General features: G+C 37.6%; 2 protein-coding genes and 1 non-coding gene across 52 annotated transcripts in view; all 3 read right to left on the reverse strand.

Annotated features, from left to right (window-relative positions):
* Nucleotides 1–14,654: 14,654 nt before the first annotated feature.
* Nucleotides 14,655–184,829, reverse strand: MEF2C (myocyte enhancer factor 2C). 50 transcript variants are annotated; one of them, XM_067031276.1, is made up of 13 exons: nt 184,566–184,827; nt 182,105–182,137; nt 167,573–167,659; nt 110,245–110,440; nt 91,981–92,184; nt 57,981–58,118; nt 48,122–48,308; nt 45,593–45,640; nt 28,298–28,470; nt 26,768–26,791; nt 25,752–25,881; nt 25,015–25,150; nt 14,655–19,382 (listed from the first exon to the last, which is right to left on the reverse strand). In XM_067031276.1, the coding sequence occupies exons 4-13, from the start codon at nt 110,296–110,298 to the stop codon at nt 19,061–19,063; spliced, it is 1,416 nt and encodes a 471-aa protein (XP_066887377.1). In that variant the 5' UTR covers nt 110,299–110,440; nt 167,573–167,659; nt 182,105–182,137; nt 184,566–184,827; the 3' UTR covers nt 14,655–19,060. The 50 variants fall into 50 exon arrangements, with proteins under 50 accessions (XP_066887377.1, XP_066887367.1, XP_066887416.1 ...); XM_067031266.1 differs by lacking the exon at nt 57,981–58,118 and adding an exon at nt 58,178–58,321; XM_067031315.1 differs by lacking the exon at nt 182,105–182,137 and adding an exon at nt 58,178–58,321 and having other exon boundaries at nt 184,566–184,761.
* LOC131756540 (U6 spliceosomal RNA) lies at nt 178,365–178,471 on the reverse strand. Its single transcript, XR_009335699.1, has one exon. It is a non-coding gene; the product is annotated as a U6 spliceosomal RNA (small nuclear RNA).
* Nucleotides 184,830–273,852: 89,023 nt separating the features above from the next.
* The window catches only part of LOC131755690 (protein RER1-like), a 22,871-nt gene continuing 8,365 nt past the window's right edge, over nt 273,853–288,358 (reverse strand). Inside the window, 2 exon segments of the mRNA XM_059062348.2 lie at nt 273,853–274,037; nt 274,040–274,540. Of these exon segments, the coding sequence (XP_058918331.1) occupies nt 273,853–274,037; nt 274,040–274,540 (686 nt within the window).

A 288,358-nucleotide genomic window follows, 5' to 3' on the forward strand; every position in this document is an offset into this window, starting at 1 on the left:
GGCGGCATGAATTTGTTTCTTGGAACAAGAGAGGGTAGAGTCTTGGTGAAACGGATACAGATGTATAGGTTTTTAATCCCCAGAAGTCAGGTAAGAACGGCCTGAAGCAGAGGCATTTCCTGTAGAGAGTAGGCCTAGGTGGTAGTCTCCAAGAGAAAGTGCTGGGTGGCCCCAACATTGTGACATCACCCCCAATGAGGGCATCGTGCCTGGCCGTTCACAAGTGTTCAGGACAAGTGTTCTGACTAAGCCCTCTCACGAAGCATTGCCTATTAAAGACTCAGAGGAGATGGAGATTTACTGAAGGGTTTAGTGTCTTTACCTAAAGAAATTGTGTGGCCTTAACAAAGTTATGCTTTTCAGTACTCCTTTCTGGGACCAATGCTGTGATGACACATCGTTTATGGACATCTCCAATTGGTTTCCTACATTAAAAAAATACTGTCTCAGTTTTAAGATTACCAGGCTCTTGCCTGCCACATTTTTAATTCATTAAGCCTGTATTCTGGCTCATTGTTGAGTCTTGTCATTTTGGTCAGAGATGTAACTGCAGTGTTGCTACATGAGCTTGATGGTGTCTTTAGATAAAATACAATTTTCTTAAACAAGGAAGAGAAGCAGCTGCAAGATTAGTGATACAAAGACTGTAAAGTGAGGGTTTTCACTCCAAGACCTATCCAAACAGTTATCTGTGTCACCATACACATGCATGTGTGCACATACAGACAGAAATACAGGCAGAGGAAAACACAGGATAACGTTCCACATTGTTATGGAGCTTTCAGAGACACGAAGCCTCGGGACTCAATATTACATCAATGCAGAATAGTGTCACAATACCCAGCCTGCCCCTCATCCTTTTGACATTTCTGAAGAAGAAAAGGACCTCCTGCTGTTCACCCAGGCGCTGAATGAGAGGAACATACACTAGGTATACCCAAAGGGATTCACATTCTAAGCTGGGTTAAAATAACTTCTATGCCTCCACATGACAAATTAATTTTTCTATGTAAAGTAGAAACAACAGAAAAATTTGTCATCCTAGAAATGCAGTGTTTCACAGACCCTTAAATCATTGCCATCACAATTTAAATTCAATTCCAACATGCTGAATTGAAAAAGAAAAACTGGAAATAACCAGATAGAAAAGATATATAAACACAAATCTAAACATAAGAAACAACAATACAGTCATTAATATACAGCAGGTATCTTTTCCTTAATCTGATGCCCTTGTTTGGGGAAAAAAATGTTATTTAACTGAAGTAAAAGAAAATAACTTGTAGTATTTTGGAGACTAAAAAGTCTTGACTTTTGGGACTTCCTTTGTGGTGCAGTGGTTGGGAATCCGCCTGCCAGTGCAGGGGTTTGATTCTTGGTCTGGGAAGATCCCACATGCCATGGGATCCCAGCTAAGCCTGTGTACCACAACTACTGAGCCTGCGCTCTAGATCCCGCATGCCCCAACTACTGAAGCCTGAACAATCTAGGGCCCGCGTGCTGCAACTACTAAGCCCGCCTGCTGCAACTACTGAAGCCGGCACACCTAGAGCCCGAGCTCCACAACAAGAGAAGCCCCTGCTTGCCACAACTAGAGAAAGCCCTCACGCAGCAACGAAGACCCAACACAGCCCAAAAAACCAAAGTCTTGACTTTGTAGTTATGTTTCCTTTCTTACTTTGTAGTATATATTTTATCTTTACCTAGAGATCCGCTTTGATGATACTGCTTATGGTATAACCCATGTGTTAGTATTACTGCCATCATATAAACAACTTGGTTGAGTTGGAGGAGGATGGGAGTAAACCAGCCAGGATGTTTGGTTGGACTGCTGTCCAGTAGGACTGGTTGGCTTGGCTCTTTGCCACAGCAACAAACGGTATTTCTAACTCTTCATGACATTCTAGTTTCAAACTGCCTTGACGACAAGGGCTATACTTTAGAAAAATTATTTTATCTGCCGAAGCACCTCTACTACCGGTGCTCTGTACCCAGGATTTAAAATCTATTTGTTTAGTGAAGGGAAAAACAAAGAGAGCATCTCAGCCATCTCTCAGTCATGTCCTTTGATCCCAAATGACTGAAAAGACTATGATTTCTTGTTCAAGTCATCATCTTCCTCAATAAAGAAAAAAATTCATGGTCAAAGTCTGAATGAAATTACATACTCAGTTACCTGAGAAGTTTGTAAAACTTTTCATTATGTTGGCTCTATTTCATGAATATATGTATTTTGTAATGCAAGAATAAGAAATTCATCAATCCACTATTGCAAAATCCATAAAATTCACCATTAGAGAAGACTGACCTGTAGGAAAAAATGCAAATGAGCACATGATGACATGTATTGCTTCTTTCTCCTATTCCTACTTAAACTTCATGTTGATGTGTCATAATAGTGAACAAGTTATAAATTATTTAGATAATACCTGGTCTTTCAACTTAAGATTATTGAATATTCTAACTTGCTTTGACTACATTTTTTTAGCCACCTTAAAGAACTCTGGCTTCTTTCTGCTTAGAGATATGACTTATTGCTAGTATGGCAGACTTACATTATTAAATTAGCTAGAATTCTCTCAGAAAATCCCCCAAGGGGTCTGCGTAAAATAAGATGCAACATACAGGAGACTGGATCTGTAAGTAGAATACAACTCCTGATAATTAAATGATTTGGGTCATGTGTAAAGTGTTAGAAAGGAAGAACGTGTTTCCATGGAATTATTCATTATTATGAATGGAGTGACCATCTCTTGCAAAGCTACGTAATCCTTAAATATCTGTGTATGATTAAGTTTATTTGGAAATTCTGCATAAATCAACCAGGAATGAGACATTACTAGCTACTCAAATAATGGATATGAGAAATGACATTAACATATCTGTAAGATTATAGGGCTACAAATAAAATGGGAAATGTGATAATATTTCTCCTCAAAAAATTCAATTTAATTTTATTTCCACACAGATAAAAATAAACACTGTTGTATTAGAAATCATTTTTTTGAGCGTAAATGAAAATATTATGTTAGTGTACTCTGATTGAGCTTAAGTCCTTATGTTTCAAAGAGCTTGTTAAAGTCAGAAGATACTATCATATTTTTAAAATTATGTATTTAAAAATGTTCGAGTATAAAATATTTCAAATGTTAAAAAGTGCAAACAGGGGGACTTCCCTGGTTCCACAGTGGTTAAGACTCCATGGGTTCAATCCCTGGTCAGGGAAGATCCCACATGCCACAGAGCAACTAAGCCGTGTGTCACAACTACTGAGCCTGTGCTCTAGAGCTCATGAGCCACAACTACTGAGCCCACGTGCTGCAATTACTGAAGCCCACGTGCCTAGAGCCTGCACTCCGCAACAAGAGAAGCCAACGCAGTGAAAAACCCACGCACGGCAAGGAAGAGCAGTCCCGCTCATCACAACTAGAGAAAGCCTGAGCGCAGCAACAAAGAACCAATGCGACCAAAAAAATAAAGCAAACAAAATAACAGAAATCTTTATTACCACCATCCACATTTGAAAGATTTTTTAAATATATAAATTTATTTTTATTTTATTTATTTTTCTCTTGTAGCGGAGCACGGGCTCTAGGCGTGCAGGCTTCAGCAGTTGTGGCATGCAGGCTCTAGAGCGCAGGCTCAGTAGTTGTAGAGCGTGGGCTTAGTTACTCCGTGGCATGTGGGATCTGTCTCCTGCATTGGCAGGCAGTTTCTTAACCACTGTGCCACCAGGGAAGTCCCTGAAAAATCTTATTTTTTGCTTAGTCTCTCTTTTTTTAAGAAAAGAAATAGGGCTTCCCTGGTGGTACAGTGGTTGAGAATCTGCCTGCCAATGCAGGGGACACGGGTTCAAGCCCTGGTCTGGAAAGATCCCACATGCTGCAGAGTGACTAGGCCCGTGAGACACAACTGCTGAGCCTGCGCATCTGGAGCCTGTGTTCCGCAACAAGAGAGGCCACGACAGTGAGAGGCCCGTGCACCGCGATGAAGAGTGGCCCCTGCTCGCCGCAACTAAGAAAGCCCTCGCACAGAAACGAAGACCCAACACACCCAAAAATAAATAAATAAATAAAAATTTAAAAAAGAAAAGAAATAAAACATTATAAATTAGCTATCCCTCAACCTTCTAATCCCTTTTCTATTCTTTCTTTCCAGAGATAACCACTATCCAGAAGTTAGTATGTGTTTCTCCTGTGCATTAAAAAAATTCTTCTACTACATATTTATATCTAAAACTTTGCTTTTTCTCCAAAAATTATGTTTAGATTTTTTTCCATGTTATTACATGCAAACTAACTGTCCATCAATAGAAAAATGAAAAACTATGGTTTATTCTCACTAGGAACAGTATTAGAAATAAAAATGAATAAACTAGATCTGAATGTGTCAGCATATTAAGCAATTTTTAACCAACTAAAAGAACTCAAAAGTTATGTAATACTTTATATTACTCATACCATATATTTCTTAACTCAATAAATATTTGTTGAAAGTTAATTCTATGCCAGGTACCATTCTAGCTGCTTAGGATGCCACAGTGAACTAAACTGATGGAGCCCTGTTTTGGCTAGCTTGCCACCTGGAATATGTACTGGTTAGGTCGGCTTATGGTCACTGTCCAGAGAAAGAAAGAAGTATCATACCCGGTAATGGTCACAGTAGAATCCTAAATTTTCAGAATGTTTCAAATCCTTACAATTATCTCTAAATGTAAATCTTATTATTTCTATTTACAGATGAGGCAACAACCCAGATAGGTTAAACAAATTTCCACACAGCTCATAGTTGACCAAGACGGTATTCAGATTCATTTGCTTCAATGTTTGTAATCTTTTGACACTATCATGCTGCTGCTTTACCAATGTCCACAACACTGTAAATGAGACCATAAGGATTTAAGACATTTCTTAATCCATAATAAATTATATCTTATTCCTAAGAACTTAAGATATTACTTATTACATAATAAAATAGCACTAGACCACGACTGGAGACTATTTAAATCTATATGATAGTTTATAATAAAATGAGTGTTGGTGGTTTTGTATTTCTGTGGGACACTTTCTTGCCTGCTCACCTTTTTTACACATGTGTATCTTTACATCCTTTTCTTCAGTGTGAAGAAACACTGGGAGGTAATACAAGAATCACTCTTTGGTGTTACCCAGGAAGAACAGAGGAGTTGGTGACCTTATACTTTAGGCCCAAATACCTACTTTGTAGAATGAGGATTTCTTTCCTTTCTTTTTTTTTTTGTTTAAATTTTTATTGGAGTATAGTTGCTTTACAATGTTGTTAGGTTTTTGGTTTTTTTCTTTTTTTTTTGCTGTACGCAGGCCTCTCACTGTTGTGGTCCTTCCCGTTGCGGAGCACAGGCTCCAGACGCATGGGCTCAGCGGCCATGGCTTACGGGCCCAGCTGCTCCGCGGCATGTGGGATCTTCCCGGACCGGGGCACGAACCCGTGTCCCTTGCTCTCAACCACTGCGCCACCAGGGAACCCAATGTTGTTAGTTTGAACGAGGATTTCTTATGCTCTCTGCTTGCCCTCCAACACTGACTGGCTGCTTGGTTGTGCTCAGCCTTGCGGTGGTGATAGACAAAGGAAGATGAGCAAAAGCCAAGTTGAGAAGTATTTGGTCTCATTGAGCTTATATTCTAAGACAGATATGCATGTAGACAAAATCAAGACCTCTTTTCTGCTGTTTTGTTGTATCAATCTGGTTTGTGTTCATGAACTATATACACATTATTTATGTATGTGCATATGTGTGTGTGTGTGCAGGCATGTGTGTGTGTAAGTACCAAATGTTAATCAGTTATATACCTGTATTTGATTAAATGCACAAAAACAAAGTCCCAATACTTCTTGAAAAATATTTTATGTTTTAATGGTCTGGGATCTTTTTTTCTTACTAATTAAGGGAAGAATGTAATGTCCTCCCACTGGTAGCTCCAGAGTACTTAAGCAGATAGGCCTTGCACTTAATTTCACTAAGGGCACCTCAAAATGCACCTGGGCCTTTTACTTAGTTGTGTTTTCCTGTATTTAACCCTCAAGGGATAGGTAGATGCATGGTCAATTTTATAGGAAAGTGGTTTAATATTACTGGTTGCACTATCCCTTTGGGTTCTACACATATTGCAGCTTCAAATAGTTTCCCCAGGAGAAAAACAAATGAAGTCTCTTTTTGGATGGTTTAGAGACAGAAGATAAACATTCTAGCTTTCTTTTTTTTTTACTTTTCTTTTTTTTTAAACATCTTTATTGGAGTATAATTGCTTTACAATGGTATGTTAGTTTCTGCTTTATAACAAAGTGAATCAGTTATACATATACATATGTTCCCATATCTCTTGCGTCTCGCTCCCTCCCACCCTCCCTATCCCACCCCTCTAGGTGGTCACAAAGCACCAAGCTGATCTCCCTGTGCCATGCGGCTGCTTCCCACTAGCTATCTATTCTACGTTTGGTAGTGTATATATGTCCATGCCACTCTCTCACTTCGTCACAGCTTACCCTTCCCCCTCCACATATCCTCAAGTCCATTCTCTAGTAGGTCTGTGTCTTTATTCTAGCTTTCTTATTCTTTTATTTTCTGAGGTTCAACATTATATTTAGCAAAACTTGGTAAGAATATGGTATAGGAACCCTCGATAGCAAAACAGTCATTTAATATTCTGGATTACATAATGCCTCCATCCTTGAAGTAGTCAATTTATTTGATGTGCATTGTTATATTACATCAGTCTCAATATAATCATATTAATTTATCTCTTCAATTTTAGCATTTGTGATCATTTGATCATGACCGAGCTGAAGTTTACCTCCCTTTATCTATGAATATTGTTAATATTTGTCAACCAATATTATGGGAAAGTAGGTTCAAAGTATGCAAGAGAAAGAATAATTTTGAGCAGCTTACCTTGATTTGAATCGAGGCTGGATGAAGTATGATTTTCTATATTGAAGGAGCCCTTACTACACCTCAACAGGAAGCACCATGGAGTGAGAGCTCCCACAACTATCAATACTTTGTGTATAATATACTGAATATGAGATTTCTTTACACATAATCATTTTTTAAATTGAGGTAAAATTTACATGGAGAGAAAACACAGATCTTAAATGTGCAATTAAGTGAATTTTGACAGTGTCCCAATCACCCCAGATAGTCCCTTTGTGCCCCCCTTCCAGTCAGTCCCCCCACCCACAGTCAACCACTGCTCTGATTTCTATTACCATAGATGAGTTCTGTCTGTTCTTGGTCTGCATATGAATAGAATTATACAGTATGACCTCTTTTGTGCTCAGTGTCTTTCATTCAATATAATCCTTGCATACATTTTAATGAGTGATGTTTAAATAATTATTATCACAATGAGCACCAACATCGGTTACATTCTGGTTTATATAATAACTAGTTGTATATAATTTTCTAAATACAGAAGTTCAACACATCCTGTCTCATATTTCTTGATTCTATATTTCACAGTAGCTTTCTCTTCTATTCTCAGATTCTACAAAATGCATTATTAAAGGCAGGAAGAAAACTGGCCTTTAGCAAAGTAGTTGAGCTCTCAAGGGCTGTTGTATATGCTCTTGCATTGTTGTCAGTACCTTTAAAAAGGATTCTGGAGAGGATGCCTGACTGAGGAAAAATAAACCATTTTTCTGAGTTTTTTTTTTTCTTAATAAATGAACTCAAAGGAAAAATACCAGCACTAACAGAGAGTTTAGGAGGAGAGGTGGTGAAAAGTATTATCTTTTTATCTTAGTAGAACTCTGTGGTAGAGAATACATTTTTTGATTTGGCCAAATAATTTCTTTAACATATTTTAAAGGTAAAACGTTGTGCATGCAAAGAACATAAACCAAGGTATTTAATTCGGAGGACAGGAAAGTGGGGTGGAAAAGTTAGATTATTTTTAGCCTTCCAATTCGTACTTGGTCATTTAGCTGACGAATTAGGAAGTACCAGAAAGGGGTATACTCTCCATGTCATTTCAGCTGATGGTATGGACAGAGAGGTTAGCAAGGGTGACATGTTTTCTGTGTTCTAATACTGTTGAGTTGCGTTGGTCACTTGTGGGAGCAGCTTGCAATGACCATGAGCCAGGCAGCTGTAAGTTCAACAGAAATCCAGTCAGGATCCCTCGACTTTGCAGTCTTAAAATTAGATGGCTCAATCGAATAAACAGATTCTTGATTAGGCAGACAAAATTAAATCTTATGGGATGAATTCTGAAGTCTGTCAAAAAGAAATGCAGGTAAACGGCTGGGAAAATGGCAAAGAAAACCCAAATATTCTTAGGATATACTATTTGTGATTTAATTATGGGAAGCTTGTTGCTTTAGTAAGGCTTTTTGTTTGGCTAGTGTAGTCAACAGAGAAGCAAACTCCTAATCTTAAGGTTTCCTCCAGGTCAGTTGAAGGTGACATTTGAAAGCTTCTGCACCTGGAGAATCCTAAAGGCAAACTCACCTGTCCTGAGGTTTAGAAAATTGAAATTGAAAATGCACTGGAATTTTCCAAGGGCCTCTTCAGTCAGCAGAGAGCTTTCTATAAATCCACTGTGTGGCATTTACTTTTGTTTGGAAAGAGTTTTTTTCTAAACTAAAACCTTTCTCTTTTTGAATATAAGTAACACATCCTATAGTTCAAACAGGAAAACAATATTAAAAAGTCTGTGTTGTCAAGTCTGGCTTCCACCCTGTTCACCCCTTCCCACAAACCGCCATCACTTTGAAACTACTTTGTTGTTTTCCTTGTATATACTTCCAGTATTTCTTTATGCAAATATAAGAACATTGATTGTTTACTTCTCCCATTTTTCTCTGGAATCAGCGTACCATATACTGTTCTATGATTGCTTTTTTTTTTTTTTTTTTTTTTTTTTTTTTTTTTTTTTTTGCAGTACGCGGGCTGCTCACTGTTGTGGCCTCTCCCATTGCGGAGCACAGGCTCTGGACGCTCTGGTTCCGCGGCATGTGGGATCCTCCCAGACCGGGGCATGAACCCGTGTCCCCTGCATCGGCAGGCGGACTCTCAACCACTGCGCCGCCAGGGAAGCCCTATGATTGCTTTTTTAATCTAACAATATATTCTGGAAAATTTCCATATCAGTACATAGAAGTTCTGTTTGTTTTATGTTTCTTTTGAACTACTGCTGTTGGGCTGGACCACGCAGGCCTGCAAGCTCTGTACTTGCCCAGCCTTAAGACCTAGGAAAGAGCCCAGAGTCAGCGAAGAGCAATCAGTGGTTTAACGATGGGGGAAACTTACATGACTGAAGCAAGGTCCTGGAGCAACACCCCACCGTGCATGCGGCACACAGGCGGGCAGGACACGGGGCAGTCTTCGCTCTGGAGGGGAGGGAGGACGTTACCAGTTATAGGGGGAATTGATGTCAGGTGGACTCATCGGTTACCAGGGGAACTAACAGAGGGGCAGGCCCCTCACCACCTCTTTGATAAGCTCTCAAGGTGAAGATATTTGGATCTAAAGATTAGAACAATCACTGGCTGGGGCCGGGAGCAAGTGTGTAGGCATTTACTGATTAGGCTCTATGGTTAAGAGGGAATGATCTTCCCTTTTGACTCACTGATGTCAGGTGAGCCGGGTGTAGGTGAAGCAGGGACCGCTTCAGCAGATGTACAGACAGCAAAAGAACAGCCATCTTGGGTGGCCTGATCATACAACTGTATTCAATGTGTTGATGTACCACAATTTATCTAAACACTCTTTTATGGACGGGCACCTTCCCAATATTTTAATCATAAATGCTACACATACAAACTTTTGCATACAAACAGGTTTGCATTTCCAAGCAGACGCTCTTGTGAAGAGAAACAAGTGTACCATATGGAATATTCGTGGAATAAATGCTTGAAGTAGGTAATTCTCTTTCTGTAACAGTTACTTGTAGAAAAGTCTCTGTGTGTTGATATATGTGGCACCACTAGTGGGAAGTTTGGGGATGAATACCCGCAAAGCACTGCTTTCTCCATCGGTAGAGTGTGTGCTTTGGCCCTCAGCAAAGGGGTGTACCAAAGCGTCTTTGGGGAGAGGATGTGATATTCCCAAGAAACAAAAGAGCACATTGTCATCATCATAGGAGAAATCTGAATTTTGTTGAGCTCTTTTTCCTGTTCTTTTTTTTTTTTTTTTTTTTGTGATATGCGGGCCTCTCACTGTTGTGGCCTCTCCCATTGCGGAGCACAGGCTCCGGACGCACAGGCGCAGCGGCCATGGCTCACGGGCCCAGCCGCTCTGCAGCATGTGGGATCTTCCCGGACCGGGGCACGAACCCGTGTCCCCTGCATCAGCAGGCGGATTCTCAACCACTGCGCCACCAGGGAAGCCCTTTCCTGTTCTTTTACAGAGTATGGTAGCATGTATTTTGAGTAATTTTGGGGGCAAGTAAGGATCTATTCCCTGATTAGCACCTATCAAGGTCTTAACTGGGCCTCGGAGCAACTCGGTGAGTTATTCATAAATGAGAAAATTGGTGCTTAGAGAGCATAGATAACTTGACAAATGAAATGCTACTTAGCTTGTGAGGAGCAAAGCTGGTCTGATTCTCAACCAGGAGACTAGATGACCTCTGGAAAAACTGCATGCAGTGTCACTGAGCAGGCAAAATAAGAAAATGAAAGTCAACTCCATCACAGAGAAGCTACTCAACATCCTTTTCAATGGGTCTTGCCCTCACTCATGCACCAGCTGCAATTTCTTTTTCCTCAGGTTGCCTGGCCATTGCAACCTCCAGGCCCTGGTGCTCTCTTTGTGGAGAGGAAGGTGGGGCAAGGGAACTGACTTGGATCTCGCTTTTCTGGCTGTGGAGAGTTCGGCGAAAGTGCTTTCGTAACAACTTTCAGTTTAGTGCAGAATTGCCCCACTGGTAGTTCATGTTTCCTCCCTTTCAGCCTGGTCCTTGTACCAGTTACCAGATTCAAAGGGGATTATCATCTCTAATTTGGCCTAGAGCAGAGGTTGGCTGCTAGAGATGGGTGCTTTAGGGCTGGAGGTTCTTCCTCAAGTGGGAGCTGGTCAAGATTGGGGGTGTGATGGAGCTGATGATGTGGCAAGGTTGCTGCTAAAACCAGAAACCACTTTAGGGCCAGAAACTATGAACATTTTCCTACCTGTTTTCCTAACTATAGCTCTCAGGCAAAAGTCCCTCAGGAAAGAGGCTGTACCTAGAAGAGGAGAGGTTAAAGGAATAGCCTCATTTTGGGTGATGGAGACATTTGCTCTCTGGAAATAAGAGACAGTGGGGATTCAAGGGAGACACACAGTGGGGAAATGAACTTGACTTTCCACTTTCATCACTGGATCTTGCTTAGAAGTCTGTCTGTAAGGAGAATGTGTAGGAAAAATGCCGTAAAATATGCAAACAAATGGAAAAAGGACTTAGTTCACAAAATGAAAACTCAAGATGCCCTGTTCTGGGTGGTTTGCCTTTATCAAATTCAATAACTGTATTTAATCCAGACTCCCAAACATCATTGAAGTAAAATAACCACATCCAAATTGGACCTATGGAGCACAAAGTGTAATCCTCTAGGCTTTGGTTAGGATGGTTCATGTTTGTGCTCTGCTCCCTTAGGTCTCCCGTAGCCCATAAACACATTCAATTTCTACCTGGCTTTTTAACAACCTTTCCTTTGAGCCTTGACCCTGCTAGCCCCTCGTGCCCAATCTTTTCTTTTAATCACAAACATTGTAAAAAATTAGTTCAGGGCTTCCCTGGTGGCGCAGTGGTTGGGAGTCCGCCTGCCGATGCAGGGGACACGGGTTCGTGCCCCGGTCCGGGAAGATCCCACACGCCGCGGAGCGGCTGGGCCCGTGAGCCATGGCCGCTGAGCCTGCGCGTCCGGAGCCTGTGCTCCGCAATGGGAGAGGCCACAGCAGTGAGAGGCCCGCGTGCCGCAAAAAAACCCCCCAAAAGATTAGTTCATACTCGCTGCCTGAAATTTCACGACATCTCTTAGACAGACTTCTGTGGTCTCTCCTCTTTCCCACACCATTTGATTGAACTAGTTCTCAGATATCACCCTTCTTTGATCTTCCTCTTCCTCCTCTGGAACCCCAATAAAGCACTGCACACTGTTGAACGCTTCTTTTTTTCTTTTCCTTGAAACCTCTCCATGCCTTGACCGCACTCTTTGGTTTTCCTTCTCACTGCTCCTTCTTGACTTTGTCTGAAAAGGAAAACCTCTGTAGCTCTCCCCTCTGCAACATTCCCTTCCAAGCCTCCTTCTCCCCTCTCCCTTGCCCTTTCTTCCCCTTGACACGCTTTTCAAAGGCACGGCTCCTCCCTGTTAGTAACATCCAGAACTTTACCTTCAGATTAACTGGTATCCTGAGCTCAAGTCTATATTTACAAAATTCTCATATTCTTCTTGGATATCACTCAAATTCCACAGGCTGAAAACTGAATTAATTACCTTCCTGACCAAGCAGTGACCTCTCCATATCCAATTTGAACATTACCATGATCCTAATCATTTAAGCTGAAACTATAAACAATTCCTTATCTATCATCACTCCTACCATAAACCTAATCATTTGCTGTACTTTAACAATTCCATCTCTTGTAATCTTTCACTTAATTCCTTAAACCCCCGACTTCTTAAATTGCAATTATATAATCAGACCCCAACCAACTCTTGCAGTTTTGTGTCTTACTGCTCCCCTTGGGAGCTTCCCGGCCTCTGTACACGGAGAGTAAGGAGAGACCAAAGAAAGAGGCAGACCGCTCCTTGTTGGTGGGTGGCAGGTTTAATAAGCAAGGAAACTTACACAGAAGGCTTGTCTTGAGTGGCTTCAATATAAGTGGATCTCTGCACCCGCTCACCAGAAACTTAAAAGTTTCGTTTCTTGGCTGAGCAGAGCGGCTTTCTGAATCTTAGTTCCCCGACCAGGGATTGAACTTGGGCCCACGGCAGTGAAAGCACCGAGTTCTGACCACTGGACCGCCAGGAAATTCCCTTAAAAGTTTATATAAAGGACTTAATGGGGGTTCAGTCATGTATACTGTCCAGATGATCTCAACACCACCTTGCTCTCTTGAGGCTGTGTTCTTGAAAACAGCTCCCACTGGGGGAACAGTGGGCAGAACGTACATTCCAAAGACGGGCGAGAGGGTGAGAGACTTCTGATTGCCCGAGTCCTCCTCTCCATGATCTCCTCTAACACCTACACATGCTACAGTTTAAACAGGGTGGGACATCATTCCTGCAAATTTGTCTCTTGCTTTTCTATCCTTGTGCCTTCATACCTACTATTTCCTCCTTGTAGGTTGCTCTCATCCAGGACCGGAATTGTAATTTGCAGGGTTCACTGCAAAGTGAAAATGTCCTTTTTTAAAGAGCAGGGAAAAAGTGCCTCTAAAGTTACTACAATTCAAGCCTTCCATTTTTTTTTCTTCCATTTTTAAAAAATCACCTCTGTTCACATACATGATCTATTGTCCTAAATGCCTTCACTTACAAAACACAGGCTCAAAGATTAGATTTTCAAGATGGTGACAACAGAACATGAAGCTAAGTGGAGGGCCACGTGTGACTGCAGAGGTCTTGTGCTCACAAATCAGCCCTGTCCTCATCCATCTGGGCCTGTCTCCATCCTACCCACCTCCAAAGACAAGTCAAAGATTGCTTCTGCTGGGCAGATTACGGAGTGCCTATTCTTGGGGCTTCAGCTCTGTTCCAAAGCTGGCCAAAGTGGTTCCCTTCTAGCACTTTGCAGATGTCTCTGAAAACACTTCCTATTTCCTATTAGCCTTTTAATCTCCTATTAGGTTATACATTTATTAATAGCGAGAGCTACATCTTGATTCATCCTAGGATCTACCACGAGATACGCATAATAATCGCTTAATAAATGTTTGCTGAAAATGGATAAAGAGAACAAAGAGAAAAGCACTGCTACTCTGAAGCCACATGCAGCGTTTCTGCAGGAGGCATTCTTTTTTTCATCAGAGGAGGAGTCACCGCTAATGCAAAAGTCCAGCTCTCCAGTCGGCTGGCCAGGGCCTCGTTTTCCTTTCCAGTTCCTAAATTAGTCTCTATGTTGATCTTTCTAAGGACATTTCCTTTACAAATTATATCAGTAATTAAATTTTGGTAATGGATATATTTTATAGTTTCTAAAAATGGATGAATTCACTAATTTCCTCAAATATTTAGATAGAAGCCTATGTTTTCAACCTCTTTTGGTTAACTAGACTATTCTGATGAAGAAAAAAGAAATGTCTGGAAGTGCTTTTTACACACTTTAGTTTAAAAAATATTAAACATGGGGATACCTTGCACAATGAGTTTTGGAAAAGTCCGTGCAATTAAGCAAGTTATCAAAGATCTTCATGGAACTGCTTTGATAACGAAGTTGAGCCACTTGATAAGAACATCCTTGAACTTCCCACACTGGCTGGATACGTATATCACCCCAAGAGCAGGGAAACAATTCACATTCTCCCTCCCCCCAAAAACACAAATACCCCTCTTTTTGAGTATTTTGACTTGAAAACTGAGAAAGCTCACTTGTGCTTGTGGGAGAAGCTGCTTTAAAAAAAAACACGATAAAGCGGAATACATTTAAACAGCAAAACATTAATTAAAAAAAATGCACCACAGACACTGCATCACTAAGAAAGCCAGTAACTTTACTGAATTGTCTGCAAAATACAAATTATACCTTATTTCCAGCAGGAGAAACTTTTGAAAATTCCCCACTTTTATTCACTACAGACAGCTGAATTAAGTCCCTTGAGATACACAGATGTGGTTTAACTTAGTTATAACATCTTGTCATCTAGTGGCGACAAAGTCCAGCTTATGCCGCTGTGAGCCTCTATTTGAATATTTGTTGCAAATGCTTGTATGCCCTCATTTACAAGCTATTTTAATTACTGTCATTTAATGGAAACAAGTCCCCAGAAAAAGAAAAAGAAGAAAAATGATACAGCAAACCATCTGAAGCAATCCAAGTCCTATGCCTACAGTGACCCAGGGCTGCTTCGCTCCAAGAGAACACTGGTAATGCATTCAAACCACAACAGAATCCGTCTCTTAGCTGACCTCTCTGAATTAAACTGAGGTATGGATCAATTTGAGGTATGAACAGGGAAGGCAAAATGCAATACCCGATTATGAAAATAACCAAAATGCACAAATTTAATGTAGAAGATATGTGGCTTGGATTGCTCCACATCTTTGGTTAAAACGTATTAAGAAAAGCCTTTAATTACATCTTGTAGTCTGAAGCATTCTAACAGACACCAGTATTCCATCAATCTTCAAAAGATCTGTAGTGGCAGGAAATTAACGCCATATAAGTGATGACATCACAGCAGATGGCACAAACGCGAACAGATGAAGTACGCCATGCTTAGGCAACAGCATTTATTGAGGGTTCAAGTGGCTGCTTCTTCTTTAAAAAAAAAAAAAAATCTTTTTTTTTTTTTTTTAAAGAAAGAAATACAAAGCATTTACTCTCGAGTAAAAAAACAAAAACAAGGATAAAGGGGGCAAAAAATGCTATCTCTAAGTTAGAAGATGGGTATGTAAGAAAAATAAATACATAAAAGTGTGAGAGGGCAGACATATTTTTAAAAAGTGTATTGGAATTTTTTAAAATTTTCACCTTAGTTAACCTTAAAATGATCTGAGGATGATAGGTATTTTTATATTCATCATTACAAAATGCTAAATTCCACCTTTGGGAAAAAATAAGCCATTTTACTAAAAAACACAATTTTAAAAAAGGTTGAAATGAACAGCCTTCCACACACCAATGCATACAGGTTGTGCAGCTTGTGTATATTGCATCAGTTTTACCAGTATTTAAGCTTAATATTACCAAAAAAATCTTCTAAAATAGGGTTAGATATAACAATACTTGTAAGCTGTGTAAAATGCCACTTATGGTTCTTTTACTTGCAATGAAGAATGTTGCCTAAAATGTCACTCTAGGATGGGTTATGTAAAATAACACTCCCTCAGGGCTCTGCCCTAAACTCCTGAATACAAAGGATTTACCATGATAAAAACCCAAAACCATACTAGCTTTGCAAATACAATAAATGGTAAATTACAGATAAGGTATAAGGGTAAAGATAGACAGCGACTGTTTACAGAAAGTGACTCATCACAATCAAAATTGTGCTTCTTCTCATTAAATCATCTTTAAAAAATTCTCAGATTATCCCTTTGCTATCTTGCCACCACTTTATATCAATTCAGTAGTGGGAACAAGAGATGACTGGCATCCATTTTCAAGTGATTCTGTTCTTTTCATGTTCTTATAAAACTATTGTCAGAACTGCTATAAATAGCCAAGGCTTCTGCTGGTACTTTAGCTTACTTTATCTTCAGCATTAGAAAATCACTTTTTCTTTCTTGCTGAGGCAAATTGCAGGTAAAAAATTAATATGGCTATTTTTTCATATTTTCACATAATGACCCTTTCCCACCCACTGGTAAGTTATTGATAAGTGTTTTGAAATGACAAAGAACATTTGTGACATTTGCATATTTTGTACACATCAAGTTATAAGGATGGGTTGTAAGAATGGGATCAAATTTATGGCGAGGAAAATAATTTTCTGTTTTTTTCCCCCCATGTGTGAATGTGTATGTGTGTGTGTGTGTGTGTGTGTGTGTGTGTGTGTGTGTTCAGGGATGATTTTTTGTTTTTCCTCTGTATAAATGTTTTTCTTTCATGTTCCATGGATACCTGGAGTAGTGGGATATATGAAATGATTGATTTTTTTTTGATTGATTTAGCATATAAAACGTTAGTACAAGGCAGGCTAGCATCCTATATGGATACAACCAAAGGTGCATTGTGGTCTAATTGTGGATTTCAGATCAAGTTAAGAAAAATATAGCCTAGTTAGTAAGGTCTCTTGGCTTTTGCCACCCAGCGGCAGCCTTTTGCAATGAGAAACACATAGCAACTATGCAAGAAAAAGAAAAAACTGGATAAGAAATGTCCTACACCTGATATAGCAGTGTCGATCTTACTGTCTTCTTTGCTGTGTATGTCAATGTGTATGACTGGAGATGAATCGACAGATCTTCACATTCCAAGAGAAAATCATTCCTAGACTGAAATCTCTTTTAAACAATATATATCAACTTTCTTTCATGGCACTCACTTTTTAAAGGGTCTGAAAATTAATCCCTTATAGACGAATATTAGACAAGAGTCATCATTATTTTTTGAAAATTAAAAAAAAGGGACATAGAGAGGTTCTTTAATGGGATTTCTTGAAATGGCTATTAAATCTCTTTATTGAAGAAAAAAATAGATGACATACATGCTTTATGCAGAAGTGACATTTGGGGGTCCTGACACACCGGGATTGTTCAACAGTCCTATATTGCTGACAAGATTGTTAAGGGTCAGGTAAAATAATTAAAAACGGATGACGAAGCAACTATCCCTTTACCTGCTTCCTTCTTATCTAGCACCCAGTCTTTCACATTTTTCTTCTGTGGGAATTTATAACTCATGCATAGAGTAAACTCCATATCACTTGTTTCTAGGGCTATATTGGCGGGACATGTGCCCCGACACAGCTCTCCATTCTGGGCATATTTCTTAAAAGCGTTATCAAATTCTAGGCTGAAAACCAACCATATCATTTAGGATATGGGCAAGTTTAGGGTATGCACTTACTGAATTCCAAGATGCTTGGTGAAATGGTGAGATCAGAAAGGGGCCCTGCATTTGATAAAAATGCAAAAACAGAAACAAAAAAAATAGCATGAAAGAAACTAATTAGTATATACAATGGATGTCAGTTGACCCAATTGATTGCTAATGGATTAAAAACAATTTAGGGTGTTGCAATGTGATATGTTCTAATCCCACAGGTTATCCTTTTGACAGCTGACCTTGAACTTATAAAATGTATGCAGAGTAAAAGAAAACAGAAAGAAAATAGTTACTCAAATGTGCAACTGCACAAATATACCCCCCTCCCGCTATTAAGATAACAAAACTTCTGCTATTACCATAATATTATATATATTAGAAAGCTATACACAAGCATGTTAATTTCACAGATTTTTTAAAAGATTCTTAATATTTTATATAATTAGAAATACACATTTCAAAAACAAAACTTCTACAAAGAGAAAACAGTTATCTTGGTTAGCAAAGCATGGAGTTCTTCATGGCTTAGGGTAGTGCTTTCTATACAAAAAGTCCTTTTTGGTTTTTTTACAGGACTGTTTAAAATATTAGCGAAGCTATCAAGGGGGAAAAAAACACATTTTGGCTTAAGTAAACTACAAAAAGCCACAAATGCTTTGCAAACTCTGTCTTACCTTTTATATGAAAATAAGCAAAATGTAATGTACATATTTTTATATTTTTATTTAATAAGAGATGCAGACCCAGATTTATTTATTTATTTAATTAAATACGTTAGCCCTCAAACTCCACATTTTTAAAAATAGGTATGGTCCTCTTTTAATGGTCGTCGATCCTTTCTCATGAGTGCCATACACCAAGGATGTGCCTGCAGGTTTGTGAGCGTTCTCGGGGTGGGTGTTAGGTGACCTGATGTGTTCCTAACATTTAACCGTGGCCACCCTTTGCCGGGTCTGTCCAAAACATCTATACACTTTTCTATATGTTGCATAACAGCTGCTCTCTCTTTCAGTAAAGATCTGCCGCTTTTGGCAAATGTTTCCTTTTGTCTATTTACATGTAAATAACGTTGAACCTGCAACATGACACTATCTATTGTAACATACATTTTGCAAAGGAGCACAACAGTGAAAAGAAGTTAGCCTTAAAATCTATTTTGTACAAGTGTTCTGTTGTACAACTCAAGTGCTAAGCTTATCTCAGCATTTCTGTTTATCTTTATACTGTATCACTGAGGCAATTTAAAAGTACTTTTACAAAACAGAGTACCTGACTTTTTTTTTCCACACACAGCACATATAATGCATATCGACCCCCCTTCCCCATTAAGGTATAGCACACACACACACTGCAAGAAAAAAAAAAAACTATTAAGTAATAATCTGATCATGTTGCCCATCCTTCAGAGAGTCGCATGCGCTTGACTGAGGGACTTTCCCTTTCGTCCGGCGAAGGTCTGGTGAGTCCAATGGGGGAGTGGAATTCGTTCCGGTGATCCTCTCGGTCGCTGCCATCGTACGAACTGCTACAGCTGCTCAAGCTGTCAACAGGAGATCTCCCCGCCTCGTGGCGCGTGTGTTGTGGGTATCTCGAAGGGGTGGTGGTACGGTCTCTAGGAGGAGAAACAGGTTCTGACTTGATGTTGAGGCTTTGAGTAGAAGGCAGGGAGAGATTTGAACTCTGAGATAAATGAGTGCTAGTGCAAGCTCTGTAGGAGGAAAGGAAACCCAGTTACAGATGGAGGAGGCCTGGAGCCCCCAGGAACTCACAATTACATAAAACATCAGCTTAAAGATTTGCATCGACAACAGAGCATGCCCAGAGGGAGGAGAGCGTATTTGAAAGCACCTGGGGGCATCGCCTTCTTAGAGTAATTGGGATGCTTTTGTTGATTTGCCCCGTAATAATTCCAGCATTTAACTAGTCCAGGCCTCATGAATCATACCTCTAGTCTCTCACAGCCTCCCTAAATGTACGGGTTACCGGTTCAGGAAGGCTTTAACAAGACACGCTGGAAAAAGCATTTTCTATGTCCCTGGAATTTCTCCCTAGGCTAGTTCCAAAATGTAATCCAAGATTTAACAATAGGGCTTAACAATACAGGGCTTAGGTCCTGAATTAGACTTCTTTGATTTCCTAATGCCTGTGTTTGAAAATTATTGTAGAGAGCTTATTATGGGTATAAATGTTTCCCTGAATTTAATAGGCACATTAAGTTGCATAGTCTTCAGAGAAAGTGAAGAGAGTTCAAATTTCAAATAAATAGAATCCATAAAATGCTACCTATAACCGTTTCTGGTGAAAAGCTTGGGATGGGGAAAGACCGGGAAGGAAATTTTAAGTATTGGCTTAGAAACACTTAAGACTGTCTATCCCACTAAAACTGAGAAAGAATTTGACTTTCTTCATCCTTTCTCAGTTACATGGGTTGAAAATACTGTTTTTTTTCCCCACAATTACCTCAATATAATTATTGCTAGTCTCTCCCTGCTGGGATACTAAGACCACTCCTCTAATTTATCATTGTCATTAGTTGATGAATCTGGATTTGCCTAAGGAAAGGTTGTTGTAAAAAAGGATCTACTGTGATTTTACTGGGTTTATAACCCTTAATCCTCATTTATTCCAGGATAGCATAACTTGCCCTTCTTCTAGGGTGTGGGAGAATTTAGATACTTGGAAGTTCTGGAGGGAAAAGCATTAAGCTCTTAGGTGTAGACTAGCAATCACAATGACTTTGATCAGGATAAACCATAGTAATATTGCTGACATCAATTTTAAGATGCTTGTACTGTTCTTACATTCTGAGTGCACTGACATCGACGGCTAGAGTCAGTGTTATTTGTCCATATTGTCAAGAGGGAACAGAAATCTCTTTTACTGAGGAGAGTCACAGTAAAGAATCATCCATAAAGACACACCCATTTTAAAGCAAACCCGCCTACTCATGTATGTGATTATGTTACTTTCCAATGGAGAGAATTAGATGGTATTAAAAATGTCACTGTAAGCAGTGAGAAAATGGGCATATATTTCAGAGGAAAAAGTGGAGTAACTTGGGGCTGGGTTTTTGGAAGATGCAATTCAGGTTCAAGATATATAGAGATAACAAAATTAGAAATGAGTTTATCTCTGAGTGATGTTTTATACAAAAGCACCACCTACTGGCAAAGAATTACTTTCCTTCTCTTATTAATAGATGAGCTAATGTAGAGAATAACATAAGGGAGAATTGTTTGTTTCCCTAATAAGGCTTTCTTTCTCTCTCTTTTATGATCTTACAGAATCAAAGCAGTCTTAGCATTTATATCAAGATACTACACATTGAGTGTATATAATTTTCAATCACCTGTTTATTTGTTTTTATTTTACATTGTACATTACTACACTAATTTTCTAAGACTTTTAACTAAATAATCTTTAAATCAAAAAGATATTGAAATGAGGAGGGGAACACGTGTATTTCAAAAGGATCCATAACGGTGGACTATTTTATCTAGGTTCAGAGTTACTTAATGATTCATTTTGATGTCACAGGAAATCATCTTTTGATTTCTGGAAGAAAGAATTTTCCTGGCTCTGGATAAGAAAGACTATTTCACTAAAATTTAATTAAATGCTTCTACTATGAATCACACAACTGTTTAATAATGAATGTCAATTAGGGGTCTGAAAATAAAGTGGCATATCAATAAATACTTTTGCCTGCCCTTTGACATTTAGATTCAGAGGCAGGGTGACATGGAAAATTAGAAAAAAAAAATTTGGTGAGTTGAACCAGTATGAGCAGTTAATCTGGATAAACTGAGCAAAAAATAATATAATCAAAATGCTGTTTCTTTAATACAGCTTTTGGAAGCTGCTTTTTCTACTTATTCACTCCATTTCCCAAAGTCAGCTGCCTTGTATAGATTTTGTTATACCTCTTCCCCGCAAAAGATACAACACCAACTGTTTAACCTTTCCTAAAAACAAATAGGCTAGCCCCTAAGATAAGATAAACTTAGTTGGTGGCATTTCATTTGACAATGAACGCGTTTATGAAGCATTTTGAGTAGTTCTGGGGACACTAAATCCACAGTAATGCATTGTAAGTGATATCTTAGATTCAGCTTCATTATACTGTGCTATGGGGTTCAAAACAGAATGAAGTTTAATTGGCTAGTCTCCATTATAGAAGAAGTACGTTCTTGAAAAAGGAGCATTAACAGCACTTCGCTGTATATGTACTAGATTCAGATATAAGCACGTTGGTCTACTTGTTCTTGAGAACAAAATTTTTACAGCCGCAGATAACTGTGAGATACTTCCTATGTGTAGGTGATGAGGAGGTGGATGGGGAGACAGAAGCCAGATATGCACGTTCCCACATCCAGTCCTGCTGCAAGCTCCTGGCTACTACAGATGCCTTCCTTCCAGCTGGGGAAACACCGACCTTCCCCGTATTGTTGAGAAATGAAACATGACTGGATAGCTTTATTCAAATTTCTTACTGTCCCCACCTGGAAATTAGACTATCAAACTATATGTAACCTAACCTTTTAAAAATCGTCTTTACTTAAAGTCATCTCTCAGTATGTACTGAATACCCACATCAACAAGGATGGAAATGCTTCTAGAAAATAGGTTGTCATTTTTTTTAGGTGGTAGGAGAAAAATACCAAAAAATTTGAGGGTCGTGGTCTCAAATATTAGTATTCGAATGACTTTTGCTATAACCCTTGATGGCAAGTTCCTTTTGCCGGTCTGCTCTGCCCCCTACATAGGTCAGTTTATGCTGTTTATCCAACTTGCTTAGATAAAATCAGATACTAGGTAGTGCTAACAGTATAGCTTTAAGGACTTAAAGGGAGTTCTATGAACAAAATATGAAGAACTCTTTCATACTTCTTTAATTTTGAGAAAGAATTGTAGCAACCCTCTTGGGCTGCGAGGAATTTCTACTTAGGTGGGCTGAAAGATATTTTACTCTGCTTTGAACACTGTATCTATCCGAAAGAATGTGACTGCACCACACACGTGTTTGGGACTACTTTGGCCTGGAAAAATATCAGTTTTTAAAAACTGATTTATATTGTAAGGAATAAAGGTAGCTCATTTAATTTTCTTTACATGAATGTTACAACTTGGGATTTTCTTTTTCTTTCTAATATTTAATCGTGTGAGCATAGGCTAGCTCATTTGAAGGAATTTCCTTTTGAAAACTACTGTGTGTGTGTGTGTGTGTGTGTGAGTGAGAGAGAGAGAGAGAGAGAGAGAGAGAGAGAGAGAGAGAGAGAGAGACAGAGAGAGAGAGACAGAGAGGCAGAGAGAGACAGAGAGACAGAGAAAGAGAAAAGAGAGAGAGAGAAAGAGGAAGGAAGGAAGGAAGGAAGGAAAGAGGGAAGGAAGGAAGTAAGGAAGGAAGGAGGGAAAGAAGGCAGGCAGGCAGGCAGGCTGAAATTAGAAGGCCTGGAAGAGGTATCTATTTGAGGGATAAGGGAAGTGATTAAGTGCAATAAAAACGCATAGACTAAACTCAGAGTCAACTCATGCACCATGAGAATTGGTGTTGAAAGAAACTGGAATTAAACAAAATGCTTCATTCTTGGCTGTTGTAATTCAGTTCCTGTCTAGTCCAGGGCTGTCACTTCTTTCTCATTTACTGAAGCCTCTATTAAAGGCAGCAGAGAATTTCGTTCTTCCCATGTAATAGAAGAGAATTAAAAAATTGTAGTGTAGTTAAAATACGTAAATACACGTGTTTTCTATGTAAAAATGCAAATTATTGGGTGTTACTGAAAAGAAAGCCACAGTCGGAGAAAATAATATGGCTTTTGACATTAATAATTTCTAAGGAAAGTCAGTCCTGTAATGGATGAATTTTGTGAAAAATGAGAAGTAAACAGCTACCTTTATTTTTGACAAGAAGCACGAACAGTGGATTCACTGCCGAACCACAGAAGTACAATGCCACGTGTAAGTATTTTAAGATTGCCTGGTTGATACGATGTACTTAGTGATAACTGCCTGAAAAAGTTATTGCCATAAATGTCTATTTGGATAGTTAACATTTCTGGGAAAATTTAAATGTTATTCTAAAAAGAGACATTCTGTTGCTGTTCAACATATAACATATCTTCAAAGTTAATCTTTCAAGAAAGCAGAGCAACAGTGTCAAGTGAATTTATTTTATTTACATGAGAGGTTAGAGTTTCAACAATAGTGATTAGTGAGTAAAATGCATATAAGCAAATAGTAAATGGGTGAAGACTCCACAACCAGAGCAGTAATCTATGTGAAATCAATTCCACGTGAAAGCTAGTGGGGCTAGAGCGGAGTAAGAGAGAAGGTGCGATAGCAATCAGTGATTTTTATTCTAATCAGAGTTTTATTCTCATTGCCTCCTTAGAATATGAACATAGAACTAGCTAACTATTTTAACCAACATCTCAGCAGAAAAGTAAAAGCGGGGTAGGCATACCCCACTTTTCTAAAATATAAATATAAAAATATAAAAATGGTTTATCTTTAATATTTTATATCCTCCTAGTAATTTCTTTTGAAGATTAATTGAAGTTTTGGAGTTATTAAACTGAAAGTCATGTCTTTGGTTCATGTTTTAAACTTAAAAAAGGTTTTACAAGTAGTATTATTTGTGAATTCCGGGCCTTTTAAGATTTGAACTTTCCTATTGATAAATGACAGAGGAGTTATTTCTATAATAAAGACATATCTCAAAAGTACCACAAGGGGGCAGAAATAGACATCTTCTGACTTCAGAAAACAACAAAAATTATTTTTATACCCAAATTTAGATAATTAGTGTATGTATGTACATATACATATATTTACATTCATACATCTATGAATATACAACTATATTATGAGTACATTATAAATATATGAAGTTTGTATATCAGTGGAATAGCTGACCCTCTGAGTATTAGGCTAACTATGTTCATTACATTAGGCATGAACTATGTGGTTTATGCTAAATGAAAAGGATTCTCAAATATCTCAAAAATTAAAAAAACTAATAAATATAAATGTTTTCTTATGTCCCACATGAACTATGTGAAAACTTAACTGAAGAAAAACTTATCATTGACAGAAGTGGAGACAAATATAGCCTAAAACAACTGGGAAATAACATACCCTATTATCACAGAGCTCCCCCTCCTCATAAAGAAAAAGGAAAGTAATATTTAAGCTACCTGAAAGGTATTAAACTTCCAGATTTTGATAAAGTAGAATTTTATATCCTCTAAAGGGACCTTAGAGCACACAGTTAGAGACTGCCACTTGTCATTTACCAATGCATTCTAAAAGTGTATTATGAAAGAAGTAATATTGCTTACCCCAGTTGACTGAGGGCGGATGGCGGCATATTATGTAGGTGTTGTTGTTGCCAGCCAGTTACTGAGCCAAGATGAAGAGCGCTGGCGGTGTTAAACCCAGACAGAGACGACAGGTCTGCGCTACTCAGAGAGTACTCTAGAGAAGAGAATAAGAGAGTCAGGGAAAATATTCAATTTGGAAATTATCAAATGGTGAATAATCATTTTCAATTTTTAAAATATTCTATTAGTATTATTTAATGATTGTTATACTTTTTTTTATTTGCGGAAGGGAGGGAGATAAAACATTAGGGACCATTTTAATTTAAAAGAGATATACTATATACCAAAAATTAAGTATTCTGTGAAAACTTCAATGTAATACAGCCTGCAATTCTAGTTTATTAGAACTACAATCTGGTATCACAAGTAGGTACATAGTATTTGATGACCTAGAAATGTTTTTTAAACAACCTGGAGAAAGTGAGTTTTCTATTACATCAAAGAAACAATGGCTCATTTTCTTGAAATTGTTCTTATATATTGAATTCAGGTTGGGTTAATAAAACTTTTGCTCACTAAGAAAGAAACATGTGGATATTCACTTTGTCTTAGTAATGAATAGGTAATGGTATAGTGCTCTGGACACCACAGGTATTAAATATAGCTTCCTAGCAGACTAAAGAGTAATATCTTTTTCATCTTGCTTTTTAATAAAAAGTATTTAATGTATTATTTGAACATGGCAAACTACTCACCGTTACCATATGTTGTTGAAATGGCTGATGGATATCCTCCCATCCCTTGTCCTGGTAAAGTAGGAGTTGCTACGGAAACCACTGGGGTAGCCAATGACTGAGCAGACTGGGAGTTATTTATCCTTTGATTCTTTTAAAGTAAATAAAAAGATATTACTTATAGAATTTTTTAAGAGTTAAAAATACTAGATTTCAGTATTAGTGTTGCACATAAAGAGAACTTGGTACAAATCTCATGAAATTAATCATTTAACATGTGTCTCTATGAACTCTGCCAACCCTATCATTTACAATCCTTCAAGAGACCAGTTGTTGCCATAGTAACCCATTACATCAGTATCTCCTAGGCAACTGAACTAGTAACAAGTACCATAGCTTTATTATGGGTAAAAACAGACTATGTTGAAAACTGATGAAATATGTATACTGTACTTCTATTGTTTCAGTTTTTATTCAAATGCAAATTAAAAAAAAATTAAAATCAACCATGGTGGTTTTTATGCTCAGTTCTATACACACCAGAGCAGATGGGTAGAGGGTTCATGCTATATTTTGACCAGCAGGTGGTGCTCTGACCACTTTTTTTCAGATTCTTCTAACCTTCCCTCAAACTAGATGGCAAAGCAGCTAACGTATATATTTAATTCCTTAGAGCAAGGAGATTAAAAATTCATATAAATTTAAATATCTTGAGAATTTAATTCTTAGAAAAATAAGCATATTCATGGTTTTAAATAACTAAGGATATTTTTGTTTGTTACAATTTTACTATAAATTAAATCCTAAAATAAACTGAAAACATGGCCTTTACTTACAGAGGTTGACACAGAGAAATAGATAACCTGATCTCTCACCTATGAGTGATACTTGAAATGAATGGCATTTAAATATAATCAATACTGACACACACTAACTCCTGAAATCTTTCAATTTTACTACTGTTACCTCTCCACCTAACAGTCACTTTGGATTTCTCCTTGCACGTGCCATTGAAGAGAAGCACCCTCACCACTTACCAAAAGCAGGTCGACATCCTCAGACTGAGAGCATGCGGAAGGAGTTTTATTAATTAGTGTCTGTAAATATTTATAATTGGGCAAAATCTTTTCAACAAAAGGAGAAGCATCTTTTGATAGACACAACAGTTTGAACAGTTTTAAAACTCAGACTCTAAAAGATAACTCCTTACAAAGACATTCTTTGTTTTCTTTAACGAGCTGTTTGTCTCAAACATGAAGACAATCTATCCAGTTTCCAGCACAGGTCAGTGTCTCAACATTCATTATTTCACTACCACATTTTGAGGAAAAAAAAAAAAAAAGATTGTACTTTGAAACCCCACTTGCTGGAGGAGGGGGGAAACCGCACCTGGCTGCCAGGGAGAGACCTGACGGATAGCTCACAAGAAACCCTGAGAAAGCCTCAATTTTAAGGGACTTGGAATAAATCTGCTGATAGAGACAGCCTGCCATGCATGGCCCACACTGCTTGGCTGTGGCCCTGTGGGAGGTTTTATTTATCCAGCCTTTTCCGAAGGGAATGTTGCACATTATGGGAATTTTTGGGGGTTGATATTCAAAATTAATCTGCACTGTGCCATAATAAACTAATCAGCTTGCAGGACTGTTTTACCCTGAAGCTTGCCACAGAGCAGAGAAAGAAAAAAAAAATGTGTTTGCAGAATGATCTAAATCTGTCTACTGAGTCTTGGTTTTAAATGTTCTCGCTCTTAAGCAAAGCTAATTTGGAGAACATGGATGTAAGTCTCTTTGCTGAATGTGGTCCTACAATATTATCTTCACCTTAGTCCTGCAGATCCAGGAGAAAGAAAAATGATAGCTTCCAGGGATATTATTTATATTTCATATTTATTTATTCTTATAAGTGCCACAATTTTTTTTGATGTAAAATAAAAATATAACCATTGTTCTCAAAATGCCTAGAATTTTAAGACAATTTGTTTTTGAGAGGTAACTACTGGCATAAAATGCATATTTGGAAAGATGAATTGAGGCAGTGCATAGGCATGTGATGCATTAAACATTGTCACTGCAATATACCTAAGAAAAGAATTGCTAATTAACAGGAGAAAGTTCATTTAGGAATTTTGAGGAAGATTTTTCATTGTCAGTACCTTAAGGACATACTTATTTAGTTCAATACTGTAAAAATCTGTTATGAAATACCTCATTCTGTGAGTGTGGTTCTACCATTGGTCAAATCAAATCATGTGTCATAAGCAGAGTACTAGGTAATGATTTTTTTCTAATTATAAATTGGAGGCCTTAAAAGGAAATGTTTTCTTTGCTCCAGAACACCAGCCTTATAGTGGAGTTTTTTGGATGTTGGTTCTTTTTTTCCACGGAAAAGGGAAAATGCTCACTAGTTACCAGAAATAATAGCTAAATCCAACAGGGCCCCAGCAATAGCACTGACGTGTTAATTTTCTGGGAGCATGTGAGTAATTCATAAAGTTAGACAAATACACAAATAGCAAAACATATACAAAAACAGCAACATTTATTTAAAATGTAATTTCACATTACCACTGATGGCATCGTATTCTTGCTGCCAGGTGGAATAAGAACTCGGAGATCTGGTTTACGGTTATTCATCCCTAAATTCATGGGGGGAGGAGATTTTGCTTGCATATTCTTGTTCAAGTTACCAGGTGAGACCAGCAGACCTGGTGAGTTTCGGGGATTGCCATACCCGTTCCCTGTTAACACAAAACAACGAGAGCACTGAGGAAAAAAAAAATCGAGACTCAAATAATGTTTCTAGAGAATATACTACATGAGATTAAGAATAAAGGATTAACAGGGTGAGACAATAATGTACACTGAAAGTCCACAGGATGACTGAAGCCTCCACATCAGTAACCCAATCAGTTATTTAACATTCCTCTGAAGGAAGATTAAAAACTCTGAATGAGAAGAGACCTAATAGATAGCAACTTGCCCAGAAACCAGCATATACTTTTTTTCTATTAAAAAAATTCCGGGAAGAAAGTCAGACAGTCAGTCGTTCAGGGTCTAAGAAAAGCACTGAATTGGTCCTGCACTTTAATTGACTAGCTCAGCGGAGGCCTGGCCGGCATGACTCACTCTTTCGGTTCAACGATTTGGGTTTTATTTTGTGTATCTGTGTGTCCTTAAGTGGAGAAAGGGCATACCAGCAAGACTATAATTTCTAGGACATGCAGGAGGAGTAGCAGCCTCTCACACGCTTTGCTATTCAGTTCCCCTTGTCTTTGAGCGATTTCTCCCTATGGCTTTCTTCCATCTGGTTTGCTCTCCTCACTAAGCTCAGTGTACGAACCTGAAGCCCTGCTTTCTTGCTCACACAGAAGTTCAAAAAGCAGGACTCCTTCTCAGGAGCCGAAATGAGGGGATGATGTCTCCAGTAACGTGCTGATGCACAGGGCACAGGAATAGCCATTGAGTGGGAACCGTCCTGAAAGGGTTTTCTTTGGTCTCTGATGCTTAGCCCTCCACTAACAGACAAATGGCTATCTGAAGGTGTCCATTTGTCATAATTCAAAATATACTGTCCCGTGACAGGCAGAGCTACGGAGGGAGCCGATGCAACCTGAGCTGAACCAGAAAGTCCCCTGCTGGCTTCCTCTACCATCTCTGATTGGAGAGTAAGAGAAACCACCTAGGTGATTCAACAACCTGTGCTGGAAACCTAGACAGTTGTTTTCTAAAGCTCTCTAAAGGAGACAGTCAAAACTCGTTGTTACTGTCATCATTATCATTATTGTAAAACACAAGTATCTATTACCCCAGGATGAATGATACTGTGTGCTACCCAGTGGGGATGCAGAGACAAGCCCCCAGTCCTCAAAGGCCCTGCAGTCCCTTTGTGGCAATCTAATACAGACACGCGTGAAACATACGCACCAAGACAAGGCAGCCTGGGGTGAGGTGCCACAGAGCAACACAGATTAAGTGCTATTGGGTTCCCAGAAGGGAAGAGATTATCCAGACAAGATTCATGGAAGAGGCAAGAACTGATGGGAGTCTTGAAAAAAGAGAGGAGGTAGTAAGATCTCTGGGCTTGTGACCGGGCACTGGGAAAGGTCCAAGGTGGCAATGTATAGAGGACGGTCAGGGACACTGTGAGCATCCTGGTGAGAAGGTAACCCATGGAAAGAGGGGGGTGTCAGAGACCCTGAAGGAATATGGAGAGTTGGGCTGTGGAACCCACAGAAGTTTAGCCTGTGAATTCCAGGCTTACATGTTTTGGGTTTAAATGGTGGAAATACAGACGCCTGAAGGTTGCAGAGCAGAGGTAACACAGGCCTTTAAGTGGACAGAGAGATCTACTGGTATTGGGATATTCTGTCATTAGGAAGGCCTGATAGTGTGATCCAATCTGGAAACTTCTATGATGACCTAAGCTATGATGAGGAATTGGGAGGGCAAAGCCCAGGTATATTTCAGGAGATATTTATGGGCACATCTTTTGAATTAGAATCTATTTGAGGCACACTGTGTAGAGCACACTGGTTCTTCATACCCCATTCATTTACTTGTCTCATTTTATGCATGAATAAATGGGCTGAATATATAACAAATAACTACAAGATTAAATCTGTCAATTGGATTATGCATAAAATTCTCCACTTTACTGGAAGAAAAAACCCACAAAATAAAACAAACAACCCCTCCCTCAAAGTGTGTCAAGTATAAAGTAGTTGCTTAAGAAGTGTTGGTTGAATTTGTATGTAAATTACTCTTCTATAATAAAACTTCAAGAAAATTAGCTAAGTTCTCTAAAGCCAGCTAAATATGTCAAAAGCCCAAAACATTTTTTTTACAGTTAATTTGGATTGTTTTCTGTGGCAAAAGTTATTATATGAAACAAATGCAATTTACCTTTTTCCACTAGGAGAAATACAAAGGATATGTTCACTTAGAAAAATGCTTGATCAAATGGAATGCTCACAGGAGTCTTATATTTAAGGTGTCTTACTGAATCATTATCGTGACTATGCTAGGGCTTTAGTTTTAATTAATAGATTCCACTGGATAAAAAGGGAGCGAGAAAACCAAGACAAAGTTTGCTCTCTACTTTCCTGTCAGCTGAAGCTCAGACTGACAGACACACTGAATGCCTATGTCACTTATCTATTAAGCCTGTGTGAGATCTGGTTTAAATAAACAATCAAATGGAAAATTAGCTGGGTAATTTCAAAAGAAAGGGGGAAAAAAAGTCAGTTAAGCAGTGCAATGAAGCTTGAACAGATCTGAAGAAACTAAAAGCCCGGCGTCGTAGATGCCGATACTGGTTTGCATGGAGGAGTTATTTTGCTAAAAGGAAGTAAAACCGCTTTATGAAATGTGTTGTCCTGTGATATGACGAGCACTGGGCCAGTGTGCGAAAATGGAAATGCTGCATGAAGGCTCTGAGAAAACCTCTTTTTAAAAAAAATTAAAAAAAACCCAAACATCTTCTACAGTAAACTCTGAGAAATTCCAACAAAGCCTACCCCTTTTTGCCCACATTTTAAACAATGATTTGGGGAAGCAGTAGGGGGAAAAAAGCCAAACATATATTTTAGTTTTTCACCCAATAAATGCCTCAAAACTTAAAAAATTGATTTGAAAAGCATTCTATTTTCCCCCTTGGAATATTTCCTGTTGTTTGGAAATTATGCCATTTTAGAAGATTAGTCACATATTTTAAGGTGTTTACATACTGAAGGTAAAATATTTTGAACCACGATGACACTTCTTAGATTCATATTTTTAGAGCATAAAGTTATTTTTGAGAACAAATAAATTCTGCCTTTTACCGGTGAGTTTCTGCTGTTTTTAGCATATTGTGCCAGCTAGCTTTTTGGAGCCGTATAATAACCATTTCTGTTTCCAGCCACCAAGTTGTTATTCTTTTGGCATAATATAGATTCAGGAATGTGAGGCTGTGGATCCTAAACCAGTGATATAGAAACCTATCATTTGAAAATCAGTGATGAATACATTCGTGTGGTTTACTGCTAAGAAGAGCCTGCATTTAAACTGGCTGGGAAGTCGCAGCCTCCTCCCCACTCAGGACGCTTTGGCCTTGGTTGAGGCTGCTGTCCTACCTTAAGATAAATTCGCCCAAAAGAAGTCTCTTTCAAAGTCAGGGGTCGGGAGGTGGGAAACGCCACCCTTCCATAACCTTCTGAGATACAGATTCCACCTTCCTTCATGTTTTAAAATTACCCTCCGCCCGGGACAATTATCAATTTCGATGTGACTGCATGCAGATGTCACATTCCCCTGACCACTTAAAAGCCCCAAAATTATAAAGCATGAGTGAATGGATTTCCTGATTATAGATTATAAGAAAACGAAGAACAGACTTTAGAGTTTGTTTGTTTTATCGTTTCATTTGATTAAAAATATTGTTTCACATAAAACAATTTAAGCATTCACGATATAATTTGCATAAAGGATAATAAAGGATAATAGAATCCACCTCTCTTGGTTACAAGTTTCTAAACACTCATATTAAAACTAGTGTAAATACACAAAACTTCAAATGTGGTGTTAGGAGAAAAAAATTTTTTTCTTTCCAGTTAACTTGAAAACACTTGTTGCTTTTTCTTTTTCTTTTTTTAAAAATTGACTCCTATTTTAAGAAGTTGTAAATTCAAAGAACATATTCCTGGCTTAAGATGTTGTGAGGAGGACATTTTGCCTTGTCTCACAGAGCTCAATTGAGTATGTAGCTCTCTTTGAGCCCGAAGTTCTGAAACTTTCTCTTATTTGGATGTTTAGACATTATGAGTCTTTTCATGTCACTTTTTTTTTTTTTCTCCCCTGGACTTTCAATTATAAATACAAGAATATAAATCTAATAAGCACAAAACAGAAACTAGTCCTCATGGACCAAGGCGAATTTTTTCATTGGCACAATCTGTTTTTGTAGTCTCTCAAGTCGTCATCTTTGACTATTCATTCCTACTTCCTCTTCCAACTCCATATCCAATTAGTTACCAAATCTTGCTAACTTTTCTTCAAAAATGTCTCTCTCCATTTCCATTGCCACCATCCTAATTTAGGCTTTTGCTGCCATTTGACTAGGTCTTTCCATAATCCCCCGTTTGGGTTCCTGGTCTCTAGCTGAAGGGTTTTTCACCAGGCCTTAAGATGGGCTGTAGGAAGATTGTGAGCTCCTTGAAGCTGTATGCAAATTTTTGTGCATATGTGTTATCATAAACCTGATGTACACTTCCAAGATTTTCTTTAAAAATCTTTCTCAAGTGTTGCTTCTCTCATGTTCCTTTTTCAGATCATACTTAACACTAGTGGGTCAGTGCCCTGGCTTGGCTCTCCAAACTGTGCACAGTTTGACCCACTCTGTCTATTTAACCTAATTTCCAGTGGCCACAGCCAAGCTCACCATACTCTGAATAAGTCTGAATCTTTGCTCTAGTAGTTCAATAACTGGCAGTGTTTGATTTCCTGTTTAATTCGAATTCGTTTTTAAGGATCGGCAAAGGCCCAGTGCTTTCATGATACCTTTCAGTCAACCTCAGCCCACCTTGAACTCACTCCCCTCCAAAATCCTGCATAATTAGAGGCTAATACTACACAGAGCACTAGTCCGTTAAGCGTTTCAAATGCTCACAAAACACATATGCAGATTATGCTGGAAAAATTAGAATTATTCAGGAATGGGACTAAAAGTCAAGTTACGGAGGGAATGTGGGATCAGAACTGAAAACATAATGTGTAACTTGCTAATTTCAAACATCAAGGCTCTCTCCTATTTATGCTACTTGAGAACATTTTCTATTTTAGATAATGATTACACACTGATGACCAAGTACACCAATGAGACAAACTGTTTATCAACCATATAATATAAAAGTCAGAAAATCATGCAAATGCCCACCTACTAACTTTGTTAATAGAGAGTTAATTAAAGCTTCTTTTTCATCGATTGCACCTGTTAATCATTTCAAAGCACAATACCTTAGCTAACCGCAAGCAGTAGACTCAAAGTAGAAATTTTCCCTAATGAAATAAAACTCTGAGATGCTGGATCTTTTCTTCTACACTGTCGAGTATTTACTGCCATAGGTTGTCTCTATATCAAGATGAATTTCAATAATAATTTACTCATACAGACCTTTCTACCAAAAGACGGGCTGCATGATATCCTAGGAAAAAGAATGGTAGAAGGGTGGCAATTAAGAGGGCACAGGATTTTATTAGGTGGTTCAGAGAGAGACTTCCTGGAGAGAGGGAATTCATGACAGATCTCAGAGTCACGACTGTGTTTGAGAAGGATGAGTATTCCTATGAAGGTGAAATATAGATCATTTCAGAGGATGCAGTTTTCAGAAGTTGAAAAAGTAGGCTAGGCTAACACAAGCCTCTCAGATCATGTTAACTTTCTATGGTAGACTTTATAATACACTTTTACTAAACTTTATAACATAGAACATGAACAGCCAAAGTTGTTTGTGAGTAGGAAGTGGCGTCGTTAGCTGTGTATTGGGAAAACAGCAATAGTGGCAGTGGGAAGGATACATTACAGAGTTAGATGGTTATCAGGAAGCTAGTTAGGACACATCTGCCAGGGAACACATGAGGAATGAGGTCTGAATGAGGCAGCAGAGTTGGGAAGATTTACAAGGCAGATGGGCATCGAGGACAAAGGAGGATTAAGTAGATAAATCCAGTTCCTAGTCATGAGGTCTCCATTAGAGTTCCTTCAACTATACTGAGCCTTGGTTTTCACACGCTAAGTAATGATTTCATTAGTGTGAGAGAAACATGAAAGTCATCTGAATCAGAGACTCCCACCTACTCTCCCAAGGCAGCTCACCAACACGACCATGCAATATTAACAACAGTAAGCATTTTATATAGTACTAATTACCAATAGTATTAACAACACCAAGCATGCATCTTAAGTACCCAGAACAGTACAGGCACTTATGCAATGTGTTTTGTTATTATACCTGGATATAAAACACGTTAATCCTCAAAACAACCCTGTGAGGTGCTAAGACTATCCCTGTGTTACATAAAGAGAAAACCGAAGAACAGAGAGGTCCAGTAACTTGCCCAGCGTCCAACAGCTACCAGCTGGCTGAGCCATGGTTTGAACCCAGCAGTGTGTCCAGAGTCCATGCTCTGAAGCACAACACGGCCCTGCTCCTGGGAATTGGTCATACTCTGAGATTTAGAAAACCCTTCTCTGTCAAACCTCATCCTAAAATTACAGGAACACAAAGGAAGAGAGGAAACAAAGGGTGAGACCAGGGACATGAGACTCAAAGGGCCTCCTAAGTCAGCAGTGATGTGGAACATGGTCAACCTGGCCGTCAAAAATAGCAATTCTGGTTCAAAAGACACTGGACTTACATAAAGGGCACAGAATGGTGATGTTCCAAACCATATTTCTAGTCTCCTTCTGGATAAATAAATATTTACAAATAAGAAATATGGGGTTCAGCTACACTAAATGCCAGAGCAGCTGTTTTAACTTTCAGCGTGCTATTTTGAGTGGATGATTAAGTATGCTTTAAAGGTAGATTTTGTAATACTTTAGTCAATAATCTTCTCCCATGTAATAGAGGGTAAAGATGTTTACCTACCTACTGTCTATTTAAGAGACCAGCTTCATCAGAACCACTCAACATGATAGGGAAACGCCCAGTATTTTATAGTATCCACTATTAGATATTTGGAAAATAAGTTCTCATACACAGGTTATAAAAATTACTTTGTTTAGTACTTTGTTAATGGTACCTTATTTTTGGGAATTTGGAGCAAACTGCCACAGGAAAACATTAAGTTGAACATACAGCTGAACCTCTGATGTACTGATTTTCGGTTTTTACTTCAGCAAAATGCTTTGCCCACTTAAGATTTTTTTTCTTTCAACAGAACAATTTTGAAAATATTTACAGCATACAGTCTTGTTAAACTAGAGATGTTACATATATGATAACGTTCACTACTATCAATTAATTTTACATTTGACTTTTTAAAAGTTTTAAGGTAGGTTAGTTTCCAACATCAGGACATTGTTTTGTGTCTCAAATAAACCTATGGAAATGCTGTAATTTTCATGTAATTTTATTTGTACATAGTAAAATTGCTCATACAACCCACTGCTCTACTGGAAGAAACACACCTAAAATAGTTTCTAGTGGGAAAAAATTATGACCTTCTAGACTTCAGTCTTACATTCACTTTGCCCTGAATGCCTGAAACGCTGTTAAAAGCACTACCAACTATAAGTTATTCAGCTGTTGTAAATCACAATCAGGTTTTTTTTTTTTTTTTTTTGAGGGGAAAGGAGATCTTTTTCATGGGATGGCTCTAAGGGAAAAGGCAACCACAAAACATTTGGAGGTCAGAAATCTGGGAATGATGAAAATTTCAATGTGCCTACTGCAGAATGGGGGCAAATCAGATTTCTGATTCTTATCCAGCTAAAGACTCCTGATTACAGATTCTTAAAAGTAAAATCAAGTCTCCAATCTATCGGGGGGTTTCTTGGGGAAATAATATAATAACGTATAATGTTAGACTAAGAAGAAACTCCTGTGAAACCTCAGTGCCTTTTGTGGTGTATTCTTAGAAAATACCCCAAGAATACACCCAAGCCAAGACTATTCTTGGCTATACCAGTTAGAGGGCAGCAGACTTTCTAAAAAGAGACTTGTCTCTTCTGCTTGGCCATGTCACCCTGATGCTGAACCATGCCTTCATGGATTTCCTACTTACCCCACTTGTCCTTGATGTTTCTTAGATGTGTTTTGTTTAGTATCTTTTGTGAAATTAAGTCTATCTGCCAACTAGAACTTTAAACATTCAGCACATACAATGGGCTTTGGATTGTGAGGCAGACGTAAAGAATTTTTACTTATTACTGAGTTCATTTCTTAAAGATTGGAGTCTGTGTTATAAAGCAGGTTTGTGTTGGCAGACCACTATCATTTTTCCTGAAAGTCATGTGGGTCAGGCATTATCATCCCAATTTTTGACAGATGAGGAAACTGAGGTTCCGGGAGTTTCTGAGACTTGTCAGTAAGTGGGAGAGCTCTGATTTGAATCCAAAGCACAAGCTGCTTCCACTACATTATTACAAAAGCCAGATGTTTCAGATTTAGGATGCATCCTTGAATTGTTCCTTCTCTTGGAATAAAGGCTCCACTTGCAAATAAGAAAGAAATCGACAATTTGATGTTTCCCATGCACAAAGGCACTCTATCGTTCTGTTCTTAGTACTGACTTACTGAAGGGATAGTTTTTCATCGCACCACAAAAATGATATGGAACTTTGCTATCTTAAAAAAAGTTCCACTTAACAATGAATGATAGATTTATGACTCACTTAATTGTTCACTTCTTGCGATTTGGGGGCTGTCTCTTTACTAAAAAATGAGGGGGTGTCTTCATTATTGACACAATTGTTCATTCTTTCAGTCATTTTTATAAACAAAAATATTGAGACAGTTCAAATTAGAGAGAACATGACAGAAGAGAAAGAATAATTACTTGTGGTTCTAACATTTACACAACTGCTGCAAACACATCAGAAGATGATAATGTTCAAATGAAATGTGTTGCACTGCATCGCACTGTGCTCTCTTTCTGCCTCAGATTTATTAATATCTCCTCCTGTCTACTCCCACCCTTGAGGGTAGGGGCCGTGGCAGGCATCTCTGTGAGGCCTACTAGCGCACTACTCACACCCTGCACATTTAATAAATATTACTGGGACTAGATTAAACTAAGCTTTATTTTTTGCTTAGGAAGTCAAGAATATAGATAATTATAATACTAACAAGAGCCAACATTTATTAACAAGCACTTACTCTAGGGCAGAAACTGTGCTAGGTGCTGCCTTGTATTGATGATCTCATTTAATTTTCACCAACAATCCTGAAAAATGGGAATTCACAGACTTTCCAAGGGTGATGTCATCTCTAAAGTAACTTGTATATCATGTATTTTTCTTGGTGATTTTATTATTCTGAATATCTGCCTCCAGAATATTTTTCCAAATTACTGCTTGAGCAAAAATTTTGCTCCAGATTTCACAGTTTTCTCTGAGTTGCTTAATACTAAAGGTTTCTTTTCCATGATTGTTATGTAAATTAACGTTATCATGTTTGAATATGTAAATTGACAACAGCTTTAGATTTGCTGTTATTACTATATTATAATAACCTAATATAGCAGGGATTTTTTTCCCCCCCTCACACTACAAATACGACAAATCCGTTCTTTGCCATAATTAGAAGTTGTAAGTGGAGCCTAAGGTCAAAAAATCGTGAAAGGAGGGAACAGTGTTTAGTAAGACAGTTACTAAGTAGATATTAAGTTCAGTTAAAATAACTGAAATGGAGCAATAATAAATAAACCTAGTGAATACTTAGCACCCTATGGACACATCTATAGATGATAAATTGAAACCGTTTAGCCAAGGTTTTGGTACAATATAGTTTTCTTTAGTAGAAAGTTAACTAAAGGAATATATCTGATTTGATCTTTCAAATATGAGACTGTTTCATGACTATACACTCTTAGAATTGAAATTCAAGTGAAAGATTCTATATAAGTCTAACTAAAATTTAAGACTGGCAAAGGTTTGTCTAAAAACAGCAAATTATACTCTTGGCTGACAGCCTTGAAGCCCCGAAAAGTCCCTGGTAGGTAAAACATTGATTTCCAAGAGGGGTTTTTTTAACCACATCCCTCCATCAGGATCTGCTGTCTATTGATGTACAGTTTCATATCACTAATGATTTTGAAAAGAGCTTTTCCTTCTGTATTATCTCCAAATAAAATCTTATGGCAATGTCAAAAACAGGAAAGAGAGAAACCAACACCGTGCGAGGACAAAGAAAAATGCTAAGAGAAAAAAGACAAGTGTTGAGTAAAACTAATATTTTAGGAGGAAATGTTAAATTCTTGAATTAATATTAAAAAGACCAGGGCTTCCCTGGTGGCGCAGTGGTTGAGAATCCGCCTGCCGATGCAGGGGACACGGGTTCGTGCCCCGGTCTGGGAAGATCCCACATGTCGCGGAGCGGCTGGGCCCGTGAGCCATGGCCGCTGAGCCTGCGCGTCCAGAGCCTGTGCTCCGCAACAGGAGAGGCTACAACAGTGAGAGGCCCGCGTACGGCAAAAAAAAATAAAAAATAAAAAGACCAAAGGTTTATTATCAATCACACTCTTAGGTTAAATCAATGGGATATGAGTGAAGAGACCAATTTTCACATTGCTTTGCTGAATATAATAGAAAGACAGGTGATAAAAAGGAATACAACTTGTGAGGTCAGAAATTGTGATATGCAAAAGGCTCTAAAATCTGCTGAAACACTCTCTAGAGAAGTTATAATTTGAAATTTTGTTTTTCCCTCTGGAAATCAAACTCCTTAAGAATTAAGTGAAACCAAAAGGGTTGAAAGCAGATGGTGCCCTGACTTAGCCTGTAACATTCATCTGTCTCCTCTTTGACCTGCCTCTCCCACTTCAACGTTGACCCCTAGAGAGTGGTGTCAAGGTACTGTTTTACCTATCATCTTCCAGGTCTTGTACACGGGAAGTGGACACTGATTTTCTTGGCAGTGGCTGATTATCACGTGCTGTAGATTCTCCAGCTAGAGGACAGTATTTTTTTTCCTTTTAATAAATCTAGATAACCTTGGTTTGGGTTAAAAATATCATTGTTACTTAATTGCATAGATAATAATAAAGCAATCCTGTTGGATCTTTATTTATGTTTTGGTTGAACTCCCAAGGTAAAACTGCAAATGAATTCAGAATTTTTATTCAGGACAATTTTTTTTTTTAAATTCAGGACAATTTAAACTAACATAATACTTTAAAAGAATCCAACTATTAACTCAGATTTTTTTCATTGGCTGCTTAACAATATTTTTTAAAGTAATATAAAATTATATTTTTATACTAACAAAAAAGTTTCCTTATTTGAGAGTAACCAAATGGTATTGATCTCCTTTTCTTTCTTTTTTTTTTTTTTTTTTTTTTTTTGTGGTACACGGACCCCTCACTGTTGTGGCCTCCTCTGCCATTGCGGAGCACAGGCTCCGAACGTGCAGGCTCAGCAGCCATGGCCCACCGGCCCAGCCGCTCCGAGGCATGTGGGATCCTCCCGGACCGGGGCACGAACCTGTGTCTCCTGCATCGGCAGGCGGACTCTCAACCACTGCGCCACCAGGGAAGCCCAATCTCCTTTTCTTGAATATTGCATTCTGAATTTGTTTTGTTAGACAACAAAAATATAAACTTGTTAAAGCCAATACTTTTAAACTGAATTTTTAACCACTTCACTGATAGTTTAAATCACTGAGCAAGAATTGCAGAAGTCTGTTTGGTTGATAAGAAAGTCAGCCAAGAAATTTTTGATAAGTATTCTCAAAAACAAATTCTTGCAAAGCAATAGTACTGGTATAGAATAATTAAATATTGTATGACCCTTTCCTCTTCTCATTTCTATTTTATAATATGCTAAATTTTTCTTTTCCAATGCTAAATGAATTACAAAAAACTCATGTTAGGAAAGTTTTGTGATTATATGATCATAAACACTGCATGTAAATGGACTTTAAAGACTTTTGTGTCTTATCCTTAATGTGAATACTAAGTTCAGAGGCTCAAAGTTATGACCCAAAGTCTTAATTGGATGGAGTCTTTTCAGAGTCTGGAAGCCAGGTCTCCTTACTCAGCCACTGTTCAGTGGTTTATCCACAGCAGTACACTGCCACCACCAAGTCTCCATGTATTTAGCTGATATAAATTAAGCATTCCAGAAGTGACAGTGCTTGACAACCAAATGCATAAAATAGTAAACAATAAACATCAAAATAAGGAAACAGCTGTTGGTTTCTTTTTATACAAAATTATATCTAATTTACAGTAAATGCCAATTAAAATTATTAATCAATATACATAAATATCCTTTGCCTTATTGTCAAATAGCTACGTAGGCTGTAGAATTCTCCTAAATTTTCAAAGAGGTTCCTAAAGGGTTTTTTCTGCTCCCCCACCTCCCTTTTTTGGTCTCAATCAGGAAACAGTATATCCTTGAACATACTGGTACTTTTGACTCAATAAAAAAGCAACTATGTTATCAAAGTGAAAACAAAGGGTACCAAGAAGGAAGTGAATAATCCAACACAAGGCATGGCTGTGCTAACGATTATTTCTATTAAATCTAACAAAAATTCAGTTGAACCTGATCTTAAAATCATCTGTAACCACTAAGATTAGCATGTTAAAAGCTTTAATGTACAGCGATATGACAAAGTGTAATTTTAAAAGCAGTGACTTTTCATTTTGTCTCTTGAAAGGAAAGGATTAAATAGTGGATGAATAACTGTCAACTGAAACCTACAAGTGTCACTAATACTAATGTATTATAATGACTTGCTGTATGTTTCCCTTACATCAAGAGCACAACCCCATCCTTTTTCTTCTTTATCACCACTTGCCTTCATCTCTGAAATGACTTCAACTTAAGCAATAAGAGGGTCACTATTTTAAGAGGGAATTTGTGATGGTCTGAGGTACCAACCTCCATTTCATTTACTGCTGTATATCAGCTCTTTAGGTTTTCCATTAAGTAAGTTAAAGTTAGTAAAACTTCATTGGTCAGGGCTTCCCTGGTGGCGCAGTGGTTGAGAATCCGCCTGCCGATGCAGGAGACACAGGTTCATGCCCCGGTCCGGGAAGATCCCACATGCCGCGGAGCAACTAAGCCCGTGAGCCATGGCCGCTAGGCCTGCGCGTCCGGAGCCTGTGCTCCACAACGGGAGAGGCCACAACAGTGAGAGGCCCGCATACCGCAAAAAAAAAAAAAAAAAAAAAAAAAAAAAAACTTCATTGGTCAATGGTGCTCAGCCATTTAATTAAATAATTAATGCACTATTCATTATACACAGTATCAGAAGAATACATTATTTTTGTGAATTACAGATCAAGGGTGTGTCTTTTTGTATTTAAAATTACATTATTTCTTTGAAGTATTCTTTCTTTTTTTCACATAAAACAGTATTACAAATTTATGTCTAGAATATCAACTTTTCCTTTATTCAGCTAACAAAAATTTACTGAATATCTGCCATGTCCTCTCACTTATTTCTTGAGCTGGGAATACAAACTGAATAGGACACAGTTTGCCCCTAGAGGGATGAATGTCCAGGAGAGAGATGTGTGCCTAGATACTGCAATTACAATGCAAGGAAATAAATAACGTAGGCACAGGCTGCCAAGAGAGAATCAAGGAGAAGAGCATAATTCCTTTTGGAAGAGTCAGGAAAGGACTTCTTGAACGGTTGAACTGGATTCTGAGGGATGACAAATGGTGCTCAGCAGCATGAAGCAGGAGAGTTCTAGGAATGCATACACAAAGGCAAGAAGCCTTGACACTGTTTGGAAAGTGGCAGCACAATGCAGTTAAGAGCATGGACTCTGGAGACAGACTGCCTGGGTTCCACCTTGGGCCATTACTTAACCTCTCTGTGCCTCAGTTCCCCCAACTAAAGAAAGGGCATTAATATGAATATATACACTAAAGGGCTGTTATGCAAAAAGATGAGTTAATTTTTGTAAGTCACATAGTAAGAGCAATTTAAATGTTTGCCATTATTAGAGTTGGAGTGCAGGGTTTTTGATGGCAGTGGCAGAAGGTAAGAAGGTTGAAGACTGGAGAGTAGGGATGGGCCAGAGATAAGAGGCTCATGGTTAATTCTGAAAGAGCTGGGAAACCATGGCTGGATTTTGAGCATCTGAACCATGACCTACAATTAGTTTAAGGTTTGGATAAAGACTAATGAGTCACGAGGAGACTGGAGTGGGATGCAGTGTGAAGCTGGGAGATGAATTAGAGATCTCTGGAAATAGTTCTGGAGTGTTGCTATAACCCTGAACCAGGGCACTGGGAAAGTAATGGAGAGAAAGGATTAGCTTTAGGAAATACCTTCGAGGCAAAGTTGGTAAGATTTGATGACTCACTGGATGGTGGGGTGAGGTGGAGGTACAGTGCAGGGAGTGGATGGGAAAGGTGCTATACTTTATGATTGAGCTGAGAGCTCTTTGGTCTCTAGGTATTTATAAGAAAACAATAAATGCCAAATTTACTTCCTTCCCAGGACTTCCCTGGTCATGCAGTGGTTAGGAATCCGCCTGCCAATGCAGGGGACAGGGTTTCGATCCCTGGTCCGAGAAGATCCCACATGCCGCGGAGCAACTAAGCCCGTGCGCCACAACTACTGAGCCTGCGCTCTAGAGCCCAAGAACCACAGCTACTGAGCCCTCCTGCCACAACTACTGAAGCCCGTGCGCCTAGAGCCTGTGCTCGGCAACAGGAGAAGCCACCTCAATGAGAAGCATGTACAATGCAACGAAGAGAAGCCCCCGCTTGCCGAAACTAGAGAAACGCCTGTGTGCAGCCACAAAGACCCAACACAGCCAAAATTAAATAAATAAATTTATTTTAAAAAATGTATTTCCTTCCCTCATGAGACTATACCCTTTTTACAAGTTGAGATGACTAGATTTTGAAAAAAAATTACAGGCCAAAAAATATTTAACTTAATTGCAGAGTCTTGCCACTTGACCTCAGAGTTTCTAACTTTATCTGAGACTTTGAATTTCAATGACAATATTCAAAATTTGGAAGATATCTTCTGGCCATTTTGCTTTAGTTATCTTTTCTGAAAATGTAGAGACATTCCTGCTGGCCTTGTTTCCCTTGATATTATGTGATTGTGTGACATCAGCACATATATATTCATCTCCGACATATGATACTGGCTGGCATGAGAAAGAAGGGGCAGACGGCTGAGCCTGTGAGTAGGACATAGCAGCTAAGCTCAAGGCTCAGTGGCATGTGCAACAGGTGTTCTGTGGAACCAGAGTTAGAAAGGGCTTCTTCCTCTATTTTTAAAAAGTGGAGAAGTAACTCTTTCATAACTATACAGAAACTGTGACAATTATATGCTCATGGCTACAAGATACAATTATCAAAATACAAGGTTTATTATCATCAAGGTGGAGCAACTGAGTGTTTCTTTTATTTCCTTCTATTTTTGAAGTAGAAGATTCTTGTGCTACAGCAGAGGTCCTGAAGCAGGGGGATGAATTTGCTAAGCCTGTAAGATTCTTTTTTTAGTTCAGTGACGCTATAGCCTATATGTGGCTAACTTTTATGCTTACAAGATTGAGTGTCTTCTTTGTCCCCGGAGGGCCATTTACCTTAGTGGACTGTCAGGGAATTGACAATGACAGCATAATTGAACAACACTTATTTTCAACATAGAATTCTAAAGCATTCTAGCTATTAAGCAGTAACAAGAGGCCACGTTCATCAAAGATGAGTGACCCATGCCCCCCAATCCCACGTGTTTTTTCTTTTTTTTTCACTACTTCTAATAACTTTCATCACCACTACTGGCTATTCCCATATGAGCAAGCAAACTGATGCATCGAGATACTCGATAAAATATCATAACATTGAAACCATTTTTCTTATTTATCTTTTTCTTGGTCTTTGATACAATCCAGTTTTCAGCCCCCATCACCCTCCCTAGCCAGTGTTTGGCAGAGGCTTGAATCCAAGCTACAATGGTCTAGCTTTGATCTGGTTCTGTAATTTTCAGGCTACAAACCATACAGTATTTTTTGAGGGAAAAAAAATGAGCACTTTGTTTCAATGTCCAGCAAAATAGTATTCAGTCTACTCATTAATTTGAATCTACCTAATTTTTAAAAGCTAGATAAAATAGGAAGCTGGTGCCATTGATTCTGTTTGTTAATTCACTGTGTAGTTTTAATACTTTTCCTTCATTACCCACTGAATTAGTGAAGAGCCAACATCAGGAATAAGAAACATTACTCCCAAATGGATATATTTATAAAAATGTTTTTATATGCCAATTTTTTAATCTTCTTTCTTATAATTAGCAGGCTATTATAGTTGAACCCGGCAAAATATTTTAATTAGGCTGTCCATAGATATTTCAATAAACTTGAATTTTTTTGACATTTCAAATATAACCTTATGTTATCATGCCTGCCTCCTACTATTTTAAATGTAGAGCATGTTCCAGCTGCAGGAATTACCATGGTTACTTGTTGTGCCAATAGTGAACTGCAGTTAGAATCAGAAAGTATTGTCCTGTCTTACCGCTGCATAGACAATGACATCAGTATCTCAATAATCACAATTATATGAATTAATATGGAACCCTGGAGAAGTGTAACTATGAGACAATTGGCCATAATGGAAGAAGTTCTTAAGAGCTGAACTATATTTAAGGGGCTTTTTCGAGGAGTACACTGTGTTCATATTCTCTAAGAACTCATTTTAATGCCAAATGTGGCTTTATTTTATTAACAGTATTGCTGAAGGGTTATAATCTCACATCTTCCTTTTCTTTATGTATTCTCCTTTAGAAGTGTACAGGAGTTTGGTACTTTGTGTAGAAAGTGATTCACATTTAACGTGAAATGATTAACAAAGAACATGATCAGCAAGGCTTGTTAAAGGTACTTTTGTGGCTATAGATGGTACCTAGGATTAAACTGATTTGATGAGAACCCCCAATTCTGATTATGTTGACTAGTTGAAGTTTTATTAAGGAAAGGTCTAGTTAATAAATAATCTTCTGAGTTACTATCCAACCACTCCTGCTTCATAAAAGTGCTTTAGAAATTCTTGGGGCCATTTTCCCATGCCTCTCACTGATCTCTCAACTTGACTTTGTTCAAAAGACTTACTTCTGCAAATCACCAAGTAAAGGAACCCTAAACAATGAAACGTACTCTAGTTCTGAAGTCTCCACTCACCTGCACTGGTGCCTGCACCGGATGTGAGGTCTCCACCCATCAGACCACCTATGGATGAAAGAGGAAGATCAAAAGGAGAAAGGCTAAAGGCCCACAGAGCAACACACTTTACCTTTAGCAACCTTAGTATTCTGTCCTCACCCAAGAGTCCTAAATTTGTCAAGTATTACCTAGGTCAGATGGCTGATATTCATTTCACTGTGATATGCTGTGCTCAAACATTAAAAATACATTCAATCACTGACTGATATTTTGCAGAATCTTTCTTTCTAAGATTACATTTAAAAAGCTAGCCTTTAGGACTTCCCTGGTGGTGCGGTGGTTAATAATCTGCCTGCCAATGCAGGGGACACGGGTTCGAGCCCTGGTCCAGGAAGATCCCACATGCTGCAGAGCAACTAAGCCCATGTGCCACAACTACTGAGCCTGTGCTCTGGAGCCTGCGAGCCACAACTACTGAGCCCACGTATCACAACTACTGAAGCCTGCACACCGAGAGCCTGTGCTCCGCAGCAAGAAAAGCCACCGCAACGAGAAGCCCGCACGCAGCAATGAAGAGTAGCCCCCGCTCCTTGCAACTAGAGAAAGCCCACGTGCAGCAATGAAGACCCAACACAGCCAAAAATAAATTTTTTAAAAAAATGAATAAATTTTAAAAAATCTAGTCTTTGAATGGTCTCTAAATTTTTATCATATTTCCAAGTCTAGTTTTCCCTAAGGTGATATTTTCTAGAAAGTGAAGGAAAAGAGTAAGGTTTACTCTATGCTCAAATAACCATATATTTGATGTTTAATTCTTTGTAAGTATATTTTATACAATTAATTCTGTGCAATGCTAATTGTCTAGAACTTTGGTCATTTCATGAATCTTCTAACAGTGAATTATCTCATTTACTATCCGGATTTTACTTACTAACGCAATAAAACAGGTTTTACTGACTACAAATTTAGAAACATATGTTTATTCACTGTTAGCTTAAGAAAGTAAGTTAAAATTTGGCAGTGTATATTTATGAGAGTTGGGATGTTTCAAAAAGATACTGAATATAATAATTATTTTTATTTTTTAAGGAACAAAATTTAGCCAAAAGAACAGAATATCAGCTAGATTATTCTCTAATTGCTATAATTATTATTTGGTTCTGGGTTTGGAATTAGAAGAAACTGTTCATTACATTTTAGGAAAATGTTTATTATTTCCAATCAAATAAATATTTTGGAAACAAATGACGAGATTTTTAAAAACAAATGAGCATGAGTTCATCAAATAGGAGATTCAACAGCATTTGAGTATGATCTGAAAGGAATACATATGGTTATTGAAAATGCTTATGAAAAATTTCAGCATATTCAGAAGTAGAAAGAATAGCATAAGTTGTTTATACACATCTCTCAGATTCAAGATTTATCAAGTTTTTTTTAATGTGGCTGATTTTGATTGTATTCTCCACATGAAGTTTCTGTACTAAAAAAGTAACACATGTTTAATTCTAATTATAAGGCAGATAGTCAAGTATTCTAAAGGAAAAATTCTGTGAATAAATCACTTTTAATAAAAAGTGGGTCTAAGACATTAAAACTTTCCTATTAAATGCTTTTAAAGAAATAAAATGTAAATATATAATGTTTGCTGTACGTGATTTAGAAATACAATGACTTTTTGGTGCTTATTTTAGAAATATGAAGGAATTGTTTAGTTATATTCAACTCACATTTATTTAGTTCTTACAGTGAGTCTGACAAATCAAGAGGACATTCTTCCCTTCAGGGTTCTGTAAGTTCAGTGGGGAAATGGACACATACTCAATACAGTACATCATATTGTGTATCGTTTGATCTGAGTACTAAAAATGGTCGAACTTTTCCTGAGGGATGATTTTTCTTTGGGACACTGTGAATTGTGTAACGGTAAGCGTCTCCTAGAAGTGTAGACACACATTTGTGGCAGGTGTATACGTCCTTGTGATGTGCTCTTAACTACTGACTTAGTTTTGTTTTTGATTCACCATTCTTATAAATTATGCTATCCTATCACATTTCTTTCTCTGCCTTAAATCCTTTTGTACTATAAGTTACTGTATAAATAAGTAAATGTCGACCAAAATAATAAATAACTGAGATAAATGCTATCAGAGGACACAGGGGAAGGTTTCACAGAAGAGGTGATATCTGGCTAGGAGGAAGAGGGAAAATGGCATTTTAGGCAGGAGAAGAGGAGAAGCAAAAGCATGGAGACAGGATATTTGATGTTCTGTTTGAGAAAGTATGTGGTTAAAATATAGCCAAATGAGGAGATTGGTGACAGATAGGCTCAATGCATAAACTGCAGATTATGAAACATTTTGAAAGATATGCTGTTAGGTTTTATTATGTGGAAGACCTAGCTGGGGATGGTTATTAAGCAATGAAGGGATGTAAGACATGGAAAACTGGAAAACACGACATCTTGTAGGTAAAATAGCCTTTTTTTTTTGCCAAGGGTGGCTCCTTCCAATGGTTTGTTACCATTGCGTTCTTATGAGAACATACCTGTGTTACCCGCACTCGGAGGTCGATGTGTTACACCAGGAGACATACTATTCCTCTGCAGAGAAGGGTGGGCCAGTGGCAAAAGGTTGGGGTTCCCCAGTGAGCTGACAGGGTTGCTGTATACCAAACTGTTGTGGCTGGACACTGGGATGGAGACTGGCATCTCAAAGTTGGGAGGTGGAACAGCCTGTAGGAGCAGCAAAAAAACCCACGGGTAAACGAAATGAACAGAAACAGAGCCCTCCAGGTACAGACAGCTTTTACTTTTCTAAGAAAAATTGCAAATTCCAAACTGCTTGGCGTCTAGAAGACCATTAAGAAGAGCTCTCAAGATGTGCAGATCCTAAATTGATTTCTTTAATGTGCTTAGAATGCCTTCTTTGCAACTATTAGAAAACGTTTCACTTTTGTTTCAAACAAAGCCCCATTTCATTAGACTCCGTTGTCTTTGAATTCCGTTCTATTAAGTAGTGATTGTTCATCTGTGATATCTGAATCTGGTGCCAGAAATGACTGCAAGATCAAAGGTATATGATTGTGATGACTTCACAGAGAAAAAGGATTAAAATGCAAACTGGAGCCTCTGGTTTAACTGCTTATTGAAGCATATTTATGCAGAAGTTTAATGATATAAAATCATCTCCAGGCGTGTAATAGCACATATACTTTAATTATTATTTTTTAAAGTTTGTCTTTTGAAAGTTAACTCTAAAGATAATAGACATTTTAAGATATAGGATTCAACAGAGCATGTATCATTCAATAATTCATATTTTAACATGATAGTTCAGAATGTACGTTACACTTCACATTTTGGGATATACTGACACTGACAAATGGCAAGACCTATACCTTCAATGAGAGAGTTACAAGCATTTAGTGAACTGAGGCTTTGTGGATGTCTAATTAGAGTAATTCAAGTCCCAATCATTGATTTTTTGGTATTATTTTGGCAATTTAATCCAAACATGCTTATTTTTCTGCTTGCATTAGCTAGATAATCATAGTTGTAATTCCCTCCCTCTTTTTCTTCATTTTTAACATTATAAATGAAAATACTGTTTCCATATACTGCCAGAGGACTCATGATGTCAGAGCATACAGCATTCTTAATATAAAATGGATATATGTATGTGTATGTGTGTGAATCTAATATGTATACTAGGGTTTATATAGAACATTCCCTCAGGAAGTCTCTAATAAGCCATTGTACAAACTTAAATGCATAAGTGCATGTGGCTCAAAGTTTTCTTTTTTTACTATTTTTTTCTGTAATCCTAATATCAAGTTTTGTTTTGTTTTGTTTTTTTCTGGTTCAACGGCTGGCCTGCATCATAAGCTGTGCTCTGCAATAGTTCTTTGTTTATCCTGGTGATAATTACAATACTGTCCTCTTTCTAGGCTTCTTGCTCCCTTTTTCTTTATTTTTCCTATTTGTCTTTTCTTCCCTGATCTGGACATGGCGATACTGACAAGAACAAACGTGTCATAACTCTTTACTTTTACACGTTTTTGATTCTTCATTTTTTAGAGGGAAATAAAAATGTTCAAGTGTTATGTTAACACAGTCATTTTTTTATTAGGCTTTATCTGTTGTAAACAGGGTAACAAAAACAATTTTGGATAAACGCCATGATATAATCGAACATGAGTGTTTGATAAGACATCAAAGAATGAATATATCCAATTCCCAGAGTCTTTAAACAACAACAAATATTAGTGTATGCTGTAAAATAAATGTCTATACAGTCAATAAAATATTGCATTCCTTTATTAAAAGGCCAGATAAGAACTACTCTAGCACACCTAAGAAATCGAAGTAGCCTTCTAGGTTTTCACCATTTGCCCCTCCACCCTCTTCACTGCTCTGGGCCCAGGAGGTTGATGCTTCAGACTGTATCCATCAGATTCCCCTGGCCCTCTGGCTTTGGCTGGGCCAGTGGAGGCACCGTCAGAAGTACAGAGAGGAGGAGAGAGGTCAGGGTATTCTTCTACTGTAGCATCCCTCTTGCTGGGCCACAGGATGGCAGAGGCTGCATTCCCCTAGTGAAGGTCACGCCCCTTTTGGGCCCTCTCTCCTACAGACATAGATCTTACTGTGCTCCAGTAACTTCTTCCTCCTCTTGCTCCTTCAGACCTAGATGTGGTAATAGCTTCTAGGTTGTAAGCCTTAATGTACTTCACTATTTCTCAAGTTTCCCTGATCTCTACCCATCTGTAAATAGTCCCTTCATTAAACTCTCTTCAATTACCCTTTTGAGTATGCCATCTGTTTCCCACTGGAGCCATATACTAGTGACCCACTAGATCTAGAATAGTGGTACTCTACACAGGTAGACTATCTCCTTAGGGAGCATTTTGGAAATTTGTGGGTGTCAGAATGATTGGGGGGCGTGGCTGGTATTTTCCTGGTGGGTAGGTATGCTGTATATTCTATTACAGGTGGGACAGTTCTACACAACAAAGAATTATCTCTTAGCCCATCCAACTTTCAAATATCCCACTGGACATTCATGTGGGTGAAAAACCTGTTTAATAATGATCTAAGTCAGAACTAACTTTGTTCTGTAGACACAAGGTATTTTTAATACACCGAAATGTAGATTTTATTATACACTGAAATTCCCAGAAATGCAATTACTGGGTATGGTGAGGGAATGTTTCACTTTGTTTGGTATGGAGCTTTATTAAAAATTATTCACCACTTTGGAAAATCATGTCATCAATGACAATGCTGCCCTTGTGACTTTTGTTGTAAATACAGCACACTGCTTTCTCTGAACTCACTCCATTAAAAAATTTTCCTCACCACTTCACTGAAAATGCTCATGTCATAGTCGTGAATAACCTTCAGGTTGCTAAATCCAATGGTAACTTCTCAGTCCTTAACTGGGACACAGATGGTCACTCCTTGATAAACTTCCTCCCTTTCCATGGCCCTGAACTTTCCCAATTTTTTTTTTTCTTTTTGGGGTACGTGGGCCTCTCACTGTTGTGGCCTCTCCCATTGCGGAGCACAGGCTCCAGACCCGCAGGCTCAGCAGCCATGGCTCACGGGCCCAGCCGCTCTGCGGCATGTGGGATCTTCCCGGATCAGGGCACGAACCCCTGTCCCCTGCATCAGCAGGCGGACTCTCAACCACTGCGCCACCAGGGAAGCCCTTTCGCTCCTATTTTGATAGCTGCTTCTACTCAGCCTTCGCTGTGGGTTCTTCCTCTTCTCCCTGCTCTCGGAATGTAAGAGTACCACAGCCCTTTTTCTATCTCTAGCTCAGATCTGTCTCCTGACTCCAGCCTTGCATATCCAGCTATACCCTCAATATTTCTACTTAAATGTCTGACAGACATCTCAAAACTAGCTCCAATGTAACTCTCCCCACCTCCAGCTGATGACAGCTCAATGCTGTTGTTCGCACACAATAAAATCCTTGGAGTCATCCCAGAATCTTCTCTTTCTCCCACTCCCCACGTCCAGTCTATCAGGAAATCCTACTGGCTTAACTTCCATAGAGTCTCCAACCACCTCTCACCTTCTAATGGCTGGTTCTAGCACCATCATCTCTTGCCTTAATTACTGCAGTCACTTCCTAGTAGTCACCCACTTCTGTCCTTGCCCCCCCTTCTATTTTCAACCTTGCAAACAGATAGAGCCCTTAAAAGCATAAATCAGGGGCTTCCCTGGTGGTGCAGTGGTTGAGAGTCCGCCTGCCGATGCAGGGGACACGGGTTCGTGTCCCGGTCCAGGAGGATACCACATGCTGCAGAGCGGCTGGGCCCGTGAGCCGTGGCCGCTGAGCCTGTGCATCCGGAGCCTGTGCTCCGCAACGGGAGAGGCCACAACAGTCAGAGGCCCACGTACCGAAAAAAAAAAAAAAAAAAAAAGCATAAATCATATGATGGCACGTCTCTATTCCAAACCCTGTGAGAGCTCCCATCTTAGTTGGAGTAAAGCCCATCTTCTTCCAATGTCCCATAAGGCCCTATAAATTCCAGTTTTTGCCGGGCTCCGTTAGATTTCCTATCATCCTCTTCCTCCCTGCCTCATTCCTGTCTCATTTCTCTGGCTAACTCCATCACTTCCTTCAAGTTTCTGCTAAAAATCTGGTCTTTTCCATAAAGAACAGACTTGTGGTTGCCGGGGTTGGGGAGGGTGAGGAGTTGTTGGGGGTGGGGGGGCGTGGAGGGAGTGGTGGGAAGGAAGGACTGGGAGTTTGGGATTAGCAGATGCAAACTATTACATATAGGATGTTTAAACAATGTGGTCCTACTGTATAACATAGGGGACTACACTCAATATCCTGTGATAAACCATAATGGAAAAGAATATGAAAAAGAATATATGTATAACTGAGTCACTTTGCTGTACAGCAGAAATTAATGCAACATTGTAAATCAACTATACTTGAATAAATTTTAAAAACATCTGCTCTTCACAAGGAAGCCCACCCTGATGACTCTACTTAACCCTGCCCCTGCTCCCACCCATCTCCTGATCTCTTTCCCTCTCTCTTCTTTCCCTATTTTTACAAGATCAGTTAAGGTGTTGGTCAAATAACTTTCCCTTTCATCAAGGTGCTAAAGGTCTTTTGCTATGAAGTAATACATACCCTTGTCTACTTCTTATTATATTAATTGAATATTTTTATTCAAAGAATATTTAGGAAGATACTATATTAACATAAAAAGTACAAGCTTACAACTTACTCTATATTATTTTCTGAGCTGACACTATACTATAATTTACATACATGATATGACTCAACCATTTCAACATCCCTTCACTATAGATATAATCCTTCCTTTTAAAATTGGTGAGATTAAGTTAAGTGGCCCAAGGTCATCTAACCTAGTGACTGAGCCTATTGGTTTTGCTGCTAAATCACCATGCAACACAATATATGTTTTTGGATAGAAATAAAATTTTTCAGTCAGAAATTATACCGTGAAGTGAGTATGGGCTGCATATTAGTAGCTTATTATTTATGAACCATAAACATAATGAATTAATTGGATTCTCACAGAACGTGGCTGAACGTCCACGTTGGGGTGCATGCTTGCGCCCACTGATGCCAGGGTGTGACAGAGGGCTTGGGGAAAAATACACCCTAAAGACTCCTATCATTCATATTTACTCAGATTTGGTAATTTAAAGCTTTCTTTTGTTTACAAATGTTTCAATCTGTATTCACTATTACTACTTACAAATGTTTACCTGGGAACCTAAGGATCTGCTGTAAAACTACTTCTCCCCTGAATGTTCTACAGAATATCGATTGTGTCTCAGGAGAGAGCAAAGCCAATACCTCCCTCCTCCCCCATGCTTATGTCCACATCCAAAATAAAGAGGATGATTAATAATCATTTAATAAATTCGGAACCACTCTACTATCCAATTTAGTGGAAGTCTCTCTACTCCTCTCTTCCTCTGACCATCATCCCCAAGAGTTATTCAGTTTCCAGAATTCTGGACTGTAAACAATTTGATGAGAGTTATTATAAAACTCTCTTGTGATTGGCTAAACAGAAGTCAGATATAATTTTTTTTTTTTTTTTTTTTTGCGGTAGGCGGGCCTCTCACTGCTGTGGCCTCTCCCGTTGCGGAGCACAGGCTCCGGACGCGCAGGCTCAGTGGCCATGGCTCACAGGCCCAGCCGCTCCGCGGCACGTGGGATCCTCCCGGACCGGGGCACGAACCCGCATCCCCTGCATCGGCAGGAGGACTCTCAACCACTGCGCCACCAGGGAAGCCCCCTGATATAATTCTGATATCAGAGCATACTTCAAAAATTCACAATTCATAAAATATGGTAACATCTGTTGCATTCTATCTTTTGCTTTGTTTCCTTATCTGTATCAGGAACTGGCTAAATAATTTTGAAATCAAATTATAAGCTTAAATACGACCATAGTAAGGTGTTTCAGGGAATGAGAAAGAACACCAGCCTTTGTATCAGAAATCTCAGTTGCAGTCCAGTTGGTGTAATAAAAAGCAACTTAACTAGGCAAGTCATTTAACCTCCCTAGAACTTATGTGGGACCTGAAGTGGCTGCATCCATAAAAGAGACCAACCAGCTCTAGATGCTTTAGGAAATGCCAAGGCTATAATAATGTACCCATGCCTATTAGAAATTGGCATTTTTCTTTTTCTTTTTGACTTTTCAAAATTAAGGAACTTAAAAGCACCTAGATTTTTAAAATTTTTGTCTATAAAGCGAAAGCCAAAAACTCATTAAAAACTCCAAACTTGCAAAGATTTCAGGGCCAGGCTTCAAATTTTAGAACCCTCAAGATAGGAAGGATGAAGGAATTTGGGGTGATTAAAATGCTGTAGGTAGGACTGGCTGTATAATTCGCAAGGCTCAGGGCAAAATGAAAATGTGGGGCGCTTGTTAAAAAATTACTAAGAATTTCAGGATGGTGACAGCAGAGCATTTAACCAAGTGTGGCCCTAGGAGAGCAGGGCCCTGTGTAACAACTGCACAGGTCACACGCCCATGACACTGGCACTGGCATTTTCATATAGGCATGAGAGCTAAACAGCTTCTAGTTTCTATACCTGAACAAATTGATCATGGTTACCAAAGTGATTCAACGTGGTCAGAAAGGTATCAACTCTTATCCAAACCCCATGGTTTTCCCAAACTTACTGCAAGGAAAAGTCCAATAAAATATTTTTAATCAAGTATTTTTACTTAATTACTTTCATTCAGTGTGAATGACTGAACTGAATCCCTTTTGTGGGCCACTACTGACACCCTTAACTTTTTTTTTTTTTTTTTTTTTTGCGGTACGCGGGCCTCTCACCGTTGTGGCCTCTCCCGTTGCGGAGCACAGGCTCTGGACGCGCAGGCTCAGCGGCCATGGCTCATGTGGGTTCTTCCGGGACCTGGGCACGAACCCGTGTACCCTGCATCGGCAGGTGGACTCTCAACCACTGCGCCACCAGGGAAGCCCACACCCTTAACTTTTGATCAACCATTACAAGGTTGCTGAGAAAAGCAGCCCACAACGCTGATGACTAGTGACTACTGTGTGCTGGTATCCAAATCCCCTCCAGGCTGCCCCACGACTCTGGCCTGTGCTCACTACCCCCTCACTCCCAGTTCCTCACAATATCTACACCCATGTCACTCTCTTCCAAGCCCCTGCGCCCCCATCTCAATAGCTATAGAAGCCGAATTCAGTATAAAAAGAGGTCATTAGGTGGTCACCCCCTCAATTTCCCTCTCCCACCTACCACCCTGACTACATCTGCAAATCCTTTCCATTCCCATCTCAGCCCCCTTCCCTTCCTTGAGAAGCTTTGCCATTTTATCCCCATTGCACCTACACGTTCCACCTTTTTCTTCCTTCAAGTGTTCCTCTCCTACATATAAATCATCTCAAGTGCTTTTCCTTTTAACTCCCTCCTTGATCCTAGTTACAGTATTATTTCTCTCTCTTCACAGCCCATTATTTGAAGAAAATGCATCCGTACTGTCTATTTCCACTTCCTCCCTTCCTCCTGGTCTCTCTCAACCAGTCCTGCAGTCACCCCTCCTTCCCTCAGCCAATTTCCTAATTCCTGGTTCCTCAAATGGAGCTGTTTTTTCTCACTGTGAAGCCCAGCATGAACCATGGCAAACCCCACATGAGGAAATGCTGGTCAACGTGGTTCCAAATCATCCATGAATTATTTCATGTAATTGAGGAATAAGGGCATAAATTAGATTATACCGACAGGTGACTGCAATATTACATTTTTCTATTTTAAAAGGGAAACTCTTCAACCTGGGTCTTTGAAATAGAAAAACAGTCTTGTAATGTTTTTAAAGAGGTAGAGACACTCTCTCCATACAAAGGGCAGAGTGTCCTTGCCCTGGTGTAAATGTTTTAGCAGCTGTGGAAACTTTCAACAAAATTTACTTCCAGCAACTGAAAGCGATGTGTGAAAACTGGGCTTTTCATCGTGGAGACTGAAGCACTTACTAAAGAAACGAAGACTTGGAGGCACAGCCTGGAGCTGTGTCTCACAGCTCCTCCTGTAAACTCTGATGTGGTTTTCCATCCCCCGCTGCACATTACTGCACCTCTTAGGAAATCATGTATCCTGATTTTGAACTCTTTACACGACAGGATGAAATATGGTGAGGGAATCCAGGTATGCATTACACCTCTTTCCCCCTAGAGCATGGGCGAAATGAAATGATCCAATGTGCAAACACGGGCGTTCTCCCAGAACTTTGGGGGTTAAAGCTCCACACACACATGGAGAGTGATCACCCGTCTTACATACACCACCCTTTTCCTCACTGTGCTGGGGATTCCTCCTGAGACACCAAACGTGCTTCACCTTAACATCTTACATTCACAAATCTGCCCAGCAGCTCTAAACTAGTGCGTTATATCGTGGGAGAAAACTCAGGCCATAAGAACTAAAACTTGGCCCAAAGGAATTGTTTCTTTCCTCCTTCTGGGCAAGATAGAATCCTAAAAGACTTCATTTAAGAATTCTGGGTATAACAAGTATGCTTTGCTGCATCTGATAGGAAATGTTTCATTTGACCAAGTGCCCGCTGTGGAAATGCTGTATGTAGTACTCGGTTTTATGAAAACCTGTAAGAATTCACGGCAGTTAGCTTTCCTTCGTGATACAGTATATTAATAATTCTGATTCAATAAAAGATTTCCTGTTGACATTATTTCATTTAACAAATGAAGCAGACATATATTTATGCGGACATGAAGTTTAATATGCATACATTTTATAAATAAGTTTTAAAGTATTCAATTTAATCCAGCACAGGTTGATTGTGCACCTACTATGTGTAAAGCATTAATTTATCTTGTGAGTGCCGTTGTGGATTTGGCCTGGAGCTTTTGTCCCCAGATATCTGCATTGAGGCCTCTTTTCACTGCAGTCTCTCTCAACCCTCAGGTTTAGGCTGTTTCCCTAACTTACAAAAAATGTACTTTTTTGAGAAAGGGATTAATTATCTACTGAGGAGTTTGTCTACAATGACAGTTGGGACACTAACAGAAAGTTACTCAGAAAGCATGTGAACCTCGAGTTGCATCACTTTATGTCACAAAATGAACATCACTTGACTGATGACAGAACAGAACAAAAGGTATGTACTTTCCCCCTCTACATATGGGCAAACAAAATAATACATGCAGAGTTATTTCTCTTAAATATCTGGCAAGGCATATGATTGATTGTTAGGAATTTTTTGACTTGGTTAAGACAAAATTTAGCCAAATGTTAAAGCATGGAAAATGTTGGTATAGGCAAAGCGAATATTCTGACAAAGCTTTAAAATCACCCCATCACACAAACATGTTGAAATCTTACCATTAGGTTGTCATGCAGTCTGTTTCTCTGCAGCGAGCATTAGCTTTAACCCTTCAGTGCTGCTGCTGAATTTCATGTTTAGGGAGAGGGCTGAAGCTTCATTCAGGAATAAGCTTGTACTTGGGTGATGAGCGTCAGTTTACACGAGAGAACTGCAGTTTCACTCGTGTATCTTTACAGTCAATCCTCGCTCAGAAGGAGACTTTAGTGTTTGACGAGTGCCTGGTGATTTGTGCGGACTGTGTGTTTAAGAGATTATGTAAATTCAGTGTGTGTCACACAGATCTTTCTCTTCCTCCTGTGAACTTGCTACCTCTGATAGAACTTCTTGAGGGCACATCTTTTAGATGACATAATTTCAGCAACCCTTAGGGTCTGCTTTCTAAGTGACTGCCCTTGGGATGAGATGGCTATTTTCTGGGTTTGACTTTGCAGTGTTTCTTAGAGAAAGCCCTCACTGAAAGGGTTAAGGTATGTTACTGCAGCAGTTATCAGCAGACCAGCCATCTACCTTTGGTACTTACAGGAATTTTATGGCTCTTGATCATATTATCAAATTCTTCATTAATTTTTTTGTATTTTTCTTCAGTGCGTGGGGTGAGTGCATAAGAGGAGTCAGGATCGGGGCTTTCACAGCCTTTGTTTTCTTTCTTGTTCAAGGCCTGCCAGGTTCAGAGAAATATCAAGAGTAAAAAAAATGAAGGGTGTTTTGAGTACTTACACACAATCTTTGCCTGCTGATCATTAGATCAATATCTTCGTTAATTTTCCTGTACTTGTCCTCAGACTCAGGGCTGTGACCTACTGAATCGTCTGCATCAGGATCTGGGCTGTCACAGCCATTAAGGCCCTTCTTTCTCAACGTCTGAAATACATAATTTGGAAAGTTCAAACCTAGACAAAGGCTGTAAAAGACATTCAGGGGTGTCACAGACGTTCAAGCTTGCCAGTATTTTAGGTTATTACATGTGCTATATTACATTAGGGTAGGGTAAAGAAAAACCGTAGAAAGACACCATGAGTCATTTCAACAGTGCACTCATTACTACTTAAAAAAAAAGTAAAAGGAAAATAAATATTCCTTCTGCAACCAAATTCGATGAACAAAGATGGTATGAGGATTGAGGTTTCATGATCTGAAATTCATATGTGCTCCAAATATCTAGTGACAGGCGATCACAGAATACAAATAAGGGGGCAAATTGCAACACTATTTTCCCACAGAAAAATTAGAAGTTAGGACATTACACAATGATTTCAGAAAATGTGATCATGACAAAAGCAGAAATGGTGGCAACAGATCCTTAGTTTGAGTTTAACATAATGGTTGGCACTAAAAGTGTCCTGCCACCCCTTTGGATGTGCACTTGACAGCAAAAGGTGGTAGGAGAACCCAGCTAACATTCTCACGAAATACCCATTAAGAATGTTCAGACCCTGTGATCATAAGGAGAATCACCTTTGTTTAGGCTGGTTAGAGTTCTATATGTGTGAAGACCTGTATTGAAATTGATAATACTGAGAAGGTGTCTGCCTAAACAGAGGCTGGAAAAAAAAGTCAACAGAGCTGAGCTTAGGGCTTCATTATCTTGACCTGAGTAAGGAAGCCAAAGAACACTGCAGAGAGGTAACCAAGTCAGTAACTACTGAAGTAGCAAAAGTTCCTCCTGGCTGTAGCTGAGGAGGGTCACCCTGAGACTGCCTCCTGACACATGAAAGTGAAAAGTCAGTGCCTCTTCTCGAACCTCCTGTCTCCTGAATGTATGTCTGGTCTAGTTTCAGCTGTCACAGAAGGATAAATACTCATATAACACTGTAACAGGAAAAGTATGAGTCAGGAGTTTTACTTTCTTTTTTTTCTTCTTTTTAAAATTGACGGTTGTCAACTTAATTGGACATGATCCTATTTACAGATAGTTAGGTTTTTAGAAATGATAAAACTTCTGATTAATCAATCACACAGCTTGCCACGTTAACTTTTAATAGACGAGCAACATTTCTGAATTTTCCTGGTACTACCAAATCATTTATAAAGAGCTATGTACCTAAGTGTCTCTTATCAATGGAAAGTTCAGCAGAGCTCATCTTTATTAAAGACCGAATTCACATACAAATAAAGCAAAAGCTGCGACATCAAGCTAAGGAACTCAAAGCTGAGATAACACTCCATTTTTAATTCATGCAATTGGGGAAAACAAATCAAACAACATGAGTTAAAAAGGGGGTGTCAGTCTTAAAAATTTAAACTCCTTGGCTCTTATTGATGTGTAACAAATGTAACATTTTAAAAATTAGTTTCTGAGGCACTGAAGATTTTCAGTTAAAATCAAGCTGAGACCATTTTGAATATGTCTATGATACACTGTGGCTCTGTACATATTTATTAATGTTACAGTGATATAATATAACAAATAAACATATGGTTACAGCTTATTATGTGGTACAATGTTTGAAGATTAAAATGAATATTTTGACACACGGTGATAAAATATACATTTACAATCTTGGGGAATTTATAACTGGTGGGGCCACCTGGCCCCCTATCATGAATCTACATTTTTCACCCAGAATAAGTACTCCTAGAGGGTTCCTACAATAATACTATAGAGAATGTCACAATATGTTAGAATAACAATTTTATTTGCTAACTTAATTTCCTATATTTTAAACTCTTTTGTTAGCATTATCTCAATCACAAAAACATTCTTCCGGGTGAAGACTATTTGTATTATGATGTGGTTCTGCTTTGATCTCCACATATCCTTGAGCTTTTAAGAATAATTTCTGAGTGTCTTGCATCATACTCCACAAATTTTTCATAAAAATTCACTTATGCAGAAAAAAGTATGTAAGATCAAGAACATATTATCTGATATTTTTTTCAGAATTTATCTACTGATATTTCTCTAGGGCATGTTTAAAATATTCTTATATAAACCCCTCATTTAAGGTCTTATCTGGTATAACATTAATTTACAGTCTTATCTAGACAGTAGATTTTTCAATGTGCACCCGAATCTTTTATCCAATAAATCTTCTTGTGAAAACTATAGTTGTTTTGATGTGCAGATTTTTGACAACAGAACGCAAGGGTTAGGAGAGGCCTATCAACTGTCATTACAATCCATCTGGCACATACATGTGTGCTAAATATTCTTACAAAGATTTCAGGGGTAGATATTGTGTTTGGTTTATAAAAATTCAAACATCAATTATACTTTATTGAAAGAGCTCCACAAATATTAACTCATTATCTCTCACAAATCTTCCATGAAGCTTTCAGGAAACCTTGTGCCAGGTCTCAGGCCAGCATGGCCCAGCACAATGGCCCAAGGCTCCTGTCTCCTGCCAGGCCACTGTGTGGTCACCTTGCCCCTGCCTAGGCTTTCCCACACTTGTGAAGTGCAAAATGAGAGATGTGGAATAGCCCTTTCCCACTCATATGTAACTACAGCAGTGGACTGAACACTGAAATAAATTAGGTAGAACTGAAAAACAAAATTAGGGTGTGGGAAAATTGTAAGTATAAAAATATGGCTAAAATGTTGATAGTTCTTAGATGTCAAGGTTTAGACCAAGTGGGAATGCTTATTGTTCAATAAAACATTTCTCAGTTTATAGGTTAAAAAATGAATTAGATCAATAGCTCCTTTATACCTAAAGACTTACATAAACTATTAAGTAAAGAAAGCAAGTGGCATGAAGTCACAAAGGAAATGGCAGGGATGGGAATAAGAGGGAAACAGTGGCTCATTTTCTCCCAGTAAATTCTTCTTATATCTGACTACATCATCCTACAATGAATATCACCACTATTTAAGTAATGAAATATCTCTACCATTTAAAGGCACTTATAGTCTTATTTCAAGTTATATTATGTTATTTAAAAGAGGAGCATTTTGAGAAATACAAACACAAAACCCAAGAGCATACATATTGAGCTCTAAATTCCCATAATCACATAACCAGAACATTGAAAAAACTGTTCAAAAATATTACTCTCAGCTGAGAGCTTGTAGAACACATTTCTGCTAAGTACAAATTATTACAGTGGAATTATAAAGCTCTGAAAATGGAAGTAATGGCACAAACTTTACCATAGTTTGAATGTGGAACCGAAAGACTAATCTTATCTTTATTATATTAAAAATCTACAGCTGTTTAATTGATGACAAAAGAATTAGTATTAGATTCAGCCAAGTCTGTCTTTATCACAGTAATAAATAGCTGATATTAACTAAAGGGATTACTAAATGGATAAATAAGCATTATTCCCTACGGCCTTTTTCTAGTAAAATCAAAATCTCTGTCACTGGCCGTTGAAAGATTCTCTGATCTTTTATAAATGTTACTGGTCAGGTAATGTAGGCACTTAAATCATTATTCTTTCACAGGGGCTAGAAGTCCTAGATGTATATATTTTAAGTGTCTCTCAGCTGACTATGTTTTGAGAGATTTATTCTGTATGTCAAGATAAGGCAAGAGATCTACTGAAACCACCAGCTTCCCTTGCTTCATATCTAAAGAAACTCTGCCCTCAGAGAAATCTGTAAATCTGGAGTCAGGCTTCCATGTGAGAGTGACACTTGTGGGTTAGATCATTGCCTGCAGAGGCTTCTGGGATGTTTTCACAAGGCAGTGACTGTCATGCAGTGAGCTGAGAACAGCCTTTTCTGAGAGAAGTAATTAGATTGACAGAAGGTGACATACTCCAAACAATAAATGGGAAAAGGAGTGCAGACAGGTAATCCAAAAACCACGTGGAATCTCCCCTCCCAGACATGTGGACATATGGACACTGCATTATTACATTTGTTCATTGGGAAAACTTGAAATACATGTAAACTGACAATGATAGGTGACAGGTGCCTCAAAAATTCTAATGAAATAGATGTAGGGAACAGATTCTACTTCATTACTGAAAGGAATATAAATGAAAAAGAATGCCACATGGAGCTCTCATATCTTGTCTTAGACATTATGTTATCAACTAGAAAATCCCTTCTGTATACAATGGTTAAAACTGGCTTCCCCTTCCTAATTTATTTCTTGTTAGTAGAAAAGAAATATCTAATCATTGGCCTTTTTCAATTGTATGGAGACTATAATATTTTATGTTGATGCTATTTAAGTAAAATTTAGCTTCTTTCCGAGACCCACCATCACAGATTAAAAGCTTCCAATCATTCAATTTCTTTCCATGTCTGTAATCTTAGTTCTCAAGAATATATTATTTCCATCATCTTTCTTTTTCTGTGCCTCCCCATTTCACAGCAGAAATTTCAAATCCCCCTGTGAAAAAACCCAAAATACTCTTACTAATTTTTGTTAAAATTCAAATAACCACCCTTTCTTGCACAGCTAGCATTACCCTTCAAAGGGCTGATGTATCAAGAACACATGCAGGAATTGGTATTATAAGTTGAGTGAATGTCCTGTTCACACAAAAGCCAAGAAAAAAAAGACATCAACTTAGGAAAAATGGCTTCCTTTCTCTGATATTAAATCATTTTTGTGCTTGTCTATCACAGCTTTATGAAGATAACTGTCTGCTCTTCACAAGCTGAATAATCTTTAGAAAGCAGTGAATCCACACAGGCACAGGAGGTGCAGTTGAAATGGAGACTGCCCTTCACTGAACTTTCTAAGTGCATTTCACAAATACCCTCCCACCCTGGTGCTGATACTCACAACACTGCTGCTTCCAGGCCCTTCAGTATCTGTGGAGTGGCTGCCACCCTAAGCACTGTGCTCAATGACTTACTTCATTTAAAACACATTCAGCAAATAATTACTGAGAACCTACTATATACCAGACACTGGTTTGTGTACCTGTAGAGAAGCAGGCAATACAAATTCAAACTAAAAGCTCTGACCTGACCTATAATATTGTATGTTTTTTGGTGATTTCTAGCACAGATTACTTAGGCTGGGGGAAGATCAGGTGCCAAGAAATTCCTCCATAAGTTTTAATAATCAAAACTGTAAGCATTGTCTATACTCTTTCCTTGTTCCATCGTTCTTCTTTGTTCTTAATATAGAAATGAAAAGGCACATTAAAATACTGTGAATTTAGTAAATCAGTAGGTAGACTTTAATTAGACAAGCAAATCATAGCTAGTATAGAGTATGCAAAAATGAAATATTATCCTAAATTATCCATTTGTGGTGAAAATTTTCATAAGAAATCAAAAACGTAAACCTTAACAACACTACATTTCGCTAGGTTATTAATGCTCATTCTAACCAGATATTAACTCCTACTTGGGTAAGGCTGGGAAGAGCTGGAGAGTTTCACTGTTTTGTTTTCGTTCCTCTCCTCAAAAGACAATTTTCATATTGGACTTGAAATTATTTTCACTGAATTAATTTTTCATCTTTAAATACTGGAGATAAAAGACTGATTGAAGATTTGAAGACTTTCAATGCATAGACCTAAAGAAATATCCAGCCACTCCTCCAACTGGCCACAAATTCTTTCATATAAGTATTTAGAGGGTGATAGTTCCTAGAATTACTGATTCTCTAATACTGGATGAGACCACCAAGGACCGTCTGGCTCTTCCTCATGCCTTCCAGAGGGAGGATAATGCTGCACAAGCGCTGGCCTTTCATATCTTATGACCTTGCTCAAGCCAGACTCTCCTACTGGAATGACCCCACCAGTATCTGTTCCCTGTATGCAGACAGTCCTCCTCCAAGGGAAAGCTGACACATCCTCTCCTCTCTGTAGACTTCTCTGATCACCAGGACTGAATTAATTTCTCCCTGATTCATGCACTCATTTATTGTATACATTTTTCTATTAGAGCTTTTATCGCAAATTATTATTTATGCGTTTGTCTCCATTGCTAAATCGCTAGGTAATGAAAGCAACTTCCTTTATTCACTTTGGAAGTTGCAATATAGAACAGAGCCTGACACACTGTAGGTGCTCAGTAAATGCTTGCTGAATGAACAGAACACACATTTCACTTCAGCGATACTGCGTGCAGAGGTTTTGTGACTGGACAGAGGCTATTTGGCTGGCTGAAGGTGAAAATGGTAGTGGGATCTAGACCCCTTGACACATATTACTAAGTGCTACTATGTCAGGTGTTGTCTGTGGTCCTCTGGATGTTAAGAATGCTTTTTCTGAATATATGATCAAGATAATTTGTTTACGTGTTTTTCTTCCCATGAGTGAGCTCCTGGAGGTTAGGCATTGTTTACTAGTCATCCTGTATCACGAGGACTTAGCACAGGGCCTGCCATGAGGTAGAAGCTTAATAAATGTTTGCAGTATTAATGACAGACTGAATGGATGAATGAACAGAACAGGAAGAAATGCTACAGGGAGAAAGTATAGTCTCAGTGTAGGAGTTTTGCAACTGCAATTTTCTTTTTTCACATTTTATATTATTATTTCACACTGTTAAAAGTCAATTATTATTTTAGTCTTCTTAAGTAACTGTTACAAAGTGACTATTTTCTGAAATGTACCATTTTAAACTTAGAAAGCAATGCAGTAGAGGCATAATATGTACTAGGAATGAAATTGATCATAACTTATCAGGAGATTTATATCATTAACTACTTAAAATCTGGTGTATTGGTCTACATATGGAATGTCAGAAAAACAGCATTCATGAAATCTTTAAGGGAGAAAAGCCATTAGTATATAATCTCAGTGATGAAATGGGTAGCAGGAAAAAGGGGTACAGAATTCAGCACAGAAGGAGAAAAAAGGGAGTGGTATTTTAGGCAGCATGTATAAGGTTAGAAAAGGAAAAGCAGAAAGCTTAACGAAAGGAATACAGGGAAACTTTTGGGAATGTGAGTCAGATACTATAAATCTGAAATGAGCATGTTTCAAAATTCTTGGGCAAAGTTCACTTTTTTTCCCATTCTTGGATACTGGTCTCCTGCTCCACTGTTCTCTCTGGCTTTGACATTGGTCTTATTCTGGGCCAATCTTAGCCTGGAGGATTCATGGAAAATCAGGGTGATTCTAGGGCCAAGCAGATGATTCAGGCTTCCTCAGGATAGGTCAGTGGTTTTGCGTTTTTATTAAGGTTTCTTCCACCACACCTCTTTTGGAACCGGGACAAACATGTATCAAAGAGGCTGGCCTAGAACAGGACTGAGATGGGGAAGTTTGGCATGAAATGTCTCCTGATATTCTGAATCCAGGAGAGATTTGAAGTGAAATATGAAACAGGGAATGTTTTAATATACAATGACTGAAATGCATGCTAAAATATGCAGTTAATCCTAATAATTGCTATAAAGCAGGCTAAGAAAATAAAGCCTGGAATACAAAACAAAAATCTGAGATATAAAGGATCAAACTGTAGATGAGTTTGAAAAATGGATGATGTTAGTGATTTCTTAAATAAGGAAGGAAAAGATAAGGCAGAATTATAAATTAAACAAAGGTTGAGAAAGAGAGGAGAGAAGCAAATGAACAAAGACCAGGAAGCAGGATTTTTGAAAGTACAAAATATGAATGCAATTCATCTACTAACCATTTTGGACTATGGCACTTTACTTGCAAATAGGTTACAGGGATAAAAAAGCAGATATTGGGGCACTGATTCTTTAAAAATAACATGTTGAAGCATAATTTATAAACCATTAATGACTTATTTTAACAAAAGAAGATGTATATGTTATCTTGAGTAATGACAGTAAGGTCAAATCATTATTTTTGTTTCCCTGTAGCTCTTATCTAGTTGTAAATGCCTTTTTATTCAAGTTGGGCCAGTGCGTGATTAGTCATTTGAAAAGGGAGTAGCCTTCACTGCCTTATTTATCAGTCAGCTCAGGATTATACTTAGTCATCATACTTCCTCATTTCTGTAGGATTCCCATGATCTCTGCTACATCACTGATTTTCCCATTTATATTTTTGATTCCATCCTCTCCTTTCACCCATTCCCTTCCCAACTTTCCCTTCCTAGGAAACATCACAACTTAGTTGCTGGAGCTGGAGACCCAGAAATCACCCAAGACTCCACCATCTCTTGACTCAACCATCATTGTTTTTATACTTGGTCTCCCATCCTTAGTCTGTTTGTCCCCTGACCCCCACTTTCCAGTTAATTATTCTTCCTTCTTTTGGCAGGGTCTTAATAAAATGCAAATCTAACTGTAGAACAGTTCTCCTTATAAACAATGGTGGCTTCCAACAGCCTCACCCACTAATTTTTTTTTTTTTTTTTTTTTGAGGTAGGCAGGCCTCTCACCACTGTGGCCTCTCCATTGTGGAGCACAGGCTCCGGACGCGCAGGCTCAGCGGCCATGGCTCACGGGCCCAGCCGCTCCGTGGCATGTGGGATCTTCCCAGACCAGGGCACGAACCCACGTCCCCTGCATCGGCAGGCGGACTCTCAACCACTGCGCCACCAGGGAAGCCCTCACCTATTAATTTTCACAGCAAGCTCTCTGCCTGCCTTTCCTACACTATTGCCTCTCTTCTCCCCCAGCACTCTAGGTTTTGCCAAGGGGGAGCTTCTCACCACTTCCCAAGTTAGGTAGTCCCTTTAATAACACTGTTTCGATATGTATCATTTATTCTTGTCTGGAATATCCTTCTTTACTCCTCTCTGCTACACAAACCATAGTCATCTTAGGACATCTATTACCTAAGGCATCACTTACTCTGCGAAGCTTCTTCCTAACTCTCCTAGGCACTTAGCGACTCTATCCTCTGTACCTGTAGAATCCTTACCTTTTTCTGTTTTTTAAATAATATGTGGTACTTTATATTGTAATTTATCTTTAAACATGTCTGCTTCACCACCTGACAGTGAGTTCTGTTAGGGTTGGATATTTCTGGCTCCTGACAGAGGGTCTGATTAATATATGTGGGCTCAATATATGTTCTCAGTAACTGTTCATTGGATGAATGAATAAGCAAACAAATTTGACAGACATACTTTCTAATGGTGATAGACTGACTGAAATGAGTTGGGTGGTCTCCTAAGGTGACAGTGTTTTTTTAATAAGATCGGTAAGTCAAAATTCAAGGAGCATGAGTTCTGGTAGGTTAAAGCAATCTCTGTAATTACTTCATGACTGTGGCACAGGATATCCTTGTGGAGAATAGAGGGAACAGTGGAGGTAACATAGAGTACTGTATACGGGACACAAAGGGTTGGGATCCTTTGTGTTTAGAATTGGAGTCCTGGGAACTATGGGCTGATCCTGTCCATTCTCTCAAGTCTTTTGTGGCTACTGGTGCTCTAAGTTACCACCAGGAGGACATACACACAGTGAGAACCAAAAATACTGCAAGAGTTGCTTTTGTGTATTCCTTTCTCTGTTTCTAGGTCTTCCCTCAGAAACAAGGGCACTACCTTCTTTTTTTTTTTTTTTTTTTTTCTTTTTTCCCCCGTACGCGAGCCTCTCACTGTTGTGGCCTCTCCCTTGCAGAGCACAGGCTCCGGACGCGCAGGCTCAGCGGCCATGGCTCACGGGCCCAGAAGCTCCGCGGCATGTGGGATCTTCCCAGACCAGGGCATGAACCCGTGTCCCCTGCATCAGCAGGCGGACACTCAACTGCTGCGCCACCAGGGAAGCCCAAGGGCACTACTTTGATGTAAGTTTAAGAATCTTTGTTAGTTGGGATCTATAGTTTATCACTAGCTTATCAGAAAAGAAGAGCGCTCTGTGTACACTCATAAAAGGCAACACAAAATAAAATAACACAAAAAAACCGGTTTGAGGTTGACAACTGACTGACTCGAGTCCTGACAATTTTGATCACACCTGAGAATGGTACCTGAGATAGCCAAATCTCACTTCTGAGACAGCTAGCCACTCCCAGATGAAGGTTAAGTTGCTTCCTTTCCTAATACCTCTCGCCTACCCAGAGCCTCTGCCAGGCTGACGAGAGGTAAAGAGCTCCAGTGGGCTTGGCCCTGGCCCACGCTCTCCTGAGCTGGCCCTTGGCCTGAGAGGGAAACCCTCTCTTTGTCATTCATTCTTACCGTTGTAGTTGCCATGTCTTAGGTCACAGGCCAGCCCAACATGAACCAATGCACCATTAACAGACTTTAGCCTGAGATATCACTGAAAATACTTTACCAAGTTTTTTTTTTCTATACCTCAATTTATTAAATGATGGGGAGAGAGATTTTCAAGGACCAATCCTGGATTGTGAACACAGATCTTATTTATGGTTTCCTCACCTTCTTCCCCATGATACCTGACATTCAAACTTTTTTCCTAATTGATTTCTCTCTCTCCCCAATAAACTAGCCTGCTCTCCAATGAGTGGCAATAAGCCATTCTCTACTGACACTTCTCAAGAGGAAAGTTTTGATTTTGGTTATTCTATAGCGATTGGGCAGCAACGATAGGAAAGGGCCTCTTATACTCCAGCTCCCCAGTCAGTATACCATGTGAAGAAGAGCCTAAATACCAATTCTGAGGGTTTTGCCTGGATCTGTGATATGCCATCTGGAAGACTAGTATTGACAACTGTGTTAACACATGCTGCTCTGTACCTATACTGCTCTGATATGTCAAAATGAGGTATCAGGACTGCAGAGCATTGTATGAGAACAATATGCGAGTCACAGCTACTGTGGCTGCCAGGGGAGGGAAGAGTCTCAATGTGTTAGAACACACCCCCATGAGAGCAGAAACTTTTTTTTTCATCTCTGTATCCACAACAACTTGAATGTGCTCAGCACATGGATAACACCCAGTAAATATTGTTGTTAATAAAAGAATAATGGAATCCAAGGCTGCAGCATCAGAGGTTCTTATTTAAGATGGAACACAATAGGATCTGAAAACACACAGGGAGCAGTTGCTAGGTTTGTACTCAGGGCGTAGGCTGCTTTCACCCCTACCAATCACTCTCTCTAATTCCACATATGAATTTAAATTATAAACAGAAAGAATCATGAACTAGAGAGTTAATGGAATTAATATGTCTCTCTTTTATGCTTCCTCAGAACTTTGTAATTAATATTTATTTTATAATGTTGCTCTCTGTAGTCTTGTTTTATTTTATTTTCTAGATTATAAGATTTCTGTAGACAGGAAGTGTCTCTTGAGCGCTTTCTTTTTATCCTTGGCAACTAGTGCAGTAGACAGTAGAATGTTGCAAGAAATTGGTTAACTCTTTTGGATGGGTGTCATACATGGGAATACCTCTAAGGAGAGCCTGGTGACATATAATAAGGAGGCTCAGAAAGATTAAGCAAAAGCTAGTGGGGATCCAAGCTTTTCCTTTCCTTTAACACTGAAACTTCTCTCTCTCCGTTCAACATTAGCAATGTTTGTGAGGTCTGTCAAAGGCTAGCAACCTTGGTCTCTAGCCTTACTCTTATGACTTGCCTTTTTCAATGTAGAATCCCCTGGAACTTGGTTAATACAGTATCAATATTTTCGTTTTATAGGCTAATATACTGGAAAACTTTCTGCTTAGCAGAGAGTGCCCAAAATATCATATGGGTAGGATGGTCACTGGTCAGGGACTGGGCCAGCTACACCAGTGGCTGGAAGGACACCACGGGACTTCAACAGTCTTGGTGTGTGGACAGGAAAGCAGGATGTACTCCCAAGCAAACAACAGGCCAGCACTGGCAGCCGGAAGTCAAGAAGCAGGGAAGAAAGGCTCCTTATAGGTTCCAAGGGTTGTCCTGGAAGTAAGGTAGTTGTGCTGGATATTAGGTTTGCAGGATGTTATCTACTCGTCAGGGAACAAATCTCTACCTGTCACACTCACATTAGGCATTAAGAAAGTCCCTCAGACTAAACCTCCAAATGTACAGCAGTACACTTACAATGCTCCCTCCTTTCTTTTCTGCAAATAAGTTTATTTTGGTTTATACCTCTTATCTCTCTCACCACATTAAAAACTACTGTGGGGAAGGAAAGGGTCTAATCTATTTATCTTCTATAGCTGTTATGTCACTATCACAAACCTAACACGTGGATTGGTAATAAGTGGTGGACTTTACATTCAATTACCTTGAGTAGGTGTCCAATGAAAAAAAGTTTGTTAAAACTGTACTTCTTAGTAATCAAGGAGCGTCAGATAAATAAAAGGTGCTTAAAAATAAAAGTGCTTCAAAATCCTCAGGCAGTTGCTCAGTTCTAGCCCTTTTAAGGCTTTTGTTGTATTTACAAAACACACTGCTATCATTCTAGTCACGGTCTTTATTTAACTAACCCGCCCTGCAGTCTCAGTGTGGTTCCCTCTGTGGGGTCACTATGCGCCTGCCTCAGTGTCCACATAAGACTGGGCTCCTGGAGGGCAGGGCTGCGCCTTTTATCTGGGAATCCCTAGGACCAAGCAGAGCACCTGGCACCTAGAATTTCATAAATTAATATGAATTTTGAGTTCATTAATCAAAGGGCCTCTCTATTTGCTTTCCTAACAATATAATTATTTCCAGATGGTACCAGAAAAATAACCAGAGTATCTATGGGACAGACATCAAAAACGCCAGCAGCATTTCAAAGTCACGACTCTTTATTCAACTTTCCACAGGGACTTGCCCTCTAGTTTCCTGGCTCTTTTGTTATTGGGGGTTGCTATCTCCTTGACTCACATTGTAGTTCCTGCTATTTTATAGTTGTGATGTGAAGGGTCCTTTCTCATTAGTGTAGACAATTACGAATTGAAGGTAATAGTTAGAAATAAATAGGCCATAGGCCATCTACAAATGGATTCTGAGAATACCTAAGATACATTCCATTACGGCAAACTAGGATCTTCCCTTCTGGATTAAATATTTACAAATAAAATAAAATTCATAAGAAATGTTTTAGAAAGCCTAGTATTATTATCAGGTGCTGATCAAGGCCTACGTACGCTGTCACCTTATTATTTTATGTGCAAATTTAAATTTTCGTAAATTTATGTGTCTAAATTAAATGACCTAGTAATTAAAATCAAACTCATTTCCATTCACTTTCCTTATGCTATGAATGTTATCTATATATGAATCTGTGGGCCCAGAACCTTGGACCAACTGGTAGTTCATAAAATCACATTTCCCATGATGTCATACATTACGCAGATAAGTAACATTCTTAGGTTTTGTATTCTGTTAGCTTGCATTTCACAAGATGCTACAAAAGCTAGAGAGAGTATTGAGAAATGGAAACCAGAAAGGCAAGGAGAGTAAATATTTAAGGCAAGTAATGACAAGAATGAAGAACAGAAAGAGAGGATAAATAGGAGACAGACAGAAAATACATAGTGGGAAATGACGGAGGGAGGGAATGAAAATGAGTGAGAGAGACAAGCTAAAGGTGTTGTGAAAGAGAGAGGGAAAAAATAATCAAGTGAGCACATCAGGTGATCCCCCTTGGTATGTAAGCTGGCCTCTCCTGGTATGCGGGCTCAGCACTTTATGATCTAACATAAAGCTTTATCACGGGCCATCAGCCAGTTTACTCATCCTGATACCCACCCCTGACAGCGGCTCAGCACCTGTTGTCTAACTCAGTGAGGCCAAGTGGCAGCTGCTGGCCTCACAGACTGCTCTGTCCTCTGGCCCCAGACGGCCTTCTCTGATGAGTCTGTGTGGCCTTGGGCTCCAGGCCCCTGTGGCGGTAGCTGCTTGCTTTTGTAGCCAGGATGGCTTTAATGACTTTAGGCATTATCATTGGAAATGTACTGCAGCCTGATTTTTAAGTTTGGCATTTCAACTTCTGTAACTTATGAATTCCAAGTGATTCTGTTAGTTCAGTGGTGAACTAAGATTTTTCATTTGTGCAATAATTTCTTCCATATTATTCATTAGGTGATTATAAAAACAACATTTCCTCTTCTACAGTGAGAAGAGGAAATTAAACCAGTCTTCCCGTACTATCAAAATATTAATTTTCGCCTTAACTGAATCTGTTCCTCAGCAATAACACCTACCATTTATTGAGCATATACTGTGTGCCAGGGACTGAGCCTGTAGCTTGGCATGGATCTTTTTTTAATCCTCACAGCCACTCCTCCACTATGACTGTCATTCAACAGATGAAAAAGAAGAAGGGCGAAGTGGTTCAAGAACTTGCTGAAGTCCGCCAACCTAGTTAGTGTTAGAAGCAACTTAACCAACTCATGTCCAAGCTCCAGAATTACCTCTCTTAGCTATCTCACTATTCCGCTTCTGCAAATTTGCCCCATTATAAAGACTGCCGAAATTATGCCTATGTGTTCTTTGAACACTTACTCTCAGGTGAAATTGGTTAATGTTTGACAAATCTTATTTTCCCCTAAAGGGATACATTTGTAAGCGAATTCATTTTCTGATGAATGAGCTTATCTAAAATGTTTTCCCTGTTGTGCTATTGGAATATCCACTGCAGAGAGGGGAAGGCACCTTCAATAATATTTTGGATGCAGCTATCTAATTAAAATGAAGGGGAGATTGTTGAAAACCTAAGGAAAGAAAAGTGACTTAATTTTTTCAACCCCTATATTTTTAAGATGAGGAAGGAAGTCCTTTGCAATAATGTTTTGGCTGTATCTACCTGGGTGAAGTGTAGGTTTGCTGCAATTATTAGAACAACACTTTGCAGGAAAAAGTTTCTGTTCCTAAGGAAAAAAGGTTGCTTTATATTTTTTGGTGCATATATTCTTTAGATTCACACTCTAACTGCTCAGCCCTTCCCTTCAATTTGCTTGAGTAGATAAGTGATGCAAGGCTGGTAACTATGAGATGACATTGTTGCTGGGTTGGAGGGGGGTAGGTTGGGGAAAAGAGAAGAAATGCATGTTTTTATGGAGAAACTATTGTTTCTCTCTGGGCAAAGCTACAGGATCAAGGAGAAATCTTGTATGCATTATAAAAATTCTTCTTTTAAAACATGGGTACATAAGCTCTTTCCTTTCCTTTGTTTTCAAAATGATACTGATCACCCTGTTACTTTATAGGCCGGATGGGAGGAAAAGTAAAAGGAACGACTGTAAAAGTTCCCAATTTTTTCCAGTAGTTACAAAAAGAGCAAGAAGTGAGATCTCCTTAAGTGAAAATTTCCCAGTCCCAAGGAAAAGGGGAAAACTGTAGGAGAGTTTCAAGAACCACAAGACTTGGGTTTTGCATCTCGTCAGAAAATCCTCACTGTTAGTAAAAGCCTGGGGAAGGGCTGGCACGGACCTGACTCAGCAGAGAAATGCCACCCACAGTCACCCACTCTGCTTCCGCAGTGGCTTAGCTGCCCTGTTTTCTCTGGAGGATCCCCCAGCCAGGCCAACACACACCAGTCTCTCAGATGGGAAACTGGACTTTTTGAAAATTGAAATTCAACCAAGTTGCATAATATTTAAAAGAAGTTTACAATTATGATACGTGGCTTTTTACACAGGCTTAAAGTCAATTTTCTGTTGAATAAATAATATTAACCACATATTAACCACCTAATGGTTTAAAAATGCCTCAAACAGCCATCACCATCATTCTGAATAGAATCCCACTTCTTTTTAAAGTCCACTGTTAAAAGATGAGGGGAAACAGTACCATTAAAAGAGGAAGCAAAACACAGTCCAAAATCTGTTTCCATAAGATAATGCACATAACTGATGAATGGTCAGAGGAATCCAATCTATACCGAGATGAGGTTTGAAGTCAAAGCAGATGTCTGGGAGAAGTTAGGAAGCTCCCCTACCCCAACTTATTACATTACTCCATTGCTGAAGCTAAAGGGACAGATAGAAATCAATGAAAGTTTTGTTGATCTGACATAGGAACTGGTACACGGGAAGATGGAAGTTATATATCTGAGTTCACCTGCTAGAAAAACTGCCAGTCTCACATGCACTGCACGTGAGTGTGTGTGTATGTGTGTGTGTGTGTGTGTGTGTGTATGAGCTATACCATGAAGCCGAGAATTTTGAAAGGATCTTCAGAATTATTTCTCAGTAGATGCATTTCTGCATAGCTGTTTTAATCTTTTTCCCCCAGAAGGAAATATTTCACTTTCATAATTTAAATTCCCCAAAAGTTAGGTTGTTTTATTTTAGGATGTCTGCAAACTGAATGATGGTGTCTAATGGAAAACAAATTTCTTTCCCTAATCATAATATAATAAATAGTTCGCTATCATATAATTTACTATATTTTTCTCTGATATAAATAAAATATCTCATGTTCGTAGGAACTCAATCATGGAAAGCACTAAAATGTTTCCCCATTTCTTTGAATGTTGGTCAGCATCTGCTTTGGCCTCAGTAACCAGATATCAGGTGCAGAGTTCAGAACTATAAATTTCTTGCACCTCCTGTAGGTAATATTAGGGCTCTGATGGTTGTCTTTCCCCAAATCACAATTCATCTTTGCTAGGTCTTCAGAGTGCAAAATAGGTGTGGTTCAGAGGAGAGTGTCAAACATCAGTGGTTCAGAAACAATATCCTTTCCCCAGTAGCAATATACATTGTGGGTATGTGACTGGAATATTTAAAACACCTGTTCACTTGGAACTAAGCCAAATGTGTAATACTTTAGAGTGCTTGGCTCACTTCCAAGAGCACGTATTGTTACTGCCATCAAAATACTGAGGGAGTCAGGGCAAAGATACAAGCTAGAAATGATGTAAGAGAGATATACTTTATTGCTAACAATATCATCATAAGAAACACTGTTGGCTGGCTAGTATTTTAATGAAATCAATTATTTGTTTTTGCATCAGAAAAGAAACGAGTAGTGTAGGGCCCTCTTGTCTTAGCTTTGCTAATTACTTTCACTGCCTTAAAACCTCAATTAAGCTCACCCCCTCATGCCCTCCCTCCCCCCACCCCCCTTCTCTCTTTTCACTCTGTTCTTCCCTGGATACATGGTAGTTCAAAAGGAACACCAGGGAATAAATTCTATCCTAACTCTATTTACCAGCGTTCACCAACAGAACTTGGGAAAGCCCCTCTATCTGACAAGGTTCCACCTTTTTTTTTTTTTCAATTGTTTTGGCTTTAGTTAATAGTTACTTGTGACTCCTAGTTTTTACCTTTCTCTTCCTTTTCCCTAGTTTTAAAATCTGTATAGCGAAGATCTTATCTCTGAAGAATTTCATGACTTTATTACACAAGTAATTATATGTAACAATTTACAAAGTGTGACATTTTGTTTGAATGTAATCACAAAATATACTGGAGTCAATATCCAAGGTATGAATGTGTGTGTGTGTGTGTGTGTGTGTGTGTGTGTGTGTGTGTGTGTGTGAGAGAGAGAGAGAGAGAGAGAGAGAGAGAGAGAGAGAGAGACAGACAGACAGACAGAGAAAGAGAGAGAGAAAAGACAGAGAGACAGAGAGAGAGTACAAAGTTAGAAAATACTGCCTACATTTACACATGCAGGACTAAGGAGCAGCAGGAAAGGAAGTAACATGATTATGGGCATCATGCGCCCAACATGTGCTAATGGCTATATATATACCTTATATAAGCGAATTCTTATAAAAAAACCAAAAGCAAGATTTACTATCCCTGTTTTACTGCTTCCGAAGCTAAACTTCAGCGGAGATTAAGAAACTTGCCTAGAGAATGGAGTTTATGAAAGTGGGAGAAACCCACTTGTCTGACTCTCTAGAACTTGCATCTGTTCCTTCTCCCACACCATGTGCTGTCTTACAGACCATACTGGAAAAGAATATATGAAAAAAGAATGTCTCTACGTGTATAACTGAGTCACTTTGCTGTACAGCAGAGATTGGCACAGCATTGTAAATCAACTAGACTTCAGTAAAAACAACAATTAAAAAAAAGGCTGGACTTTTAGATTGTAGATGTGAAAGTGTAAGGATAGAGTTTTTACATTTGGCAGTATTGTATCCAGAATCCTGACCTGTTTATGTGGTCATTCAAAGTGCACATACTTCATCAGGAACTTCAAAATTTATAGATTTTGATTACTTCTTCAATTTAACCTAGAGAAGCTTATATAGTTTAAATACACCTGCTGAGGTCTCGATAATTTCCTCCTTTGAGACACTACAGCTGACATATCATCTTTAGTCAGAGAAATCTATGTGCATGTTATCAGTGCAAACTGAAATTACATGCATATTTCAAAAACAACTTTTTTTTTTTTTTTTTTCGGTACACGGGCCTCTCACTGTTGTGGCCTCTCCCGTTGCAGAGCACAGGTTCTGGACACGCAGGCTCAGCGGCCATGGTTCACGGGCCCAGCCGCTCCGCGGCATCTGGGATCCTCCTGGACCAGGGCACGAACCTGTGTCCCCTGCATCGGCAGGAGGACCCTCAACCACTGAGCCACCAGGGAAGCCCCCCAAAACAACTTTTTAATATTATAATCATTATTAACATCATAGATGTTCATAGGATGACATAAATGGCTTAAAATAATTAAGTATAATGAAAAGTTTTAGGCTTTGTAGCATGTACACATACACGTTACTTTTACAAATTAAAATGTTTTGGCACATCTACGTTTTACAATTATATTGCTTCTATCTATTTACATTTTCCAGTAGAATCTTCCTCAAGAATTGGCTGTCATTATGCTATTCTACTGCTTGAGACCATACAGTATCATTCTCATACCTCCTGTATTGCACCTAATTCTGCACCAGACATTTACCTGTGATTTACCTATTTCCTCCTCTTCCTCATTTCCCTTGCCATTTTTCTTACTGCTCCTTCTGTACGTGAATCTTCTATTCTTATCAAACTAATATTTTTCATGCCCTTGCTCCTTTCTTCTTGTGGATCTTTGCATAATTGGTCTTTTGAAAGGTTTGCCCCCATCCTCTTCATCAATTCATAACCACCATTCTGCATTTGACTTGTTTGTGCCTAAAAGTGACTACCTATCATGGCCATCTTCCCTGACTTTTAAAATATTCTACTTCCTATAGGTATTACTTGATTACAAGTTATCATCACCATAAACCTTACTATGTGCCAGACCCTGTTCCAAGCATTTAAAAAATGTTCAGTCATTTAATTGTCATAATAACTATGTACTAGGTACTATTATTAAACCCCATTTACAAATGGGGAAATTAAGATGAACAGTGCCTAAGTGACTTGCCCAGGGACATACAACCGGTAAGCAGTGGAGAGGGATACGAACTTAGGCAGTTTAGCTCCAGTTTGCAAAATGACTGATGCTCCCAAACACTACGTTATATGCTGCGCACCACCCCCCCGCCAATATCTCATAATGCCTGTTATGTTGTTTTGTCTGGTTGACTCACATGTGTATTTTCTACCTTAGCTAGACTGTAAGTTTTGTGAGGTCACAGATCATGTCTTCCAAACATATCTCTCCTAGCATCACTATAAAGTTCTGTACATCCTAGGAGTTTAACAATTATTGCTAAAATAAAAACATCTACAGATAAAAGTGGAAGTAAACTTCTAAAATATACATATTGGAAACCCATTTTTAAAGTTGGAGGTAAAAATGGAATTAAAACCTTGCATGCTTTGATAATTCACAAAATAAATCTACTGTCATTGGTTATCACTATGAAATAGCCATTAATTTCTTTGCTATTGTATTTAATAGTTTTCAACTGTCATTATAAGCATTTGGTGCATAGAATAAACACATCTTTTCATGTTTAAAACATCCTGCTTGTGTTATTTTGGCTTCTATTACAGATAAATAATACTGTAGACATTGCAAATCCTCAATGATTAGGAGGTAGTCAAATCAATATTCGTTACAAAATATATAAAGAATGGATGCAAATTTTATAGCAAAGAAATAATTATTAATTTATATCTGCTCACTGTAACAAAAATTTGTCAGCTTTTTCTGAAGTTTAACAATGCTTGAGCCAAGATGGATAAATTATATATGAAAGTATCCCTATGTAAGGTAAAAATGCTAACAATTATTTAATGTTTATGAATATTATACAATCTGTTCTATGTAGTAATTCATGCACTGTTCTCTCCATATGATAGTCTAGCATGGTTATTCTAGCTAGTATCACTGTTGTCTAGCAATGTTAAAATGACTTTTTAGCAATTAAAATAGCAATATTTTCCATATTACAAAGGCTTTGCTAAAAAGTCAGAAGTGAATATATTATCAAAGGTAATTATTTCCAAAACTGAATTTATCCTGCATAGCACAAATGACTCAACAATGAAAATTGTTGTGCATATAAAAGGCTTTGTCCCTGGAATGTAGCTCTAAGTGGCTCACTATCTAGGTTGAAAATGGCTATGCAGGGTTGTATGTCCTATTTTTCCATGCCTGCAGTAAAGATACAATATGGGAATTCAGCTTGGTAATTACTAATACACCACACAGACACAATTACACCCTGTATGCGGCATGAAGGAATCACTTGTGGTCTGCATCCATTACAAAGAGCAGTAGGGGGCCACCATGCAAGATGACAAAATGCTTTACAAGACGGAAGGAGACCAAAAGAATCGATGTACACAGATACAAGGACCTTGATTCTTCTAGCAATGATTTAAGTCTCTTTCCATCAATTATCATCCTTTGTCTCAAGAGTCTTATCACCAGCAGCATTACAGGAACTGAACATAACAATGCTCAGACCCTTATAACCCCATGAACTGTGCTGACATTTCCACACCCTGTTGCTATGTTTGACCTGGTTATTCAGATTACTGAAGCAAAACAAAATGGAAAAAAGAAGGCGTTACCATTGCAAAACTGGCTTATGTATTTTTTTTTTTTATGGCTTACTCAATTCCATTTCTCTAAACTGAAAGCCATACTACTCTCAAAATGTTCTTTTTCAAAGTAGTTTCTACTCCATTAAAAAAATTAAAAGTGAAAATCTGCTTGGATGAAAACTATAGCTGTAAGAAAGAGACTATTGGTATATCAAGGGGATATATGCTTAACAAAAGAATTTTACATCTAGGGGAGCTAAACTAAAATAAGTCAGCTGCTCTCTTTAGCTACAATGAGTCACAGGATAATTTTCTTTCTGCGAAACTCTAAAGTTTCAAGTTTAATTGCAAGCAGTAAGCGGTTTTTATTATAACAGTTTCCTCCTAATTATTACACTATGTACATTATTTTACAATACTTTCATTTAAGATGCTCTTTGAAAATACATGTTATTAAATATGAATTTTTAAGACGTTAGGAAAGTTAGTTAGTTATGGAAGTTTGTCAGGTTCTGTGAAACAAAGCCTTGCCTTTCAGAAAATGTTTACAACCTATGAGAAAGAAAAAATGTGTCCTGGGGCTAAAATGTTTATTGGCACCTAGAAGTCTGAAGGGAGAGTCAGGCCTGTGGTTTTTGGAGGGCACTTTATCATCCCCCGCATTCTCAAAGGTTTCTCTGAATGAATAGAACTGGATTACTCAGCCTTCTATTCCACGCCTATTCCTCTCCATTTTCCTTGGCTCGAAAGAGAGCCAGGCTATTTTTAGTTAGGCAGTTTTCTATTTTTAGACAACTACCAGTTAGAAGACATTTGTTAGGAAAAATTTTTAACACACACACACACAAAGGGAGGAGGGAAAGAAGCTTCCCTTCACATATTGTAAAGCAGCCTTCAACCTGTAACTCCAGGCATTTCAGCTGCTTTCAATCTTGGAAAAATAAAGAAAAATTCAGAGTTCAGGGTTTTAAAAATAAACCTTCCCTCTGGCAAACAGACCAAAATACAACAAGCTGTTACTATGTGAAACAGTGACTGCAAAAACAAAGAACATTCTCCAATGATTAAACTGCAAGAAAAGTTGTAGAACTATTAGGTTATAAGAATGTTACACAGGCATGTAACAATTTCCCAGCCTCTCAGCCAGATGTAGCATGTTTTAGAATTTAAGGAAGAGGGGTGGGGGGAACCTCCTCTGTAAAGTTCAGAGGAGGATGTCCAATGTAACTTTAAGGTTTCCTTTCTCAACACCAGAGACCCTTTTATCAAGCTTAAAGGTAATATACTGACTGCATATTTCAAACATTTGTATTCTATAGAATTTCCCTAAAAATTGTAACCACATTTACAGAGAAACCATATGTTAAAAAGTCCAATGCCAATGGGAAACAAAATTAAAGGCTGCTATATATATTGGACTGGCCAAAAAGTTCGTTTGGGTTTTTCCATAAGGTCTTACAGAAAAACCCAAATGAATTTTTTGGCCAACCCAACACACATACACATAGATGTGTGTGTGTGTGTGTACACAGGCATTTATATATCTCTATATCATTACCTTTATTAGTCTCACTTTTACTTTAAATGGGAATAAATGACTTGCAGATTGGCTTAGCATATCAACCTACTCTCCTTATCAAAGTTGTACTTTCGATCTTTTTTTTTTTTTTTTGCGGAGCACAGGCTCCGGACGCGCAGGCTCAGCGGCCATGGCTCACAGGTCGAGCCGCTCCCCGGCATGTGGGATCTTCCCGGACCGGGCCACGAACTCGTGTTTCCTGCATAGGCAGGCGGACTCTCAACCACTGCGCCACCAGGGAAGCCCAAAGTTGTGCTTTCATCTGTAATCCAGCATGAGGTGGATGCTGTCAGGTGCTCACAGTTGTAATTACTTTCGTTTCCTTCAGTTATCCCACTGTACTCTCAGTCTTATCGTGGTTCAGACTGTTGGGTAGGAGAGTCATGGTGCATCACCAGTAACTAGCACAATGTTTGGCACAGGGCCTTCACATTCATCAATATCTGCTGAATGAGAGAACAAATACTGTGCACGTTGTGTCCACAATGGGGTATCGGCCCCGGAGGGCAGTGGCGTGTCATAGTCAGTGCCGCATTTCTTAATGCACTCAGCACAATGCCTTGTACATAGGGAACATTTCACAAATGCTTGTGGAAGAAAATCAATTCATTGACCTTTATTAGATCTTCTTACTTTATATAAATGCTATAGTTACTTAAAAATGCAATACTTATTAAATGATATACCTATCAATATAAAATTAATATACCTATTAATTTGCTTCTTCTTTGTCCTTTGGTAAAACATCTTTAATTACCTGAACTTTTCCCTTGATGTTGAAAATAAAAACACCTTATCTAACTTAACAGTTGACAATGGGCTCTGACATCTTTTATAGCCTGTAATCATCACCACAGTCCTGTGAGGAAGGATGGGTCAGGGTCCACAATACTCAGAGGAGGAATCTGAAGCCCAAGAACGTTAAATAACTCGCCCCACGTTACAGAACTGATGTGTGGTGCCACAACTAGAACTTAATTTCTTTCCAGATTTGTGGGAATTTTAAAGTTCTATTTCCCAAATGTAAAATTTAAAGTCTCAGGATAATGCATCAACAAACATTCTTTAGGAAAATCACTCTGCAGCTTTCTTTTTCGCCATGTGAAATTAATTCAGAACCACCACATTGAAGGAGAACCCAATCAAAAAGACCAGGTGAAGATAAAATTCCTCACATACTTAATTAGGAAACATTAGAAGAACCTGTTCATGGCTGTGCGTTCCCTTCCTGGTGGAAAAATTTACAGTTGACCTGTCTCCCTTCTGCTCCCCTACGTCTGTTTGTCTGTCTGTCCCTTCCTCCATTTTCTCTTCTTCCTCAGGTTAACTTCAGCTTCAGTGTTCCCTCCATCCTCTCATCTCGCTCCAAAGAACCCCATTTACTTTAACAAATATTCTGTTCCTAGGAGTAAACGCTGAGTGACCCAGCTTTCCTAATTAGTTCTCTCTGCCCTGGCACAGACCTTGACACCCAGTGGGGACGCAACCAATGCCTGCCGTGGAAATGAAAGATGGAATGGCTGGGTGCAGCCTCTCCAGTTTACGGGTGTTGTATTAGGCTGTATCCATCAACCATCATGCTAGTTACCTCATGAATAAGAATGCTAGATTTGCCAGTTTCACCCCTACATCAGGGCTGCTCAATAGAAGATTTCCGGGGGTGATGAACATTTCTGTCCCTATCCTGATCAATACAGGAGCCACTAGTCACATGTGGCAATGGAGCACCTGAAATGTGGCCAGTGAGACTGAAGAACTAAACTTTTAATTTTATTTAATTTCAATTAATTAAAATGTAAATAGGCACATGCAGCTAGTGGGTACCTTAATGATTAGTGCACATCTGTTTCATTTCATCTGAAATCTGGTTATATTATCCAAAAATAATTCACATGATAGAAATGACTGAATATGTAATTGTCAGCCATAAGCACTAAATATATTACTTATTCACAAATGTGTACAAGTAACCTTGAAAAGGGTTTGGTTACTTTTCAAACCAAAAGTTTAGAGAACAGAGAGTGGGGAACAGAGTGGGGCCGGATTTAGATTTGCAGCTCATTCTCAGGGTAACTCTGATCTTAGTTTTTCTTCCCTAAATGGTTTTCTTGAGGTCACAGTGATGCCATTTGTTTATGACTAAGGAGTAATTTGCATGGTATTTCAAAAAATAAAGTTTTTGTGCAATTTTTTTTTTTTTTGGCGGTACGCGGGCCTCTCACTGTTGTGGCCTCCTCTGCCATTGCGGAGCACAGGCTCCGGACGCGCAGGCTCAGCAGCCATGGCTCACGGGCCCAGCCGCTCCGCGGCATGCGGGATCTTCCCAGACCGGGGCACGAACCTGCGTCCTTTGCATCGGCAGGCGGACTCTCAACCACTGCGCCACAAGGGAAGCCCCCCAAATAAAGTTTTTAATTCAGAAATTCTTGAATAAGAGTTACTATTCTTAATTCATACATAAGGTTTTTTGTAATAATGTTTTATCATACGTGAGGAAAAAACCCAAATACCCATTGTAGGGTTTACTGTTGACAGCATTTCTTATCCTAAAACAGTAGCTCTAAACAGTTACTGAGTTTATTTACTAAAACATAAAGATAAGAGATTTAATTGATATGAAGAGGCTTTCAGAATCTAATTAACCTCTCAGCTAGTCATTAACTCTATGACCTTTAGAAATAATTGACAGGGAATTTTTTTTTCCTTATTCAAAACTTCCATCAGGTGGCTAAACTTCAGGGTAACACAGAATACACTAAATGCCGCTGAGACATGACTGGATAACATGCCAACCAGCTATTAGTAAAATGAGATATATTTCCAATAAGATAATCTATCCATCCAATCTGTTGTATGCATATGCAGCATTTGCCTAATTATAGTCCTTTTAATGATCGAGTCTGGAGTCTTTTCCCAGAATGTCCTATGAATTATTTTGCTCATGAGGATAATGAGGAAAGCATAGCTGCCACTACTCTCTGTATCCACAGCACACACGCCCAACCACTCATGTCACACTTGCCTGCCGAGTCTGGTTTGGAACTCAGAAGTTCCCTCAACACGTGCTCTAGGGAGCCACTACCAGCTGATGGGCACTCACAAGGGAGGTAGCCAGGAGAAGCAGTGCTCACCTCACTGTGTGATGACAGGCCTTTTATATTGTAGTACTTCCAAAAATGTAACGCACTTGCTTTCAAGAGTCAGTTTCACCAAATGGCGGTTTTAAAAAACCTTCTTTTTACGGTATGATAAATGTTCAGAAATGTACTTTCAAACTCCATGCTGGAGAAAATAGATATTTGGAAAGGGAAGTCTGGATCCTTGCTACTCAGAGCTTGGTTCACAGACTAGCAGTGTCAGCATCACCTGGGAGCTTGTCAGAAATACAGACTCTTGGGCCCTGTCCCATGTTCACTGAATCAGAATCAGCCTTTCAGTTAGCTCCCCCAGTGATTCAGAAGGGGCCAGAGGCATTTTGTTTGAGACCCTCTGATATCTCTTGTCAGATCCTGGCCAAAGTACTAGCATTGTGTCTCTTTTTCCCAGGAATCCATATAGGTTGGTCTGAAAGTCTTTTGCTTTCCACCAGGACTACAAAGAATATTTCTATGTGGTCTCCTGTGCCTATGTGTTTTTTTCTTACACAGCAACAACCTTTATTCATCTCTGGTTCGCTTGAAAGATTCTCACTTTTATTACTATTAGAACCTATCTGACTTCAATGAAGAAAATTTGGTAAATTTTTTTTTTTTTTTTTTTTTTTTTTTTTTTTTTTGCGGTACGTGGGCCTCTCACTGTTGTGGCCTCTCCCATTGCGGAGCACAGGCTCCAGACGCACAGGCTCAGCGGCCATGGCTCACGGGCCCAGCCGCTCCGCGGCATGTGGGATCCTCCCGGACCAGGGCACGTGTCCCCTCCATTGGCAGGCGGACTCAACCACTGTGCCACCAGGGAAGCGCAATTTGGTAAATTTTAATATTTATACCATAATGATCATCAGTAAGTTGTTTTATACATATTATATATACACGTATATATATATATATATAAATATGTATGTGTGTGTGTATATATATATATATATAAAATATTTATTAAATGTCTACAATATGCCATACATTGAGCTGGCAGTTGGAGTTACAGAGATAACTAAAATATCATCATTTCCTTTAGGGAAGGGAAATAGATTTATAATAATAATTTAAAAAAACACAGTGAGTCAGTTGAAATAATAAACATCCTTTGAACAAAGACTCATTATCTTCTATTCTGACTCTAGGCAGGGCTCTGAAATTGTTCCTAAAACTTCACTTTTGAATATTTCACAGCCATATATTTAATACCAATCCTGAGGAAGTAAAGATGTTCTACTCTTTGATATCTTATTTGATATGTTTTAAACCAAACAATGTAACTTTTACCTAGGGGCTATCAAGGGCTAGAATGCAACATTTGGTTCAAATGTGCTGTCCAACACCAAGTTCTACATTCCATGAACTCTGTAAATATCATTAAATATTGACGATTATGATCCAGGCTAAATATGTTTCCCCCTTTCACTTTCAGATGATGAGAAAAAAAAATCATGAGGACTTTGGTCTATCCCAGTTCAAGGTGGTTCATATAAAATAATAATGATAAAATGGTGATGTTGATAATGATAAAGCAGTTTCACTACTGACAAAAGGCTGTATTTTGAAACCTATTGTCTTTTCTGCTCCTACTATTATTAAACAATTTTCTGTTGACTCTGTGTTAGTATTAAGCCATTAGAGCTGTGCAGTGAAAGAGATGAGAGGAAATTCAGTTTTATTGACTTGTGCATATAACTTAAATAATCTAACATGCACTTCGTTTGTTCAACAGTGATTTTCTTAATAACTGAGATGTGAAGCAGCTTTTCATGTTTACAAAACGTATGCAAATTAAGCAAGAGCATTATTTTTAAAAAGGAATGGATTTTCAAATTTGACATATAAAAATCCATTGTGATAGAAATGAGAAATATGAATATATTTTTAGACACATTTCTCCTTTTAGACTTTGGGGAACAAATATAAATATGATTTACAGGGACTAGTAAAAGTCTTTTAAAGATATATAAACAAAAATGAGCATTACAATTTAGAAGAAATATACAAAACTTTTTTTTTTTTTTACAAAAATCACTTCTTTCTCGTTTTCCTTAGAAGCCTCAACACTGAAGGTTTAAATCTTTACAGAATATACTAATCCTTTCTTCATTTTTCAATACTATCTATTGAAAAGCAATTATAGAGTTGGTTTAACAGAGGACAGGGCAGAGTTACTGAGCTACTCACAATAAAACTATTTTATATATAATTTATAGCAACCTAAGAAGAATTTTTAACGTAGCTCAAGAATATTACTTCTCTAAGTTCCTGAAAAAACTGCTTTTCTAAAGAAATTAATTACTAATTATAAAGTTAAATTACTGGCCCACGTTGCTTCAAGTAAGTTTAAAATAGTAACAAGAAAGACTTAACCTTCACAAGCTTCACATTTTAAAAAAAAGCAGCACACATTACCTAGCTTACATGGCCCGTGCTCCATCAGCCTGGACAACTTGAAAGTGCTTTCAGACCAGACAGTGAGTTTACCGATCGACTGCGTGGTTATTGGTGTGAGGGGTAAAATGTGCTTTCAGTTTTATGAGGAGTGTTTAGTTCCAAACTGGTATCTCTCGAACATTTATGTTCTGGATTCTAAAATCTCAAGGCTACACAGTTCTTCACTTCTGAAATGCACTGCTCAAATTTCATATTGAAGGATTAATCCTGGTGTTGATCTGAAAACACCATTAGTTTAAATGCCTCCCTTTTCATCTTTCAGTCTAGACCGGTGCTGTCTCACAGAACTTTCTGGTTATCAATGCATTCTACATCTCCCCTTGTCCCACTTGACAGTCACTAGCCACCTGTGGCTAGTGGCTACTGTATTAGATGGCACAGGTCTACATTACTGTAGTTTTTGATGTGCTTTGATAAAATTTATAAAATTTTAATAAACTTTCATTGGAGCTATACAAATATTTTTCATACTTTCAATGAATAACATTAGGCTGTATGATAATCATGTGGCTATATCCTATTATAACTGTCTTCCCCTGTTTATTTTTTTCTACAAATATATTCTGATGGCCTAACATTCTCTAGACCTCACATTAAAGCCCAGGAGATGTGATAGTAAACAAAATGTGCAAGTCCCCGCCCTCCAGGAGTTTAAAATCTAGTGTGGAACAAGCAATTGAATAACAGCTTCAACAGTGTCTTGATAGGGAAAAATAGAACATATTATGACTAAAATACAGGAAAAGCACCTAACACAAGTTATAAGGCATCTCCAGGATACTTCCAAAAGTATAAATTGGGACCTGACTTGAATGAAGGATAAATAAAAGCCAAGTAAAGGCCTAGTAAGGAATGTTGAAGACAAAACAAACAAGGTTTGGAGAAGTTGAAGGATATAAACATCATTAGGTGGCTTGAGTATAGGATGGGAACTGGGGGGGTTTGTTTGGAGGGAAATAGCAAAAGGTGAGGCTAGAGAGGAAGAGAAATACAGGGGCCAGATCATGCATGGCCTTGTGAGCAATCTTAAGGACCAAGAGTCCTTGAGGGGCCTTGTTTATGTTCATATCTCCAGGCATTCCATGGCACACAGCATATGGCAGGAATTCAGCCAATCTTAGTTCAGTGAACACATGAAAGAATGAAAATTCAACAAATGACCAAACAAATAAGTGAATGTGCTTTTTTCTTTAAGAAAAGTAGCTATGTAATATACATCTATAAAGTATGCATACAAATAATGTCATGTATCTATATTTTTATATAAGTATGAAATTGGAACCTATTTAATTGGGTTAGATACAATGAAAGCTCAAGTAAAAGAGACATATTTTTATATTTTACATCTATTTACGAATTTTGTAATACAGAGTTTGTAAAGAAGTCCAATTCCACTATTTACTGCATTTGCTTTTCTACAAAAATTGTTCTTAATTTTCACCAACTATGTAAAGGTAGTTAATTTATTGATAACCTCCAGTAGCACTGTGGAACACTGAAGTTTATAAGCTATTTTAAGGCCTTTTCAGACCCAATTCAGGCCTTACATATTATCGTGCAAGGAGATATTTTGCTGGAACAACTGTTCTTAGAAGTCTTTAAATCTAAACAGGAATCAGGTAACAGAAAATAAAGTTTCATGTAAATATCATCTCTTATTCTCCCCTTACTTTCTTCTCCACCCCCGCTCTTCTCTCTCTCTCTCTCTCTCTCTCTCTCTCACACACACACACACACACACACTCTCCCATCCTTGCATTTGAAAAAAAAAAAAAAAGCCAATAATCTTCTACTGAGAGAGCTGTGAATCAAAGGTTCCTTCTGTAAGTGTTACATCCATCTTTTTGATTTGCCAGGGAGCAGCAGGGGGCATTGTGTTTTATTTCATGTCCACACTTAGTCTCTTAGCCACTGGCCCAGACTGGATGAGCAGCTCAACAGAATCACTGAGTCACTGAGCGATGAGAGGCTCCCTCCTGGCAGGGTGCTAAGTGATGCTCCCATATGGGTTTTGCAGTTAGAAAACATGTGCTGGATATGGAGGTGACCTGTCTGGGACTTCTATCACTCCAAGGGTCACCTGGAATGATCTGGTGATCAATGACCTGTTTGAAAGTTTTATTAAATTGTTTAGCTTAAGCCTTCCTTTCAGTAGCTTGTACTACATTAAAGAGATTATTGCTCCTTTGCCCTCCAATCGTTTCCAAGCTGATTTTTATATATTTTTTATATCCTTAAGGCTAGAGAGGAAGAGAGACGGACAGACAAATGCCTGTCTCCTGGTTCAGAATTCCATGACCAGTGCTGAGCATAAGCTGGTGCCTGCTAAATCATCACTGAGTGAAGGAATGGCCTTACAGGCTTACAGCATGTTCCGTGGGATCTGCGGTCTTCAGGTCATCCTGAAGGGCTCAACGCCACATCTCCTTCCAGAATAGAGCTCAGCATCAACTGTGAGAGCAGGAAGGCAGCTAAGAGAACCAGGCGTGGCACCAGACAGGTGGAAGAGATGAAGGGGGCAGTTCCTTAATACCATCAGAGCCCCTACTGAATTTCCACAGCCTCACAAGCTAGCATTTTGGATAAATACCTAGTATACTTGTCACAGAGTTAAATAAAATGGACTTTCTTCAAAGGAAGTGCTTTTAATACAATAACTGTTTTTTGTTTTTTTTCTAACCAATGGATTAAAAATTTAACACATTTACAAAATCTGGCATATTTATATATTGTAGCTAAACAGATATTCAAGCTGCATTATAATGTAATAATAATAAAAAAAGATCCCGGTTTGTCTATTAAGTCTTTGTAAGTCTTTGCGCCATTGTAACAGTAGTGCTAATTATGAAGCAAAGATATGATAATTACGAAGAGCTTTTTTGCTAAAAGAAGGAATCTTTTTCAACACCCACGTGCTGCACAATTCCCTATGACCCTGTAACACTACTTTGGTACGGCCCAGAAATTTGTATTTCAGTCTGAATGCTGGGAATCATATTATTTCTCTCTCTGCGCCAATTTTTTTTTTCTTGTGAGTAAACTGTTTTTCAGAAGGTTAAGGGAGAGGGGTAATGGTCCAAATGGGAAATAAAAACTAATGACCCTTCATGAAACATATTATGCTCCTCATTAAACTTACTCAGTTAACCGTATTACATTAAATTAAAATAAATAGGATTTAAAATTTTACCCAGGAGTAGTAAACTACCCTAACTTTCAACTTTGTGTTAGATCCATTCTAAGAATGGATTTCTCAAGTCCCTGAGGTATCACAGGTTCTTAGCCTCCCACACAATTATGTCTTAGTCTTCTAGAGGTTTTCAAACTTAGTGTGTATAAGAATTACTTGGGAAACTCGTTAAAAACGCAGCTTCCTACCCAGATCCCCTCTTCTCCACCAAGTATCTCAAGCATACTGATTTCAGTGAAATGCACTTCAGAGAGTACTCTATGTATTTTTACGGTATAAACTTTGTCAAGCTTAGGGGTCCCACTTTACTTCTTTCTCCATCATCTCAGTTATTACTAAAGTGTGGGAAAGCCGAATGGGTGAAGACTGTGTGCTTCACGTAGTTGAGCAGGGCAGTCCCACAGTGTGTTAGACGTGTATGTTAATTTCATCCAAAGAATCAAACCATCTCTAGTTTTGGTCTAGGAGCCTCAGAAGGTTGTTTTGAGAGATTCACAACTTTCATCTACTGATGTTAAGTGCAGGATAATAGTGGAGTTGCTACTTTACTCTGTTTTTGCTTTTTAAAGAATTACATTGTACAGACTTTCAAATTCACTGCCTTCATTTCTGAGATGAGAAAACTCCCCCCCCAGTCCCCCCCAGGGAGAAGTAGCTCATTTGTCACCCAGTAAGACTGCAACACAAGGGTTCAAGTGCAAGTCCCTTGACTTTCAACCCAATGTTCTTCTCATGACCTTGAAGAAGTCTAGCTCAGATACCCATCTGTCCAAGAATATGAAAATCTCTACAGTATGTGAAGTTTTAAATCTCCTTTAAACCACATAGTATATTCCTGAGCAAAGCCCTCAGAATACAATTTTATAGATTTTTGAACTCCTTAGAAGACAAATTTTAAAAGCCAACAAATTTTCAACTAGTTTAATATGGTTCTACTGCACTTCCCATCATATTAAGAACTGGAGCAGTTCAAGTCTGATGACAAATTCCAATTCAGATTTTTTTGTTACCCTGCAATGTTGGTTGTAATGATTTTGGTAATGAGGTGGAGTTTTGAGTATAGAGTTGTTTTCTGTTCAGAACTTATGTTAAATGTATGTGAATGTACACAAGCATGCACATGAAAGCACTCATGAGGTTTGACAACTGACAACTGTCTGTTAATATTTATGTTTATGTATTTTCACACTTATATGTGTACATGAATAAAATACTATCTGAAATACATACTAGGTAAGTTTTCTAAATGATCTTAAATTTCAATATCAAGGCAAGCCCACAATTAAAATTATCAGTCAATGAAAAACTAAACATGTAGTAATGCAAATCTGAAAGTATTTTAAATACACACCACATTAGGTCTACTCATCATCTACTTTTGTTTCTCTGAAATTATCTGCTTGGCCTTACTAGGCAAAAAATAAAAACATTTAATTGATCAGCTCAATACTTTTAAAAAACTTCCAAATAAAAGTAAAGAAACGAGAATTAATCTTAGACAATTATAACAGGTAAAGAGAAGATGGATGTGAGAGGCAGATTAGTTTGATCAGGATTAGAACTAGATTTTTTTTTTAACCAATTTAAACAATTTAAGCAATGGCAAGAATAACTTGTACTCTGGCAGATTGATGCTGAATACATACTTTTGAAACATTTATTTTCTCCTAATTCTGGGAAAGCAGTCACAATCTAGGAAACCACAGGCGATAGATAGGTGAGGAAAATAGACAGATGGGGGCATTATATCTCTGTATAACGGGGACATATACCTCGTTACACCTCTTCCTTTTTGGTTTAGTATTCATTGCTTACAAAGGGTACTATAAGGCAATAACATTTAAATAGGATACATGTGAGAAGCATTTAAAATTGTACACAATGTTACTTATGCTAACAAATCAAAAATATTTTTGAGTTTCAACACCATGCTTATTATTTTTGGCACAATGGAACAATGTTTCAAATCTAACTTTGATAAAATACCAAGTAACATTTAGAAATTCATTTCCATCAGATTTCTGATTCCATGTATATTAACAGTGCTATATTAAATGATATAATTTTGGGGAAAAGATTTCTAGGAGAATAATTGCCTTTACTCCTTCAGCATGAATACATTAGGAAGAATGAATTAGAAAGAAGAGACATAAAATGAAAAACAAATGAAAAGTTGGGGTGAGCTCATTTTAAAATATTTGTTTTCTTTGCTGGGAAACTAGCATATACTTAAAAGAAATCATGAGAAGTAATCTAAAATGTGGGCGAGCCATCCCCTGGCCACACTTCCCCATTCTGGTGGCCTGACACTGCAGTGGACAATGACGACTCTTGAAGGATGAGGTTAATAATTTGACACAGGTGCCTGATTTCTAGCAAGGACCAGATTCATGTAGGCCCTATTACCATACCGCTCTAACTTGCATTTTGAGAAAGAGAGAGGGTGGAGTAATAGTTGGGGCTATAAACCTGGGTACACCTGTGGGAATATGAACATCTTAGGTAAAGGAAGATGTGCTTGTGTGTGGGGGAAGGGAGGGGGACGTCTGAACACCCGCGGCTCTGCCTGTTTGGGATTCACCAGGCACGCATGCGCGCTCACCTCCACGATGTCTGAGTTCGTCCGGCTCTCGTGCGGCTCGTTGTACTCAGTGTACTTGAGCAGCACCTTGTCCATGTCCGTGCTGGCGTACTGGAACAGCTTGTTAGTACTGTTGAAGATGATCAGCGCGATCTCACAGTCACACAGCACGCTCAGCTCATATGCCTTCTTCATCAACCCAAATTTCCTCTTTGTAAATGTCACCTGGAAAAAAGAAAGCAGGCACGTTCTTTTAAAAAGGAAAAAAAAAAAAAAGCATGCCTTTAGAAATAAAACAGTACTTTTTTCCTTTGTAAAACAACGTGTGTTGTCAGAGCCCTCGGGCACTAACACATTTGGAAAGAAAGCAAATAAATCTACAACTACTTTCTGCTTAGAATTCGAAAATGTGTGATTTCTAGCTTGCTGCTGAATGTGAAACTGTAAATGCCAGATTTACTGTAGGGCATTTTAATGAAGGTGACCAGAGAACTGTTCATGTTTCTTTGAGCAATTCAAGATTTAAAAGAGTCAATTTCAGCAGGGTTAGCATATTTCTTTTTCTTTTCTTTCTTTCCTTTTTTTTTTTTTTTTTTTTTTTTTTGTGGTACGCAGGCCCCTCACTGTTGTGGTCTCTCCCGTTGCGGAGCACAGGCTCCGGACGCGCAGGCTCAGCGGCCATGGCTCACGGGCCCAGCTGCTCCGCGGCACGTGGGATCTTCCCGGACCGGGGCACAAACCCGTGTCCCCCGCATCGGCAGGCGGACTCTCAACCACTGCGCCACCAGGGAAGCCCAGCATATTTCTTAATTATAAATTCAGAGCTTATTTTTTGGCCACGTGAAGACTGGACATGACATTATGGACATAGTATTTTAGATCTATGTTCAAAATTTCTCAAAACTGTTTAGTCTCATGCCATTGAACTGAAAACGCTGAAGGGATATGACTGTACTTTCAGACAGAGTTGTATTCTGTTTTCTAGAAATTCAGCAGAGAGTTGGGAAGTGCTTTAGCCATAACTCTGTTAGGGTTTTGGTTTCATTCTTCTGTGTATCCCAAGCCAGAAACTGTATTGCCATCTTTGCCTTTCTCTTCTTTTACTCTAAACTATTACCAAGTCCCACAATTCCTTCCCTCAAAATGTTTCTCAGGTTCACACTTTCTTGTCTATTTCCCAGGCATCTCTATCATTCATGTCTTTATCAGCTTCCTGTCCTAGACGATCTCCCTGTCTGAAACCATTCCCTTCTCGATTCATCCTAATCTTCAAAACCTCACTCTTGTCACTGCCATTTCCTGATGGGCGGGCTACAACAGCTCCCTTCCCTGGCTTCAAATACTTCTACCTGCCAGTGCAAATATGCATTTTACTATTTCCAGTTTCAGTCTTCTCTTGATTAAACTCCAGACTGCCCACCCAAAAACATGAACATTCTTAAGTATAAGCCTTTATACTTCATGGTCCAGTGTTTCCCAGCAGGTCTTTTGTAGAATATTATTTCTACAAAATACTCCTTAAGACAAAAAGTTCAATGGTCCAATATGTCTGGGAAATGAGGCACAGTGGTATACTAAAGGCTGAAGAACTTTTTAAACTTTACCCTGCTTCCCAAACTTATTGCTGACAGAACGTTGATTTATTTGCTAATTTATTTATTTCGAGGAACACTTACTATCATTCTTCTGAACCAGGTTTTTGAGGCATCTACCCTGGGAAATGCTGACTGACTTTTCGTTATTATTTTCAAAGGTGACTATTTAAATTTTTTTCCTCAACTTCAAATCCAACCCATCTTGCAGAGGTCAGATCAGTTTTATCTACTACCTACTTGGGTGTAACTCCTAAATCTAGAGTCCCGCTCCTTAGCTTTCTCTTTGTCTCCAGCCACCCCATGGATGTCCTCCACTCATGTGTCTATCTAAAAGTCCTAGGAATCTCAAACCCCCACAGTCCAAACTCGCCTTCACCCTCGAATCTGCTCCCCTTCCTGGGTCCCCCATCTCACCATAAACTCAGTCACCCAAACTAGAGACCGCTGAGTGGACTTTGAATGTCCCCTATCCCACACACCTAAATAAATGTGTTGACAGGAAGTGTGGACTAGCAGACAGAAAAGCTGACTCCCTGGTCTCCTTATTTCCCCACACTTCTGTTAATACTTATTGTTTTACCCATCACCCTTTATTTTTTTCTTATAGTACTTATCATATTTTATAACTTGTATAATTTTGTGTGTGATCATTTGTTTAATGTCTGTCTCCTCCACTACGATGCACGTTCCACAAGGGCATGTACCATTTTTATTTTGTCCACTGCTGTATCTCCAGTGCCTAGAACAGCGGACAAATGAGCACACGTTAAAAATCTGTAGTATAAAAAACGAAATAGAGAAAACTATTATGTCATTTTTAGAAATATCAAAGTGATGTATGTTATAAAAAACTGTGATAGCTTTCCCCACCAAATTTTTATTTAGCAACTCATAAACAGAAGTTTAAAAAGATAAATCTACACTTTAATAATGATTATATTCTTTAATCACGTCTGCACTGAAGGCAGCATGACAGAAAGGGAGGAACATGGGGTCTGGATTCAGGGGACCCTAGATTTGAATGCTGCTCTGCTATTTATTAGCCATGAGAAATTCACTTAACTTCTTCAAATTTGATTTTTCTCCGAGTTTGATTTTTCATCTATAAAATGGAGATAACACCTACTCGTGGGGTTGCTGCAAGGATCACATAAAATAACATATGTACACTATCAAGCTTTGTGTTTAAAGTAGAAGCTCAATAAATCTTAGTTCTCATCCCTTTCTTAGTTGACTTACAGGAAACGAACTTACAAAATATACCTGCTTTAGTGGCTCAAAGCGTCCTGGATCAAGGCTATTTGAGGATCTTACTACAGTCTTCCTGATAGAAAGATAAAGCTGAACTATGGAATTCCCACTGATCATTCTTTGGAAAATACAGCATTTAGGTATTTACCAGCCCACCTCGGCTAGTCAATATCTACTAAGATATGTTATTTATGTTGCAACTGGGATAATTTTTCTTTGTAATGATTACCAATGTCTCACCTTCAGTTTTATGTTTATTGTCTTACTAAAGTGCTTCTAATAAAATATAGCTAGTGTTTTATTTCTAGTGTCTCACCTTCTGTTTTATGTTTATTGACTGTCTTATTAAACTGTTCTTATAAAATATAGCCAGTGTTTTATTTTCATATCTGATTATCATACTACTTTAGAAACTTTTTTTTTTCTGGTTCATTCAGATGAGTCATGATTGGTGTTAGGAATGAGCTAAATAAAGACTATCTTTTTGGAATGGATAAAAAGTATCACCATTAATTATACAGATTTATACAAAATGTCTTTTAATAATTCTCTTAGATGCAATTTAGTTATGCAAATATACTTGCACATTGGTATTTTGTTTAGTGAAGTAGGCTACAGAGTACGTTCAATGCAGAAGGCACTGACCCAAAATACTTTCATATATCTAAAACCACTTTTAATCAGACTTTCATGACCACAAACTGTAGGCGGAATGTCTCGATACAGTATGGTTTCTGTTGTACTCAAACCTCAGAATTTAGCACGTTACAACACTCACCCTCAAAGTACATTTCAGCACAGAAATATCATTAAAGCCACTATTTGTGTTTACTTTTAGGTACTCCTCAACTTTTGTGTAACCAAATAGGCTGCTGGATAATGCATACTTATTTAATAATACCTGTCAGAAAGTCAGTGCATATGGCTTCTTTTTATTAAAACTGCAAACTGAAATGATGATGACTATATTAAAGCATTTAACAAAATATCTTCAAAACCTACTCTTAATTGTACTGTTTAATTCTGTATTATGTTCATATTCTTCATAGCATACTCAAAATGTATTTTATAATGCTTTTTCTCATTGTTCACAGTTAGATAAAATTGTTTTTCAGCATTAAGCTTTCTTAAGAGAACTGGGATATTACCCTTCGTTTAAAATATGCCACTCAATGACAAAGATTGCAATTCAGAGCTTTTATACTTAAATATAATAATGTATTGTAATGATTACATTTTTCATAACTTGACAACTGTTTGTAATGGGGACAAGTCCATTTCTATTTCAATAACATATTTTGAACCTTAGGTGAGATGGAAAACTGTTTTTACAGCAGTTAGGCAAAGAGATGCTCTTTTCTAGCATTTACATCCATCAAGGTGCACCAAGAAGAGAATAAAACCAATATTATTTAAGTGGGCACTATAATTTACATTTAGTTTTCAAAATTAAAGAGACTTCATATGTAATATATGTATGGAAAGCAAGATTACTCTGTAAACATTGAGCATTTTTTGTTTTTTTCTTTACCTCTTGAAACAGCCTCAAATGTAATGATGTTTTATTAAGACATTCAGTATTAAGTTCTATATTAACCTCGAATTTTAAATCCTAGCATAAGGGCAGGCATCACACATCTCATGCTGACAATTACTCTAGAACTTATTAGGTATGAATCAATAATTGAAATTAGAATTTGAAATTGAGAAAAGGAACATTCTTTAAATACAGCTCCATACAATTTATATTCCTTATAAAGAAATAAGGAAAATCTATTTACAGAAACATGAAAGTAATTCAAGCAATTTTTATTGAGCATTTTCTACATGCCAAACATTGTGCCGACCAATACTGACTGAGCGTTCTCCACATCAGACATTGGTGCTGGGTGTTCGGGCTTCTACTACATGTAAATATATATCTCCCTTGTTCATGTCTCATCCTCATGGCTGGAGGAAAAACAGTCATTTAATTCCTTAAAGCTCCAAAGGAATTTCCTTCATTTGAATCAGAATATATTCCTTGGTTAATAATGTTATATTTCCTGTCATGTGTAATGATCTGAATTGTATTTTTATTCAGAGCTGGGTGAATTCAGTTTTTGTTTTCTGACTTCTTCTAGACTTCTTCTAGACTGAGCAAGAAAAATAACGGTAGATGTTAACCCAATCAAGATGAATATGAAATGAAACCTACCATATTGGTTATTTCTTATCTTGTACTCAGAGAAAGCTGATCATGGCATTACGTCCCTCCCCCTTTCCATCTGGCCGCTGGCAGGCTCCCATGGTGCTGTAAGGCTCCCTTTAAATGTCAACTTCTTCTATGAAGCTTTCATTGTCACATTCAGATAACACTCATTCCTCCCTCATTGTTATCCTCTAGAGCTTTTTACAAACCTTTATTATGAGACTTATTCTAATATTACAGAGTTGATTGGTTGTTTGAGTCTGCCTCTCCTGCTGGCTTTTTGAGCTCCCTGAAAACCCCACCTCTGGCCTCACAAAGACTGACCAATGGATACTCAATGAATGAATGGATTATGGAATGGAAATACTCTATTTGAAACAGAATGTCTCAATAAAATTTTCTGCTAAAAGTAGATAATTTTTAAACTTGTCTTTTTGACAATTTATTGTTTTACTTTTCTTAAAGAAAGAAAAATATAATTCAAAAAGTTCAGAGAAAAGTGGTCTTTATTCCTTGCCCTGATGACTCACCATGAAGGACAGAAAAGTGTGAAGGTAAAAACTGAATTTTACAATCACAGGATACAGAGGTAAAGGGGAGAGGAGCTAAGAATTCAAATGACTGCATTCATTGAGCAAACATTTACTGAACTTTCTAATGAGATCAGATTTTTAAAGAACATGTATTTGGCAATGTATTTGATGAAATTCTCATCACACTATTATATATTTGAGATTAGCTACTAGTAATATAGATGATTTAAATATGAATTAATTGGTGTTAAGTTTAAGGACAGTCTCTTGCAAAGGGCCACAGAGTTCAAGAGTAACTTTCCAGTCCCAGGCACCATTTTTATCAGTGGTGTAGATGAAGATGAAGCCTGCCTGCTTATCAGATCCACGCACTACACAAATCTGGGTGATAACCCAGTAGATGGTAGAGTCTTTATACATACATGGCTCTCTCTACAGAAAGCTGGGTCACAAACGACAAGAAACAGAGGTAATATTAAAGTCTTCATTCGTATTAAAAAAAACCCAGAATTATATAATTTCAGGTTGGAGGAAAACTAACAGGATAGCTGTTTTTGGGAAAAGGATCTAAAGTTATAGTGTTACACAACGGGAACTAATTATCCTAATGATCTCTTAGTTAGTCAGCACTAACTAATCTTTGGTACTATATTCAGCTCTGAGAATTTTAAGAAGACACTGGGTGACACTGACAAAATTAGAGCATCTATAGGATGGCAAACAGGTCGATGTAGGGTCTGAGAAAAATTTTGCAGGAGAAATCATTGAGGGAATCTGCAATGTTTAACCCAGAAAAACAGAGTTAAAAGAGAAATGCCAAACACTTTCCAAGATCTGCAGACTTCGTGGCCTTGTAAAGAGGCAGATGAGGTGTTTGTTTTGTTCTATAGAGCAGAGTTAGAAAGCATTGCTGAAAATCATAAAGAGGTTCAAAACAGGGGGAAACCTAGTGATGAGAACTGTCCAAGAGTGGATCTAGTCTCATGAAGTAAGAAGCAGTTCATTCCTGAACATGTTCAGGTAGGGCTGCATATCAAGGAAGGTCTAGAAGGCGTTCCTGAATTAAACAGGAAGCTGGACTAGATACCTTTAAAAGATTTATTCCAGATTTAGATATTCAGATTCTATGCCTACGTAGCACAGACCTTTGGGTAAAGGGGAAGATTAAAGTGAATGGAATACAGTTTACAACAAGAATCTACTTCTGCAATTTCATTCTGTAGAATGTCTTATGTTTTGGTTACTCAATCTCATCAATATGTTACCACAGTCATTCTAATTTTAATATTCCAAGAAATAAAACTGGATCACTTTCTTTTTGTAGTTAGAAGAGATATAAAAGACTGTAAAGAACTGGAGTAGACAATATTAAATTAGGTATAGTGCTGAAAATGCACAGAAAAACAACTGTCCAGATTGATAAAATAGCAAATTCACATTAAATTTTTTTTTTTTTCAGTACGCAGGCCTCTCACTGCTGTGGCCTCTCCCATTACGGAGCACAGGCTCCAGACGCACAGGCTCAGTGGCCATGGCTCACGCGCCCAGCCGCTCCGTGGCATGTGGGATCCTCCCACACCGGGGCACAAACCCGTGTCCCCTCCATCGGCAGGCGGACTCTCAACCACTGCGCCACCAGGGAAGCCCAAAATATTTTAAAAGAAGCAGTATATATGCATCATTACTGGGGCTCTGTACTGTGGAAGCAAAAACATGGGAATTGAAAATCAAGTCTAAGCTCTGCCATGTATGAGCCGTGTGTCCTTGGTCTCGGGTAAACTGTTTAACTTACCCATACCCCAGTTTCCTCACCTGTAAAGTGGAGGTAATAACAGGTATCTTACAGAGTTTTGATGAGAGTTAAACTAAGGAACACACACGTGTAAGTGACTTGTTGACTGTGAAACACTATTCAAGGTAGGTAGTATTTTTTTTCTGATGCATCAGGCTAAGTCACTTCTTGTTACATGCTGTAAAAGATTGCTCTCTCAACTAAACCTCAAGTTTCCCTTGAAAGCCCGGAACATCTCCTGTCTGCTCTTGTAACCTGAAGTCCCAGAACAATACTTGGCTAAATATTGGTTAAATGAATGAATGGATAGATGGATGGAATAATTACTCATTTTTGTTTGCAATCAAAACTGAATGGCTAAAAATGAATTTCCATGCACGCTCAAATTATGTTAATAAGAAGTTTGCCACTGAGAGAGGAAAATTTCACAGTTATTTTTCTTTTTTGTCACATTAACTTATAGTAAAAATGTACATTTGGTAAAAATGAATAGGAGAAAAACTGGATTGGGTCAAATTTTGTGTGTGGGTTTGTTGGTGAAATTGGAGCATATCATATTTTTTATAATTGTTTTTAGGTAAGAGTGTTGACTTTATTTGGTGACTTTTTTCTAATAAGTTTTCAAAGACTTTCTAAGCTATCTTGCTCCATTTGACAGCATCTCTTTTAACTTATTATTGGGCACAGTTTATCATCCCCATTTCTCAGATGATACTGTAAACAAAGGCATGAACTGCCTTATCCACAGTCACAAAACGAGTAGCTGATGAACTAGAAATAGAACCCTCTTCACACAAAACCCATCTTTCTTTCCATTAGTCAGTGTTCCTTCCCTCTTTTAGACAACTGTGCATTTCAGGGGCTGAAGGTCTGTACAGCATGGACCCCTCCAACCACTCATCAAGCACTGTACAGGTATACTAAGAACTGTCAGCAATTCTGATGAGCACAGCAGGGGAGTGCACAATTTACTAATCAGTATAAGGACAGCTTTCTAGGTTAAAATAAAAAAAAAATACCAGTAATACTAAAACTGAGAAGAAGTTGGTTTCTAGGTTCTGACAATAAACCAAAGCTCCTTTTGTGGGGACTCTGCAGCTACCTCTGCCCTCAGACCTCCGGACATTCCCACTAAAGCCAGTGAGAACCACATGCATGCACTGGTGGGCACACACTAGTTCTATATTTATGGATGTTTATTTAAATTTCACAGAATGAGAAGCAGTTTGGTTGGTAGCAAATACAAGCCTGTTTACAGCCAGAATAAAAAAAAGGTGGGTCTCTGATTTACACACAGTCAATGTAAATAACAAGTTCTAAAACAGAGGACAAGTCCTGTATCATTTCCTACAGGGCACGGAAATTAGACTACTTTGTAACAGAAAGGGCATTTAATCATGAGTCTCCACACCACACGCAGGCCTTTGTTCACCCTCCCAATCCTGGCTCCATTCATAAAGTCACCTCAGGAGAACTTTCCTGCCGTATTTTAACGGTAGGAGTCCTTGCACCTTACAGGAAAGAATAAATGAAAGAAAAAGACCTTTGGAAACAGCAGCTATTCACATCTATGAGAATAACTGAGGCCTAACTCGAAATGACTTCAGATGCATTACTAAAGGAAGCAACGATAATTTTACCTATGGGTCTCCAATACTTCATCCCACCAATCAGAATTCTTTCAGCCTGATCTTATTGAACTTAACAGTGAGTCTGCTCAGTGAGTGGGGAAACTTTATACTTGTTTCTTTAAATCGTAAAGTAATATTAGTTTCACACTTTTAGAATGCGTTTGGGACTAATATACCTAGCTAATTGTATTTTCAAAGTTTTGAGGTTTTATCAGGGTTTCTTTTGCCCAAATAGAGTCACGATGAATACAACTGTAATCCTATGGAAATATTTTAGATCCAGCCCTCCTTAGCCACAGCCTAAAGAATCTCCCAGTTTCTTCCTAGTTAAGGAAAAGGAGTGACTAATGAGGGACAAGATGGGCAGTTCACGGATACAATGTGCTCTCTAATCCAGAGCCGCTAGGTCTTCCTATGTGTTTAAAGGGTTAGGGATGGAGTCAAGAGTCTGCAAGGACAATCTTTAATTGAAAAAAAGGGAAATGCCCTCTTAAATGCTCTTTTTCTTCCCCTGGCTTGTTCCTGACAGTAAGTAATGGTGCAACTGTTCTAAAGTATTCCTCTTCAATTTTATTTTGTTTAATTCAGTCTGTCATTAGAAAGGCTTGCGAGCTTTAGGCTTGATGATTACTCTCGGTGGGAGGAAGTAGTGCCACTGCAGACTTGTGTTCTAGACAAGCGCTCCTTTATACAATGACGGGGCCTGCCACCATAAATGAAAGGCTCTTTAAAGAGCAGTGAGGGACTCTTTTAAGCAGACTGCTACCATGTGCTTGTAACCCTCCAGCATAACTTGCGAGGATGAGACAGCAGTGTGTTCTGTTGCAAAGAGGACTATTGTCCTCGTTAGCCTTCAGCAAACTGAGCCGCATTTCACTGCAATGCAGTAGGATTTCCAAAGGGTTTCAAGCAGTAGCTCCTAAAATTCTGAACGCCATAGAAGGATTAAAATAGGGGGCTTAGCATGTGGAATTTAGGACTCTACCGACCCCTCACCCTAAGTCAACATCCCAAACCCCAAAATAAGACTTTAAATCTTGTGCACTGCACACTATTTCGAGGAAACATAATAAAACAATGGGTTAGATTACAGTTAAATAACTGAATGCATATTAATAAACCTGAGTATCTATTAACAAATTCAAAGTCTGGGTTTTAAAACTTGTCATAGCTGATTTCTGATATTTTTATGTACATGAGGAAAAGGTAGATGATGAGTTATAATTATTAAATTTAGGATTTAAAACATTTTATTGCGGTCCATTTTTAAGCCTAAGAATGTTTTGGATTTTAAAAAAGAAGACTATATGTAACACAATATGTTTTAAAATTTTTTATACATGCTGTTGAGGTTCGCTTGGTTTGTTAAGGGGCTGATTTACATTCTAAATCCAGTCTGCAGATGCAGTCATAAAATAACTACTTGTTTCTCTATACCTCATGTACATGAAATATAAAATTTGAGTCTGAAAAGAATCAAATAAACCAGCTTAATATTTTGGGGGCAAAAACATGTTTACTAGTTTAACAAAGCCAAAATGTACCTAAGGTAAAGGTCAAAGACTACTTACTTCATTCCCTGCTGAGCAAATGCTCAGGAAGCACATTTGTCTATGTTTCCTGTCATAACAGGAAGAGTGTAACTTCTTCCTTTCCACAATGGCTTCAGTTTTACCTCCTAACTCCAATATTTTCTCCCTCAGGGCCTTCCAAATCAATCCTTTCAAGACAGAAGGCAGGAGGCGGTCTCCCTTGTAGTTTCCAAACAGTTACATTTGTTGAAATGTTATTTAAATGTTAGTGATTTCTGAAACTAAACTGTTCCAACTTAAAATTAAAAGTCAAATATCCAAACATTTAGAGTAGTTCTCTTATTCCTATTAATGGTCCAACATATTTCAAAAGAAACACAAATACATATTCCATACTATGGAATTTCATTTACTTTAATTTAACTAACAATGTTGTTATTGTTTTGGTTTTTTTTTTTTTTTTCCAAACAAAGCCATTATTCTTGGTGGGGGCAGGAGTTCCAATTGTGTTCAGTAAGACTATGTTGGGATGTCAACTTTAAAAATACTCTTACTATAATAATTTTCGAAGGAGCTCATTTTAAGTGAATAAATTACAATGTTATAGGAAGTCTAGACTGCAAAGTACATGGCTTTTGAAACAATCAGCAACATGTTCTTTAATCTACAGTTTGGAAGAAACCTCTTGGTTTATGCGGTCTATTTATAATGTTAATATTTTTAGTGTTGGTTTCTCAGTAATACAATGTCATACTGTGTCCTAAAGTTTGGGCATTTGCAAAGCAAAAGGGGATTTGTAGCACACAGAATGGTGTGTGTATGCACTTATAGGTGGAAGGTGCCATTCCGTGTCAACTTGCTACACAAAATGATTGAGACATAATAAATATAAGCATTGGAATATTTCTAAATTACAGTTTTAAATGGAAATTGTGTGAAATACACAAATTAGAACTGAAACAACAAAAAGTCTTGAAGCCCTCAAGTTCAAGGAGGAGCTTTTATCAAATCCAGTGACAGAATTCAAGAGGAGATAGTTATGCTTTTCCTTGTGAACATTTTGGCCTCTCTTGGACTTCCTACTAAAGGAAAGCTAATGAATAGTTTGATGGCAGTTGAGACAATATCTTCTTGGCAGTAAAGGAACAGATCTAGCTGTGTAAGTATAAAATGTCCCACACATGACTGGGATTGACATATATACACTAATATGTATAAAATAGATAACTAATGAGAACCTGCTGCATAGCACAGGGAACTCTACTCAGTGCTCTGTGGTGACCTAATTGGGAAGAAAATCCAAAAAAGAGGGGATATATGTATATATATAGCTGATTCACTTCCCTGTACAGCAGAAACTAACACAACATTGTAAAGCAACTATATGCCAATTAAAAAAAAAAGTCTCACACAACATGGGATGTACAGAAAGTATGCTGTGCACTATCTCTATGATTCAACTATAGAGTGGGGAAACCATTTCTGAATTGTTTTCAAATTGATAGGAACAGAAGAGAAAGGGATGGCTTGATGTCACGGCTGTTAAACATACATCTGAGCACTCTGGCTACTGCTTTCTTTGATTTGGAATCTCGCAAAAATGCAGTTTGTCATTTTTCCCTTCTGGCTTTCTTTTTCAGTCTCTCACCAGTTAATTCCAACCCTCTAAAAAAAAATTTTCCCCTTGGTGATTTTAAGATTAACAAAAGAATGATTTAACTTATATGCACGGAGAACCTTTAAGTAGGCACGCACAGCATCAATATACCCTGCAATTCAGTTCTGAGATGCATTACTGTGTCCTAAAGTATTACTATGATACACCCTACTTTTATTTATTTACTCATTTTATAAAATGAGTTTAATAAAAATTTTAATATGAGTATAGGGGAGGCAGTCAGCTGTAAAGAAATGATATCGAGGGAAAAGGAGTATAATGATCATTATCGTGAGTTATTTGCAGGTTTACTTTGGATTTAGAGATAAAAAAACCCAACACCTTTGCACTGATTGAACTTTTTATTCACTTGATTTAAAGCAAGGTTCCAAATATTCACTGGCTAACATGGATAACTATTCTACAGTATTTAAAGCATAATTTCCTCTCAAATAATGTGTATTTGCTTGATATGCATACAAGCAACTGACAAGTTTGGACATTCTCTTTGCGGAGATGACAAAATAAAACAGTGTTGTCTGGATGACTCTGTTCTTTAACTCATGGTTTAGAATTCATCAAAAAATTATTTTCTTGAAGCAATTTATTTGTATTTCTATATTATCCTCACATTTAAAGACTGAATCTATCTCAACTTCCACAAATTTTATATTAGGTTAGTAGGTTGTAACTCTCAAGTTAGAACTGTAATTAGCCCTTTTATTTACGGATATTCTGGATACTACCTTGAAGGAATGTTACAGTAAAAATTCCATTGAAATTTTAGTTAAAATTCTAAGAAGAACGTAAAACAGAGGAAAACAGGGGAAAGTAAGGAGTAAAATCTGTTTCTTTTTAAAGAAGAGTCATTTGAGAAAATCAAGGCAACTCTTTATTTTTCAGTTTAGTTTAAAAAAATATCGGATTTAGTTTAAAAACCTCAGTATGTAGAAACTGTCAGAGGCTGCATCTACACTGAATGTATTTCTCCAGTTTTTTTTTTTTCTGAGCCCATTTAAAATAATTTATAAGTCATGTAAAGAAACTGAGATAAGGACATAAGAAAAGGGAAAAAGTTAGAAAATTTAACAGCTATGACTAATCCCCTTTAGTCATAAGGGGATTCTCCTTTTCTATTAACAAGAGAATGCTGCTAATTGTCTTTAATTTGTGCTCTAGTTATTGCACTGATAATTACATGATATTTTGTTTGCTGGCAAAAACTGTTAGTGTGCCAGGTCTGATAGAAGAAAAGAACTTAAGACATTTAATAATCTCCTTTCTTTAACTTACTATATTAGGCCATAACTGTGTTATTCGGCAAATATTTTTCTCTGGTAGTTATTCAAATATTTAAATGTCTTTTTATAATAAGTCACACAAATAAATTCGGGTTTGCCTCTCCTATCCTTTCAAAGTGGGAAAGCTGAAAATTTTAAATACAAACACACAAGTAAACAGATTTAGGTTAAGCATGCCTAATTTTCATATATCTTTCTTCTTGATATAACAGATATAACAGATTTCTAAGTATATTCTGTTTGCAAAAAGAGTCATATGAGGACAAAACTCATTTAAAAATATGGCTGTTTCAGAAGAACAACTGGTACCATATGAAGGAGGGTAAGATTATTGCCTAACTGATGAAGGTAACTCACAAGAACAAGAAATGCAGTTGTAGTGTGAGAGTAAGCTGGAAGCTAGAAGTGATTAAAAATGGTGATAAGTAGTTCAAAATAATTTGGTCAGTAACATACATTTGAAAATACGTCCTACAAGCACAGAAATTGGGAAACTACTTCTCCCCATCCTTGCCACAAGCTATAAATGTTCTGTGTGATTTTCCTTCCTGTCCACAAGCCATCCTCTGCCATCATCTGGCTCTTGCTCTGAAATGATTCTCTTGCCCCTTGTTAGCTTCCAAAGGCTCCTCTGTGCCCCAGCTCTACTCTGTTCCACTTTTCCTTCCGTCTCCCTGATACCCTTTTAAGGTAACATCCTATTGAAATGAAGGTTTCAGGTACCATTCTTTAGTGTGCTACACAGCACAGGTGTTGTTCTGATAGAAATCACATTAACTATAATAGCTAATGGTGAGTCTTAACAGGAATAGCTAACAGGTAAATTTATGGAGCATTTATTATATGTTAGGTGCCTTATCCCCCAATTTAATCATCTCAATGACCCAATGAAGGGGGTACTATTTTTTAATCTCCCCTCTACTAATGAGGGAAATGATGAAACTCAGAGGGGTTAAGTCACTTGCTGGAGGGTCACACAGCTAGCATGTGGCAGAACTAGGGCCAGAACAAGATTTGTGTGTCTCTAAAAACCATGTTTTTCACCATGGTATTACACTGGATGCAGTATGATGTAATTGGGGAAAGCAATGACATACAACCATGCTCTTAGCCATTATATTATACGGAATGCAGCGTGACACAACTGAGAAAAGCTTGTTTTGTTTTTGAATCTGAAAGATTTGGGCTCAAATCTTGGCCACCTCTTAGTATTAACTATCTGACTTCAAAGCTCTGCATGATCTGGGCCCTCCCTAGCATCTAAACCTTTTCTCTCATCTCTCTAAAGTTATACACACCAGGCTCAAGCTCCATAGGCTTTCCTTAGACTCCTTAGCAAGCTCTTTACTTTCTCAGGAGCTTTGCAAACACTGTTGTTCCCTCTGGAATGTTGTCACCTTCCTAACTCTGAATAATCTTTTAGCTCCCATATTTCAGCATTCCTCAGGGAGGCCTTTCTCCCACCCGCAATCTAAATAAGGCACCTCCTGTTATTCCTTCATAGCATTTGGATAGCTGCGTTCATAACACATGTGAACAGAATTTTTGTTATATATTTGCATATTTCATGTCTGGTTCATCCCACCAGGCCAGGGGTCCACCCACAGGCCAATCCTGCCTTCCCCCTGTTTTTGCCAGTAAAGTTTTATTCAAACATGGACACATTCATTTGTATACACATTGTCCTTTGCTGCTTTCACTAAGAGGGCAGAGACGAGTAGTTGAGACAGAGACTGCACGGCTCACAAGGCCAAAAGTATTTGCTATCTGGCCCTTTGCAGAAACAGTTGGCTGACTTCTATGGCAGACAATAAGCTGAATGAGATTCTTCTTGCTTACTGCTGAATACTTCATGTTAGGCACATTGCAAACAAGTGATATTTGTTGATTTAATAAATAAATGAGTTATTCAGCTGTAAATGGAATTACTAAAGATTAAACGGAGTAATATATATGTAGTTCTTGGAACATGTAGCTTCTTTTAAGTTATCTGAAAATTTTGGTAAGACAAACTGACAATTCATGATTTTATTTATTTTTACATACTAGCTTAAGAAATCCACCTTGTTTAGCTTAGAGATTGAGAAGTAAGTAGTTTTCATAAACTTGGAGACTCTGGAAAATTAAGAAACAACAACAACTAGCTGTTACTTTTTTTTCCTCCCCTAAACTATTTTATGTATACAATTGGAGTTTCTGGTTTTTAGCTGTTGCTACTGCCATAATGATGAAAAATAAAGTAAGAGCAAAATTCAATTTAAACAGTCAGCCACTCTGTTTTACCACAGTTTTATTTCTCAATGATATACAACTTATCTCATCAGCTCTGTAATATTTCATTTCACACCTTAAGTCAGTATTTCTTATTCTGTAAAAACACACCCTGTTCTCTGTATAGCCAAATAAACACCTGCAATGGCAGGGCAGGCTTTTACTGCTTTTGAGAAAAGATGACAGTGAGCTATCGTGTGAGGTTCTGTTAGGGAGTCTACAGTGGGGAAGCTTCAAAAAGGGCAAAGCAGTTAATGTTTCTCTTTTCAACATGTGAACACGTACTTTAAAGGGAGCCTAGGTTAGGGGTGTCTCCTCACTTTGTATGACATGCTGTTGCAGATTTGCTGGTGCTGATTATCAGAAGTGACCTACATCTTTGAGGCTCTCTCCCAAATGGCTCTTATGATCACTCTTACAGTAGATGAGAGGCACGCATGACAAATATTTATAAGTAAGATGGCTGCTTAAGATTGTCAATAGCCATTTAAAATAATCACTGAAATATATATTAAAACATGGAAGTTTTCAATTTTACCAATTCCATTTAAGAGTATTGAATTAAAGGACCAACTGAACCTAAAGATGAAGAAAAGACTACACAGATCCTAAATTCTATAGAATAAAACCAAGGAATTCATCTTCAGGATTAAAAAAAGTAAGATTAACTAAGCTGAATTTAAATAAGTTTTCATCTCTTAAAGTTATCGTGACTTCTAACATGGTTGAGAGTAACAGCAATTGTAGACGCAACTATATTTAAGTTACGAAAAAACGTTCAATCGTTAGCTCAAAAGTATAGTGTTAACATTCTCGCATGCCTGTGTGAGTTTTATATTCCTTTATAAAGCATAATGAAAGCTCATGAATTCAACCACAAAAGCTTTCTTTTGTCCTTGTAAGCAAAAGGAAGATACAATAAATTTCATGAACCCCCAAATTAACTGGCATTATTAATGAAGTGTAGATGCTAATTCATATAAATTTTTGACTGCACCCCAAATAGGTGCTAGTCCAAACAGTAAGAGCTAAATAGTTAGTGGTATATGATGCTCAATATTTCAGTTTTAATTTCAATTTTAATCTATAAATCAATTAAAAAATACTGTGGTTTTATATTGACAGAATTATTGCTTTTTGGCTTGACAACCATAGCAATACACAATGTGTAGGAAAACACTGAAGGAATCCATCGTAAATCTTAGCATTGTTCATCCTTTAGCTCAATTTTCAGCCAAAAATAGTTCAAGTCATATGTACCTTAAGTGTAATAATTAAAAGGAGTATAAATCTGAAAATCTAAAAAGTTTCTTTACCTCTTAATGGCATACTGGCTTTGATGGCATAAATAACAACTTCTATTCATTATAATTTACACATGTAGCAATAAAAAGTTTTAAAGCACGAATCAGTTCTAGTCTCACTAGAAGGTCCAAGAAGCTAGAAAGGCACAGTCGGGCAGAAAGAGTATTGGGGGAAATTACAGTCCAGTGGGGCGTCTCTGAGGCTGTCCTCTTAGCTTTCCCCAGTGTAAATGGGCAACAGCCAAAACGCTCTCCTCCCGTGGTGAAGGAATGTCTGTTCTGTAGGTTCCATTATCCATTTGCAATGGTTGGGATCTGGCAGTACGTAATATCTCTCAGGAACCATTACTTGCTATTTAACATTAGGTTAAACATTTGCTATTTAACCATTAACATTTGCTATTTAACCATTATTTAACATTAGGATGCATACAGACCACCCGGCTATTCTTACTTCCCCTAACTAAATCCACTCCCCCCAAGGGTGAAGAAAAATAGAGTCAAATCACAGATATTCATAATATACAAGTCTTCACTGAAGAGAGAATTTGCATGTATAAAGTCTTTAGAATAGATTAATTGTTTCATACAGATATCACTGGAGTTCTAGAAAAAAATGATAACATCATGTGCCTCTAGGTTTATAAAATTCAGGCTTTAAAGAAAATGGTATGAGTTAACTGATAGTTCTCCCTTCTATGTTTGAAGAGACTAATATTTCGTGGGGTTGTCTTCCTTGTTGTTGTTGTCAGTTAAACATTTTGGATGTATTTCAAAGTCTCTTTTACTGTGAATAGACTGGAAGCCGTTTTTATACAGGATATTTAGTCTATATTATAAACCTCTAAATGGATGACCACAAAAGGCCTCGTTCCCATGAATATAAGACTATCTCTGCTTGATGATGCAATGCAGTGGAGCAATATTATGCTTATTAACTCTTAATTATTAAGCTATTCATGTTATGCAAACGCAGCTCCCATTTAAATTTCATGTTGAAGTAAAGAGTGAATAATCATCAATGTGTAAAGTATATTTCTTATAGATAGATTTTTTTTTTCCCCTTTACTATCAGCACTTAAACTGACCACATTAAATTCACTAAAACTTCTCTTAATGGATGTTTATAAGCTCAAAGTGTTTTCAAGTACACTTAACATATCTGGGGGGAAGTGTAATAAATGGCCCATGTAAATAACAACACACACAGAAGTTTACCCCACTCACCTGTCGGTTACGTTCATCCATAATCCTCGTAATCTGAATCTTTTTTCTCCCCATAGTCCCCGTTTTTCTTCTCTCTCTCGTCCCTGAAATTATGTATTTTTTCCTTCCTTTTCTTTCTCTTTCCTGTTTCCTCCAAACAAATCTCCTTCTTCAGCACTTGCACTGCTCAGTTCCCAAATTCCTGCATTCGTTCCTGCTGAACAAAAAAATAAAAACTAAGCACCACTTTAATATTCTAATTTTCTAAAAATAAAACTCTATGGAACTCAACAAATTAAATGAATGAAAATAAGCATCTGTTAAAAGTACATGTTATATCACATGCAGGAGCATATCAAGTAGGAATGGTTTGTTTTTATGATTAAAATAATCTTGTAAGTAATTTAACAAGTCATTTAAATGATGAAAGCTATGCTTTAAAGCCCAACACTTGAAATGTATCTTTTGTAAAGAGTTTCTTACTATTTTTTTAATGAAACTAGGTGACTATTTTCACCCTTCTGTTATGAAAAATTACCTAAATCAGAGAGTTAATGAACCTTTATGTACCTGTGTATGCTAAGTAGGGCAGCTAATTCATTTCTGAAGGGAAAACAATCTCGTGTTTTGACAGCAGAGGTGATAACGTCCCTCGTTATGCAAATAGGATGGACTATTATGAAAGTGTTATTTGATATATGTAAATGTCAACTAATTTAAATCTAAATCCTTCAATCTTATTTTTTAAAAGTCACTGCTATGAGAACACTGTAAAAATAATGTGGGATATTTAATCTTACATAACAAGCAGCTATCAGCAGTGAAATCTCCTTTTCCTTTTGAAAGCCCTTAAGCTATATCTTGAATACAAGAATCAAAAAAGATAATCATTCATAGAAAAGAAAGAAATGGTGGGAAAACTTGAGTATTATTCCATTTATGACTATATTTCTTAAAGCCATCAGTTCCTTAAATTTAAATATTTTAAAAAGACACATCATATCTCTTTGGGGAGCAAGATACAAAATTATAGAAGCTTGCCATATACTGGATATCTTTAGGCCATGAATTAAAATGAAAGAAGTAATCATCAACAATGTAAGATAAACCCAGAGAATCCAGTGTATTAAAAGTATGTATCGTTCTTTGTTTTAAATTATATCTGAAAGTATTTGAATGAAAGTGAATTGCTATGAAATGTGGAAGTTAACAAAAAGGCATTCCACAGTGGCTTCTTCATTTGCAAGCAACAGCTTTAATTATTCTGTATCGTCTTATGTCAAAGAATGCAACTACTTCACACATTGCTCAGAATTTCCCTGTTTACTTTAGTTGGTGTCTGACAACAGACCTGATAAATTCCCACATGTATTATGTAATACTAAGCCATTGTCCTGGCTATTTAATAGATTATTTGGCTCCAATTCAAAGTTATTGGAACAGGAATTGGAACTGTTACACACTTGGTCTGATCACATCGGCTGTCTTTTGATTTCTTTAATTTAATTTCTAAATTCTTTATCACCTTGAGTAAATTTTTTAAATTTAAGTTTTCTGTGATTATCTAATTGCAGAAGCTATTATGATATAATTAGTTCTGGTGGATTAAGTGCTGCTTAAATACTAAGACCATCCATTCTCTTTTGCCCAATGCCTTCTATTAAACTGTAGCTCACTTCTGCCTCTGAGAATATATGCATGTTGAGTAGTATCATGACCACACAGTGCTCATCAAAACTATTACTCTAGCGGTAATTTTAAATGTTGGAAGTAGTTCAGAGTTTTAGAGTTATATAAATAACACACATTTGACAAACAGACAGGAAAAAATTAGCTATAAGATATATTAAAAAATCACATTAAAATATGAAAAATCCACAAAGCACAACTGCATATTCACTGTTGCCAAACACGGTCCATCTACCTATTTTTAGTGACGGTCTTAAATATCACTCAACTGGACAACTTTCCTGTGTTTCCTATAGTCTTACCTTAGATGCAAGCAGCAAGATAGAATGGTATTTCCCATGCATGTGCAAGAACCCAAAGAGACAAACAGGCTTCCTCGATCACAGAAAAGCCAACCCATGAATCCACAGCAAATGCATATGGGACAATTTCCTTTCTTTCACTGAGCTGAGGCCGTGGCACTATCGGCTTACAGGACTATGCCTGCCTAAGCGCTTATTCACTTTAAGGTGGAAGGTCAGGGTGAACAGATTAGAGTGTGGAAGAGGCGGGGAAGAAGAAAACTTCTGTGGATCCTGATTTCAAAATACAAATAACCAAACGAATAGACAAACATCCCTGGAGAAAAGTCTCCTCGGAAAGACAGGGTTCTTGATGAATCAAACTTAGAAGAGTTCCTCCATCTCACCACCCCATATTTCACAACTCTGAAACGAGGGACGTGTCTTAAAAAGAGCAGAGCAAGGATTTTCTTTTTTAATTCTTAAAACATTACGGGAAATATTTTGCCAGAAAGAACTGATATGTGTCAATATGTATATATATAAAATAATCTATTAAAAATGACATCTTGAAATATGCAAGGTAATGTAGAGAGATGTAAGTTTAAATTTCAATAAAATTAAAATATTTTCTTATTTCCCATAAAAATGAATATTTCTTGAAGTGTGTTGCCTTTTGAACATTTCTGAAATGCAAAATTTGATATGATTAAGTACACATGCAGAGTAAGATATGGTGATGATGAGACTGTTTGCATGAAGTAAAATGTGCCTTGGGACATTCTGCTTAGAACGTTAGATTATGGGTCACCAGGTTTCAAGGCTGTCAGTAAAAATTCAGAGTTATGAAGGTCAACAACAGCTCAGTAGCTCTTTCCTTAGCATAACTATTTTTCTAACCTGATTTTTATGCAAAAGTTATATTGTAAGGTTGGTTTCAAGTATTAATTTGTAGGAGGCCTAGAGAGGCTGAAAAAGAGATTATATAACTTCAGTAATCTGAAAAATTGTTTTGTATGTATAGGAAGAAAAGAATATAATAGCTAAACTGCACATAGTAGAATTTGAGTTACACTGAGAACTTTCATTATGTACGATCAACCATAAGCTTAAAATAATTCCAGCAGCCTTACCGCTACTTCTTTCCACATGAAAGAAGAATTCTTGGAAAATGACAGAGTTACAGAGAAACAATCAGTAATTAAAAAAAAGAAAAGAAAAACAAATACTCTACCATAGTTACACTCTATAGAGCTACAGTCTTCAGCATTTTTTCTTTTTGCCAACCTAAATAGAAGAAAAATAAAATCATGCTGCTTACTAAAAAGGGGAACTTCATTATGGGAGGCTTCTGTTCACTTTGAGTTTGGCATAAGCAGACAGACGAAGGCAAAGTGGTTTGAGACCGGAGAGAAGAATTTCTTGTGGACAGACGCTAAAGATCCTTCTCCCACCCCGGCTCTCTCATTTACAAACAAGTTCCCTGAATGACACACACCTCCCTCCCTTCCCCCTCTCCTCCCCTCCCTCCCTCCCTCCCACAAATCCCTCCCAGTAACACAGAAGAATCTTGACAGAATGGCAGGAAACACGCACAGACTGGTCAGGGAAGGATATGATGTCAGCAACCACGAACAATAAAAGGTGTAAAGGTGCTTCCTTCCCTAAACTGTTCCAGAAGTGTAAAATGGGAACCAAAACTCTTCACTTCCTTCTCTGAGCAGAACTGTCTGAGTGTGCTGGGCTGCTCACCCCACACAGAGAGGCCTTTGAGAGGTTCAGATAAGGGACAAGGAGAAAAATCCAGACACGGGGACAACATTTCTAACTCCTATTTTTAAAACACCTGAGAAAAAAAATCCATTTCAGTGCTAGGTTAGTATTTTATATGACTGCTTTAAGAAATAAAAATAAGAAAACAAACAAGTTCATTTTGGTGAAGTAGGAGATACACTGCGATTACCATTTACCATACCTCACCAAAATCATCTGACACAGCTAATGCAGCCATATAATCTTAATTTACTCCCTTGAGGCAAATGAAGAATTCTATACAGCAAAGAGCCAAATGGATACTTTTTTTTTTTTTTTTGGTAAACAACAGAATCATGAAAACTGTTAAAAAAAATCAATGTTTGTTGGGAAAATACACGGATTACTTCCTTGCCCCTATAGTTAAAAAAAAAGATATACTGGGTGGTGGTGAGGCGGCGGGGGGGGGGGGGAAGAGATTCCTATGTTATTGAAACTTTCAAAGTTCTTAAAAAAATTCAGACTAAGAACCAAAGTAACTAACATAAACTTGCAGTATACAGTGAAACTATTTATTTTAGTCTCATCACTATTAGTTTCTTTCTAACATGGAAATGGCAGTCTACCATAAGATTTCTGTAGGAAGAAAACCACATATCAAGTGGATCTGAGTCATCTTCAGATTTCAATCATCTTCCCACAACACTTTGATTTAGAAATTAAACATAACCTTCAGTTTTGTGTTTTGATCTTAGAGTGAGACTGCCATGCCACATTGAAAGATGTGGGAAGAAATTAATTCTCTGCTGCTAAACTTATCTGTGCAAAGCATGTATTTTGCTACAATAAGCACCGTGCAGTCACTTAAATAAAAACAGCCTATGAATAATGACAAAACATTAAAATATGTGATGTCAGTTTGCAATAAAGAATTCTGGTTTTCTTTTACTCATATTAACAAATAACTTTTTCACTGACTCACATTTTCACTAACACTAGCATCTTCATAAAATGTTTTGTAAAAACTCCAGGCTGAAAAGCAAGCATGCTATATCACACAAGAAATTATACGGTTAAATAAATACAAGCTGGATACTTAGCAAGGGACAAAAATGATCATAAGCCCAGTTGCTGCAAGCCTGGTATTACTAATTCAAACAATTAAATGATTCATTATTATTTTAAGTGGAAAACTTTGCTCATTATGGTGCATCTAGATACATTTAACTTTCTACTTTATGATATATTTGAAAGACACATGAGGCATGTAATTATATTTTGGTTAAAAGGAACAGGTAGCTCTCTTAATTTTTTTCTCTTAAGAAGTATTCTGAACTTCAAAAGATATAATAATTATTAATCTTACTGTTACTCAACTACGTGATATCTTACGAGTTAGGGAATATTTCTTCGGTCCTGAAAGTCACGCCACTTCTCTCTAAGCTTACCATGTATTATATAGAATGTTATACTACCCTAGCTATGAATGCAAGCTGAATTCGTCCTAAAGACACATAGCTAAGACATCCTCTTAAGGGTAATAAAATTACCCATTCTTCCCCACTGGATTTCATTATCATGAATATAAACAAAGTTATTTTCTCAATTTATTTCAAGTTAATACGATGAATTTTGAGTCATCTTTAGAACAGTAACATAATGTCAACTGTCTTTCAGTTCCCCACACCTGCCATGCTCCTTCCAACCACAGGGCATATGCAATTCCTGCTGCCTGGAATGGTCCTCCTTCCCCTCTGTGCCTCCTTAACTTCTTCCCTTCCTTTCTGTCTCAGCACATTTCATCTCCCCAGGAAGCACTTTGCGCTCTCCTGATCACATCAAATTCCACTATAAGGGCTCATAGCACCATGTCCTCCTTTGTAGCACTTGTCACAATTGAAATTGCCTGTCTGCCGTCTTCCTCAACATCTGTGGGCCAAGTCTGTTTTATCTGACTTTTGCATTTTCAGTTTCTGCCCTAGTGCCAGGCATATAGTAGGAGTTAATAACTATCAGTTGATTAATGAATTAATTCATTAAGATTTTTATCTCTCAGGTGAATATTTTCTTCAGTCACTATTTTTAATGACTATTAAGAACATTTTCATTTATACAGAAGCAGACTGATAACCTCACTTAATCTTTCGTTATATTTATATAGCATCTCATATATGGAATAAGTAATTTATACTGAGAAGTGGAAGTTGAATGGATTTTGGAGTCAGAAAAGCTCAGGGTATGAACTCTAACTTGGTACTTAGAAGCTGAGTGACTAAAGACTCATGACTTCATCACTTGGAACCACTCTTCCCTTGTCTTACAAAAAGTTGGGAATGTACTTCTTCATCTGCAGGATGGTTGTAATCATTGAATGTGGTACTGTAGGTGAAAACTAGGTACATAGTAGGACTGGGAACATGGCTTACTACTTGTAAGATTGCTTCAGGTTTTTTTTTTTGTTTTTTTTTGTAGTACGCGGCCTCTCACCACTGTGGCCTCTCCAGCTGCAGAGCACAGGCTCTGGACACGCAGGCTCAGCGGCCATGGCTCACGGGCCCAGCCGCTCCGCGGCATGTGGGATCTTCCCGGACCGGGGCACGAGCCCGTGTCCCCTGAATCGACAGGCGGATTCTCAACCACTGCGCCACCAGGGAAGCCCGATTGCTTCAGTTTTGAGGCATAAACTGAAAGTCATACACAATAAGGTTATCAAGTGAATCATAGTCTTTACATATACCATGAAGACCTCACTTTGCAGAGATGATCATGGGCAACTTCTAAAGGTAAAACCTCATTTATCCATTGATAATAATCATTATATGAAGAGAAATTTACAGTGTTATAAAAGTTAAGAAGTTCCTCATAAGTATCAGTCATGGAAGAGCTTCAGGCTGCAAAAGTAGAAATAACTAGGGAAATACATCAATTTTCCCAATGACCACGGCTGCTGAAAACTCTACATTAATGTTTCTAGTCCTACTTTAATATCTTTCCCCAAGGACAAAAGGAGATGAAATGTATGTCAGAAATATAATAAGGCTAAAAAGGAACTCGTTTTGAAAACCCCTGCAATTAATTTAATAAGTGGGCCTAACCTGCCATTATCACTGATATAAATCATTTTATGTACACAATTCTAGAATTTAGGAGACACTTACCTTTAAACAACTGTATTGCATTATAAACAATTTAATAAACACAAGGGAAGCACAGCTTCCCAGTCATTATCACCCACGGTACATTTTGCCTTGGACATTTTTTTCACATTGGAGCTTAAACGGCATTCTCCAACCCCCACGCTAAAATAAACTCCAAATAGTCTAAATATGTCAAAAGCCTTGTGCTATCCAACCACACCACAGTTTTTAGTCTTTCTACATCATACTGAGTAATTAAGTCAGGGTTCTAGCAAGCCTTTGTTTTCCTAATTTTTCACCATGTTTTCTTTCAAAGGCCACTTCGTGATGTGGCAGGGCTCTCACCACAAGGTAAATCCACACTGTCCTCATCACAAAGCAAGAGCTACTAAGCATCACAGAGTGTGTTCTGTTCCCCAGCTGTAACTTTTCCAAAAGCACATGCAGCTGGATTTTTTGTTGCTGTTATTGAACAAAGCAAGTTAAGCACTACACAACACCAATATCAGTGAAACAAAACTGTCAGCCGGGAGATGTTGCTATTATAAATTTTCATCTTATGACAAAAATCTGAATTTCCAGGCATCTAATGATCCTGTCAGAAAAATCTTACATTCATTATTTTCTTAATCTTTAACATATCATATTTCATTATTAAAATGTAAATATTCTACACATTTTTTCCTCAAAAGCCTGAGTGTATTAGACACAGTCTTCAGCCTTACTAATACATATGTGTGTGTGTCTGTATGTGTTTGTACAGAGGTAATATTTTCCTATAAAACTGCAGCAAATGGAAAAAACATATTTTAGTCTTTCATAATATGTGGGTAAAACGAGTATATTTTAAGATATCTGAGTAGTCCTGAGTATTATCACTAGCAAATAATCACAGTATGATTAGGATTGTGATATGAATGGTTAAAAGGACATTCTAAGTAAAGGCTAAGTAATAAAATAATACTCTGTATTCAAACATTACATTAAATGATTGAAAATTATGTCCTTGAAAATAATTTGCCTCTGTTGTTATTTACCTTACCAATTTATGTAACATTTAAGGAAGACCTTGAAATGAGAAGAAATACTATTGTCCTCCTGCCAATGTTTTTGTTCCACATTAAGAAGAATATGCTTGATAAATCATCTGCTATTTACATTCACTGAATGTCATTTACTTTTGTCTCTAGCTAAACTTTAGAAATTTAAAACGTTTATATAAAAGCCTTCTATGCTAATTTATATAATATTCAAAATGCCAGTCATACCTCAAATCAAAAAAAAGACATTTGATATTACTATTATATGTGGCTCAACATGGAACCCAGTGATTCATCAATTTTTCGATTTCTCTTCATCTCCTTTACAGCATCCTAATCAACCTAATTAAGGCTTTGTTCATCTGAAACCTCTGATGACAATTTGTTTAACTCTATCCCACTGTGGTCTTCTTATAAGGAGAATTACATCTGATCTTCTGACAGCAATCATTAAATGATCCCAACTGGCCCCAATTAAGCCACATGGCTCACGGCTTCCATGTAGTCAAGTGCCAAGTTCTGTTTCATTTACACATCATTCTTGGTTTATTTTCTTAAAGCCAATTAAGTATATGTGTCTTATCAAGTGGAACTAAATTTCCTTGTGTCCACTAGCTCAAGACTGGGCACCGCCTGACTCCACAGTCACACTGAACATCATGCAGGACCCCTGAAGCCTTTCTCCCTAGCAGTAGTGCTATTAATGAAAACAAACAAACAAACAAACAAAAAACTTTACTTACTCAGGATGAAATTCATGCACATGTACCTCCTCAAAATAATACACGTGTTTAAACAGTTCTGGCTAACATAAATCAATAACAACTTTTCATTTGGCTTATTTACAAGGATCTTTTAATAGAGTAGTACCTGCATTTAGTTGAGTTTAATACTCCTTTTTTTTTGAACATTTGAAATGATCTCTGTAAGACCCTTTAAAACAGCAGTACCAAAGTAAGACTTCTGAAGTTAACCTTTCTTACCCTTAATTTCTGCTCTAATTTTTTCACGTATACTCAATTGTAAGTTCTATAATGATGTTCCCAGGCCTTCCTCTGTGCGCAGGTAGCCTCAGGATTTAGAGCTCATTGATTGTGAGCTACTCCAGGGAAATGGCTGATTAAAAACAGCCTCTTGAGGAGTAGCTCCTATTCACATCTGGCTCATCTTATTCTAAACTCTTAATACCTGTATGGAAATATGACCCCTAGCTTTGGCTTTGGAGAACCTCAGTTCACAGATCCTTTACCTTAGGTGGCAAGGCAGAAACACAGTGAAATTAATCTCAATATGACTGGTGTTTGAAACAGTTTCTGAAGACCTTAATCATTGCCCTGACTACTTTCCTGTGAATATAAACAAATGCACTGTATTTTTATACCTAGTCTAACAATAGCTATCACTGATCATCTGGTGGTGTCTGATACAGGCTATATCTGTCACAGTTCTCAGAGTAGAAGAATTAGAACATATCTGTTCATCCTAATCATACACTAAAAACTGACATTAGGACAGACAACTGGATGGATGTTATGCATCTTATAGGACATTAACCTTGATGGAACATGTAATTCTTTTTATCATTTGACCAACAGACGGAACTACAAAGAAAAAAGAAAATACAATGGCATCTTTAGCATACTGATGTTTGGCAACACCTGAAAAAAAAGAGTATGTGCATTTTCTTTATGATAGCTAAATACATACTTGATCAGCTCTCAATAAATAACTGTCCTTTTCCTCATGCAAAGAGGAAAATTCAAAATATTTATTACAAAGTGCTGATGATTTAGAAAACACCAACCTCACAAATGACTGACTTTGCTACAAAATGTCTAACAAATGTATTAAAATTTTAGTAAAGCACAACAGACGCTCGGGTACTGTATTATGAAATATTTCTCACTGTATTATAGTAATCTCCAATAAGATTTGATGTTAATTTTAGAGCATGCTTCTGCTAAAAAGGGCAAACCCTGCAACAGATTTAGTACAAAGAAGCTGAAAATATCCCGTGGAAAAAAAAATCTGTAGCGAAATCAGCCAGCCCAAATCCTGCCATTACTCAGCACTGCAGTGACGCGCGGATGTTTGTAGTGGTTTGGGGTGCAGCAGGGGTGGAAACTCTATGTACTCGACTCCAACATGATTGCAATTGAACCTCATCAAAGTAAGAGCTCATAATTTGTCACAGAAAACAGCCAATTAACATATGTTAGAAAAAGGCTTCATAAAGATAATATATGATTAAAGACCCAGTGCAGCTGTTGAAAATCAAAACTATGCATTTAAAAAAGAAATCTCAGCCTGAGCTTCCGTATGGTTCAACTGATAATGGCTACTATGATTTTTTTTTGTTTTTCGTAAGTAGAAAAATATAATTACAGTGCTTCTCGTAAGTTTGGGGTTATGGCGGAAGGGAGAACTGGGTACTGTGGCACTATTTACTATGCCTTACTTACTTCTATAAATAGTTGAAACCCTTGCCAAAACTCTGTAGTTACTTTGTTATAGTGCTATTTTAAAACACAGACCTTCATTGTGAGCTAAATGGCCTTCAGGATGCACTTTGTAGTTGGAGCATTCCTCTCAAAACTATATCCTCCCTTTATCTGTGTAAAACTCCAGGACAAGAGGACTCTCTACAAGACTGACGCTCTGACTGTAAAACACGCTAGGGCTGTGTAACGCATGGCTTGAATACATCAAAACTTTTGTCAGGGCTGGTGGTCAGAAATGGTGACAGTTACGTGTCAGAAATGTGATTAAGGTGCCTGTACGCAGTGCAGATCCTCTAATGAGACACAAGGCAGTCTATCTGCCCCAGCTTTGGAGATGAACTATACACAGCTATATGTATTTGGTGTAGTCTCATCATAGATGTTAAATTAAACTCTAGCCTGGACCACGTGGGCAATCAAATCCTGGCTGAAGTTGATGTCATCAGAGGTCAAGAGCCAAAATCATGATGTTTAATATTACAGATATCAATGAAAAAGTCTGATCAACAGTCACAGCGACATAAACGCATCGAGCACGATTAAGAGGTGCCAGAGACACCACTGGGAACCAAACAAACGTCCTAGTCATCATGAACCGGAGGCTTTAAAGGGAGAATGAAGCAATAAACAAGAGAATGAATACAATGATTTTAGAGAGAAAACTGCTACAGAGAAAATACCACAGCAGAACAGGCTAGGCAGGGGTGCCTAAACAGGAAAGGGCTGACTGAGGTGAATAATGCTGTCAGGGAAGGGTTATTTGAAAAGATGACATCTGAGGTGAGATGTAAACCATGGATGGAGAAAAGCTGCATTTGGAGGGTGAATACTCCAGCACTCCATCTGTCACTGGCGGTATAAATTTGACCAATTCATAGTTTCCTAAACCTTAAGTTTCCTCAGCTATAGAATGGGAAGAATAACACATATATTCTATAATTAGGTTGTGAGGCTCAAATAAAAAAATAGATCCACATTCATGTATAAAAATTTAGTTGGATGCAATTCAATTTCTGAAATTCTCTGTGTAAACTTGTTTAATTTTATGGAAATTATAAATACTTTGAAACACAGAGAATATAGTATAATGCAAAAGGTTTCCAAATTTATATTAGTTGGATCCAACGGTGTGTCCTCCCTTGAGATGTGGCTATTTCACTGAAGTAATGCCCACTGATTGAAATAGGTCTTGTGGATATAAGTTCATTTTGCAGTGCTAAATATGGATAGTACCATGAGCAATGTGACATACACAACAGAAAATTTCTGCAAATGTAAAATACAGAATTATATTTTTTAAATCGTATTTTTAAAACTCTTTTAGAAATAAATAATCTTACAACATTACTAATGTAACAGTCATTGTTTTAGGTTGATTTATCTCCTCTCTCATAGGGCCCAACTCCCAAGCAATCAGCACAGTTTTGATTAAGATCTCAGTGATAATCAATGGGACAATGTTTCCCAGTGTCTCATTGTACAGGAAACATTCACACATCTTTGGAGTAAGCTATGTAGCCTCAAGCCAAACAGATTAATTTCCAATTTAGAATGAATAGACAAATTGAATCATCTAGTATTTTTAAAATTAAGGCATTTTTAAGGGAAAAATACAAAATTTAAGGATTATAAATTTTAATAAATAGGAAATTAGAATGAAGGACAATAGACACTTTAATTTTAAAAGTTGTAAAATATAAATGTCCAATGAAAAACTATAGTATTTTAAGTAAGGGGAGGGGTCAAAATTTCCTATTCAAGGAAACCTTACTTAAGGAATAATGGGTATATATATTCAATTTTCCCTCCCCTGTCATGTTTTGGGAGAGTGGTATAAATTTGATCCTTTATTCCAACATTTTCTTTTTATGTCCTATTTGGTGAACATAATTTATCAGTTTTAAAGTATGGTAAGTTGTACAATTTACCATGAAGCCTAAATTAACACTAAGCTATGTTCATTATTATTGGTTAAATGCCCTGAAAAAGAATCAGAAATTTGCAAAGCTTTTTTTTTTTTCAGTCAAGATGTCTTCTTTCCTTTCCTAAATGAATCACACACAGTATAGACATTATTCTAGTAAAAACTAGCATAGTGTTTTATTTTATTCTCAGTGCTAACCAATAGTTCACACTGCATACTCACCTCCCTCCCTATCTTGTAAGCTGACCTTTGGAGGACACTTTCCTCCCCCTCCAAAACCCAGTCATAGCCGCATACAAAGCAGGCACATAAATATGAGTTTCTTCCCTCTATTTGAAGCATTCCCCACTCGATTTTTTCATTTCATCACCTTTCTTTATCTCTTTTTCCACATGTTTAGAACTGAGGGGATATGGAAAGTGAAACTGTCAGAGCTAGGAATAGAGGTGTTCTCAGACGAACAGAATGTTTCCTCTGTAAGATGCAGGCAGGGCAGGCAAATGAGCTGCACAGGGCGGGCGCCGCGGGCAGGGGGGTAGCGGAGTTGGGTCCTGGGCTGAAGGCCTGGTGGGAGGCTCCTTATCTCAGCATGTCTACACATTCTGTCCCAGGTTCTTTTCAAGGAAAGCCCAAGTCATCCTTGGCAGATAATACTACATGGAAAGTATTATAGTACTTTCCCTATAAAAAAGCCGTGCTACAAAAATCAGACGTTACTGACATGGACAGTTTTTCATCCTGATTCTCTAAAATCTAGGGTCTAAAAAAAAGCAAGCTCATGACTGTCCATAGAAATCCCAAAGTGGATTCCAAAGATCACTGGTTTCTAAGGATGCTAACAAGTGATCTCCCGCCCACTCTACCCCTCCACACCCTAAAAAAAAGTCAGGAAATCAAAAATATTAGGAAAATAGATTTCTTTGCTAGAGGACTTTTCATAGTCTTTAATATGCTGGATGCCAGAATCTGGAGTATTTACAAATTTATCAGGAATATCCCTTGGGATACGCTAGCTTTAAAGAAAGTATCAAGCTTCTTTCCTCTGACTACTGAATATAAATGCCCCAAACCAACATTTAGTTCGGTGCATGGCTCAAAGAAAAACCTAACACTATTGTTGAATAATTGATAAAACAACAATCTATTCTTTTAGCTTGACAACGGAATACAAACATAACATCAGGTGCAGAAAACTGCTGTTCTTTTAGAGTAAAAATATTAATAAAAATATTTAGCAATTAGTACGATTTGTTTCCAAAGTCCAAAGCACCAGAAAGCAGTAGAGTGCAGTGGAAAGAAAGCTCTATTTGGAATCAGACTCTTGGGTGGGTTCTGCTACCCAGGAGCTGCAGGTCTCTGGGCCAGTCAACTCCCTTGAGTCTAATTTTCCTCAGACATATAAAGGGAGCTGGGTTCAATTTCTAAAGCCCCCTTTCAAGTTCCTAAATGGTATAAATTCAATAAAGGTGTAAGACACAATGAGGTCAGAATGCTTCTCCAAAGGATATAGTTCTAGAGAAACAATAAGCTGACAAAAATGTTTAATTGCCTGGTAAATATAATTGTTTTTTCAATTTTTTTTTTTGCATTGAAAAGTTGGTTCACCTCAGCCTCAAGCAAAATAAGCAGTTAAGGTCAAGGTTATATTATGCTCTTTGGACTACTAATCATATTTAGAAATTTAATAAATAATTAGCTATAAATTATAAAATATTATGGCACTAAAATTTTACATATATGGACTCTAATCCTCATAGCAGCCTATGAGGAAGGCACTACTACCATTTTCATTTCACAGAAACAAAGGCTGGAGGATAGAGAGGTTAAATTACTTGCCCTCGGTCACAAGGCTAGTGTTAGAGATATAATTTGAACCCTTATAAATCCCGTCTTAGACTTAGTATTGGAATCACACACTCTGCTACTTCTCCATGCTGCAAGATAATATTCAAAAGAGTATTTTAAAGTTAACATTCTATACAGAAAATGTGATTTTCCAGAGGGATTTAGTGGAATCTAAGAAATTCTTTTAAAATCAATGTTCTTTAATGTATCGAACATTCTCTTATTCTTGATGGCAAAAAAAGAGTTTACTTCACTGTACTAGCAGGGGAACAGGATGAAACTTGAGTTAGATACCTTTCATTACAATATCAGTATTTACTGGCTGATCAGCACCAATGGTATTCCCCCCCCCACCCCACCCCGCTGCTTTCTGCAAATGAATGTGGTTGCTCACCAGGGAAAGCTGGTGAGTGTGAATGAATCAGCAGATATTCATCTCGACTCTTGGTAAAAACCATCCAAACAGGTGTCTTCCTGAGGATGGGTCAGAAGAGTCAACTTCATTTATGATATGATGATTACAGAGAGTATTACAGATATCTTGCCACCAGTCTTGGGGCAGTCATCTTTGCTCTCCTTCAAAGTACCTCGGGGAGGTTTCTAACCCAGATCTAACCAACCTTGGTGTTACCCTGGTCATTATCTCTTCACTTCCCCACATTTCTAACTGCTCCTCTTGTTCTAACTTCTCCTTCATCTCCTCAAATTATGGTCTACTACAATATTCTTCTACGGGCAGTAGAGTTTCCACTTTAGAATTTTATACATTTACCTACTACTTTAGAATTCTTTGTGTTTGAGACCTCTGGGTATAACTGCAATGCAACCTCTTTAAATATATTCTTTTAGAAGTAATTTTATGGCTATCAGCTTTATAAGACACACACCTAATAAAATATACAAATTAACTGTACAGTAACAGTTGACATACTTGGCAATATTTTTATGATGGTTGGAAGAAAAATAACACACTGGTGTGTGTTACAGAAGTTCACACCATTTGTTTTCCACAACGTATCACAGAGCTTGCTCTATCAGAGCTACAGAGTATGAGGATGTAATTGTATACTGTCAGCATGTATCAGCCTTTTCTCCTACTTTCATAGGCAGAACATGATGGTACATATGTCTTCATTAATATAGTTACACATGTTTACTGTACCAGTTGATGAGCACTATAGGTCAGTGCCACTCAAAAACTCCATAAGCAACAATGGCACATTATATCCAAGCCTGAATTCAATTTAAGATGCTAGGCAGGTGACTGCAAAGTGAAGGCTCAAGATGGCTGCCTATGTATCCCAGGCACTTTGAGAGGGCTTGTGGTAAACAGGAAATCTCTGAGATTTCTAACTCAGTAAGAAAGGACCCGTTGGCAAATACTGCCTTTCACAGCGAAGACACCTCTGGAATAACTTTTCTGTCGGTGTCACTTATGCCTGTGGGTGGATCCAGTAATAAGAGAGCTGTGAGAAGTGGAGGGGGGAGCACGTTACTTTTATTTTTTTATTTATTATTTTTTTTTGTGGTACGTGGGCCTCTCACTCTTGCGGCCTCTCCCGTTGCGGAGCACAGGCTCCGGACGCGCAGGCTCAGCGGCCACGGCTCACGGGCCCAGCCACTCCGCGGCATGTGGGATCCTCCCGGACCGGGGCACGAACCCGTGTCCCCTGCATCGGCAGGCGGACTCTCAATCACTGCGCCACCAGGGAAGCCTGCACCTTACTTTTAGATGTTAGAAAAGCGGACATGATCATCAAGCAACTAGTTAACACACCAAATCATTATGTGGCCACATTCCTGAGGATTCTGAAAGTCAAAATTGTATAAAAATGTTCATCTTTTATAACTTATGAATTGGAAAACAATGAATGATGGCACAATCTCTATCCAGTTCCTTTGAAAAAAAATTAGCTAAGATGAATATTTAATAACTGCTTCTCTGAATTTAATATGGAGAATTTCAGGGTGGGCTTGGACATTTCACTTGCCTTAAAATGCTCTTTATGAGAACGATAAATTTTGCTATGTTACAGAAGAGCAAAAAAAGTCTTTTTTTTTTGTAGAAATACATATCTACATTTCCATTCAGCCAAGGTAAGAGCAGAAATGCCGGATATTAATAGTGGCAGGGGCCATGCAAGGTCATATCATTTTTCCCTCCTTCGGATAATACCATACCCAAATTATTTCATAAAGATTCCACCTCTCTTTTAAGGCCTTCCGGAAAAGCAGCAACATAACCTTCCTCACTAACCTATTTTGATATCTCACAACTCTCACTCTCAGGAAATTCTTACTTATAGCTAATCCCTCACAGAATGCTTTATGCCCAGTCCTGTTGTTCTAGCCTCTGTAGAAAGAACAACACTGGGTGATCGTGTTTTCATGTCATGTGCTTTAAGACTGTGAATTGAATTATATCTATTTTTGTCGTGCTTTCCTTGCTTTAGTTTCTCTTTTTTCCCTCATCTTTGTGGCTCTTCAAGTCATACCTGCCTTCAGCTCTGGAGTCCAAAAATATGCATAGGACTAAAAAAAGGCTCTTGTATACTCCTATCAGATACATATTTTTAATTATCCACACACTGCATGAATTCTAAAGTAAATGTTTACCTTTTCATTTATTCCAATTTTGCATTTTTTCCCCTGCCAGATTTGCTTCCAGCCAACTCTTACACAGTTTGTATTTAAAGAGTTTTTTTTTTTCCTTGACTTCATGATTTCTGACCAGTTCTCCAGTCTACCAAGGTCACACTGCGTTCTGATCTTGTCTTTTCAAGGGCCAGACTTCAAAAACTCTCTTTACACAGAACCCTTTAAATTTAATGTACAAATTATTTATTTCACTATTCCTTTAGCTACCATTCAAATCTGTCTGGTTTAAGGAATATTTTCCCAATTTATGGATGAGGATGTCATACAGAACAAAATCAAAAGGCTTGGAGAGTTGAGATTATACCTATCCCTTCTCCTTCACACTCTACAGTAAAGGTTAAAATATTCTCATAGGACCAGTTTTTATACTCACACCCAGGGTGTTACAGGATGTATAACAAATCATTGTGATTTTTTTCTTGTACATTTTTAAGTCTGCAAATAAGAGAGTTAGTAATGGTGGTTCCTTGGGTCACCCTTTGTTTTCTTTTAAAAATGTCATCACTGTGATAGTTACCTTCTAGCCTTTATTAAAAAATCCTTAAGAAGTGTAGCTTGTGGCCTTGCAATGGCATTATGTTACAAGAATTCCTGCTACTAAAATTATCTTAGGCTTTAGCCAGAATTGCTCAGGAGTTCCATGAAATTTGCTTTGTTATTTAATATCACTTGATTCCTTAGGTCATACGTACATATGTTACATTTCATGGATGTGGCCAAAACCATGAGGTCATTTCACTGCATAATAAAGGTAAAAAATAAAGCAAAGAACCGTTAAATTCATTCCTTCATTCAACCTTTTTTTTTTGGGGGGGGGTAACTGCTATGTTCCAGGCACTATTCTAAGGGGTCTAAAGGAATAAAATGAATAAAACAGATAAAAATTCATGACCTCGTGGAACTTACAATATTCCTGATATTATCTGTATTTACTTTCCCCTCCACATGAAAATTGGGCTACTCTTTATCCTTTGCTGTTGTTTTTGGTTAAACTGAATAAATTCATAAATATCATATCTTACTGACTCTCCTTATTAAACTTTAAGCCTTTACTATTTTCTTGAAACTTCCGTTTCCGTATTATTTTAAATTTCTTTTTTTCTCATAATACTTTTTTATTCCCATTCCTCATAAGGTCTTTCTTTAGCCAACCAGATATTCTCCCTTTCTAAAAGTTTGTGGTACAAGATGAAGTAGTCTTTGACTACTTTTGCATCCTCCATCCTCCATACTAAATTTTCTAAGAATACCTTTTAAGTATTTCCAAGTCCTTTGAAAATATGTTCCATTAAATTCATCTTTTTCTATTGTTGAATTTTTCAGATCTTTAATTCCTGCCTGGGATTGGATCCTAAAATAATGTAAATCTTTGGTCAATCAGCAGGTCTGATAAAAACTAAACTAATTAATGAATAATAGTCTTAGCTTTATTGAAAGAGAAATAAATTCTAATAAATTAAGAAAGCCACTCATTTTCACGCTTCCTGATTGTATGTCTGGGTAAGGTATGACTGAAATATTTGGATATTTCTATTATACTAGGATGGAAACAAGTGATCAGTGACTCCCTATTGTATAATAAAAGACAGAAGATTAGAAACGAAGTGCAATTACAGACATCAACTGTATGGGAAAAAAATAAAAGACACACAGTAAGAAAAATCCTTCCCTGAGAATTTATGGATATAGCATCAGCCATCAAAATGACAGTAAACAAAGAAGTGGGAGATACTGTGATAATTCTTCATCAAAATTTTAGTTTTCATTAAGTATGTTGAAAAGATTCTCAGGAAGAGAAAACAGTACGATAAAGGAGAACACACCTTTTCCGTGTGGCTAGATGTGTGCCAATATGCCAACTTCCTTGGTAAATTTTTCATGTATTTATAAGAACCTAAATAATAATAATTTAAAAAAGATGTTAACCTAGAATAGGATTTCAATGGTTTTTGAAGGAAAGCAACTTTTCTCTTCTAGAAGCCTTGAAATCAAGGCACCATCCTATAGTGAAATGTATGAACTGGAGAGGGCATATGATGATGCTCACCACAGCCACCTACCCACAGAAACTTACAGCCCCTCCTCCAATCCTGCCCTAGAAGGAGAAGAAGAGTATGGTGCAGAGATAGGCACATCACTGACAACCATCTGGGAAACTCAACAGACTGAGCTCCTTTAGAAGATCCTAATGTCTGGGATGGTGTTGCCTTCTCTACCTTAATGCTTTTCCTATCTCATTTTTATTTTCTTTTTTTTGGAATGCAAGGCTTTGAAAAATGTCTCTTTAGATTCCTTTTGTGTTTTGTTTATTTTTTAAAAAATCATGTCACAAAAAGCATTTCTATTTAGGTCTGTTTTTCCATTAGCCATTTGCCTTTCGCTAAAACTTTAACTGTATTCTATGCTTAAACACCCAAACACAGACACATTCCATCACTTAAAATATTTTAAACTTTTTTGTGTGTATGTATTATTTAAATTCTATTTTAAAAATCAATGGTAAACCAATAAATTGTTGGAATTAAGTTAAAAAAATCAAAGTCTATCTTTAAAATTCTGTTGAGACATTGTGCGAAAATCAGACAGAGAAATTACTAGGTAGACAATGTAGGCTACACAATCACATTTAAACTATATTTTTAATATTTCTGAAATTCATTTTTTTTCTAAGATACAGTTTCTCCGTGAGAGGCATTAACTAGATGATATACATGTTTCTTCTATTTTTAATGGAAGATTTTATAATCTATTGAAACTAATACCTATGACTTCCTTTAATCCAGAAAATTATCATGTTAGGAGAGTCTATTTCAGATTGGAAACGTGGAAGGAGAAAAAGATTTGAAGAATAAAATTTGAAATTCTGGCAACAGAATTTTAATTCGTGCTTGATAGTTTATTCCTGTGAAACAATTTTTTTTTTTTTTTTTTTTTGCGGTACGCGGGCCTCTCACTGCTGTGGCCTCTCCCATTGTGGAGCACAGGCTCCAGACGCGTAGGCTCAGTGGCCATGGCTCACGGGCCCAGCCACTCCACTGCATGTGTGATCTTCCCAGATCGGGGCACGAACCCGCATCCCCTGCATCGGCAGGCAGACTCCCAACCACTGCGCCACCAGGGAAGCCCCTGTGAAACTATTTTTAATCATCCTAGTAATAGTGATAATGATAGTTCATTGAGTGAACATGTCCCAGGAATATTATTTCTATTATTTCAATTGAACCTTATACCTGGATAATTTTGTACTATCATGATCATTATTCATATTATATTTCTGGTTCAGAAAAAAAATCAAGGCACTGAAAAAATACAAAACTTGCCCAACTTTACACCATAACTAAGTAGCAAAGCTAGGTTTAGAGATAAGGGAGCCTGACTCCAGATTCTAAGCTCATATTCCTCTGCTATATTGCCTCATCTGTTAGAGGGCTTTACAAATTCTAACAAAATATTTTCATCATCTAGTTTTGAAATTTTATATGTGAAAGTCCTAAATCAGCTGACAGTAAAATATATAAAACCCATTTACATTCATGATCTGAGCTTTTATCTAAATACAAACCTAAAAGTTTGACTCCCCTTAGATTAAAGAAGGGTGTTTCATCTTCTCTTTGACTTTTCCATGTCATTTTTTGAAACTGGATTAACTTTTTCCCTGATTGAAATTATATTTCTTAATGTATTTCTACTACATTATTTCAAGAACAACTCTTTTTCCCCATGGTTAAAATTTTAAATAGTGTTATAGGCTGCCAGAAACCATTTACTTATAATTTATAGCCAGAGATAAGATACCTCTAATTTTCCATTTGGTGGGTTCCTGGGTAATATAAACATAATATGGAATTCTGATTATATAGATCAACTTGACAATAAATTGGAAATAGGTGTTGCTAAAGGTTAAATTTATAGGTAAACTGATGAGAAATGCAGGATAGTGTAATCTGAACATGCCTTACCTAATAAATTTCCATGTCCTTCTTATCAAATGATTCTTAAGGGTGCTCTGTATGAAAATAATTCAGCTTGTATACTATAAATGACTCATTGATTGAAAGCAGCTTTCTAATTCTCTACATATATGTGATACTCAAAAATGTAAATGACCTGTGAATTTGCTTTAATTCCAGAAATTAACTAATTTGGCCTGCTTCTAAAAGTTAAACTAAAATTACGAATAATGAACACCAAACAGAAACTGTCATATCCTCCAGTGTCAATGGCTCCTATAAATGCTGTTGTCAACAGCTGGTTCAAATTGCCAAAAGACCCCAGAAACAATTCAGGAAGGAATAGTTTTTAAATGGATCCACATTTGTGGAAAAAAAATGCTCTTCCTTTATAGTCACTGTTCATTTCCTGTATTGAAATATGATGTAGAAGCAACTGTAAGAAATTATGACCTGCTTAGAGGCTTTTTACTAAGCCCAACTTCCATTATGTGAAACTTCTTACATATTATAGGCATTTCAGTACAGATTATTACTAAATATGAGATTACAATGGCAATAGGATGTTTTAATAAGATGACAACTTTACTATGTGTCATGATATTTTCCATTAATTTACCTGAATCTTTTCTGTGCCAAAGTTCCCTTCTTATGTGACAAACTCACCTGAGGTAGGAAGAAATAAACAATGATGCACTTGAAATTTCTATTGCAAAATCTAAGAAGTTATGATAAAAATACATGTTTTAACTTATATAATCCAAATAAATCCTAAATGGTAACAACGATGCTGAGAGTTTTTATAAAATATATAATAAAGGAATTTTTTCAACATTGAGTTCTCAACCTATATCTTCTCTATATAGGTTTTCTGCTTTTTAGAACTTTGGTTATGAGTGGTGTAATAAAACTTGACTACAGATTTACACCTATAATAAAAATAAAATCAACTTCAACTCTTTGTGAAAGTGCTACCAATATATAGTAGTTCCCCATAATGACAGAAAAATGACAGCAACAATGTTTTGGATAAACTGTCATTTCAGAGAGCAAAGGGATAAAGAAAATAATTAAGGGATCATTTAAAAAATATATTAGTTAGGATAAAAGAAAATTAAAGGGTAAAATTCCAAAGAGACTTCTCTTTGTGCTTAACATGGTAGAAATATCATTCAAATAGTTTAACCCTGCAAGGAGATTACCTGTAATTCTGCCAAGGTCACTGCCAAGTTGTATTAATGGCCATGTTCAGTACATGTCAGTCACATGAGTTAGAGCTGCCTTCTTCTTCTTTTTCTACTGCATAATGACCTCCCTCTTAATGCACACTGACAAACTGAGGTGAGTGAATATGTTTTTCCAAAATATAGATGGAAGAGTTCCATTCCTTCAACTCTCCTATTTTAATTGTACCAAACATGTGGAATGTAAAGTCTGGCAGGAAAGAGGTTTTAAATATTCCATTCTGAAAATTGAACCATTTTTGAAAATGGCACTTTGAGTCTTAAAGGGAATTATTTGTGGCTGCATTGTGAATTTTCTTTCAAATGCACATTTGCTTATATTGCTGCAAAAGCACAAAATATTTTTTAAGTGTAGGAATGACATTTTTTCTTAAATCTAGAAAATGTCATTGGAACACAGAGTTAGTAACAGAATGATTTAGTGTTCAGTAGTTAAGCTCTATTGCAGATTTGTAATTTTCATTTATCAATATTATTCATCATTTACAGAAGAAATGTGAGAGTGGAGGCATATTGGCTTCTGAATACATCTACTGACTAGAATGCAACAGACATATTTATGTAATTAGAGTAAAAATAGATTAACACATCTCCTTTACAGGGCTTATATTTAAATAGAATAAATCACATCCTCAAAGAATAAATGATATTCTAGTATGTTATAATAAGACCTGCTTGTAAGAGACATCTCTATTAAAAATTTACCACCTTAGTCCTGGAATACCAATTTAGTCCTGGTTTTGAGATTAGCAATATATTAAAAATATCTGGGGAATTAGCAGTTTCAATTCTCAGTTTAATATGAGAACTTGGTGCTGATTTCTTTGTTTCACTTATATACTTTAATTCATCAAAACATTATTGAAATGATTGGGAAAGAAAGAAGACATGAAGAAGCACTCCCCTGCTTATATCAGCTGACCTGAACAATATTTTAAAACTATATTTAGAAAAAGATAAAAGAGCTGAGTACAGTGACAATTCTCCATGCCAACTTCCTCTATTACTACTTTTCTTTTTTTCATTTAGTAACTCATCTATAAAACGACGACTTTTTTTAAAAAAAGGAGAGAATAATTTCAGAACCTCTAGATTTTAACAGGCTGATAAGATACATAGTTGCGAGACTACATCAGACACCAATCTATAGCTTTCACATAAGATCACTATTTCTGTTTTGTTTATCTCATTTATAGTTGCACAACTCTTGGTAATGACTTGGATCACAAACGCATTACAAAGCAGTTTCTCAAATTTGAAGTCGAATACAAACAACTATTATCTAAATTACAAAAATCAGATTTAAATATATTGCTTTTAAAAAGTACATGAGTAAAAATTGGCAATACACAAAGTGCAAATAAATTCCATTCTGCAAACTTACAACTAGTAAATGGGCACATGGTGATGTAACTAAAATTCATAAATAATACTTTAGCAAAATTTATAATCTTATTATGATAACTTTCACAAAGATGATGTAGAATAGTTGCTATTTAAAAAAATTCCCCAAAGGCACATAGCAGAGGAAGTGGTGGAAAGAATCTGCATGATTTAATAACCTAATCATGATCTGTATTTGAAATCCAAAGCTATACAGGCTGAAAATTGTTTAGTAGAAAATAACAAACCTACTTCCAGAAGTTTGGTTGAATGGGTACAACTTTCTAGCTATGTAACATCTCTTACTTTGCCGAGTACTGGGTAAACCATATGTGGATGAAAACCATCTCCTTAAGATAAAAATTCACATTTTCACATATTTACATCTTTCTACATAGAAATAATAGCAGGAAATAAGCTAAATGCTTTATATATAATATTTAATTCTTATTGTAATTAGTTTAGTCACACTAAGGTAATAAACTGAGACACATTTTGAAAACTTTAAGTACTGTAACTTCTCACTCCACAATGTTGACTAGTTATTTGCAACTTCAGCAAGCACATTAAAAAAAAAAGTCATTAATTCATTCCCACTGATGAGGGGGGCACACTGATAAGAAAAAATAAAACTTAGATTTTGGCCAAAAATTGACATACTTTGGGATAAAATTCTGTTTCCTAATGACACTGTTCTCTGTGAAAGAGTTAGTTGAAAGATTCCCTCTGCCAATGGACTGGTTATTTAGAGTTATAGTGGCCTGTGTGGGAGTATTTTGTTTTCCCAGATGGATACACAAGTTCTTCAATGTTGTAAAATATTTCTTAGAAGAATATGGTTGTGCCAAGCACTTTAAAGTACTTTTAATTTACTTGTTTCTAAATCAGTTAATTTGAAAATAAACGACATTCATACATTCACAGGCTTCAACTGCTAAATCTTAAGCATCGCATTTCTAAAAGCCAGCCCCACGTGAGTTTGGCTATGCTACCGAATGCTATGGTAAATCTCTCTTGTTTACAAGGATTGTGAAACCTGTTTGTTTAAAAAAAAAAGTCATACAGACATAATAACATACACTGAAAATGTGTGATATTTGGCTAGTACAAAATGTTGTCTAAGGCTTAATTTAAAAATCTACAATAAAGGTTTCAACACATTTATCCATTTGATTTATGTCTAAATGTTTAACTTAATTTCAAAGGAATTAATGACTGACCACTATTAAAGTTCAGTTTTCTCTTATGTTTCAGGGAGATGAATCTGCAAATTCCTTCAGGAAATGATCCGTTGTTCATCAACGTTTCAAAACTAAGAAACTTCTAGAAATTGGTAATTCTGGTATTCCCTAGTTGTATTTCAAATTTAATAATATGAATTGAAACTATTAAAATTCCACTACAAGAATTAAAAAAAAAACTTTGAAAAGATAAAATCAAGTAGTAAATCTGCCTTTAATGACTTTAATTTGTAGGATGATGTAGGTAATTATAAAATCTATTTCCTAGACCTTCCTCCTCAAAAGGCAAAAACCAAAATCACTTTCAATGCAAAATTTCTTGATTGTAAAAATTAAAAAAAGGATAATGATTGTTAATCCTTGTTTTGTGTCTAGCACTGTTCTATTTACACGTATTAACTCATTTAATCCTCATAACAACCTTAGGGTACCATTACTGCATCCATTTCACATAGGAGGAAACTTAGACAAAGAAGACTTCGCTTGCACAGGTAATTGTGGCTCTGGGATTGGAAACTACACAGTCTGACTCCAGCATCAACCCTTTATGTCATGCTAAACAGATTCCAACATTTTAATGAAATATGAGGTCTTACTTTGATTGTTTTAAGAACACAACATAGGAATGGTAACTGCCAGAGTAGACAAAATGGAGGAATTTAGAGTTGGAACAGTCCCTAGAAGGCCATTGCTCTTTAGGGCTTCCATGATGTTTGGAATGCCCTTCATTTTAAAGTGGAGCAGTGAGTGAAACTTCCAGTCTCACGTACTGGCTCTGACTTTGGTGATTCCTCTGACATACATACATACATACACACTTACATGCTTACATGCTTAGATATGTACATACGTATATATGTGTGTGTGTATATATATATAACATATCATTAAAAACTTATACATAATGAATTTTTAAGTGAAGAATATGTATTTTTTTTTCAATTTAAACTTTGTTCTGCTTAATTATTAGAATAATGCCAAGTCTTTGCTTTATCTTCCAGTAAACATCCACACATTTTGATATCAATCAACCTGTCTTACAAGTACTGGATATAGATTTAGTGAATTTACTCAGTGAACATCTATCTGCTAAAATTCAGCTGATTTTTCTACTTCAGCTTCTACATGCTAACATTCCATAAACCACCAATGTGAATTTCACATTCTGACTGGCCAGCTAGCTAACTTAAGGTATAAAAATTCAATATTTACTAAGGTATACTTCTCTATCTTATATTTTAAAATTAAAATAATAATTTATGCATTTATAGTTATCTGAATAGACTGTAATTATTTATCCTAGGTCCCTGAAATTTTAAAATCTATTTTCAGCATAGCATCTCAAAAAAGATTAAAGAATTCTAATTGTACTAAAATGTACGGGGGTAATTATTACTTGAAGCTTTATAATGCAACCAATACAATCAGACTCAATCTGTAGGGGATTTACATATCTATTAGAATACAAACTATCAAACTGTATTTGTATTTTTAGGTTGCAACATCTCCAAAACGACAAATGTAAATTTAAATGACTAAAAGTGATTGTATATGGAAATAATTTATGCAGAATTCTTTTTATTTGTTAGTAGTATAGTTGCAAACAAAAGGTTATTAGGGGCTTCCCTGTTGGTGCAGTGGTTGAGAGTCCGCCTGCCGACGTAGGGGACACAGGTTTGTGCCCCGGTCAGGGAAGATCCCACATGCCGCGGAGCGGCTGGGCCCGTGAGCCATGGCTGCTAAGCCTGCGCGTCCGGAGCCTGTGCTCCGCAACGGGAGAGGCCACAACAGTGAGAGGCCCACGTACCGCAAAAAAAAAAGGTTATTAGTATCTTCTTAGATATGATAACATGATTAAAACAATTTTAGAACTATATATTGAAGTATGTATTTAAACACTGGCTTCTGGCTGCATTAACTATCATTTGAAATAAGTGTACTATACAACAAGAAAAAAAATTTAACAAGAATTTTTATCATAATTATTATATTTCCAACTGATAATTAAAATGATATGTATGCTGTTCTTAAGAATTCAGTGTTAAAATGTAGCTCTAGCTGAGGTGGGTACCTAATGGATAATGAGGTCTTCTAGGCTGGACTTGTACACCCTTGAACAAAAGTCAATTATCAAACAATTGTGTACTCTTGCTAGCCAAATATCTTCCATTAGGACAACTGAGAAGAAATGTTCTGTAGCTACATAATGCCTAGACATTCAATAAATTGACACCAATAGTAAGTTGCTATACTTAAATGAATACAGGTAATTAGAAATTGCCTGAATAAATGAAATCTATGCAAAATAAAAATGACTATAATTTCTAGATAACAGTATCATTGAAACAAATGTATCATGAAGATTGCTGGTGAAGAATAAAACTTCATGATTTGACTATCATTTTGTTTTTCTTACTCCCATCACATACCGATGCTAACTAACTAGCAATGGAATAAACAAAAGGCTTGAATTAGCTTTCATTAGATGTTGACTTAATGGGTTTACAAAAGATATAAACCCTTTCCAATGTACTTGGTTCCTCATATATTTATGAAATAAGAGATCAACCTAGTCAGAAGCATATCACAAAACAAAAAAACCCAACTTACGTGAATCAGCTGGATAAAACTTAAACTCCAAACTGGGCCAATGAGATACACTATGTCTTTTAATGAATCACAAATGTGTCTTTCAACATTGTTTTATCAGCTACAGCAGTATTATCTCATGACTTTCACTCATGACATAAACAAGAACCACAAACATTCATAATTTTTACATGGTGGGAAAATCTAAGAAATACAGTATTATAATGTAAGAAAGATGCAGAATCATCATTCATCTATTACCACATATGAAATGAAATAAAGGCTACTGATGGCAGTTTTTTTGTAGCTATATAAGAACCATGCTTTCTAATCAGAGACCAAAGTTTTAATCTATGTGACTTCTAAATTTCAGTTTCCTCAGCTGTAAAAATATGTATTAGTATACAATAAATAACATCATTACCATAGGTTCATAGAATAGTAAGCAGTAGTATTTCACAAAAGGAACTGGACGCCTACCCCAAGGAAGTATCTTTGGTTATGATCAACATCGTTCAGCCAGTCAGGTAGTATAGCAGATCTGGTGCAAAAAGTAATTTGTTAATTTAGAGATTATAAATCCATCAGAGAGTATATCCTGAACACAAAGGCTAATAAAACTTCATCTCTGTCCTCCAAAGAGCTTAAATTTTACAAAACTGGGAAAGATAATTTAAACATGAATTTTAGTACAAGGCAGAAATCAGTACCATAAAATAGGTATATATAAAATTCTACAAAAGTCAGGCATAGGAAAGATAATTCCAGAGGGAAAGGTTTCACAGTGGTAGCACTTAATTGTTTTTCCTAAATCTCTCTCATTTGAATTAGGAACAATTATTACCCTTCATTCACTTGTTTCAATTTAATTCAACAAACATTTATGGGACATCTACTATGCGTAACAGACTTATTTAGACCAGAGAGAGCACAAAGACGAATAAAGTGCAATCCCCAAGCCTAAGGAGTTTACAATCTAAGGTAGGTTAAGAATAACTGATATTTGTACAGGATTCCTGTTTTATACGCTATGGTACATATATCATTTCATTAAATCCTTGAGAAGCATGGTTACTGAAGACACAAAAGTTGACATTCTTTCTATTGTGATAAGAAGAAAGGACTGCAATGAATCCTAATTGTCTTTAGTAGAGTCTTTAAGGTTTTACTTTTGTGTTTCTCAGAACACATTCCAATTTTAGTACTTATGTGAATGGAATGACCCATTCTACGTGTGGTTCACTCTCCAAAGTGGCTCTGTATGTGGAAAGAGAGATGAGCAGGCAGACTGGGAGGCAACCTGCAAGCGGGTCAGTCCCAGTGCTGTCCTTGCTGAATAAACCTGAAGAGCAGACACAAACTTATAAAGGGGCTTTGGAGTTCTTTCTCTGTCTTATATTTTATTTTTTTTCACCATCATTCACTTTTGGGATGTGAAAGAGACTTGATAAATGCTATAGAAAATATGTTGAGAAACATTTTAAAATGTTTAAAATATATTCCATATTCAAGCTTATTTTCTTAAATAATCTGAAAATATTTTTATCTACTCCCCCAAATCACTTTATTTTTTAGAAAAGAATCATGAAAGTTTTTAAGACAGTACTACATGAAGCAATAAGGTGATACCTTTCTTTTGAATAATTTTGGATATTTTTCCTTTATTCTTCACAGTTTCTTTTTCTAATAGAGAAGACTAAAATACCTAGTTGAGTTTATAAGTAGAGTAATTTAAAAGGCAGTGAATAAAATAATGTATTTTGTGTTGCCATGAATTTTTATTCTCTTCCTTCATATTTCTGCAATTTCAATTATGCACAAATTATGGTCCAAGTCTAGATGGTGCAGAGAAAAATCTCAAAGGAGGATTTTAAAAACCATGAAGTTAATAAAGCACCACCAACAAAAACTCTGAGTTAAATATATGGAGTACTGTTTTTATTTTTTAATTTTTATTTTATTTTATTTTATTGTGTTACGTGGACTTCTCACTGTTGTGGTCTCTCCCGTTGCGGAGCGCAGGCTCAGAGGCCCTGGCTCACGGGCCCAGCCGCTCCGCGGCATGTGGGATCTTCCCGGCCCGGGGCACGAACCCGTGTCCCCTGCATCGGCAGGCGGGTTCTCAACCACTGCGCCACCAGGGAAGCCCCTGGAGTACTGTTTTTAGACTCATAAAACTATGCAGCAAGGTACTCTCTTTCTGTTAACTTAATTTCAACAAATTTAGGCATTTTCTCATCATGAAATCTATTTTGTAAAACGTCTAATTCAAATAAACTCAATGCATAATCTCCACTTTCCTACATATGCAAATCACCTCACAACCAGGGCTTAGAAGAAATTCAAGTCCCACCAAATTTTTCTTCAATGCAATTCAATTTATGTAGAATATCCATCTACAATATGTTCAAGGCACTTTCCTGGTCATATCAGGGGCCCTAAGCAAACAAGACTCCACAGAGATTATAATTCAGAGGAAGTGGTGGCAGAATTCATTTGCTCATTCAGTAAGTATCTATTAACCATATGCCTCGCAGGCATGTGCCTAGATTCTGGGAACCTGGGCAAAACCCCTCAAATTTGACCTCGGACATTCCTGGAGAAGGCAATGCAGTAAGAATTTATTAGGTGCCACGGAGGACAGCGGAGTGCAACTGATAAGGTATGGAGGCCGGACCCCAAGTGCCCGAGTCCTAATGGTAGTTTAGTCAAATCCTTCTCAGGCACTCTCATCCAGGTACACATGCTTGTTACTCGCCTTCTGTTCTCTTCTTCTTGTTCACTTATCCCTTGAGAAATTCTCTTTCTTGTACGTTCCACGTGTTAGCTGAAGATAACTAATAAATCATTTAGAGTGATGATTATTATATATCTGAACAGAAAAAGCTATTCTAAAAAGAAATGATAAACTAAGAATACTTGCGATCTTTAAGTAGTAATCCTTAAACTCCAATAAACATTCTAATCATCTGTTGAAAGGTCTCCCCAGGAAGGTGGCAGTGGGAATTCTGAACTTTAAAGGAACACTGCATATGATTCTGAGGTCTGTATGTACTAGACTACATTGTGAAACCTGGAAATTGTTTTCATTGTTTCCACAAAAATTCCACCTGCCTCATCAGAGACTGCTTTGGCTAAGCATTACTGGTGAAGGAAAGTTTGGACAGTCTAATTCAGTTATTTGTTTTACAACACCTGTATGGCTTCCTGCTATTTAAAAAGAATTACTATAAGTGTACAATGGGTTTTTGTGGGCTCATGTGAGAAGTTAACAACCATTTAAAAACTGTTTCCATGAAAAATAAATTATCTGTTTCCAATTATAAAAAAAAATTGAGGGGACCAAATTATTTGTAAGTGGGGGATTTGACTGTATTATTGGGTGTGTAGTGACACACTAGAGTCTCTACTCAAAAGGCAAGACATGCAGCGACAACACAAGACACATTCAAGATCTTCCTTTAAGATCCACTTCAAGTGTTTTCTCCTCTGTGAAGTATTTCTAGAATCCTCATGCAGTACTGATTGGGCCTTTTATTTCCGGTGTTATCAGAGACTATAGAACCAGCACGCCAGAAAAATCAAGGGGAATGTAGTTTAACACATGAAAGTTCCTATATTAAGTAATTCAAGAATGCAGAAATTCTATTCTATAATAGAAGGAAAGTATTTTTATTTTTTCAATCTCCTGCACAATATCCCAGTTCATAACAGATAGAATATTATATATCCACTGCTGCCTCATCCTAAGAGACGTCAATAACTTGGAAACTACTTGGAAACTGATGCAACTAATTGTACACACAGGAAAGTTATTCTGGAAGAGAAAAACTTCTTTTTGCAGGTATGACACAGATGTAAAGGTAATGGCGACAAAGACTGCAGCTGCAAATATATGTGCTCATTTAGGAACAAGTCCAACTCTTTTGAGTTTTTGTTTTTTTTGGTGGGAATGAATTCAGTAGTGTTCAACAAAAGAAAGACTTTAGCTTTTCTCTTTGAGAACATAACAGACACGTGGGATACTATGACAGATATTCATACTTTCCTTACCCAACTCAGTAAAGTTCTCTAGTGCATTCAACAATAAAGATGTTTAAATCTTACAGGCCTTGTCACTTTATTAAATACTTTTTGCAATTAGAAAAGAGTATAAATTTCTGTTATGTAATGGAAATAAGCTATATTTTTATGTCCAGTCCAACATTCAAATAATGAATAGAAACACCCATGAAGTACTATGTTCTGCAGGTAGGAAAAAAGCAGCAGTTTCTTTTACATAATGGAAATATATTGCATTTTACAGCAGATTCAACATTCTAGTAAAGATAAGTGCCAATGAAATGAATGAAGTGCCTTCTAATTTTCTCCTACATCCCTCAAGACTGGAAAAAGAACAATCCTGCCACTTCTGTGAACAGGTGAATACATGAATGAAACTATTACTTTGTAGGTTTCTTTCTTTCTTTTTTTAATGGTGAGGTAGTTCTTTGGCAACCTCCTCCTAATTACTAGGAAGCTGTGCCTGCAGGCTGCTATGCTAGATTTGTCCATTCCCTGTTTCCTTTAACATTTTACCCCTCTAGAATAATAAAGCAAAACAAAATGAACTGTTATGTGACTTGGTTGAATTTCTTTTTTTTTTAGAAACTGTAAATTTTTCACCTTAAAAAAATGCCATATTCCAGAGCATACCTTTCAGACACAACCTTAGGTCACGTCATGTCTGTGTGCCAACTGCAGCCTAACCAGGTTCGGTCAGACTCAGTCAGCAGAGCCTCGCAGCCATGATCTGGAAGCGTCAGCCTCACCACGTGCGTGACATTAAGATGATCCACAGCAATCCTGCAAGACTACATTTGAAGTAGAGCTTCCAAATTTGCTGTGGTTGGCATGACCTAATTTTGGCTTGAAAGGTACATTTTTTTCCCTCTGGGTTTTACTGACTACACATTGGAGAGAAAAAAAAAATTATGCTCTTAAAGGGATTCTTACTCTTCCCTTTCTTAAGGAAATTTAGGGAATTTAACAACTGTTGGCCTCTGGCTAACACACAAGCTGAAGTCTTTTTCCAGCTTCGCCTACATCTTGACCCCTCATGCCAAATATTTCATGCAGTCTATTTATAAAGTTCATCACTTCCCCTGTTACTTCATCTTTAGAAATGCCAATAATTTAGAAACTGGAATGATGCAGCTGGTCTCATAAACTGGTAAAAGGAAGATTCTACAGAGGAGATAATTTCCCTTTTATAACTTAAGTCAATTTATTTTCTTCTCAATTTTATAGCTAGAAGGGAGGTCATCCTAATGTTCCTTATTTATACTTCACCTTTAGTGTTCAAAGATGATCCAAAGTTCTAAAGATTTTTGAATGTTAACAGTTTTTAACGCTGACTGCACATTTGAATCACTTGAGATACTTTCAAAATTAGTGACCCATCCCAGACCAATGAAACTGGAATTGTTGGAGCTGGTTCCTCAGCATTGCTATTTTTAAAAAGTTCTCCAAGAATTCGAATGTGAAGCCAGATCTGAAATCCACTCTATTAAAATCTCTTAGAAATACAGCACCCCTTTACAGGTATATTGTAGCATTATTTAATTTGGGTGTATATGTTCTTGAAATTTACTAGTCTATTTATGAGCTGATTACTATGAAAGAGCTTCTCAGCTACTGCATGATGTGAGAAAAAAACTCATCTGGATAACCTCGCTGACTCTCAACAGATTTATTAGTTGCAATCATAGAAAGCTCTGCTTTTCTGAGATAAAACAGTACTGATAAATATGCCCCTTTCCTGCAAAACCAGCATTGAGGACTTAATAAAATCACTTGTTTTCATCTGGATCATATTGAAGTTTTGGAGAGTTTCCAATTGCATTGAAAAAACAAACTCACCTTACGATATATATTGACTTGTAAATCTCTAATAATATGCTAATTAATTCAACGCTGTATACTTAATTTACTCAATTTACTTAATTTTCAATTACTCAATTTTACTTAATTTTCTAATTGTATGTGTGATATTAATTCATTATCTATCTAAGACCAAATTCAGTACATTTTATGACTTCCAAAAAAGTCAGTCCATTAGATCAAAGTTCCCAGTCTTTCATACCGAATTTAATTCTCAACTCTAGTCACTGGGATATGATTAATCAAACAGTGCAGCCCAGTTCCCCCTCCTCCCTCCCAATATGAAGCTGGGCTTATCTCATGAGGAATCTGGTTTGTGAAAGTAACATGGCCTAGAAGTTGGAATGAAAAGTTTGTTTATAGACTTGGAATTTTATTCCATTATAAAATTAAGACCACCATCTAACCCCCCCTTTACATAAAACTGGATGTGGCTCATTTTACAGTAAAGCTTCCTATGAAGAAATGCAACATTTTCCTATGTAACTTGTCGTACCAGTGTATTTATTTCCTCTGCATGTCTTTCCTTTGCTGTCTTCTGAAGCTGGTGTGTGTGTGTGTGTGTGTGTGTGTGTGTGTGTGTGTTTGTGTGTGTGTGTCTTTTATGTTTGTTTGGCAATGTAGAAAGAGCAAATCCAGTTTCTTGGATTCTACATGTCTTATAAAGTCATGGTTTGCTATGTTTTTACAAGCTTATTCTCTTCTTTTAGAGTACCTTTACAGAGTAATTTTAAAGTACACAAGATTTTTTCATAAGGGTATGACACCCCTAAAGTCTTTTATTTACCTATTTTTGATTTTTTTTAGAACAAGAAAAAACAGGAAAATACCAAGTGAAGTTTTTTTCTAAAATTATTTTTTGTAGGAGATAAAAGTTGAGTCTCCACTATATGAAGTATTCTTGGTAACATCTCACTGTTGGTGCTCTTCTCCCTCATTCATAACTTGTTTCACATCCCCTGTCCAAACAGTGAACTGCAGGGGAGGACCTGGATCAGGCCCCCCTTCCTTTCAGCTGTGTCCAGGAAACAAGGCCTGAGTGGGTGTGGAGGAAGAACATGTCCTTCAAGTCACCTCCAGATCTGTAACAGGGAGGTTTTCTGTCATACCAGAGAATGGAAAGCGGATTAGCTAGGCTCTTCCTACTTCCAGTACCATCCTCTTAGCTTCATTAGCTGCTCCCAATTTCAAAAGAGACTGCGGTCTTGGACAAGGCCTGGGCAGCCTCTCCAAAAAGGAAGGCAAAGTTGAGAATATGGCAGGCCATAAAACAAACTTATAAAATTCTGTTACACTTTGGAGGGGAGATGAATCAAAAAAATTCCATTTTCCAGAATACTGCCAATGATTTGACTCATCATTTAAGACTCACTTTAGGTGTCCTTTCTTCTAGTGAAGACTGACCTGACCAGTTATCTCCTGAAAAAGTTGAACATTCTATCACTTAACCATTTTACCTTCAACATACCTGTAAAATAGTGGTGATTACATTACATTCACAATTGCATCTGGCATGTTCATCTCCCTCATCAGACTGAATTCTTCAGGGACAGAGACTCCATCTTTCACTTTTGTATCCCTAACACCTAGCAAGCCACATCCCATTAAACACTTAGTGAATGAACTGACTGATTAATTAATAAATTCTCAGTTGATGTCCAAGAGGAAGTGTTGGGGAATAGCAGTAGACATTTTGTGGGCAGAGCCCAAGATCGTTTTCAGATTATAAGCTTATTCATTTCTTTAACTTTCAGAATGCATGGAGTTGTATGACCAAGTTCAAAATTCACATTTATCTTCTTCTAAATACTGGTTCTCACCCAGACTTCGCATGAAAATCACCCAGATAGCTTTCAGAAATAGCAATGCCAAGACAGCAGGCCGATTTAATACAAATCTGGAGGTGGACGGGCTTAAGCAGTTTTTAAAAGCTCTCTTACAGTCATGATTGAAAACCACTGCTCTAAACTCACTGTATGAAGGACAGACACCCAATGTTTTATACGTACGACCCTGTCACTTAACACATACCCAAGATCAATTACAGCTCAGTTTTTGAACGGATTCTGCGAGAAATTGTTAGCTGATTGTAGTCCTTCGATGATCAAAATTTTTGAGAAGGCTTTCGAAATGCAATATTAAGTACATCACAATCCGCTTCCAGAAAATATTACTAATAACTGTATTTAATTATCATTTACAGAATTAGTCAAGGACTATGACTTCCTCCCCAGTTTTAGGGTAATCCAGGCCTCAATAGTGAATTCTTGTTTCCTATGCATTTAGAACACTTGTTGCTGTATCTGGATACTAAATTAAATCTGGCGTTTTATGGAGTCTTAAGAGTGTGCTCTACAGTTGGAAGGTTCCAAAGAAGAAATTCAAACAGTTATAGTCAAAATCAAATTAAGAAGTACACTAACTAGCCTTAATTGTTTTGTTTGAAAGATAGGAATGAACGCAGCATTACCAGTGGCACTTAATATTGCATAAAGCACACAAAACTCCCCCTTGCCAGCGGGCACCACAAAGTGACATGGAGGCCATTTATCGTTGTAACCAATTAATTCCAAATTACACATCTAATTCTCAAATCTTCCAGTCACATTTCTACTAAAAGCATTGTTAAATACAGAGAACACAGATTATTTTGGTGTTTGCACGGTAATCCAAATACGCATTTGATTCTCCTCAACAGTGAAATAAGGAGGAACCAAATGTAGTTACTTAAGTTCACTGTAGAAATTTGTCAAGGAATCCATGATGTAAAGATACAGTAGTTATTAATCTTGAAGTTCAAAGTGTATGCATTTGGTAATTCAGAAGTATCTGAGTCCTGTCTGACCTCTGACCAGCCTCTCTGTCCTCACTTCTAGTCAAGAGCATGGTAATGCTTTTATGAAAAAATAAGAAAACTGTTTATTAGAAGAAAGAAAGTTTATATTATTTATCCTAGTAAAATTCTAAAAGTGATCCTTTTCTTTTTCAAAAGGCCTTTTACTGGACACAGAAATATTCAATTAAAAAATAAAAGCCATGCATTTGATGAATAAGCTTGATATAACATCTCCTAGTTTTCAAATATGGTGCAAGTTGTTCTAACTTGTCAGTATTCCAAATCTATCTCTAGTTTTAATGTTTTGTTATTTTTCTTTTTTAACTATAATGAGAAAATTAAAAGGTGTGCTTGAAATAAAAATTCTCTAGAATATGTACCTGCACTAGTTAAAATAACTAACTCCTGAAACCCATTTAATATCCATGTACAAACTGTCACACAGCTTACATTTTTAAATTAAAACTCTATAAATTACTATGATTCCTACAAACAAAGGTTAAAAATTAAAGCAGCTCAAAAAGTGAGAAGCAAACTGTATGTCACTAGGTGGAGATGACATAAAACTAGGCGTTCACATTTCAGTTAAAGCTAATAATATAACTGGAAAAATCTATGTTCACAAATAGTAATAAGACATTGCTTGTGAAAAGAAAATCTGTCAAATAGTTGATAAAATATATATATATATTTTCCCTTCCAGGTTAACAATATGGAACCGTATCATGGACCAAGAACTAATTCACTTCTCTTTAAAAACCATACTAACATATCACGCATACATAGTTATAATCATGTCATTCTGGGGTTACTGAACACTTTTCCCCACGACGCCATGCAAAATTAACTTTCTATAGTTCAGTCATTTCCTTTTTCTTACCTCATTGCTGAGAGGTTTTTGGCACAGTGGGTAAGAGAGTGAACTCTGGAGGCTATCAGTTTGAGGCTCTAGCTCTGCCATTAACAAAGTAGATGACTTTTAGCCAAGCTGTATATGTTTGTCTCAGTTTCTTCATCTGTGAAATGGGGATAGTAATATATAATGCCTATATCGTTTGGTTTTGAGGAAAAAATGAGATAATGCTCATTAATGTTCAAGCCCTTAGACCAGTGCCCAAACATACAGTAAGCTCTCAAAGAAAGTTAGCTGTGATTGTTATTGCCTAAAAATAGCTGTAAGTAATAATGCTTTCAAATTAATAATACAAGAATTTTACACATATCATAAAAGTTATTGGAATTATTAGAGACATCTTGAGTAGTGATGCTGAATAAAAGTAAAAGTGGAATTCCTAAGTCATAGTTGAAAGTATCAATTATATTTATAGAAGATCAGTCTTACTTCCAGCCACCAAGCCAGCAAGAATTGAAAACCAACTGGTCAACATATGTTGATGCAGATGGAAAAAGGCTACAACTGTCTTTAAATTCCCCAAAGAAAGCTGGTGGAGAGCCTTCTGGTCACTGCAGTCTAACCTATCATTACCCGTGCAGTGAGACTCTTTGATGGGTTTCTTGTCTATGAATAATACATATTTTGGGGACAGCTTTACAAAAATAATCTTTCTTTGATCCAAAAAGACCTATGACTAAGCAAATGCAAAGAAAGAATTACCTCCCAACCACAAAGCAGGGTGGTATCCATGTCGGAAATTGAGGCAACTGGCAAAATTCAAAAGTATTTTTGAGATAAACCGGCCCCACAGTTTATATTCTAGAGAACCAGGAAAATTTCAAGCTTCGAAATGGCTTTTCCCTTAATTTTTAAAAATAAAATTAGGAAAAAAAAATCTGATTATTTCTTTGTAAGGAATTATTAAATAAAAGGGCCTATCTTTTTAGAAGATCTGGTATTTAAAAGTATTTCACAGGGACTTCCCTGATGGCATAGTGGTTAGGAATCCCCCTGTCAATGCACGGGACACGGGTTCGAGCCCTGGTCCGGGGGGACACCACATGCCTCGGAGCAGCTGAGCCCATGCGCAACAATTACTGAGCCTACGCTCTACAGCCCGCGAGCCACAGCTGCTGAGGCCCGCACGCCTAGAGCCTGTGCTCTGCAACAAGAGAAGCCCTGGCTCGCCGCAACTAGAGGGAGCCCGCGCGCAGGAACAAAGACCCAACACAGCCAAAAATAAATAAATTTATAAATAAACAAATAAAAGTATTTCACTATGCAAACCATACTGGCAAATATTCTTTAAGTTCTGTGAATCTCCCTAAGAGGAATAAGCGTTTTTTCCCCAATGAAATTTAGAACTGTATTTACACTTTGAGTGATAAGTAGCGGATTTTAAAGATTAGCCCTTCAGGATAAGTATAATTAAGTTTGCCTATGGAGTTTTGTCTCGAAATGATCTTCTGTATATTCAGATTGTAGCAAAAGAAAAGATTCTGGTTGTTCTCCCGTCCCTGTGACTCCTTCCCCAATAACAGTAGTAGCTAGTGAGGTCAAGTCTCCCATCTTGTAATGCACAATGGCTATTTTACTCTCCCAGCCCCGCTGCTGATGGCTTTGAGGGGATGAGTAAGAGGCCCTGACATCTTATGGGGTTTGACCAAACATTCTTTTCAGTTCACTCTCTGTGATTCTTGGTATAGAATAGCCTTCTTATCCCAAGAACAAATATTCAGGATTACCAAAACTAAACAATTCAAATACCTACAGACTAGTTAAAAACTAAAGTTATCTGACATGTAATGTCATGAATAAATTAAAATGTTGGCAAGAAAAAGTGACCTCCAGAACTGACCTTTGTCACTCATCTTAAATATATGTGCCCTGCTCCCATCATCAAAAATATAACAAAATCAACTTATGATAGACATGTATACATTACTATATTTGAAATATAATCAACAAGGATTTTTCTTTCTTCAGGTATTAAGATAACTTACTATAACAATCATTTGATATAACTCTAGAAAGACAATTTTGCAATTAATCTATATGATGTGACAACAGAGCCATTGAGTGTCAAGAAAATTATTTTCTTGCTAAAATCTGCAAAGTTGTTTCAAAAAAAATACACTCTTTATGTGTATTGCTTGAGTTCTATATGTGGCAATATATCAGTTTCATAATCAGAAAAATGACATAAATTACATCTTAACATATATTTCATAAATTTTCTTTATGCAGAAACCTAATAACTAATTTTCCTATATAAATATATATAATTAATGCTTAATTTGTGATTATTAATCGATACAGTTTCTGAATCTTTATTTTTAGTTCATATGAATTACAACTTTGATTTAAAATGTTTAATTTTCCTGAACTCTGAGTTGATCTTCATATCAAAAATTATTTAAAAAATCTACAATTAGCACTTAAGTACATTTAAAAATATTCAATTCTGGAGAGACTTAAATACCATGATCTGTACACAAAATGTAAATGTATCCATTATCTATCTGCACATGCATATATATGCAGTATGTACTAACTACACATAAACTTCTAATTCTGCTAACTTATTAAGTTAATTATTTCAGGAATAAATGCAAGTTTCCATTGCTCAGTTTTTCTTTACCGGTACAGAGAAATTGCTTTATATGAAGAAGACAAAAAAACTCTGAATTTGTATTTAGAATCTTTGATAGGAATAGAGACACTTTAGCAAGTAAAAATTAAGTGCAGAAATATTTACCTATTATGCTTTTAAAATGTGAACATCTACAAAGAAGAAATGTTACATTACTTTGAGAATACAGTTTATCAAATGTCTTTTACAGAATAAGAGTGTATTTGATAGTTTAACTGTTTTTGATTTAATTTAATGATATCAAAGACTCAAGGAAATCAATACTGTCAAGTCAAATAACTGATACTAAATAGTATATCACAATATTTTAAAAAATAAATCCTTGAGTTGAGTAGGAAAGTAGGCTTGTTTTTAGTATATGTAATTTAATGATTATAAAATAAATTTTGTAATTGGAAATTTGATTTTTCATAAAAATCTTTATTTTAAACATTCCTATAAAAATCTACTCTTAAATTTAAAAACAATACATTCTGTCTATCATTATAGATGTTTGTGAACTTTTAAAATTTTATTTTTAATGAAAAGTAAATATTTGGTCAAAATATACTTAGAAGAAAGCTTTTGCCCTTTGAATATTATAAAAGTTTCTTAGAAATCTCTTTAAGGCTGAGTACAATAAAACTAGGGCAACGCATATATTCTCAGTTACTCTTTAAAAAAACCTGTAAAAGTGACTATAGTGGCATGTTCTGACACATTCTTTTCATAAACTGAACCCTGTTAGTGACAGCAGAACAGATTGTGTGCATCTGCTGGGAATGAGCCAGATGACAGTGGAAAAACGCACATGGATACCTTGGCACAGCAAATAAAAAATGGAGAAAAAAAAAGACCTGGAAGAGAAAGTGCTCAACTTTAATTGAAACATTCTTTCCAACATGATGAACTTCATCCAACCTCCTCTTGTAGCCTGTCAATTTAACATATAAGAATGTGTTTTAAAAGGGAGGGTCCTTTGTAAATTAGAACTGTTTGTCCTCTCCTTGCACTAAATATTGACTCAGGTTTTGGATTATTTCTTCAAATTATAGCAAATATAATAAGCATTAGGGTAGAAAAAGAGGCCAAACCAATCTACCACAGTCTGGTAAGAGAATGCTAAACTTCTAAAAACCTTTTCAGGTTCAAGGCAAATTTTAAATATCTGGGTTAAGTTCTGAATTATATGGGTAGTATATTGCCAAGTGCTAGGGATATCACACTTCAAACATTCTGCAAATGTGACTATTGTAAATGCTGCTTGCACTCAACAGTCCTACAATATTTGATTTTATGCTGATCTACCACAGAATTGTTTAAACAGTTGGCTCAATAGCGCTAGACAGGTCCATATATAAAAACAAATGTGCTTCTATAAATCATATCAGGAAGTTCTCTTGGATGCTCTGATTACAATGAAAATTTATTCTATACAGTATACAATGCAAATTTTAAACTGGAGACGAAGTTGTTTAATAGATTAGTAGTCTGACTGAAGCAGCTGCAGTCAAAAAAAAAAATCTGGTGATTAACAGCCATTTTCCAGTAATCATAACCCTGGAAAGGGCTACTAAGCAGGGGGAGGGGGTTGCAGATGGGAATCATTCTCTAAGCCCATGTGCCTTAGAGGGCTCCATCATCTTCATGCAGACTTATTATTACTATTATTATTATTTTTAAATTAAAGCTTTTAGAGGCATCCTTGATTGCAGTGTTGGGAGCTGTCCATGCTGTTTTACCATAGGGAAGTCCACTCTGCAAGTATTCCTTGCACTGAACACTCTTTAGCCAGGCATTAAAACAGGGCTAGAAAAGAAAGCCAAAATGCAAGGTGCACACTGGAGGGGTGTTATTCAAGAGCATGAGAATAATTTCAAGTGCTTGCAACTCCATAGGCTGTCTAAATGGGGCAGGCCTCATCGACACTACCTGTCATCCAAAATATGAATTTTTTTTTGAGAAATTAAGTGAATATAAAAGCTGAACAAAAAAGTGGTAAGCAGACTCTAAGACCAGATTTATTCCCATTTTCATCCACATCTTACCTAAATTTGTTTATTTGTGTTATCAAAAGGTGTAATCCTCAGGTAAATTTCTGCATTTTCTGTACCACTTTATATTTCTTCTCACATAAAGAAAATACCCAGATTAAGATAAGTTCATTTGTTTGTCATCTCAAAGTTGACAAACTATAATTAAAATGAACAATCTCTCAAATCTGGGGAAAAAAGGATGATAGAAGTGTCTTTTACTTATTTTTTAACTTCCAATAAAAATGCATTTTATCTTTATAAGTAAACAAAATTTATTAATTTATTCAACAAATATATATAGAATACCTATTATATGCAAGAGTGATTGTGAAGGAATAGAAAGATGAGTAAAATGGCACTCATTCTTCACAAATTAATTTATCTCCACATACAATCAAAATTATGTAATAAGAAAAATAAAGAATACTAATAAATCCTTCAAAAATGGTTAATACTAATGCTAAGAGAAATAAAAAACCTTTAGAACTCTTGGTGAGGCTGTTTTCACTATAAAAACCACATAATAACTCTATGTACCTCAAACACTTCCTCCAAACTGAATTTTTATTAAAACTAAGCAATAATCTATGTGGAATTCAGAACTTTCAATAAATGACTTAAAAAAATCATAGATGAAATTATTTTGTTTCTTTGCTTCCATTTCTAGTTCTAAAAATAATGTGATATTTGTCTAATAACATCTGATCTGTGAAAGATTTTGATTTTCTTGGAGTATACTGTACTGAGTGATCATTAGCATTGACCTCATATAACATCAGAATTAGAGACTTGCCCTGAAAGTGACTCAATTTTAATGGTATGAAAGTATTATTGAAAAAAAAAGTTCAAAATAATTATTCCACCAAGCATTTCTAAGTGATCATCATTGGCAGGAAGATAAAATGATTAAAATATAGTGTAGTGATATGATAATAACTTACTAATTACTCATCACTTACTTTCATTTTTATATGTATTATCCTGTTTAATCCTTACAATAACTCTAAGAGGTGGGTGGTATTATTATCCCCATTTTACAGTTACTGAAACCAAGGCTTTCTGGTGGTTAAATAACCTACCTACAGCCACTAACCAGTAAATGGAAGACTGGATTTTGAACCCAGTTTGGTCTTTGCTCTTAATCATTACTCTGCAATGCTTACGAGTCTGTTTGTCTAATAGCACACGTATGTAAAATTAAAGAAATGGTATTAAGTATGGCAATGTGGCCTTCAAATTCTTTATGTCTGCAAATCAAAAGAACTGATTTTCTCTTTCACTTGCATTCATCCTCATCTTCTCATGCTTTTTGTCTCTCACTCTCTTTGGTCTTCCCCACCCATCTCCCTCTCTACACACACACACACAGACCTTGGAGATTTGGCCCAACACTTCACTTAACATAATCACGGCCATAATTTGGTTCAACTAGTCCAATAACTGTACCATCTCCTCTGCTGTGCATTTTTGCTGTGGACATACCATTCACTGACTCTAAAGCCATCAGTGCTTCCTTACAAAGACACCATTCTGCAGCCTTTGTTGCTTCAAGATCAGTGTCTGGAGCTCTTTCATGACATGGCATTGGGCTGTGATGAACCACATCAATCTCTCAAGTGTAAGAAGGTAAGTTAACACCTGAAACAATTCTATGATCTCACATGTGTAGTTAGAACAAGTTAAAAGTGCACTTGCTTTCTCACAATACCAAATATTCTGAAGCAAGATGGGAACTCAGGAGAGAATCCAAAAACAATAAAAATTGAGGAAGAAAAGAACAAGGTCAAGAATTCTTTGATTTCTGAAGCTAAAAAATGAGAGAAGTCAAAAAATATCATATAGTGCTCACACTAACTCAAGAAAGGTCAAATAGTCCTAGCAGGGACATTGCCCATTCATTTCAACCAAAGGACGGTAAGGAAACAAGCAATGGTTCAGAGTATCTTACCTGGCCCTTTGCAAATCCATTAATGCCATTGTGAAGTTTTCTTTTTGGTTTATGTAAGGGGGAGAAAAACTCAAAGGTGAAAGAAAAGAAAAACATAGTCAAAATTATTTCCTTAACCTATAACCTAGACAGACTCTAGGTTAAAAGTGGTCTTTTGATAAATACTAGAAATGAACAAATAGATACACTTAAAAAAAATATAGCCAGGTTTGTTCGTCTTCATTTAGTTAAGAAAAATAATCCTGACGAAACTATGTCTGGGTTTATACTTTTTAAACGTATTTATATTAACTGTTACAGAAGAAGGGTGAAAAGATCGACTTTCTGGACCACAAAACCTTTACTTAAAGACCATCCGACAACTTAGTAAGGTACGTCAAATGTGAAAAGAAATAAGGCAGCTTAAAAAAAGTACTTGGTAATTTACTCATTAACAGTTTAAAAAATTTTAAATTCTTGCCCAGAGAATTACCTACTTCAGGAACCTCCAAGAGATTAATGTTTTAATCAGGTATAGTTTTATAATATTTATAGAGCAAGATAATCCATTTTCGATTAAAAATTTATCCACTGCACATACTGAACAACTGAAACTTTGCAATGTGTCTAACAATATTTATCCAGTGGTGATGATTCAAATTATCCTATGGTTCAGGAGAATTCCAAGAAGATAAAGAAGTCTCGTACCATATCCCAAATGAAAGCATAATTTTAAAGGTTGAATCTAAATTTTTAAATAGGATGTTTAATTTTCTAAGAAATAAATGTCAAAAATTATTGACTCCTGCAGGAAAAAAAAGTTTAACATTTTTTCCTCTTGCTAACGGGCCTTGAAAGTGTGCCAGGTGTAGGACACTTGCTCATAACACCTACGGCAAGAATAGGCCATCGTGATCATTCTCTTACGAGTTACCTTTTACATTTTAAGATCCATGTTGTATTAATTTCTTAACATTTTATTAGGAAACAATTTGCATCCACAGAATATAGTTGCTTGATATTCAAACGTAATTAAAATTATCTTTCTTATCTATTTTAGTTTAAGGAGAAATAAAATTAAATTACGTTTAACTGTTGGTCTTATCTGGTAAATTTTATATAGGCAATTAATAATTGGTTTAGTGGGTTAATAAATAAACTAACATTTATATGCTATTTGTATATTATTAAATCAATAATCTAATTTTAAAATAAAGTTGGAACAAATATTTATTATGTAGCAATACTTTCTACTTAAGGCTCTCACTTAATACATTTCTATAAGAGAGGGCTAGTTTTAGAAAGGTGTGCTGGCAGTAATTTGACTATACTTCACACAAATAAGAATTCTACCACTGATTGAAAAGAGCCATGGCAGCTAGAAATTATTTTTAAAAATCACACTGGTAATGGCTGAAAATGTAACTGGTAATTAAAAACTGGTTTTAACAATTTTTTACTCTATTTTACAAGGAGAAGTACGAGTTTTCAGACTACAGTTTCAAATGTGAAGAATATTAATGCAGATATTTAGAAGTTGATGTATTTTGCATAGTAATAAGCACATTACTTACACGGTACCTTTCAGCTGAAGAGCATAAACCAAATCTGAAAACTAAAGCCCATTATTTTCTCCCTTTGTATTTTGACCTAGTAATCATTAAAAGTGTGAGTGTTTATCAATAAAAATTACTGTAGTACCACGTATTGTGGTAGAACATTGGTATTTCCCGAGATAAGTAGAAAAACCATTCAATGTTAATTTGCATCACAAAATGACCTAACATATCTGGAATATAATGCACAGGCTTCATTGAAAAGAAACCATTACATTTTTCTCTGCAAAACAAAAAAATACAGACATATGATTGGGCCTGCATGCGCTGGAGGAGGGGGGTGGGAAGAGTGCTCATTTTCTATCTTACACCTATTGTTTTAAGCATTCTAAACTGCTCTCTGGGAAGAAAAAGGAAACATACTGAATCCACTTTGCAGTTAATGTCTTAGTGATTTAAGAGGCAGAGTTTTCAAGTTATAGAAGGGAAACGTTATGCTTTTCCTTTCCCAAAGCGATTGCCCAGGAAGAAGGCCCTCTGGTCCTTAGCCTACGCAAGGGGAAAAAAGGACATTACATCGGGCTGAAATCACTCCGAGACAGAAGAGGGGAAGTTTATGATGTGGCACTGTGCGCTGTATCTGGTCTGCAGCCAGGAAGTTTTCATTTTGTAGCTCTGCTGCCAGTACCTGCCCTGCATATTCAGGAATAAAAATACATCAGACCTCCAGAAACTGTGGATGTTACAAAGAATTAAAAGAGTTTATTTTTCTGTCTTTATCCTGAGTGTAATTACTGTTTTTAAAAAGAAAGAGCTGAAACTATAGTAACTGGGGTTTTTTTTTTCCCCCTGTTTAAACTCCTCAAACTACCTTCCCACAAAGCCATTTAAGTTAAATGGTATATTTACAGACTCACCTACATGAAGGATATAACTTAAAACATCTGCTTAGACACATACATTCTGTTCAGATACAAAGAATGTGGCAAAAAAATTGAAAAATATAGGGCCATTATATTTTTTAAATGTGTGTTCTTCTGTATGTGTGTGTGTGTGTTCATTCATTAAAGAGATTTTTGACTGCAATTAGGTAGTTGGTCCTATAAAGGCTTCCTTGTGTGACCATGATTTCTAAAAATAAAATGCTCCAGTGAATATTTCTGCTAAATAATCACATCTTTAAAATTACTTTAAAGAAATCCCAATCCCTCATGTTACGTTCAGCAATAATACCAGCTTTCCATAATAAGTCTTGGTTGTATACCTCACGCGTGGTCAACAATTAATTAGAAGGTTAAAAAAAGTCATGTTTTTTAACTAGTAGACTAATTTCCTTGTCTGTCCCCACTTATTTACATTCGTGAATCTATTTTCTAATTTTGCAAATAAATAAGCATATCTAAGCCAAAGCTGCCTATCTTCAGGGTTCGGGGAAAGATGCATTCTCTTGCTATCATTCTAAATCGCTGAAAGAATCACAGATGTGTGAAAAAGCGAGAGGGATAGTTGTTAGATGTTTTAAAAAACACTTCGCATTCTACTAAGACCATTATCTACTGCTTTTTATATCCAATATACTAGAGATCCATGGTATCTAAGAACAATTTATATGAATTCTTCCTGTGCATCTTATCTATGACAACAAGATACAAGAGGAAAACCAGACCACACTCGGGATACTATTTGGAAAAAGCAGGTTCTCACCAGGGACTGCTTCAGAGATCAGTTTCTCCAGTCTCTAGAAACAAGTTTAAGGTACTTTACTTAAATCATTACTAGAAGATTTGCACTGTCATTCTACATGAATCGCAACCACTTGCAGGATGAACAACATTGCTCCATTCATTTCAGATTTACAGCATTAAGAATTAATAAAGTCTCTATAACATCTGCATTATAAAAGAGTAATGATTCCTGTGGAAATCTGCCCATAATAAGTTTACTGTTTTTATCGCTTGTAATATCACCAATTTCGTTTATAATGTCCTCCAAAAGAAAATCTTCATGTATACTTTGAACTTTGTTTACGACTGGTTATGTTTTAAAAATAAATACAGAGATTTAACTTAGGCAATACGACAATGTACAACAAATGCATTATGGTGATGACAAATGAATGCTACTCATGCTATCACCTCAAACCCAAATATGTATACAACAGGTATCATATAATTTCCATACTTAGTAGGAATATGACTTTCCTTATTGTAGTTAATGTTAAAATAATACCAAAGAAATGTGAGATAATGCTATACTGGATAATCTTTTTTATAATCTTATTTTTTCAATGGTATTCTTTGTCACAGAATTTTCTTTAATTATTTTTCTTGCACAGACAAAAACAACTAACATAAGAACATTGATGCTATGTATTTATTCTTAAGAGAGATAAGGAATGGGTGCTTTTAGCTTTCTTTACTTCTTTATGCCTCAATACATATGTAAAATAGTTACTACTGAAATCTTCTTTTGAGAAAAATTAATTCTAGTGTACTTTATAGAAGTTAATATTAAAATAACAAAATTTCCAGACTTTTTTCAGCATAGACTTTTTTCAGTGTGAGAAAGGTTGTCAATAAGAACTGCTTTTAAGAAAAACCTGACAGTTTCCTTTGCTCACTAACTATAGCACATGATTAGAAATTATTTTCTTTCTCATGCTGTTATTCACTTACATACTGCATACTTGCTTCAATTCTCCAAGGGAAGAAATGTGGCTCTTGTGGGAAAGGTCCACCCCTTTCTACATGCTTGCTTCCTTGAACGAAAGGAACACACCCCCTAACATTCTTTGAAATGTGTCCAACATGCACAGAATTGGAATAGCACTGTATTACTGACCAAATTAGAAAATCTTAAATGAGAGTCAAATATTGTTAAAGTGCGTGTGTTCTGAATCAGGACAACTAACTGATGCATACAGAGGTAACGGAAATGAACTACGTTCAGTCTCAGCCTAGTGTCTATGTTTGGACGCTCAGAACACTTGTGTTAGTGGACGAAATCTGTGAGTGTTTTTGTGCACTTGTGTGTGGTATGACAACTCAGGAGGAGGCCCGTAAATGTTACAGGTTTCTGAGGGCATCCTCTGAACTTAAGACATTAGGGGAATGCCTCCTCTCTCTCATAAATACTTTAAAGAAAAAATACTCAGAAACTGAAGTATCGATCTTTTGTAAGCAGAATCAGAAAGTTGTCTGAAATCACAGAAGTGCATGAATTTTGAAAGTCTACGCTCACCATCCTAATGAAAGAAAACTCACATCAAAGTTGGTATCCACTAACTTCCACCTCATATGACAATTTTCTGGTCATGAGAAATTGTCTTCCAACAAGTTTTCCTTCTCTTATGTAGAATACTATGCTCCCAAAGCAAGTTTTTTTAAACTGTTATTTTCTAATAAGGAGACACTCCATACTTGTGGGAATCTGTGCATTTATCTTTACTTTTAATTTTCCTAAACCCTCTTTTTTTTATTCCATTTTTACATAGAAATTTGCAAGTGTAAAGACACACAGTGTGAGCAAAATTTTATATCTCTTTTAAGGTATTCCAGTGTTTAAATGAAACGGTTAGTCCTTTTGCAATTTGTTCATCAGGCATTTGCGGATGAGCTCAGCTATATAATTTTCAGGCCTACAAAATGGAAGCTCTGCTACTCCGCCTATGCTTTTCACTTGGAGTAAGAGTGGATATAAAGTGAATATATAAACTGGACCTGAAGGTAATAAACTTATTAAAACTTAATAAGATATTGTTATGGTCAAAGAAAACCTGCTAGTGTGTGCCACAAATCCACTCAGATGAAACATCTCATTCACTGGAACTTCCTATCTTATTATAATAATGCACAGAAAATTAAACACATAAATATTAATTTTATGTATCATAGAAGATGTAGGCAATGAAAATGCAATGTTTACATTTATGGGTGACTCATTAGTGTTTTATTGTGTGAAACACTAGGAGGCATCAGTTGGGTAAAAAAGGACTTCAAATTTTAAAGAAGCAAGAAATTACTGTAGAGTTGGATGCATAAAGAGTAGGGGTTTTCAAAATGTTATTATGTAAACCAAAACTTTATTCTCTGAAATAAACTCTCTGAAAACATCATATCCTGTAAAGAATGACCTTTATAAAACATTCATGAAATAGATATAATTTGACCAATAAACACCTATCAAGATCTATTTCAAATGTATGGATTCATTAACTATGTAATTCCACATTTTTGTGAAGAATATATTTGGTAACAGAATAACATAATGGCTATTGACTACCATGCATTTTCTGCTCGGTTACTCAATACCATGAGAGTATCTTTTATTTCTGGCAAACTCTGTTTTGTGCTCTTTACAATGCCTCTGAAAATGTCTACTGCAATTAAGACGTATAATAATAACTTTTACATAGCAGCCAGAACTTTAAGTCTGTTCAGAAGGAAGTGATGGAACTTAAAATGAAAGCAATGAGGATGTATATAAAAAGTACATGTTTTCTGTTATTTCACTATTGAAAGCCTGTCATTTGAAAACTGAGTTTTCTACTGTTTGAATGGCTCTTCATAACGATGAAGCAACAGGGTCGTGGTATACTTATCTAGCAATCATTTGAAATTGGAGTGTCTTGCCGTTCCTCAACAATCAGCTTTTATCTTTGACCTATCAAAATAACATGTGAACTGCGTAATCCGCCTTTTGTAAGGTGCACAGACTCTGTTGTCGCTCCTGGTTTTGTGAATCGCCTCTGTAATCTGGTTTGATTTCCTAAAGATGACAGATCTCGGTGAACAGTCAGGCTTTACTGAGTGCAGGGCAGTCCACGCGCCCATGAGATTAAGGTACAGTGCTGAGGACAGGGATCTTAATCACCTACCCTTCCACATGCAGCACATAGACTGAGCACCAATGATTAAATCTTTTCATTATGTCCAGGCAATCACTGCGTTCATAAAATGAATATGTGCATTTTCATAAGTTTTAGATATTAATTTGTGTGGTGTTTTCTCAGAGGATGTGCTTTGGAAAAAAAAAAGTAGAACTTTATTAATAGTCTCTTTAAAGTCCACTCTGTGATCCTTAATTGCATATGAATTCTTCCATGTTGTTCTGAATCGTGTCCCTGAAGCCAGGGTTCTCTGTTTAATAACTATTTTTTTGTTATTATGAAGCACAAGTGTTGCTGCACAGATATTTCCCCATTTTTGTCACTTTCTGAGATTTCATAGACTCAAAATATACCGCACGTAGAGTTGGGAAATAAAACCACAAAATACGCTACAATAAACAGAAGAAAGTTTTGAAATATAATGTTAACCTATGCCGAGCAGTTATTTAGCTCAGTTTTTTATAAAAGAAGTTTAAATACAATAAATCACTTATTGGAAAGATATGGTTGTAGTGTTATACAATTTATTGATTTGGTAAAGTGAGGGCCAAGGAAGAAACTCACAGACATCTGAAAAACATAAAACATGATGCTTTTCCAGTATTCAATTTTGAATCACTAGATAGCCCTTTTCCCTTATGGAATGAACCCTTTCCCCCAAATTTTGAAAATTGAATATGTTTAACAAAGAAGAAAAGAGGCAAGGTACAGTAAAGTCCTTGTTATTTAAATTTCATGTTATTTAATGTTGATATGTTTTTGTTCTGAAAAGTTAACATATATGATTGCATACTTTTAAAGCATGAACAGCTCAGGAAAGCTGGAAAATTGACTTTTTATTATAAAGTACTCATTTGTTACTTAAACCCCAGAAACAGATTAAAATTTCATAAAAGTTACATCTGTAATATTCTCTTTCACTATATTCCACAGAAATCAGATTGTAAATAGAGTAATTAATGAATGAGGTAACATACTGTCTTTAGTAAGAAGTCTGGAAAATATGCCACAAATACTCCAAAGCCGTGTGAATTACATTAGTAAAAATCAGATTTTTATAAAGTTTAGTAAAACCTGAAGTAAGGATAACTGCCAACTATTGTCTCCTTAACTCGACTAGGGGACCATATCTTAAACAAACGTTGAGTTTAAAGTGTGTTTTGACGAAAACTTTTAGATTTGAGTTAGAAGTCTAATACATAGCCAAATATACTTTCCTACAAAGAGAATGAGATACTTAGTTTTAGAGATTTTTTTTTCCCTCTTGAGATAGGACATTAGACATGTACATCTTTTACCTGTCAAGTTCTGAATCTACTTGCTTTAGAACTACCTCTTTAACTTAATAAATAATTTCATCCATACACTGGAAGACAAAAATATGGTTTATTAACTGCCTTATATTCAACCAAAACTCCCTGTGCCATATTGGTACATACTCAACGTTTTCAAAGATTGACCAAAACTGATATTATTTTTAAAATTAAATAAGACGTTTTAGTTTCAAATTGGAGATTGTCAATCTCTTTAAAGCTAAAATTAGTATGCATACAGAGGTTAAATGGGGTTCACAGGTGGTCACATTTCCATGTCCTACCAAATCTCTAGGGATTGGAGTTATTATATTCTACATAAACATCTTTACTCTGCAACCGCAATTCTATCGCAAGGTGCCAGTGAAAAAGAGGCTGGTCACTCTTTTTGACTGGTATAATGAGGTAGCTAGAGTTCCTTTTATAGCACTTAGAAAATACAGGCAGTCACTAACTATTTCACAAGACAGTTACTATTAGAGTTAGTATCAGATTCACAATAGTAAAATGCACTTTGTGTCAAAGCAATTCTCCACTGAGGACCGTTAAAGAACTGGCAGACAGCCTGATTCTGCTTTATACTGTCAGCATTTACATATAAAGGAATTTTATACAAAAGACACACATTCCTAAAATGTGAAGAAAAAGGGCTTTTCTCCCAAAATGGTAACTAGTGGACCTAGAACAGTCTCAGACATGTTTCAGACATACAATTTCCTTTAAGAATGAATAGCCATATTCTGGGAAGGAGACAACACTAACATTAAATTTAAATACTTGCATAATATTTAATAACACAATAAACAATGTGCCATGTCTACATATACTTCCTTTGTGCCAAACTTTATCAGTGAGTTTGGTAACTTTCATCCAAAGTCCAAACAGAAGGCAATTTAAGTGACTCAACCTTATTTGTTTTTAAACAGCTATGTATTTGACTTGACATAAAGAGCAATGCACATACTGAAATCCCAACAAGAATTGTGAAATGTGTAGACTACCATGGCCAGTGTATTATTTTTTGTCTACACCAGTTAAGAAGCCCTCTATCAAGCCAGCACTTTGGTAATGGAAGGAGATGCACAAAGGTATACTCTGACAGCCATGCTTTAGCTCAAACTAATCCCAAGATTTAGTGGCTCAGAAGCATAACCCAAAGCAAATCAGTCTTTGGTGGGACTCATAGGAGCATCTTTCCACAGTGAACTAACGGCTAAATCTTAAGGCATGTACTTCAAGGTCACAGAACATTCTGTGAAATATTAAAGTCCACCAGCCTCCACATGCTCCACCATATCAAACATGCTAATGATGTGAACTAACTTCATGAAACTTTAAACACACTGATGTGACAAGAACGAGTCAGGAGTGATTTCGATAACTGACGGCAAACAGATAGGACTATCTAAAAAGTTACTTTCAGCAACACACAAGGAAATCATGGAATCTAAGAAAAGAACGCACAACAAGCCTCAACTTCAACCCTTCAAAGAGGTACAGCGATAGACCCAGTGCAGTGGAATATAATGAGGCAGATTTCAGAGACAATACCCCGGCTATTTCTATTTCCTGGAGAAATGTCAGAGGTACTTACATGAAGGAAGAACGATCAGATTAGTCCTCGATATATTTTCCTTTCTTAAGAGAGAGACAGAAAAAAACAAAAACAAAAACAAAAAAACACAACAACAACAATAATCTACTTCGTCCAGCCTTGAAGTGCTTCTCCACCTGATTCAAACATGCAGTCACGGCGACCCACACAGAACCTTCAAAGTCAATCCAATAGCAGCCCGAAGATGTCTGGGTGTACGCGTGTGCTCAAGTGTCTGACTGCGAGCAGAGCGAGCAGAGAGCTGGAGACGATGTGTGTGTGTGCGTGTGTGTGTGTGTGTGTGTGTGTGTGTGTGTCTGTGCGCGCGCGCGCGCGGAATGAGCGCGCGCGGGGGAGGCGCGCGCGGGGCCGCGCATTCGCGCGCGCCGAGGCCGCTCCAAGGAGCAGGAGGAGGGGGAGGAAGGGGAGGAGGAGGAGGAGGAGAAAGTGGCTCTCAGCGGCCCGCAGGATTAAAAGTAACCAGACTCGTCCAGAAACTGCGTCCAGGAAGGAAGTGACAGAAGACGAATGGGAAAAGGCGAGCCGCTCTCAGCCTTTGAAACATCGCGTAAAAAAGGCGGGGGGCGGGGGGAGTGGAAGGATGTTGGGAGGGGAGGCGGGGGTGGCAGAGAAAACGGAGCACGCGGCTTGGGGTTCTAAGCAGCACATCCCATGAAGTGCCTCTTGCCTTCTTGTCCTTTATTTTATTTTGTCCTTGCCTTTGCCTCGCGCTGCCTTCTTCCTCTCACTCCCTCACAATCCCAAACCGTTGACTCTCTCTCTCAAGAGCTGGAGAAATCATCAGTTTCACTCTTGCAAAAGGGGGGCGGGACCAGACCTCGGAGCATTTTAATAAAACAAACATAACAGCAGTTCCCTCCTCACCCCTCCCGTCTCAACTAGATTGATAAATTACTCCACTACACTACTTTAATTATGTATATGGTATGCAGAATAAATCACTGAACATCAGTACCTCAATCAAGCACTTTTAAATGATAATTGCATCTTGGTGAATCAATCTTTCCATTCCTGACATTTTGCTAATTTTAGTTTTACGGTGGGGTAATGGCACATGCCATACGCAAACCTAATGACAATTCTTTATTGCTCGAAATGAAGACAACGCCGCGAGCGGCGGCTCCCTGCTCACTGCCGGCGCCGCCGAGGACGCTCAGAGAACCGAGTCTCCGGCTGCTGCGCGCTCGCTCCCCGGGGACGCTACGAGCCAGCCTGCAGGAAAGTCCTTCTAAAGTCGGGATCTTTCCTCTGACCAATAGGAGCGCGACCCTAATAGTTGCTCTTGTGACTCCCCCCCCCCCCCCCCCCCCCCCAGTTTGGAGACGCGTTAACCACTTCGTTCTTCCACCGGTCCGAGCGCTCCTCCGTTACTCACGCGTAAAAGCCCCAGTCCAGGATGTCTGCAGCACTCGATTCCAGCGCGCTTTTCCTTCACGCCCAGAATACGCGGGTTTCGGCCCTGAGAGGCTGAAGGGCTAGAAAGGGAGCCGAAACGCTTCTCAAGTGTTAGTAATGTACAAAATAATAAAAGGATTACCAGTATTTGAACTCCCGACTTCATCTCGGGGCCATGAACTTTCTAATCAGGTTGGAAATATTTACCGAGGCGGCAGCTTCCTCGGAGATTTCCCCCTCCCTTCTCCCACAATATCTCTTCCACACCTTACTGGATTTTATCCAAGGCATTAACATGTAAACTAAACCAACTTCCCAAATGCATTAGGCTTCCCTATCCGATAGCTGATGACTTCACTTATCCTGAAGAGTTTCAGCTGCACAGGAAGCAGCAATAGAGACTGATAAGGAAGATACTTATATTAAGGTTTAAGCCCAGTAAATACTTTTCCTTATCAAAAAGGAAAAAAAGGTTAATATTCAAGATTTAGGAAAGGCTACTAGGGATTGAGCACCTCCCCTCCCTAGCCAATTACACCACGCCCAATAAAGCCAAAGATAAAATATACCAACTAGTACACAAACCATGAAAATATAAGATTACATGCCAGTAGAACTATAGACTATATAAAATGTTTAAACCAAATTAAAAATTTTTAATATTGTGAAAAGAAGAAGAGAAAATACATTGGGGAAATAAAAATACTGAATGTACCAGAGTACACAATAGTAGTATACTGAAATATCTAGCTAATTAAAGATATTTCCTCACTTAAAAAAAATTCCTCTCAGCACTATGTGTTTAACTCAATGACTAGTTCCATTTCCCGTTAAATTCTGCACTGTGCCTCCAGACTATTTTAATGCATGAGGGCAGTGTGAATCAAAAAGCCGCCTTCTTCATTATAGGGGCTATTTGATCTGAGTAGCTTTTCTCAGAAGAGTGGGCTCAACATTTGGGTGTCTGCCCCAAGGCTTCACTTGAAAGGGGAAGGTTGATTTTACAGGCAAGTACAACTAGATCTGAATAATCTTCAGGCTTCTGGCTCATCACCATTGTGACTATCAGCCCAGAATTGATGAATCTTTCGCCATTGTTATAGGAGAGCATGGCAAACTGTCACAAAGCAAAAACTATCTGAAATACTATTATTTCTTGCAGATTAGTATCTACAATATATTTGTTTGTCTGTTTGCTTTTCATCTGGTGAGTTTGCTACTACCATGAATTCATTTTAATAATATGGCAGAGAAAATCTGTATCAGGTTTTCATTTAAGATACAACGTCAAAAAAAATCCAAAAATTAAAGGTGCATTGACATTTTGAATACTAAGATATGTCTATACAGGGTAGAAGTTAATTTTTCGAGATTCACAAACGTCCTGACAAAGCAAATTGTTTGTAGGAACATTTGTTTATTGCCATAATGTCTGAAATTAACATAATGAATTGTAACAGCTTATTTTACATGAGCAAATAAGACATAGGCAACACATGACTTTCACCACAGTACTCTTTAGTTTTATTTTCCTTCAAAAAGAAAACTTTTACCTTTTAACATTTTTAAAAATTATTTAATAATAAACATTATAACAAACCCATAACTATCCATGATAATACAAGCATTCAAATGTATGTATAACCCCACATTGTGGATAGTTTGAAAATAATTTAGATCTGGATTATACCACAGTTGGCCTTTTAAAATATAAGATATTCCCCTCAGCAGATTTAGCTTCTTAATTATGTGTGACCTAAGTTAATACTTGCATTTGTTTCCCTCCCATGAACCTTTATAGTTGAAGTGGAACAGAAATGTGCAGAAATATACAATAGAAGAAAGACACCTGAGACTTAAAATTATTCACTGGTAATCCACAAAGTGGTTAATCCAAGACACGCTTTGTGTTCATCTTTAAATACTTCTGAATTTTTTTTTTTTTAAACCCAAATCATCCTGATCCTTGTCACCAAATGGTACTTGGCTAGGATGAGAGTATTTTCTGGTGTCGGGAGAAGCATGTACTAGGTGTTAGGAGGCCTGGATGCTCAGGTTCAAGATTTGTGCCTAACTAACGAGCGTGTCCTTTCTGGGCTTCAGTTTGCTTACGCATTAAATGATTTCTCCAATCTATTCCAGTTCTATGATTGGAAAGTAGAAAATTCTGATACCCTTTAAGCCAATTGGAAGCTAGTGGCCTATCCTGTTAAATAAAAGGTGACACTTCCTGTAAGAGAAAATGATGTCTGGGATGGATGTACTGTTTAAACCAGCTTTTTTTCTTCCTAATCACCAAATATTTCCCTCATTAAATAAGCATCATAAGTGCTTTATTAAACATGTAAATATATATTAACTTGTTTTTTCCCCCCAAAGAATCGTTTAGCAATATATTTAACTAAAGTGCCACAGAAGTTACAGAGAGCATGACTCTCAGGATTTAACTCTAGGGAAAGCTCATTTCTAATTTCTGTTCAGGGTTGCATATCATCTTACTCCACCCTCCACTTCTTACTACTTCCCTACATTAAATCAGCAGTCTACCTGTGCTCTGGGTCTGCCTGCTTTTAAGCTTGGCCCACGCTGGGTGTAGCTCTTGAAGTGAGCTTTAAAAAATTATTCTAAAGTAAGCTGGGGCGGTTGCCACAGCAACCCACCCTAAAATGAAGAAAGTCTATAGATTAATCTACCCCTCAATATTATTCAACTGTATAGTATCTGTTCTTCAGCCAGAATACTTTCAACACAAACATGATAATTGAGCATATAAGTTCAGGTATAAAAAGTAGTAAGATACAAATTCCAAGAGCATAAAAAAAGTTATATCTTTTATAGTTACAGTAGAGATGACATACAAAACTTCCCCTGAAATGGATTAATTGTAAAACAGACTTGCAAAGGTATGCCCTGAAAGGTGACATGAGAGCTGCATGCAAAATGGTATAGTGTTGCTATATAATAAATCACCTAATGCTTATGTAAGACTCTATCACTTTTATACATGTTAACTTTATAAGTACCTAATGACAAAGAGTTGGGCAGTTTTACCTTTATGAATTAACTTTGTGATGGATGATAACAAACGTGAAGCACTTACCACATACACATACAGTCATTTGCCTTCCATTCTTCACTTCATCTCTTCATAGAAGTTACTTCACAGTTTGCAACTCTTCTTTGGCACCTTAAAATGCATAAGTACAAGGTAAACAGTTAAAAAAAATTTTAAAGAATGTTGATACCAAAATACATTCAGATTAATTTATTTCTAAAACTTCTAATCTGAACTAACATTATTGTTAATTCTAATTTAAACCAAATGAACGTGTATTGAATATAAAATAATTAAAATGATCATTAATTGTGATAATACCTATAACCTGTAATATAAATAGTGCCAAATAGTTAAATTTCAAAAATTCTTTAGGTACGGCCTCAGTCCATGCGCAGTATACACCATATGGACTGCTTGTGATTGAGAATCTGCAATATAAAAAGGATTTGTTATTCCAAGCCAAGGTTTAATCGTGTCCTTTATCTCATATCTAAAGATCCTGTATTTATCTTTATTTTTGTATATTTTAATATCCGATGAAAAATTACAAGGAAGAAAGTCAAATCCATCATATTCCAAGCTAACAAAATTTGTCTAGTTGGGATACTGAAGTTGCAACTAAAGTTGCTGAAAGGGCTTTTTTAATATGCTTAAAAGCCAATTTTTAATACTTTGGGATTAAGGATATGAATTCAGTACACTTAATAAATTCTATTACCAATAATACCTGATCCTTCCAAGGAGTGTTTAACTGTACTGAGCACAGACAAGGGCTCTTGTGTTCTAGTCTCCATTTGAAGCCAGGTTTCAATGACTTTGAGCACACAAATGGACTTTTCCTTGGTTTCAGAATGGTCTAGTCCTCCCAACCTTGAGACATATCAGACCATGAAGGTCAATAACCATTTTCCCATTTGTATTAGCAAGAAGACTTTTCATAGTCAAGAGTCATTAAGATTTGCAAAGCCTCTATATTTGGGTTGACATTCTTAAGTTGCTTCACAGTCAAGGAGAAATGAAGAATTTTGGCCACTTTTATTTTAGGGGTGTTAGCTGAGTTTAGTCTTTTAGACTCAGGCACACAGTGAGTTAGTCTCAACTTGGTAGTCAGTACTAGGTGACCTGGTGAATTACCATTCTCCCAGCTCTGCTTGGTTTTACAGTCTATTAAGCAGGAATCATAATACACATCTCCCAGGGCCTTTTCACCTTACAGAAATGTAATCTTCATGAAATAATGTCTGAAAGCTATGTTAAAGCTTTTTAAAATGCCACTACAAATTATGATACATTTCTTCCTTTTCCTGGATCAGTATGCCCAAATAAGGCTTGATCACTAATTTTCTTGCGAATGTGTAGTTCATTAAAAAGTATCCATATGCATGGCTAAATTTAATAGACTTTACCTTTTATTTACAAAACTGTTCAATGTTCTTCGGAACATTGACTCTAACCCATTTCTTGAAATATCACAGAATCCTTCAATTCAAAGAAAGGATTTTCACACTTCCCCTTTTAACTATTTTTTCTAGATACCCCTATATGTGTGCCCTTTAATTTTAAAAGATCTTTACATGGGATCGGGGTAGGGATGGGGGTTAAAAATACCGCCCTGCGTTTTGGCGCCCACTCCTTTGTCTAGGAAGGACAAGGCTGGGATTCAGTCCGGACAGCCCCTTTTAAAGACCCAGACCCGGACGCCTCTGGTTTCAGCAGCTCAGTCCGCTGAGTTATTGACTGCGGGAAGCAGCAGTCCCTCAGGTTGATTTGTGTGGAAAGTGAATCCTCGCTGGCTAGGCGTTCAGCAGAGGCGCAGCAGCCGCAAAGCCAGCCAATTATTGCCGGTCCTCCCCTCTAACACCGCTCTCACCACCTATACCCTCCTTTCTGTGTCGGTCTCCACTTACCCCCACCCACTTTTCCCCGCGCGGACGGAGCTGAGCGGGGGCTCCCTCCCGGGAGCGTGTCTAGAGCTCGGAGGCAGCTGGTAGGGGGTGAGTGCGCCACGTGCGAGCGCCCCAGGCGAGGAGGAAGCGGGCTCCGGCCCTTCTGGGGGCCTGCTGGGCCTGGGCGCGCGGAGGGGAGGCCGAGCTGCCTCGGCGGGGCGTGCACCGGGTGGCGTCTAGAGCGGGGAAGTCACCGCTTGGGAGCGGGTTGGCGGGGGAGGCAAACGGCCGGTGGCTTGGCGAGGAGGCCGCGTGGCGGGCTCCCGGGAACGGAGGAGGGCGCAACGGTGGTGGGTGGGTTTTGGAAACGGGCGGTGGCAGCGTCAGGGGAGGTGCCCTACAGGTCTGGTGGGGGGACCTGGAGGATGTTTACACTCGGTTGGCGAAAGACGACCCCGCAGCTCTGGGCGCAAGCGCCGAGCCACGCACAGAGGGAGCTCACCCACGCACGTGCACAAAGCGCTGGCACGCGGTCGGCGGCCGGCGGCACAGGCTGCCCGAGCGCTCCGCTGCAGCGCTTCGCAAACCTGGGAGAGCCGGGGGGTAGTGCGCGCAGGTCGGGCCGCCGCCCGGGTTCAGCGCCAACCAGCCTGCTTTCTCACCTGGCACACCGTGAGGAAAGGACGGGGGTCCCCGAGCTGGATTTATTAGCCCAAGCTCTCGGGGGAGGGGGTCCATAGGACTGTTTTTAAAAACCAGCAACCAACCGTTGGCTCTAGCAGTGAAGCTCCCTCAGTGGATATGTACGCATCTTGGCTAGAGATGGCCACAGACTACAGGGAGAAATGGGATACGAGGGAGAAAACACAAAAAATCCCCCAAATTTCCTTTCCTCTTCTATCTCTCTTTATTGGTTTGCACGTGAGAACAGTACGGGGATCTCTTGCTAAATTATCATCACGAAGTGGAAATGCCTGTGCTGTTTTTCTCTCTGTCTATGGAGCTCTGGGAAGGTTAGTGCTCCAAAGGCGTAGTACTGTACCTGGCTGAATAAATCAAAGATGTAGAATGTTTATCTTGTCATGTTCTTGAAGCTATAAGCTGCTACCAATATGGCAGCCCCTGGCCACATTGTGGTTCTTTGATTAAATAAACTTAAATAAAATTTAAAATCAGTTCCTCAGATACACTAGTCACATTTCAGGTGCTCAATAGCCATAGGCGGCTAGTGGCTACCTTATTTGCCGGATTTTAACGTTTCCATCATTACATGGAGTTCTGTTGGCATGTGCTGCTATAGAGTTTTAAATGAATATGGTTAAAAAAAGAAAGACCCTGCTTTATGATACCAGTAAATTTTAGGACACTCTTGGCATTTGTATTTCTTGGCACTAGTGTGAAAAGTTGTAAAGTCAGAATTTCAGTATCTTCCTGCTGAAAGAGGTCTTAGGGAACACTTAACACAGTAACTAATTTTTACAAGGAAGGGAAGTTAAGAGATGTGCCCCCAAATCATGACATCAATTTGGAAAGGAGATAAGGTCACCTGACAGGGTATAGTACACTTTGTGCCAGCCCAGGGCAGTTGCCTGGGGTTAGTGAAGCAAATTAACTCTACAGAAAGGTGACCTGACAGAAGATTTTAGACAACAGTACCCTTTTACAAGAGAAAAATATTTCTAAGTATTCTTCCAGAAAGAAATTCCATTTAATAAAGAATAAGGTATATGGGGAATGATGCTATATCCCAAACTAAAAATTTATTATTGGTAGTGTCATGGATTTGTATAATGCCTTTTTAAAGAGACTAATTGGTATAACATTGTACTTCTATTTAAAAAATTCTGAGGAAATGGAATTATCCTTTTGAAGTAACAGCTGAAAGCACTGTTAAGGGCAGGGAGGAAAGGTATTATATACGGTGAGAATTGTTAGCAAAGCATAATCTTCCTCAAATTTGATGAAGGTGTTATCAGATATATTGATTATGTCTTAGACTGATATCACTAGGGTGGCATTTGACTGGAAAGGTTTATAACATGAACAAAACTTAATTACAAATTACACTATTTGAGACATGAAAGACAACAGAAGACATCATACAGATTTAGAGGCAAAGCACACATTTTCTAACTTCAGTGCTTTGGTTGGTTGGTTGGTTTTGCCATGATTATCCCCTGTATTTCTTATTGCTATTTCGGGGTGAAATGTTGGTATTAATTCTGGCCATTTATGGTAATTAGCTTTTAAGTTAACCCTTAGTGAAGGACCCTTAAGTGTTCAGATAAGAGTACTCATGAATGATAAATAATTTTTTAAAATAACAAGAAAATGTTTTTTAAAGCTTGAATTTCTCCTGAGCTGATGCATATTTGAATTAATGTCTTATTTCTCTTACAAATTTACCATTTGCATGTGGTTCATGGTAGAAAGCATTCTTCCCATTTTCCCTGAAATCTGATAGCCTAAGAAAAAATCTTTTAAATTCTTCAAGTGCTTGCAGTGTGCTAGAAACCTCAACCTCTCCATGGCTGACTACTGAAAGGCAAGTCTGACTAGGGAGAATCTATGTGATCAAAAGCCACTTGGCTCTATCCCGTGGTAACCGTACCATACAGTTATGGTACAGTTATCCCGTGGTAACTGTACCATACAGTTGTGCATAACCATATGCACAACTAACTGAACCTCCCTTTGGCCTCAGTTTCCTCATGGATAATATGTGGAACATAAAGTGCTTACCCTCAAAACTTTGTTATGAGGATTCAACAAGCTATTCAGTGTGAAGCACAGAGCTAGGAAAGTGGTAAACTGCAGTACAAGTTAGTCATTCTTATTCTCCTGCAAAGGATTTCTACTTCTCCACTATTAAGTTCCATGTTCACCCATACTGGGCAGTCACAGTAGAAGTTGGAGAAGTAGGTTGTAAGAGAGGTGGGGATTAGTTCTGGATGAGATCTGTTTGTGAGTTTTACATTCAAGAGATAGAGATCTCTTGGGCTTCCCTGGTGGCGCAGTGGTTGAGAGTCCGCCTGCCGATGCAGGAAACACGGGTTCATGCCCTGGTCCCGGAAGATCCCACATGCCGCGGGGCGGCTGGGCCCGTGAGCCATGGCCACTGAGCCTGCGCATCCGGAGCCTGTGCTCTGCAATGGGAGAGGCCACAACAGTGAGAGGCCCGCGTAATGCAAAAAAAAAAAAAAAAAAAAAAAAAAAAGAGAGATAGAGATCTCTTTAATCCTAAAATTTCCTGACTCAGTGGCTATAGGTTGCCTTATCTCCCTTTCACAGGAACGGTGCCTCTAGGATACTTTTGGGCTTCATTTGTCTTTATTTATTTATTTGTTTTCCTGAAGTATGCTTCCTTATACTCGTTAGCTGCTTGGTTGTTGAAAAGGGGCTGGAAACTCCACGTCCATCCTCTTCTCACCCTGGTTGACCTTTTTATGCTGTTGTCAGCCAAGAAGACATTGATATCTTTGGTCTCCTGCTAGCTTGAATTCTTTAGGGCAGAGCTTGCTCAGATTATCTCCTGATGTCATTCCAAATGTCTGATGGCCATCTATGGCAATGGGGCTCAGCAGAGGCCTGCTGGGAAGGGGGGAACTACTAGAAGTAGTTCTGTGTTGGACACATAATCAACTTTACAGCTATGTCTAGGAGACTGTTTGCCACTTCTTGAAAAACAGAAACCATAGCATTTTGCATTTTTTTGTTTATTTAATTAAGTCCCACTTGGGATGTGTATGATTCCTGTTGATGTCATGATAGGTATAAATATGCACTACAGGAAAAAAAAACAGACTCAAAGATCGTTAATAAGCCTTTTATATGTGGTGTTCATGTTAACTCTCCTCACTAAGAACACCAAGTTAAGACAAAAGATTCTTGAAAGGAGAGAATAAAGGTACCACATTACCTTGTTTCCTCTCTCTAGGTAATTTTCCAAATGATGGTTTTTCACTTAGCTGAGAACTTAAAAATTATTTCTAAAATATTTCATTTATAAGCTAAAATTTTAAAACAAACAAAACAATATAAAATTGTATATTTTCAGGAAGGCGAGATCACGCATAGATTTATATGCTTCTAATACTCACTAGATTTAAAAACAAGGAGATACATAATTATATCTATATTCTAGTTTACTAGGTAGAGAAAGAATTAATTTTCATTATTTGGGATGAAGTCTCTCTAAATTATTTTGGAATATGATGAGAACTAAAAGTAAAATGCCATAAACCTTTAAAATTTAAGTCCGTGATTAAAACCAGTTTGTTTTACCAGTGGACACTAGTTCATTGGGTCAAAGACCCAAACCAAAGAGGTCTGATTTCTTATAGAAGGTTTTTAAAATAAATTGTAGCTAAATATTTCTATATAAATAATATTCATATTATTAATACAAATAGATTTGCAGTATATGTGCGAAAATAACACTATCTTATTGGAATGTGGGTTGAAATAAGTTCAGAGTGTGTAATATTTAATGGCCACTCACTACTTATCAGTGTTGGATTAATACTGTATTATTAACTGCTTTATAAGCTTTATTTCTTTTTATCTAAACAACAACCTTTTAGAAGGTACTACTGTTCTCTCCATTTTATATAGGTTTAAAACGAAAACTTAGAGACGTAACATTACCTGCCCCAGGTCACATAGCTCTTAAGTGCCAAAGGATGTGAAACTATGTTGGTTTGTTTCCAATAGATGCCTTTATCTACAATGCTATACTGATTCATTATACTCATAAACTTTGCTCACTTACAGGGATGATGACAGCAGGAGATGATATAATCGATATTTTTTCCCCACCAGAAAAGATTTCAGAAATATGTGTCTAACCCTGTGTCATCCTCTTCAAGGTAGATGCTTTAGGAGGTTATTTGCTTATTTCAGTAATGACGTCTTTGCATTTAAGTCTCAACAGAAATATCCTTAGGAATTTGCTCTGCAGTCTTAACAGTCTGATTGTTGGCAAATCATTATCATTAAGGATGAATTTGTTGCTGAAACTAAATCCAAACCAAATGTAATGAACAAGGTGCTTGATAGAAACTATGATGTGATTATAAAGCAGCAGATTATTTGATATCTGCCTCATAAATTGACATTAATCGGAGAGATAAAAGGGAAATTTCAAGAGTGTCCCTAATACGAATGTGGTGTAGCCTTTAAGGAGACATTTTAGTGACTAACACTCATGAAAGGTCTGATCACTTTTTAAAAAGTCAGTTTCACTAATGAAAAGTTGTGCATCATTGTATGAACATTGTGGGAAATACCTTTTCAGAGAATGTACAACAGACAGGAAAGAGTAAATCAGACACCCTGGGTTAAAAGCCAGGCTCAGATGCTAAATAACTGTTTGACCTTAATTTTCTAAATGTCCTCATTGTAAAATGGGGAAAGTGGCAGAACCTCCCCTGGATGATAATTTTGCTGATAAGAGGACATGAAATTGTATTTCTGTAGCCGCTTAGTGCTTGGCATGTAGAAAATGCTCAATAAATGTTAGCTATCATTATACTATTTCATTTTCGAGGGCTATCACATATTCTTGAAAAGCATCTCAATATCAGTTATCTAACAAATTTTAGAAGCTGACTTCTTTTCTATCAACTTTCATGTTTCAAAGCAGTTTTATTTCATATTAGAGCATTTCATATTTGAAATAAATATAAAACATTTATGACAGTATGTTGATCAAACAAATATACATTATATCAAGAAGTCTTATGTTTTGGGGTGACCAATTTATATTATCCTCGTCAGTGTTCCATATAATATTCTCAGAGAATTTTTTTTTGTATTCATATTTGATTTTTATCAGACTTGTGAAAATAATTATATATCCATTTGCCCAGAATAAGGCTACATCAGACATCTTCTAAATTGCTTATTGATTACATAATCTTACTCTTAAATTTAAGGAAACTTAGCATAAATGTAAATTAGTGGCTTCCTATTAAATCTGAGTTTTTAAGTCCTTTCAAATCAACATTATCTGTGTCGTAAGGCTGCTGAGGCTTGTCTTTGTGTCACCATTTTCCCTATACTCACCTTCAGTTTGTCCTCCTTTCACTCTGGCATGCTCCACTCACCCAGCAGCAATTCTTAAAATCAATAATAGCTCTTTATTGAGCACGGTCTTTCCCTGATGTGACCCACAAGGTCCTTTCCTTCCTCAGAAGTCTCTTTATGTTCCAGAATTCTCTTGGACTATGTCCTACCAGAGGAGACAGGCGCTCCAGCCCCATTTACTTAGTGATGCAGTAGAAATGTGTTACTCCTTTAAATGAACTTCTCTTCAAAAGTTTTCTGAAAAAAAGTTTATAATCCAAAGGAGTATCTGTGATTACACAGATTCCACAAATTCCCAGCTGTGTTGGTCAGGAGATGCTTTGGGGAGGAGACTCTCAGTATGTCTCAGCTCCCTCCTGCCCGCTGCCATTTCATTTGCTGACATAGGTATGTCCTGGGTGCAACTCTTACTTGAGGAAGAAATTTTATTGTTTTTTTTTTTTTTTTTTTTTTGCGGTACGCGGGCCTCTCACTGTTGTGGCTTCTCCCATTGCGGAGCACAGGCTCCGGACGCGCAGGCTCAGCAGCCATGGCTCACGGGCCTAGCTGCTCCACGGCATGTGGGATCCTCCCAGACCGGGGCACGAACCCACGTCCCCTGCATCGGCAGGCAGACTCTCAACCACTGCGCCACCAGGGAAGCCCAAAATTTTATTGTTTTTGAAAAGGCTGGGATTGGAAATCGTGTTCTCTATCAGCAAAATATCCTGATCCTTGAAAAGTTGTCTACTTATTATTTTTTAAAAAAATTGGTGGTCTTTAGTACCTGTTGTTCTGGTCACCTTTTCTGTTCCCTCTTTGCATAGGAGGCACACAGTTACTGCGGGTCCCATGGGCCACAGCCTACTGTGTTGTCACTTGGTCTCACTCTGTGTGCACTCCCTTCTGTCCCCACTCCAAAAGCTACCAGAGGTGTAATTAGTGATTATTCTTCCAGAAACATCTTGAAGGGGGTATAAGAACCCTGTGATGAGAATAGTGTTGCTACCTGGATGAGGGAAGAATTTGGAAGGGCTGGGGAGAGATACAAGCTTGGAGGGAAAAATGCATTCTGCCCTTTATCTCTTCCGTGAAATCACTGATAAAGCATCTTCCTATGTGCAAAGATGGGGCACATAAATATTTCCCAGCCTTGTATAGCATTAAACCTGTAAATATGGAGCATCCATATCAAATGGAATCACTTTATTCAGAAATGAAGAAATATGATTCTAAGTAAATAATTTTGAACACTAATTAAAGAGGGATGCATAAGAAACATTCTACAATTTTTCTGTTCCTTTTGACCCCCTCAGAAATAGTTAAATAGCTCATCAATAGATTTACTCCCATCTTTTCCATTTCCTTCCTCTTCCCCTTCTTTCATCTTTCCTTCATCTTTTCTGCTCCATCTCTTTACTTTCAGCTGTAAATCTTTTATTTTCAGTTGTAAACTCAGCAAAGCCCCCCTACCCCCGACTGCTTATTAACCAGTTATTAACTGGTTAACCAGTTAATTAACCAGTTATTAACCAGTTATATTAACTGGTTATTAACAATTAATCAGATTTTTTTTCATTGCTTTGGAAAGCTACATTTTTGGTTTCACAACCATAGGGTTTCATTAATAATATTTTTCTATTTCTCTGAATCACCTCAAAATAAAATACCACTAACAAACGAGCTTACTTCTAAACAATCGATGATGTATACTGTAGACAATATGGTCATAGAAGAGTTTCTATGATTATTTTTGTTATTAATCACTGTAATTACTCTGATTACAATGGTGGTTAAGTCACAGTGAATAAAGCACATGCTTATCTTGTTTATCTAGTATTTGCGAAGGATTTGTGTTCATCCATCCACACATTCTCACCTCACCTTATGTAGCTGTGAGACTCTAGTTTGTGTAGCCTATGGCCACAAAAATGACTTGCACATGGGAGACTAAAGCCTCTGGTTTCCTTACATTATCACTAGGCTGTAACCTCTTAAACTCCATAGGTCAGCGATGATTGAGTATTCCAAAACTTGAATGTATATGCATGCATGCTTATAATGAGCATTATCTGTGCTGTTTTTTCATGACTTCCCCGAAGAGTCAGTTCAAGCCATTCTTCAGATTTCAAGCTATACTATCTAGTGCCTGAAACTTAAGTAGAACTGGAGAATGATTTTTGGCTTATCTCTAGTATTGGGTAAACCTTATCATTTGCCAATCCACATGCAAATAAATAAAATAAGTAAACTACTTAAGCACAGTTATATCAGACAGTAAGTAACAATGGACATATAACATCTATAGCTGTATCCACACGTTCTCTTTGATCTTTCAGAACCTGAGATCCCTAAGTTCTAGTTTTCTTGCTACTGTAGAACAGAACTGACTTTTTTTTTTTTAAAACATCTTTATTGGAGTATAATTGCTTTACAATGGTGTGTTAGTTTCTGCTTTATAACAAAGTGAATCAGCTATACATATACATATATCCCCATATCTCCTCCCTCTTGCGTCTCCCTCCTTCCCACCCTCCCTATCCAACCCATCCAGGTGGTCACAAAGCACCTGTGCTATGTGGCTGCTTCGCACTAGCTATCTATTTTATGTTTGATAGTGTACATATGTCCATGACACTCTCTCACTTTGTCCCAGCTTACCCTTCCCCCCTCCCCGTGTCCTCAAGTCCATTCTCTAGTAGGTCTGCATCTTTATTCCTTTCTTGCTCCTAGGTTCTTCAAGACCATTTTTTTTTTTTTTAGATTCCATATATATGTGTTAGCATATGGTATTTGTTTTTCTCTTTCTGACTTAACTTCAACTCTGTATGACAGACTCTAGGTCCATCCACTTCACCACAAATAACTGAGTTTTGTTCCCAAAAAATATGGAACGCTTCACGAATTTGCGTGTCATCCTTGCGCAGGGGCCATGCTAATCTTCTCTGTATCGTTCCAATTTTAGTATATGTGCTGCCGAAGCGAGCGCCAGAACTGCCCTCTTAAAGAAGAGAAGGCTCTAGTGAGGACTGAACAATCGAGCACAGAGAACAGTTTATCAGAGTGCCCAGATTTCTGGCCCCCACTGCAGGCCCGCCGAGCCTCAGCCGCAGGAATCTGCATTTTAACTAACTCCTCCGCTGTCTCTTAACGTACGTTTTGTTTGCAAGCCACTGCCTTAATGTAGGGGTAAGCGTAAAATCTGTGAAGTCCTAATTCCATAACCTTCCCTTTTCTCCGTTATTCGTTCCTGTTCTCCCAGCTCATCTTAACAAGTTTTATGGAGCTTTTAAGTTAGTGAATGCCTTTCAAAATAGTAAGAATGAGAGTTCAAAATGGTACAAATTTTTCCATCGCCTGTTTTGGTTCATATAAACAAGCAAAAAAAGACGTGTCACATATACTCTGCCCATGGTAATTAGAAAACTGATTAAGCAGTGTGAGGACCTAATTCTCTTAAATTTCTGTACACTTCTTCATCTTCACTTATCTAAGGGGTAGTGCTTATCTTTTCTTGGGTGGAATATGCTCCTTGGATTCCAGAATCTCGGCAAAACCTGTAAAATGAGCTTCGGATCCAGGAACCTCTACCTTTAGTGACAACTGGCCTACAAACACGTGCATGCTTCAGCGACTGCTAGCTGCTGTGAGCCTAGATTCCCTAAACCCAGGACTAGCATTGTTCTTGATCACTTAAGAAATGTGACTTTTCGCGAAAGACGCGTTCAATCAATACAAATGTTCCTTATGTCCTTGTAATTACCTCTGTCTGCCAAGTAATTACTAGGCATGAGGGGCCTTTACAACACAGGCATCCCAGGCAACACAGGGATCCACATTCCCAGCCTTTTAACCTCTCTCCATACCCAGCTGCTTCCATTAACCTCTCTTGGATCCAGATATTTATAACACTTCAGATTAGGGGTTCTCTGCCACGCCTGTTTCTTGTACCAATGTTTTTCTGACGCGAACAAACATGTTCACATGCTGGCTTACAGCAGTGAGTGTCATGAATGTTTTTTTGGTTAAAAAAAGTCTCCCTACTATACAGCACAGAGAACTATGTTCAATACCTTGTAATAACTTATAATGGAAAAGAATCTGAAAAAGAATATATATGTATGTATAACTGAATCACTTTGCCATACACCTGTAACAAAACATTGTAAGTCAACTATACTTCAATAAAAAAATTTTAAAGTCTCCCATTTCATAAAACTGAAAACATTAAATGACCATTAAGTCCTTTGTGTCAGTCAACTCAGCTTTATAGAATACCCTGAAAAGTTCAAAGCTATGAGTGATAATATCATTTTGAGACTAAGACCTTTCATGTTCCATCTACCCAAGTGGGAAAAATATGGCCAGCTGGACAGTAGTGTATTACAAAGTGATTTTGTTTTGCCTGCTGATTTCACAGATTAATACTGGTGTTTTAATTATTTGGAATGCTGACATGGTGGGCTACTTACAGCAATAGGGAGAGGGCAGGGCATGCCATTGCAGGCAGAATCCCACCAGTATGTGCTAGAATCCTTTTGGGACTTCACACCCAGCAGAGGAAACCCCTTCTATTGGATAACTAAAACTTCCTTTTCTATGATTTACACACAGCCCAGCAAAGAGTCTCATCTATTCAGTAGCCTCACAGAGGTTACATGAGTTGTTTCCAGTTACCAAATGACTTAAGTAGTGAAACAGAGACTGCAGTTTAGCTGCTTACTTCTTCTCTGGTGCTCTTTGGACAGCAGTCTTCAGCTCTAAGGAGAAAACGTTTATGATCCTTCAGATGCAGACGAGGGACAAGTCATTCACTTTCACTAACACCCCTTTGAGATGCAGGGAGATGATTGAATTTATTTGAAAGTCTGTGATTTTGCATATTTTGCTGTGACACCCCTGTCTTTCCCAGTTGTTAGAAATGGATATTATTGTACTGATTATTTTGCTTGCAATTGATTTGCATACTGTTATTGCATATTGTTAAATGGTTTGCTGATTAATGACTAATGTTGATTTGGACTAAATGTAACAGAATAAGCAAATTCATTTGTAAATTTAGATATATAATTTAGTTGCTAAATGGTATCATAGAGCTGTTGGAGATTATTTTAGATGAATTCCTTGCAAGGAAACCCTGCCCACATTTTCCTCCCGTATCCTATATCAATGTTTTAAGCTCCCCACTCCTTTAAAAAAAAATTCATTTCCAAGTCTGGATTTTAAGCAAACACTTCTCAAAGGCAAATATTTCTCCAAAGCCCAGGGTTAATATAAATTACTTTAAATTCAGAACGTGGTAGGTATCTCCTAAACAATTTCTTTTCTGAAGGGTCAGAAGAAGTTTGACTATATTTTCATGACCTCGAATCAGTGTGTTGAGCAGCATTATCAAAAAATTATAGCAATATAAATTTTTAATATAATTAATAATTATATGAATAAGTATCAGATACTTATATTAATACAGGATTATTGAGTTATAGAATTTCTTAGCTGTTAGGAAACACTTGCTGATGAAGCCTCTGGGGTCCAGAGAGGTTTAGTAATTAATACACATACATACACAAGCTAGTTAGTTGTTGAGTCAGTTATGTGAAGGTTTAATATATTCTGCACTTCAGTATTATACATATGCTTATACTTTGGTATATTTGGTATTTTTAATTATCCCCTAATATATAAAAAAAATTTCAACCTGACTTTTCATTCCTGCATTCATCTTCTAAACATATATGCTGCCATTGATTATATTTTATTTCTGCTACTTCATATACACCATAAATATTTTCAGTTTGGAAATCAGTTTAAATGGTAAAGAGAAACTAACGAAGAATTTATACCATAGATATTTTAACATATTTTTGCTCTTTGTTAAAACTACCTTTTAATATGCTCTGATAAAATTTTATCTCTCTAGTAAGGTATTAAATTTGGTAACTGAAAATGGTTGTCCAAAGAAATGCAACTCACATTAATTTTCCTTGTGCTCTTTTTTACTTATAGTTTTACAGTCCACATGTTTTAAGTCTAACAGAAAAAATAATCATGAAGTTGTGAGACAGATCCAAGTCTGCATCTACATCCTCAGGTTGGTGACCTTGGGTAAATATCATTTTTGTGCTTCTGTTTCATTTTCTTTAAAATGAGTAGTTGAAAGCTTCAAAGACTCTTTCAAAGATTCCATAAGCTTAAAAGGAGATTTGGTTGAAAGAAATGTGTGGCCATCATTACCTGGCTGCTCAGTATTTTCATGGACACATACTTGTTACCTACATATGAAGTTTCCTTAAGGAAATTAACTCTTTGTAGGTGTGATATATGGACATTGAGAGAAATGGGATAAATAAGAAAAACAAGGGGAAACAAGTTAGTGACAAAGGAGGCATGGTAGGCAATTAAAATGATTCCTCTTTTACCTCTTTATATCTACAGTCTAGTTATTCCTATTTGAAAACCTGCTGGCACCAGGTATTATCAACAGGGATGAGTAATATGTAATTTTTATCTTTACTGGGTTACATTTGGCCCACAGACAGTTGACAGCTGTCAGTCAGGTGGCTGGTCAATGAGGAGATACATATAAAGCTGCCAAAATATTTTTGTTTCTTTAAATACTTACAAGTAAACCATTTTAGCTGGAAACTTCTTTGTCCTGAAATTAAATAGATTGATATTCAGAATAAAATTTATTGAAGTTAGTTGCGGGGAGAACCAAGATTTTCCTTATGAATATACAAGGTAAACAAAATGGTTTTCAAATGTCTTTCTGAAAGGGGAGAATAATTAATTTTTCTCTACTATAAGCTGTCCTTAAGATATGAAGATGTATTGCAAATAATGCTTAAAGCACATGTATTTTACAATTAAACTTTTAGTCATTGCAACTTTAAGCCAAGTTTCTAACTAAGGCTTATTAAAAGAGACCATTCCCATACATTGCGGGCGTTAGCATAGGTATTTTACTGACATGAAAGGTGAAAGTTTATCAGAAAGGACAAACATGTAGTTGCATGTCAAACTAGGAGTTAAAGCTTTTTCTCATAAGTAAAAGAAAATATCATAGAATTTTAGATTAAGCCAACAATTTAGAGCAGGGTTAAAATTATAAATTTTAGTTATTTAGAAATATTTGGGCTATACCTAACATTGTTTCTAATAGGTTCAGTCACACTTAAATAATTCACAAGAGTCATAAAAAATAATTTGGAAGAAGCTTTTGTATTGTTTATACTTAGTGTTAATGACAAACTATTTATAATTATAGCCAATTGTATTGCACACAAAAACTTAACAAATGTAATTTCGAAGTTGACTTAAAAGTGTATGTTCAGTTTTTCAGTACTTAGACATCTTTAAAATCAAGTACTTTGATTCTTTCAGAATATAGTATTTAACAGACCAGGTAAATAAAAAAAATTATGAAGTGCATGGAATACATATTCATTCTTTAAGAGACTAATGAAGTTATCTAAAAATTTCAGTGACCATGGTTACTCAGGTGCCAGAATCAATATGACGAAGATGACAAAATATCACATAAAAATAGCAGTTTGAAACCTCAATAAGTATACTCCTTTTTAAAAAATAAAATATGCTTTAATCTTCTGAACCATATTCTACATGTCATAATTTTAATGAAAATCAGATTTGAGTTTTGAGGTTTCATTAAAATGTAGATAAGATTGTGTTTTACAAATGTTAGATTTTTTTGGTGGGGTGGATAATTTCTGAAAACTTTTTAAACCACAAATATTTCATAATTTTAAACAGCAGTTAGGTTAGTCTGAAAGAGTATGATACATATAAATTTGTGACATATCTGTGTCATCATTGATCCAAAAATTGTTTTAGATAACAGTGGTTATTAAAAAAAAATCAGATCTTATTATTTTCCCACTATGCGACAATGTGTTAAGCATGTAGATTGAAAATTATTTATGGGATTGTCTGAATAAAACAATTGCCTCATAGTGTTAATTTATATTGGTAGGAACATTTCTCTTCTTCAGCAACAGTTTTGCCCCCCACAGCCGAGAAAATTGATTTTATGCATAATAATTTATAGCATTCTTGATCAATGTATGCTGCTCATCCTTTACATTCATTAGTCCATGTTACTTGTGAATATGGATTTTGGTTATTAAAATGGTTTCATATGTTTACTATGTATAGTCCCTAGCTTTAAGCTCCCTACTTGCTTAAATGTTTTCAATTTGCTATAATACAACAATGTGTAGAGAAATGCTATGAAGCATAGTTAAAAGAATGAGTCCTTGAAATAGAATAACTTTAAAAAAATATGTCCTAACGTTTTCCATATTTTGCATTAATTAAAATCCTATTCTGAAAAAAATATTTTTGCCTAAACTTTTGAATTCACAAAATAAAAATACCAATTATACAAATTTACTAATTTTGGAAATCAATGACATAAAAACATGCTTTAGTAGCATGTTGATTGTTTATTCTGAAGATTTTTCTCTGAAGAAACTCTTTGTAACAAGAAAATGTTACCACTTCTGATTATTAAATATTCTGTGCAATACATGTTTTAAAATTGTATTAAAAATAAAATTAATTTCATATTTTCTCTAATCATATTCCTGTCACATGTATGCAGAAAAAATTCTAACCCATGAAACTTTTGCAAAGAGCATGTACCATTTCACATTTTTACTTGGAGATATATTGAAAAATAACATTTTATTTAGAATGAGTAGATTGTAACAGAATTAGATAAAAAGGAGATGAAATGATAAATGTGTATTTATTTGAATAGTCTAGTATTATATATAATTAATTCTTCATCTTTCAGATACTGAAGATAGTAATGAAAGAGAACAACATTTAAACTATGAAGCATTTTCTTTTAAAAAAACTTTTTTTTTTTCACTCTAAAAAATTGTCAAGTTGTAACAGCCCTACTTTCTACACCAGGAAAACCCACTGTTGAGTTAGTTGGCTCTGATTGCAATGGTCTCATCAGCTTTCTGAATGTAGGTACCTCAGCAGTGCCTCTTCCAAGATAACAAAATCAACTTTTAGAGATTAAAAAATATATTTTGGCAATTGAAACTCACCAGCGCCTTTCTGCTTCTCCAGGAAGTTGTACCCGTCAGCACCTGCTGAGGGCTTTGTTGTCCAAACCCTGACAGGTAAAAAAATTCCTGTAGAATAAAGCCAGACCAGCTGGCTTTGAAGAGAAACCCCCAGTTTGGGCTTCCTTTGCCTCCTCTCCTTTTCTATGAAGACCCAGGCTTTCCCCCCTTGATCGTCAAGCCGTAAGATGCGTGATCCCTGTGCACAAGTGTCTGGCAGGCCGAGGTGCACCTGTCCCTGTCACTCTGGAGTAAATTTAGCTGCAAAGGTATCACTGACAACCAGACCTTTGTCAGTGCTGGCAAAAGAACACAGACTTGCTTTCCTCTCCTCCCCCCTTACTAGCCCCTTCGCTGCTAGTTCAAATGGAAAATATCAAATCGGAAGTCTATCCAAAAATCATTCCTGAAAAATGAGATTGCTTTCATATGGTAAAAAGTAAGTTTCTTATTTCACACAGACTTTAAAATTACATTTCCAAGAATAATCTTGGAAGAAGACGAGTTTTTGTTCAATTAATTGTGGCTGGAAACTTTTTAATGGAAGCATAACACACATTTACTTCATTTCAGGTTATTAAATTGTGTTAAGCATTAAAGTTAGTTGCCATTCTTTGCTGTAGCTCATTTGTTCTTTTTGATCCAAAGAAATATTAGAAGGTTAAAACATCACATAGGGGGGATTAATCATGCTACCAAAATTAGAAAGCATGTAGTTCTGAGAGACTGAATGTCAAAATTGTATGCTCAGAGCACTTAAACGATTGGAAATCTGGGATCCCACTACGACATTAAAAATGGCAGCTAATGTCTGTGGCAACTTGGGTGTTTAGGAGCGGGCTAAAGCTAGAGTTCTCTTGCTCTTTGATTACGGTAAGGACATTTATCATTTATGTGAATTTTTTAGATTAATTTCCTTATTGATGCTTTGAGAGCAATTCCTCTTGAAGGAAAAGAGCGAGGCAGGCAGTGTTCATTGATACATCTGACATAAATAATGTAGTCAAGATATATAAAGCAGTCCAAGGAGTAATGTGCTTAGCCGTGGCATTCGGAGCTTTTGCTTTATTAATTATGATTTCTTAAGTGGTGTTTAAAAGAGTTGTGCAAAGTACCTGTTCTACCATATTTTTATTGCCGTTTACCAGGGTTGGGTGTGATGAGAAGAAGAAATCTGGGTCAAAATCAAAAGTGCTTTGTAAAATAAACAAAGTTCTTATTTACTTACTATGTATAAACAGCCACTCACCAAGCCTCATTTCTCCACAGGGCACCACTTTCAGATAAAAACATAGACCTGAATGGCATCATCCAGTATCCAAGGAAACCATGTAAGTACCTCTCTCACTGTGTACTTCTCTTATTCAGAGTTTAAAAGCTAGCTGAGTACTGAATAAGTGAGCTTGCTAAAAAGAAACAGGTTCTTGATTGTTACATGCATCATAAGAAAACCCTTATGTTTTCATCATATTTGAGAAAATAATGTGTTTAGTCCCAACTTCTCCATCAATTCTCATTCTTAGGTACAAAACAGCTACTCAAAGTCTTAATGAATTAAGAGTTTCAAACTTTTCCAAGACCCATTAGTGTCTGAGAAACAATGCTTCAGAGGCCTTGTGCCAGGAGTAGTTACCTAATTGTAATAAAACTTTTTAAATTTCAAAAATTAAGAAAAATGACTTGGAAAATAATATTTTGTTGGTAAACATTTATAGCAATTTATTTGGTTTTAGACTTGCTTGGGGAGTGAGCAAGTGAGCAAAGAGATGAGGTTAAGTATTTAAATGACCCAAAGAATCTTGAAAGCAAATGTAATTTCCAAATTGCAAAAATCTGTTGGCAGAATGGTTTGGGAGGTTGGCATATTATTTTCATTCATTCATTCTTTTTTTTTTTTTTTTTTTTGTCCCCAAGCTAAGGTACATTTCTGTAGCTAATTTCAAGACTCTAATTAATTTTCAGGAACTGTGGAATCTACTATGGAAATTTAGTTTCAAAACAATATGCTATTCTGGAGAAAGATCCATTTCTAAAATAATTGGATTGTTCTTTCAAGTATTTCTTTACCTGGACTTTATTATGTTTTTCATATTTGACCTTTCTACTTTAAAAATCAAATTATTTTCAATGCTAAATGATTATTCATTATAGTTTACTTTTTAATGAAATACTTAAAAGTATACTCATGTAATTAAAGATCTTTTTTACTATTTGCATCAGCTATGTGGTTTAGTCTTTTAAACACAGACATATTACTTTTCATCAAGGTTTTCAGGAGTTGCATTTAAATGCAGCTGGTTTAGCCCTGTGGTTTGGAGTTTTTCATATTATTTGTATTTACTTTTGTTACTGTTGTATTTCTGACTTTGCTCTGCAGCCTGGTTCCTTGCAAAGCATGAATGACAGAGATGATCTCACTCACAGTTTCTCTGCTAAATTAGACATACCCTTCACCTGGTCAGAGGACCTGGATAGGCAGTGAGGGTTTTTTTTTTTTTTAATGCTAGTTACAAAGTTCAAAAGTGTGGAGTTGGAGGCCTGAAGTACTGCCCTCTAGACTAGGAATTCCCTTCCACAAAATAAAGGTAATTGGTGGCAATTGCTGGGTAAACTCGGAAGCAGTGCATGGTTAGAATAGATCATTATAAAGAAAGAAAATGCAAATTGAAAGGGAAAACTAGGTAATGTTATAATTCCTTATCTTGAGGAAATGGAATTTAAAAAATTCCATTCTCCTTATACAGAGAGGAAAAAGAAAATCTACACTGCAGTGCTTGTGGCACAGTTTTAAATATTTACATTAGAATATAGATTTTCCAGAAAAATCATTTAAATTTGATAGGTTTAATTCAACCTCCTATACCAAAGAGGAAATGACAATAGAAATAAATTGATATATGCACATCAGTTCATCAGTAGTGGCCTCTCTAACAAAGACCATCATTATTCAATAGAACTTTCTGTGATGATGGACATGTTCTCTACCTGCACTGTCCAGTATGGTAACCAGTGGCCACATGTGGTCTGTTGAGCACTTGAAATTGGCTTGTGCAATGGAGAAACTGAATTTTAAATTTTATTTAAATTTAATTACTTTAAATTTACATAGGCCATATGTGACTAGTGGTTACTGTACTATATTTTGCTTTTATCAGAAATTAAAATACCCTCTCGCAAAGAATTTTTAATCCTTTGGTATTCTATCACATAATATCATTTTTTATATTTGCTTCAATATTTAAATTATCATTATAATGAAACTTTTTATAACATTTCCCAAAGATAAGTGTTTTTAATACAGTTGATGGAAAGACATTATAATATTGTTTTTTAAGCTCAGACTAGCAACTTTTAAAATGGCCACTGTAAACAAGACTGTGTCTAAAACAAAAAACACTTTAATAAAAGTTCTAACTGTGGTGATAAATATTTTGAAAAGTTCACTTACAAATTCTGCAATACATCCTTGCAAATAGTTCCCAAAATGTAACCAGCCTACACAAATGTGTAGGCTGATCCCCCAAAGTTGATTCTGCTCCTAAAGCACACATCAGGTTTTAAATCTGTTCCCAGGGCCTTTTCAGACATTTAGTGAAAATGAACATTAGGATGCATGATGATATTTTAATAATAGTACTAGTACAGTAGTATTATAGACAGAATAATTACTTAAAATACTGAGAATTTAAAAGTTACATTTAAAAAAATCAGTAAATCAACTCTTTTTTTTTTTTTGAAGATGTTGGGGGTAGGAGTTTATTAGTTAATTTATTTATTTTTGCTGTGTTGCGTCTTCGTTTCTGTGCGAGGGCTTTCTCTAGTTGCGGCAAGCGGGGGCCACTCTTCATTGCAGTGCGCGGGCCTCTCACTATTGTGGCCTCTCTTGCTGCGGAGCACATGCTCCAGACGCGCAGGCTCAGTAGTTGTGGCTCACGGGCCTAGTTGCTCCGCGGCATGTGGTATCCTCCCAGACCAGGGCTCGAACCCGTGTCCCCTGCGTTAGCTGGAAGGTTTTCAACCACTGCGCCACCAGGGAAGCCCAAATCAACTCATTTCTTGCATATATGTAGCCCAGTAAGGAAATCCGACAAATCACTGTCTTCAGTGTCCTTGTAAAATATCATCTCTGATCTCTCTGTGTCTGAGAAATTGTTTTCATTCAGACCGTGACCCCTGAGTCCTTAACTACCACCTCAATTATGTATTTATTTGTGTGTTTTAAGTTTATTTATCTAAATTTGTTATATGAAAATTCCAAACATATTTAGAAGTAGAACGGTATGAACTTGCCTACAATTACACCTACTTCAGCAACTATTGTCTTATAGGCAACTTTGTTTCATCATATCCCCTTACCACCTCTCACCGCATCCCAAATTATTTTGAAGCCAATCCCAGACATGACGTCACTTCATCCTTTAATATTTCACTAGGTATCTTTAAAAGATTAGGACTTTTTTTTTTAAATTGAGAAAATGAGCCACATCTAAAAAATAAACCACACTGAAAAAGTCAGTATTTCTTATTGTTGTCAAATAGGTACAATCAATATTCAAATTTTTCCAATTGCCTCAAAATTTTTTATAATTACTTTTTACTGTTTGAAACAGAATATGTATAAGATCCATACTTTGCAATTGGTTGGGATTTCTCTTCTCTTTTAATCTATAGGTTTCCACCTCAGTGTATTTATTTTTCCTTATTTGTTGAGAAAACTGGATTGTGCTTGTAGAGCTTTCCATAGTTTGTATTTGCTGATGCATTCCTGTGGAGTTGTTTAATAAGGTCCTCTGTCCCATGTCTATCCTATTAGTTGGTAATTAAGACTAGGAACCTGAGCAGATTCATTTGGAGCAGGCTGGGCAAAACTGCTGGTTCTCTCTCTATTTGAGATGTTAGCAGGTATTGATCATTGCTTGGATCCATTTATTCCTTAGGGTTAGGAATACCCAGCCTCGGGTAGTTTCCTCACACATTTGCCCAGATCAATACTCTGCTAAACTCCCGAGTGGGACTCTTTGCAGATCTTAGGAGAGCTTTCTCTGTGCAGCAGCTCTCTGCCATGTGCTCTGACCTGTGAACTGTAGCCACCCTGTTCTGCCATGCCTTCAGTTCTGTTTCCTCAACTCGGGGAGTTTGTGTCCCTTGAGTTACCCTCCCTGTGCCACTGCCAAGAAACCCTCAAGACAGTAAGCAGGACATTCGTAAGATTCACCTCCTTGGCTCTTCATGTCTCAGGGATAACTGTTCTTTGTTGCCTGATGTCCTGTGTCTTAAAAATCATTGTTTCATATACTTTGTCAGAGTTTGGTGGTGGTTGTTGTTTTAGGAAGGATGGTACATCCAACCCCTCTTATTTCATCTGGATAGGAAGTCTCTCCAATTGTTTCTTAAAAAAGTTTAACCATAGCTTATTAATTCAAACAGTATCTTAACATGAAGCTCAATACTTGAAACAAAGTGAAAAATGTTGGAATTGAAGTGTGTGTGTGTGTGTGTGTGTGTGTGTGTGTGTGTGTACTTTGAAACACTGCTAAAGTCTTTAAACTGTGCAACTTCAAGGACTTCTTCCTGATATTTTCCCTCCCAATTAATTATGTTTTTTCCACAAGATGAGCTCTGTTTTATTTCCTGCCATTTAGAGGCAATTCTGTGGTTCTTTCATTCATTCCTTCAGAAAGTATTTTGAGTACCTACTGTGTGTTCTATAAAGTATTGGAGATACAGTGATGAATATGACACAACCTATCCCCTTAAAAATCTTGTCATTTATTTTCACACTGAAACTTGTACATGAATACTCATAATAACTGTGTTAGTTAATAGTACCAAACTGGAAATAACCAAATGTCCATAATGGATGAATGGTTAAACAGACAGTGATATATCCATAGTATGTAATACTACTTAGCAATAACTAGTAATCAACTATTGCTATGGGCAACAACTTGGATAAACCTCAAGGAAATTGTGCTGCATGAAAAGAGTTTACCTTACACAGATACATTATTGCTTGTTTCCATATATATAACATTCATAAAATAACATAATTACAGAGATGGAGGACAGTTTAGTGGTTGCCAGGGGTGAGAGGGGAGGGGAGGGAGTAGATGTGGACATGAAAAGGTAGCACTGGAAGTCTGTGGTGATGGCACAGTTCAGTGTCTTGATTGTGGAAGTGGTTACTCAAAGCTACAGATGTGATAAAGTTGCATACAGCTACACACATATACACACACATACAAATAAGTGCATGCATAACTGGTGAAATCTGAATAAGCCTTATGGATTGTACCAATGTTAATTACCTGGTTTTGCTATTGTAGTTATGCAAGATGTTAACACTGGGAGTGGGGAGAGAGGCTGAGGAAAGGGTACACAGCCCAGGCACAGAACATTTCTTTGTACCTTTTTGTGAATTTTTAATTATTTCAAGATCAAATGGTTTTTCTTAAAAATCTTGCAATTTCGTGGAAGATACAAGGAATGAAATAGCCAGTTACAATACATTGTAATAATACTCAGTTAATGGAAAGTACTATGGGGTATGTGTATGGAGGAGTACCTTATTCCCAAGTCCAGAGGCAATGTCTCTACTGCTCCTTTGTCTCCTACAACTTCCCAGTCAGGCCCTGCTTCTATTTGAGAGGCATGTATTAGTGGTAATGGACTTGCAGGAGGCTTGTGAGTAACCCTTCTCCACCCTTACCACACAGAGCGATGTGCCCTATTCGTTAAGGCCTCAGTAAAATATCGTCACCATACAAGGCAAACATTTAATAAGGATGAGCCAGCCTGTATACAGTAACAGGAGTCTCATGTTCTCATGACATGTTCAGATGTAAGTTCAAAGACCTATTCCAAATTTAAGTATCAATGAGTTTTGGATTACACATAGTTTTGGCTCATCTCAGGTCCTATCCTGCCATCAACCCTCGTCAGCCAGAGCTTTACTCTGACCTGTTTAGAAATAGCCTTTGTGTGTGAGGACGAACACAGAGCTGCAGTGGGTTTTGTACATACATTGTCACTTGTTACTGTAATGTATTTTAATTCAGTGACAGATTGTCACATATTTTGAGTATTCTTAAGTTATGAAAGTTTTTCCCCATTGAAACTAAGTAGAATATATATATTGTTTCTGATATGTTGGGAGACATATTTTGGTTCTATTCATATTTAGTAGGAAGCACTAGAAAAGCCATTCAATGTGAATTTATACTCTTGTCACATTGTGACAACTCAGTTGTCTTAGAGTTTTATTAGTCTGTGTCTGTATTTCACAAATCCGTGACTAGGTGGGCTTACATTGTATAAGCTGGAAATATTTTGATGTTATTTGTTGTTGTTCTTGTTGTTCCAGAAACTCACCCCTCCTTCTCAGTGGGAGGAAGACCTCCTTGGAGTTGCCCTTGGACTAAGGAGGGTGTCTGAGTCTGTACCTGTGTGTGTTACTGGACTATTCACTGGGTAGCAAACATCCGTAGACTTTTAAAATCCAATCTGAGTCTCCCTGAAATAAGAGTCTCAAGGTGTATGATTAGGCAGCTTTGTTTGTGTCATTTACCTTTATGAACATAGCAGCCGATATGAAATTACCTATGTCTACTTTGTGAAATTCACACTTAGTTCTATCTTTTGAACTCATTCTTCTTTTTTAAAAAAGATTGATGAAGCGGTGGGGTTTTGATCCATTTTTTTTCAAATTTTGCTAAGATAGAAATAATACGTTTTAGATTTAACAGAGAGTTTATTATTGATCAGATCCTAAGACTTTTTCTCATTTTTTTGTGGTGTCCAGTTGTGTATTACTTTTTATTTTGACATTTTATTAATTTTGATTTTCTGAAATAAAAACTTGTTATTTATGTGCTAAATCCTTTAAAACCATTAATGAAAACAAACCAGACCATGTCAATGATACAGCTGACTTAGAATATTTCTTTCTCATTTTCTGGTAATTTGTGCCAACTGGGTGGTCCTGATTTCTATATGACCATGATCTTTTTTGTATCCTATCCTATCTCTGTATATCTTAGAAAATTATTACTTATTTCTTATTCTTATTTTTTTTAATGTATTTATTATAAGGACTCTTAAGGTTACATAACATTCCACATGTTGTGTACTTTTCCTACAACCTTAAGATTGTACCATGTGAGTCTAGTTCTGTAGTACTGTTAAATCATATTACAAGCATTTTTCTTGGAGAGGTGTAGGGATTAACAGGAAGCAGTGGCTTTTTCATAGATTTGGGAAGCTCTGAAATGGTTTTTTCTAGGTAGCCTAAATATCCTTGAAACATTAATTTTGGAATAAGAGTTGAATAAGCACCAATGTAATTCCTCCACTTTATAGAGAGGCACTGCCACCATCTGACTTCCTTGCCCTGTGTGTACCTGAACAAAATTGAGCTGACTGTACTTCTGCTCCCACCTGTAGCCAATCCTATCAGTTCCTGGACCAAACCCAATGACGAGAGAAAGCATATTTAGAGCCTCTGACTTTTTCTCCCTCATTGGGTACATCTGGTGGCCCAGCTACAACTGCTAGGCTCACTGCTTATTCTCAGTTCGAGTCTCTGTAGTCCACTGGATCTGGGAGGCCCTGACTCTGAGCCTAGCCCCAGGGGCCTGTGTGACCTCACAGTCACAGAAATTATCCCCTTTTCTCTTTTTAATGGGACTAGGTCTCTACTAAGTCTCCTTGGATCTTTGGATGCTGTCTCTGTCTTTAGTCCGCACTGCGGTGGCTTACAGAATGTGATCAGATCTGATAATGACCACTCCTGTCCTGATTTCTAGGTATTCAGGTAGTCGCTCCTTCCTCTGCCTGATTTGAGACGGCGTTACCTACAGCTGCATGGGACTGCAGAACTCACTGTTGCCCTTCGAATGTTATGCCTGTCTATCTCACTGACCCTTAGGTTGGGTTACAGCCTTGGATGGGGCCCGCTCTATATTTATGATCCCAAATGTGAGTACTGGCCTGGTATTGCTACAACTCCGTTCTGCCTCACACCTGTAACAGGGAGAAGGGCCACAGACCTAGTGAGTCTCTGGAGAGCGGCCTCTCACTGATTACACCATAGTCAGAGGCTAACTCACTTTCTTATTTGCTATTTAACTCCTCCTAGTTCCAAAAAGCTTTTTCATAACTTTCAGTAAGACGCATACAGTAAGGAGCAGAACCAGGCCAAGTAAGAAATAAGGGGTGGGATTAAACTGAACCAGAAATTCAGGGCCTTCCTGCAAAAAAGCCTGAAGTTGAGTACCTTGAATTTTAGACTGAAGTGTTTTGCCAGTCAGAGAAAAAAGGAGATGTAAAAATGGAAGCCAGTCACTATCAGATCAGAGTGGGGCAGGAGATTCAGTTCCTCAAGAGAGATGTTTCCTCACTGTGCGTTTTGGGGAGGAATGTATTGAGTGGTTTGTTACATAAAATTTTTGTATCTGATCATCATATTAAAATGCCAGTGCAAGTTGCTGAATCCTTTCTATCATGAAATGCTTCAAAAAATTATTTTTCTTCAAAATGCCTTTAGACTAGCACAGTTCAATGATTTTCTAGTATCCACAGTAAAAAGTAAAAAGATACGTGTGGAAGTAATTTAACGATATGCACATTCCATTCAATATATCCAAAAATATTATTATCTCAGCAGGTAATGAGTATAAAAATTATTGGCACATTTTCTTTTGTAACTAAGTCTTTGAAGTCCAGTGTATATTTTTACCCTTACAGCACAACTCAGTTTGGACTAGTCACATTTCAAGTGCTCAATAGCCACATGTGGGTGAGTGGGGTAGTGGTAGAAGGGACAAGTCTTGTTTATTGTAATATCCTTGTGATAATTTCAGTCTTGAGATTTCTCAGCTACAGTTATCATCAGGAACCTTTAAAGGCAAATTCTTCAGTGTTCCTTGTACTGAGTGGTTGGTCATTAATCTAAAAGTTATCATTTTATGTCACCAAAATGAATTTGATGAGAAGAACAAATAGATTCAGTCATTATCAAGAAAGCAAATAACTTGCTCTGAAAACTTATGGACCCTTACTTAACAATCCTTGTCATTAGTGAATGTACTATAATTTACATTATCTGGGAGATTCTCTTGATCTATTTTTATGCCACCTGTTTCCTTAAGACTTCCATGATTTCACCAGCTTTCTCTTCTAGGGTTCCAATGAGAATTAGTTTGTATTTTTTCAAAGATGTTCATGACTTTTTGCTTGACATACAGTTACTGGTTCATTTCTTTGATAGCCCCTTGTTGAGAACTGAGACTTGTTGGCTGTCCCTCTCCCCTTCAGTGCCTTGCGTGGAGTAAAGTGTAGTTGGTAGTGCTTGTTGAATGAACACGTATGTGTCTTCTCCTCTGATTTATGGTCTGGAAAACAGGGGCATGTTTTGACTCCTTTGGTATATTTGTAGCATAGTGTGGGGAATGTACTTGATGCTTAATGAATTCTTGCTGACTGGACCCAGGACTTACAATTGGCCTTCCTAATCTTGGTCCAAAACTGTATCCATCAAACTGTTAAATTACATCCCTGCAAAGAAAATCACTGTTTTCATTTGGTGGAAGAAGTACAAAAACACATCACAAACCTTCCTTGCTGGTTCCTAACTGACTCTATGAAAAAAGGAAAGAATTAATGGAGAAAGTGACACTAACTTTAGTTAAATGCCAATAAAGTATAATATACAATTTTTGCCAGAAGGAAAAGTAGGACTGTTTTCCTAGGTCCTAAACATTATGGTGAAAGACTCTAGTCTGTGCATATTTGAATCATTCATTCTTTCATTCAATAAATACTGAACACCTGCTATAATTAAGACATTGTTGTTAGGCACAGGGGATTAAAAAAAATGAAGCATTTTGACCCTAGGGTGCTCACATTTTAGTTGGAAAGCCAGAACATGCCAAAGACCTTTTTAAACCATTTGTAAGTTTAGAGCAAGCTAGCTACTAATGGGAAGAAGATTCAGTAAATCTAATTTTCACTCTGTTTTTCCTTCAGTGGTGTTGGCTAATAAGTATTTTTAGAATAAATGTGTATATAGTGGTTTGTTTTTAAAGATGTTACATTATTTGGCATTTATTACATTTTATTTATTTCTTTGATTGATTAATTGCAGTTAAATTACCTTAGCATGCTAGAACAGATTTTACAGATTTTGACATATGATTAAATAGCATAAAGCATAACTAATATGGTTTTTAGTGGCATGCTATGTATTAAAGCATAAAATTTAAACACACACTTCATCAGGAATTTTTGCAGTTACAGTGAATTAAAAAGATTTAGATAATGGGAACTCTCTCCCACCACTGCATGCCTTAAGGGAGGGGCAGGAATTTTATAATTGAGATTATTATAGAAGAGTGTCCTGACATAATTGATTGACTTTAGTGATGTGCCTTGAAAGTTCAAACTCAAGGTGTGCACTTATTTCAGTCAGCTTATTCTGAATGTTTAAATAAGAAATACTATTTCTGGGTATTCTGAATAACTCGTTGTACATTTATTCCTAATAGTGAGCATTTGGACTAATGATGGATTACTAATGAGCATGTAAATGTACCACCTGATTACATTAATATATGATCTTCCATGACGAGGTCTGAAATGAACATTTCTAGTGTGTATTTCTTTTCCCCAAATGGCCCTGTGGTGTATACTGAGCAGGACTGAGACAAGGGTGTTTTTCTTAAGAGCCACTGATTTAGTCAATTATCAGAAATCACATTATAATAAATGCTGTTCTAAGAATTCTGATTAACCTTTAAATAAATGTTACTTTGGAGAAAAAATCTGCCAAATGTGTTAATGATAAATTGTGAAGTGGTAGTAATTGCAAGTATGGCTTCATAGATAACATAGTTAATTGATACCACCCTCTCAAACATATATAGCACATCAGCTGCTATGAGGCTGCATGAATGATAGTAATGGTGTCTGTGGCATTTTTGATGTATTGAGGATGATATGAGCAAAATGGAAACTTAAGAGTGCTCACCAGGGTCATTCTCTCATGGACATCTGATGCCCATGGTCAAGTAAATTTTTAATGACACATACTCACTACACACCTTTCAGCCTTCTGAAGAGGTAAGTGTACATTGATCTGTGCTAATTAGCCTTGCAGAGTACTTCAGACATCCTTGCATGAACACTATTATTTAATAAAAATGGGAGCTGTTTTTTCACAAGCTCAGCACTTGCTCCTTGGATGGCTGTACTGTTGCTGGTTTTTTTTTTTTTTTTCACTCAGGTCTCATGTTCATTCTTGTTTTTGTCTCACTCTGTAGTATCAATGCAGCTGCATAAAAAAGTAAGCAAAAATTAAGGAGTGGGTCTGATTATGAAGGTTCATTGTTATTATAAGAAACCCATAAAGCACACATCCATTCCTTTCCTTATGTATAGGGTGCTGACTGCATAAAATTGCTTGGAAAGACATTAAGGATATACAGGCAATTCTGTTGAGGTGTGCAGTGGGATGCTTTTATGTTTGGCAATAAAGGTGGCTCGGGAATATCTGATCTGCAAAATAAAAGGTAGCTGAAACAATTTGTAATTGTTCTAGGTTGGAACATTAGGGACATCTACTTTTTTTTTAAGAGTTTACTTTTCATCTGAGTTTGGGGTCTGTAACCAAGAATCCTGAGTTTGCTCAGTGTTGGAGTAAATCAAGTATTGTTTATAATTACCTGATAGGACTTGGAGGAAGGGGAATTTCTAGTATAGATGCTTCTTATTATCATGGTGTTATTCAGTTCCAAATGCGATACAGACCAGATGGTGTTAAATTCCATCGCAGGGATAAAGTCTACAGCCAGAACTTCTTAGAGGCACGAATATCACTTGGTGGATGTGGTACACTGGTTACTAGATCATTTTGTTCTTAAGAACATGGAACAAGAGTAGGTTCCTGTTGAGCTGTTAGGGCTGGCCATTGATGACAATGTTTGGAGTTGCCTTTGTCGGCAAGGAAATCAGGCATCTCTTCCTGTTGTTTCAACCACAGAGTCGGCTCTCGGGCTCCACAAATGTCTCCTTTACCTGCTTGCTGATATCTGAGGTTGCATAGAGATTAAAATTTTTGGATTTTGCAGGTATCCCTAGAAATAACACTTTGTTTAAATCAGATCCATAGAACTCAGCGTGAGTGAGCTTACCAGCTTTTCCTGGAGAGCAGGTTTTGAAAGTGGGGTGGCTAAAAAATACGAGGACCCTGGGTAACAAGGGTGTAAGAGGAAATGTCTTGTGAGCATAGTAGGGGCGACATAAACGGCTATGAGTGAGGAGGATTAGAACCGCAGAGGACAAGATTTGCTTTCTTTACCGTATAGGAAACGTCTGCAAGCATCATACTTTCTAATTACAGTGTTTTGTTTTGCTTTAAATTAATTAATTTATTTGTGTTTGGCTGCGTTGGGTCTTCGTTGCTGCGCGCGGGCTTTCTCTAGTTGCGGCGAGTGGGGGCTACTCTTCATTGGGGTGCGCTGGCTTCTTATTGCGGTGGCTTCTCTTGTTGCCGAGCACGGGCTCTAGGCGCACAGGCTTCAGTCAGTAATTGCAGCACGCGGCCTCAGTAGTTGTGGCTCACGGGCTCTAGAGCGCAGGCTCAGTGGTTGTAGCGCACGGGCTTAGGTGCTCCGCGGCATGGGGGATCTTCCCGGACCAAGGCTTGAACCCGTGTCCCCTGCATTGGCAGGTGGATTTTTTTAACCACTGCGCCACCAAGGAAGTCCCTCTAATTACGGTTTTAAAACACTCTTAAAAATTCTGGTTGAAAACTGAATTTGTTTTCAGTTTTCTTAGGTACAAAATTTATGATTTCATTGCTGTCAGGTGTTTTCTTTCAGTTACTTAGTTCATTTATTTAAGAAGTATTTATTGAACAATTGCTATGGGCAAAATAGTATGTTGGATGCTAAGGAAAAAAGACATGATTCTCATTTATAGTGTTTCTGTCAGTCACTATGCTTTAGGCTATAGGTAACAGAAAAACCAGCTTCAAAAGTCTTTAGGAATAAGGAAATTTGTTGGCTCTACCACTGAAAGTCCAGAGAGTGGAATTCAGGTACATTTTAATCCAGTAGTTTTGACTTAGCTTCCCTTTCATTCTTTTTCCTTACCTTCTTGGTGGAACAGCTTCATCAGTGGCTAGTAGCAAGATGGCTATCAAGTGACAGGGGCTATTTCAGAGCCTTTCTAGAAGAGCTAGAAAGGCTTTCCCAGAAGCTTCAAAGAAACCTCTTCTTGGATTTTATTAGCCCAAGAGGCCAAGCCTATACAGGCAATTACAGGAGTGGTGGATACAGATATGTATGGGTTCAGGGGGAGCATTGGTGGGGCAGAGGGGGACATTCATTCTAGATTGATGGAGATGGGGGATTCAGGAAAGAATTTCTTGAAGAGTTGCTGCCCAAACTAAATCCAAGAGGCTGAGAAGGAATGAGGAGGTGGGAAGGGTATTCAGGGAATGAGGGAAATGGGTGCAAAGACACAGAAGTGAGAGAGTATATTGCATAAAAGCAGCTTCCTTACTCATTCAAGTCTCAGCTTCACCTTATCTTGCCTGGGAGGTTTAACGGAGCCTTGTGTGGTCTCCTGGTTCCCTGTGCTTATCCCGTCCTAACACTCACCACACTTCATTGTTACTCATTCACTGCCTGCTCTTCTCAACTAGACTCTGTGAGGGCAGAGTTCATGCCTGTCTAATTAATGGCCCCTCTATTCCTGGTGCCTAGCATGCTTTCCAGCATCATAGGGAGCTAGTAAATTTTGTTAAATGTAGAAATGAATGAATGATTTATTATTCTTTTACTAAAGGACAGCATTTGGATCTGTTCATTTCTACATTGATAAGAATGGTAATAACTTTTATGGTCCTTATAAATAGTCATAAAATGTGGGCAGTGAAACTGAGTCTTGTGGATTCTAAGGAGTTTTTTGACTCTGATATGACCAACTATTTTGAATAGAATTTTCTCAAGCATAGTATGTGTATCTATACAATCCCAAAGTAGGATGAGACCTTAAAATTCATCAAGGCTCATTTGTTGGATGGATGAGTCTTTGTCTGTTGGAAGACTGAGGCTTTCCTCCCTACATTCTTCAAAAGATTAACCCATATGATAAAACTCCAGCTCAGGTGACTTTCTTTCTTTCTTTATTAAATATTTTATTTATTTGTTTTGGCTGCTCCGGGTCTTGGTTGCGGCATGCAGGATCTTTTAGTTGTGGCATGCGGACTCCTCGTTGTGGCATGTGTGGGGATCTAGTTCACCGACCAGGCATCGAACCCAGGCCCCTTGCATTGGGAGCGTGGAGTCTTACCCACTGGACCACCAAGGGAGTCCCTCAGGTGACTTTCTGATGTTTCTTTTAGTTTTATGATTTGGGGAATTTCTAATTAAATAATTAATACATGATTTTATTTATATTAGTCAGAAATTACCTTTCTGTCTATTCTTTGATGTGTATTATAGTAGTGATACGCCATGGAGTTGGGGAAAGATTTTGCTAGATTCTACTACAATGCATTTTCCATTTGAAGTTTTAAAGTAAGCTTCATATATTGAAATAAATTAATGAAAAGATGCTTTTGGATAGAGTTGCATATAGTACTTGCTGCTCATTATCATCAGTATTATAATATATAAATATAAAACATACCAAATATTAAAAATCTGAAATGTTTAACTTGAAGAAAAAGAGTAACGAAAAAATATATAATGATGTCTCATAATGAAATCTGGCCCCAAATCCTATTTGTGATGTTAGAGACCTTCTGCAGCTCTCTAGTGAGTCTCTAAAGATCTCTAAGGCAAATCTAGATGTTTTCCCAGAGTATGTCACAAGTCCATTTTGTGTAGTCTTTCTAAGTACTTTTAAATGTACCCTTACAAGTTTGAAATCTCTTAATTTAATGTATTCCTTATGATGTCTTTTAGACAAAATTGTTTTATTAAGACCTCAAAATGTAAATATCACATCCCTGTAATAAGTTCTTCATTGTCATTAAGATGAACTTTTTATGGTACATTATGATTATACAGTTATATGTAAGAAATAGAAAGAACTTTATGATTAACCGACACTGCAAATCTACCTGTCATGATTACATAAGTTTCCCATGTAATCATGACAGGTAGAAGGCATATTCTCTAACTGAAGGGAACAAAGGAGATGAATGACCTTTGCCATTACAAAGTATGGTTGATTGGGACATCCCCTGCTTTAAGAACCTGGGAAGGAGAAGGAAATAACCTTTACTGAGAAGCTTTTTGGAGGTTCTGCTGTTTGGGGTAGAATCATGGGACTGCTGGAAACCTTTGGAAAGTAGCGGTCCACTTCTCCTTCTGCCGAGAAGAGGACTGGGCTCAGCGAGGTTAAGCCACTTGCCCAGAGCCTTGCATGATTAAGGAGCCTGCAGAGGAGCCTGGGCTAGTGCTGGTGTCTCCTGTTCTCAGACTTATGGATGTGCTTTGCACAATGTCATGCTGCTCTCTTGGATGCTTCATTGCTGAAGAAACTTAACCAGATGTGAGAATCAAAATCCTTTCGCATGAATTCATTAATAAAAATATTACAGTCGTTTTGCAGTTTTACAGAGTGGAGATTTACTGACTTCAGAAAGTTAAGGAGTTAAGCCCCCCCAGGTACTAAACGATATCTACTCATAATTAAAAAAAACACAAAACTTATTTAGGAAACTTCTCTTAAGTTCACCAGAAGCCCTGTCTCCTCTAGGAAAGAAAGCAGGTCGAGGCTGTCGAAGCTCGGCTGTGCATTGTGTTTTTCTCCTCTGAGAGCGCGGGAGATTGGCATTACTCTGCAGTAGTGTCACAGCCCGCAGTCATTTAATGCCTCTTCTTGTGAGGCCAGGATTCCACGCCCAAGTGCATTTAGTAGGTCAGTACAGTAATTTTAAATGTCTTTCTTTCAATCTTTTGCCATCTTCAATTATACCTTTCCACCCTACTATTTGTGTAATTTTCTTCTGTCTGAAGTCTCTTTACTGTTGTTCTCTATTGCACAGCATGACAAATTACCCATCAAGCCATATCTTTTCAGCCCAGAAATGCACAATAACACGGAGTCATGGCATTATCGCATGTTGTGCACTTTATTTCCTCACAGTTCATTCAAGTGTGTCACTTTATTTTCCTGGCTTCCTTTTGTCATCATGGAGATTAACCATTTTATCCTTCTTAAACTTTAGAAACAATTAGAATTCCATTATAGTGGAAGCTGAGAGTGAATGCTTGCTCAGTACTATATGGCGTATACTTTTCATATTATCGGTGGCAAAATTAAAGCCATGAATCCTGAGTCCTTTACGAAGGAGCGACTTAGAAGTCATTATACAGCTGAGTAACCCTGGCTCTGGACAAGAGAATTATTTGAGCCTGTGGCCACCAAACACATTAACTGTAAGAAACCATTTAGCCTGACACTGAGTACCTGATTCTTCTGTTCTCCTGGGAATTATGAAACTCTCTGGGGCCCATGTGTTCTGTACACAAAATCTTTTTTTCCTCTTAGCTTTGGCTAAATACCAATAGTGTACAGTGTGCAATGAGATACAATAGACATTGCAAGTATGTGTTAGAAAATCAATTGGTATTGATGCTTTAATCAGCAGGGCTGCAGCTGGTATGTAGACACATCACTGGAAATGGTGATTAAGATCGTGTTCAAAAGCATTAAAAAAAAAAAAAACCCACAACGTTTAGATCACTTTTCAGATAGATTGCTGTTTTACTGGGACAGATGAGTTGGGCAGCTAGTGATACTTCTAGATTCTGCTACTTTCTAAGATGTTTTATAACTTAATATATTTTATATGTTAAATTTGTGATTTATTTTAAGTGTTATATTTATAGGATGCAGGATACTGGTTGTTGGTAAACAAACAAAAAGTTCAAAATTCTTTTGCCACAGGCAACTTCCAGCCTGCCAGATACTAGGTACAAGCTGCTCTAGAGAAAGGGTAGGGGATGAAAGGGCTGTGGTTACAGTGTGGCTTTAGGTTGAAAACACACCTAGTGAGGTCACTGAGCAGACAAGGGGAAAAGAGAGATAGAGGGAGAGAGAGACGGAGAGACAGAGGGAGAGAGAGACAGAGGGAGGGAGAGACAGAGGGAGAGAGAGATGGAGAGACAGAGCGAGAGATGGAGAGACAGAGAGAGAGACAGAGGGGAGAGGCAGAGGGGGAGAGAGAGAGGGAGAGAGAGATGGAGAGACAGAGGGAGAGACAGGGAGAGAGATGGAGAGACAGAGACAGAGGGAGAGAGAGACAGAGAGAGAGAGGGAGAGGACGAAAATGAATGTAACATAGTCTGGAGGGGAAAAGTCAGTAAGGATCATGGTATGGCAAAGGAGGTTTCCAGAATTTAAAGCAATGGAGCAGTGGGAATATGAGGTGAGGTTTCCTACCCAGACATTTCCTACCCATGAGCAAGTAATTAGCTAAACATATTAGCTGAAAAATTCTTCTAGGAAAACTTAAGGATGAAAAGAGACTCGAACTAGAAAGGGTGGTTGCTTTCATAAAACTCTTCATTGTCTACTCTAAATCCATGTTTTCCTGTGAACACCTTTAGGTTGTGCTAAGAATAGAGTGATTGAAATTTCAACCGCGTGTATAATTTTCAATCTTAACTGTTTTTATAAATAGAGAATAAGCTGGGTGTTTAAAATAAATCTTGTTATGGACATCCTACCTTTTTACCTCTATATTATCTTTGACACTCAGCTAAACTGTAGTCTAGAAGTATCAAAGCCCAGCTAGAAGACGGAAGAAGGGTACAAGAACCAGGGAATGTAAGTGTCTTTTAGAAATAGTGATCATCATATAAAAGGCAAGCTATTGATATTATCATAAGCTTGGGATTTCATGAAGGTAAACTGCTATTGGGAGGGGAAAGACTGATACTTCAAGCATTTGACAGTAGTTTTTTAAACCATAAAACACATCAAGGCTTATCATATATGATTTTTAACTAGCAGCCAGTAAAAAAAAGAAAAAAGAAAAAAGAGAAGAGTGAGGGATTTCTAGGGAATGAAAGAGGAAGTAGCAACCAAAAATTAAAACTTGATAGAACTTTCTAGCTTTCAAAATACTTTTAAATGTGTTCTTCCATGTGTTCATCACAAACTACCTGCAGATAAAATAGGACAGAAATTATTAAAGTACTTTTAAGAGATGGAGAAAATGAGACTCAATAGAAAAGAGACTCACCTGAAGTCACATAAGCAAGTGGACAAAATAGTACTGCTAGAACTGAGGTCTTTAGAACTCTGTTGTCCAACATGGTAGCCACTAGCCCCTGGGGCTATTTTTTTTTTTTTTTTTTTTTTTTTTTTTTTTTTTTTTTTTTTTTTGTGGTATGCGGGCCTCTCACTGCTGTGGCCTCTCCCGTTGCGGAGCACAGGCTCCGGACACGCAGGCCTAGCGGCCGTGGCTCACGGGCTTAGTTGCTCCGCGGCATGTGGGATCTTCCCGGACCAGGGCACGAACCCGTGACCCCTGCATCGGCAGGCGGATTCTCAACCACTGCGCCACCAGGGAAGCCCAGCCCTGGGGCTATTGAGCACTTGAAAGGTGCCTGGTCCTATTTGAGATGTGCTGTACATATAAAATACACACTAGATTTCAAAAAGTTACTGCAAAGAAACAGGAATATTTTATATAACATTATGGATATATTGGGTTAGATAAAAATATTATTAAAATTAATTCATCTGTTTCTGTTTATTTTTTTATATGGCTACTGGGAAAAGTTAAATTATCTATGTGACTTACATCTATGGCTTGCATTATCTTCCTGTTGCTACTCTCGGCACCTTATCCAGTACTCGTCCAGAAAAATAAAGGGAAGAGAAAAAGGAGGGTAAACTGGGTATCGTGGAGTTTGAAGCATTCATTCTCCAACTGTGTCTCGTTTTATTTATCATTTCAATTCAGTTAAAAAACCATTGAGTACCTAATATTTACAGAGGTGATTCTAGGCAATAAGTTCAGCATATTTTGAGGAGAGGGGAAAAGAATCATAACAGGGGAGAGAATATCTTTTCTGGAATTCTCTAACCAGATAGACCTACATGAGAAGAAGCATACAAAAGATTCTCTTGTTAGATTTTGTCAGATCTCTTCTAAAGAAACATAAGTAGTGTAGATGTGCAGAACCTGAGATTTTCCTGGTTGGATGGGTACGTTGGTCTCAGGCACCCAAGGGCATTTTATGGCAGGTGCAGGAAGGAGGGTACGCCGTCTGTCATATGGCCTGTCCAAGTGAATTCCACCCACCCGGGGGAGGACCTTGGCTGAGGACAAACGTGTGAAGCACATTAAGAAAGAGCTGTATGAAAAATGCAGCTCAGAGCAGGAATAAAGGGAATGTTGAAAAACTAATGAACCATAAGATCTCTGTAATCGTCTCTTAATAGGCACATTGTTGAGTAACACTGGAGTGCGCTAGGTTAGTTATAACTTGTTACATCCGATTTCATGAGCTGCATGGCAGTGCGCACCTAGTTCTGGAGGAAAGGACTGAACCCACTGTTGTCACTTAGAACACATCCCAGTAATTACTGCTACAGATTCCCATCTTAGAAAATATTAATATTTTTACAGTAACAGTTTTCAAAACCTGGAGTGCAATGAAAGAAAATTGAACGACTCTTGCAATTTTTCAAGGTTTGAGCGGAAGGGGGAAAAGAGACTTCTGTGATTTTTTAAAAAAATGAAATTCCACTTTAAAAATTCTAGATCTATTTGAAATCTGTCATTTTAAAATTAATAACTGTTTTCCCTTAACGCAGTCTGTGTAAAGAAACCGAATCCACTTCTGAACAGTTCTCCTGCCTTCCCAGATACATGGAAATTCACTACTGTTGCTGACAAACAAAATGCCACAAGATTTGTCATACAAATCACATTATAAGAGGTTCCAAAAACTTGACAACGTTGACAGTTGTTTTCAGCAAATGGCTGCTTTACTCTGTACTGTCAATGTTGATGTCCTTGTGCACATGTAAAAGAGCAATGTGATTAAGGCAAGCTTGTCCACGCTATGTCTGAGCCAAGTTTTCCGTCTCCGCGTGGCACTGAAAGATTGCTCAGCTGTTGAAGATAAGGCAAGAATAGCTAGCAGATTTCTGCCATTTAAAAAAAAAAACATTCTCTGGGCATGCATTTCTGTAGGAATTTACCAACATCTGCTGCTGACCTAAAGTTTTCTATAGAAGTGGCATATTTAATTTACATAAGTAATTCACAATGGTGTTGGTCAAGCCTGATTTCCTTCAGAAATAATGAGTTGCGTTCACCAAGAAGAGATGGGTTGATGGACGTGTAATAACATTTATATTCTCTAAATTGTCATTGTAGTCTCAGGCCTCATACTTTTTTGGCCCATCTTACATTTATTTTCTGCATGTTCTCTAAATTATATTTCGGCAGGAAACTTTTTAGAAAGAATAAAGTGCTGAGAGATTTTGGTGATTCCACAGAAGGCCTACACTTCACACTTATCTTTTTTTTATAGGCTCTCTGAAAATGTTTGATTTTTGGAAGCTAATTTATTCTGGGAGAATTTTGTAGTTGAATTTTAGTGTGATTTAAAATGGTCATGTATGCTATCCTCAAAAGAACATATAGGATTTAGGTATTTCCCATTGTCAAGATAACTTTTGACTTTGGACATGATTTATTTACCATTTTGTTTACCACTGCTCATTTTTGAAATTTATGTCTGTTTATATTATTTTAACTCAGTTTCTTTTGAAATGTGAATGCTCTTCAGGTAAAAATACAAAACTTAACTTAGTCTTGGCAATGCAGACCTGTCTCGTAATGCGTTTGTTATTTGATTCATCTATTCTTATTCCTGGTCACCTTCTAGTACAGCTGCATGCTTTAACTGTCTGACTGGTCTTTGAAAATCTTAAGCCACATTCTTTGGAACAGTTGCTTCATGTTGGTTGAAATTCTCTGTGGCACTTTTTTCCATTCACAGGAGCCAACAGCCACCATAGCAGACACATAGTTTCCAAGAACTTAGGCATGGTTCATGATTCCTGAATCTCAACAATTTCTTGTAGGAATTGGAATACCATTTACAGTGTCTGAAATCTTTGTGCTATAAATTTTTTTAAAAAAAGGTATACATTTATATTGCAGTGTTACATTAGCATACATAATTTTAAAATATTTTCATTCTTGTAACTAGCAAAGGGACACCATTTAAAAACTCACCATTAAAATTCATCCAATTAACTGAGCGAGTTGTTAGCTAAAAATATTAGTGAAAAATTATTTTAGGAAAAATTAAGGATTAAAAGAGACTTGAACTAGAAAGGGTAGTGGCTTTCATAACACATGTATGTATTTTCTAATCTAGATCCAAGTTTTCCTGTGAACACCTTTAGGCTGTACTAAAAATATAACAATTGAAAGTTCAAATTTTAAGCCCCAAATCACTGCCTTTCAGATCCATTGAGGCATCTACAAAATGGGTCAAGGTAACAATGCATAATTTGAAAAGTTAACAAAAAGTTGCTAATGGAAACAAAATGAAAATCAGTATAATTGTGGTAACCTTTAATACCTGTCTTATTTCTGTTGTCAATTAAACATTTTAGGAAGCAGAAATCCTTGTGAAAAATTTGCCACAGCTAGCATCTTTATTTTCATGTAACCAAGGGAAAAGAAAGGAGAAATTTCCCATAGAGTGTTTAGCTCCTCTGGTTAAGCAACTGATAAAAGAAACATGAGCGGTTTATAAAAAAGGAGATGAGTAAATAAAGAGAAGCAAAATGTGTATCAATAGAGGAGGGCATGCAGGCAGGAAAAACATGGACGTTCTCCTTTTTTCCTGCAGATTTTCATTTTCACAATTTTTTATTTTGTAAAATTTCATGAGAATTATATTGATGATGACTTTTTGTACTTGAATAATGGTATCTTATTTATGAGATTTATGAAGTTCTGGTCTTAGCCTCTTCCTTAATTTTGATTTTGTGTGTAAGTCCAGAAGTGCATAATCTGTCTGGAACTCAGATCTTCTCACTGCCAATATGTTCCCAAGGCTTTGGTTCAATCCACTTATAGATATGTTATTGAAAGACAAAAGCAAAGTGTGAGGAAAATAAAACCGTTACTTGTGCATACAGTATAAATAGAAATTCCTTTCTCTGAGTGAACACTTACAATCATATTCTTCAATACACATTTTGAGTTCATGTCCTGACACAATAGCTAGCAGGAGAGAAGTGAAGATAAGTTGTTCTTTAGGGACTTCTGTGAGATATCAGAAATATATCATGTAAGTAGCTCAAACAATTGCACTTCTCCTTACCCTATCACTCCTGAAGGCCATAAAACTACTCTTTGCAAGGTGACTGGATTTTACTTGTGGATGAAGGAGGATGTGACTGCTTCTCATTTGCTTTTGAACTTTCTCATGATACTGAGAATTTCATGAGACAAAAGTGATGTTATCAATCATGCTATAAATACTTGTATGAAAGTTTTATTGTGTTTTTCTGGGGCGTGCAAGATGAAATCCCTTTTACTGAACATTTCTAGCGTCCGGAAATATTTTACTGGTGGGTTGGATTCTATGTCTTTTGGGTATACTGCAAAATATTAGCAAGGGTTTGGGGATGAACTTAGGTTTAAAATAAATGGCCACCTGAGGACTGGCGAGGCTTTCTCTCCAGGGCTCAGATCCTCCAAAAGAGGCCCAGGGCCACTCTGCTCTGGCTATAGTTCTGGGGAGAGGTAATATGCAAAGACTTGTAAATGGGCTGAGGGTAGAGGGTAACTAAATACATCACAAAATTTAAAATTGTATGTTTTGTGTTTTTGACGGATTATCATTTATGATTAAAAAGATACCATGACCTGCTATCACCCCCAGGATAAAGTCTAGATTCCTCCCTTTGGCACAGAAAGACTTCATGCACTTCCACTTTTCAGACTCTTCTATGTTGCTTCTTCATAGCTGCACCCACGCTAAGAATGACTAAACATTACCATGTTCTGACCATATCTGGAATGTCTCTTGCCAGGAAACCATGTCAGTTTTATCCATCTTTGGAACATGTATTCACTCTTTCAAGATAGGGTTCAAATGACATGTCCTTGGTGAAACTTTCTCTGACCATCCAAGAAAGTCAGTAGGTCCTCTGCTTTGTGCCCATTTTGGCATTTATTCATACTGTATCACACCATACAGGACTTGAAAATATCTTTATCCGTCAGGCTAGACTGTGAGCCTTTTGAACATAAGGATTATATCATATCCATTTTTGTATTCCTTTGATCTTGCGTAGTATGTGGGCTATGGTAGATGCCATATAAATATTTGTTGATGGTGATGTAGCTTTTTGCATTATTTGTGCTTCAGCCTCTGATCATTAGTGAGAGTTCACCTATCGTCAGAATCTCTCATATACCGGACATGTTGGGAAATCTACCTACAAATGAAACACTCTCCATGCATATAATTGACATTCAAGAGCCCTTACTGGGTTCATTTACCTTAAATAATGTGCTTATTTTCATGTGCAGTTCATCATTGCTTTTAGCGTAACACTTCACACAGAAGAGCTAATTTAGATACATTGCAACTCGTAAAGATACATTGCAACTCGTAAAGAAGTAACAGAACCACCTGTCCACCATTTTAAAAAGTATTCACTACAGTTCAGAACTAAAGTTGGTAGAGAAAATGAACTATAAAGCCTGAAATACTAATACCTCACGTAATAACTGGTCAATATTAAACATTAAGACCATAGCTAGGAATTAAGAAATAATCAAAAGGGCATAGAAATGCAAAGGAAGTAAATCCAGGATGTCAATCATGGTAGAAGAGCTCTTCATTCTTCCACCTAGGCAGAGCCTACTCATTTTTATGTTACAGTTCTAACGATCTTTTGTTTGTTTCCGAGCCTTTAGGAGATTGGAAGGGACAAGTTACTAAAATTGGGATTATGGGACTTGTACTTCAGGTAAATGAAAGAAATGAGAAATGCCAGCTGATAATCTGATTCTGGAATGTTAGAGAAAGCAATATTTAAAAAGTAGAAGATGAAAAGACTTAATTACCTGTGGGATGTTTAAATATATTTCTAACTAATCTAGCCTCACCTCTGTAGAGGGCCAATCTTGTTTCCTGGCCTCCTTCACTCTCTGTCACCTACCTGTTTATCCCTTTCTGTTCTAAGGTCTTTTGCCCTGTTTCTGCTTGGTTAAATAGACACCATTCAATTTTCCAGAACCTAAGTGTGGGCCTTTAGAGTCGAGCACACATTCAAGCAAAGGATCAATCTATGATCTAAACATCCGGGTACTTCACTACCAACCCCCTGCCCTGCCCACCCCACGTGACCCCACCCCACCTCAACCATATAAAGACTTCTGCTTCTGAATCCCTGTAGGTCTTGCTAGTTCTTCACGGAGCTTCCAGCATATGCCCAGTCTTCACCTGACTTCCTAGTGTACCTGCTCCTTAGATGCCTCCAGTACCTGTCCTGCTAGACCAGTGGTCTGTCTGGTCTCAGGACATGGCCTTCCACTGTTGACTAATTCTGAACAACTTGACTACGGAATTTCGTAGTGATAACGTTTAAGCAGCTCTGGATTTTGTAGCTGACTCACTGGAAATCTCCAATGAGATGTACACAGCGGCAATGGCTTTAAGAAGCTCAGGAAAGCGGTAAAGATTGTTGCAGAAACTGTGGAATTCTCACAGCAGTATTGTCCATTAGGCCATGGACTACATGGATACAATCTCCCCTATCCAAAGGATAATTCTCCTCTAAAAACTGCCATGTTGTGAGTTTCTTTGCTTGCCTCGCTGGCTGTTATAAACCTCACAGACAGAATTCTTCAGCATGGATGTGTGATTCTGTACCACTATGCCACCCAAGTGAAGCACATGCCTGGGGCTTTCATTTGTGTAGTGCTGCTTTGCTGACTATGAATTTTGAACTACTAGTGTTACTACCTTCCACTTAGTGATAATTTACTATTGTTATGTTATTCCACGCTTGTGTTTTAGATCAAGTTCTTATGGTACAATTTAGGCGCTTTTATGTGCATTCCTGCTTGCTTAGATAAAATTACAACACATGGCTTAATTAGTAAGATGCGTATGTTCTTGAGGGAAGGCATACTTCCCATCACTCTCTTTTCCCATTCCCAGCAAATTGCATCATGAAAATGTTGTGGAGAAACATTTTTTCTTTTCCTGAGTGGTATTTAGTATTATTTAGCAGTTCTAGGAAGTGAACAATTAATAACTGAGTAATTCTAACAAAACTCTCCCATTCATCTTGGTTGCAAATATCATCGCTATAATCCAGTAGCTTCCACCACCAGGACTGTCACAGGTATGTGACTAGATGGCCGCCCCTGAGGACAAATTTGAAGCCCTTTGTGATCTAAACATTATTCTCATTATTTGTCAACTGTTTAAAATTCTTCTAGTCATTTCTTGGGGTCTTGAGAGCTTGTAGTCGTCAGTGGAAATACTTGTTGCCGGATTAACATGCTAAACTGCTACAGTTAACAGTTTAATTGGATCATTGATCAGTTTGGTGAATATACGCCTAAGGAAATAGGATACAGAGGTGTTGCCTGGAAGAGACAACAAAAGGTGGAGAGAGAGGTTTTAAAAGTAGGAGCTGGAAGCTCTGAATTTGCCTACTATTCATTTTATCTAAGTTAGAAGAATCACTAAACCCTAGTTATATAATTAATCTACTGAATCATGCTGGAGCTATTTCTGATTTTTTTTTTAAAGGACCTATATTTTCAGAGTACTTTATTTGAACTTATATATTCATTAACTTTTTAATTATAAAAGTGTTATGGTTTCTTCAACTCTTATCTCATTCCATGAAAATAGCTGATTTCCCCACCAGTGACCCTAAAGTTCCCTTCAGCCCTCGCTTCCTATGATCTTTCTTTGTATTTTTGCCTTTGGGAATTTCTCAGGATGTTTGGTTCTGGTTCTCACTGGGTAGTGGTGCCGAGGTGGTGGCTTATCTCTCTGAAGTTGTCAGTTTGGGCACAGTCTTGATGGAGGGAGCTGATCCCAACAAGATAACCATGCAGTAAATTTTTGGCATGAGTCTTAAGATTTCTAACTACATTTGTCTCAGCATATGGCATTGTACATAGATCTTCTTGCCTTTCTCTCTATTGTAGTTCTAAATTTTTACAGATGATGGGAAGTACTGGTACCTTTAAGAGGGATTTATAATATACTCACTGATGGTTTCCGGTTGTGTTTCTTAAAACCTGTGTCAGTAAATACATTGCCTAGAAATAGGCAGACTGGAGATTTTTAATTTTAAAGAAGCTTGTGAATATTGGTAGATATATATTTTTTTATGTTAGAGTAACTCAGAATTTCTCTGTTGGCTGGGAAGCTTGCAATAAACTTTTAGAAAAATGGAAATTCAATATTTAAGATGAAGAATTATTTTAAATTTTTGAAAAATTTCTAGAAAAAATGGGTTGACTTTATAAAAGTTATTAATTTCATTGACATGAAGTAAAGTGTGTCATCAATAGTAGGTATTTTGTTATGCTTTTTTATTGATTTAAATAAAAAGGATGTGACTTAAGAAATTAATTCATCAGATTTGAGGTACAAATAGAAATCATGAAACTTGCATCTCTTAAAAATTTAATAGGGCTTCTCTGGTGGTACAGTGGTTAAGAATCCACCTGCCAATGCAGGGGACACAAGTTCGAGCCCTGGTCTGGGAAGATCCCACATGCCGCGGAGCAACTAAGCCCGTGTGCCACAGCTACTGAGCCTGCACTCTAGAGGCCGCGAGCCACAATTACTGAAGCCGCGAGCCACAATTACTGAAGCCGCGAGCCACAACTACTGAAGCCCGCGAGCCTAGAGCCCATGCTCTGCAGTGAAGAGTAGCCCCCGCTCGCCGCAACTAAAGAAAGCCCATGCCCAGCAGTGAAGACCCAACGCAGCCAAAGATAAATAAAAAAATAAATTTATATTAAAAAATTTAATAATTGGAGTAGAATGGAAGAGAAAAATAAGGTGTTACTAAATGAATACATTATGTGTAAAATTACTGGTAAGACTGGTGGATTCTAATCAATAAAATCTTCATAAGGATTTTCTAACAAATGAGCTAACTAACTATAAAATTGCTGTAGTCAGTGTGACTTTATGATATTAAAGGAAAACCGTCAAAGAGATAAGAAATTGTAGATATTTACTTTTGTTATAATAAGCACACAGAATCAGCTCTGCTATTTTGCAGAATTAATGGTTATGTATGAGAAAAAGTCACAAGAAATGTCCATTGAGGCAAATGTTAGGACTCTTAACTGAAATTAAAAATGTTTTACTACGAACTGCTAGCTGTGGGTCTACTGCCTTAACTCTATGGTGAAAGTCAGCAAGAAAGTATAATTTTATATAGAAACATTAACTTTAAACAAAACTTCCTCAGACTGTGCCAGGTACATAAAGTGAAGTCAAGCAGCTTGTCTTTCAGTCATATGCCAGTGGTGCAGGTTCCCCGGAAGGAAGACAGGGAGCAAGTTTTCAAAGAAGTGAGCTTTTGCCTGCAGTGCTTAGATGACTCACTCTGTCACAGGGGATAATTTCACTGCGACCATTGAGATTTTTGCTATTTTCTTTCTGGGAGAAGGAATAGATGGGTTTATTTTAAGTACTGGGAAAGGGATTGTTAGTGGGAATTCTGCACGAAACGGCCCAAGATGTGAGCTGGGCAGGAATCATTCATACTCTTAAGAAAAGTTACTTCAAAATATGAGTATAATTACCCTTGAAATGTTACTTTTGAGAGTTTTTTTTAAAGATTTTTCTTTTCTTTTCTTTTTTTTTTTCTTAGAGGGTGAAGGAAACACTTACAATAATGACTGGGGTTAGTGGTATTTATAGGCCAGAATTGTCTGGCAGTCCTTCTTTTCATCTTCAAATAAACAGATGATCGTATGTAAAATAACCATTATATGCTCTGAGTATTTTAAATCTGCCTTTCACGTTTGGAATGCTCCTGACATCACCTGCAAAGATCAGTGCTGCTATCCTCAAGTTTCTGCTTTGCTTGCGTGCCCACGGAAGGCATAGAAAACTAAGCTTCTTCATGTGCTCCTGCCTTCCTGTCAAGAAACTCACCTCAGGCTAATGAATGCAGAGAGACTGGTCTGTACTGTGCCAAGGTTGTATGCAAACTGCTCAGGATCATTTGGGGCCCCACTGGCAGCTCTCAGAGCATTCCTGGGTTTACAGCCCCCAGAATATCTTGGGCAGCGCTTGTTTCCCTAGCTCTGACCTGTTGCTAAGAGTCAAGCCTCTATGTAAAAAGAAGTGCCTCATTTTCACAGGGGCTGCTCTGCAGAGTAAGTGGCCATGAATTCGCCTTTTCTGTGACCATGGTACTGCTCGGGTTTACTCTCCATAAAAACGCATCAATACATTTGCAGCTGGCGGGGGCACTGCTTTATTGCCCATTGTGGAATGCATACCAAATAAAAACCACCACGATGTGTAATAGGCAATCTTATATGCTTTTCAGGTTACTCAGATGTTCAAACACGCATAACCAACCATCAATATAAGAAATTCTCCTCTAAGCTGTTAGCATATTACAGTCTGTGATTTTTCAACTCAGGGAATGATACTCATTTCTCTATCTGTCCAATTCAGAACAACTTCTCCTTTATTGCATTTAGAACAGTGTAACTGAAAGGCAATAAGGAAAGGCAATATCACAGAATGGTTCACATTACGCTGAATTTTATTGTAGTCTGACATTGTGAGTGAACCTTTGGAATCCTTGAAAGCAGCATAGAAGCAAAACCTGCTTCTAATGGACTGGAGAAAAATATTCTGACATAGTGATAAGTGGGGTGACTTCTAGAAATCATGACTTGAAAACATTTTTTGAACAAGTGCTATTTCTGTTGTTCCACATCACAAAATGATATTAAAACAGTCTGCCATTGGCCAGACTACTAATTTTTTCCCTTTCATTTTTAAATACAAGTCCTCCAAAATCCTGCTAAAAAATACTTGTCTTCCATTCTCTGCCAATTCTTCTCTCCAGTGATTATGTCAAAAGTATTAGACTTTAGGTGCTATGAAGTATTCACTTTAATTTGTTTATTTTTCTAATCGTAAAATGGACACATAGTGGTAGTTATAATTAGGAAATTTATTTATTTTTTTACAAAAAGCAACAAATCATTTTATTATCTCCATTATTCTCTGCTCTTGAAATATATGGAGTTGTATATTCTTTAGGTCTGAATTATTTCAGAGAACTACCATAGATTTATTTTTTAACTACTATGGGAATTTCAGTGAGAATAATAAAGGCCCCATCAACATGGGGTCGTTTCCCTAGAATCTTATGGTTCAGCTAGAAATGAATTTAATTAATATGACTGACACGTTACAGTCACAAGTTTTTACAGGATGTCAGGAAAAGAATCTCCCCTTTTATTAGTGCAAACACAAACTATTTTTTCCCCTTTCCTCCCTAGCTACCACTGCCATGTCCCTCATCTCCACTTTTCCCCACTTAACCTCTTCTTTTGTTGTGCCTGGCACACAGTAGGTGCAGGGTAAATATTGGTGTGTGTGAATGAATGAATGAGAGACGCTCAGGACACAAGAGCTTCTTGGTTCACTTGAGTCAGCTACCTCTTTGCAGTGTTCAGTGTATAAACTGGACGTGTCATCAACGACTTTTTTTGGTCTTTGTGTGCATAAGCTAAGGATAAACAGTGCTGGAGGGAGGGAAGGCTTCATTCATCAGAGGATTACACCATCATAAACTCACCAAAGTGTACCACACAGAGCCAGTGATCACAGAAGACAGGCAACCCAGGCCCCATCATTAAATATAGAAGCCTGTCTTCACTGTTTGTATCCAAACAGACTCTCTGTATTTTGGAAATTTCCAACACACTTCCTTTTGAGTTGCTTCTTTTCTCAAGATACCGAGACTGACGCTTTATAAAAGTAGACTTGGTCAGGGAAGCTGGTAAAACGATGGCTGTACCTTCCCTCATCCCCCTGAGGAGACTGTGGTGTTAATGCTTGTTTTCTGACTTTTATGTTCCTGACAAATCTCTATATTCTGGTTGAGATTTTTGGGTTTCTCTTCTAAAAAAGCAGTCTCTCCTAAGTGAAAGCACCTCATTTAAGAGAACGCTCAGTTTGCACTCAAGACAACAAGCAGACTAGAAACTGACGTTTTAACAGTTGAAGTTCAATAACTAAATGATTCCTCTTTCTCTGGACCAAATAAAAGCTATAACATCTCAGATCTATATCTTTTTTTTTTTTTTTTTTTTTTTTTGCGGTACGCGGGCCTCTCACTGTTGTGGTCTCTCCCGTTGCGGAGCACAGGCTCCGGACGCGCAGGCTCAGCGGCCATGGCTCACGGGCCCAGCCGCTCCGCGGCGTGTGGGATCCTCCCGGACCGGGGCACGAACCCGTGTCCCCTGCATCGGCAGGTGGACTCTCAACCGCTGCTCCACCAGGGAAGCCCGATCTGTACCTTTAATTGAACATCAACCATGTAAGGAAACTCAGGTAGAAATTGCCAAGTTATTTGTGATTTACCAGAAAGGTTTCACACACAAAAGCTCAATATTTTTTCTTTTTACTAGTGAAACATTTTGTATGTGTGTGTGTGAGTGTTAAGTACCATCTTTATTTTTGGTTATTTAAAGTATGCAACATTCAGTCCTTCATACAGTAATGAAAACATTTAAAATATTTTTATAGTTTTAAAATAGTTAATATTTTATACAGTATTTTTATTAAATTTAAAAATACTTTAAACACTAAAAATATGTTTAAAATATTTTGTTAGGTTGTCTTGAATATTACTAAGAATTTACTAAAGTAAGAAAATAGGTGAGAATAATGGTGAAGTCACGGCAAAGGGAGAAACGTGTTTCTGCTGTTGAGGTGACAATGTGATACTAGACTCTGTGGATTCACTGTACTTTGAACTGTTTTCCCATCTCTTAGTAAGATCCAGTAAGATCCAGTGTCCATTTGGCTTGTTTTAAAGATTCTGTAATGCCTTATACTAATTTAAGTTAGCTTTACTAGGTTTCTATTCCTTGTTGCCTGAAAAAGCCAAACATACTCATGTTATGAAGGTAAAATGGAATCCTACATTATGTGGAAGTTATTTGTAAGCTGTAAGCTAGTGTTCAAATATGAGGTGGGATTAGAGAAGTTTAGGACCTAAATTAGCCTCAAAACTTAAATGCTTATTAAGGAAAAATTTATTTGGCTGTCAACTCAAGTTTCAGTTGTGTATGTATTCCTTGACTTTTTGAAATAGTCTAAAGGCAGTCAGAACTTGCTACAATAACTCCTTACCTGACTACTGAGCTTTTGGCAACGTAAGCTCTTTGGCAGAAAATTTAGTTGCAAAACTTCTAGGGAATTTCTATAGTAGATTTTTATCCAGAGTCATATTGATGATTATTTAGCATAAATTGACAAATTTAGATCTGTTTTTCTATCTCAGAGCAGATTGGAAGAGAGAAGGTGAAATGATATTAGACATATCGTCTGTGAGAGGCACAGTAGTAGAAATGTCTTAATGGAGAACCTGGAATTGAAGGAGAAAGCAGCCAACTTTAAGGACAAACAGGACACACAGTTGTGTAATACAATGTGGAGTTTCACAATGATGACATATGACAAACAATTTTAAATTTGTATTCTAAAAGATTTTTTTATGGAGGCAAGGGCATTTAGAAAACATTTTAGAAACTATTGAATAAAAATGGTTAAAATTAAAGTGTTTAGTTTATATACTCAACAAATATTTATTTGGAGAATGTATGTCTGGGGCCAGCTCATTAATGATATGGTACTCTGTTTAGAATTGAAGTCAGTCTCCGTCACTTCTCTCAAAAAATGACCTTCCTGGGCTTCCCTGGTGGTGCAGTGGTTGAGAATCTACCTGCCGATGCAGGTGACACGGGTTCGTGCCCCGGTCCGGGAAGATCCCACATGCCGCGGAGCAGCTGGGCCCGTGAGCCATGGCCGCTGAGCCTGCGCGTCCGGAGCCTGTGCTCCACAACGGGAGAGACCACAACAGTGAGAGGCCCGCGTACCACGAAAAAAAAAAAAAAAAAGACCTTCCTTTTTTCTCTTATAGCCCCTCCAAGATTAATTCTCAGAGGTTTTGATATAAATCAAAAACATTCTTTGGTAGATTGTAGTATCTTTTTTTCATTGAAATACAGTTGATTTACAATATGACATTAGTTTCAGGTGTTCAGCATAGTATAGGTTGTAATATCTTAAAACACTCTTGAAAAGCACAAGAATCTATATCTGTAATACCTGGAAAAAAGTTCGGTAAAATGTATATTTCTTCTACTCTTCCTTTGATGCTGATTTGTTCACTATTACACTGATGATATAAAGTATGCAGGTAAATCTGGGTGGCTAAAATTATATTATTAATATATTATTAATATATTATTAATTATTATATTATATTATATATATAATATATATTATATATAAAATATATTATATTATATTATTATATATTATTAATTAAAATATATTATTAATATAATTATTAATATAATTATAATTATATAATTAATATAATTAAAATTATATTAATGCCACTGCCACTGGCATCTGAAGAGTGAGTTTGAGGATCCTGTGGATGTGACAATAAAAACCCAGTTTTTTTGATATTATATTGAAAAAAGAATTCAATATATAAATCATGTTTTTTAGTAAATGCTTTATTTTATGCCTTCCATGTAACAACGGCCCTCTGTAACAAAAGAGCTTTTTTTCCAGTGTTTACAAGTTGAGAAGGGAACTAGAATTGGTCTGTGGAGGCCCCCAGCTTCTCATCATGTTTGACCGTGAAGACTTGCTTACTCTCTGCTCCCCTCCCCCGACATACCAACCATTTCCACCTGGGAAATCTACCCTCAACATCAAATTACTCCTGAAAACAAAATAACACCACCGACATGCAGGGCTGTAGCCAGCTAGGAGGAGAGGGTAGAGAATGATGAACTCTTGGCTTCCTCCATTTCCTTTCCCCAGGTCTGGGCATGGATTGTCAGGTACCAGTTAGTTAGAAAGCACCTCAATTTGAACCATTTCATTTTCTGCTCTCAGATTGGGAATTTATTTTCAGTGAAGGTTGTCATTATCACAAACCTCAACTGTATTATAGCAAAAATTTGGCTGATCCATGAAGAGTATTGTAAGGAGAATCTACCCACGATCTTGAAAAATACGAGACCACTGCAGATTCAGTTCCACAATTTTGTAATCTTAGTGGGCCCTTCAGAGTGGCCGATCACCAATCTGACCGATTACACCAAAACTGGTCATCAAGATGCCTGCCGCTAACAAACTGGTGCTGTTACTCCGTGTTACCCAGCTTGGCCTTAGAGACCAAAGGCCAAAAAGCATGTTGAATTTTCATGGTAAAAAAGTGCATGAGGAGGGCAACTACATACTAGGTTACCCTCCCAGTTTGACCTCTGTCCTTAAGTTTTTATTGCCTGAACTGGCACCAAAGAAACGCCTTGAAAATAACACATTCCCTGTCCATTCAGTGGTTAATGATGCTTAAAAAAAAAATCACAGTTTGCGACTGTGACCTAAATTATGCCAGAAGCTGTAAAACCATGGTTTCTTTAAATTCACATACGACCCACATGCTTTAAAACCACTACACTGACCCTATAGTACTGTTGCTGAGTGTGTGTGTCCACACACACACTCACACTCACACACAAAACACTTGACATTAAATGACTCGGTATAAGAAATGGTATTTTTCAGACTTCCATGTTAAAGAAAAGGCTCATGAAAGAGATGTAAGTGAGCTTTAAGCCAAACATTTGTTTGGCTTTGCTGCAGCAGGCTGCAGGAATGTAAACTTTTTTTTTTTTTTTCAATGACTTCAGCTCCTAATTTGAAAGCTAGGATTTTTAGGAGTGAGCAAGAGACTATATTTGGCCAAAAAATTCTGCTGGCTTTACTTAGCCACTCTGCACATTCAAAACAATACTTCTTTATCAAAAAAACAATAGTCTGTTTTATTCACAGCACATGTAGAAGTTGGAACATCGACTAAATTCCACTTTCTTCTCTTGCAGTGTGTCTGTAACCAGCTAATGAGCTGCAACAGAGCCTGGCCTTCATTTTCAGCAAATTAAGTTCATCCCTCATAGGAATTGTGGTCTGGCTGTGGCACCGCTCCTAGGTATGGGTGGGATTTGTTTCTTCTACCAGTTGTAGGTTGGCCACAGGGGTACGTGCTGTCGCACCACACAACAAAATCTTCTCTATAATAACCAGTCTAAGTAGCCTTTTACCCCACAAAAGTAGATCCCATTTAATTTACTTTGTGTTTATAGCACTCCCTCCCAAACCGCATCATTGGCACAGACTGATATTTATACAACTTTTTATTTTAAACTATTTATTTAGAGTTGAGACTTCAGTAGCACTCCCTGTCAGATTCATTGAGCATGCTTAAATTCAGGATACTGAAAATGTAAATTGGGAAGAGTGATGTGTGTTTTTGGAATTCATTTCTCCAGTGCGCAGACACCCACCCAACTCTCGCTGAAGTAAAGGAGGTTACACATGTGTAGATAAAATTTGTGATACAGATGGCTGGTAGGAAACTTTCCATTGATGGGTGATTAAAAATAACTGCTTTTGCCTATTGGGTCCCCATATTTCTTTGACAATAGAGTCAATCAAACATACAGTTATGTAGCATGGATCTAAAAATTTCTAGTTCAGAAGTATCAGTGTCATTAGGGATCTGTTTTCATACGTAATACCATGTTTCATTACTCAATTATTCTAATGGAAGGCTCAGGTCAAATAGGTACTTGCCACAGAAGGAAAAGAAAATAAAGTTCTTGATGTTGTATCTGACCTCTGCTTTGGGGCCTTACCCAAGTTATATTTTTCTTAAATGAAATTTTTCAGTTTTTTAACTTTTGAAGTGAGGAAGGGATGTACATTTAAAATTGACATTTAACCACATTAAATAAAGTGGCATATGGTCAAGTTTTTTACTCATGGTGGACATTTCATACTATTAATTATATTGAACCTTCATTTTCTATGAGGTTCCACAAATTGTTCTTAATTCCGTTCTAAAAATACAGGTAAAGTCTTGCTCACATCTTTGATCCTCTTTTACTTTCTTCTTTTGGTGAACTCCAATCTGTTTTCAAGTCCTGGCTAATATATTCTCTTCTTCATATATTATGAAAAATGTCCCATCTTCTCAAAGGAAAACATAGCTGAATTGTAGTGGGATCATTTTTTGAGATATTAACCAGTGCTTCTATCCTCCTACTATTTCCTATAACCTCTACCCTTCCTCTGTATTCCGGAAGCTAGGCTACTTTAGGAAGGAGACAAAAAGCAAAACAAGTGACAATAAAAAGGAGTCAACCTCATTGTGTTTGTGACTTAAAATTAAGGTCCCAATTTAGAAAATAGATTTAAAAGAATAAGGGGTTAGTTTCTGTTGTGCCCTCCTCAGCCCAGGGTAGGTAGAGATTTCATGGGTTTCAGGAAGGGAAGAGAGTTGAGAAAGGAAAAAGGGAGGTTAGATGCTAGTGGGACCTGGCGAAGTCTTGCTTCTTGAATACAGAGGATGCCCCCGCCTCTTCCCCATCAGCTCAGAATAGATGTGGGCTTTTTCATAGTGTCTAGTGTGGAGGGATGATGCAGTGAGGACTGGATTTCTCAACCCCAGTCTGCACTCTAGACTCTTTGGCACTTTTTAAGTCTCCTGGAAGTTAGAGACAACCCAGGGGAGAGGGGTTAGAGGAGGCCTTATTTCTACCACTGTGTTAGTGTGGGCTTGAAATAATAAATTGTTATAGAAAAAAATAAAATGATACCGTTTTTGCATGTCTGAGTTTGGTGGCTGTAGGTTTGTATGCAGCAAAAAAAGGAACTGTGCTGTTATGCTCCTTTGTCAGAGTATGTGATACATAGTAGGTACACAATGAACAGTTGGTAACAGAATGAATCCTAGAGCTGGAGCTGCAGGCCAACTGCTCCATGCCTTTGATCTGGTTTCTCTGTTGGGTTAGGAAAAAAAAGTCTTATTTTTGCCTGCTGCAGGCCAGCTTGGCTTGTTTACTCCTGTGGTTTTCCAAATTCCAAAACAATGTGGCATGGCCTGAAATTACACTTCAGTGCTTTCTGGAGCATTTCTGCTGCCCACCCTTTTTGCAGTGACTCCACTTCAGCTCCTTGTGTGCCAGCTGCTGCGATAGCTCGCTGTCACTGAACCTCTACATGCGTCCACCCCAGAGGAGTTAAGTGGGACCACATCAATGCTGGGGAACTGGCTGTCTTCCAGGACTGCACTGTGGGTCATTCTGTCTTGTGCTTTGGTGAGGTCTATTTTCTCCATGGCCTTTCAGTAGGAGAGGGGCCTGGGATAGGGCAGAGCCCAGAAAATAGAAACAGAATGCCCAGTGTGGGCGGAGAGCTTTTTTTTGTTTTTTTGTTTTTTTTTTTTTAATCAGAGGTTTCCACAACCCCTTCCTTGGTTTTATTTATTTATTTATTTATGGCTGCATTGGGTCTTCCTTGCTGCATGCAGGCTTCTCACTGTGGTGGCTTCTCTTGTTGTGGAGCACGGGCTCTAGGTGCGTGGGCTTCAGTAGTTGTGGCACACGGGCTCAGTAGTTGTGGCTCGCAGGCTCTAGAGCACAGACTCAGGAGTTGTAGCGCACGGGCTTAGTTGCTCCGTGGCATGTGGGATCTTCCCAGACCAGGGCTTGAACCCGTGTCCCCTGCATTGGCAGGTGGATTCCCAGCCACCGTGCCACCAGGGAAGTGTCCCACTTTCCCTCTTGAGTAGAGGAGATCTGATCAGAGGACGTTCCACTTATACATTCCCTTCTAGTCTAATTTTTCCTCAACTTTTTTTTTTTTTTGTTTCTGGCACCTGTAAACCAGATGGGATATCAACTGACATACTGAGTTGTGTAGGACGAGGGGGGCTGTTCTGTTTCCTCCTTCAGCTCTTGTAAAGGCATCTGCTGTTTCCCTCGTACACTGTTTAGACCTCAGTATCCACGTCTTGTGAGTCATGTTTGTGTGATCCATGAGGTTCTCAGGCACTTTTAAACTTTAATATATAAAGTGATGACTTTTACATAGAAGGCTGAAATTAGTGAGAAAGTGTAAACTGTCCTTCACTCCTACTTCTTTCCTGTATCAGTTCGTATATTTTTGGTTGCAAGAGGAAAAACCTCAATTCAAGCTGGCTCGACAGGAGTGGAAGGGCCTCTTTAATGAAAGGTGGTGTAGTGTAGGTGGCTCCATTTCATCCAGAAAACTGGGTATTTTTCTGTCTCTTTCTTGGCCTTTTACTGCTTCCTTCATGGTCACAGGATGACCACCGGCAGCTGACACCGGGCTACGTGTTTTCGTATCCATGTCCTGCAGAGACATAGGAGCATCTAAGGAACCTCCTTTCCCAGAAGAGCCCTCAGCAAATTGTCCTGAAGTCGTATCTGCCCAATTTTGAAACATACCTCATACAAATGCAGCATGTCACTCTCCTCCTTCTTCATTTATCCCCTCTATCATCTATTTGGTTAAAGTAGATAAAAGGAAATGAGGACAATATAACACATCAGAATGGGCCTGAATGAGACTCCAGTGAAGAATATACTCTCAGTGACACAGGCTCCAGCTGCTTGCAATTAATCACTCTCACTTAATTAATCAATCAATTGAAGCTGATTGGGGCTGTGAAAAGGGTTTAAGCAAAGCTGTGTTCAAGCTCCGGCATTGCTGTTTACTAGATGTGTAATCCCAGTCAATTTGTTTCACCTCTGAGAAACCCAGTTTTCTTGTGAGTATCAAGTGAGATGCTTGTAAAAGCTCCCGGATAACTCCCATATTCTCCAAGTGCCAGTTATTATTGTGGTTGTACTTGTTATTATTATTTTTCCTGTTTCAAATAAAATAAGGAGCTAGGTCCTCATTATAAGAGTTACTCCAGTTCTATATTGAAAGGTTTTGTAGCATGTCAGAGTCTTCATTCATTCAAAAATAAAAGTTTATGGGCAGTTTGAAATGGGCAAAGCACTGTGCTAGATACTAGGAATATGGTCTGTATACATAAATATGAATATTAATTATCTCCATAGAGAAAATTAATATAAAATGATATGGAAAATTGAGTTGAATCTTTCAAGGCATACTAGAGAATTTATTTTTTTCTTCCTGAGTAACGAGCACGTATTTGGTGACTTTTCCCCATTTATTTTCTTTTTCCTCATTTGAGTGAAGAAAGGAAAATTCAGTTAGCTAAGGATTTAAGTTAACTAGATTCCAATTGATTGACTTTCTGGTAGTTATGTATTATGTTAAGAAAATTGTATGCTAGGTATTTTTTGATTTACAGATAATGTTGTAATATGTATTACTAATACATCAGCTTTTTAAAAAATCAGAATTTTTCAGCACTTTCTTAGAAAATCTCCTTATTCTGTAACTAATTTCAAAATGTAAAACATGAAATATAATGTAAATTGTTTTAAAATTTTGTGTTCATGACCATCAAAATAATACCTGTTTTTCTGCTTGAACTGCCCTAAAGCATGTACACGCTGTTATATTTAAAATGGATAATCAACAAGGACCTACTATATAACATAGAGAACTCTGCTCAATACTATGTAACAACCTAAATGGGAAAGGAATTTTAAAAAGAATAGATACATGTATATGTATCTGTATACCTGAAACTAACACAACATTGTTAATCAACTATTCTCCAATATAAAATAAAAAGTAAAAAACAAAAGCTCCGTGTTAAATGGAGACCTTAACTGAGAAATGGTCTATCAGGTTCTTTTTTTTTTTTTTTTTTTTTTTTTTTTTTTTTGCGGTACATGGGCCTCTCACTGTTGTGGCCTCTCCCATTGCGGAGCACAGGCTCCCGACGCGCAGGCTCAGCGGCCATGGCTCATGGGCCCAGCCGCTCCGCGGCATGTGGGATCTTCCCAGACCGGGGCACGAACCCGTGTCTCCTGCATCGGCAGGCGGATTCTCAAGCACTGCACCACCAAGGAAGCCCTATCAGGTTCTTCTAATATTTGTCTCTTTGCTCCTTTTGCTTCATCTTTATTTGATTTAATTTTAATTGATTTGTGTTATATATTTCAACATTTTAAGTTTCTTCATATTTTTTATGGAAGTTAAAAAAAGAAAAAGAAAATATGCAGAGAGGGAGAAAAGAAAGGAGAAAAGATGGGATGAAAGAAAAATAGAGAGGGTCTTGGAGAAAGGAATGAGCAGCTCAGAGCTCAGCAGCAGTTTGCAAATGAGAGGGAATCAACAAGAGACAGGTAGTTGGTTAGAAGGTACAGGTGCCAAAGAGAAGAAATGAGATCCAGACTGAAGGTCATGCCAGTGAGAACTATTCACTGAAGGTCAAGGGTAAGAACTATTTCAGGTGAAGAACAAAGAAGACTTGCCAATTCAGTGACCAGAGTTTTGAAATGGTGGTGATGGAAAGTGGAATGACAATGATGCTGAAGGTTTGAACCTGGCTGATCTTAGAAATGGTAGGAAGATGGGGAGGGGGAGGGGATGGAGAGACCCGTGCCAGACACTGTGCTAGCCAATTACAGAAAGCCCTTAACGGCACATACATCACTGTATGTAATTCCAAATAACCATGCCAGGTATTAGTGGTCCCTTCCTACAGATGAGTAAACTAAGAAAGAGCAAGTTTTGTTTTTTTTTTCTTTGTTTTTAAACTGGTAATTCTGACTGATACATACACAGAAAAACCAAAAAGGAAACCCAAATGGCTGTTTGGTCAGTTTGATTAACATAGTCACTCACAGGGGATAATTCAGGTCAAAAAAGACCACCCCAGTCTACCCAGTCACCAAATACCATATTGTGATCTTGTATGTGTGTAAGAATGTGTGTCTGGAGAGGGAATTATTTTTACTACAGAAACTTTCTTCTTTGTGTTGGTTATGTAACATTGACTTCACTCACACAGCAACTTGGATGTGCTTGGAAAATGTAGCTCCATTATTTTGTCTATAACTACTCTGGCTCTCATATAAATTTAAAGTCCTATGCAGTTTAAAATTCAGGCCAATCCAATAATTAAAACCATCACCTCAGGTTATGCTGCCCCTTTAGGAAAACATGCTTAGTCTCCCAGATTTCCGAGCGTTCTGTCCCTCCTAGTGGTGGAGTGGTGAGAGGAGCTGGCATCTTTGGGCATGGAGTCTTCTGATCCTCTGGTTTTCAGGGTGATGTCCCTTGTCTGTTGTCTTGCTGGCACAGCTGATTTATCTTGGTCGTCTTGCCCTCACCTTGGCTTTCTCTGTTTTATTCCCCAGGTGGCTCCCTTGTGGAAAGCCCAAACTGAGCCTCTATCATGGAGGCACCTTGCCTGCTAGCTCTCAAATCAGCTGCCTCGTGAGTCCCCCACGGGATGGGGTGGGGTGCTGTGGGAAGGCCTGGTTTCTATCCAGGCCGCATTGAAACGAAGCAGAGTCTAGGAAAGCCATTCCTCAAAGCCAATAGATGAGCTCTCAGGAGTTTGATGTGGGCGGCCCTGGGATGGGGGGAGGTTCATTCTAGAGTCAGATATGGAATTTGAGGTTGCTCTTCTCTTGGGCTTCCCACGCCTTACCACTCAGAAGAGTGAAAGCCAGAATGGGAAATTGGGAAGCAGTCTCAGATTGCTTTCCATGCTCCACCATCCTCAGCCCCCAGAAACAGAAGAGGTGGGCTTTTGCTCCCTTTTCTCTTTGTCCTAAGCCCTTCTACCATAAGGTAGCCAGCTGCATGGGCTGGAGAGTTCATAGGTGGAAGATATGTGCTCTTCATAATGAAAATTCTGCGACTGAGTCCTCCAGGCTTAGTGCTTGAAATGTTAAGTAGGAAATAAAAGAATTTAGCAAATCCATTTACTTTCCACAAAGTCTTGCTCTCAAACTGAATTCTTATCTTCTCCTGATCTAGGGCAGTAAGTTTTCTGGCTCTGCCTAGAAGGTGAGAGAATGCAAAGAAACATGATTTAGGATATGCCATGAAATGCATTGGTTTAATATTTGCAAAATACTATCTGTGGTACACTTACATAGACACAGTCAAAAGTCCAGAAATCTGTGTAGCTGCATGTGCAGTTTACACTGTCTAGCTTCTGGTAAAATTAACATGAGAATCACTTTCTGATGCATTGTGTCTAGCAAGTAGAAAAGGTGGAGAACTAGTTTCATTGTGAGCTAAAAGTGGATTAAAAACTAGTAGATTATATTTAGAATACAACCTATAAAAAATAATTACAGCCGTCATGACAAAAAAACAGGCAAACACTTCTTTTATTAATAAATAAGGAATTAACAAAAAGGTGACTTTTACAGTGTAATGTTCCTGAGCTGTTTTTAAACCGGCATTTTTAGAAATTGTTTTCTAAGTGTTTTTTCAGGGAAAAAACCTTAGTAAATTTTATTTTATGAATGCTACAGTTTAGAGTTCTGTTTTACACGATAGCAAAATAAACTCACTTCTTTTATACTTTTTTCCCCATTAGATTTCACTATTTGTAGCAGGCCTTGTCAAACAGGTGAAAATGAAATTATGGTAACATGAAAAGTGTACCTAGAAAATCATGTGAATTCTTTAATGAAGGCTCAACATTTGCTGTACTCGAAGGAGTATTTCCTTCATGGTACAAACTGATAATTAGAGGTATTGAATTAGATATTTGTAAAAGAATAGTGGGAATTACCGACTATGGCACTGCATTGTATGTTTTAGTTTTGGTATTCTAATTATGAGCCAAAATTTCTCCCAAATTCCAAATTCACCATAAAAAGAAACACGTCTAATGACCACATCTCTTAAAATAATCTCTGAAATTACAAATACATTTATTTGTGTTAATGTGAGGTTTACATTTCAGTTTAGATGATGGCGCTGTGGATTGTTTTTCTGAATAATTTCATTTAAGGACAGTTTGTAAGAACAGATAAAACCAAAGGCAATTGTGACATGAACCCTCCTCTTCTCTCCTGTATGCATGGAACAGAATCTTTTTCTTTATTGTGCTTGTCCAATTTTAATGTTTAAAAGGTTTTCTTTCAAATATGCATATATAAAATTACACATAATGGATGGAAGAATTATGGCAGTGCTCTTTATTTCCTCCTCTTCAATAATTATATGTGTATCTATCACTCATATGAAAGTGTAGATCTGTAACTGCTTTAGTCTTGTTTCTTGAGAGATGCCAGTTCTTTTTTTTCTTACGAACATAGAAGTATAGATGTAATGTAATATTCTCACCCATGTAATATTATTATAGGCTTTTTCTGCTGTTTTTGGTGACTTAATCCTAAAAATGAAATTTAAAAAATGATTTCAAAAAAATGTCTTCTGCTGCACGCAGAACTTAGACAACACCTCTGGAATGCAATTTGATTTGAGGAAATGATACATATTTTAATAGTGGGCAGAGGAAGATGCATATTTACATGTGATGCTTATAATCACTTTAATTTCAGGACTATAATTTGTCATGATTTCTGGAAAGCTTTATTTATTTTTGGAGAAGGGAATTTTGTTGACTGTGCACACTGCTTTTAAAGGAATATGTCTCTTAAACCTGAACATTCTGACAACCGAGCCGGGGCACTGATGACATTCTTTAATTCTCCTTGTCCTCTGTGAGGTAATATACAATTTGGTATCTAAAACTAGTTATGTGCCATTGTCAAAAACTTTTTCTTAAGTATATGAAGAAAAATACATTTTCAAGTAATTATACCTTCATTTTGTAAAGTGTTATCTTAAAAGCAGCTCTAATATGAAAATGTGAAAATGAAGATCCCTCTTTTTTTTAATGTATTATTCTTTTGGTGGCCTAAGATTTTTAACATGATTTTTAATTTGTCTCAAGGCCTGTGGAAAGAAATTGGCTTTCTAGAATGTACATGGTTGAGCATTGTACAGAAATAAATATCTCCCCCTTGGAATTTAAATTGTATCTAGTAGTACTATTTTTATACCTCTTACTAGGAAACGAAATACCTCTAAATTTAGTGCTTTGGAATTTTATTTCCACTAAAAATTTCTTCAGATATGTGAGCACCATAGTAACAGCTTTGCAAGCTGATTCTTCATCACAGTTCCCCGATAAGAGCTTCACTCAAGACAGTTCCTTTGGGATGACTGAGACTAAAAATCAATTCTGATAACATTAGAACAAATTTAAAGATGGAAGAAAAAAAACAATCAGAGAAAGCATGCATGCTGTGGATAAACAGAGCTTCCCTTTTTTTTTTTTTAAATCAGAAGCTAAAATGCGTTTTTTTCAAAAGTTTTATTTCTTGTATTATTTTCTATCTAGGTAAGATTTTTTGCCCCCTTCGGAAAAAAATAACTCATTTACCAGAGAGATGAAAGATTCAGCTGAATTTATTTATGGCATAGGTAACTGTCTTTTATATCTTTACAAAAACGTTTTTGCAAGACCTACAGGTAAGTAATATGGGGTGTGAAAAGATGAACGCAATGAATCTATTTTAATAAAAAGTTAATAATCAATTCATTATTTTCAGGAAAATCATTGCATTTTAAAAACCATGTAGTACACTAGACTGAGCTCTGATCATTTTAGAAAGAAGTCTGTCAAAATAAATCAGGTTGATAACTGATTAGCAGAACGTGTAGTCTGTCATTTTTAAATATGTGCCCAATTTCTTCACATAAATCTTACCGTTAAAATCTTCAAGGGGAAAATTTATTTTGGGCACATTGGCCATGAATATCAGTTGACATTTATACAGTGCACAGAATTTATACTGTGGGTTAGGATGTCGGCCATAACTCCAGGCTGATAGTTTGTAAAGGGAAGATTCCATTTTGTACTGTTTATAAAATGTTACTCTGAAGTTCCATGCTCCAAGACTAACAAAGTCTATCCAAGTATAGTCAAGCGCTGCAGTTTAACTTATTCCATTCATTAAACTAGGCTTAGATTGTCCTAATTATATGTTATCAACAATTAAGAAATGGATCACATGCCACAGACTGGCTAAAACATTCTGTATTCTTGGCTGGATGCCAGTGGAGGTGCCAAGTTCCATTCTACCTTGTCATCAGCTGTATCTCTGCTTTTGCAGTACAAGCAGCAGCTGTGCTAGACAAAATAATCTAAATTCTCACATGTACTTTTCCTCTAGGAAGTAGCTCACGCTGAATTGCATTTCTGGTGTGAATAGTACTACACCTGAGTGAGTTTGTGCTGAAAACGTATTTTATGCAAATATAATTTGTAACTGATATAATCTTTCATGACTTTCAAATGCATTTGTCCTATCAAAATAATGGTCTTACTTTCCATGCTGAAATTATTACCAAATGGATTCTGTGGGTAGCAAAGTACTCTTTGCTCGTTCGGCAATGATTTTCCTATACCTCAAATTACATAATTTTATAGGTGCTCTGTTTCAAAGGAAAACAATCTTTATTGATCCAGGCAGTCAGAATTAATCATGGATCTCTGATCTCAAAACTCCTGGCAAAATCCTTTTATTCAGAACACTCGTGTGCCAGATGCTCAACACTCCACAAATCCTTGTGGGATGATGGGTTTTTCAAACAGTCTGATTGTTCAATCTAGTGTGGCTTCTGGAAGCGGAGATTCAGCAAGGCTTTTCCCTGAGCAGAGACAGGCCCAGCCAATTTTATGAAGAGCTAAATCTGACCCAGCTTTTGCTTCCCACTGTCATCTTCTCGGTTGTGTAAAAAACGGACATCGGAAGTTGTTCTCCTTTCCACGTGTTCGATAGAGGTAGATCCTGGAATAGCAGGTGTGTCCCAGCAGGAGCAGAGGTTAATGGTGCTGGGGTGCCATGCTAGGTGCATAAATCCCAGTAGCCTAAGTTCCTGTACTCCTCAAATGGATCCTGTAATAGACAATCATAGAGAGCTAGTCCCCATAAGAAGAACTAACTTTCAAGTTCACCACAGAGCTTACATTTGAGTTGACATGTATTTTCAAGTTTACTCGGTTATTAAAAGGTTTACTATATCCTACATGAATCAAGGTGGAGGGGTCATGCTAAATTCTCAATGTGAAGATGTCAAAGAGATTCAAAAGATCCAGGCAAGGTCTCTAATTTACATACAACTTGTCCTGTGCCACTTTGTAATGGCATCTGCTGAGTCATTTCTTACTGGGCAGTGTAACTTTTCAAATTTTACTTCATACTAGGAAATCCTTTACAGTTCACAAAAATATGCCAAGAAATTCTTTTGCCAAAACCAACTTCCTGGAATAATTTCCTTTGATTTCACAAAAGATTTTCCCTTATTTTCCCCTTTAGTAGATGATCCTTCTAGAGGTTCAGATGAGTGCTCTCAGAGGAGACTCTATTCTGTTTGATCTGGGTAATATATTAGCCTTCTCTGCTCAAGAGCCAACCAGTCTAATAGTCCCATTATCTATATGCATCTGCTCTCATCACTTTGCTTTTGATCTAATACTATGCACCAGGCTATAATATAAGAAATGCAAGTCTAAATAATATTCGGGTTTTTTTCTGGCCCTTGGGGACAAAGTCTTGGTGAGGCAACGGGCTTGCCTGTTTTGGTCGTCACGGTCTCCCTGACACCTAGAGCAGTGTCTGCCCTGGTAGGTTCTTAGAGTCTGCTTGCCGACTGAGGCTCTCATCTGGTTGGCTTTCTGTTCATATAACCTAGTGTCTAGGTGCATCTTTCACTCATGATTTTTGACACTTTGGGGGGGGGGTTACTCCAAAGATGTTCTCTCTTTTTTTGAGTGGTTAAAATTCTCTTCCTTCTTCAGACTTACTTTCCTTCTAATCTTTTGTTAGAAATAACTTTTTTATTCTCCTGTACTTCTTTATTATCTGTTGCTCTTCTTACATCTTTTCTTTTTGAAACAGATTCTTTTGTTTTCCTTTGTCAGTTTTTTTTTTTTTTTTCTCCTATACTCTTTTTCATGTTACCATTTAGGTTGAGGCTAAATTGCTGGGACAGCTGCTCTCTTTGACCTGCTCTAGACTTTGCTGACCACATCACCAACTGGCAGGGTGTGGTGCCTTGAGGTCTTCCAGGGGACAGGCTTCCAAATGGAAATAATGGAGTAACATTTCTGAGTTATAATTTATGCTCAACATGAGAGAATCCCAGTCATCTTAAGCCTTTTAAAGCACATTCACTGTATTACTGAAATGCTTATTAAAATGTATGAATCTGAAAATCAGTCTACCCCGTATTGAAACTGCATGTGAATACATGATTCAGATAGTGGTCATTGGTTAATAACAGGACCAGAAGGAAGCCCTAGGGACTCATGTAGTATACTCATCTTCTAGGAGGCTCTATTCTTCGTAGAAGACTGTCTTTTCTTTTCCTTAAAAACGCGGAAGAATTTTTATTATATGCTGTCTGTTGTCTCATGGCTTGTACAGCTACTGAATTATTTGAGCTAAATCCTGTTCTTTCACTAGCTTACTCCTTCTCAAACACATAAGTTTACAAATATACATATGTTTACAACATAGTGTATATGCTTACAACATAGTGGGAAAAATAGGGTTTTTTTGTTTATTTGTATCATTAGGAGGAAATTTTTTTCCTATCATAGGAGTAGAGGTTAGTTTGGTTTGGCTTCAAAATACTTAGGACTAGAACCAAAGTATACTTGGTTATTGCTGAGGAAGATTTCTTTTCTTTTTCTTCTTTGATTCAAGATCCTAGTGGGTCATTTTTGCCACTTCCATTCTTCTCCACTTCATCAGAACCTTCTCTTCAGCTGCTGTGCAGTAAAAATGTGTGCAAGTGGTGTCTGGTACTTACATGGAAGAAGCCAGACTGCTTCGGGGAATGCATGGGACAAAGGGAGGCCCTTTACACTCTGTAGCCACCAGGACAGATCACTGAAATCCTCTTAGATATTAGAGGGGAATATCCTGAGCTATTCTGAAATCTCAAAAGGACTAACAAAGTTCATTCCATTTGTCATGGAAATGTGACAGTGATATAGAACAAAACCTTTCCGCAGTGGGGGCTGGCTGCACCGAATTCCTTTTGCAACAAGGAAATTAGGTCAGAAGAAATTTAGGTCAACACCTTACAGAAATGCCCCTATGCCTGAAAGGAGCCAGGAGAACTTACACTGTTACAAACACAAAGGTTATTGTTTTTATACTTAATTTGAAAAATGGTACCTTCCAAAGCTTAGTGTGATATAAACTCAGTTATGATTCAGCAAAGAAAATTACTCCTTACATCACTGGCACTGCTCTTGCTAAATCAAGGAGTGATCCCGAATCGCTTCTAACCAAGCCCAGCCTGGCTGACCCGGTTTAATCATGCAATTGAAGAAATATTTATCAAGCCTTCATTATGTACAATGAACCTATTAGAAAATTTAAAGGTTATAAAGATTAATAAGCACCCTACTCCCACTAACTCCATCTTTGCCATTAAGAAGCTTAAAGCTTAGGGAGGAGGGGTAGGTTAGGGAGCAGATGAAAGTGCAACATAACCTATAATTCTTTGATTCACTTATCATACAGTAAATGAGTTTCTATTGCATGCCAAAAACTATGAAAAGTGACGTACCAGAGTTAAAGCAAAGTGACTGGTTGGAGAGGAGAAAGAGATAGGGTCAGTTCGGCATGGACCGGAAGGAATAATTTCTTGAAAAGAGGGCATTTTAACTGAAATTTAGATGGGTGTAACTTCAACAGATGGTGATCTGTAAGAGGTGCCTGAGTGGAAGCCTTGGGAGGAAGGGCACAGTTGGGCCAGGTACCTGGAGGGGGGAAGCAAATGGAAGCAGTGGCTGAGAGCTTCAGGAGGAGACAACAGTATGTGCAAAGGCCGAGGGGTAGAAAAAATGGTGTTGTATCTGGGGAACAACCAATGATCCATTTTAACAATTCTGAGCATAGAACCCAGAAGGTGAAGTACAGTTGACCCTTGAACAATGCGGGAGTTAGGTGAATCCGCCCTCCACATAGTCGAAAATCTGCCCATGACTTTATAGTTGGCCTTTGGTATACACAGTTCCACATCTGAGGATTCAACCAACCACGGGTCGCTTAGTACTGTAGTGTTTATTGAAAGGAATCCGAGCATAAGTGGACCCATGCAGTTCAAACCCACGTTGTTCAAGGGTCTACTGCAGTTAGAAAAGGTGAGTTGGAGTCCTATATAGACATACCTTGAGTGCCAGACTGAGGAGTGGCATGCATAGGGCGAACCATCCCACAGCCCTGGATTCTGGTGACTTGGATGGCATATCTGACCAATGAGATCGCTGAATAAAGTCTAGCAATACTAAGCCATAAATTTTGATCCATTGTTCTAGAATGTCTCTAGATATTAGGTTACTTGATCAACATCTATACTCTAAATGTAGAATATATATTTTCTAAAAGAAACAAGTGGAACTTTACTACATCCACTTTTTACCTGAAATCTAATTTGGTGTTTAGCCAGTTTAAATTAAAAAAATGTATGAGAAATATAGAAAACGAGCCTGGTTTTTATTTTCATTGGTTATGTGACCACCTTCTCACTACATACATCAGTTAGCAAAGTCTGCTTTCAGCAGTGGAACTTTCATTATCACATCTAATTCTGGTTTGGTAGCACATTAAACTTTCAAACAGTTAATGACTGGGTTTTTTTCTGTTCAGTTTTACCTTTCATAAAAGCACCAGCAAGAGGAAAGAAATGACAGTAAGACTGAATTATGAACTTCAAAAAATTGAGAACAAGTAACTGCTTGTCCTGTGAAAGCTGCTCTCTCTGCTCTTGATTACCTGTCTGCGATAGGTCAGTGGTTGAGTGCTGTGTGCCTGCGATGACGGTTGTAGCAGATGGGCAGGTGACGAACCCAGAGGGAGGAATTTTTCTTAGGCTTCTCGTTAACACAGAGGATGCCCAAACTCTGCTCTAATAAAATGGCTTATTTCCTAGACTTACTTCCAATATCTTCTGTAGGTCATCACTTTAACAAAAAACAAAACAGTATTTTCAATGAAGGATGGATTCGTTTCCTAATTGCTCACCTCGAAGTTCTTTGGAAATTGGTGAGTGGGCACTTTCTGAATAAGGTTTTGATTCCAGAAATCAGCTTTGTGTGTATGTGGCAGTTGGGGTGGAGAGAGAGGTTGTGCATATGTGTATGTGTAAATATAAACGTGTGTGTATACATATATATTTCTCTATAGATGAGATGTCTCTATAGGCACAGTTTCATCTGTAATATACACACACACTCACACACATATGATTTAGATGTTGATGGGAGTATCAGGAAGGATGAAATAAACTAACATTAATTGATCCCTTATGGTATTTTCTCTATTGAGGTAGGTACTAATATCCCTCCCTTTTAGATGAATTTGAGGCTCAGAGCAGTTAAGTGAATTACAAGTTAAGGATTGTGCCCAAAGTCAAAAAGCTGGAAGGTTGTGGGCTTCCAGTCTGGGTGTGACTGAGCTCCACAGCCCAGAACACACACTCACTCTCTTCTTCTTTGTCCCCCTTCTCCCTGCCTTCCTCTCATCCCCTCTTGGTCTTTTGTTGAAGAGTCAAATGGTTCAAAAGCAAACTGCCATTAAGTAGGTAAAAATGACTTAAACCCATTAAAAAAGATATCACATAGCCAAAGTGAAGACCAAAATAAGAAAACACAATGAGCCTAGATGCGAGTTTAGTGACAAAGGTGACTCTGATTTTCCTTTAGTGACAAAGATGACTCATCTTTTCTTGTGAGCCATTCAGCTTACAACCAGTTACTCAGAAGAGCCCAAAACAACGTCACTGTTTTATACAGCTTGATTTTTATGATGTCCTTCCATTACAAGTTTTGGGTGATCTGGCTTAATTTCTTTCTTTATCCTTACCACCTCATATATAGGTTTATGCTTGGTGTCCACTCAGATGCCTTGGCACAAAGAAACAAAATATTGAGGGATGGGTTCACACCTCAGGATGGGTGTTCACCCTCGCTGGAGCTAGAAGCTGTCATCGCTAAGGAATAACTGTCCAGTATGGGGGCTGATCAGAGAGACTGATGAGAATCCTTACACGGCAGTCATGCCACAGGCATGCATGTGTGAGTGTGCCCACACGTGTGTGTGTCTCACAATACCGTGTCCTACGTCTTTCTCTTACTTTGCTTGCCAGCATTTGTTTATTATTCTTCTCACTGTTGTGCATGAAAAAGCCTTTCTACATACCTGCAATTATCTCACAATTCTACACAGTTTTCACCTAGACCTTTACACATTCTGGGAATGGAGTGTGTGTGCCCTGGGAACATTGTAATCACAAATGAGTGCCATTTTGTGTCGTGGTTAGATGGGACGATTCCTAGAGCTGAGTGCTTCCAGGAAGCGTTTGTGGACTAAAGACTGACTATGGGGAGTAGAAAACTAAGGTATGAGGCCTGATGCAGACTCCAGAAGTTGTCAGGCTTGCTTTTAGTTTATAAAGAAAAAAGTGGACTTCAGGTTAATTTTGTGTGATTGTTTTTTGTATTTTTTTTTTGCGGTACGCGGGCCTCTCACTGCTGTGGCCTCTCCCGTTGCGGAGCACAGGCTCCGGACGCGCAGGCTCAGCGGCCATGGCTCACGGGCCCAGCCGCTCCGCGGCATGTGGGATCCTCCCGGACCGGGGCACGAACCTGTGTCCCCTGCTTCAGCAGGCGGACTCCCAACCACTGCACCACCAGGGAAGCCCTGTGTGATTGTTTGTAATAGTGTTCCAAGAGAATATGATAAGATTATTTTCTCTCTTGTCTGCCTTCATTTATATATATATATATATAATATACATACACACTCTATAGAGAATAATAATTATAGAAAAAATTACTTTTCCTCTTTATTAAAATACAATTTAATAAAAACTTGCTATTTACAAAAAGTACTGAAAAGGAGTTTTACTGGCCTGATTTGTTTTTACAGACATACTGTAAAACCAAAAGAGAGGTCAAAATATTCTTACATCGGGCTTCCCTGGTGGCGAAGTGGTTGAGAGCCCGCCTGCCGATGCAGGGGACACGGGTTCGTGCCCTGGTCCGGGAAAATCCCACCTGCCGCGGAGCGGCTGGGCCCGTGAGCCATGGCCGCTGAGCCTGCGCGTCCAGAGCCTGTGCTTCGCAACGGGAGAGACCATGGCAGTGAGAGGCCCGCGTACCGTAAAAAAAAAAAAAAAAAAAAAAATTCTTACATCCATTCTGAATCTAAGATTATCCAGTAAATCAGAGTCAGGCTCCATAAAAACCACTAAGCAAACTAGGTCACAGATAACAAGGTAGCAATTAAAGTGACTGTATCAATTATTTGGTTAAGTTATTTCCTAATATTTCACTCTGTAGGATATTTTATATAGGACCCCCATTTAATACTCTGTTTTAAAGAGAAAACTATCTTTTTAACATGAAAAAGCTATTTATAGAATCATTTAAAATATGATGAAGGGAAAAAGAGCACTCATTAAAAAAGAGGTGGGGAAATTACCAGAGAACTCTCATTTAGAAATCTCTTCAACTAAATTATAGTTGATGTGGTAAAGAACATATTTAATGTTACCTAAAGAATATAATTTGGAACATTCTAGTTTCCCTTATCTCTGTTCTAGAAAATATGCTTCCTCCAAGAGTTGATTTCCTGCTGCATTTTGCATCAGTGCCTTTTCCATTGTTGTATCTTCCTTTCTTAAGCCTAGATTAACCTATTAATTTAAAAAGCCATATCTTTCGCAATGTGCTAGGAAAACAAGCCTGAGCAAACAGAGACTTGCACAAATGGTTTTATCAAGTGTGCTCTGTTTATTTAACTGCCCTACTTGCTCCTTATAATTAAATTCTTATACCTCCCCCAAAAGACAAAACTATGTACTTTGTATTGTACGACCATACATTAAAATGGGTTGTTCACAACATTTGCAGTATTACCAAACCTCTTTTTGGCCTTTTGGACCCGCTTCTGAGCGTGTGGACATCTGTTTGGCTGTAGGATGGAAGTCAATAGGAGAAAGGGTTTCAAAAAAGAGCTGAGTGAGAGTCCACTGATTCAACATTTGTCCTCATTACACTGGCATGTATTTTGTAAAAAGAAAGTATTAGGGAAAGTATATTCTGCCAGATCTGATGCTGCGCTCTGGGGCATAGATTTGGCCCTTGCCCTTGGGGATTTCACTTTCTTTGGGGAAGGAGAAGCCATATCCAGATCACCAAGATCTGAGGTAGGTGTGTGGTGATGGTGGTGTGCACGGTGTGCTGCCAGCAAAGGGGAAGCTCCTTGCCTGGCCAGGGCCTGGGCATGGCAAGTGGGCACAGTCAGGGACAGCTCTCTGGATGAGACCCTGTTGGGTCTTAAAGGCTGAGCTGCAGTTAGCAGGGTTAAAGGAGGGGAGCAGTTATAAGTGGGAGAAGGAAGGCATCCTCACTGGGGTGGAGGAGGGAGGTCGAGATAAAAGACAAAGAAGGAAAGAGAACTCTAAGCAAGTGGTAGAAGTACTTTCTTCTTTCACTACTTAATAAAGTTCTTCCATTTGAGAAAGAAACCAATGAATAGTGAAAAGTTAAGAAATATAATTTCAGCTCCTCTTGCCTTTTTTTTTGTCTTTTCCATTGAAAAATGAGAGGATAGGCTAGAGTATCATCAAGATTTGTTCAAATTGTGGTACACACACACACACACACAGAGGAATTTCATTCAGCTATACAAAAAAGGAAATCCTATTATTTGCAACAACATGGATGGACCTTGAAGACATTATACTAAGTGAAATAAGTCAGACAGAGAAAGACAGATACTGTATGATTTCACTGATATGTGGAATCTGAAACAGAACAAAACTACCCCCTCCCCCACACAACCAAACTCACAATAAAAGGAAACAGATTCGTGGTTACCAGAGGCAGGGCCTGGGTGGGAGGGAAACTGGAGGAAGGTGGTCAAAAGGTACAAACGTCCAGTTATAAGATAAGCAAGTACTAGAGATGTAATGTCCAACATGATGGCTATAGTTAACACCGCTGTATGATCATACAGAAAAGTTAAGAGAGTAGCTTTTAAGAGTTCTCGTCACAAGGAGAAAAATATTTTTCCTTTTTATTGTATCTATATGAGATGATGGATATTAACTAAACCGATTGTAATCATTTCACAAAATATGTAAATCAAACCATCATGCTCTATACCTTAAGCTTATGCAGTAATGTATATCAATTATTTCTCAATAAAACTGGAAAAAGGATTAAACATGAACAATATTTTTTCAGGGCTCTAATATTATGTGATTTATATATTTAATTAAGATAAGAGAACAAACCCTTAAAGTGTTTGCTATTAATAAATGGATATTATCATCAGGAAAACAATAAAACTGTGTTTCTTTTTAGACCCAATTTAAAATCAAAATATTGGACTAGTACAGGACTTTCTCTTCAAGGAATCTGATTAAGATCAGTTACCGCACAGAGATTTGCTTTCACAGGAATTTCCCAGGAAAACATTTTTCAACATAGCAAGCAAAGGCTGTAGTCCTACCATCACATTCAGAATTTGAGATTCTTTTAAAAATGGGAGTAGAAGATTTAAACTATGTTCCTACCAATGAATGATACATTTCTACTGAAAAAGCTTTACACATTTGGGGTGTTGTTATCATGCTACTTTTAAACTGTGGGAGAAATTGAAGAATTTTTACCATGTTTTTGTACCAAAGGTGTAGGATTGTGATTTTTGTTCCAAAAGTAGGATTGTGATTAACAGAAACAACTGTGAGGAAAGCGCAAAGTTCCAGGGCTGGTGTGTTAGTGCCATGTTGTCACCCGTGCCTAAGGATCCTTCTAGCTTTCTGCTCCACAGTTGTGATAGGGGAAGTTTTGTACAAAACATGACCAATTTTAGGCAGAAAGAATAGGGAGGGGAAAGAACCAATGCATGTGCTGAATCAGCCCCACCCAACAGCATCTGCTTACATTTTATTGGCAGAATTTAGTCATAGGGCCACCCACCTGCAAGGGAGGTTGGAAAATAAAGTTTTTAGCTGAGCACGTTGCAGCCCCCAGCTAAACTGGGTCCTGTTAGTGTGGAATATAGAATAAATGAATATTGCATATAGTAACTAATCATATCAGCTACAAGTCTCAAAATTAAGAAGAATAGAAATCTGGCTCAGAATTTCAAAATAAAACAAAAATCTAAGTGAACGAAAGAATAGGATGTCTAAGAGGAGAGTTAGGTTTATTGCCTAACTGTACTGTATCGTGGCAATCTCTTCCATATTTGTTGGCTGAATTATTTTGAGCTACTGTGAGGTAGATAAGCAAAAACTGGCTGAACAGTTAGGAGAAAGGGGGTCTACTCTCAAATCTCTTTATTACTTGTAGTGAATTTATCTTTCTGAGTTCCAGACAAGATTAGTATTTTTCAAATTTTTCTTAAAGCTATGAAACACTTTGTTCAAAAAGTTGGTACCTGTAAATAGTTAAGAGCAGTACTCCTCGGATTAAAGGGCATGTCGTGGTGGTAGATCAGAAATCCCAGTTGGTTCTCCTCCCAAAGCCTCCACGGGAAGAGACAGTTTCTCAGCCTCTTCCTGTGTCATTTGTAAGTAGGGACCAAACCCTAGTTGCCCTAAGAAGCCATGTAGTACCACTTGGAATACATCTAGGCATTGTTGTAACTATACATAAAATATACTTTTCAAAACATTATCTTTTTTTTTGTTTGTTTTCAGCAAATGAACTACATTTCTCTGTCTTTCCACTATTTATTTGTATCAGTTTCTGTATTGTAAAACGTCTTACTACATTCTTTTCAAAATGTGGAAATGATGTGAAGGTCCTGGGAAATTCTTATAAGTTTGCAATTTAGATTTTTGCATTTTTCCCCAACTGGTTTGGCCTCCTACAAGGATATCTAGCCTTTTTTTTTTTTTTTTAAACCCATCTGCCCAATACTTAATTCACATTTATAACATCATACATAGCCCATGGGGGGAGTAGTAATGTTTTTGCTTCAGAGGTCACCATAACAGGAGGTCAGTGAAAACTCAAACATGGCTTTAAAAACAGGAGAACAGAAAGACACCCACAAGCCTGGGCATGTGGATTGAGTGCTAGATGGGTGGTCAACCCAACCCAGACAAGCCAGCAATAGTCCAACCACATAACAGACTGGGAAACTCCAAAGTTGCTAACTAAGAAGCCAGTTTTATGTTGTTTAATTTTTTTTTCAAGAATTCTATTTCTAGTCACTACTATCAAGGAGTAGTAAATGTGCTGATTTCTTGTGCTACTTCATATTCACCTTTTATATAAGGTGATTTTATGAAGATATAAAATGCATTTACATTTTGGAGTTTTACGAACAGAAAACAATATTTCACTCAGCATTTTCCTAGTACACCAATTGAAATCACTATAAATATTCCTTATTTTTGCATAATACATGTTTAGAAATTAAAATAACACTTTTAATGAAGTAGTGGTTAGTATAGTTTCTTTAATTCTTAGTAGTCTGAGTAGAATCTTAGACTTTAAAAATCTTATCGCTTTAAATTTGCCTGTTAAATCAAGGTTTATGAAGAATTCCTTCTTTTGGGAGGGGTATGGAATCGTGTTTGGAGTTAATCATATTTAAAACATTTCAAAGTTTTCTAAATTAATTTGGAAATCGGAATTTGTGAAGTGTCTGAATTGCTGGACTTTGTGTATCCATTCACATAAGAAAACATTGCACAGTGACCGTTTGGCTTTTTTTTCATTAAATAAAAACCCCAACATGCTTGTTTAGTTACTAGATCCCGTTATTTAGAATATTTGGCACTCACATCCGTTAATGTTTTTTGGTCATTCATCTGTAAGATGGAGGCAGAGACAATACTTTTTTCATATGTAAAAAGTTAAGAATATTAAAAAAGTTCATTACTTTGTTTACTTAAAAATTATATTTGAATATCTCTAGCTTAGATCTTTTTTCCTTATTTCTAAACTCATATATAGTAACTCCTTGACATATGTGATGGAATTATTATTGGAGAAGGATGAATAATCTAAAAATGCATTTATCAAAAATAATTTTCCTGTAAGAAATCATGGCAAAACTTTATGATATAATTTTCAAAGATGTGTAGTTGCCTGTTAATTTTCTATACATTGACAAACCAAACCAAAACCCCAGGGACCACAGCACAGTTCTTCACCTCTGGGTACCATTTCCTGCCCTTACCTGGTTATGCTCATGGAGCTCTGGCTAGTAAACATAGCTGTGGAGCAAGATTTCCATGACTTTTTTTTTTCATTCTCTCACCAGACTTCCCAGAAAGCAAGACAACTGGGATAGAGTTTTTCTGCTGTGATTTAAGGCTAAATGAAAAGTGATTGAAATTCCAAAAGCAGATTTTGCAGTGTGGCTAATTCAGACATAGTACAAACTACATCAGCCAGGTATATTACTACAAAACTGCACAGCAGAAAGTCTGGAGTTAGCAACAGGCTTATGGTGCACCGGCTAGTTTACTACTTGCACTGAAAACATGCAGTTTAGAATAGAAACTAGGGATGGCTAGAAGGGGAAACTATACAGCTATAGAAACCAAGAAGTGTTTATTCTAGTCAATTTTCTAGCAGCTACCTCAGCTCACCCCAAACTGACCTCAGCATCTTCCATCCCAAACAGCTCATTTCTCAGGATTCCCTTTCTTACCTGAATTACTGCAATAACTCTCTCACTGGTTCTTTGTCCTCCTTTAGGCTTCAGCCAGAATGACTTTTCTAAAACACCAATTTGATCCAGCCACTTGCCTGGTAAAATTTCCGAAGTGACTCCTCATCACTTTCAGGGAAAATCTAAACATGGCCCAAGAGACTTTTGACCATCAAGGCCTGCCTGGTAGTCCAGCTCTATCTCTCTCTCCACCCTCATGTACACCACAGCTCCAGCTAATCGAAAGCCTGAAGCTTCTTTTTAAAAAATTTTTTCATACTATTGAAATTTTATTTATTTTTCAAGAAATATGATTTTATAATAATCTCTTTTGCTGTGTAATACAGTTTTTACATTGTATGATGTTTTCTTCTTTTTTCTTTTTAGCATCTTTATTGGAGTATAATTGCTTTACAATGGTGTGTTAGTTTCTGCTTTATAACAAAGTGAATCACCTATACATAAACATATATCCCCATGTCTCCTCCTTCTTGTGTCTCCCTCCCACTGTTCCTATCCTACCCCTCTAGGTGGTCACCCGAGCTGATCTCCCTGTGCTATGCAGCTGCTTCCCACTAGCTATCTGTTTTACATTTGGTAGTGTATATATGTCCATGCCACTCTCTCACTTTGTCCCAGCTTACCCTTCCCCCTCCCCGTGTCCTCAAGTCCATTCTCTACATCTGTGTCTTTATTCCTGTCCTGCTCTAGGTTCTTCAGAAACTTTTTTTTTCTTAGATTCCATATATATGTGTTAGCATATGGTATTTGTCTTTCTGGTTCTGACTTACTTCACTCTGTATAACAGACTCTAGATCCATCCACCTCACTACAAATAACTCAATTTCATATCTTTTAATGGCTTAGTAATATTCCATTGTATATATGTGCCACATCTTTATCCATTCATCTGTGGATGGACACTTAGGTTGCTTCCATGTCCTGGCTATTGTAAATAGAGCTGCAGTGAACATTGTGGTACATGACTCTTTTTGAACTATGGTTTTTCTCAGGATATATGCCCAGTAGTGGGATTGCTGGGTCATATGGGAGTTCTATTTTTAGTTTTTTAAGGAACCTCCATACTGTTCTCCATAGTCGCTGTATCAATTTACATTCCCATCAACAGTGCAAGAGGGTTCCCTTTTCTTCACACCCTCTCCAGCATTTATTGTTTGTAGATTTTTTGATGATGGCCATTCTTAGTGTCGTGAGGTGATACCTCATTGTAGTTTTGATTTGCATTTCTCTAATGATTAGTGATGTTGAGCATCCTTTCATGTGTTTGTTGGCAATCTGTACATCTTCTTTGGAGAAATGTCTGTTTAGGTCTTCTGCCCATTTTTGGATTGGGTTGTTTGTTTTTTTGTTATTGAGCTGCATGAGTTGTTTATAAATTTTGGAGGTTAATCCTTTGTCAGTTGCTTCATTTGCAACTATTTTCTCCCATTCTGAGGGTTGTCTTTTCGTCTCGTTTATGGTTTCCTTTGCTGTGCAAAAGCTTTTAAGTTTCATTAGGTCCCATTTGTTTATTTTTGTTTTTATTTCCATTTCTCTAGGAGGTGGGTCAAAAGGGATCTTGCTGTGATTTATGTCATAGAGTGTTCTGCCTATGTTTTCCTCTAAGAGTTTAATAGTGCCTGGCCTTACATTTAGGTCTTTAATCCATTTTGAGTTTACTTTTGTGTATGGTCTTAGGGAGTGTTCTAATTTTATACTTTTACATGTACCTGTCCAGTTTTCCCAGCACCGCTTATTGAAGAGGCTGTCTTTTCTCCGTTGTATATTCTTGCCTCCTTTATCAAAAATAAGGTGACCATATGTGCATGGGTTTATCTCTGGCCTTTCTATCAAGTTCCATTGATCTATATTTCTGTTTTCGTACCAGTATCATACTTTCTTGATTACTGTAGCTTTGTAGTATAGTATGAAGTCCGGGAGCCTGACTCCTCCAGCTCTGTTTTTCTTTCTCAAGATTGCTTTGGCTATTCAGGGTCTTTTGTGTTCCCATACAAATTGTGAAATTTTTTGTTCTATTTCTGTGAAAAATGCCATTGATAATTTGATAGGGATTGCACTGAATCTGTAGATTGCTTTGGGTAGTATAGTCATTTTCACAATGTTGATTCTTCCAATCCAAAGAACATGGTATATCTCTCCATCTGTTTGTATCATCTTTAATTTCTTTCATCAGTGTCTTATAGTTTTCTGCATACCGGTCTTTTGTCTCCTTAGGTAGGTTTATTCCTAGGTATTTTATTCTTTTTGTTGCAATGGTAAATGGGAGTGTTTCCTTAATTTCTCTTTCAGATTTTTCATCATTAGTGTATAGGAATGCAAGAGATTTCTGTGCATTAATTTTGTATCCTGCTGCTTTACCAGATCATTGATTAGCTCTCATAGTTTTCTGGTAGCCTCTTTAGGATTCTCTATGTATAGTATGATGTCGTCTGCAAACAGTGACAGCTTTACTTTCTCTTTTCCACTTTGGTTTCCTTTTATTTCTTTTTCCTCTCTGATTGCTGTGGCTAAAACTTCCAAAGCTATGTTGAATAATAGTGGTAAGAGTGGACAACTTTGTCTTGTTCCTGATCTTGGAGGATATGGTTTCATTTTTTCACCATTGAGAACGATGTTGGCTGTGGGTGTCATATATGGCCTTTATTATGTTGAAGTAAGTTCCCTCTATGCCTACTTTCTGTAGAGTTTTTATCATAAATGGGTGTTGAATTTTGTCGAAAGCTTATTCTGCATCTATTGAGATTATTGTATGGTTTTTCTCCTTCAGTTTCTTAATATGGTTTATCACATTGATTGATTTGTGTATATTGAAGAATCCCTGCATTCCTTGGATAAACCCCACTTGGTCATGGCGTATGATCCTTTTAATGTGTTGTTGGATTCTGTTTGCTAGTATTTTGTTGAGGATTCTTGCATCTATGTTCATCAGTGATACTGGCCTGTAGTTTTCTTTCTTTGTGACATCTTTGTCGGGTTTTGGTATCAGGGTGATGGTCACATCATAAAATGAGTTTGGAAGTGTTCCTCCTTCTGCTGTATTTTGGAAAAGTTTGAGAAGGATAGGTGTTAGCTCTTCTCTAAATGATAGAATTCGCCTGTGAAGCCATCTGGTCCTGGGCTTTTGGTTGTTGGAAGATTTCTAATCACAGTCTCAATTTCAGTGCTTGTGATTGGTCTGTTTATATTTTCTATTTCTTCCTGGTTCAGTCTTGGAAGGTTGTGCTTTTCTAGGAATTTGTCCATTTCTTCCAGGTTGTCCATTTTATTGGCATAGAGTTGCTTGTAGTAATCTCTCATGATCCTTTATATTTTGCAGTGTCAGTTGTTACTTCTCCTTTTTCATTTCTAATTCTGTTGATTTGAGTCTTCTCCCTTTTTTTTGATGAGTCTGGCAAATGGTTTATCAATTTTGTTTATCTTCTCAAAGAACCACCTTTTAGTTTTATTGATCTTTGCTATCATTTCCTTCATTTCTTTTTCATTTATTTCTGATCTGATCTTTATGATTTATTTCCTTCTGCCAATTTTGGGTTTTTTTTTTTTTGTTCTTCTTTCTCTAATTGCTTTAGGTGTAAGATTAGGTTGTTTACTTGAGGTGTTTTTTATTTCTTGAGGTAGGACTGTATTGCTATAAACTTCCCTCTTAGAACTGGTTTTGCTGCATCCCATAGGTTTTGGGTCGTCGTGTTTTCATTGTCATTTGCTTCTAGGTATTTTTTGATTTCCTCTTGATTTCTTCAGTGATCTCTTGGTTTTTTAGTAGTGTATTGTTTATCCTCCATGTGTTTGTATTTTTTACAGATTTTTTCCTGTAATTGATATCTTGTCTCATAGTGTTGTGGTCGGAAAAGATACTTGATACGATTTCAATTTTCTTAAATTTACCAAGGCTTGATTTGTGACCCAAGATATGATCTATCCTGGAGAATCTTCTATGAGCACTTGAGAAGAAAGTGTATTCTTTTGTTTTTGGATGGAATGTCCTACAAATATCAATGAAGTCCATCTTGTTTCATATATTATTTAAAGCTTGTGTTTCCTTATTTATTTTCATTTTGGATGATCTGTCCATTGGTGAAAGTAGGGTGTTAAAGTCCCCTACTATGATTGTGTTACTGTCGATTTCCCCTTTTATGGCTGTTAGCATTTGCGTTATGTATTGAGGTGCTCCTATGTTGGGTGCATAAATATTTACTATTGTTATATCTTCTTCTTGGATTGATCCCTTGATCATTATGTAGTGTCCTTCTTTGTCTCTTGTAATAGTCTTTATTTTAAAATGTATTTTGTCTGATATGAGAATTGCTACTCCAGCTTTCTTTTGATTTCCATTTGCATGGAATATCTTTTTCCATCCCCTCACTTTCAGTCTGTATGTGTCCCTAGGTCTGAAGTAGGTCTCTTGTAGACAGCATATATATGGGTCTTGTTTTTGTATCCATTCAGCCAGTCTGTGTCTTTTGGTTGGAGCATTTAATCCATTTACATTTAAGGTAGTTGTCGATATGTATGTTCCTATTACCATTTACTTAATTGTTTTGGGTTTGTTATTGTAGGTCTTTTCCTTCTCTTATGTTTCCTGCCTAGAGGAGTTCCATTTGCATTTGTTGTAAGGCTGGTTTGGTGGTGCTGAATTCTCTTAGCTTTTGCTTGTCTGTAAAGGTTTTAATTTCTCCATTGAATCTGAATGAGGTCCTTGCTGGGTATAGTAATCCTGGTTGTAGGTTTTTCCCTTTCATCACTTTACATATGTCCTGCCACTCCCTTCTGGCTTACAGAGTTTCTGCTGAAAGATCAGCTGTTAACCCTCTGGGGATTCCCTTGTATGTTATTTTTCCCTTGTTGATTTTAATATTTTTTCTTTGTATTTAATTTTTGATAGTTTGATTAATATGTGTCTTGGCATGTTTCTCCTTGGATTTATCCTGTATGGGATTCTCTGCACTTTCTGGACTTGATTGACTATTTCCTTTCCCATATTAGGGAAGTTTTCAACTATAATCCTTCAAATATTTTCTCAGTCCCTTTCTTTTTCTATTCTTCTTCTGGGACCCATATAATTCGAATGTCGGTGCATTTAATGTTGTGCCAGAGGTCTCTGAGACTGTGCTCAATTCTTTTCATTGTTTTTTCTTTATTCGGCTCTGTGGTGGTTATTTCTATTTTATCTTCCAGGTCCCTTATCCGTTCCTCTGCCTCAGTTATTCTGCTATTGATTCCTTCTAGAGAATTTTTAATTTCATTTATTGTGTTGTTCATCATTGTTTCTTTGCTCTTTAGTTCTTCTAGGTCCTTGTTAAATGTTTCTTGTATTTTCTTCATTCTATTTCCAAGATTTTGGATTACTTTACTTTCATTACTCTGAATTCTTTTTCAGGTGGACTGCCTATTTCCTCTTCATTTGTTTGGTCTGATGGGTTTTTACCTTTCTCCTTCATCTGCTGTGTGTTTCTCTGTCTTTTCATTTTGCTTAACTTACTGTGTTTGGGGTCTCCTTTTCGCAGGCTGCAGGTTCGTAGTTCCCATTGTTTTTGGTGTCTGCCCCTAGTGGCTAAGCTTGGTTCAGTGAGTTGTGTAGGCTTCCTGGTGGAGGGGACTGGTGCCTGTGTTCTGGTGGATGAGGCTGGTTCTTGTCTTTCTGGTAGGCAGGACCACATCCGATGGTGTGTTTTGGGGTGTTTGTGAGCTTATTATGATTTTAGGCAGCCTCTCTGCTAATGGATAGGGTTGTGTTCCTGTCTTGCTAGTTGTTTGGCATAGGGTGTCCAGCACTGTAGCTTGTTGGTCATTGAGTGGAGCTGGGTCTTAGCATTGAGATGGAGATCTGTGGGAGGACTTTTCCTGTTTGATATTACGTTGAGCCGGGAGGTCTCTAGTGGACCAACGTCCTGAATTCGGCTCTCCCACCTCAGAGGCACAGGTCTGACACCAAGCTGGAGCACCAAGACCCTGTCAGACACACGGCTCAGAAGAAAAGGGAGAAAAAAAGAAAGAAAAAAATAAAATACAGTTATTAAAATAAAAATTTTTTTAAATTATTAAAAATAAAAAAATTAAAAAGTAATACTAAAAAAACTGGACAGACAGAACCCTAGGACAGATGGTAAAAGCAAAGCTATACAGACAATATCACACAAAGAAGCATACATATACACACTGACAAAAAGAGAAAAAGGAAAAATATATATATATATATAAAAAAGGAAGAGAGCAACCAAATCAATAAACAAATCTACTAATGATAATGAACTCTAAATACTAAACTAAGATAAACATAAAACCATTAACAAATTAGATGCAGAAAGCAAACCCCAAGTCTGCAGTTGCTCCCAAAGTCCACTATCTCAATTTTGGGTTGATTCGTTGTCTATTCATGTATTCCACAGATGCAGGGTACGTCAAGTTGATTATGGAGACTTAATCCGCTGCTCCTGAGGCTGCTGGGAGAAATTTCCCTTTCTCTTCTTTGTTTGCACAGCGCCCAGGGTTCAGTTTTGGGTTTGGCCCTGCCTCTGAGTGTAGGTTGCCTGAGGTCATGTGTTCTTCACTCAGACAGGACAGGGTTAAAGGAGCAGCTGATTAGGGGGCTCTGGCTCACTCAGGCTGGGGGGAGAGAGGGGTACGGAGTGCAGGGCAAGTCTGTGGTGGCAGAGACTGGCGTGACGTTGAAACAGCCTGAGGCATGCTGTGTGTTCTCCCGGGGCAGTTGTCCCTGGATCACGGGACCCTGGCAGTGACAGGCTGCACAGGCTCCTGGGAGGGGAAGTGTGGAGAGTGACCTGTGCTTGCACACAGGCTTCTTGGTGGCTGTAGCAGCAGCCTTAGTGTTTCATGCCTGTCTCTGGTGTCTGTGCCAATAGCTGCAGCTCACGCCCATCTCTGGAGCTCATTTAGGCCGTGCTGTGAATCCCCTCTCCTTGTGCACCCGGAAACAATGCTCTCTTGCCTCTTAGGCAGCTCCAGACTTTTTCCCGGACTCCCCCCTGGCTAGCTGTGGTTCACTAGCCCTGTTCAGGCTGTGTTCACGCCAACCCCAGTCCTCTCCCTGCGATCCAATCGAAGTCCGAGCCTCAGCTCCCAGCCCCCTCCCTTCCCATCGGGTGAGCAGACAAGAATCTCGGGCTGGTGAGTGCTGGTTGGCACCGATCCTCTGTGTGAGAATCTCTCCGCTTTGCCCTCTGCACCCCTGTGGCTGCACTCTCCTCCGCATCTCCGAAGGTTCCCCTCCACCACCCACAGTCTCCGCCCGTGAAGGGGCTTCTAGTGTGTGGAATCCTTTCCTCCTTCACAGCTCCTTCCCACTGGTGCAGGTCCCGTCCCTATTCTTTTGTCTCTGTTTATTCTTTTTTCTTTTGCCTTACTCAGGTACGTGGAGAGTTTCTTGCCTTTTGGGAGGTCTTAGGTCTTCTGCCAGCATTCAGTAGGTGTTCTGTAGGAGCTGTTCTACATGTAGATGTATTTCTGATGTATTTGTGGGGAGGAAGGTGATCTCCACTTCTTACTCCTCCACCATCTTGAAGGTCTCTCAACCCTGAAACTTCTTAATAAACACCAGGCTTATGCTTTCATGCTTTTATGTCTGTGGTTGCTGCTGCTTAGAATTCCCTTCTGCATTATCTGACCTAACTCTTACTCATCCTTCAAAACTTACTTAAACACGAGATCTTCTAGGATACCTCCTAGGTATTTTCCCTGGAGCCCCCTCTGGGTTCCTTAAGTATCTTCTAACATAGCTCTTTCCTCAGGTATATGTCATTATCTATGGATTCACTGTGGAGCTCCCTGAAGGTAATGCGTGTTCTATGTATGTTAGTATTTGTAAATTGTAGTTTAGTGCTTGACCCTCAGTAGAAGCTCACTAAGTATTTGTTGAATGAGTGAATGATCAGAAACTATAGTTAGGCTTCAGGCTCTCAGTTAGCTTGGAATAGGTTGCTTAGTAATTTGCCTCTTGGGATATGTAGAGCCAGGGTCATGATCTATATCCAGATGGACTAGATTTTTCATCTGTGTATGTGAGCTGTAAAAACTAAGGTGCATGTATGTAAGCTAACTTAAGTTGGTCTCTGGGATAAGTAGACCCTAAAAATGTTCTATTACTCATGATAGTGGTAGTGGTGGAGATGGGAAACCATTAATCACAATCACAGATGTTAAAATAAAGATATGATCATGGTGCTATGGAAAAATTAATTTAAATATTTCCGATTCAGTTATATTCAGGAATAATAAAAATTAGGAGGAAAAGTCCAAGTCTTTAGTTTTTGTTTTTTAAAGTTGCAATCAAGGAAGAAATGAAAGATACTAAGGAATTGTGTGTGGGGAGTGTGTTTGGTTAATAATTCTTCTTGACGTTTATACATTTATATAAATTGTGTGAATTTCCAATAAGTGAAAAGCAGCCATTGTTATTGTTTATCTAATCTTTTTATTATAGGTTCTCTGAATATAAGTAGGCCTTAGGGAAAGCTAGAGGAGCATGGAAGCCATATGAAAAAACAAATGGCATCTAAAGTATGAGCAGAGTCAGATGAACAACATACCAGGCTGCCGGGATTTTTTGTTTGACTTCTCAGTAGTGGTAGCTAATTGTTTCTTCCAATCCCCAAGTCCTTATAGGACCTGGACCTTCTGAACCTCTTAGGGCTCTTCAGTGTCCATCCTATGTATCCTGAACCTGATTCACAGAGTAAGCCAGCCAACTTTCCTCCAATCTGCCTCATTTTTTACAGTTATTCTTAAGAATCAATTGGGACTTCCCTGGTGGTCCAGTGGTTAAGACTCTAGGCTTCCACTGCAGGGGGCAAGGTTCGATCCCTGGTTGGGGAACTAAGATTCTGCATGCCAGCACAGCATGGCCAAAAAAAGAATTAAACTAAATAAGTGAAATAAATAAATCTTTTTTAAAAGAGTCGATTAAAAGAGCTTTTTAGCAACTTTCCATTTGAGTCCTGAGAAATGGCTCCTAATGTGCTCAATAAATGTCATTATGTTCATCCAACTGAGCCAAATTCAGCTTGGTTCAGTTACTTCATTTGTTCATTGTCTACAATTTCCAGCCAGCACACCAGGCACTTAGTGGTCTAGAGGTAAAGATAAGTGTCTGAGTAAATACTTTTCAACCAATAACATGTGTGCCATTTTAGAAGTATGTCTAAGAAATAGAATTAACATGAATGAGGATGTGATTAGTTTAGAAAAGAGGGGTGGGCATGAAGGGCCTCACAGAAGAGGTGAATATCTTAGCGGGGTTTCAGAGAATGAACTGCGATTTTGGGGGCAGGTGAGATAGGGAAGGAATTCTAGGGGGAAAACAGCATGGACCAAGGCTCAGACGTGTTAAACAATGTGATATAGTTTGAGGCACTGGAGTATAATGTTAACAAAAGGGGAGTGTATAAAAGGGAGGCTGGAGAAGTAGTTAGGGGGAAGATCATAAACACCATCCCAGATTCAGGTACTTGAAATTAACACTGAAGTTTACTAAAAGCTAGTAGAGCATTCAGTGCAAGTGTATGCTGTGGGCACATTACAGTTATTTTAGAAATCAATGTATGTGGGCACAATGGGTGTGAGTCTAGAGGCAGGAGGCACCATAATAGTTAGGTGGCACCATAATAGTCCAGATGTGATCTGACAAAAGTCTTCACTAGCCCAGTGTCTGGCATTTTTTGTCTGTGTGCTTGTCTTCCTTCTTGGCTGTGAACTTCTCAGTAACAAGTATGTGGTCTTGTTCATCTTTGTTCCCCCAGTGCCTACTACCATCCCTGACATGCAGTGAATTAATATAGCAGAAAAAAATTTCTAAAAGTAGTGTTCTCTTAATCACTCCTTTGGACTATGAGAATATCTTATATTGTATGACCATTTAAAATTCTTTATGAAGATAAGATTTTTTTGTGTGTCAGAATTGCTGCAGTGATTAATTGTGTTTCAATCATGAAATTATATATATATGTATATACACATATATATCATATGAACTAGGCAATTTACTCTGTTGTTGACCTTTAAAATAACAATGATCCAACATTTCTCTCTCAGCCAAGCATGCATTTGAGGTTTTCCCCCCCGATAGTGGCAATAAATGTATACTAATTGATACATATTTCTCATTCCATTCTGTTGTGTAAAATAACATACACAAGCAGTTTGAGCAATTAGAACATGTTAAATTCAAACCTTCCTATGGATTACCTCTTTCCCCACATTGGGTTGAAATCTCAGGTGAGTTCTGTAGCATTTTCATTCATTTCTGTACAATAAAAGAAGTACTCTAGTCATATATAGTCACACTAACAATCCCATTACAGCAATTAAAATGAACTCCCAATTTCATGTGAAGTTCAAAGCTTCTCTCATCCTCGTTTTGAGCCTATTGCTGAAGAGGAAACGTCCTGCCATCCCCCTAACCACTGGCTCTGGAGTTTCACCTTTCCTTGTTGGGGCGGGAAGGAGGAGACGGATAGGACAGGTATGCTCGCCATCTTTGTTGGCTTGTGGTGTGTATACAGCTGACCTGTGGGATACTCTCGTGAGCACCTCAGAGGTTGTCTCACCATAACCCCTCTCTTCTGCTTGGATGCTTTAACTGCTCCTCAACTTCAGCATCAGTAAGGACCCCGTAGCTTCTCTATGCTAAGGTTACCTCATCTCTAGAAAACTCCTTTCAGAGGAACCCCTTAGCCAGCTTGCATCTAAAGGACCCTCATTGGGTCCACAGAACCATGAAACCCTGCCCTGTTGTCAGGAGTGCTGCTGGCTCCAAGTATAGCTGTATCTCTTCTTTCTGCCACAAAAGAGACAGTTCTACCACTAGTCGTTTGCTTGACATTTCTCAAGAGTGGACAGACCCTTGTCCTCTCCGTCCTCCAGACTTTAAGGAATAAACATCAGCCTCTCTGAGAGGTGCTCTCAAAGCCTCTCTCGTGGGTGAGGGAGATGGAAAATTGTGAAAGCCTCCAGCAGCCTTCTCCAGAGAAATTCTGTTGTTTCAGTCCTCTCAATTTCAACTCTTTGAGACCTTTAACGTCGATGTTGAGTCACCATGTGGTTGTAGTTCACTGCCCTTCAAGTCTTGTACAGGAGGAATAGTGCCTCATTTTAAGAGTATGGGAGAACATGCTACCTTTTGTTCTTAATTGGGGGGGCCTCCCCCAAAACTTAAATAGAAAGGTTCCCTCCCTAACATCTCATTACACAGGCAAGTGTGAGATATGTGTAAAACATGGCTATTAACCAAAATAAAACTAATTTGTTTATGGGGACTTAAATGCTTAAACTTGGCACGCAGTAAGCAAACAATATTGGACATCATTTAAAAAATGAAGAATCACACAGAAACCAGTCAATCAATTAATTCAACAAAAATTGCTTACCATCTCCTAAATGCTGGGATTATCCTAGGTGCTTGATTTGAAAAAATTACGCAAATGGTACTTTTACCCATAGAACTAATAGTCTAGTGGGAGAATCATATGCGGAAATATGTCCAAAAGTAATCACAATATAATTTATATTTATATAAATTTATATAAATTATATTTATATATAATTTAGCATCACAGTAGAGGGATCTACAGAGACGTAAGGGAGTACGGGAGACAGAGTATCTGAATTTAAGAAAGGCCTCACAAGGGACTTTTAAACTGGATCTTGAAGGGAGATAGGGATTTCCTGGAGAGAAAGGAGGAAAGGGCTTTCCAGATACATACTGGCTGTATAAAGGTAAGAAGGGAAGAGTTTGGATGGTGTGGTGTGGGAACAATGAAGAAGTGCAGCTGGCACATAGGCTGGTGTGATTGTGAGATATGAACTTGGGGATTGGAAAGGCTCTGTTTTACGCCAAAGAGTTTCAATTCCTCCCTACAGATAATGGGAAGTCATAATTATTGTTTTGCTTTTCAAACATTTATTTTAAAGTATTACACACATATTGTATATCAATATGTATAGAGGTGATCATATACATACTGTATGTATTTTAATAATTTTTCCTCTTTTAATTGGATCTTCCCTTGCACTCTTCTGTCTCTTCTCCATCTTCTTCCCCTTCTTTATTCACCTCTTTCCCTCCCCGACTCATATTAACACTTCTTTTGTATCCTTTATTTGTTTTCTCCTTGGTTATATAATCATATTCAAGTATGTGTGAATATGTACAGTACCCATACACAGCTTTTTTTGGCCATTGTTTTCTTTATGAAAGAATACTTCGCATATTTTTCTACATCTTGCTTTTCTTACTCAACTATTCTTAAAGGAAATGTCTCCAAGTCCATAGAGTGAGCTCACTGCAGGGACTGACGTGACCAGAATTTTCTTTTTAATTAATTAGGCTGCATAGGGTCTTAGTTGCGGCATGTGGGATCTTTGTTGCAATGCGTGGGCTCTTACTTGCGGCACATGGGCTTCTCTCTAGTTGTGGTGCATGAGCTCTTTGTTGTGGTGCGTGGGTTCTCTAGTTGTGGCATGTGGGCTCCAGAGTGCGCACGCTCAGTAGTTGCAGCACCTGGGCTCTCTAGTTGTGGTGTGCGTGCTTAGTTGCCCTGAGGCATGTGGGATCTTAGTTCCCCAGCCAGGGATCAAACACATGTCCCTTGTGTTGGAAGGTGCATTCTTAACCACTGAACCACCAGGGAAGTCCCAATGTGACCAGAATTTTTTATCAGAGATATCATGTTGGAGTGAACAATGAGCTAGAAAGAGGATAAGAACTGGAGGAGGGGGGTAAATTGATAGATAAGCAGGTAACAAATGATGGGGCCTGAGCTAATGCAGTCAGTTTTGGCAGGGACTTATCCTTAGCACATACAAGCCTCAAGTAAAAAATGAATTACCATATAACATGTCTCAATAAAATGCCAATGGCCACTGTTATCTAGTTCTAAAATTTTGACAGTAGATCCTCTGAGTGTGATGCTTAGAGAAGCATAGGTTCAAAATATTTACCACTAGCTTAGCTGGAGTTTTTAGAAAGGTGTATTATTCACTCACATAAATGCATGTTTCTCTACTTTCTCCTCTGTTCTGCACATTTTTCTGCAAAATATCCTCGATCTCAAACTTGTTTTAGAATGCAAATGGCTAAATCCACTGGTGGTTTAGTTTAGAATTCATGCCTACATTGTCTTTCAATAAAAACATTTTCCATCTTCCAACCACAATATAATCTTCCCTTAGGTTGCTCAGTATTGGGTGTGATTACACTACTTTTTACCCATATTGCAATCAATGCAATCATGTAACACATTACTAATGCCAACCAGAGTGGCCTTAGCATATTATAGTATAAATTTTCACAGTTTTTTTTATATTTGAAAATGTCTTTTCAACATCTAAACTGGGTAAATATTTCATTGGAACATCCAATATATAATTACCAGTTCGTTAAACAATTCTGGTTATCCTGCAAATATAAACCCCATTTATCATAACCATGCTAAAGATAACAAGACCTCCTCCAACCTTCTGAACCCTGGTGTAGTTAGTAATTTATTACAAAACCCAAAGTACCTAGATTCTAATAATTTAATTGTTTTAAAAAATACTTTAAAAATGTAAATATTTCAGAAAAATACATAGAATAATAGAACATACATTTTCATAATTAACAATTGTTAAAATTTTTCATATTTATTTACCATTAACCACCAGTATCATCCTTGTTCTACTCTTCTGGTTCCCACAGGGAATCTCTATCATGAATTTGGTGTACATCTTTCTAGTTCATTTTTATCTTATATACATATATGTGTCATAAATAATTTATAACTTCTATGTTTAAAAATGTTTAATATTAGTTGTATCACTGCATTTATAATTTTTTTATCTTCCTTTTTCTCTCAGTATTATTTTTTTGACAATTACTCAATATAATTAAATCTATTTTGGCAGCACTTTAGGGATTAAGCACGCTTGTGTCTCCACTGACAAATATTCAAAAGTGGTTCTTCATCAGTGTTATGGCCTGAATGTTTGTACCCCCCCCCCCAAATTATATGTTGAAATGTAACAGCCAATGTGATGGTATTAGGAGGTGGGGCCTTTGGAGGTAATTAGGTTTGGATTAAGTCATGAGGATGGGGCTTTCATGATGGGATTAGTGTCCTTATAAGAAGAAGGAGAGACACAGGAGCTCTTGCTGTCTCCTAGAGAATAAAGAAGAGGTCATGTGAGCACACAGCAAGATGGTGGCAGTTTATAAGCCAGAACAGAGTGCTCACCAAAAACAGAATCGTAGTATCTCATTTTTTTCCCCAGCTTTATTGAGGTATAATTCACATATAGCATTGTGTAAGTTTAAGGTGTGTAAAGTGTTGATTTGATACACATATATAACAAAATGATTACCACAGTGGCATTAGTTAATAACTCCATAACCTCACATAAAAATGGTATGTCATTATTGTTTAAATTGCATTTTCCTCATTACCAATGAATATTTATTCATTTATTTATTTATTTATCTGTGTTTATGGATTTATATATATATATGGATTTAAAATCTCAATCTTGACCTGAATTGATGCTATAAGAGGAAGAGAAAGTTAAAATTTACTATAGAATGAATCCACAAAGTTAGTATACCACCATTTATCCTCATAACATTTAAGTTTCTCAATTTGATAGATGGTAAGTTGTATTAAGTCAAATTCTTACAGCCAGGATTTATCACAGCAGTAGTATTTCAGAGCTTAGCTTGGGGCAGAGAACCTGTATTTAAGGCAGAGGATTATTTGGTTATGAAACAGCAAAATCATAATCAAATTTAAGGGCAATGGAGAGAAGGTAAAGGCATATAAGCAGATTAAATTCTTTTCAGCAATTTGTTTGAATTTATATAAGTTTTTGATCCATCATACCTTCCAAATTTGAGTAACTCTTGGTGTGGTTGTAAAGCAGAATTAAAACAGGAATGCAAAATACCAGTCTCAGGTGGTAACTGAGCACATCTGCATGAAGTCTTTGCTTTCCTGCTTACCACACAACCGACTGAAATGTGGACTAGAAAAAAGTGACCATTTTACAAATAGTCTATATTCTATGTAGAGTCCCTTGGTTATAAAGAAATAGGGTATGATTTGAAATGGCATTTAAACTGCCCCTTAAATAATGGTTAATTTTTCTTTTAAATGAAGCTTTTGTTTTAAGAGAAAAAAAGTTTTTACTCCCGTGAAATAAAAATGGCTGGAGAGAATATAGGAAGTGCAGGGTGGTCCATATAAAATAATGGATCACTATAATACGAAATGGGACCCGTTTTCATGTAACCAGCACAATAGTTGCCGATTTCCAAGACAGAGTATTTCTCCCATAACCTTGGTGGTGAGACTGTTGATTTCTTTTATTGATTCTGAATTTTAGAGAGGCATTAGAGAAGCATCATGAAGAGAAAGAAGGGACAGAAGGATGGAAGAAGGAAGAAAGGAAGGAAGGAAGGAAGGAAGGGAGGGAGGAGGAGGAAGGAATCAGTTGATTAGTCCTGGGATTTTTGACAACGGAATGATCTGGTTCAGACTCTCCTACCATTAATTTTTTTTTTTTAGTAAGTCAATTAAACACCCCAAGTTTTGCTTTCTTCATATAAAAAGGAGGGATAACAATACATGTAGCATTCCTATGAAAATGAAGTGAGGGACTTTATAAATTGAATAATTTATGCCTGCCACACATAGTAGCCCATTCCCTTCCAAATTTCCCATCTTTGGGAGTTTAAAAATACTTTTTCCAAACCTATAGAATTAAAATGAACTATTTTTCATTGAATACATTATTCTGTACAAATTCCGGTGCCATATCTAACTGGCCCAAAACACTAGTGTTCACTCAAGTCATTAATAAAACTTTCTTGCAGAATACATTTCATTCTACACAGTTAAACTTGGCAGCATTCCTTCAGTGTATTCCCAGAATTTTAGTCTAGTGAAATCTCCCTTACAAAGACAGCTTTCCTAATCCTATACATTTGGGAAATGCTGCACTCTATCCTTTTTCCTCTTTGAGAAGTCCTCCAGTCAAGGAAGTTGTTTAAATGTTTTTAAGCCTGTGTTTTCCTACTTTATTTGGCCATGGAAATTCTTTTTAGGTAGCTTCCATTTATAGTCCATGGAATACATTTTGTGACATGTTCAAGTCATTGATCCGATTTGCTCCCCCAACCCTATCTGCAAATATAGTCATACTTCTTTTTATTTTCAAAAAAATTTTTGAAGCCTTGATTTGCCATTATTTGCAGGAACTCTCTTGTGTTGGGCCAACATCTCCATCACTCCCCATCCTATCCACACTCTCTTGAATTGTCTAAGAACTCTGATATTTACTTAGTCCTAAAAGAGGTTTTTCTTTTTCCAAATATAGAGCAGAGAGTGAACTGTAATCCTGACTTTCCTCTGCTGAAGGCTGGTTTTGCACAGACCAACAGAAGCTGATCCATATGCCTCTCGTTGCTAGCACCAGCACTGATCACTGGTGCCCTGACTGGAGCACTAATGTTAGAATGCCATTTTGTAATAATTTCTCAGTCACTGATCTACCAAGCACAACACAATTCAGTGCATCTGATGCTTCCTAAGCATATAGGCTCTATGTCCAGTCTGAATCTCCAGCTCAGACTCCCTTGCCTTCTTAGTGAGTTCCTGCTTGGGCACTTGGTGTTCTTTTGGACAAGGAGACAATGGGCAGAATCAGCTTAGTCTATTTAAACAGTGTTTCTAACCTCAAATTTGGGGAATAGGTGGTAGAGTCTTTGTAGCTTTCTTCCCTGAAGGCCTGTGGTCTCCCTATTCAAATTGGTCGAACCCATCCCTAGGGTTCTGAATGACAAAGAATGTCAGTGAGAAGCAGACTCATTAAGTCTGACCAAGGTCATAGTATAACTTTACCTGGGACAACAGTTTCTTCTTACCCTATATTTTCATAATTAAGAGGGGTCATTCAGCTGATTCTAGATCTATTAAGTGTCAACCACATACCAGGAACTGTCCCAAGACTGGAATATGGCAATTCACACAAAACATAATGTTTCTGTTCTCTTGGAGCTTATATTCTAAAATAGAAAAAAAAGGCAACAAATAAATAATGTACATTAATTAGTGATGAATGCTATGAAGGAAGGATAAGGGAGTACAGAGTGATGGCAGTAGGACATTATTTTATATAGATTGGCCAAATTGGGCTTCTCAGCCAGAGTCCCATTTGAGCATAGAACTTGAGGAAGTGATGGAGCAGCCGTGGAAACATTTTGAGGGAGCTTCCTCTAGGCAGAGGAAAATATAAATGCAGTGAGGGGAGGGTGCTTGGAATATCTGAGAAATAGCTAGAAGTCTAGCGTTATTGGTCAGAATTAGTAAAAGAATGATAGGGGATGAAGTCAGAGAATCTGCAGGATGGGTCAGAGGAGATGATTTAGAGTCTTTTTTAGTGTAAAATAGGCCCCCCATGGGGCAGAGCTATGCAATCATTAAAAAAAAGAGAGAAATCAGTCCCCCTGACAGCCTGGTTGTGATCTAAGTTGCCCAGGGGCAGGACATGTGCCAAGGCTGCTGCTGCGGCTGCTGGATCCATTTTCTCCTGTTGTGCTTTCTTTCCCAAGTCCTTAATGCTCTGGGGTTGTAGCCATTAGAGGGGCTGGACGCAGTCCTCAGCGGCAAGGAGGCCCGGCTGGCAGTATGGTTTGAGGGTGATCTCTCTCACACATGCAAACACCCCCAAACATGTGTTCCCCCACTGACTTTAGCCCTACCAGAAAACTCAGGGCTTCCCTGGTCCCTCATTTAGAGCCTTTGGTCTCATTCTGAGTGATATGGGAAGCCAATGGATGGTTGTCAACAAAGTTTTGACATGATTCAATTTATATTTTCTAAAGATTATTGGATACTGTATGGAGAATAGACTGTAAAAGTGGCATGGTTAGAAACAGACACATTTAGGAGGCCTTGGCAATAGAATAGGTGACAGATGACAATGATTTCAACTAGGGTGTTAAAAAGTATTAAGAAGTAGTTGGTTAGGAATAAGTATTGAAAGTAGAGCTTATGGGATTTATTGATGGATTAAATGTGGGATATGCAAGGAAGAGAACTTATTATGACAATAAATTTTGTAGCATAAACAACCGAAATCATGAACATGCCATTTATTGAAATGAAGAAGACTGGAGAAAGTCATAGGTTTTGAGGGTAGAAGAGGAATCAAGAGTTTGCATTTGGGCAGGTTAAATTTGAGGTGCCTTTCATATATCAGGGTGAACATGTTAAATAGGTATTGTATGTATGACTCTGGAGTTCAGGGGGGAGATTAGTGATAGTGATTAAAATTTGAGTAATTGTACATAGATGGTATTTAAAGCCATGGCATTGAATGAGATTACCTAGATGGTGAGTGTTAACAGAGAATAGAAGCAAAGAGCCTTGAAGAGCACCCTAGAACCTTCCAATGATTCAAGTTTCGAAATCTAAGTAGGTACCAGTGAGAAAGGAAGAGAATAACAGATAAATGGTATCCCAAGAGTTGTACAAAGAAAATGTTTCAAAACCATGTTGACCACTGACTTTGAAAACATGGAGATCATTGGAAATAGTAACAAAAGCAATTACAGTTTCAGAGGTGTATGTCAAGAAATAATGGAAAGGGAGGAAGTGGAGACTACTTTTTCAAGAAGATTCATGTTAAAGGAAGCAGACAAATGAGAATAGAGCTGGAGGGAGCTATGGGGTCAAGGTATTTCTTTGAAGTTGATAGATATTAATGCATAATTGTATGTGGATGGGAAGGATTTAGTGTAAATTGATGATGTAGGGGAAAGAAGGGAAATTTGTACCTTAACCAGGTGAGAACCTCACATTAAATAGATGAGAAAAGATGATACAATGCAAAAATGGTTGGGTTGGCATTAGATGGAATTTACTCCCCCATTTAGGGTATGGGTGGAAGTCAGAGTACAAGAGTACCAAAGAGAGGGGGATGTATTATATTGAGCGATGCATTCATTTACTCACTCATTCATTCATTTATTCATTTATTTATCTAACAAATATTTAATAGATGTTTATGTCTTAGGCACTTTTTCCAGGTGATGGGGATATAGTATTATAATAATTGTTACAAATTCTGCATTCTATTTCTCTTGAGTGGGGGCATAATAAAGGAAATAAATACATAAATTACATAGTATGGTATATTGTACAAATGACATGGATAAATTCTAACTTAAAACACTTCTTGATTGAATGTGTAAATAAATTAATTTGTAGGCATATGTTTGGTTATGACCATTATTGTAATCCGTTTTTGAGATAATCATGTTAATTAAATAGGGAAAAAGTTATAGTAAGCTTGTGGCAACCAAGGCAGTGCCCAGTCAATATTTAATCCATGGATAACATACCTACAAATGGCCTCCTTCGTCCTGTATTTCCTAGTATCACAGGACACTATTGGAGTCTCCAAGAGAATCTGAAGCTTTATGATTTTTTAGTTCAGAAGTGAAATAAAGGAAGAATCTGTGACGAGTAGGAATGGTTTAGGAGAACTGAGGACAGACTTTCAAAATAGCAGGTGTGAGATTTTTGACCTGACCAGCTGTTTGATGTTTTGGTTTTTATTTTACTCTTTAATATGCCTGAATCTAATAAAGATTTGTTTGGATTAAAAATGAAAATAACTCATGTGTACATTAGTGAGGTCAGAATACCCAGTGAAAATTAGGCAAATTGAGAATACTGCATATTGGAACAGAAATATCTTTATGTCAGGAGCCATAAATCCTGGAATTTGTATCTAGTTCTGCTATTATCTATCTATATAACATTGCACAAATCCCTTCAATTCATTGAGACTTACTTTCCCTATCTAAACAACATAAGTAAAGGTGTCTGCCTTGTTTAACTCAAAAGGCCGTTAACTTCTTTTAACCACAAAGATCAGTATATTATGCACATTTAAAAATATATGAGGAAATTGAGTCTTAGGTCAAACAACTTGTCTAAGATCAGATAACTCATACGTTAAGACAAATATTGAACGCAGCCTTCTCTGTTTCTAAAACCTAAGCTATTAACATGTTCTGCGGTATCCAGCAAGCACAGACAGTCAACTGAGATCAAGAGGCTTTGAAAATGCTTGGTAAATAGCTTTATTCTCATGTCTGCTTTAGCATTCACTGTTGGTTGGTTTCAGAAGAGGGGTAAAAAAAAATCTCTTCAAACAACTTAACCACGCGGCCAATATTTCCTTCTCCTCTGGAAGCTGCCTTGTCTTGCTTTGAATTGCTTCATTCGCCTGCTTTGCAGGCCACATGTAACGGGGGCCTAACATCCAGTGGTTGATTACTAATTTCCTGTAAGTAAAACGGGAAAGCTGAGTAATAAGTATTTTTTCTTTTATGATTATACAAACATGTATGGGTTTATGCTGGGTATAAGTTAGGGCATAGCAGTGCACTTAAAGTTTGCAAATATGCATTTACAAATTAGCTTGCCGCCAAAGTTGCTTGTATTTGTAACACATCTAATGCTCTTCTGCTCAGCAGCAGTGTTACAGATGAACTTGAAAGACAGCAGTGGTATTTTTATGCAAATGTGCCATGAAATGTCTTTGCTAAATAAGCAATTCCTTCCGTAGCAAGGTTTATTTGCAGTGATATAATTTAGAAGTGTCCCCGATGACAACCTTTTGAGCCATATTAGTTAAATGATAGAATATCTACAGTGTTAAATCTACAGCAATATATTATAATGGGAAAAAATGCCTGAGCAGCAGGGAGCCTTTAATACAGAACTCCATAGGCCACTTAAATAGTGTAATCTGGCTTTCAAGTGGAGCATTCTAAAGAATCTCTATGAACCTTGCTTTGGGGTTTCAGAGGATTGGAATGATATTGAGGACAAAGCTCTGTTCTGGATCTACCTGTCATTGACACGCTCATGCTGCTCTTCTACAAAGCCAGGTGGGATCATTTTTCTAGGAAACATCAATTACTTCTGCTTTTGCTCAGAAATGGCACAGTTATTTTTAGATATATTTTCCACTGGTCTACAAAGTATTACAATTGCCATAAAATATTGGGTAGTATCATAATGGTGTAAGGATCCCTGAGCAAACTATGCCTCCCCATGATATTACCTTACTTATCTTAGAAAAACAGCAGGATTATATGTTTTATAACTCCCTGTGCAACTAGCAAGGTGTCAATATGGATGGCAAATGAATGAGTTAGAATTTTACAGATTTCCAATGTACTTAATTCAAAGATATTTTCTTCTCTGAGGGTCAGTTTATGGAATTTATTATTTGAAATAGCCTTATTTGAATAAAATGAACCAGATTCTTCTAGGGGCTAATCAAATTCTGGATAGTAAATGAGCTACCTTCAGAAGTTGCATTAACACAGCAGTAGCTTAATAAATTATACTCTGCTGATTTGACTTCCACTGGTACTTAATTTACAAGTGGAGATGATCCTGGTGTATGGAGAATGTAGCTTATCATGAACTAGTTACTTGTTCTGATGCACAGCATATATCCAGCCAAGAGATTTGAAATCAAGTTTTGTAAAAAATATAAACAGAATTTTGTGAGGGTAAACTCTTGGCTGAAGAATTAATACCTAGAATCATGACATCTTTTCTTTCTTGGAATTTCTTCAGTTTACCTTTCATGATGATGTCTATGATATACAGAAAATGAATTGTGTCATTATAGCCTCTTTTTTAAAAAAAAATTATTTATTTATTTATTTATTTTTGGCCGTGTTGGGTCTTCATTGCTGCAGGTGGGCTTTCTCTGGTTGCGGCCAGCGGGGGCTACTCTTTGTTGCGGGGCACAGGTTTCCTCATTGCAGTGGCTTCTCTTGTTGCGGAGCACGGGTTGTAGACGTGCGGGCTTCAGTAGTTGTGGCACACGGGCTCAGTAGTTGTGGGTCATGGGCTCTAGCGCGCAGGCTCAGTAGTTGTGGCTCATGGGCTTAGTTGCTCCGTGGCATGTGGGATCTTCCCGGACCAGGGCTCAAACCCATGTCCCTTGCACTGGCAGGCAGATTCTTAACCACCACACCACCAGGGAAGTCCCATGTCATTATAACCTCTTAAGGAAAAGTTTCCCCAGTTGCTCCCTCAGCCGTCTTCCATATACTGGGTACAGTTTAAGACCATATACTATAATAAGGAGTAAAACATTTTGGTCTTTTATTTAAATAAAAACTATATTATAAATTACAGTCTTTGAAAGTTCATCTATTCATCCATCTATACATTCAGTCTCCACCAATCTATAAATCAATTTTTTGTTTTATTCATTAAATCAATAAGGAACTCTCACTTTAATATTTTTGTAGTCTCCTAGACTTTCAAAATATTCAAACCAAAAGAGACATAGACCATAAAAACTACTAAATCTCATCTTCAACAGACATATTTGCTAATAGTAACTTGCCTCAGTCAGCTAGACTTGGCCAGCTGTCCCTGCTGAATGCCTAGCTAAGGTGGGTTACTCTTCTTCCCTAAAGATTCCTGTTGGCAAGCTCATGTAGGTACTCTACATTTGTATGGTGGCTGAGTGCACTGTCCCTAACCTTTGGATAAACAGAGGATTTTGGTTTCCAAGGCTGTCAGTGTTTCACCTGTTAAGTACACACATATCCTCTCTTTCTGAAAACTGTAGAATTTATGTTTAGAATTCAACACCAACAAACAAGGATAGAGTTCTCATGTCAAACTGAAAATATCGCTAATCAAACTGAAAATATCGCTAATTTGGCAGAGAGATGGTGACATTTAAGTCACTTTTTATTAGTCTTTTTAATAGGCCCTTCTAACCTCTATCTCTAAATCACTCTGACTCTCTTGGTGTCTCCATTTTTAATAGGAGAAGACATTTCAAGAAATGTAAAATTAATTCTAATTCTCCAACTTAAGTTGTGAATTGCATTTAATTAAGTGTGTGGATGCAATTTACTATATCAATTCACTTATATACTTCAGTTCACTGAGTGGGGGATTTTAAAGTCCTTTTAGTTTTATTTAAGTGCACCAGGATATATGAGTCAAAAGTCTGAATCCAAGATTCTAAAGATGGTACTAGGAGAAAGCAAATGTTGGTATCAATTGCTCTTTAATTTCAGGAGACAGTTTTCCTGTCGGCCGATGTGAAGCAGCTCATGTTCACTAATGGGTCTGATTTAGACCCTTCAAGAGATGTTTATTATCATTGTCTGGGCTTAGGAAATGATTTGAGACAGTTGATTTCAAAGCTCCATCAAGTTCTCATGCTGCAGAGTAACATCTGATCATTTGATGTGGTCCTTTCAGGCAAAGGACAAATAAAGTGAAAAAAAGAGATTTTATTTCATCTACCCATATGATGTGTGAACTTCAACTTGCTCTCACACTGAATTGTGTTCCTTCAGTATGAAGGAACTTGACAAAAGCTTTTAAATTCAGGTGACCTGAGGGGGAGATATGCCTTAATTTGCAAATTGGTTGAACAGATAGTGAATGAGAATCATGGAAGTGTTTGGGATATTTTATATGTTTTTAATTAAGGGGATTTCTTCATAGATGTAGATGTTACAAGCCAGCTGGTATAGTGTAGAATGGTGGATTTCTGTATTTGGCCTGGAACTTCATGTGTCAGTTTGTGCAAAACTCCAGGATATCCACGAGAAATGTTTAGCAATTCACTGCTTCTGGAGGCCAAATAATTTTCCAGAGGATTAATACCTCTAACATCTTGAATTGATGACTTGGACTTTTTAGAGATGAAGATCTTATTTCGTTTAGCTGTTGATTTTCAAAGGCACGTTCTTTCTGGCACTGGATAATTTTTCAATAACAAGGAAGACTTACAAATATGGAAGTCTATAGAAGGCTTACACATAATCTTTAAAAAGTTGGGCCATTTAGAAACATGATCATTTGCATTTTTTCTTTTTTAACACTTAACCCCTAAATTATTTTTCTTCACAGAGAAGGGCTTTGGGATTTATGATATTTTTCTTTTCCTCCAAAACTGAAACACACTCTTGTTTTTAGCATATAGCTTCTAAGGTAATGAAGAACACACCAGTACATTAAAGCAAATGTGGGTCAAACCCCAGGGAAAACAGATGTCATGCTTGCAGTATTTCCTCGAGACATCTGAAATCCAGCATAATTGTTCTTCAGTCTGTTTTCTAAGTAAATGAAACAATGGGGAGTATACGTAAATCCTTCTATATTAGAATTTAAGAAATATTTCAACTGAAGAAGTTCAAAGTTTGCATTTGATAAATCAAGACACCAAGTGCTTAAAATTAGGAAACCCAGAATTGTAAATGTGTATATTCCCACTGGTTATTCCACAACTCTACATTTCCCCACTGATTTTCATAATCTGTGATGAAGTAGAAGCCTGAAGCTCATTTGTAAGTCAAGTCCATCATTTTGTTGAACATTTTAAACAGTATGTTCAAATGTGAAAGATCATAAACTTAATGCAGCTTTTCTAATCTTAAGTAAAATTTATTAGTTGTTATCATAAATTAAGAAGGCTTGGCAGTCAGCAATAAATCTGGACCTTTGAAAGGTCCAAATATAAGAAAATCATTCATAGTATATTTATAAAAGTATGTTAGCAGGTGTGCGTATGTGTCAGTCCTTCTGTGTGTGTGTGTAGAATTTAGCATGTGTTGGATAGAAAAAAATATAAATGACCACGTGGAGGTAGATTCACAACTTCTCTAGCCTCATTTAAATTTAGATATCGAAAACCTTTAACTTGTAGGCTCATTTCTGTCCAGGTTTGATCAGAGAGAACTAAGACTGAAAGAGAAATATGAGCTAGCTCTCTGCCATCGGGGGAACTTGGCACTAGTCTTACTGTCCTGAGTCAGTCCCATGCACTACCTAGCAAGCTGCAGGCACATCTCCTGATCTGGTTGTGCTGTTTCCATGACTGTGCTTACTTTCCCAGGTGTCACTCAGTTCTGTTTGATGGAATAGGGTCCTGCCACAAACCCCAGGCCAATTGGCTATAGGCTTACCTCTTGGATGGCTCTTACCATTCCTCTTCCTTTCTCTCCTGTTGGGCATAAGCTACAGCATGCTTCCCATGCATGCCCTCCTGTATATAAACACCAGTCCCGAATACATCTGAGATCGTGATGTTCTCCTAGGCATAACATTTTGGTTCCTAAAGCTAAATGAATCTTCGTAAGCTTGGCTCAACACAGTTTCCGTTTACATAACTTTTCATGTGAACCCATCATTGAGCTCCCAGCGTGCCTTGTGGCAAGGCTACACAGGTGTGACAAAACCCACATTAAATAGGAAAGCTTACAAACATCTGGCTTCCAAAGCAAAATTATTACTAGGGTTATTGGGATCAATATTCCTCTATCAAGCCTTTGTTCTCTGTATAAAGTTTAGTTGAGACGTACTACTCAGAAAGCCTTTTAGTAATGAACATTTACTCCCCACTCTTTGGGCACTGAAAAGATCAGATAATGGGCGAGAAGCAGGTGTTTTTCTAGCAGCAGGAAAAAAAGCAAATAGTATTTCATGATGCAACGTCTCTAATTAAAACAGCAGAGATTTTAATAAGGTTTTGCTCTTTTTCTCTCTCAAGGTAAGTCAGGTGTTATCTAGTCTAAAATGCTTAGACCTGCGTGTCTTCTACACGTCTCTTGTCTGGCCAAATACCAACTAGATAACTAATTATTTTTCACTATTAACCTGCTTACATTGTACCAGATTGACTTACATTTTAAGGTGCTAATAATGCTTAATACTTATAACTGGTTCATTTTTGTTTTGCATATATATCTGAAAGAATGAATCATCTGATGCTGTAAAATTATTTCCTTTTAATATAAGATGCTAGTAATCGGCACATTTATTTAAATGGAGATACATCCCTTGCACTGTAGACATTTATGATCTTTTATATGTAAAAATGAAAATCCAGCAAAATCAAAAAAGCATATCCTATGGTATTATAAGTGAAAGATACTTTTTGAAACCCATTTATATGGTTCTTTACCAGAAAAAAAGAAAGGGAAATACAAGTTTGAGGGATAATACTTTTATTTCAGTAAAACTGATCACTTTTTTTGTGGAAATAAAGCTGTAAAATAATTCTTCTAATTTAGGGTCATGTATTTGGCACCTCTGAAATAGTCTACTGGACAGTATTCAATTAAATTGGGTCCTCAGACTTGCTGTCTGATGAACATTGAGAACAAGTAATTTAATACTTTTTTTTTTTCCCTGCAGAGGTTTTAGAAATGTATCACTAATGCTGGAGAGTGGGAACATATGCTCTTCGAAAGCAATGTCTTCTTTTTAAGTGTGGACAAAATTGGCTCAGGTGACATAAGGGCCCAAAGAGCAATACTCTAGAATTCAAAACTTGACCTGTGCTTGAAAAGTCCCAAGACATAAGTTTATGCTTCTTTTTACAAGAGTTCGGTGTTGGAATTTCGTTGTAACCTTGTGTATGTTCTCCCTGTCACTGACTGATGTTGAGGATCTGACTTACTGCAGAGAGATGCAATTTATGGATTCTCTTGGTATTCTGATGGTTTTCAATTCTTACTTACTACTTGTGAATTTTATCTTGCTTTAACTTGTCTGTAAACTCTGTTACTCTCTGTGTAGTCCTATTGTCAGTGTAGGTAGAGAACATCATGTGTGAGTTGGCATTATGATTCTCCACACTGATGGTGTAAGCGAGTTTCATATTCTAGGAGAATCGGATCAGAAAACGTGAATTCATTTGATCAAAGCAATAGACGTCCTTTCTCCTAAGTGTCCATCACCTCCTTACCCCTCATTCCCACACCAGAAGTTGAATGGCCTCAAGCAAAGTGGTGAGGAAGGTGGGAAGAGTGCCTTCCCAGTATCCAGTTATTTCTCTCTTTTATGTGACCTCTAGTTCTACTCAGTTTTCCACAGTTCTTTATACAGAAGTATATTTTACTTTATTTAATTTTTTTTAAACTGTCAACATTGCTTATCTTAATTCTTTCCTGAAGGACACCCTAGACAAATAGGCCAATGGAAACCTCCTTTAATTTTCTTCTGAGGTTGCTATATTTGTATACAGTGACCTTGGAGGATGGCTCAGCTTGACTGAGGAAAGCTTTTCTAAGAGGATTTTGTATGGAGAGGGGACTGGCGTAAAGGGTGGGGAGGGCAAAAGCAACATCGAACTCCCTATTTTCCCTTTTCTCCATGCTTGCTCCCCCTTGATGATCTTTCCTGCCTGCAGAGCAGCCAGACACCCATCCCTACAGTTCTGTTCATGCTGGGGATTGGGCTTGAAGGAGGATGGGAGGTATGAAATGAGAGAAGGTGAGTGAAAGGAGGACTTTTTAATATGAAGATTGCTTGAACACCTTCATGCTAGCCTTTTTTACTGGCCTCTACCAAATTTTCTGGTCAGCAAGTATATCGAGGAAAGCAGTTTAACAAATTAATCTGCAGACCTTTTTTTTTTTTTCTTTTTGGTCACTGCCTCTAGATCAAGCCACACTGTAGCCTAGAAGCAAGAACGTGGAGATACTTCTGATGAGGTCTGGAGATACCCAGGTGGGCTTTCTCTAGTTGCAGCGAGTGGGGGGCCACTCTTCGTTGCGGTGCGTGGGCTTCTCATTGCAGTGGCTTCTCTTGTTGTGGAGCATGGGCTCTAGGCACACGGGCTTCAGTAGTTGTGGCACGTGGGCTCAGTAGTTGTGGCTTGCGGGTTCTAGAGCGCAGGCTCAGTAGTTGTGGCGCACTGGTTTAGCTGCTCTGCAACATGTGGGATCTTCCCAGATCAGGGCTCGAACCCGTGTCTCCCGCATTGGCAGGTGGATTCCTAACCACTGCGGCACCAGGGAAGCCCCCCCTGGTGATCTCTTAACTCAGGCTGAATCTACATGAAGCCAGTGAATTAGCTATATAATGTGGCTGCCTTTCTTTCGTATTTGTTATTTAAACATAGTGCAAAAACCATCCTGGGTAACATATATTTTAGTATATATGAGGAGCATATAGATATTTCAATCCATGCTCTAAAGAGACTCACTCTTAAAGTATTGCTGTCCTCTAAAATGAGGCCAAAAGGTACCCCAATAACAAGTTGCAGAGCACATATTCCTCTCATACTTATTCAGTTAGATTTTTGTTGGGGGACATTTAAGGCAACCACAAAATTAGGCAAAGAAGAAAGAGGACTGTGGACAGAACAAGTGTTAGGAATTTTATGGTGACTTCAAAAGCCAGAAATCTTGGATGTTTGATTTTTAATTTGTTGAACATTTTATCACTTTGATTTAATGTGCCAATGCTTTGTATTATTTTCGTTTAATAGTTTAGTGTGATTTCATAGTATAATTCTCTCAATACATCTATTATAAATTTTCGTTCCTAATACAGAATTAAGTCTTTGTCATTAGTGTGGCTGTACACTTGGAGAGGGTCTCCTGATTCACTCACTATGTAGGAAAGGTTTTGTTTTCAGTCTATTGGCTGCTTACAGGAACTGTCCAGGCTCATTGATATCCTAGCAAAACACACCCTGTTGGCTCTTATTGCTTAAATATTCCCACTTCTAAAATTACCACTACACCACTGGGGGGTGAATGAATACACGATTACAATTTCAATTTGACAGTTTTAAAGGAAATGGCATAGGGATTTAATTAGACCCTCTCCATGTGCTTCATTGATTCTCAGATGGGTTTTCATTCTAGCAGAAGCAGATGTGGGTTCTAATGTAGAACTTAGATTCTCTTGTACCTTATGGGTTATTCAAACCAGTAAAACAGCCAACAGTTAGTTGCCTGAATATGCAAAATCCAAAAGCAAACTGGGTTGGGAATGTTGAGAGGTAGTTTTCTTTCACTTCTTTTCCTTTATGAAATAGGAAGATTGAAGTCATCAGGAAAATAATGATTTTTGTGGCTCCTGATCTTTATGCTATATAATGAAGAAGGAAATTAGGCTACGGTCAACTATTTTCACTTGGGCAATAACAGAAACTTCTTGACATTATTAGAAAAGAAATGTTATACTTATTTCTTTCTTTTGAGCTCAACAAAATGCCCAACTGGAGAAAGAGGTGAAAGCCATTGTTAAAATTAGTTACTGGGGATTTTAAGAGGGAAACTTATTATAACCCTTTGAAGATTTTCTTTGAAATGTATTTTTTCTTAAAATGAGTATAATATGCATTCTCAGTTTAGAAATCCCAATGTTTCGCCCAACAGATGCATTGTTAAATTTTCTAAACATTCAGTTTGGATAGAGATTTACAGTAGCAAGAAAATAATTGAAGTCGACCACAGATGTCTGAGAGGGCATGCCACCACCCATTGGCATGGCTGTATAGTAGAGAGTGCCATCATAGACTCCATGGTGTATCAGTTGAGAAATACATGTCGGTAACTGTCTAGTTTCCTATGTCGTCAGGCACATCACACCAGGACCCTCATAGAGGCAGGGCTGTGACTCCTTTGTGTAGTCTTGAACCTATTTTCACCGAGCCTTCCAGTCCTCATCCTTCCAGCCTCTGACCTTATGTTTAGTCTTCCTCATGTGGACCCCATTATCATTTTGTCTGCCTTTTCAAATCACTCCTCTTGCCTCAACTTTTCTTCTCCATTTCCTTTGGCCTCACTGTGTTAGGTAACCCTGGGTCCTGTCAAGCTCTAGGCTACTACCAACCATGTATAATTCCTCACCCATGGTGCCCCACAGTTTGTCCATTAGTTTTATTCCCTGAGGGGAACCTAGTGAGAAAGTGGTATCATTTATTTTCATATAGACAGTGTCATGTCATATTGTGCTGAGGTGGAAGACACAGAGAGGAGAGAGAAAATTATCAGGCAGAAATGATATATACCTACTAGCAAGTTGTATATGTAGATATATGTTATATTTATTTAAATGTGTACAGCATTTAATGCTTAAACTTTTCTTTCTGTTTTTATTTTTTATTTATTTAGTTTTTTAAGTCCCTATTGAATTTGTTACAATATTGCTTCTGGTTTTTTTTTTTTTTTTTTTTTTTTTTTTTTTTTTTTTTTTTTTTTTTTTTATTGCTTCTGTTTTATGTCTTGGTTTTTTGGCCGCAAGCCATGTGGGATCTTAGCTCCCCGACCAGATATCGAACCAGCACCCTGTGCATTGGAAGGTGAAGTCTTAATCACTGGACCGCCAGGGAAGTCCCTTCTCTCTCTTTTTAAATTTCACTGGCATGCATGCAGTAATTTGAGTTTTATAGAAACAGTTTAAAATTATAATACTTATAGTAAGATCTCCAAATTTTAACTATTTGCTTCTTAATCTATCTGTTAGAGCTTATGGTGTGCTTTCTGAACTATTAAAGAAATTTTGTCTCTTTGTATTCTGTTTTTTAAGAAGCTGGACAACAATTAACAATTAAAAATGAACCTCTTGATTATAACTTGCGATCTGTGTGACATTTATTACCTTTAGATTAAATATATACATGTGAGGATGGGATAAAGTATATACGAATGAATATATGAAATGAATATGTGAAACATTTCATTTGTTATCTGGAAGTCCTGTTTTTCTTTTTCTTTTTTTTTTTACGAGTATTGGTTTTTATCACATCAAAAAAGTTGACATGCAGGTCAGAGTTGTTTCCCGGTAGAAAGTGGAAAGCCATGTGTTAAAAGCCACAGAACTGGCTACTCCTGCCAGGTGTCTCTGAAAAGGGGCTGCTGCATGAGAACTCATTTAAGTTAAAACAACCCTTCACGTATCAAAGAAATGTGTCAAAATAACCTCAAACGATTAAAATATAATATATATTTATAATTCCAGGCCCTCAGAAGCAATCATGGTAGTTAAGAACAAAGTTTTGAGTCATTATGCTAGAGGCCAACTCAACACATCTCTAGTGAGATGAAATTCGGAAACTGGCATTACAGCCCTGAGTTCCTGCAGAATCTCTTCTACGCGCCGAACTGACGGGCGAGCATCCTCCGTGTGGCCGGCGGGGCCAGGCGAGCGTCCTGGGAGGCGGCAGCTGGGCATCCTGGCTCCTTCTGCGGGCCTGGCCCTGCCGCGCCCCCGCCCCCGGCCCCCAGCCCACCCGGCTGTCCTCCCGGCCTGCTCCCTGCAAGGCCAGCGTCTGGACCCGCCTGACGGGCACTGGAAAATAAATCAACGCGATTCTGTTTAAATGTAAGTTTCTTCAAGAACCTGATATCTCAGTTACAAATAATTGAAGCTCCCTTTTAAAAAGAAAATAACTCCCTTGTAATCAGCTACTTTATGTGAGGAAAGAAGGCACCGTCACAGCAACTCATGGCCGTCCAGGGCCCGCGGAGGGCGGCCGCGTCTAGCTGGCGAACGTCTTGCCCGTGGCCTCCTTCTACTTGTATGTCTTCTTGCCGTGCGTGAACGGGATGTACCGGTACTCGATCATATGCTTTATTTGCCTCTTCATCGTGATACAGAAGAGCATGATGAAGTACATCACCAGGATGGGCCAGAACACCGGGACGTTGAATGCCTCAAAGAAGGTGCAGACCATGGCCACCAGGATGCCCTTGGTCCCGCGTGCCAGGATTTAAACCCTGGGAGTCTCCTAATGGAGGACTGGAGCTCCTCATTCTGTTTGGTTGGTAACGAGGGGCCATCGTCTGAATCTTCCATTAAGGAAGGATCCTCTTTTGGAGAAAGGAAAGCTATAAGGAGATTTAGATGGTGGATTCCCAAGGCGTAGGTCACGATGTACCAGCCTCGCAGCAGGTAAACTCGCATCATGTAGATGAAGCTCAGGCCCGGCGTCACCACCCATTGCACAGCCGTGTATGGAGTAGACTTGTCCAGCCAGGCCTGATAGACCTGTCCAAGACTTGTGAAAAATCTGTACACCACGGAAGGTTTCCCATGGATGGAATCTCCCACACTGTCACCTTCGGACCTGCTGGCGGTCCACTGCCGCCAAGCGCAGTCTCCCCAGGGCCGCGGGAAGGAGGACGCGGGTGGCGGCCATGCGGGCGCTTCTCTCGGTCCGGGAAGAGGCAGCCAAGCACCTGGAAGTCCTGTTTTTCTTTCTTTTTTAAAAAATAAATTTATTTATTTTATTTATTTATTTTTGTTTGTGTTGGGTCTTCGTTGCTGGGCGCGGGCTTTCTCTAGTTGCAGCGAGTGGGGGCTACTCTCCGTTGCAATGCACGGGCTTCTCACTGCGGTGGCCTCTCCTGTTGCAGAGCACGGGCTCTAGGCACGCGGGCTTCAGTTGTGGCTCGCGGGCTCTAGAGCGCAGGCTCAGTAGTTGTGGCGCATGGGCTTAGTTGCTCCGTGGCATGTGGCATCTTCCCGGACCAGGGCTCGAACCCGTGTCCCCCCCCATTGGCAGGCGGATTCTTAACCACTGTGCGATCAAGGAAGCCCCTGTTTTCCTTAATCCTTGATATACCTTATATATTGAGTAGTTCTAAGGTAGAAATTGCTGACATTATGTATTCTACTGTTTTAAACTTTTTTTCCTAGAAAATACTTTATTAAAAAATATATGTTATGTCCTATTGTGAGGTTTTGAAACTTATGCATTCATGTGTAGGTATGTTCTACCTTTGGTGGCATCTACTTGAAGTAGGTAGAAGGTATGATTCTATTTATATAGCAGTGGTCTTTGCAACTAATGTTAAACATAAGGAGGCATTAAGATATGTCATTAGGATAAGCCACTCTGACTTGTCACTTGTAAGCTGTGCTGTCCAAGTATCACAGTTTAGGAAAAAAAAAAAGGAAAGCAGTAACAAAGGCCAAACAGTACAGTAGCACATTCCTATTAAAAAGCAATGATAACAATCACAGCTACAGGATATTTTACAATATAAAAGGCTATTTTTCTTTACATCCATCAAGTGAGGTGGGTCACACAACTATTAATAGTCATCAATATAAGTGAGAAGTTGAGGTACAAATATAGTGATTTGTCCAAGACCATTTGATCAGTAGTTAAATTCTGCAGAGCCTTGAACCTGGCTCTTTGACTCTTAGATGATGGACCATAGGTAATCTAAGAAGATGCAGAAAATGACATTAGAATGATCCAGAAGGCCTTCAGACCTTTGGATCCTTGAATGACTCACTTGAATTAACTTAAAAGAATGTGCCAGTCCTCCTCCTTTTCCCTCCCCTATGAGCTTCTGTATTCTGGTCCTACCTCTCCCTCCCCTCCTCTGCCACTTCATATAGACAGAACCACGAACGGGGAGGAACTTGATGAAGTCTCCAGGAACAGGGCTTGACTCCATGGCTAGGCCTCCCTGGAAACGCTTTGTAGAACCTAAAAGCCTTAGCCAAATCTAGGGAATTAACCCAGAGATATTGCAAATGAAATCTCTAAAACCTGCATTCTGGCTATCTAGGTTTGCCCGCCCTGGTCTCCACTGGGCAACCACTGACCAGGACATTTTAAACCAACTTTTGTGACTATCCACCTCTGGCATTTGATGCTCTCTGAACTCTGAACTAACTCTCTGAACTCTCTGAACTCTGAACTAGCTCTCTGAACTAACTGTTTGGAAACTGAGGGAAGGAACCGCCCCTGGACTTCATGGAATATTCTGCCTATGGTACTTGGGCAGAAACAGGGTTGATAATTTTCCTGCATCATGAAAAGTCCTCTCTGAAATAATCATAGAACCATTTTATCATGAGTTTGTAACTGCTAAGCTCTGAAAAGGCCAACATGGAATTTTAGGGCACCTTTATCTTCTTCTGCCAAAGTTCTCACCCTGCTGGTAGATGCCTGAAATTCCAATTTATTTATTTCTTCAGTTTAAGATTTTGTTTTCCGTTCACATGCAAACGGAAAGATAGCAAGTTCAAATGCTATTCATCACAACTTAGTCTTAATAGGTCTCTTCTCCCTCCCTCCCTCCCTCCTTCCTTCCTTCCTTCCTTCTTTCCTTACTTCCTCCTTTATTTTCGTGTAGCTCACATTTATTGTACACATACTGTGTTCTAGATACAGTGCTGAATTAGCAATGTTTAAAGAAAAGTGCTAAAATCCTGACACTTCTGGGCTTGAATCCTTGCTTGCCACTTACAAAGCTGTAGAGCCACAGAGAAGTAACTCAATCCTCAAGCACCTTTCACTTTCACATCTTAAAATGGCAATGTTAATACTAATGCCTACCAAATACAGTTGCTAAGAATATTTAAGATAGCTTGTGAAACCTTTCCTAAAAAGTATATTTTGATAGCAAGAGAGGTGAGGACCCATGAGGGAGGACACTGACCACTGAGAGGGACAAGGATAGAGAATTAGCCAGGCCTGAGGACAAATACCACCAATTTCATCATTTGCTTGATAAATCTCTCATAGAAAGCTGTCTTTGGTTATTTCACCTTTGCATCTTTCCATTTCCCGGGCATAATTCATGGTAAATCTGAGTGGTGTCATGGAAAAGCAGTGAACAAGGAAATTTGTGTTCCAGTCCTGACCCCGCACCCATCAGCATGTGATAGGCCATGTTACTTTCCCAGACGTTATCTTCCTCCTCTATAAATTGAGGGAGTAAAATGAAATGTATTGCACAGAGCTCTTCCAATTCTCAAAATGATGCATGATTCTAACTTACTAAAGACTTCCTCGACCCCTTAAAATACTGTTTGAATGCAAGCATTCCCAGGTCCACTACAAAAATCCTATAGACGTTATATCTCTGCATAGTGGCCAGAGAAGTACAGAGAACCATTTGAAATATTGTGATAGAATTGAGCTGTGCTTTCTCAAAACTTCTCTGAGACCTGGGTTCAATTTGTAGGTTCTGGCAAAGCCTCCCAGAACCACAGTATTCTATCATGTTTATGGAAGGAGATACTCTTCTCCACTGAAAAAAAGCATTACACTGTCAAAAAGAAGTACTGGGTTCTACCCATGGTTTTGGTACTAATTAATTAGGCAACCTTGGGCAAAGCAAATGACTCTGGACTTCATTGTTTTTGTTTGTGAAATGAGCTAAGTGTTCTAGATAATCTTTACGTCTCCTTGTATTGACAAAATGCTCAATTACAGTCTCGGAACTACTTGATTGATTCATGAGTTAAGAAAAAATTTCAGATTGGAAGCCTCCCCTTAATGTGTCAAAACAGGTCAAACTACAACTTTTCAATGAAAAAAATTTCTTTTGCTAGCACCACTCTTAAATGTAATCATTTATCTTTCATGAGAACAATAATTGTCATTTTGTAGGTAGGGTGTTAAGGTCCCTAGTGTGCTTTGAATTACTTGGAAACCACACACACACACACACACACACACACACACACACACACACACAGCACTTATAAATAACAAGTAAATTCTCTCCCCCACAAGGATACTAAATTTAGGCTGGAGAAGCATTCCACATGCTTTTAAACATAGATCTAGTGTCTAATAGCAAAGATCCCTACCACAGTACAGAATTTTTCCTTTTCTGTTTTTCTTCATTTGCTGAGGTTTTACATATCAGGGCAAATATTGGTCCTCTTATAAGGTTTTACTCTTCTTGATCTTGTATCTATTTGTGGGAATACCTATTTTCTTGAGTTTAAAGAACCACTGATCATTAGATTCACCATTGATTAAATAATAAGTTTCCAAAAAAGGAAAAAAAATCACAATATTAAAAGTGTACCTTGATTAAAAGTTGCTTCCTGATTTTGAAAACCATAGTTGTGAAAAATGGGTATCTTGAATCAAGGAAGTATGATCAGTCATTCAGTAAGGAGTAGGCATATTTGAACTATTATCCAGAAGTCCCTGACTTTTCTGGGAAGCCTTTTCTAGTGGATCTTCCCTTTGAACTCTGGATATCCTGGATACTAACAGGCAACACTGCATCATATGCAATGTCTTGACATTTGTATCCCAAGCTTCTGTGATAAGTTCTTCTGATTAAATACAGTTGTATGATCCTACCCTCTGAAAACTACTGGTGGATATATTGAAACAATTGCTCAGTTTCTCATGTTACAGATCCCTAGATCTTGTTGCATTGTGCAAACAAATTTCTTTTCTCCCGCAAGAAGTAAAAGCAGAGCTCCTAGAAACGGAGCTGGGTTGCAAAATTATTGAGAAGCAAAAAATAAATTAAGAAGAGTCATGATTTTACCAATTCACTGGCAGAAACTTATTGATACCCTGTTGGAGAAAAATAAATGCTAATCGTTATAAGTATAAAATTAAACTTTGGAATCTATGTTATCTTGGGTAAAAGGACGAGACAGTGAAACCAAAGATACATTCTGCCATTAGGACCGTATTGCAGATTTGAATTCACTGAAAAGTGCAAAATTGGCTTAATCTTATACTTGGTGGTGATTGTTCAAGTTGCTAACCAATAGCTCTATTTTTTAGCTAAAGCCAATAGCTAAATTGTCCCATGGATTCATGATACAAAAGGGAAGTTTTGTTATTCTGTTTTATTTAAATGATATGAAAATTACACTTACAAGCTACCTAGATATGTGAAAAAATTTCTGTAAAGAATTCTAGATGTCAGTTTAACCTTCATGGGTTTCTAAAATGAATTATCAGCTATATAACAAGATTGAATTTTATACTTGTGGAAGGAGAGGCATATCTCTGGGTAGTATTTATTACAACATCTCCTGTTTCCTCACCTCTACTTTGTTTCAAGTATCCAAACATGGATATGGGTACTCTCCTTACCTCTTTTTGCAGCCTCTGTTCATTTCCTTTCCTCTGGGCCTCAAACTTTCCCTTGAGATTCAGCTACAAAGCATTACCCTTTGACAGGGTCCCAGAGGTAAAGTCTGTTGCTCTCTGTTCAAGTTGATTCAACTCCACAGATATTCACTGGATTATTATTATGGCTGGGGTATTTTAGTAGTGACTTTTCTTTTTCCTATCCTCTTTAAATCTGACTGCTCTGGCTCCTATTTTGCTAGGGACTCATTAGAAGGCCACAATTTATCTTTCAGAACTAATCTTATGTGATAATGACTTTACTCATTACCCCTGCTAGATAACTTCTGCCTTTAAATGGTGGTTGCCAATGCCTTTAAAGTTGTCTTGAAGTCTTAGTCACCGGGATTAAGCAAGGCCACTTGAAGGTGCTCAGTGCTTCTCAAATTATACCATGTAGAAATTTCTCTATTCACTCAGTAGGAATGAAGATGTAGATCAGGAGCTAAAGCTGGCTTTGATTTTATTTTTAAATATAATAAAAATCAATAAGAATGTGCTTTTAAAATGAGCTTTTTTTTCCTATTAATAATTCTACCTTTTCTCTAGTCTTTTGAAATTATTATTTTTACCAAATGACCACAATAAACTTATCACAAATTTTTCAAAAATCACCCTTGGCACAATCAAAAAGTGTCTGGAAATGTTGCTTATCATGTCAAACTTCCAAATTAGGCTTACATTTGTATAACCATATTAATCTTCTCAAGCTAGAAACAATATATACAGAAACATTTTTCTATAAATATTTACCAACATGCTGTGTTGAAAATCAGATAGGGTGAAATATTGGCATTTGGTTGAATTGATCTAGTTAATATATGTACTATAAAAAGTATGTCAATCCACTTACAGGCGTTTGGTTGATACAACAAATTTTAAAATTGAGAGTGAGAGATTCATCAATAAGAGTTGGAGAAGTATAAAATACTTCTCTTTTAAACAACATTGTCATTTAACTGATTGAAGATTTGTTTAAGGGGAAGAGTTTGAAGAATTCTCTTCCATGCATGAAGTGAGCTGATTGTTTGTTTCAACTGCTACTCTTAAAAAAGACTAGCTAGATAACCCAACAGTTCTTTTCTAAATCATGAATTATTGTATAGATTTGTAAAGTCTAAAATAATACAACTGCTCTCAAAAAATCCCAATGTCTTGCTCTTTAGTATTCAAACGACAAATGAGACAACCAGAGCTGATTTGTCTTTATTTATTTTCAAAAAGTACCTGGGGAAATCACCGACTTTGTTTATAGGATTGTTTACCTGTGTTTAAAATTAAATCTGAATTCCTATAGATGGATTTCTTCTCTGAACATAAATATTGCTTATAGCTTGCCCTTAAAAATGATATAAAATATTTTTATAGGCAAAGAAGCAAGTAAGCTGAAAGGAAACCCCAAAAAACTTATCAAAGCATTTTCCTTTCATTGTGAGAACTGAGTTTACCTTACAATTGCCTCAGTAAATCCTTGAAGATTTTCCTAAATCAACATGGTTATGAGTTGTCTTGCTGAGAATAATAACACTTTTTAGTACCCTTATTTTTTGTAAGTCCCTTTACATTTTGTGAGAAATCTTAACTTCTTGGTAAAAGATATTTTCATTAGAATAAAAATGGGACTTTCAGATGCCTGTCATTTTCTAAAATGCTTTGAAGTTTGAATTTTTTATGTATATCAAGAGAGTAACTCTCTCTGAATAGAGTGTACTAATGATAAATTTAGGATTTCAAGGATCAACCTACATTACAGTTACAAAAACTATACCTGCTATTGACATCACAGTCAGCTTTTGTGTGAATTTCATTTGTGACAACTATTTATTATGCTTATCAAATGGCAGGAAAAAGCTCCAACACTGAAATTTTAAAACTAGAGGCAGGCACTGAATATAGATGGGCTTTGGACCAATCAGATAATGTGATAAGATAGTGCCAAGAGGTCAAAGCAGTTGTAGAAAATGAAAGGAAGTTAAAGTATTCAGGGCTATTCAGCAGCTCATTTTTTAAGAGTGCTATATTTCTGTGGGAAGCTTGAGAAAAGGGCAGGGTAGGCAGAATTCCAAGATGGCCACCAAGATCCCCCCTCCCCCTTTTGCATTAATCGCCTCCAACTTGAGTAGGAAGGAGACTTGGGAAAAAGATGTATGTTACTCTGATGAGTATGTTACATTATAGGGCAGAAGGGATTATGCAGATGTAGTTAAGGTCACTAAGCATTTCACTTTTACCTAATCAAGAGGGAGATAGATAATCCTGGATGAACCTGACCTACTCAGCTGAGATTCTAAAAGAGGTAAGAGAGATTTGAAGCATTAGATTCTCCTGCTAAGCTTGAAGAAGTAAGCTTTCTATGTGGTGAGAGGGTCTATGGAGGAGGCTACAGGGCCAGGATGCGAGGGTAGCCTCTAGAAGCTGAGAATCGTCCCTAACAGCCAGCAAGAAAATAGGGTTGTTGGTCATACAACCACAAGAAAACAAATTGTACCATCAGTCAGTGAGTTTGGAAGAGGACTCTAGATTCACAGATGACTATAGCGCCTGCCAACACCTCGAGTTTTGCCAGGTGACACCTGCGCACAGGACCCAGCCAACTCCAGTTCACCCTCCTGAGTTAGGAGAACAGTGAGGTAATGAATTTGTATTGTTTTAGGCTACTAAATTTGTGGTAATCTTTCATGTAACACTAGAAAACGAGTATAGTTAAGAATGAAGCTTTTATGCTTCACTTAAAAATTTAGAAGAGCCCTCAGCATGGCAGTGGTGGGCCAGAGTTGAGAATCTCACCGAGATGGGATGTGAGCCTTCCAGTTGGCCAGTTCCTGTCTCTCCTGATGTCCACCTGACACTGAGATGGAGTATCATCTGCAATCATTGCTCTACTGTTATTCTCACAGAACGTTACAAATGTTATTCTTAAACATTTTTTTTTTTTTTTTCTGAACTCACTTCTCTATCAGAGTGGAAAATGAAAGATGGAGCTCCAAGGGCTCCTTGTTTCTCAAGGCCTATCTGCTCTCTTCATTTTGGAACTTGTTGGCATTTGTGATTGTGATCCCTGGAGATTAAAGCAATAATTGATTGAAAGCGCCTTGTATAACCCAGACCAGATGCTTAGCAAATGTTAGTTTCCTTCCATCCAGGCTTTCTGGTAGTTGTTTTGAAACGTTTGGACACAGACTAAAGTGATTGTAATATTCCTGGTGATTCTAAGTGGAGTACCACAACAAAATGTTGGAATCAAGCAGGAAAGACTAAGATTAGATTTCGAGTAAGGTCGAGAATATAAAGAGGGAAGACAGTATGATAACCATGTAGGTGACCCCAATTTTTCCTTTCCATCTCTACTAAAATCAATGAAATTTCTCCCCAGAGCCAGGAAAGGGAGAATATCATCCCCTGTTGCAGTGTTCGCTTTCAGTTGCCTATATATTCCTGGCCTCTGGGTGAGGTTAACTGTGCAAAGGAAAGTCACACTTTCAGAACAGTTAGATATTTTTTCTCGCTAAACTACACTGAAGACACTAATTCCATTTTTTCCTTGGCTATAGATAGGTGAATTAGCAAGAAACCACTCCTGCATTGTCTTCTAGTCTTCAAATGAAGCCTAATTAAAGAAATATATAGTTTTTATTGAGCTGCAAGAAAAAGGTACATGGGGCACAATTAAGTTTGCATCAATAATTAAAGCCATAAAATTATTAATGTAGCAAATATTACACATTAGTAAGAAATATATTTGTCACCAACTGCTGCATAAAATCCCTCTTTCATAATCTATCATCCAAAAGGAGAAATAGAGAAGGAATATACAAAAAAACATTAGGCTTCAGCCTCAGGTTTATTGCTGCTGCAAGTAAGATGTTTGCCATATTTCAACTCTACCATTTCTAAGATTCAATTGTTCTGAATCGATTTTTTTAAAGTGAGAAAAAGGGGCTTCCCTGGTGGCGCAGTGGTTGAGAGTCCGCCTGCCGATGCAGGGGACGCGGGTTTGTGCCCCGGTCCGGGAGGATCCCACATGCCGTGGAGCGGCTGGGCCCGTGAGCCACGGCCGCTGAGCCTGCGCGTCCGGAGCCTGTGTTCCGCAACGGGAGAGGCTGCGACAGTAAGAGGCCCACGTACAGCAAAAAAAAAAAAAAAAAAAAAAAAAAGTGAGAAAAAGATATAATTGTGATAATAATAGCTTGTATGTAACATGAAGTTTTTATTAGGGTAATGGAAATAGTTATCAATCTTCCCAATATTTTCCTCTGATAAGGACTGCAAGTTCAGTATGCAGAGAGGGAAGGGTCTTCTTCTTGCCTTTGCTCCGTGTCTCTTGTCTGGCTGAACCTGAATCATTCTGCTCCCACCCTCTTTGGAGAGAGAGGGTTGGTGTCAAAGCTAGCTTTCTGATGAATGGATCACCTATTGAGAAAACTCTTTTTTTTTAGTCATTAAATGTCCACTGGAGAGCGTTAAGGAATGACTTTGTATCTCCTCCCGACCCCCAGGCATCCCATCCTGTACTTCTTCTAGGAAAGCCCTATCATCTGCTTCCACAATCAGCTGTTTCCCTGCATGTATCCCATAGGTGTACATATCATAGGCACCAATATCTATTTAAGGAGTAAATGAATGAGGTAGCACAGAGTTGTTTTGTTCAAATCAAGATTAAGATTGCATGATTTACTAAGCATCTCAATCAGCTTCCATTAATAAATATAATTTTCAAAAAGTTAGTTAATACCTACTATGAACAAGGTGAAGGAGGTTAAGTTTTCTCTCTTATAATCCAAGAGGGAAAAGATAATGTGTAAATGGACTGTACAGACTGCCACTAACAAAATGAAATGGGGGTTTCAAAAGTGGAAAATGAACATGTAGTTAATTTGAAGACTTAGGAAAGCTTCATGGAGAAAGTGACCATTAGGATGTGTGGTAATGAATGGGAGGGATTTAAAAAGGGGGAAAAATTCTGGGTAGCCGAGTGATTAGATGTGCAAAGAAAAGCATAAGCAAACAGAGGGAAAGTTGAGCACATGTCTGGGGATAGCTTGTGTTTCAACTTGGCTGAAGCAATTCCCAAGCAAGACTTGAGAAATGAGACTTTCAGAGATGGATTAGAGATCTGTTGAGGTGGCCTTTGAGTGATAGCCCTGGGAGGTTAGTGATCAAGCTCTGTGTATCATCACTCTACACAGAATGTTCTGTGTTTTCACAGTTGGCACTACGTTCATTTAGTTTTGTACCCTGTTTAAGTGAATTGCAGTCTCATTGGTGCCTAGTTTTTCTTGATTGGGTTCTCTGGCTCCGATTTCTTTTGTGCCTTTCATGGTTCTTTGCTTATGGTAAACAATAAGTACCAATGCAGTATCCACTGATTTTTTTTTATTTGATTACTGAATTGTTTGGCTGATCAACTCCAAGGTATTGATGTTTTATAAACCATCTTGATTTTCTCAAGAGCATTGGGGGGTAGGTATGCCCATTTTACATGGGATCAAAACAAGGTGCAGAGGTTAAGATATTTGCTTACTTTCTTCCAATGAGACCAGAACCCCCATATGCTTGTTTCAAATCCTGGGCTCTTTCCTTTGTACCACATTGTTGTAATTGCTAGAACATGGAAACTTTAACGCTTTATAAGATGTTAAAGGAAGGAGAAAAAATGCATTTCTGGGATAAGAGAGAAGTCAGAGTGGTCCTCTTCCTACACTGATCCAAATTTCACTCAGAGCCAAGTGCTCAGTGGGACCCAGTTAATCTTTCTCACAAATGTTAATTTTGCTTACAATTTTTATTTTATTTTATTATTATTATTATTTTTTTTGCAGTACGCGGGCCTCTCACTGTTGTGGCCTCTCCCGTTGCAGAGCACAAGCTCCGGATGCGCAGGCTCAGCCGCCATGGCTCACGGGCCCAGCTGCTCTGCGGCATGTGGGATCTTCCCGGACCAGGGCAAGAACCCATGTCCCCTGCATCGGCAGGCGGACTCTCAACCACTGTGCCACCAGGGAAGCCCACCTACAATTTTTTATGTCTCATTTCTTCCAGGATTTGCAGGCAAAACTATATTAGAAGTCTTTTTATTCAAGCAATACTGGGCCATCATAATAACAGCTATTATTTACCAAGCACTTACTGTATGCTAGTCACTGTATAGCTGCTTTACACATATTACATTTATTCCTATTGGAATTCTGTGAGCCCATTTTACAGAGGAGTGGTTGAACTAACTTCGAAATCTAGCTCTGCCTTCAGATTCTGAGATCTTTCCTCCTGTCTCTAAAACCACTGGTTTCTAACCAGGAATATACTTAGAGGGTCTATTCTCAAGCTCTAGCCCTAGGCAAGAAGTCTTCTCCAAAAGTAGTTCCATTTGTTGCCTGATTCTAGTCTAACTACTTAGAAGCTATTGAGAGACAACAATGTAATGTATGTTTTTTTTTATCTTGAAGGGACTTATACTTCAGTTAAATCAATCAAATACAAAAACAGAACGATGACAAGTCAATGGTACATATACATCAAAAACTATGCATTCTAGAAGGCTGGTAGAGGGAGAAAGGAGATGAGGGTAGAGTTCAGCCCTGAAAATTGGGTAAAATGTGAACAGAAAGAAGAAATGTATACTTGGTGGGGGTGATAGAAAGCACCATGAGAAAAAGTGCTGGCTTTTGAATGTGTTTGTTTATTAAAATGCTTCCCATTCATCTCTGAATTATCTCTTGGTTCTTCCTAATGACCTATCACAAAACTATTTTTGAGCCACTTCACATGGCCATCGTATGGAAAATTGCATAGTCAGAGTAAGACTTAGAACCATTTAGATGCACTTAAACGTCAGAAATCAAGCAAAGCACGAATAAGCCTAAAGGTAAAAGTGATAGTTATGGGCAATGCAAGGAAAGACTTTCTCGATAGTCATTATCACCTAAAACACTAACCTCCATCTGGTTTGCACTACTAATTTAATATGTGGGTGGAGGTGTGAAATTTAAAATCTTTTGAAGAGAGTAGGGCAGTATTTAACCTCAAGAGAGTGTGATTTCTGTTGCATAATTTGAAAAAAAAATGTGGTAACACCACAAACACTTACATCGCCTCTGATTTGAATGTTGCTTGATGATGTTATCATGGATTTTTTTCTGCGCTGATACAGATATCTAATACTAAATCACCTGAGATAAATCTGCTATGAAAGTGTTGAATTGCTTCAAAAATTTTTGCTTCTATCAGGTGGTTTTCTCTAAGGCAGTGGAGCATCCAGAGACATTAGACTCACCAATCCTGAAAAACCCCGCCCTGCCCCATTTTCTTAGCTGCTTGTATATTATGCCTCTGAATCCTTTCTACTGATTTGTCTTACATTATTTACTTCAGCATTTAAAACAATGCCAGCAGGGTTAGGATTTCAACTTATTGTTCATTCAGGGTTGAGAACCATTGATTTAGAGTCTTCATATTCAAAAAGATGGATGTAGTGGGTCTTAGTCATAATATAAATATCATAATGGAAAAGCTCATCAAGTTGAACCAGGCTCAACCCTTTTAGGGAGAATGAGAGATGTCCCCAGTGGGATACCAATTCTGTGCTAAAAGGTAGAAGGCTTTCAGGAACTTGCCTAAAGACTTTTAAGAAATTAGAACTTGAGTCTTCTGTCTCCAAATCCTGTGTCCTTTCTACTAGGTTATTTAATATCTGTAATTGTGTATGATTTGCTCAAATATCACAGCCTTGGGAGAGGTTTTCTTTGACTGTTCAATCGAAAATAATCTTTCTCTAGCAAATTACCGTGTTTCATATTATTTTTTCATAATAATACACTATTTGAAATCATAGAAAGTAGTTCCATGGGAGCAGGGACCTTCGCCATCTTGTTCACTGCCACATCTCCAGGATCTAGAACAGTGATTTGTATACAGTTGTTGAATGAATGAATCAGGGAGAATTTTGCCTTCCTACAAATATGTCAATTTCATCATGTGCCTTATGTCTAGATAGAGGTGGAACAAGGACACTTTTAATAGGATAGGAGGTTTCTCAGAGCAGCAGCTGCATTTGAGGCAGAAAATCAATTTCTACCCTGGATGACATTTTCAAAAGAGGTGTATCTGGTAGCATGGAATCTTCTACCTGACAGGGCTTATGTCAAAATACTAGGATGTCTAGATGAGTGGCCCACATTCTGTAGAGAGGGTGTGCCATTCAAAGATGCCCTGAACTGTGCATGCAGTTTAGCCCTTGTTCTAACAGACTTTCTGGCTGCACAAATAAGAGAGTCACAGAGACTTTGTGAGTATACTTACGTTCAGCAAGAAAGTTTGCATGCAAATGCAAATATGCACAGACATTTTATAAGCTTTTGTGGGAAACAAATATGGGAATACAGATTCCCCAAGTTAACTAGTATTTGTAATATTTTTGGTAATGGGGTGGAGGGTACCTGTCTGGTATGTTCTCAAATATTTAAAACACAGCCATTGTTTAAGACTTGAAATTCACAATAAGATGGAGATAATATCAGGAAAAATGTAGACTATTTATCACAATTTATGCAAAGCATGTTAAGTAAATGAACCCAACCAGTTGTCATGTACACACCACTGTGCTAAGGAATGCTTTTCCTCCTGGTATTTGTTGGTGAGGAAAATCATTACCAAAGCGATTTAGCTAATTCATTCCCATGTTTGGAATTAAGCATTTTTAACAGTTATCTACTTCCCATTGTCTGTCTGGGACAAGCCTTTTCTTGTCAGTAAAGTACTTAGCTCTCTGCTGCCAGAATTGAGATAGGGACATCAGAATCCTCTTGTAAACTCAGGAAGATAAAGACAGGGAAGCTGGCTCCTGCCTAGGAGTCAGGTTGGTGAGGGGTTGGAGGGGCTGGGAGCTGGGGGTCACGGAGGAGGGAGTGGGGAGAACAAAAGGACAGATTTGGTTTTATTTGTAGGCGGAATGAGGCGACTGCTTACTTTGTGCCATTCAGCATCCTAGGAAGTATTTGTATTTCTTTCATTCTGCTTCTTCCTCTCCCACTTCTCATGCAAACACATACATACACACACACACACACACACACACACACGCACACACACTCTCCTTCTTTAATAAGGAGACATGGCTTTTATTTTATAACTAGAGAAGAGACAATACTGCAGGTAGAAGAAAATTATT

The sequence above is a fragment of the Kogia breviceps genome, chromosome 4 (assembly GCF_026419965.1).
Source record: "Kogia breviceps isolate mKogBre1 chromosome 4, mKogBre1 haplotype 1, whole genome shotgun sequence".
NCBI lineage: Eukaryota > Metazoa > Chordata > Mammalia > Artiodactyla > Physeteridae > Kogia > Kogia breviceps.

Bases quoted from the DNA above. Each gene is read 5' to 3' on its own strand.
- MEF2C (XM_067031315.1), bottom strand. From the start codon at position 110,298: ATGGGGAGAAAAAAGATTCAGATTACGAGGATTATGGATGAACGTAAC. The intron at 92,185-110,244 runs GTGAGTGGGGTA...TCTTTTTTCCAG, and splicing joins TGGATGAACGTAACCGACAG to GTGACATTTACAAAGAGGAA. The intron at 58,322-91,980 runs GTGAGCGCGCAT...TATGTATTTCAG, and splicing joins CGAACTCAGACATCGTGGAG to ACGTTGAGAAAGAAGGGCCT.